The sequence below is a fragment of the Cucumis sativus genome, chromosome 5, assembly GCF_000004075.3.
Source record: "Cucumis sativus cultivar 9930 chromosome 5, Cucumber_9930_V3, whole genome shotgun sequence".
NCBI lineage: Eukaryota > Viridiplantae > Streptophyta > Magnoliopsida > Cucurbitales > Cucurbitaceae > Cucumis > Cucumis sativus.
In genome coordinates this window covers 259,789-511,273 of record NC_026659.2, presented here as the reverse complement: position 1 = coordinate 511,273, position 251,485 = coordinate 259,789, and the positions used below count along the sequence as shown (strand labels likewise).

Sequence of the window (251,485 nt, the reverse complement as noted above, 5' to 3'; positions counted from 1 at the left end):
TAATAGATGATGTCACCAACTTAATGGTTTAATTAGGGTTTAAATTATATCTTCAACTTAATTATTACTTAATTTTTTAATTAGGTTTATGAGTATATCTTCTTCCTAATAGACAGTCACATTAAAATTAAAGTCATTTATTTTTTAGGTTTATATTCATTTCATCTTAAATTTTAGAATTTCAATAATATGAAGAAAAAAAATCTAAAAGTTTTGGAAATTTTATTGGGAGAATGTTATCTTTTGAATATAATATGAGTTTTTTTTATAATATTATTTAATAAGATATGGTAGGAAGATAATTTTCTTTAATTAGCCTAAATTTAAGTTAGAAAATTAGAGATAATAAGGATTTATTATATGTATTATTAAAAAATACATTTTACTTTTCTCCAAAATCTAAATAACATATAAAACAAAAGATTAATAAAAAGGCTTTCAAATGAGTTTATATATATATATATATTAATACGTTTGAAATGAATTTTCCATTATTTAAAAACTCTAATTATTTAGCACTTTAACATTTCTCTCTTTAGCTCTTAAATTAGTCTACATATTACTTTTGGATTTAGTAGAAAGTGATGTTTGTATGTGCTATGTTCATCCATCTATATATATGTCATGTAATTTACAAATAACTTTCTTTAATTGGATTATTTTTTTATAATTTATTAAACATCTATCTATTTTAATGTACGTTACGTCACTATAAAATTATAAGATTCTCCGAATTTATGAAAGAATACACATGTTGAATATGACATGAGAAAGTGAATAGGACACTAAGTAGGGATGTTAATGTTACGTCACTATAAAATCGTATAGATGTACTCAACAAATTTGGATGTAAATTTCAGCTTCAATAAAGTAAAATCAATTCTCTTAAAAAGTAAACAGAGTATTTGATTACAGGTTTCTCTCAATTGAATGATAAAAAATGTATTATTTTAGTTTTGATGGTTATATATAGGTTTCAAAATGTTGTTTTTTTCCTTATAAATCATGAATTTAGTTTCTATTTGGTTATAGATTTCAAGATTTTACACATTTACTTTACAACAAATAATGTGATGAAACTTTTTTCTTTTTCCTCTTATAGAAACACTCAACAAATTTGGATGTATTCAACAGTAAGAAATTTCACTTTCAATAAAGTAAAATCAATTCTCTTAAAAGTAAACAGAGTGTTCTGAATTACAGGTTTCTCTAAATTGAATGATAAAAAATGTATTATTTTACTTAAGTTTCAAAATGTTGTTTTTTTTCTCCTATAAATGATGAATTTAGTTTCTATTTAGTTATAGATTTCAATATTTTACACATTTACTTTATAACACTTTAAATAGAATAATGTGGTGAAACTTTTTTCTTTTTACTCTTATATATAGAAACACTCAACAAATTTGGATTTATTTAACAATAAGAAATTTCACTTTCAATAAAGTAAAATCAATTCTGTTAAAAGTAAACAGAGTATTCTGAATTCAGATTTCTCTAGATTGAATGATAAAAATTGTATTATTTTAGTTTTCATTGTAATATTTAGATTTGAAAATGTTGTTTTGTTTTCTTTTTTTCCTATAAATGATGAATTTAGTTTCTATTTAGTTATAGATTTGAAGATTTTACACATTTACTTTATAACACTTTAAATAGAATAATGTGATTACACTTTTTTTTCTTTTTACTCTTATATATAGAAATACTCAACAAATTTGGATTTATTCAACGGCAAGAAATTTCACTTTCAATAAAGTAAAATCAATTCTGTTAAAAGTAGACAGAGTATTCTGAATTACAGGTTTCTCTTAATTAAATGATAAAAAAAAGTATTATTTTAGTTTTCAATGTAATATTTAGGTTTGAAAATGTTGTTTTTTCCCTACAAATCATGAATTTGGTTTCTCCATTAGTTATAGATTTCAAGATTATTTTATACATTTACTTTATAACACTTTAAATAGAATAATGTTACGAAACTTTTTTCTTTTTGTTTCTTTTTGCTCTTATAGTATACTCAACAAATTTGGATGTATTCAACATTAGGAAATTTCACTTTCAATAAACATCCATCAATTCTCATGAAAGTTAACAGAGTGTTCTGTCCAGTGAATGAGATGACTCATTTAATATTCATATTCACTTTAGCCAAATTATATAAAAAAAATATTATTTTAGTTTTGATTGTAATATTTTAGTTTGAAAATGTGATTGTTTTCCCTATCAATCATGAATTTAGTTTTTATTTGATCATAGATTTGAAGATTTTAGGCAAAGAATAAGAGGGTAGGAATTAACTTGAATAACAAGAATCCAAAAGAGACGTGAAATTATAGTAAAAAAATCAAGCTGGAAAAGAACTGATTGTAAGTGAGAGGACCAAAAGTTTTCTTTATTTTTCATTTATATGATCATCACACTCAAATACATATAGTTAAATCATAGGGTTATTAACCCATTAATGTAAAAATCACTAGAGAACTATAAGATTTATTTTGGTATCGGGAATGTGACTGTCGTCATTATCTTCGTAAAATTTCAAATTTTCGTTTATTGTAATTTTGTTTTGAATTCTAATTTTACCTCTAAAACCTTAATAAAAGCAACTCTTTAATATATCTTTGATTACATTTTATCTTAATTTAGTTAACAAAAAGATAATGAAATAATTAATCTACATACAAACAGAACTCTTCATTAATACACAACAAATCTAACTTAAGGTCAAACAACGACCACACAATGCTAACACATAAACGACCATTATCGAACCATAGAAAAAAAAAAAAATCAAATTCCAACCCTAACATTTCCTTGAAGAATCGCAAATAAAAAAATTTACAAACTATATTTTAAAAGTTTAGAGACTAATTAATTTGTAAAATAAGGATTAAGAGAAAGGAATGGGAGTTGGTGGGGTTATGGCAACTTTTCTTTTTGCTCTTATAGATGTACTCAACAAATTTGGATGTATTCAATAGTAAGAAATTTCACTTTTAATAAACATCCATCAATTCTCTTAAAATTAAGAGACTGTTCTGTTCAGTCACTGAGATGACTCATTTAATATTCATATATAATTTAACCAATTTAGTTTTGTTTGTAATCTTTAGATTTCAAAATATTGTTTTTTTTTCCTAAAAATCATGAATTTAGTTTCAATTTGGTTATAGGTTTTGAAGATTTTACACATTTACTATAACAATTAAAAGAGAATAAGAGTAATATGAATTAACTTGAATAAAAAGAATCCAAAAGAGATGTGAAATTATTAGTAAGAAAACGAGCTTGAAATGAGTAAAAACAACTCCTTAATCTCAAATTTCATTCCTCTCTAATACTCAATATTTACATTCTATCTTAACTTAGTTAACAAAAAAAGATAACGAAATAACAAAAACTAATTCAACGTCAATAACATAAACAACCATTATCATTTTTCCATATAGTTAACTTGAAAGTATAAAAAGAAATCAAATTCTAACCTTAACCTTTCTTCTTGGAAGATATGGCAAACAAAGCAATGGAGGAAGTAATTTTTGAAAGTACAGAGAGTATAATTGTAAAAGAAGAGATTAAGAAAAAAAGAGAAGAGAGTTGGTGGGTGAGAAATGAGTATAGGGTCGGGGAGCGCGTGGGGAAGAAGAAGAAATGATTTGGCAAACATGCAATAGAAAAGGGGACAGATGTGAGGGAAAAGTGAAGGTCACGAGAACAGAGAGCGGGTGAGAAGAGAAAAGGAAACGAAAGGGTTATTTTGATGGGTAATCCCTATAAACCTACGGACCAATGAAAACAAAGAGAATTGAGAATGCGTTTCAGAGTCAAAAGTATTACGTTCCTAACGCTCTCTCTCTCACAATATAAACAAACAAACACTCGTTTCCCTCTTCCCTTTGCCACCTCACCTCTTCCTCTCCCCCTCCCTTTGTCTCCATTTGACATTTTCCATAAGTCAAATTAAAAAAATAAAACTAATTTATATAATATACTACAAAAAAAATTTAGTAATTAGATATATCATACCCCTATCAAATCATAAAAAGAATTTGAAATGCCCCTTTTAAAGTATAGATACTAAATTTAAAAGTATCATTCCAAAAATAGCAAAAGTAACAAATTTAAAATTAAGTAACCTTATAATAGCCCTAATTTTGTCATATTCGTAATAGGCAAAAAGTGTTATGGAACGTCTTTTTCTAAATATTTTCATGTAATTTATCAAAATAAAATGGGTTAGTTTTCTATTTTTCAAATAAAAGTGGTTTGGTGTTGCTTTTTTTTTTGGTTTAATATTTATATATATATATATATATATATATATATATATATATATATATATATATATGTATATATGTATAGGGTGGAGCCAAGAAGAATGAAATATATTTGCATGAATTAGGGTTTATCTCTTAAGCACCATTAAAAATTTGACAATTATTTTATTTTCAAACTCAAAAAACTTAATTACTTCCCTTCTCTCTCTCTCTTTAAATATATATTCAGTGAGATTTTCTTTACATAAAATAATAAAGTTAAGAGGAAAAAGAAAAGGTTTAATTTGTCTCACTAATTATTAATTAAGTCATGTTCTATAAGAGCTTTGATTTGATTAGTACTTCATAATGGAGTGAGTGTGAGTCTAACTATATAATATTTGCATGTATTTATTTCTTTCTATTTAAATGTATTTATCGATAATAATTTATATGTTATTAAAACCATTTTTGTTTTAGATCATTTAAAAAAAAGAGTTTTACGACTTGTTGTCGTATATATTAAAAGTTTAGATAAGAATAATCCAAAAAATAACTTTCGAGAACGACAATTTGATTAATTAAAAAAAACAAGATATTCATTAAATAAGTTATTAATTTTCTATCATTAGTATAATATGGCACGTGACCGTAAGATCGATGATTTTTAACTTTTTGACAATTAAGTACCAACCTAGCTAAGAACATAAATAATACACAAACAAATTTCAACTCTAGAGTTAATTAATTATAAAAATTCAAAAGAATTAATTACCAAAACATTACTAAATATAAATGGAAACAAATTATAGAGGAAATAACACTAATTCACTTAATTTACTCTTTTCCAATTTGCTCAACAAACCCTAGAGGATAAAGCAAAATGTCAAGAGATATAATACCAAATGTCAAATTTTTTCAAAATTATAATTTTAATTTATATTAAGGTAATTTTTCTTTTTCTTTTTTCTTTTTGTCTTTTTTTAAAAAAATATAATTTGAAATTTATGTATTATTTTTTTAAAAAAAATTATGATTTTCTGTGTTTATAAATACATAATTAAGAATTAGTGAATTTCAAAAGTCAGTGCTCTTTCTCTTTCACTTCTTCTTCTCTCTTTCTATACATTCAAAAGTCAGCGCCGTCCTTTCTTTCTCCAATTCTTTCATCTTTTTTTACCAAATTCCTAAACAAATTTGTTTCGTTTTTTTACAAATTTTAATTTCATTTTTCTCTTTTGGATTTCTGTATAATTTTCATCCATGGCTGCCGGAAACGACGATTGGGATCTTTCCGCCGTCGTCCGGAGTTGCAATTCAGCTGGTTCCGCTACTGACCCAACATCCGCCGCGGCGGAAGAATCTGCGTTGTCTTGTCTAGCTTCTTTAACGTTCGACGACGATCCAAACGACGTCGCATTCTCCTTTTCCGATATCTTTCAACCAAAACAGCCAAACGGCTTCCATGAGTTACACCAAGCCTTCATCTCTTTTCTCCCTAACCCCTCCACCACCGCCACCACCGTCACAACCGTACCTGCTGCTGAGCCCGAAATCCCTTACTTAACAACCCCCCCGACGAATCGCCATTTCCGTCAGGTAATGAAACCCATTCGGCCAAACCCACACCCACATCCTGTGGCGCTGCACCACCACCACCGGCAACCGCCGTTTTCGCCGGACCTCCCTAATTCGCCAATGACGCATTCTCTCATACCTAAATCGAGAAAAAGGCAAGTGATTATTTGATTAATTAATTAAAATCTTCATTCTACCCACTTTTCTGTAATATAATAATAATAAAATTAAATGGTTAAATTTCGAAAATTTAAAGGGTATATAAACACATTGTTTTGAAAAATTAGAAGAGTAAATGAGTGATTTTAGATGGAATAAAGTATTGGAAATAAAAAATTGAAAGTTGCATTATATAATAAATGATAATAAAGTTAGGTTTAAATTACAGAAAGAACCAACAGAAGAGAAGGGTATGCCATGTTACTGCAGATAACCTCTCGACGGACATGTGGGCTTGGCGTAAATATGGGCAAAAGCCCATTAAAGGATCTCCGTATCCAAGGTATTCTTCTTTGTTTACTCTTCCTTTTCTTCGTTTTTAATACGAAATTTGGTTTCTTTATTTGTTAAAGTTTTTTCCTTTTGTTTCTGATTTCTGTTTGTTTCTCGGGAAAATTCCCAACTTACTCATCCCATCCATCATTTGAATTGATGTTACGATCACAGAAACTATTACCGTTGCAGCAGCTCAAAAGGGTGTGGAGCAAGAAAGCAAGTTGAACGCAGCAACGACGATCCCGAAACTTTCACCATCACATACACCGGCGATCACTCTCATCCCCGTCCAACTCACCGTAATTCCCTCGCCGGAAGTTCCCGCAACAGGTCCTCCTCCTCCTCCTCCTCCTCCCGACACCCCACCATGGGTGATTCCGATCCCCCGATGATGACCGCCTCCGTTCTCCTACCCTCCTCCTCTTCCCCTGCAGCTTCTCCCATCACACCGCTGAACGACTACGATTCCACCATCGGCGAGAAAGATGGAGAGATGTTTGAAGATATGCCGATTGATAGTGACGATGAAGACGATGATGACGATATTCTGATCCCGAACCTGACGGTGAGAGATGAAATCTATGTTGGGTTTGATGGGGTTGGGAGGGGACGGTCATCGTAACCCGACGGCGACCGCGACGAGTGGTGAATTGTAATAATACTTTTCTTCTTTTTTAGCATTTTAGTCATTGTAATTAGTTTTTAGTTTAGTGTTTTATAAATTTACAAGTGTTAATTAATTAGGCTTAGAGCTCTAATTTCAAAGTTAAATTTAAGTTAATCTCGTTTGAATAACTAAATCCAAGGAACCAAAGTATATACATACACATAATATAAATAGTTTTAGAATTTATTCCTCATTTAATTTAAGTTAATTAAAAGAAAAGCTAAATGTGGAATTTCTAAGCTAATTATATATACACAATAAATAAAGTTTTTGTATGAGAAGTGACAAAAGAATCTTCTCTTTTGGCAATTTAGTATGTTATTTGTAATTATAAATATTTACTTCTTTTTTTAAAAAAAAAAAAGAAAAACAAACTTTAAATTTTAAATATTATGAATTTGTGTCTCCAATTTTATCAACTTTTATTACATCCATATAATAATCTTACTTAAGTGAAAAGTTGTAATATTTATACCATTAATATTTGATTCATATGATGAGATTAAGTAAATAGCATTATCTTAACTAAACCAACCCATTAACTTTTACTTCATCCAAATTAAGTATACACATAGTTTATTCTTAATTTCTACTAAATTCCTTCGTTAACACCAACCTAGTAAATGAACGTTAATTCAACATGTTTATGGAATTGGTTGGTAGAAACATTACACACGTAGGTCATTTCGACTTTAATTTAAAATAGATTGAGTGAACTGTAATAACTCAATCAACATCTGAATTTGTGCGTTAAGAAAATTGTAGTGAAAGTTCATTTCAAAATCTATTTTCTTAACTACGATTTTGCACATTTCCACAAATTTCACACTTAAGAGATAATTGAAAGTGATTTGTGCAAAATAGAAAAGAACTAAAAGGGTTTTCTTTTGCAAATATGGAAAAATATTGAGTGTGTGTGTGTGAGAGAGAGAGGAGAGATGTCATTTAAAGAGAGGCTTAGAAACATAATCCGAAGATCCTCTTTTTATTGTTTGTTATAAAAAAAGTCTAAAAAGTTTTTTTATTTCTTCTTAATATTGTTATAATTTCATAGATATTAGAGTTGGTCAAATATATAATATTTCAACTTGTATTAAATTTAAACATTGTCAGATTCAAGTTGTCAACTTGTATAATATCCATTTATACATATATTAATTAGTGTTTAGTTGGGGAAAAATAATAATTGGGGAGTTCTATTTTAAGAGAAAAATAAATAAATTAAAGTAATTTAAAAATATATCATAATAAATATCATTTGGAGAAGGATGTAAGAGTGAATTTAATTAAAATACCCCAATAGAATTAAGATGACATTCAAATTTAGATTTCTCCTATGTTCTAAAAGTTTAGTCTTTCACAACTTTACTTTTTAATACAAGTTTGAAAATATGTTTTCCTCTTAGCTATCTTTTCTCGTTGTCATGAATTCATTTCGTCGAAGGAACATCTTGAAGACTTGCTACAGTTATGAGTACGTCTGAGTACGAAGACACTTGTTTCTCTGGATTTTCAAAGATTGCTTTGTTTTCTTTTCAAAATTAGGAATGTTTGAATGTTAGGAATGAGTTTTCATCAATTGTTTTTTATTTGATTGGAGGGATATTTCGTTTGGATGAAAGTAAGTATTGTCCAGTGTTAAGTTTAACTGTGTTAGTTTAAAGTTTTTTTATGTTTACTTAAAGAATGAAGGAAACTCGTTCGCTCATCCATTAATTGGAACTCATTAAGTACACGAGTATAGAACATATTTTGTTATGCTTTTTCTCTTGTTTTAACATAAGAATTTGGTTTGAAACAGTGAAATCATTTTGAGTTTCTATTTTGGTTAGTTCTGGTCTAATGTGTTCTGAAACATGCACCAAAAAAATTTAAGAAATTGAGAGACAGAAACAAGTCATAATAAGCTAAGTAATTGCAGATTTATCCAACAAATTCAGAACTTTTATTTTGGTAGAAAAACAAACAATAGTAAATTTGTTTTTCTATATATACGTTTTCATGATATAATATTCTTCAAGCTTATTTCTAGCTAAATAGAAGAAAAAATTATAATGAAGCTTCATTTCATCTCATGGAAAAGCATATGATATTCAAGCTCCTCGACATTTTTCTATTAGTTTAGTTTCGATTTTTGAGATAACGTACGTAAGAGAGCTAAGATTCCCTTTGAATTTGAAGTTGTTTAATGAGAATGTTTATAAACAATTTACGTAATTAGATTTTATGTGTCAAAGTTGTAGGAGGTAAGACTAAACACCGACTTTACTCTTTCAGAATGCACATACATTCTCTCAATACCAGATAGATATGAACCCACCTTAGCATTCACATCTCATCTTTGACAATCAAACAGGTATTAGTAGATCAACGAGGTCATCCTAACATTTGTTGACATGGTCTCGAGAGAAATGTCAATCCATCGACTCTTTAATTGTATCTAGGAAACTCTATCACTTGGAGCTTAAATGCTGAGCTTAAATGCTTACCTGTCTCCCTATCTCTTAACTAAGATGATCTTGACTCGCCTCTTCCATCAAGCACACTTGACAAACAATTGCCAAGTGAAGAAAATGGTACAAAATTACATATTGACAAACGTTTGTTGATTAATACAAAACTTTGTCAAGTGTTTATCACAAGCTTAGTTTCTAAAACCAATTAATAGAATGATTATGAATTATGAAACATGACATGGCCATCAAAATAACCTGGAAATTCAGATTTAAAATATTACTTTCACATCAATAGAAGTTGAAGTTAATGTTGGAGAAATAATTATGGCCCAAATGAACAATAACTGCGTCCAAAATCAGCAACTTCACTATAAATTGAAAGATGAACACAGCATTCTTAAATCTAAAGAGAGGAACAAAATTAGGTCTTCTGGAAATCCCACAACAAATCAAACAACGAAAACTGGCATTTACTCGATTGCCCATTACAATTGGTGTCCAACTAAATGCTTGCGAATTTGTCTACGATAAATTTTGTCCCTTCAAAAACCAGCTCTCATGATTTTGTCTACGAATTTGATATAAATATATAAAACGAAACTATCACCAAACGCCAATGCATGGTCGAACAAAACTACTCTTTCATCACTCTTCTTCAACGACGGTTCCCTTTTCGCTAACATAAATACCATCAAGAAACTTCCTGATATCTTTGTTCTTCACATGGCATTTCTGTCACCCAGAAAAGAAACAAAAAGTGAGTATTAAACCAACTATGCCCGTGCAGGCACAAACTTTGCAACAAAGAACCAATCAAAATGTAGCATGGGTGAAGAAAATACCTGGTTAATCAAGGCAGCAGATCGAGATACAAGTTCAATATCGTTACCATCCAAGACTAACTCATCCTTGACTTTCTCAGATCGAATAATAGATACTCCATCAAGCATATCTACTTTACGCACCTATTGCACAAAGAAAATGGAAACATTGAATCCACAAATCATACTAAATATAACAAAAACATATCAAACATGGGATTTATCATAAACATTAACTGGAATATATACCAGATATATTAAAACACTTGTTTTGAACATAAGGTACCTGAGCTATGGATAAAATAGTCAAATAACTGTATCCAAAGCAATCGGTTAATTCTGTCCTTCAAAAACACTCAAACTCGATGTCATGTCTCTAAAGATCCTCTCTTTCACATTCTCCTCAACCATCTGACCTTTTCCCCTCTAAATTGTTCTTAAAACTAGCTCCACGACCTAGTACCCCAAACAATGTTTGCAGTTGCTCATCATTTAGCATTATTCATGTAGTCGCAAGCAAGTTGTAGTAACTGATTTTATGGCGTGTAGCTTCCAATTTCGATTCCTCGTGGATGATTTTATATTTCAGTTATTTATATCCAGCAAATGGTTTGTGAATTCTCCTGGTATTTAGTAATTCGAGTTGTTGGCTTGCTGCAAACTACTTCGTAACTTTTCATTCCTATGAACAGAAAACCTTATATCGTTGCATTCGGAAAACATTTTTCAACAAAAATACGTCCCTACAATAAATTTACTGATGAATAATTCTGCATAATAGGTTTGTTAACTACCATTTTTTTAATTGATTCTCAGTAGCGAAGCTAAGCGACAATCCCCATAGAAAATCAGAGAATCAAGTAAAGAGAACCCAACAAAGAAACATTTTTCTCCTTTAAAAAAACATCTTGATTTTTATCTTAAATACTCAACAAATCATAAAGGCAGAAGAAGAGAAGACGAGACTTCATAATGCTAGGAGTGCTTAAGCAAACATGTTTAAAACAGCAAGCAAATCAAACATTCTTAACCCTTAACCGTTAAACATTCGGCATTCAATTAAGCTATGCAAAAGCAGCAGCAAACAAGAATCTAGTACCCAGAATCCAGAAAATGCAATTAATGATAAAAGGGCGAGAGAAAAAGAGTTATACCTTCTTCTCGCCAAGAAAGTTACGGATCTCGATGGATTTGTTGGTGTTGGTGATGCTAGCATTAATGGGAAAGTGAGCGTAAACAAATCGCATCTTGTACCTGTAGCCCTTGGTGACACCGGTGATGAGATTCTCAACATGGCTAAGAGCAGTGCGAATGGCAGCGGAAGTCTTCCTGGAGCCAAACCATGCATCAATCTTCAGCTTCTTCTTTCCGGTAGCCTCGTCAGTGATCAACTGGAAATCGAGATTCAGATGCTTAAAATTACGAACGAGTTTACCTCGAGGGCCTTCGACCTCAATGATTTTCGCGTTAACTTTGATTTTGACCCCGTCGGGGATATCCATAGTTTCAGATGAAAGGATCGTCTTCATCTTTTCTACTGAAACTTGCTCTCTCCCTTTCTCTGGAGTTGAACGATGAAGAGGTCGGCCGATAATAACAAAACCCTAATCCGAAAACGGTGAATTTATAGTCGAAATAGAGTAAACTAGGGTTTTGGAGGCCCATATTCATTGCCATTCATCTTGGGCCTCCAACAATAACAAAATGGGCCCAATATTTATAAATTTTAATGTATTGTGTTATTTTTTATATAACACAGATGAAATGTATTCAATGATATATATATATTGCATTTCCCGGTTTAATGCGGTTTTAGCTTCAATCCAAATCTATTTGTTGCTTGGCAAGTGCGATTGCGTGCTCGACATAACCACATTTTTATTTCCTTTCGAGCAAGTTCAGGGTCTTTATTATTTACAATTGGATTTATATTTCTACTAAAGTATTAATCGACATTTTCATAAATTTGAACCGATATTTTCACATTAGCGACATTTTGTTTTGTTATATTGTATTCGTTTTTCTATAATATAAAAGAAAATGTTGCCAATACTGAGATCATAGAGCTATAAATATCAGCTGTGAGCTCAAATATCAGCAAAAGTTTTACTGCTAATGTTAAGTCAAGGTCTTCCAAGTCACACTACACATATACCTTACAATAATAGGCATAAATATATATTTGCATATCTAAACTCATACATATTTAAACTTGTTTGTCTATTTGGATTTAAAATCAAATTATGAATAGTTATGTTAAGTAAACGAAGAGACAAGTCCATCAAAACCCACTTTGTATATATAGTGAAATTTTGAGAATGAAACATTGAGAGTTGGACAAGTAAACGCTATCAAGACTATGTTTTAGGGTATTAGGAAAGAAAAGAAGAGTGGAAATTAGAGTTTCGTTCGTTCTTTTGGAGGCCCATATTCATCACCCCCTATCTTGGGCCTCCAATAACAACAAAATGAGCCCAATTTGATTTTGGGAATTTTGTATATGTACCAAATGGTCCTTTCAACCATGTGAAACTACACATTTTTGTTAATATTCATCAATTTTAATTTTAATGTATTGTATCATTTTTGCAATAACAAAAATATGGATGTTGAAAAAAAATTGGTAACCCGACCAATTCATTAGAAAATCAGAGAATTGAAGAAAAAAATTAAATCGAGTTACTAGATCGATTGTGCAAGTAAAGGGTCAGGTTGATCCGATCGAACTCGATTAATGTCTAATAATATTAATAAATTTTTTGGTATTTTGTAATAGAGTAAATAGGGCCTAATTTTATGAACAATTTTGTTAGTGCAAATTCTCACAAATCAAATGTATTAATAAAATATCTAAAGTGCAGTTTGGAGTTAGGACTCCGAGAGACGCGACTATCGATTTGCTTAGGCCTTTCACAAACGACGTTGGTTCACTCTGTCCTGGTCGTAGGGGTCTCCGGTGCCTTAAGGCTCCGATCTGCTGACGTTGTTACCGGCAATCATTGCGTGACGAATCAAGAGCTTCGTCGTTGAATTGATCGCTTTCTTTACTTTGTAGTCTCTGCTCTCTGAGGTATCTTTCTAGTCTCCATTGTTTGATTTTGATGCTTCTTCTTGAATCTGTCACCGTCCAGCTCATTGCTGGTTATCTCTCCATTTCCCCCTGCTCACAGTCTCTTATACGATCCATAAGTAAAATCCATTTTCCTTGGGATTATGTATGAATAGGACTCCCAATTTTACACTAGATTTGTTTCTAACTATATTGAGTGGTTCTGTAGAGAGCCCAAAGGGAAATGCATCTGGGTACAGCTTCTTGCTTTAGTGAATCCTGATTTGGGTCGGGTTAGATTTTACCTGTTGACAATTCGCTATTTTATTTTTAACCTCAATGAATTATTAGGAATGATTGAATTATTAGTTGCTTTGCTAGGCAATTGATTGTAGAGTTGAGTGGAAATGTTGGGGTTTTGTTAGAATCTTAGATTTCTTAGATCATTTCATATGACAGTTGATTTGATTCAGTTTGGTTTATTCCAGAAATCATGCAGTTCTTTGGTGGGTCAGAAATTAGTCCTTCGCCTCCGGTACCAACAGCAACTGGAAACAATGTTCATATGATGTATATTTTCAATAGGAATGGAGTTTGCTTGTTCTATAGGGAGTGGAATCGGCCTCTCCGGACATTGAATCCCCAGCAAGACCACAAACTTATGTTTGGTTTGCTCTTCTCCCTTAAATCCTTTACTGCCAAGATGGACCCAACCAGGTTTATGTTTCTTCCTTCTTTGGGAAACTACTTTAGTTTATGGTGTGGCTAGTATATGTAGTGATCCAACCAGATAGGAGATTAATGCAAACCATAATCTTAATAACGTGACAAATGCATTGCCCTTTTATGGTTGGTGGCAATAACTAGTAAGATGTCTAATTTGATTGTAGATTTTGATTTTGATCTTTCAAAGTATTAACAACTTACTGGAAAATGATGAGCTGCTTTTGGGAGTTAGGTTTTGAAGCGATAACTTTTTTTACTTTCTTTGATACAGTGCTGACAAAGGAAATCTTGGCGTGCCTCAGTTACCTGGCCAAGGTTGTTCGTTTCACAGTTTTCGTACTAATACCTACAAGCTCAGTTTTACTGAAACTCCATCAGGGATAAAGGTTTCCTTAACCCTCCTTCTTCCGTTCTTGTTTATGTTTTCCATAGTAGCTTTATGCATGTCTACTTGAATTGTTAAAATACTGAACTTGATGTATGACTATGGCATAATCGAAGCGGACTACATATGAATTATTGAGATTTAATGAAACCAGTATTTATTTTATGTCATGGACTTGTTTATTTATTGTTATTGCCAAGGTATATGGGAGTTTTAAAGTATCCTTCTCTCTGAACTTGTTGTGTCACATGGATAATTTAAGTTTTTATTTGTAACCTCGCAAAAAATGATCTTGCTTTTCTTTCTTCTTCTTAGAAAATTCATTTTCCTTGGCGACGATTAGTAGTTTTAACCATATATATATATATATATATATATATATATATATATATATATATTTATTTGCTTCTTGTTTTACACTTGAAGAATTAAAGTTGATCTTTTGGGAGAAGCCATGTAAAGCCGCTATTTTAAAATTGTTTCTGTTTTGAAAAAGAATTAACCAAATGAGGAAAATTGGGATCACTGTGACTATGGGGTAAATTAATTTTAAGTTTGATGGATCATTTCTTTGTTTTCAGATTATTCTGGTTACCCATCCTAGAACCGGTGATCTGAGGGACCCGTTGAAGTACATCTACAACTTGTATGTTGAATATGTAGTGAAAAATCCAATCTACAGTCCAGGAACTCCAATCAGGTAAACTGTTAGCTTTGGTTGATGCATATGTTCTATATACCAAACGTAGTAATTTATCTCAAAGAAACTCCGTTTGAAATCTTGCTGAATCAAGTCAATATCTTTGATGAATTTGAATTTGTAATGCATGCATTCATTGGTTTCAATTTACAAAAGATTAAATGGCGTCTGGGGAAAGGGAACTTATTATTGGTTATTGACTTTAATCATAACTTATGTAAGTCTGTCCCAGAGGCCCTTTCTGGGATATTTTAGGCCTTACTAGATTCTCCCTTTAGACCACTTCAAATCCTGGGGTTGAGCTTGGTTTCAATATGATTTCTATGATCTCACGAACATCTATGTATGGTTACCACATGTTAGTAGTTTAGATGTACTGATATTGAATGGTAGCACATCGTCCTTCTTTTCTACTTCCAAAGAAAAAGAGTAAGAAAACTATCACCCCCTAAAGATGGTAAGATTTTTGGAGATTTAACTGAGCTATAGCCTATAGGGCTATAATGAAATTGAAAATTTTAAATCATATAAGCGTAGTTGAAACCAAAGTCAAACCATATGGACAATTCAATCCTTCTTTTATGTGGGAGAACTTTTGTTACATTCTCCTGTTTACTCTCTTTAACAAAAAATTTGAAATGTTTCAAAATCTTCTTTACAGACTTAACCCAACCTCAAACGATTCATGCTTTTGTTTGCTATGTTATCGTTCTTATGGTGAAAATAAAGTTAATGTATGTTTGTCCTCGCAACACAATATCAACTCTCCCTTGATTTTGCTTTCTGCAGGTGTGAGCTATTCAATACAAGTCTTGACCAATATGTAAGAACTATATTGTAGAAATCAGAGGTAGCGACTACTCTGCCGATTTAGTTTCATTCAATTTGTATGGTTTGTCTATCTTTTGTCTACGAATGAATGTGATTCACTGGATAATGGTGCAGTTGCAGGCTATTAAAATGCCTACATGGGAGTTTCTATTTGTTTTCTATTGGTTGGACTGTAGACAGTGCACCGGTATGAATTATTCTAGCTTATCTTTTACCTTTCCCCCTTTCGTCTCCCAGCATTCTATGGTAACTTCTCTGTGATAGTAGTGGTGGAAGAAAAATGAAAAAAAGAAGAAGAAAGAATTCTAGTACAACTGTTTGCTGCTCATGTATAATTTGTAGTAATGCAACTACAGTTCTTGTTTCATTTACAAACGTACCATTACATTAGTCGTCGTTTGTGTAAAAAAATGTGAAAGGTTTCAAATGTGACATATTCCCTGTTTGCTCAACACCTAGAATCCCACCCATCATAATATGGGAAGATTGTCCATCTTGAGGAATGGATCTTGGTGCTTTAAGGTTTGTAGGCCTCAACCAATGGAAGGATACATTTGTAGCTACGGCTAGCCCCCAATGGATTCCTGACGTCTAGCCCCCAATTTTTGACCCCTGCCTTGATTCCTGACGTCTGGCCAAATTAAAATTATTGTTGCCTGCCATGTGAGATTGTGTGCGATTGTGTGCTTGGCATTAGCTCATAGTACCATTGGCTTATATATTTCTACTAAAGTACTCATCGATATTTTCATAAATTTGAACCTTAATGTTTTCATTAGCATTTCATCATAAATGTTTTAGTATTAAACTTACATTTGCATCAGTGGTATATTGTTATTATATTTGTTATTCTTTACCGCTTCTCTATAATATAACAGAAATGTCGATTTGCTCCTTATGTTCGTACTGAGCTCATAGACAAAAACATCACCATATCAACAAAGGCAACCCCACGATGTAAGGTCAAACAAAATAAAATGTATTGTCGACGTCAAAAAGACTACAAGTCAAGCTCGTTTAAGTCATACTACACCTACTCCTATACCATACAATACATAAATATATATTTTTTCATATCTAAACTAGTTTGTTATTTGCAATGAATGTCTAGTTGGATCTCAAATCAAATCATGAATAGTTATGTTAAGTAAACGAAAGAGACAAGACCATACAAACACATAACACACATAGGGAAATTTTGAGAATGAATCGTTGAGAGTTGATAAGTAAACACTAAAGACGTAGACTAGACAATGACAATGAGTCAAATGGAAGGCATTATGAATGTTGGAATTGAAAGGAAAGACTAACGAAAAGTATGTATTTTGAAAGAAAAGAGTCCTGAATTTTTTATTACTTCTATTTTTTATGTGTTGATTTGCCAATTTTTTTGTGAGAAAAGATACTCAACAAGCACAGTTCAATAATAACTTCAGAGTATCATTACTTTATAGATGATAAATCATACTCATAGTGATAACTCGACTAACTAACAAATTGCTAGCATTTCCAACTTTTAATCCCATTTAAATTTGCATCAAACCTCTCTATAATCACTCATGGATCACCAATTTGAAACAAGAAAACACATGCCAACAATTACATTTTAATCCACTCAACTCATCACAACCTAAACTCTAATTTAACCCTTTTTATGTATTTGTTTATACTCTGCCTCACTACCATCTCAATTTAAACTAATGAAATGACTTTGCATCATTTTACCGATAACTATATCAATTTGAACTGATTAAGACATATACTATCGACCAATGAATCAATAAATCAAATGTTAAAACAAACAAACAAAGAATATCATAATTCAAACTTAAGCATTAGAGTTATACTAAGTGTTTGTCTTGTCAACTTGCCCACTTCGTCTTCTTGTTTTGATATATTGTTTCTTTGATAATAATATTAAGAAAAGAAAATGAAGTGTTAGTTTATACTCGATCGAGTAATTTTTATGTTGGGTGTTATCAAATCAACATCTCTAAGAAACATGTAGGTAAAGACAAAACATCTTAGATCAACACAAATCTTTATTCTTGGAAGCAATTTGAGACAAGTAGATAACACGACCAAATCTTGATCTAATTTGAGTCGTTAAGTCATGAACTTACCTAAATTCTGGGTTGGAGCGGACCGCTCGGATAACATGTATACATATAATAATAATAGAAAGGAAAAAGATAGTGTTTGGGAGGGGGTTGGGGGGTTTGGAAGAGACAAAATCCAACACAAAGGCAGATTTTCAGAATCAGATATCTTTTCAAATTCTTTGATAATAATTATGAGCCCTTTCCTCTTTACACATCCCATCCCCAAACTCACTCTCACCCTAAAACCCTAAAAACCCAATTTTTTTTTTCCACTTCTTCTTCTTCTTCATCATCATCATCATCATTTTTGTTCTTCCCTCCAAAAATTTCCATTCCCTTTACAAACAACAAAACAAATTTAACCCATTTCTTTAATTTCACTCTTTCTTCATCATCCTCTTCATTTCCCCTTCCTCTTTGCCTTCTTTGAAACTAAAATCTGCCAACATCATCATAATCACAACATTTCATTAATTCAATTAATTAAGTTTTATTTAATACTAATTAAACCAATGAAGAATAATAGTAAAAAGAAATAAAATTACCTTTGCAAGATAGACTTCTTGGCCTTTCTTGTGAAGCTGTTGTTGCTTCAGACCTTGATGACAAAAACAGAGGTTTCTCTGACCACCAAAATAAATCAAAAACATCAATGCCTTTCTTACAATTTAACCATTTTCTTTTACTCTTTTTGGTTCAATTACAACTTTCTCCCCCTAAATAACTTAAACTTTTCAAAGTTAATCAAACCCCACTTAACTACAAATGTCTAAGTATTTAACTTTATAGAACTTTTAATGTTATTTCGTGACATATAAATTTGAACTTTGTGACTTGGAAATCTCTTTTTGTAAAACAATTATTGATAATTTGGCCAATAATAAAACTAGATGATCAAATGTTGATTTAGAAGTAAGTAAATAAAACTGTGTGAAAGATTTGACAAAATTAGAAGCTCTAAGATCGAGCTTTGATTTTTCTTTTTACCTGAGGAGGCGTTGAAGGATCTTTTACAGTGTAAAATGGCGCTTTGAATCCCGTCGTGCTGTTGCAACAACGAATCATCCCTCCGGTTCGTCTGAGGAATCACCGCTGCTGCCAATCCTCCAGCCGCCGACGCTGATTTGCTCTTACCCAGATGTCTACACACCAAACGAATCCCCGCCGGAAGTCCATTCTCGTGCTTCTCCCTCACCGGCGAATCCACAGCCGCCGACGATAAGTCGCTGCCGCTGTCGGTGGGTTTTCTTAAAACCTTAGGCTTAATCAGTTTTAAATATTTCTGCACCACCTCCTTCGAGAACCGTCTCGTCGGAGCCGGAACCGGAGGTTCACATGGGTCCGGCGGAAAAATGCCTCCGAATCTTCTCGTGCTGTTGTCTCTAGTGAGCTTGGAGTTCAGAACTCTGCTTTCACCTCCTTCTTGTCCGGTAGGTGGTCTGTTTTTAGCCATTGATCTCTGTTTCTTGAAGATGAAAACAGGAAACTTAGGTGCCGATTTAAGTAGCTGAATCGGAGATTGCGGCTTCGAAGTGGGCTCGATTGGAAGAATCTTTCTTTTGGAAATGGAATCGGAACAGAGGTTTATATGGTCTCCTAATTTAGTCGGAATTTGAGGTCTCTGTTCCGGGCTTTGAATCTTTCCAGCTGAAACAGAGAAAAACTCAATATCAAAGAACGAATCTTCTCCTTCTTCTTCTTCCTCCTCCTCCTCCTCCTCCTGTTTCTGTAATTCGTCAGCGCCGGAATGTTTGAAGAACTTGAGAAAGGCGACGGAATCCATGGTGAAAAGAGAGAGGAGAGGAGAAAAAAAAAAGGTGGGGTTTTGTTGGGTTTTATAGAGAGAGAGAGAGATTAGTTTCTTTCAAATGGAACTGAAAATGGTGTTAGGGAAAGAAGAGAGAGAGAGAGAGAGATGATGTAAGGCTTTATTTGTTTGAAGTTTTGGGGTTTTTTCTATGTCATCTTTGAATATGGAGAATTGGAATTTGTTCTTTGTTGGATGTTGCCCTCATCAATCACTCTCATATTGACATAATTTCTAATGCTTTGTTATAACTTCTCAATTCCTCATCTTAATTAAATCCCATACATGTTTTAGTTAAAAGTTTGTAAACAAATAAACAATGTAAAATACATAAACACAAAAACTTGTTTTTCCCAATTAAATACTCACAATGAAAACCCACAAACATGAAAGTTTGAACAAAAAAAATTAAAATATTGTGAAAGCAATTATTTGGTTTAGGTATAGTTCCAATTCTATTATAATTTTATACAAAAATGCTAAAATAATAAGAATACCCAAATCAATAATAATAGTAATAATCAGTCCACAAGGACTTTACATTCAAATCAGTATGGCTAAAGTCAGTTGATATCCATTAAACCCTCTTTCATAACACATTTGATTTTTTTAAAAAACACATTTCTATACAAAAATATTCATTTAGAGAGAGAGAGTGTGAAAGGTGAGTCCACAAAGCAAAGGGTGGAAGAGGTCAGGATTAGGACTTCAGAAAACACACTGTTTCTCACCATAACATTTCAGACTTTTTTTCTCACGCGCTCCTTTTAATTCCCACGCGCCTCTTCTCATACTTTTCTTCATATTCAAATCTCTCTCTCTTTTCTTCTTTCTAATTTTGCTTAATTGTAAGCTTAATTCTCCACAATCTGACTATCAAAGTTCTTGTAATTTGAAATTTGTTTTCAAAGTTTATAAGAACTTAACCTCCAAAAAAACATTTATGGAAACTAATTGAGTTTGCACTTTTATCATACAACAAATAGTTTAGGCTATACAACTTACATATATTATTTTATAGGTTCGTGTATTTTTAATGAAATAATCATTTGTACAGATAACATAAAGTTTTTTCAACGTCAATTATATTTGATAAGAAGACATTTTCTCAAGTCCTAGCTCTTAATTATTTCCATCCAAGTTGCCATTTTTTAAAACCAATTTAGTTTCTATATGAATATATGTGTGGATACAGAATTAATAAGTTGAAGTTGTAGAATTTGGACTTGAATTGTTTAATATCATTGGTTGGATTAAAATATGGTTTGAATTTTTAGTATTATATTTAAAATAGATTCATAATGACATCTTTCTAACTTATATATGTTTCTTATATCAACGATGAACTAATTTTTCAGATAATTAATTTAACAACTCAATATAACCTACGGGACATAAATGCTCATATTAATGTGATTCTAAAGTTATATATTTTAATGAATTAGGGTTACCACTTGAGAGAATATTCTTTCAAGTTTCAACCCATCTATATATCGATGTATTCTTATTAATTGAAAAAACTTGGTCTTCATTTTTAATTGATTGGGAAAACTGCATGTATGCTTTAACTTAATAATCTGTCATATTGAGAGTAAACTACTCTTAAGAAATTGGATCAAATTTTATATCACCTTTACACTTTTTTTGTTGATAAAGAAAAAACTAACCAAGCTCAATTAAAAGTTGTAAATCAATTTCGAAGTCAAGAGATGTAATTATTCTCTACCCACGTATTTGTCTAAGACATTAAAAAAGAAACTTTAACAATAGAAAAAAAGGAAAAAAAATATAGATATAAAGGAGAGTAAAGAAAGTAATTTTGAGCTAAAGGGAAGCTTAAAAGAAGAGGGAATTAGGTTCCCTCTTTATAAATGAGAAAAAAGCACTTAAAACTAAAATTGAAAACAAAAAGTGTTTGGTAAGAAAAAAAGGGAGAAGTTTAGGAGAAGATGACAAGAAACTTCCAAAAAGAGGAGGAAAATGAGCAAAGCCAAAGAAAAAAGATTCAACATAATAGTGAAAAGTCATCCCACAAGCAACCCTCATTAAAAAAAACTTGAGTAATGATCCAAACTTTGGCTCCTCACATCCCTCAAACCCAAGTTTTAAACTATTGAATATCATTAGAGACTTATGAATATCAATAATACTTCCAACAAATCTTCTTACTGTTAGCAACATATCGTTTCTTTACCTCTACAGTTCTACTCATAAAGAACTTAACCGTGGAGAGAAGAAAAGAGGAAAACCAAGCAAGTAAGGGTGTAGGTAGGTTGTGTTGAAAGTTGCATGTAAAAATGTGCAAGTGAGAAAGAAATTTGGTTAAGCTTTGGTTGAAAAGAAAAGGGAAAAAAAAAGAAAAAAAAAAAAAGGAAAAACTGTAACTGTGCATGGGGTCAGAAAATTAGGGTTTTATATTTATAGAGAAAGTGATGCCATTGAGAGGTCACTGAGGAAAGTTAAGTTTTTTCTGAGGAAAACTCTCTTTGTTTCAATAACTTTTGACATATAAAAAAGACACTTCTCTCTCTCTCTCTCTCTCTCTCAGTACTCTCTCTTTGCTCTGCTTTTCTCTTTCTCTTTTTGATTTTTGGCAAAGGAAAAGCAAATAAAGAAATGGCAGGTGAGGATATATATATATATCTTACTCAATTTATTTTCTGAAGGATATTTATGAGGAAAACAATGGCCCTCCCTATAAAAAGCTTTGACCTTACTATCAACAAATGAGTATAGCTCCACTCACCCATTTTTTTCAAAACAAGAAAACAAATTAACCTCTTAATCTTCTCTATGTTTATCATTAATCTAACACCTTTTAAACCTTGAAGTTGATATTAACCTATGTGAGTATAACTTAACGATTAAGACAAAAAAAACCCTCCTTTTAAATTATAAATACAAAGTTTGAGTTCTATATTAATTCCTAATAATTTTCTATAATGGAAAGGTTTATATATGAGTTGAGAGAATTGCAGTTAACGTTCTTAAAAAGAGAAAGAAAAAGTTATCATTTAACATAAATATGAGATTAATTAAAAGATTTGATTACTTAACATAATCAAGCATGCTCCAATATATGTTATAAGACTTAATGAAGTGATTTTTTTAACATGCATGTCTTTGAAATTTCAGTCAGATTGCTCTTGATGGAGTTCTTAAATTTGCAAAATTGAATACAAAAATTCACTGGTTGATATGATATATAATGTTATTCAAAGCTTAAAAGAACGAAAAAAGTGCCCGATATTATCATCCATTCAATTTTTTCATAGGTTAGAGTTTGCATTATAACTAACGAGATCAACTTAGTTCAATTGACATTTAAGTGTTTTAGTAATTACAAGGTCTTGTGGTTTGAATTCTCCTCCTTTCAATTGTTGTACTTAGAAATTTTTTGAAGCCAAAGATCTTTTCGTAGCATCTTGGTCTGAAGCATGATGAAAGTATTATGTTAATCTAGCTAAGATATTTAGATTGACCAACCTAATCTTTCCTCACTCGTATATTAATTGAGAACATTTTTTCTTGCTTGATAACATTTTCAAATGATATATAGTGTACCAACTTATGCACACATATACGAAGAGAATAATGAATTTGAAGTTACTATAAATGTATCTATCTAATGGATGTATATATATTTGAGTACAAGCTATTGAATCCCTCCTAATTTTCTCTCCATTACATTATCAAATTAAACCAGTTTTGTTTACTAAAAAAAGAGAATAAAGAAAAGCCAATTTTGTCAATGAAAATGTAAATGTGCAATAAATTGCATTCACATAATTATTTTGAATTTTCTCTTCCCCTCGTATCATCAATCATATTTTCTCATAGTTGATGCCTTAACCACCATACAAGTTTGGTTGCCTTGTCTATTTTATGTTGACTCTCTCATCAAGTTAATTAGCTCCATTGGAAAATATTAGGGTTTTGACTTCAGAATAATATTGGAACACACACATATATATATGTGTATATATCAATGTCTACACACATTTTTCTTCATGATCAAAACCCTTTATTTTAAACAAACACATATATCTTAATAGACATTTCCATGTGCTATCATTAACACTTTGGTGGAAAAGAAAAGATAGGCTAATCTACTACATACCAAATTCGTAACTTTTTTCGTCGATAAAGACAAGTAGAAATGAGAGAATTTGACAATGAATCTAATTAAATATGAAGAGATTCCATTGAGTATCCATTTAATTAATGACAGACTTAATTAATTCAATTTTATCATTAGTATTCTAAAACCCTATTTTAATTAGTGTTGCCAAAGAAGACTTGAATATCAAGAGTTTCAATCTTTCTTTTCTTCCAAAGTGGGGTTGGCTGTTGTTAGCTAGGGGAATGAATGTCTCATTTTCCTTGCTCATTTGAAAATGTTTTCACAAATTGATAGGCTTTTTAACACCATTTTTATCATTTCTTGGAAGAAACCTTTTCGTTTGGTGGGGTTTCTATGTTTTTAAGTGATTAATTGTATGCTTAACATTAAGTGATTACTTTTAAAGTGCTTTTATATATACATATAAACATTACCTTGGAAATTAGGGCCCTTTAAATTCGCTTTTATGTATGAAACCTTATAGTCAAATTCCTTAATGATAAAAGTTCTTGTGTTTGCTAATACTTTTGCACTAAAGTTAAAAACCACACCTTACCCATCTTTATTATTTAGATTTTCTTCTTCTTATAACTTGCTATGATTGTTTATCACACATTAACATTTCTTTAATCAAATAAAAGCAAAAGATTATTGATGGGTTGAAGAAGTTTTGGATAAAATTTAAAAGCATGCTAAACTAATTGTCTCTTTTCAGGGATGTTTGTTTAATTTGGTGGGAATCTTAGGTGCCCATTAGATAAACTCAATTTTTTTTTTGTCTGGTTGATGGGAAATATATATGAGCAATTAAAGGAATTCCCCCCTTTCTTATCCTCCTTAATCCTAAAGTTTTCTGTGAACAATAAATATCACTTTTTAAGACAAGTTTTGTTGATTAAAAGTTAATTTTGTATCTAGAAGGGTATATCTCTATAGTAAATTGATATACATATATATATATATCTCTCGATTGCTCAATATTCTTAACTTACAATTCAAGAGAATCTCAAACTTTTCTTTGACTAAATATGAGATAGAAAAAAACTCAAGACTAAGATTCATTAATCATAATATGTTTATATGAAGAAAGGAAGGATATAGATTATGTGACAGAAAAATAACTCATAACTCATAACTCAAAAATAATCACAACACAACAAGATGCCTAAATCTTAATTTAAATGATTCAAACACACCACTCTATAAGAACTAATATTATTCATAAACAATTAATCAAAACAATTTCTTTAGCTCTTCATTAAAATTGACTAAATTGTTCATTTGTCGTTGACAAAATGCTTCACAAATTAAAGGCTCATGAGAGAATGGATGTCCCCATACACATCTAAAATTAAACTCAGCTTTTGACTTATATATATATATATATATATATATATAATTTCAAATTGGTTTGAATTTTGAAAATATTTTATGAAACTCGTGTGGAAGTAATGTTTTTTTAAGTTACTTGATTTTCAAAAACGTTTCTAAAATTAAGAAGTCGTTTTATGTATTTTAGTCCACTAGTTGAGTTTTATAGCAACTGTGTCCATTTTCTTTCTTAATTATGATTTTCTATATTTTTTTCAAAATTTCCAAAACCGAAAAAAAAAAATCAATACATATTTATAAACTTAATTTTAGAAAATTTAAATAAAAGAAATCAAAGCTAGATTCTTGCTTTCAAAATCCAAGTTTTGAAAAGTGAAAGAATGTTCTGGTTTTTAAATCTGCACTTGCTACCTATTTAAATGTTCATTCGTATAAAATAAAAGTCTTTTAAAGAAATGGTTAGAAAAACAAATACAATTTTAAAAAACTAAAAATAATTCGTATCTCTTAGTTCGTTATTTTAGAGGTAACATTTTGCTTTGCTCGAACCCCCTTTCCTTAGTAGAATTTTTGTGGGCTTGATTTGTTGTATACTCTCCAGTTCATTCGTTCTCAATGATATTGGTAAATATATTTACAATCTAAGCTGTTAACAAGATAGACGAGGCAACTTCTTTACAGTTGTTAAAATATTACTATCTCGTCAAAGACAAAAAGTTAAAAGATTCAAATCTGCACCTTTAGGATAGGATCAGTTCGCTCCACTGCTGCCTAAGTACTTTGGAAGAGCCCAAAACTCAGAAATCACATCTTCATCTGAATCAGTTTCACTATCTGAAGAATAAATCAATTCTGACGCTCCATTTAACACATATTCAACAACCTAAAAGAAGGAGACACATCATCGTCAGTTCGAAAGCAAAACCCAAAAATGTTTCAGTTTGTTTGATTACTTTATCATTTGATTGTTTCATTTATGGATTTTGGTCATCAGATGGTCCATTCTGTTGTCCAAAACACTCTTATTCATTCAAAAGTTGCAATATTAGCCTTTCAAAATCACCCTTTTTAGATTATGAACCAAAAAATAGGATTTGGAACAATATAACAATCCAAATTTCATTGTTGGTCACCTTCGTCACATCATTCCCATCCCAACCAAATTTCATATAAAATTCTTACGGGTAAAGATATCTATATCTAGTCAAGTGTCATTTTTGAAATGTTTATGAAACATCGTGGGTAATATTGAAACTTTTAAACAAATATGGTTTTTTCTTTATTTATAAAAAAGCAAAATTAAAGAACATTTTTTGACAACTTAACCAACACTGGTTTCAGCATCTAGTTTAAATTTTTCTTGAACTGATAGGCCAATTCAGAATCAGTTTTTAGACAATGAAATGACTCCAATCAATCTTACTTAAAACCCTATACATAAAAAAGCATTCTTGAAAAACTTAAAAAGCAGCTACAAAATCTTTATAGATACTTTCAAAAGAACATGGAAGTGTTTTTCCCCTCTAAAAGAATCAATAGCAAAAAAGCCAATACTACTACCATCAGCCTGAAAAGAAGTCAGTTTCATGAAAAGTGACCATTCAAATAAGCAAAAGCAATTTCAATTCAGTGTGCTGGAGAGAATAGAAAAACTACACTTGCCGTCAGAGAGAAAGATTCATGTAACCAGAATAAGAGAGTAGAGGAGCGAAAGCTGACCAAAAAGACCCTGAAAATGAACTTAGGAAAAAGGGATAGAAAAAAGTACCTGGTTGATTGACAGAGGCTTGATTTGTGTGTTTTTATTTCTACCATGATCATTCGGACATCTCAAGGTACTAAAGGAAACTATTGTGTCACAGTGTTTGCAGTATCCCCTTCCATATGTGTTTCTCCCCAAAGAATTACCTATCATTCCAAACACCATAGTACAAATAATTATTATCAAATCAAAACTATTGATTAAACTTTTTGTTTTATTAAGAATAAAAAAAGTAACAAACCACAGATAAGTAGAATAATACTGAAACTGAAAGATAAAAAGATAAAGGAATACAATAACTCCCACCAACTTTATTTGTAATCAACTGCTACTAACAAATTCATTGGCTATAGACTAATTTGCCTTTGATACCCTAAAAATATTTCTAACTACAAGCTACATGGACGATAGTATTTTTCTTAAATTTAAGTTGATCACTCAATGGCATATATATTATTGTTCAGAAATTAGAGACCGTGTCAATTCTCACCTACATATGCTTTCTTGAATTCCTCTTTCCAATCAACACGAGGTGTGCTACTGCTAGCAAAGCCATCCTCACTGTCTTTATCATTAATGGATTTACTATTGTCATCAGAACAAACAAAAAATGTTGTATACTGCAACTGCCACAGATATTCATCCTCTGCTGCTACATTCCACGACCTTCACATTGATTACATAACGACCATTATCTTAAAGGAAGCAATAGCGTTGGCAATGCTTGTGAACTTTGAGGGGCTAGTAAACTAAGTTGAATAGTTGAATAGGAGAATGGTTAAGGTAATAACAAACTTTGTTGATAGATGAGGAAATATCATGATAGATAATTACCGGCATACTAGCCCAGCTGAAACTAAAGATTGAACATCTATAAAGCGGAAGATGTGGAGAAGAACATCTTGAGGGAGTTGACAAGAACCTAAAGAATTTGTGAGTTAACAATCAGATTGAATTGCAAAACATGAAAAATATGTTCAATTTGATGTATAATAATAGCAAAGAAGCAAATAATTCACCTTTTTCTTCCTGATGTGCTTTAGTACGCCTCTTATGAACAACCATTGCTTTCTTAAATTCTACAATCACTGAATTTCTCTTTTGCTTAGGCAAAGCAGCTTCAACAGCCCGAGCAAGGAGACGTGCAGCAGAAGCAGCAGAGCTCGTCTGCATTCTTTTGTTAAATCAACCACACCTTAATCAGAAAATTTCATATTGGTTTTATATTAAACCTCCCATTTTCTAATAAGCGTTGAGAAAATGTAAACAAATAAGGGGGAGGAAAGAGGAAGAAATTCACAGAAAATACATATTAATATAGAAGTTATGCTCAAATTCAATGCTACAAGATAGAATCGACGGTGTACATAACTTCAAACGAAAAAAGTTGGCTACATCTGCATATTCATCTTTGCTCACCAACTATTCAATAGAACCCTCAAAAGGAAAGCTATTCCATAGATAACGGGACAGATGATCACTCTCCTCCACTAAAGAAACTAAAGACTATACAAGAAGTAGCTAATAAGACAAGCTCATGCCGAAGACAGCAAAATGACAGATGTGACAAATGAATAGTAATATACAAGAATCAACCAAGTACAAACAAAGAATTTAAAAACATTTTCCTAATCAATGAACTGAGCAGAACAATTCCCAAATGGCCAAAATCAAACATTCAAACAATTCACAACATTTCCTAATTAGATTCAAATACGGAAAATCGAAACTAAAAAACTACATGAGTACTCAGCACATAAATTCTAAATCACTGAATTTCTAACCATAACCAAAAGCAACCCAAATCTTCTCTAATCTTTTGATACCCAAAAAAACAAAAAATCAAACGAGTCTATAAAAATGAACAGAAAGAAAAGAAATGGAATGAAGGGAACAAACAGAAGACTTACTCTGGAAGGAGATGAAAGGCGGTGATAATATGTTCGTAAATGAGAGATTGGAGATTCTTGGGAAGTTTAATGAAAGCACCTCTGATTAAGAAGCTTAGCTCCTTACAAGCTAATGGGTAGCTGTAACTCTTCGCCAGAAAATCCATCAGGCAAAGTTTGTGGTATCTCTCTAATGGATTTGACATTCGGAAACGATATGAGCAGCTGAGCTGAAACAATGGAATTGGAAACGGAGAATTGAAGAAGATGAAGCGCAGAGCAGTGGACAGATCGAAGAAGAAGAAATATTGTTGGAAAATTCCAAAGAATTTTTCTCTTTAATCCCTCAAACTTTTATATTTTCGAAAAAAAACCCGGAAATCTAAAGGATTAAAATATTATTTATTGATGTTACCAAATTACTATTTTACCATAGCAGGTTGGCCAATACTCGTCGAAGATTTAGGACAAAATCGTAATTTGCAAAATAAAAATAGAAAATGAAATCACAATCAGAGTTTGCCCTAATTTATGACTTTGATTTCATTCTTCTCCTTCCTCTTCTCTTTGAGATTCAATCCTTCACTTCACCTTCTCGGCTCTGATTCATACTACCTCCACTGCTCCGCCAGCTACTCTCTGCGACTAAATTTTCCGTCCTCACTGAGCGGTGGCTCTCCCATTCAAGCTTTAGCCGATACCTTACTGTGACGCTCCCGTTCTTCTCTCAACTTCTCATCCGCCCTCGTCTCTCACCGTCGCAGGTTTCTACCTCTCGTATTCTTGGGGTTATATAATTTGTTTGGTTTTCGATTCATACTGGGGATTGTTGGTTTTGGGTTCATGATTTCTGCAAGTTTTCTTTTTCTGGGGTGCTATGTTTTTCATTTGATAATCGTTGATTGCTTGACTGGAGTATTGTTGTTATCGTCTGCATTCCAGTTTGATTTGGTATGAAGGCGAATTCATGCCTTATTGGCTGAAAAGTAACGCGGGTAGACTTTTGTTTTTCCTCTTAAATTTGATCCTTTTCAATTTTTTGCTGTACTCTGTTTCTGTGACTTTCTTCCTGTTGATTTGTGACGTGTAGTTTGTTTTTGCTGAATAATTTGTCTCGAATTTCTGCGCTTTTGAAAGGATTTCTGGTGGATTGGGTAATTAGAAGAGCTAGCTTTTGAAGGGTTCTTTTTTTTAAAGTCTTTTTTCAAATCGCAATTGAGTATTGTTTCTTGGGAGGAATACTATTCACCTCATCCTTTCTGCAAGTTGATGTTTTGGGGCGTTCCATTTTCATTTTACAATACATTTTGGTAGACTTCTATATTCTGAGGTTATACGTGTGTGTACTACCTTATTATGAGACCTTTAAAAGGTCAAGGTATAATCTTCTCACTGGGGATTTTATTATAATTTTACTTCGTTTGCTTTTTCCTTTTTTTTTTTTTTTTCTAGGAGGGTGGGGGTGGAGATTTATGCCTTCTATTGTGCTGCCTTTCGTGTTGATGGCTTTCTAATCCATCTAATCTTTCACTCGGATATTGCTCACATATTGTTGTCTAATGGGAGCTATTTGGTTGTTTGCAGGGTGGAACTCAGCAAAATTTCATAATGCAGTCTACTGAAGTTCCCGTTTCCATGGAAGTGGAAACAGTTTCAAGCAAAACAGTAACTGAAATTGGGACCTTGCCGCCAAAACCGCAGTTTGATCCTCTAAAGCCTCATGAGATGAACGATGGCCGAGTTCAGTTCCGAAAGGTATCTGTTCCTCCACATCGATATTCTCCTCTCAAGAAAGCATGGATGGAAATCTACACCCCAATATATGATCAGATGAAAATTGACATCCGTATGAACCTCAAGGCTCGTAAAGTTGAACTGAAAACAAGAGCAGACACACCCGACGTTAGTAACTTGCAAAAGTGTGCAGATTTTGTTCATGCTTTCATGCTTGGTTTTGATGTAATCGATGCCATTGCACTCTTACGAGTGGATGAGCTCTATGTAGAATCTTTTGAGATCAAAGATGTTAAGACGCTTCGAGGTGAGCACTTGTCCCGTGCCATTGGCAGATTGTCTGGTAAAGCTGGTAAAACAAAGTTTGCCATTGAAAACGCTACAAAGACAAGGATAGTTATTGCAGACACCAAGATTCACATATTAGGATCCTTTGCCAACATAAAAATTGCTAGAGATTCTCTTTGCAGCCTCATTTTAGGTTCTCCGGCTGGAAAAGTTTATTCAAAACTTAGAGCAGTTACAGCCAGATTGGCAGAAAGGTTTTGATCTTTTATGATTTTTGCATACCTAGTTATTTGAGGAATAGTGTAACTTTATTTAAATGCTTATGCATTAAAGTTTTGTCCTAGATACCAATTATTAATCAATACACATCGTCACTAAATGAGTATAAGGTGATTGGTATTTAGATTGGTGTGCTGATTGAAGTTACTTGATATCTGTTCTGTTTAAAGCCGGTTAAATAGTGTGTTTATCATTTTGCTTCAATTTATTAGCTTTGCTCAATATCAAGTAGGTTTCCATTTAGATTTTTCTTTAGGTGGGCTTTGTTGCTTGAAATTCAAAACTGCACATGCATGGGTAATACCTCGGCTTGAAGGCTTTTGTACTTGTATTGCGTTGTCTTTTCACTTCTTAATTGGAAAATCTCACATTTATGAAATATTTCTTCACTTGCACAAGTATGTGTGAGGAGGGGGTGTTTAATTTCTTAGAATGGTAGGATTCTTCCAAGCCAAACAAACTATTAATTGCTTTATATTGTTTCTTTACCATACTTGCATATCCTCTATTGGATGTCACTACACACTTTTGCAAGTTTGGATCTTTCAATAAAAACCCTTTGGATCAAACAATAATAACAATTGCAAGTTTTGACTGCTCCATATCATCGTCTCAATTTCTAGTTTTTTTTGTTATTAATGCGAGTGAATGGAGTATTAAGGTGCCAAGCTATGAAATATGAATCTAGGGCTTGACCACTGTTCTGCTTCAAGTTCAACAATATAAGATATCTGTCAAATAATGCATAAAGAATATCTCTAAGAGAAAGCTCAAGTAATTTATGATACAAACTCTACAACCTTTATAGTTTGAATGCATAAGAATTACAGATAAATGATGTACAAATCCTATGGTATGTTCCCCATGGTCCAAAATATATCAAACAAATCTGACTATCTGCTCCATATTTTCATAATACATCTCCCAGCGCCGTGTACTCGAAAACATCGTAATTGAAATCTTTCAATGATACGTGGCAAACGGTTTGAACACTAGCCTAAAGTTCATTCATTACCCTTTCCTTAACCATATGACTCGAAACAAATGACAGATACCACTGGAATGCTACGGCATAATAGGTGATGAACTTGTCCCACATAGGTTGACTCATTGCTAGAATAGATCTTTAATGCTAGAAGAGTTTCCCGAATCTCCTGATTTTGCACCTCATTTCATTTTTTCCAATGACGCTCACATCTGCTTGCTTTTACGTTTTCAAGATAAGATGCTTGGTTCTACTATAAGAAGTATGTAAGTTGTTGCTTTTTTCTTGAACCTCCCTCTCCATACAAATCATTCCATTGCTTCAACTCATTCATAACTGATCCCTCAGAAGCAAAACTTGCAGCAACCTACAATACATCACACATAAAGTTCAAAATTAGCAATTTTTTTTCTTTTGGTTTGGAAATTGATATTTACTCAAAGAAGACGAAGAGATTCCAGGGAAGCTCCCTAATAGAAATGGACTGCTCACATCTTCCCATCTAGATTGTTATTTATTTAACACATACTTCATTAAAAAATGACATTTTCAACATAGAAAGACATCCATGAAATATGGGTTAATCTTCGTGAACAATATATTACAAATAAACTACCTACATGACCCACAAAGAAGTGGGAGTAAATAAAGTCTACTTGCATCTCAATATTAAGGGAAACATAGATATTAACCTGATTTTTGGCCTGCCTCATATCATCCATATTTAGATGCCTCAGAATGATCGCTTGTTTATCTTGTTCTGTCTCTTTTGTACCTGTAACTTCTTCCGAATTATTTTCATTCTCCTTCTTCCCATTCTCGTTCCCGGTCTCATTCTTGGTTTCAGTCTCCTTCTCCTCCTTTTGCTTCTCCTTTTCCATCTCCTCCTCCTTCTCCTTCTCCTTCTCCTTCTCCTTCTGCTTCTCCTTCTCCTTCTGCTTCTCCTTCTCCTTTTTCTCTCTCTGCTTCTTTTCCTATAGCAGAGGAAGTTACAGAAATTTATTTGGAGAATTTTGATTACATAACATTTCATGTTATACAATTAATGATGAGACAGAGGAATAGCTTCAATGAAGTTACCAAATCTTTCAATCTCTCCTGTTGCAAGAGCTCCCGAACAGGCCGATAAGCTGCAGTCACACACAAGTTCTGTTGCCAGAGGTAAAGGTCATGAGCTGATCAATGGAACTAGGCGAATAATTCATGTGGTATCATAAGACATTAGAGGACACACCTTGAGATCACTTCCACTATATCCTTCTGTCATAGTTGCAAGCTCCTTGAAATCAAGATCTTCAGCCTTCTCCTTTGATAGAAGAGTTCTTAATATCAATTCCCTGCTCTCCACTGATGGAAGACCAACCATAATTCTGTTCAACAGAATATATTGAAGGATTAGGAAATGAGTTTCCCATGAAGTATTTGTCAATAATTAGTACTTCTCTAATTCCATTGTAGTGACGAGCTCACCAGATGTAGGCAAAGATAATGTGTTACATTAACCCATGTCCTCACCAAAATTATACAACTCATCAAGAGATCACTTGTGATTATGATTATAAGCAAAGTAGACCATCACTCTAAGATGAGTAATAACCGTTCTAGAACAGTTTTTGTTCTATAGGTTGTACAATAGTCTCCTTGAGTTCTAAGGAAGGGAAAGTGAAAATACTAAATGAGAATAAAACCAGGTTAAGGATAAATGTTGTATTCTTACCGACGTTCAAATCGCCGAATGATTGCTTCATCAAGGTCAAACGGCCTGTTGGTTGCAGCAAGAACTAGTATTCGCTCATCATTCCTAGTCAGGAGTCCATCCCAATGTGACATGAATTCATTTTTAATCTTTCGCATGGCCTCGTGCTCTCCCACTCTAGTCCTTTGGCCGAGCATGCTATCGACTTCGTCGACAAAAATAATTGTAGGTGAGACTTTTGCTGCAAGCGTAAACAATGCACGGACATTCTTCTCATCTTCTCCAAACCATTTAGAAGTAATTGTGGACATTGAAACATTGATGAAACTTGCTCCGGCTTCATTAGCAATGGCCTTTGCCAACATTGTTTTACCCGTTCCAGGAGGGCCGAAAAGCAGGATGCCCCTACAAGGTTTAAGAAGTCCGCCCTTAAAGAGGTCTGGTCGTCGAAGAGGAAGCATGACTAATTCCTGTAAGGACTCTTTGATTTCATCCATAGCACCAATGTCTGCAAATGTGACCCCAATTTCATTTGCAGGGATAACTTCAGGTCTTATACGCTTCTCAAATTCGTTGTCAGGAGGAATTTCCTGTCAAAGTAAAGGAAATATTAAAAGGATGAAAGAAGGAGATAGAACAGGGAAAGTCCCTGCCAACAGTGACCATGTAAACTGAGAATTAAGTGAAAGAATACCCAGGAGTAACAAAGTTGAAACCTCAGTTCCAAACACTAGAAACCAACAAGGACATTATGTTCATAAAATACACATGATTCTTAACCAATGTAATTCGAGTACCAAGAACTCGTAAAATTGGTTATCATTTTGAGGCACGGTCTAGGGACCTATGATTTACAAAAACTTTAGTTGTTGATAACAATAAAATAAAAATGCAATCCATTAGGTAAATAATGAACTTTGTTTAATCACCGATTGATTCATAAGCTTGAGCCGATGGACAAAGGTAAATTTATTATTATCTCAATCTTAACACTCCTCACTTGTGGACTTAGAATATGTAGAAAACTTAACAAGTAGAAATAATAACATTGCGGAGGTTTGACATGATACTTGGTAAATCTCGATTGACTCATTTAAGGTGTTCAAATGTCAGAAATCGAATCAAACATGTTCCAAGTTCCACCTTCACTAAAAACTCCAACTTACAGGTGCTTTTTGTGGAGGCACATTTTCAACATCTTTTTTCACTATGGGAACAGATTTCTCTGCCTCTGTAGCTGGATTTTCAGATTTAGATTCAGTCTTTGCCCCAACAGCTTCGTCCCTTTGGGCTTCCTGCAAAAGTTGCACTTTTCAGAATCACATTGATAAAGATTTACAATGACACGTGCTTTTTGAAGCAAATTTTCGAAAGATAAATCAAACCTTTGATGATTCTGCATTTGTCTCAAGCTTTAGAGTGTCTTTTCCTTCACTATTGCCTTCCTGGAATATACCCAATCCATGGGATAAACTGCTCCAAAACCAAAATTTTATTAGAATATGTTAATAGAGGTCCATTCATGGGGGCTCTATTATTTTCTCTCTTCTTGCTGAGGGGGAGATTGGTTGGGATAGCAATCCTAACTAGGAATTTTGTGCATACCTCTTGGAAGATATCAGAAGTTTTCCATTTCGGTATTCTGGATCCCGGTTGTTCATCAAATGATACGATATCGCCGACACGACAATTTCTTCAATATAATTACTTAGAACCATAGTGTCTGCATGGCAAATTGAACCAAGATCATCACATTCAAGATCATTTGCAGCAAGTACTTCAGCGATGTGATTTTTATTATCTTGGAACTGAATCATCTTCATATCCTCTTCCAATTGAGCTTTCCAGCTGACAAGATGGTTCTCATCTTCAGGGGGTCGAATTTCAACACTATACCGGAATAAATTGGTCAATCTGTCGTCAACATCCCCACAATCATTTTCAACATCAACCATTCGAGAACCAAGGACTAAAATTGATCCTGAGAGCTTGTTCAGAAATCTATGGAACAGATTGTATATCCTCTGTGACTTAAGAAGAAGTCTCTCAACATCTCTCAGATACAAAATTATGGAAGTAGTTTCTGATACCGACACCAGGACCTGTAAGATTCAGACAGTTAGACTAATTTTCAGACCGTTATAAGCTATACTAAAATAAGATTCGTATCAATATCAAACAAATTATAAGTGGATTACCTTATAAAGTGACTGAAGAAAAAGTTTCTCATCAAAGCACCAAGTATTTGTGCGCTTGGCGGAAGCTGAAAAAGAAAATCAGGAATTATGATTCAAGGCTTTTTTAGCTATTATTCCATGTTCTAGTTTTCATCAATACAACAAAATAAGACATAATTGGACTGAAACGAAAAAGAGCAAAATATGCAGTGGTGAAATGGAAATACTGATTTGGTTTGCCAACACTAAAGCAACAAAGTATTAATACATTAGCTTGAATATATGATTGAGCAACAAGGATTAGTTAAATAATTTCATTTCAAATTTATTTGGATTTTGGATTTAACCTGAGTTTGTTGAACCATAGTTTGATGAGATACTACTGATATCAGAAGCAGCAGAAGCATTTCTCCGAAGCTTTGGAAGATTAGATGAGCTATCCGAGCATCTGCAGATAAAAAAAATAAAATCTCAGTTAGAAATTAAAACATAGTGTGCAACTGATGCCTCCAATAAAATTACAGCGTTACTCAATCTCGCAACTAGATAAAGACAAACTACCTCGATTGAATGTCGGTGGTACTGCTTTGCCTTCTGAGATTTCCTGTAAGAGAAAATGGAATGAAAATATGAGGAAAAAAGAGATGATTAATAACTATGAATCTTTTTGTTGAACTTCGAAAGAACAACCATAAAGGGATATTCTGTTGTCCATCTTTATTGATATTACAAATCAATCAGAATAACCTTAAAAACAGCCATTAATTTCTTTTTGTTGATAAGAAATAAAAACACAGAACTCGTATATTTAGATAAGACAGAATAAACTTGTCAAGTGTAGGAGGAACATTTATCTTGGAGAAGGAAAACATATGTTTTTCTTACCCCTAGTATTTCCACTTGTAGGAAGAATTGAAAAGGAACCCCAAACGCTAGACATTCGCTCCAATGTCACCTCAGAGATCGATCTCCTGAATGACTGCAAAAGAAATCCAACATGTTAGGAATAACTGTTTTCCTAGGCCTCCTCAAGCAACATGTCCATGTTTAAGCACTCGCATCAGATTGTGGCTAAATACCTACTAACCTAGTTGAAGTTTTCAGAAATTGCATTCTAAAAACATGACACTTACCTATATTTTAGGAAAATAAAAACATTTTAATCCTCACTGATGGAAATTGGAACTTACAGAATCTTTCTTGGGACAACCGTATTTGCTCTGCATCTGTAGAAAATTTAACAGTGCTGATGTAAGTCACAAAATAAAACCAAAAAGATGAACTTAAATGTGTAGTTAAATTACCTTTAAAGAGAAGTCAGAGACGTCTAACAACAGCAACTTCGACTCAAAGTGATGCGCCAGTGCCTTGGCAAGCATCTGCTGGTAAAGTTCTTTATGAAAGAAAAAAATATACAACCAGATTCCATCATATGCTGTGCCCTGAAAAGTGTTGTTTGCGACAAGGTACTCGAGGTAGAAGCATCATAATTCATACCTGTTGGTCCTGAAAGCAAAATAGCCCGACTAGCTGGTGAAAGATTCCTGGTGTGCTTGGAGATGTCACAGTGCTTCAAATGAACATATGCAGCACTCATCAAAAGGACTCGAGTCCTTTCGCTGTGATTATTATCAAAGAAAGATTAGTTCAAAGAAGAACATGAAAATATGATCAGGTGTGTGAATTCAAGATATAAAACTATAGGTATGTGATGTTGGAAGTGTTGAGGATGAAGTAACCACAGAAAATTCTCACAAACTGGAATTTTCACAATGATGGCCTGATTAAGTTCTGAACAGTGGAAAAGAAAAAGAAAAAAAAACAAGGATTTTTAAATCCCTTGGCACAAAAGCACTTTAAGGTACAAAGATTCTCTTTTCATATTTGGTACAAGGACTTGGCTAAAAGACTGCAAAACCATGAGATTGTTGAAAAAATATGGATAAAAAGAAGGATGAAAGTACAAATAAATTGACAACACAAGTAGATTTTTTCTTGTACTTCTAATGAACTACTTCATTGTATTGATGTACTTCTGCGATTTTTCTTATTGATTACTAAGGATGCAACAAACAGAATACCAATTGTGGTTGACATATTAGTGTACACACATGAAGCATTAAAATTCAAAAGAGTTTCAACAACAGAAGCTCAACACAGACAAAAAGGAATGCTTCAAATTGAATCATGAAAACCCCTAATCAAAATGTTTTACAAATAGGCAAGGCATAGACATAATCTTCTCAAATCTCATCATCCCCTCCTCCATTCACCAAGTATACATGAATCCAATCCTCAGTAAACACCATCCAATAGCACGTTGCGTTTTACCACATAGAATCAAACGAAGTTTAACCATAACCTCCAATTTCTTGGAACCGGTAAGTAACAAAGATTCTATGCTTTGATGGATTATACAAACAGGGTGATATCAAGAAGGAGCCTCAAACAACAACTATCTCAAGGATCAACTGTATAATCAATCTGGCTTAAACCAAAATCAATAAGCAGGAGGAACTTTCCAGCCACCTTGCTGACTAACAAAAAAGGAAAAGATGTTTAAAAGATCAAAGAAGATAGAATCATATCATTACCTTAGATAATAAGGAAACTCAGCAAAAGTTACATTGCTGTTTTTGCCATCAAGCAGCTGCCTGATCAGCTCCTGTTCAATATTTTGGCCTGTAATTTCATCAGAAGAGCCATTTCCTCCAACCCACTTCCCAACAGCTTGTCCAGAGCTCAATCCAAGGCCAACCCCGACTCCAACACCAACACCCAAAGCAGATAGAAAAATGTGCTTCTGTTCCATAACCACCACCAAAAAAAAATACAACACACCCCCAAAACAAAATTTTCCTTTTTCTCCTTTACCCAAACAGATTGAGAAAAACAAAATCTCACGCACAAATCCGATCTTGAATCACCTTCAAACCCAACAACAAACCCACCATGTACTTGCTACCTGATGATGATCCATTGGAAGAAACAGCATAAGAAATTGGGCTGAATATCCCTGAGAAGAGGGAAGAATCGTGGGGATTCAGAAGTGTATTTGCAGCAATAGGGAAAAAGAGAGAGAGAATCAAGGGAATGTGTTGGTGGGATTTTTTTTATTTTTATTTTTATTTTTAAGTTTTGAGGGGAAAAACAGGAGAAAATATTGGATTGTGAATCCGGAGACGACGTTGGTCGGAGGGTGTTGACAGGTTATGAGTTAAGAGAACTATATATAGCATGGGCTGTCCTGCAATGGTGGACGTTAAAAATTTTCCCTTTCCCAATTTACAAAAACCAAAATAAGCAAAAAAGGCTTACTTTGCTAAGCTTCTTTTGACTTCCTTATTGCATTTCATTGCCTTTAATCCCATCCCCTTCACCATCAAAACCCAACCCTGCAACTTTTTCCCCTCCTTTTCCATTTTCCCATTTCCTCCGTTAAAATTTATTCATTTATATACATAAAAAACACTGTTGTTCTTGCTTCTTCTCTCTCTCATTGTGCCTTTTTTTTTCTGTGTCCATAATATATACACATATAATATTTGCCTAGCCTAGCCACCAAGTCTGTGGAAAAAGCAAAAATACAAAATCTATTGGGAACTATACATTGTCCAAAAGATTTACCTTTCTCCATTCATTTCCCCCTAAAAAGTTGAATCTTTTTTGAGCTGCACACACCACAAGTCTATTTTCTTCTTTTCACATTTGCTCATTTCTTTTAATCTTCATGGTTCAACTTATGTTATCATTGTCCTAAGAAAAAACTAATATATGCTAATTCTAAACCTTCTACTTCCAAAATTTCTTTTCCAATGCACAATTTTTACTTTTGCTTCCCGTTCTTCATTTGATTTTATATGGTCAAATTCAAGCATCTTTTAAGACATCATTTTCACTTTAAAAGTTGAGAGTTAGATCTCCCGATCATTTAATCATTGAACTCGAAAAGAAAAAAAAAATGAAATAGAAGATCACATACTGTATCTCTTACATTCTTGATTGTTAAGGTAAGTCATGATAAATTCAAATGTACCAATACAAAGGGATGTGTCATAATGATTAAGAATGGTTTTGAAGTCATATTTTTATATTTCAACTCTTTTTCAACATTTTTGGTATATATTGTGTATACGTTGCTTTTAGGACAAAAAATTCAAAGATTTTAATGAGATGATTTAAACATCACCCCAACTTTTAGTCTAATTTAATAACACAATTAAAATTCAAAATTAGAGTAATACTTTCTTAAAACACAAGAATAAATACATTTGATTTTAATATTATTTTCATCCATAAACTTTTAAATTAGTTATATTTTCTTTAGTACAGAATAATAAGAAGGTTATATATCCCATAGCATAGCATAGGACTACGTAAATTACTCTAAAATTAAAAAATACAATACTATAACATTAGAATTGAAAATAATAATAAATAAATAAATAAAATCATGGAAGTTTGTAAATTAGTCACGTGCCGATCTTAGGGTGGAACCTGCCGCATCTGATCTTTTATATTTCCCTTAAGAAAAATGTTTTCTTTTTGTCTTTTTTTTTTTTTTTATCTTTAAATATTTTACAAAATTTCATATAATTTCTAAGGTAAATTATTTGATTTATTAATAAAAATTAACAAATCTATATTGGTAATTTTTTCTTTGATTTCCATATAACATTTATCAAATAGACATTTGTAATTACATTCCTCTCAAAATATTTTTTTTCTTTAAAAAAAATGAAATGAAAAGATTTAAAATTATTTATACACATAATTTTTTGGTCTAAAGATTATGCCTATTTTTAGGTTATTTCAATTAGGGGTGTTCACGGTTCGGTTTCAAGCTATAACTGCATAATGCAAAAAAAAAATCTCATATGAAACTGAACATAATTGCATGTTTGTGTCAAAACAAATCACATATATAATTGGGTTTCGGTTCTCTTTAAATTCTAGAGATCAAACATCAAATTCGATAAAATTTATCTTTTTGTTTTAAATTTCGAACAATCTTGAGCCACTGAAACATTTGGCTCTATAAAATTTCTCTTAAGGTCAACATATTTAATTGAGTTTTAGAAATAGGAAGAAAAACCTTTAAGAAAATTTCTTTAAATTTTTTTAAATAAAGCTGTTTAGTTCAGTTTTAGAATTGATTTAAAACATTAAATCAAACCGAACCATGTATAAATGATTTTAGTTTAGTTTTAGTTTGATTTTCAAATATTTTATAAATCCACATAATTTGAATGATATGTTTTCACTAATTTTACATTATTATAATTTCAATGATGTTTAGTAATTTTTAATTAAAAATTTTTTGATTCCTTTTTATAGAATATTATTGGTTAATTTGAATGGTGGTGGTCAATATAATCTATCACCACAATGAATCTAAATTTGTGAATCCCAACTTACTATAAAATAGCAAAAATAACAAAAAAAGAAAAAATGATAATAGAAAATAGTAAATTTAAATAGTTTATATTTTTAATTATTTATCATATTTACGGTATGCAAAAAGAAATGTTATGGGCTATAAGTATGAATTATCTTCCGACGCAATTTTCTTAATTATAATAGATTAAAACAACAATTAGCAATCTAATTACATATGAAAATTTCCATTCAACTAACACATCTGTATATATATGTATCTGACATGTCATTCATTTACTAAAGGAGGAAAATGGAAGGATGGCACAAATATATATTGATGGGTAAATTATTGAGATGAATTATTAAAAATGTATTTAAATGAATGATTGAATGGTATTGAATAATGATTGAAGAAAAGATATGGAGCCAAATTTAATAATAATGGTTGAAAATGAAAATTGAACATAGAAATAAAATTTATTTGATTTAATATATTAGCCACTATATTAAATATAAATAACACTGACATTATATTATATACTTTCGGTGGCATGCTATAACACAGCACATGGCATTGCTCAAAAAGCTTTTGTCCCAATTTCTTCGTCTCTTCTTCTCATAATCTTTCTAAAACTATTTAATTCCCTTCTCTAATTTACACATTAAATAAGTCACCAATAAGGAGGCTAAAAATAGCTCAACCATCGTAAACTTTGTATTACGTCAACTTCGAAATCAACTTAATATAGTTTCAATTTATATATACTTCAATTTACTTAGATAATATAATAATATTTTGAACATGTTTATTAGGAATTTTCTAACTAAGACTTACCTATTAAAGATTAAATGAAAACCACAAGTAAAGTTGATGGTATAATGTGTTTATAGTTTAACCCAATGGTATGAATGAATGAAAGTGCTTTCTTACTTTTTTTCAAGAGATAATAAAATAAAATATCCTTAAGTTTAAAGGAGAATTATAGACATGTATATAAAAGGTTTAATGATGGATTATAATTAGTGGTGTTGTTAAATTGATTTATTTTGAACAAGAATGGTAAATGAGATGCAATCCAATTGTGTGTGTGTGTGTGTTTATATATATATTAGAAAAAAGTAATGACCCACATGACAACCAAATTGCTGAATTGGAATGCTTTAGCATAATTGTCTCATTATACTATTTTTGTAGTAAAATGTATATTTAAGTTTCATATTTAATAATAATGTTTTTGGTGTTCATGGGGCCTTTCAAAAAGGACAAAAACAACACCAAATTCTCCATGCCAATGGATCTTGGTGTTGGTATGTGTGTATGTTTATATATAATAACATAGAAAAGTAATAATAATACCAAAAGGCCACACCCTACATATAAATAATGATGTTTTTGTTTTGAGGTATGGAGCTTTTTGGGCATGATCTAAAATATATTTATGAGACTATATTATAGTGTTATCTTTTGAATCCAATTCATTCTTGAACTTGTGATTAAATTATAATCTTTTAGATAGTTGACATTTTCATCACAATTTAGGTCAAAGTTTTAGATTTACTAACAAGATTCGAACCAAGAGTTTCTATATATCTTGGAGAAATGGCAACTTGTGATTTAGCTACCACATGCATGAACTATAGTGTAATTAATGGGTCGAGCTTTAAGATTTGAAATTTGGATTATTTGACACTTTTCTACTTTGATTTTTTTCCTACTCATTTGATGTATGTTTTACAGTTACGTTGAGAATGAAGATATATGCATGTTTTCTTGAAATTTTCTTTTAAAACATTGGTCGATATATATATATATATATAGTAGTACATCAAATCAAACGTATGCTTAACCCTGAAGTTTCTAACGTACATGTGTGTGTATATATTTGTTGTGTTATGGCATTATTGTCAACTACTTGTACAATTTCAAAACACCATGTGACTTGTACAATTTTATATATTTGGAGGGTAACATAGGCTCTAGTCCGTAGGTTATTTATTTATTATTATGAATATCCAACTTCAAAGAAATTAGTATATATAGCAATTATTGTTGAGTAAGAGTACTCTAGTTGGAGAGTCTTTATTTTTACTATATGTAAGTATTCGAAGCAACGACACATGCATACTTCGACTATTTTAAATCTTTGAACGAAAAAGATAAAAGAAAATTTAACCTACAATGTCATTTTGTTGACACATGAACTCATTCTATTCATTCATTGGAGTGTATAATATAGAGTGGTTTATATGTTCAAAATCATTATAATTATATTGCCATGCATATATAAAATGACCATAATTATAATACTTAGAGACATAATTAAATAACAATGTTTTCTTCCTTTTATCGAATGATCCAATGAATATAGAATTAAACCCACATTTTTTATTTTATTTTGCTTTATTTTATGAAGCAAGTTGATGAAGGTAATGACAAATTAAATTCTGTGCACACATAGATTTGTAATGGACTACTACTACAAATTGACCTTTCATCTAACCAATTACACAAATAAACTATTCTTTGGCAAACCCTCATAATTGGTTACACACTTTCCCTTTTATAAATCCAATCTAAACCACTCAAATAAATTTGATAAATTTCAAATATAACATAATTGAATCAAATTATTAAAAAAGAAATCTCTATTCATAATAGATATTGTTTTTCGGTATCTATCATTCATAAATTATGAAGTTTTAATATATATATTATGTAAATCTAAACCCTTGTAAAAATTTTCAAGTAATTATATTATCTTTATCTTATTTTTTATATCCCTCTATAAACCCTACCTTTGATTTTTTAACCCAACATATAGGTAGTAGTGTCTCATACACGTTCAACCAACATTTTACTCATTCTCTTCGGGTTGATATTCAAATATATTCTACCTAAAGTTGGGATAAGTAAGAATAGAGATATTATAATAGGACTTTAAAATACAAAGGATCAAAAGGAGGACATTTTAAACTTAAAATCAACCAATGAAAACAACTTTAATTTCATTAAGCATTTAAGAAGCTATAAATATGTATGTCTACATGTGATTGAATGAAACCCTTACAAAGTGCAATAATAATGAATAGTTTTGTTTGGGAACATATAGTGAAGAGAGAATGGATTTTTTTTTTTTTCTTTTTCATTCTCTTTTCACAATCTCTTTTGGTGGGCAAAAGAATTCCATGTTGTTTTTTGCTTTTCTTTTCTCTCTACTCTCTCTCCTTTTTAGAAAAAGAATTCATATATTTCATTTTCAATGCTTAGCTTTTTTAGGGGTTTGTATGTGTGTGATGGGTTAGTGGGGATCTATGCATTGCATTCTTAATTGTAATGTGGGGACTTCTTTTTTGGTCTAATTTAAATGTGAGCCACAAAAGCTAGCCTAGCAACTTTTTGGACTTCTTTTGTTTAGTTTTTGGTGGAAAATCTATTGATACACCCCTTAGCAAACTCTATATTATTCAAGAAATTAAAAAAAAAAAAAAAAATTCTAAGACAACAATAATTATGTTCTAGAATTTAATGTCCCTTGTTCGATAATAAGTTATTTTATATTTCCAATAAAATTATAACCTTTTTTATAAGAAAATTGAATATATTATGGTGAAAAGTCTAAACCCTAACTTAAAACCCTAAAGAATATACAGATCTTGAATTTTTCTTCTAATACTTAAAAGTCTAAACCCTAAATTTTGATTCACTTCAAAACTCAATGTGCTATTGTATTAAGCAAAGTAAATTATGTAATATATTTTGTGCTTCCTCCATCATAACCTAATTAACTCTCTTATGTACAGAGGTCAAAGTTTAATGCATTAATGGTTCATAATAACTCCACATCACTTCACATCAAGACAATTAACTATACACAACATCTTTTCTCTATATCAATTATAATAAGTAACTACGGTTTAACTATTTCTCCAAAGAAATTTATGAGAATTTATCCGAACTTAAAGTATCATTTAGGAGGATAAATAAGATCATAAGAATCTAACAATTAGAAAATCGATTTTGTTTGAATTGACTTTGGTTAAAAAGTTAATTAAAACAAACATATAAGTTTGTGCAATATGTGTTTTTGTAATAATTTGGGTTGTATGTGTTAGGTTAAATCAAAGAAGGGATTTTTTATGTCAGGCTTTTGGTGACTCAGAGTACCCATCTTTTTTTGTCTTTCAAAACGAGATGTCTTTTTCCAACTCAGCCTCACATGCTTTGGTTCTTACTATCAAATATCTTTTTTTTCCCCTCCTTTTTTTCTTTCTTTTTTGTGGGTTACACGTAATGGCCACCTATACCTTTCAACTTATATTAATTAACTTATTTATTTTCAGTCATATCAATGTATAATATTTAATAAACTCTCCACAATAAAAGGCTGCCTTAAAAGGACTTTAAATAAATATATATATATATATATCTTTTACGGAAATTTTTCATTAAAAAATTGGCTAAAAGATCACTCTCAAATGGGTTTGTGTTAAAAAAAAGTCATAGTCACAAAATTGCCATTATCACTCCACTTTCATACTCCTATATGCCATAACTCAACTTTTATTTAAAAAAAAAACTTTTAATTAAGGTTGTACATTTTGACATTGATCAACTAAACTATAAACTAATTTCTTCTTTTAATTTTGCGTTTCACAAATCTCTATTTCTTTCAATTTTGTGTTTACTAAGCACAAAATTGAAAGTTCATGTTCATTATTTTGATTATAATTTTTAATGAAATTATCCAATTTCAATAATTACTTTTTCTCCCAAAGAAAACATTTAGAATATTTTAAAAGAACAAATACTTATACACAAAATAATTAATAATAATAATAATAATATAAGTCTAATCATTGTATTGAGAGACAGTGTGTCCTTATACATATATGGAGTAAAGTTGAGTTAAAATTGAGAAAATTCTCTCCAAGGCTTAAATGGAATTAAATGTGTAATATACATACATGTGTTTGTGTGTGTGTTGGGTTTTGAAGGGACTTCTGTACTTTGACATGTTAATTAAGATCATACCCTTTCTTTGAAGAGATCATACCCACTTTTATTAATATTGATTTGATCCCAACAAAATGGGACAGCATGAGCACACAAATCACTGTTTCTTCCAAAGTTTCTTAACCAATAATATTGCAAATATGTGCTTATATATGTCTTATTTGCACCCACTATGTTTATATGTTTGGGTGTTTCCTTCCTTCCTTCCTTCCTTTCTCTCTTTCTTTCTTTCCCACCTTTACTGATTTGCTAAGTAAACTGCTTTGTTAACCAACCAAAAAACACTCACAAAAAAGAACAATAATAATATATAACAGTACAAAATAAAGAAAGGGAAAAGATAATTATTTATTCATATAAACCCTATTTTCTTTTTCAACTTTGATGAGGGTTGAATAAAGAAACTCAAAAGACCTAATTTACCTTTATAGTTTAAGGACAAAGAAAGGTATCTTTGAAATGATTCAGACAAGTACCGAATATACTTCCACTAAGTTCCTACATATATTTAGGACCGTTGAATCTTCAAAATCACTTTATCATATAATTATATATATTACTCACTTTTAGTTAACTCATCATAAATAAATATTGGTTTTAGATATTAATATAACTTATAATTAAGTTTAGGATGCTTCTCCACTTCTTAATTGGAATAAGACTTATGTGTTATTGATGGATTATATGATGATTGTGTTGATTGAAAATTAAGCGAGAGATAAATTATTTTATAAATGAATGATTATTGATGAGAAAAAAAAGGATCAAAACAATGTTTTCACGTATTAATATTATAAAATTAGCATGATTATAATTCAAGTCCAAATCTCTACAATATGGCTGCTTCTCAACTAGGGAGATTGAATATATATTTTGTTAAGTAGTTTCATTTTTACTAACAAATTAAAGAAGCATATATTTAAAAAGGTTTGGTAGGGTTGAGTTTCAACTATACAGTAGATGTGACGACCTAAGTAACTTTTGCAGTGTCGGTTGGAAATTTGTTGCCCAAAAGGCAATGATTAAATACAAGAAGAGAGAAGTTGTTTCTTTGTATGTCTTTTTTTTCTTCATTCTATTTGCTTTTTCTTTTTGATCTTCTCTTTGGTGTGGTGTGAGTGGCTAGGAACATAACAATGGTGATCATCTACACCTTTTCTGCCAATTGGCCTTGACTAAATTAAGTTGCTTTCCTTCTACACGTAAAAGAGAGCTAGATTTGCAAATTAAAGTGTGGTCTATACCCCAATGTTTCTATGTCACATCCTTTTGTATTCACTGTTAATCATTCAACTAATTAACTACTTTACCTTCTTTGTAAGGCAATAGAAGAGTCACTATCCTATTCTTCGTGCTTTCCCCCAACCCTTCTTAACCAGATGAATAAGATATTGAATTGTATTTAGACACAGGTGATTCAAGTTCTTACCCAATGTTCTCTCCATGTTTCGATAGGTGAAGTTTGACAAAGACTTTACAATTTCTCTATAAACTCAATTATTAATTTGTATATTCAATAAATAGATTAAAACAATCTCTTGATTCTAGACAATATATATTAGTTATGTACTGAATTGTAAGGCTCTTTTTTTTTCATACTTTAGAGAAGGTAAAGAAAAGATTAGAGAGAACTATAAAAAAGAAAGTCTCGTAACTTTACACGTCAATCCACTGAAGGTAAACTAAGCAACTTGTGCACCAAAGAAAAATCAAACGTGAGAGCTAACCAAAACACACAAATGACCAACAAAACCAAGAATTCAACTTCATAAAGTTATATGAAAAGCAATTCTAATATAATTATGAAAAAGCAATTCTGATATAATAAAATATCTTTTTTCTATAAGAAAAAAGATAAATTATTATATTTTAATATATAAAAAAGTTGAGTAAAATAAATAAAATAAGAGAGTCACGTGTCCGTTTAATTCCTACGTGGATCCGCTTCATTGTTTATTTTAAAAAAAAGTTAACCATCTCTCTTATTATTATTATGAAAGAGAGAAATAGTCCAAGAAACTAGTTAGGCCACGGTGGATTTTATTTTATTTATTTTGGTTGAAAAAGGGTGAAATACAAACATTATAATAAAGCAACTTAATTAGGTCAAAAGATGATACACCAACTTGACAACAATTAATTCCACTAATTCAACACATAATCTTTTTTTTAATATGCATTAATCAATTAGAGAAATAATTAAAAGTGCTACAGTGTCGAGCTATTTTCGCTTTTTTTATAAAATTGGTCCACCTTGAAAATAGAACGAATCTCAAAACTAATTCTCAACTTCTCCAATGAAAAGCTTACCTCAATTGTACACATTCGAGGTACTACACGGGAAATATCACAGTACATGAACCTCTAACCTCTTGACTGAGTGGTATCAAAGTGAACATGTGGGCATATACATTATGTTCATGAAAAGGATGTGAATGAGAAGGTACACCTAAACAACACATGTTGTCTCGATTCAAAACAAGAGTGTTTGCTATTGAAAAACTCATCTATCGTCTTTGAATAATCTACCTGGTTATGTAATGACAATTAAAAGTATTAACCCTAATCATTATCTCACATTTGAATAAACTTTTTACTATTAAATTTAAACTCTTCTAAATTAATGATTGCACGCATGAGAGTGAACACAAATCTTTTTGCCTTTGTGTGTTCATCGCAATTATGGATTGATTAGACTTCACTTATAATTAAATTGTCACGATTAATTCCTCTTAATTAACCCACTTTTCACTCACTCTCTTTATCATAATAATTATGGCTCATTGATTTCTAAAAGTAAAATAGAAAAAAACTACTTTTTGCCAAGTTTGTTCATGGTTTTGATTTTCTTTAAGTAAATTAATTACAAGCACTAGTTAATGCAGTAAATTAGATTCAAAATTATACCTTGATTAACTGATTCACAAAATTTTAAAGAGCATTATAAAATAAAACTCATAGATTAATGAATAATGTTTGAAACTTTAGGGCCAAATAACATAAGCAAAGATAACTCAAAATTTTAAAATAATATTTTATAGAATAAAAAAGAAAAAAGAAAAAAGAAGCACTATGTTTATATACATACAATTAATTAACAATAATTAATAAACTTCATGACCAAGAAAAGTAGGGCATAAATATAAAATTAATTAAATGAATTAAATATGAATGAATTTAAACAACCTCATTTGGCATATTATACAAGTTAGTTACTTCCATTATTAGAAAAATGAAAAAGTGGGGGAGAAGAAATTGATACTTTAATTAATTAATTTGCATTAAACAAACCCATCATTACCTTAAACTTATATTCTTTCTTTCAATTCATTTATTTAATCCATCTTACTTCCTATTATTAAAATGCATTTCATAATTTTGTCCTTTTTCATCAAATATTAATTCATTTAATTCTCAGTCTCACCCAATTTTTCTTTCATAATTTGAGGTTTCCTTAATTTAACCTTAAACTTATTTTCAATATCAACAACACTAAATTAGTATTTACTTATTAGAAAAGTATTTTGCTTAATTACACCATCCTCAAAACTTACTAAAAAGTGATGAACACACACACACACACTATATATAAATTAATATATGATGGGTTTGAACAATAAAGAATAGAAAAATAAATTTGATTGGTTGGAATTGATTGTGGGTTAAAATTAAATCAGACTCCACTTTAAGGAAGATCTTGGAATCAATTTGGAGATTCATTCGTCCTTAAAAAATGTGTTTAATTCCAAAAAGTTTATTAATTAAGACTATATAATTGATTACAACTTTTGTGTATTGGAAAATGGTAAGTTTACAAGTTAGTCACATGACCCTTCTCTTATTATTTTTAATCTTCTGTGTTGTTTACATTATCTTTACTAAAGTATGTTTGATACATTTTTCTTTAAATATATATATATATATATATATGTATATATTAAAATTTTAAACTTTCACTTTCTGTCTCATAGGTCAACCATATTTTAAAAAATAAATGATTGTTAAATACATAATTAAATTATAGGTAAAATTAATGAAACCATAATTTTTAAAATTAATAATTCTATCTGTTGTTATATATGAAATTTTTTTGAGTTAATTGATGGTTTAAGGATTTTTTTTAATTTAAATTACGATGATAAAGATTTTATTTATTATTAGAAATACCATTTCCATTTTCTTGAATATTACCGTCACAAAAATAGACTATTTTAGCTAACCCGAACATATTCGAATAGACATAAAATTTGTATTATTTACCGTATAGGTTTAAAAAGAATGAGTGATATCTGGCTGGACAAAGGCTTGTTTGGGCCATGGGCTTCGTGGCCTGTATTGGGCCTTGTTTAAACTAATTAGAAATGTTTAAAATACTAAATTTTGAAAATTGCTCCTCATATATATAACACAAATAAATAGAATATATTAAATGCATTCGGTGGCACGTGTGGAGTGGAACTAAAGTTTTATATGGACTAGATAAGAAAATGAAAATTCTTTGATAGTACAAAATATTTGAGTGAAACAAACAAAAAAAAAAAAGAATCATAAAGGTTTAGACTAAAAAGTTAATTTTAACATATGGTTATGAAGATACGTAGAGAGTTATTCCTAATATATGGTCGTTCAAAAACTTGATCACTTTGATTTCATTGTCGACAACAACATAGGCATCAAGGTTTACATATTAAACTATCTCATTATTTTTTTTAAAAAAATTGAGAGTATGGTTTATGAAAAATAAATAAACAATTTAATAAAAACGGAATAAAATTATCATAACTCTAATAATTTAGGGTGGAAATTGAAGAAAAAGATAGACTTGAGAAAGAAAAAAAAAACTATTTATGTTATAGTCTATATCCTAATTTTTATATTATCACCTTCACTAAATATTTCTCAAATGACTTTTGTTTTATAATAATAAAGCCTCAATCATTGACCAACAGATGAAAAATGTCCCCATGCATCTTAAAATAAAATAAAATTTGGCTTTGTATAAAGAATGTAGTCAAATTTGTACTTTAGGAAAATATATATATGTGTATTTAATTAGTATATAATAAATAGAGCAATAAATTGAAAGAATTAACTTTAGGATGATTTTATGATCGAACAATTCTATTTGAAAAATTAAACGAGATGTTGTTTAAGGTGTTTAACATGCTTTTTCTAACATTCATTACATTGAATAATTAAACAAAAATTAGGTTGAAAATGAGGGAATATATTAATAACTTTTAAGTAGAAAATTTGAATAAAGGTTAAAAGAGAATCAACCAAATTAAAACTCTAATAATGTTAGGGAAAAAATCAAGAAAAATATAGAGATTAAAAAAAAAAAAACAAATAAAATGTATTTTCTAATCTATCATAATTTTGATAATCACTTCACTAATTATTTTATAATAAAACCTCCATCATTGAAGAAAAATATCTCCATATTTAAAAATATAAATGCATTTCAATTTTATTTAGGAAAAAAATACCCTTAGTATAAATAAATAGAACAAAATAAAAAAATTAGTACTAAACATTGATTTTATTCTTTATAAAGATTGTAATATTTATCTAATGATTCTTTATAAACTAAATTTAGATTGATTTAAAATTTAATTTTAGTACAAAATATTCTTGTTTATTCTTTCCACTTTTGTAGATTCTTTCTTTTCGTCTTAGATCTTTGATATTAACTTTGATTCTATCTTTAACAAAAACTATAATAAATTCTTTTCTAAACCGAACATATTTGATATATTCTAATTGTCACTAACTTTTAACACATCGATACATACGATAGTTGACAACAAAACAATTTTATAGAGATTTTTTTTTTAGGTTGAGATTTTAAAATATCGGCGAACATACCAACCAAAGCTCTTAAGAAATAAGGAATTGATAGCTAAAATAAAAATTGTACTTATAGAAGTGAATATGATATACCGAAAAATCAACTTGATTGTCGTTATCAGATGTTGTAAAAGGACGATAGAATTAATTTTTCAAAAAAATGGGAAAAAGGGATTAAAGGCTATGGTCCTTCCCACTTTCAACAACACTGATTGGTAATAAACAACTTTACACAAAGCCTAACCCATTTGAATTTGAATGGTGATGAAAATTCTTAGCAACTTGGGTGGCTCCATTACCCCTTTTGGCTATCAAACACAAATGAAGCTTCGCCTCATATTCATGAACCCACTTTTGAATTTTCCTTGCTTAATTCCTCAAACCCTTTTAACCTTTTTCTTGTTTTTTTATTTGAATGATCTAAAATATTGTGTTCAAATGAGATTCGATCGACTTTTTACGCACTTTTTCTAACCCTTTTCTACCATTACTAGACCTTTTTCTTGCTCCCTCTTTTATCCTCTTGCTCTAGTTCCATCTCTTCCTCTCTCGCTTTGATATTGTGTGCATTATGTCAATGATGGGTTAAGAGCTGCGTTTGTAGATCTTGTACCTTTCAAGACTTGCATACATGGATCGTTAAGGAAGATGTAAAGACGTGTATAGAAGAAGCGAGAGGGAGAAGAAGGAGGGGAACGGAAGAAGGCGAAAAATATTTAAATTTTCTCGAAAAGGGTTAGAAAAACTTATTTTGAAAAAGCAGGTCGAATTTCATTTGGGCTTAAAAATTTAGGTCAGTGCATCCAATTAACCTAACTTCTACCATTTTTTTTTAATGTAAAAATCCAACCTTTACCGAATTTTACATATATAAATATTGTACCTAATTTCTTAGCTGTATGTGTATGTGTGTCATTGTATGTGGGTCTCTTTCTTTTGTATATAATAAGCTGTATGTGGGTCTCTCAAGGATTAAAAAATAAGAACAATCACCGTCAAGGATTTATAAATGCTGGATCTGACTTATGATTATAGTTTTATCATAATTTTGTTTCCTAATGTATAATTGTCTTACATCTGGACCTTAATTGACGGCCCAGAATTGATTTTCCCATTTTATTACGATTTTGTTCTTCCGATTATCTAATCATTTGACTTCATTAGATGGTGACTTGTTCAGGGGTTTTCCCATTTTCTTACGCATTATTCTTTAATCTGTCTCTCTTTCATCCTATTTTTCAATTGGGTTTTTAGGAAACGTTTTGTTCTTCTAAATCCTTCTTCAAATAGCTGGCATCATTAAGATATATGTGTTATGATATTCAAATTGCTGAGCCTATGAAATCTGACCAAGTTTTGTCATTGTTTGGATTAGGACAAACTTTTTTTTATCTTCTCTTTTCTAAATTAAGTTAATGGCTATATTTTGACTTGGGTTTCTATTTTATTTCCAAAATTTGTCGTGTACTTTGTACCACAGCTTTAGAAGAAGACTAATTTCTAATAAACCCTTTAATCAATTTGATATTGGGTTAGTACTTTCTTCGATTACTGGGATTTCCATTTTGGACTTTTGTGGTAAGTTGTTAAACTACCATTATTTGATAACTGTTTGGTCATATTTAAGTTCTTTCTCATTTTGATTTGTGTTCTTTGGCAATTATATTGTACAACACATGGTTTGTTTAACTTTCTGTTAAGTCAAAGATTTCTATTGCTAGCAGCCAAATAGAAGAAAAAAGAAAAGATGTTCAATGAAGATGATGACAAAGTATTCAAGCTTGTGTTCACTTTAGACAAAAGACATTTATTCCCACTTTATAGCTGGAACAGTCTCATTTAAGTGTGTCTTGTCCTTTTCATTTTGTTTTCAGTAGTACAACAATTACACAGTAAAATCGAATCATTGACTTTTGAAATGATAATTGTTGTTTAGTGTATTGAACTATGTTCGAATTGAGAGGTGTCTTTGTCTTTTCTTTATAAGAATTAAGAACATTTAATAAGTAGCCGTAATTATCTTTATGAGTTCCATTTTGGGGTAGATTTTGCAAGTACACGGACTTTTCTTGTCTATAAATACGTGATGTTCCCTATTTTTGAAAGACGTGTCTTAGTTGTTTTTCATTTGTTTCGCTTGAGTTGTTCTTCATTCTTGTGGAATATATGCTTTTTTGTGTCTCCGAGTTCCCAGACGAGGCTCGCCATTTCTGGAGGGAAAGAGAATTCTGTTTCTTGAAGATTTTTTTTAAATTCAAAGTCTGAGATTTTTCTTCTGCTTGAAGAGATAGTGACAGAACTTGCTTGACTGGAGGTTCATCAGATTGGATACATACTTCTTAACATTCTTCTTCTCTATCTGTCCTGACATTTTCCTCTTAGAGCAGTCTGAGTTGTTTTGAAGGTATGTGTTCTTTTTTGTTTTTCCTTGAATGATTCTGTAAATATGTAGAGTAATTTTTTAAACAAATCTAACCTGGTTTTGTATATGCATTCTTGATCTTGATGCAAATAAAACACTGATCTAGATGAGATCGTGAATAAAATAGCAAACAAAGTCGTGTTGGATCTCAAAACATTCCATGACACAGTCCCTACACTCAAAACTATGATTTGAACTCTATGATCCAAGTGTTTATAAGTACGGTATCTTTTGTTGGTCTTTTTTGTTTAAAATTAGAGCTTTTTATTTCGCCATTGAGCAAAGAACATTTTTTAGGTAACCCTTTGTTGTCAATAATATTAGATTGGTACATGGCCAATTTGTGGGACATTGGAACCTGTGGTAGGAATTTAGTACTAAAGTATCTAAGTTGGATCTCATAAGAGACTTGTATTTATTGGTCCCATCTGATTTAATGATTTTAATCTTGCTAATTTTGAGAACTATACTTGTTTTAGATACTCACAGGATTCACCAATTCTTAGAAATAAAGACAGTTTTCAAACATACTCTTTATTGTTTTTTGAAATTGTGCAACTGTGATACAGTTTTGTTAGCAAGTACAAATTGTTTCATTCTGTTTAATTTGATAAAGAGTTTTTTGCTTGGAAGAATTAAATTTTCTGTTTAGTCTCCCTTTTCATTTTTAACAAAAAAAAAAAAAAAAAACAAATCAAACCATGGTTTATGGTCTTCAATCTTCATATTTTTTTACAAGTTTTAATTCCTGAAATCGTTGTGTCTATGCTTTCTAGGTGTTGGCACTTCATCATGGAAAATGGAAAATATCAAGAATATACACCCAAGGAGTTTGCTGAGGTTCCACCATTAATCAAGCACATATCATCATCACTTGATGTGCCTGGCTTTGACAGTATCGAAGAGAGTGACCTTCCACATAATCAGTTTCATTCAAGTTGTTCTCATTCCCCCTCTACTCTGCCTAATGTAAGTTCTTACGTAATTCATGTATATTTGACTGAAGGATGAATTGGTTGTGGAACAAATGATTTTTGAGATTGTATTTGTGTTCATCTTCTATGATTGACACAAGGGTGATGCTACTTCTGTTGATTATTAGATGACTTGAATTACTTAGAATGCTAAGAGAAAAGCTTGTAACACAGCGGTAAGGCTAACAGTGGACTTCTTTTTGCCATAAAAACAGGAAAATGTATCATCACCTGCCACGCAAAGTGATATCGAACTTCAGTTCGTTAACCATCAAAGAAAACATTCTGTTTCTATCAGCATGCCACCATCCCCTGTGGCAGTTCAGTTGACCCCCAAAAGAGTTATCTTCAGTGGTGAAACAGTTATAAACAACGGAACTGGTCCTCCTGCTGTGAAAAAACCAAAGAAAGATGCAATGTTTCACTCTCAGCCAATTCCGAGGGGCTCTACATATGAGGATGCGATGAGGAACATGAATGTGAATGCGAATGCGAATGCTGCACATCACCCTAGTAGAAGATTGAAGGACAAAAGATATGATTCTTTCAAAACATGGTCTGGAAAACTTGAAAGACAATTGACTCTACTTCGTGGAAAGTCGCCACGACAAACTAGTTCAGATGAAACTGAAGTTCATGGACCTGGAATTGAGAACAACATATCCGTTGATCGTTACTTTGCTGCATTGGAGGGTCCAGAGTTGGAAACACTTAGGGTATGTTACCTTCATCCTATTCTCAATGACATCTTAGATACTTCACTCATCTTATGCATTAGTCTGAACTTTATAATATTCCAATATCTTCATATCGGAACAACAGAAATTACTTGTAAATGTACGGTGCTCTTGCATCTACTAAAACCTTGAAATATTTTTCAAAATTCTTATTAAACCACCAATTCATCCAAAAGCTTAAGCTAATGGTTGAAGGCAAATTTAATTATATATCACCAACACTCCCCCTCACTTGTGGGCTTGAAATATCTGAAAGGCCCAACAAGTGGAATCAATTTTACCTCACTTTTGGGTTTGAAATATTTGAAAGGCCCAACAAGTGGAAATTGATTTTAATTGGGGGAGGAAACGACAATGCAGGGGCTTGAACACAGGACCTCCCTGGACCACCTGCTCTGATACCATATTAAACCACCAATTCATCCAAAAGCTTAAGCTAATGGTTGAAGGCAAATTTAATTATATATCACCAACAATTCTTATGGTATTTGGTTACGCAGTGAAGAAAATTAATTTTATATGCTTAAAGAAACCTTCACGTCTTCCAAAAGTACTTCACCCAAATCTTGATTATAAAAAATTATTCCGAACTCACTCTTAATTTATTTTGTATTTGGGAAAGAATTCCATGTTTTAGAGGATGCCTTGAACAAATTTGAAAAGTTATTCATCGAATCATGAACAATTGTTTCTTTGTTTTCCATTTCCATACAGGCTTCAGAGGAAATACTGCTCCCAGATGACAGGACATGGCCTTTTCTACTTCGATTTCCTATCTCATCGTTTGGTATCTGTCTTGGTGTTAGTAGCCAGGCAATCATGTGGAAAACACTGGCCACTTCAGTTTCTACAAAGTTCCTTCATTTGAGCCTGAAAATAAATCTTGCTTTATGGATCATTTCCATTGCTCTTATAGTCACTGTCGCTTCCACTTACCTTCTGAAACTTATTCTCTACTTTGAAGCCGTTCGCCGTGAGTACTACCATCCTATTCGTATCAACTTCTTCTTTGCACCCTGGATAGCCCTCTTGTTCTTAGCAATTGGTGTTCCTCCATCAGTTGCCACCAACCTGCCTCCGGTAATTTGGTATGTTCTCATGACTCCAGTTCTATGCCTTGAGCTTAAGATTTACGGGCAATGGATGTCAGGAGGCCAACGAAGGCTGTCGAAAGTGGCTAATCCTACAAATCATCTTTCCATTGTGGGAAACTTTGTGGGGGCTTTGTTGGGAGCTTCAATGGGATTAAAGGAAGGGCCCATATTCTTCTTCGCAATCGGAATAGCTCACTATTTAGTCCTTTTTGTAACTCTCTATCAGAGACTGCCAACCAATGAGACACTCCCAAAGGAGCTGCATCCGGTATTCTTTCTTTTCATAGCAGCACCAAGTGTTGCATCTATGGCATGGGGAAAAATTCAAGGCTCCTTTGACAATGCTTCACGAATGATGTACTTTATTGCTATGTTCCTCTATTTCTCACTGGTTAGTCTCTATGTAGCTCTCATCGCCTTGATTACTTTTGTTGTTGTCTTTATGAATCTGACAAAACTCGCAATTCTCTCTTCTGATTCTTCTTTGCAGGTTGTCAGAGTCAACTTTTTCCGGGGCTTCAAGTATGATACGGCACCTGTCTTTCTTGTTTTGAAACTTCTATCATTCTTTTCGAGTTAGTTATCTCACAATCATTTTGTTTCGAATTATTAGGTTCTCACTCGCGTGGTGGGCATATACTTTTCCAATGACTGGTGCTGCCATTGCAACTATAAGATACTCAACTGAAGTTACAAATACATTTACACAAGTTCTGTCTGTTCTACTCTCTGTCACTGCTATAATCATAGTAGCATCTCTCCTTGTAACGACTATCATCCACGCCTTCGTGCTTCGTGACCTCTTTCCTAATGACATTGCTATAGCCATTAGTGACAGGAAGCCGAAACCACATATGAACTGGTTTCAACAACTAAGAAATGGAAGTTCAGAATCCCAAGATATCGAAAACTTCTTGAAGTTTTCAAGCTCAGATAACAAGGATTTAGAAGCATCTGTTGGAACAAAAACCTCCGAAGGCGAAGACATGAACCTCCAACCGTCAAATGATCAACTCCACTGATCTCAGGCTCCCCCTCTGTATGAAAATCACAACTCAACATAGGAGGAACTTGATTTTGTAGTTTTAATGGTTCCAATGAACATGTTTGGAGTTGGATAGTTAAGTACAACCGAGAGATGTAAGAAATAGCCCTTTTTGTTAGAAATACCACGTTATGTATTAAGATTTGTGTATCAACATCTATAATCGACTTGATATATCTTGTTCATGTGTGATATTAATAAAGTAACTATGTTTAAGTATCCCAAGTCTCAAAGAGCTTTTTGCTAATTTTCAACTGTTTCTAACTTTCCAAGATATTATTTGTCTGTTTTTTTTAAAATAATGACTCAAGCAGAAAGAAACTTATTCAACACGATGCCCCAATTGCAGCTTATCTAATCAAACTGTGTGAGGATATTTTAGATCCAAATAATTCAAGACAACGCTAACTATTCTAGAAACTTCTAAACAAGGATCTATTCATACTTATAAATAAGAAGAGTGTCTTCACATGTACGAAAAGTACGAGAAACAAAGAAAGACAGAGTAAAAGTGTGTGGGTGAGCATTGAGGGGAGTGTAAAAACATTATCTCATAAGTGTCCATATTTATACTTCCTTAATAAAAGTTTCTTTCTTCTAAGTGAGCGTCTCTCTTTTCCTTTAGTTTGTTGCAACTTTTCTTAGACAAAAACATTTGAGGGTAATCCTATCACACTGAAACTGAGACCTCCAACTTGCATTTGGATGACAAAAGAATTGCAGCATCACTGATGTGCTTTGCTATGCATACAATGACGGGCAAAATGATGTTAAGCAATGGAAAGTTTGGTCCCCCACAGTAATGGAACACAATTTCTTGTGAAGCAGAAATTTTCAATGAAGAAGACAAAAAGGGAAAATGTAAAATAAAACACACACACACACATATATCTGTATTGATATCAAACTTTGTATCCTTCTCACCTCATCTATTAGGCAAAAGTAGTACAAAACGTTGACTTTTATTTATACCGCAAAAGTTCAATAAGGTTATGTTTGGTAACGATTTTTATAGTATGAGATTATCGTTGGTAGGTGTTAAAAGATTTTGTGTATACTCATTGTCTCAATGAATATATCATCATACATATTTATATGTATACGTATATTAACACAGAACTTTACAACTTCGTAACTAAACAATGTTTATGGTCTAGTTAGGGTAGGCATTAAATTAGAATAGGCATATGTATGTATGTATATATTCAAATATACAAATTTTATAACCAAACAGCGGGGATAGCTCAGTTGGGAGAGCGTCTTTAATGATTTAGTTTGATGGTATAAAGTTTTTTTTTAGATGTAAAAGTTTATAGTAAAATGAAGTGAGTGGAATAAAAATAAAGTGTCTAAGCTATGATATAATACATATGCTGCTGTCATTTTAGCATTAAATGATGAATAATACATTTTTCCTAGAGTGTGGTTTTTTTTTTTTAATGTCTTTTCATTCCCTTTCACTTTCTCAACAAAAGGGAGAAATAGAAATTATATTCCATATTTTGTGGATGGGATTTAAACTAGCTATTATTTAATACTTTTTCTAGAAAATTTGCAAAAAGAAGTCACCCATTCTAATTAATTCATACCATTGTTTTATCTACAATCATATCTTCTTCACCTTATTAATTATTAATTAACAATCATACTTTACTTAAATCAAAACTATTTAACTATATAGAATACCCCTCATATGCTCCAAATTATGAACTTGTTTTGATTTTTATTTTTCTTAAATGCGTTTGTTTAAATAAAATTGAAATTATGACATTACGGGTAGAAAGTGAATTGACAAGACAAACAAAGAAAAATGTCTAAACTTTTATATGTGTTATTACACGAGTTGTCATTTTCCACGTAGATCAATCCAATTAAGTATGAATTCTTTTTTCACTACGTTAACAAATTCTTACTCCAAAAATTTGTAAAATGATTAGGAAACATATATACACACATCCAACTAAAGTTCAATATATTATTATCATGTAATACATATTTTTACTACAAGTGGTTTGTTAACAAAGTAAAGCTCAATGATATAATTGATATGACTTTCTTAGATTTAGTAGGAGACATTTTGAAAAAGTTTTTATATATAGTTTATAAAAAATCTAATTTTCAGTCACTTTTATGAACTAACTATTGTTAATTGTGTTGTTAATTCAGATACTATATATATATATATGAATCAAAGTAAAACTTATAGAGATAGAGAGTTTCGTTGAAATATGTTGAAGTCGGAATCAGCATGAGACCATTGTTGTTTGATTGTGTATTTATGACAGAAAACTTTGAAATAGGAAAAAGTGTGGGAGAGAAATAAAGAAAGAAGAAGAAGAAAGTGAGAGATTTAGTACTGTCTTTAAATTTAGTGGTTTGAGTTTCACAAGAACGTAAAGACAAATAAAAATTTAATATGATATATATATATATATATATATATGCCTTTTTCACCTTTCCATCAAAGGCCACAATTTTTCCACTCTCATAATCCAAAACAGATTCTTTTCTTTACTCTCACAATGACAAAACACAAACAGTACTATTGCATTTTTTCCATATATATCCCCACAAACTTACACAAACAGAAATTAACAACAGACAAACAACAACTGTACTGTCCCTATGTTCATCATCATCATCATCATCATCCTTTTTTCCCTTCCCCAGGCCCCTTCCTTGCTCTCTTCTCCCTCTTCATTTTCCTGAACAAATATCAAACAATTTTCAAGCCATGCATGTGTGTGTTGATGTGAATATAATCCTTCCACCCTTATATATATATAAGAATCATATAAAAGGAATGTTGGCTTCTTAGGTTTTTAAACGATTTTCAAGGTTGATATGTTTTTGAATGGTTAAAAGTAAGTTTCAAGTGATGTTTAACAGGAAAGAAGCGTAGTGTACCAGCTTCAAATATCAATTAATTTGATTCACTAGAACTTTTGTCGTAGTACGTCTTAATTTAGATTTATATAACAGGCACCCACCATGTATATAAATTATGATGGAACTGCTACCACTTAATTAATTAGGAAAAAATTACATTAATTATTCTAACAAACATATCATCTCCTTATGACAATATTCAATGTTAATGATTATATTCTTCGTAGCACTCTGATTTTTGTTTCACCTAAAAGAGGCCTCATACGTACCAAGAAAATCATCTTCTATGTAACAATAAAGATTTTGACTTTGGTTTTACTCTCAACAATTTCATCCGACCCAACAGTAAGAAAGCCTAAGAATATATAGTACTTATGGTAATTAAGCAGATTAATCTCAACAAATTTTAATATATTTGGAGAAATGATGAGGAAAATGAAATTAAAATGAGAGAGAGAGAGAGAGACAGACAGACCTATGGAGTTTTTGCAGTGAAGAACTGCATCATAAATTGAGGTCTCAGAATCACAAGAAGATCTTCTCCATTCATCAATACACTGATGATGAGCTTCCCTTGTGGTAGTAGTAGTAGTATTAGTATATTTTCCACCATGGAACAACAATTTCTTCCCTCCTAATTTACCATTAGTATTATTCCCATAATTTCCCACCCTTTGAATCCTTCTACAAAGTGGCCTTAAAAAGTTCAAATATTTCTGGAAAATCTGCCTTGATAATCTCCTGCACGACTTCCTCAACGACTCTGCAGATTTTCCTGGTGGCTCCGCTACGAGCTTAACTGCATCAGGTGAACCGATCATGACACCCGATACGCCCTCGAACACTTGCAACTATAATTTAGAAGGAAAAGAAAAAAAGTTTACATTAATTAGAGAAAATGCAAAAAGGGGTTAAGAGTTTCGATACGAGAGAGAGTTATACGGGGACGAGGTAGCCGTTGGAGATGAGCTGGTCGGCGTGAACGAGAGGGAGAGAGGGAGACGGGGAGAGAGGAGCTGGGAACTTGAAGTCGTTAGAACGGCGAGAGGAATTAGTGAAGTAGAATCTCTTGGAAGGTGGCATTGTAGGATCCATTTCAATGAAGGAAGCTTCATCAAGAGAGGTTCTAAAGGAATTGGCACAACTAATTTCAAAGGATGATCTCATGTTCACTAACCAACTATATGAGAAGCTTTCTATGGATAGAGGTTGAGAAGAAGCTTCCATGGCTGACAGTGATGAGCTTAGTTTTGTGAAGTTATGATATTATAATTTGAAGGAAGATCTGGAAGAAGAAGAAGAAGAAGAAGAAGGAGGAGGAGGAGAAGGCTGTTGGCCATCTGCTATGAGCCTATGAGGGAAGGATATGATGTAATTGTGAAAGTTCATGTCTTCTGTGTATATATAAAAAATATTAATTTAATTAATAGGGTTTTTTTCTTTTTCTTTTTCTATCTTCTCTTTTTATTTTCTTCCCTTATGAATGATTTTTGGGGAAGAGAATGAATAGTAGAAAATTTGAACAATATAATGAAACTGAAGGGGATTGTTTGGATATTTTGATTTAGGCTAAATATATATTTTTAGTTCAAATTTCTATTGATTTTATAACATTTTCTTTAAAAATGTTTTATATGATAGTTTTTAAATTTGGTTTTGGTAGTGTGTTATACACAAGAAAAAAAATTTCATGCATGGTTGCGCTCTATTTGAGTTTGATAAGAGCAAACTCTCATAAGTGGTTGATCGGAAGTGGTGGTGGATGATGAGAGACTAGAAGCGTTGTATTTTGATTGAGAAGAGGATTGTTAATTAGATTAAACAAATTTATGTCTCACATAGGTTAGAGAAGAGAGATTTATAAGTATATAAACGAGGACGCGTCGTGAGTGATTATCATGTTTAAAATTAATATTATCATACAATTGTGTACGTATATGGTACAATTGTTCTCATTATAAACTCTAATAAATAGAGTTAAGTAACACCTGTATGTACCTGAAGACAATGAGTCCTTGGGTTCAAATTCTTAGTTATTACAATACCTTTACAAAAAAAACAATTATACCTTTTAAGTTTTTAATAAACAAACTATATAGGCAAATGCAAATAGATATACTTATATAATTATAAAATTTAGTATTCAAATTGCGGGGATAGCTCAGTTGGGAGAGCGTCAGACTGAAGATCTGAAGGTCACGTGTTCGATCCACGTTCACCGCATTCATATTTTGCTTTTTTTTATGTTTTTTTTTATGTTTAAGCTAATTTGATAACCACTTGTTTTTTTTTTTTTGGAAAAAATCTAGTTTTAAAAATCAAATTTATTACATAAGAAAAAATCGCCGTGCTCTATCTACCTTTTCTACGGACTTTGATAAGAGCAAGTTCTCGTAAGTGGACAAGAGTGGTGGGACAAATGAGGAAAGACTCAAGGTCCTAGTTGTATCATGAAGGACCCATGAAGAATTTCCGCTGAGGAGCCAACGACACAAAGGAGGACCATCAAACATCCACATTAGGCAAATAGTGATCTAAATTCTTAACCAGTAATTCATGAAGGGGTTGATTAGAGTAAGTCGCTAAAGCATCAATACTACATTGGGTAGTAAAGAGCCTAAGCATCCATTACATATGACTAATTCTCTAATAGCGATAGGATTCATTCGTCAAAGCTCTCTATAATATCACACATTTCAACCCTTTATTTACTTGAGTGCCGAAATATCGTTGGTCTAGCTAACACCACCATGATATTCAAATTTTTATCATTTTCTCTCAAAATCCTAAACTCACTAATTAGTCCATTTTTCGACATCAACGAGATCATCTATCAACCATGTCTATATGAGCTAGCTTTTTTAGGTTGAACACCAATGTAAGCTCTTGCCTTTTTTAGTTCAATATTTGTGGAGTAATACATCAAAATTTTGCTTTTTAGAACAATGAAATGGCACATCACATTCTTAGGTACTGTTTTATTTCATTGCTGTCATCTGTTATAAACTTGATTGAACTATACTAACTGACAAACTAAATTGGAACAGTCAATATAGTTTAGACATCAAATTATGTGTTTAGAGAAAAAGTGAATAATAATCCTTAGAACAGATTGAAGAACAGAAGTTTCCAAAAAAGAAACAATACTTTAAAGGTCCAAACATTGTTGTTTCTTAAAAGTAAAATAAAGGCCTAAATCATTTGTAGTGTTCAACAACAAACATTTTGTTCTCTTCATCTTTCAGCATATACTTTGCTTTATATATTCTAAACCCTTTTTTGTGCCCTTTTGTCCTTTTTCTGTTTTTCAAGACTCTCTCAGCTTTTTAGTGAAAAATAAAAAGTAATATTTGGAACATTGTTGTGCTTACTTTACAAGTGATTTCTTTTTAATAAAATCACCTTTTTACGGTTTGGATAGAAATAATTGTTAACATTTCTTTACTAAATGATTTCTAAACATATGTCAACCTTTTATTTTCCTTGATAAAAAAATTAAATCTCCAACATCTAGGATTGAATGCCATGTGTCAATACTACGGAACTAAAGGTTATTTAAAACATTATATCATTGACTAAAATTTAAAATTTCTCAACAAAAAAATATCCCAAGTTCAACTTCAAAACAATTCTTATACCGATTTAGTAAAGACTATAATAATTTGTTCTAACTTGATCGAGTACATGTCACATTATCCTTCACTTTCTAATGTTCAAATTTCTAAATGTTTGTTTAAGTATGGAACTATTTGGGGGTGAAAATACATCTCCAAGTTAACCCAACATTTTGTGTACTAACAATGTTGAATAAGATTGTAGTGAAACCAAATTTCACAATAACTCAAGGAAATGGAAAGCTTCAACTTACTCATGCTACAACAAAACACATAATATAACTTTTAATGAAATCAAAATTTACAGTCTTAAGGACCAACATTTATTTCATGAGATCTAAGAATACAAAGGCATTCCAAAGGCTATGCAACAACATTGATGGTAGAAGGTTCCTAGTTCTTGCATACACAGTACCCATCACCATCCCCAGCAGTATTAGAGGTAACATCCTCTGCATATTGAAATGTGCCAGAGCAAAGGCTATTGAACTCACCAAAATTGAGCACCATACTGGCATATATTTCGTCAATGACGGTAGGAGGAACCCTCGGAACACAATCTCCTCCCAAATGGGAGCGCAGACCGACACGACCACTGCATAGAGTGCCATTGCCACTGGGTCCCTAGCAACGATTGATTGTTCGACGCTTGAGACAGTAATTGGAGTTGAGGGAAGAACGGGCAACAAGTTTAGATTCACCTGTGAAAGACGGTTTACAAGTGGAAACATTAGGCAGCCTAAACCAACGTCGAATTGCCATTTCCCTTCAATGCTGAATTTAAACCAGCTAGATGGAAGGGGGTGGAATCTTGAGAGGCAGCGATGCAAAATTGCCATTCCGGTAAGCCCTTCGGCCACATCTGTGAGAAGGCTGTATAAGGCTTGCCCTCTGTGTGTCATGAATTCCTTTCTGTATCCGGCTGTATGTGCTATTATTGGAATTATCCATGACCCTATAACCCAAAATGAAGCAACCCACAGAAGCATAACCTACATCACCAAAAAACTTAACTTGTTAAATTCATTTCGTTCTTCTTAATTTCATAGGACTGAAAATGTATGAACACAATACCTAAAATGTATCATGATATAGAAAAAGAAAACAGCCACATCAACATATATTAATTTTTGAAAGTTTTCTTTTCGCTGCTCATTTAGATTATACAAGAGACACAAAAAGAATAAAAAATAAACATAGAAGAAAAATAGAAATCACCTGAACAATGGTTTTCGCTGTCCATGGAACCACCCATGGCTTTGTAACAAATATTGATTCAACGGCCTAAGATTGACCAAATAAAAGTAAACCAGGCAGTCAGCTTCTTGATCACAGGGTGGAAATTACTAAATTAAATAGATAAAAAAAAATTGTTGAACGAGGCACCACAAAGATTTAGTGCAGTATAAAGTGTAAATCCCAACGAGGACACCATGGATTTACAGTCAATCAGAAACTTCACTCTTAGTATTTAGGGAGGAGAAAAGCAGCAGACTTGGTCTTTCAAGTTTCACAACAACAATAACAACTAAGAAGAAATACCTCTCCAACCTCAGTTCCAACAGAGCAGCAGAGCAACAATTAGGAACATCTACTCTCTCGTGGCTCCTATGAAACAAAAAAGGAAGGGGCAGATAAAACAAATTTGGCTGTGGGTTTTCTTAGTTCAAGGCCTTCAGGTAACAAGAAGGGATCTCTTAAAAGTAGGAGAGGGAATCAGGCAACAAGAATCAAATAAAAGTTTTGATTCGTTGTTTGATGTCGCTCAAATGGAATAATCACAAGAAAAGTGACAAGCAAATTAGTTCGTACAAATCCCTTTTCTGAAGAAGAAAAATGGATTTCAAAGATAACTGACATAAACAATAGAGAAGGAGAAAATTCCCAAGCCAGCAAACAAAGGTGGAAGTATAAAGATGTTATTTCTTTATACTAGAGTAGTAAGGTTGTAATCATTAAAAAAATGCTGATATTTACACCAGTATAAAGAAGTAAAAAGAGCCAAGTCTAAAAAGTTCATTGTCCCCTGTTTTTCTGATGAGTGGTAGCAGCATATCAAAGATAGTTTGGAAAAATTGAACTTCTCAAAATCTAGGAAAATGAACAATAGTAACATATTAATCTAATATGTAATAGGTAGCTCGATATCATTTAACAGAATAAATGATAAGCGACATGTTATTTCTTTGGTAATTATAAATCTGATAGATTGTAAAATATTGATGATAGGCTTAGAAAATTGAAAGGTAAAAAAAAAAGGACAGAGGGCGTCTTGAAATAACGAGGTGATTGCTTTGTTGTTTAATGCTTACTCAAGGGTGAAAATTACAAGAAAAGTGTAAGGCAAATGAGGTTATGCAAATGACTTTGGCCATTACTATTCTGAAAGGTTGCAACAACACATATCAATGATAGTTGGTAATTTGAAAGGTGCAAAACAAAGTATAGAAAGGAAAAGAGAGTTTGTCCACATGAGCACTAATGTGAATCGCTATTTTCTTCACGAAGACAACAGTTGACTTTTGCTAGAGGCATTTACCATATTGGTTCGGACTTGGAAAGTAGAATACCACAACTTACGCATTTGCTATCACTTGGTGTTCACTTTATTAATTCTCCTTAGAGCTATAAATGCATTTGAAGGGACTGTTTTCCTCTACATTTTTACAATGATGTGATAAGAAATATTTTTTTGTTAACTTTAGGAAGTTATTTAAAGGAGGGGCTAGGTAAGATATTACATTTTTCTAACAAAAAAATGTCCCTATAATTAATCAATTTACGAGATGAAGAAGAGCTGGTAATCCTCCCATCAAGGGTAATTTATATAGGTAAAAATTCTGCAAAAATACTAGTCAAGTGGACTTGTCAAATGTATGAGACAATTGTTCAAGCAAACCTCCAACTCCAACACCAAGATAACCTTTTTTTAACACTAAACTATAGATAACAAAATAGACAAGTTGCTGTCTTTGAACATGATGCATAGTAAAATAGAATATCTCACCAAACAAACTAAAATGGAGAAGAGGAAAAAAACACTCAAAGGAGCTATATCCAAATTTCAACACACACATTAACCTGTTTCCTCAGACATGTTATTAAGTCAAATGTGCTATGATCGCGAGTTATTGTATGTTTGATCGATAGTAATTGATATACATGATTCGAAGTTCCCAAAGGAAATTAGGAAATAAAGCAGTTAAGTATGTATATTAGCAAACTTATATAGAACAAGCACACTTGATCCCTAGTTTAGTACTTTGGATGCCACGGTAGGCTTATTTACCTAGTCGGATTTTCTTTCATCAAATTTTACATTCTCTACAACCTACTTCATTCGTGCTTACATTAACACATATATTTCATTCAGGGATTTATATAAACAGTGTATGAGCATACAGAGTTATCGTTTAGGAACGTAGAAATAGCTTTCCTTTAAAATTGAAGAATATTAAGTCATTCAAATGATGCGAACATAAATTTACCTTGTATAAACTAGACACCCATTCTTTTCTCGGGTCACTCGGTTGATTGATTTCAGGGGTTGTCACCAGGTCTTCTGCCAATTTATCTTCCACAGATTTGGACTCAAAATTTTCCGGCGAGGTCTCTTCACGACGAAAGCAGAGAATCTCCCATTTCTTCAAGATAAAAAAAATTCAACAGAGAAGAAGGCATAAGCCTCCAGTGAGAATCCAATGAAAACAAATTTTAACTGAAGAAGTCCATGAACAGTTAGCAGTTCACTGGCAAAGAATCAGATTCGAACTCAATTTCCACCCGAATTCATAATACAGAGAGAAATTCAGAAAAAAAAAAAAAAACTTCAATATAAAGAAAATTTAAAAGACAGCTAATAATCATACATCATTTCTTATCCGAAGCAACAGATAACACAAACTTTACACTAAAGCCAGTGAAAAAAACGAAAACCCCCTTTCAGAATTAATCATATCTCAACATAACGGAAACAAACAATGCCCGTTTCTCTTGTGGGTGGATATATATAAATATATATAGAGAGAGAGGGATAGATAGAGAAAGAGCATACATTTCGGCGGCGGCGGGAGAGATTGGTGGCACAATGGATGCTTGAATTGAGAGGAAAACGAGGGAGGAGAGGCTTCAAATGAACCCTAATCGAGAAGCTAGAATTGGGAGGAGCAGGGCGGAAGGAAAGCGAGTGGCAACAAGGGTTTGTTGCAGTGGACATTGGGTAAGCGCCGGATCAATCAGAATCCGGAAATTGGAAGGCAATCGATTACGCATGGGATGGAAGAGAACAATTCGATTAAAAACAAAAACAAAACAAAACAAAAAAGAAACCCTAAGATTGTTCTACTAGCTGCCCTGCTCTTGCTCCTTCAGCTCCTTCAGCTCCTTCAGCTTCTTCAGCTCCTTCTTGTGTAGGAGAAAAGGTGATAAGAAGTTGAGTGAGCAAAGAAGCTTCATCAATGCAACGTGCTTGTACGTGGTTCGATTGAAATCTTCGTCGAATCGACGACAATAAAACTCAAGGCTTTGGCCTTAAAAGACAAATCCTCAATCCCTAATTCAACCTCCCCTCATTTCCTTCCTTCATTAATGTAATTTTAATCTCCACCCAACCTTTCCAAATATAACAATTAAATCTAGAATATTAAACCAACCAATACTTTAAAAATATTATATAAATTAGACTTACTTTATACTAATCAATATTTACTATCATTCATCATTTTAACCCATCTTATATATATTATATTATCCAAAAAGTTTCATACCAATATAGAGATAATTAATTATCTTTATGTATATACATCAATGATTACTTTCTTCTCCAACTAATGTGAGACTTTGGTTGCATTCCTATCAACTTGTACCATTTCTAGAATTCATATGCCTCCCAAAGTTATTCACTGACCGCATTACTAACCACATTTCTTCATACAAAGTCTTAGCTTTTCGAAAAATCCCTAGCACTAATTTAGACGGGAGTGAATTCAAAACCCTTCATACCAAAGATATCGATTTGTCTTTGGCCCTAGCCCTAGCCCATTTTTGGGTTGGTGGTCAGAGCCATGTAGCTTTCCCCTCTCCTTAATGAGTTTGTTCTTTTCAAATAGTTCAACCATTGGAATGATGTAGAGAGATAAACATTAATAGATAAAATACAAAGGAGGTTGATAACTCAATTCGACCATATACCACCTACATCTAGAGGGTAGTGTGCTTGAGAAAGATACTTTTATTAATATAAAGTCAACCAAATTACAATGGTTGTACTTATCTATAAATAAACTATAAATACAATGACACGTGGATAGCTCAACTATGTTAATTAGCTCCCTTAAATGTAAGAGTACTCCTCTACAAAAGACGTAAGCTCTCCCAAGGATGAGTATATTAGTAAGCAACTAGACTTCGTAAGCGTACCAGATTCCTTCTCAATAGTAATATTCTCATTTCCAATGGTAAGCATGAGACATATATATTCCACTTGATAATCATTGGAGAGAGGAAAACAACCTCAAATATGGTTTGAGTAATCAACTAAAAAGAGAAGCATACAAAGTCATCGATTACGCACTCAAAAAAAGAAAATATTTGGGTATTTTCTTCTTTGTTGTCGTTTTTCTCTCTTGTGGGTCCAAAATATTTATCTCGAAAGTCCTATAAATTCTTATTCCCTTCCATTGGACTATCACATTTCTTTTCTTTTTCTTTTGCTTGGTCGTCACTTCGTATTCTTCCTTAATGATCTCCTTCATTTATCGTTTATTTCTCGTTTGATATACTATCAATAATAGATTAAGATTTGCTATCATTTATATAGACTTCAATAGATTTTAATTACTATATTTTACATTTATATGTATAGTAACAATTTTTTTAAAATGTTGTTGGCACATTGTTATATTTGCAACTATTCGTCTATATATTTTAGATAATGTTTTCCATTAATTGTGTCTTAGAGCCTTAATTCTTAGCATTATCATTTTACCTTAATAACATAGGCTTTGAATATCACAAGTCAATGCCCCCATGTATAAACTTCCCAAGAGAATAAGATACCTCATAGAAGTTATATTCTCTCTTCCGCTCAACGAAAACGATATAAAATTTCGAAAACAAATCCATAACGGATTTAACAATAACCTATTTGTTTTTTAGATAAAGATTTTATTCTTTCTTTTTGATAGAAAGAGTGAAAACTTATGGACTTTGTTGATTTGAATTTGATTGTTTTATGGATTTAAGGTTTAACATATAATAATTTTTGGATTATAATAGTTTGGTTGGATTATAAATTATTTTAATTTTAATTTGCAAAGAAAGAAAGAAAAAAAAAAAGAATATGATCAATATAAAATAATCAAAATTATGCTTTCCACAAAGATAAAAGAATTTCATAAGAGATAAAAGAAAAGTAAAAGAGTTGGAGAGTTATACAAATAAATCCAATCCATTGAATATAATTAACTTTTCCTTTCAGTCATTTTCCTACGTCGGTTATCACCTCTCATTTTCATGTCTCTATAGCTATATAATGGTTGGAGATCTCCTCTCTTTCGTGGATGAATCAAAATTCTTCATTGTGTTACAATATTTTGGATATCTGTTCATATAGTTTAAGCCCATGTCCATGGACAATAACGGAGAGCTGATGAGAGCATTTAATGGGCTGAAACCCCATTGCTGAAAAAGCAAGAGTTAAGAGCTCAAAACGTTGCTATTGCTTGTCTTATATGGGACCGCTTCTTCATCGTTGGTTTGTATCAGTATCACACTTCCTCCCTCTCCTTCCTCAATTGCACTCATCATCGTCTGTGGATGGTTTTAGGTTTCAGCCTGGCCTCTATCTACTATACTCTCTACTTTTTGTCTTTCCTTCAGGCTGTTTTCATGTTGTGTCGAGCTCAAAATCAATTGCATATTATAATTTCCAAGAAACAGATTGATATTTCCCTTTCAGATTTTGAATACTCGAACTCCAAATGATGATGATGATGATGAGGCTGGAGATAATTCAATTTCAAGCGATAATTATAATAGGTGGAGGCTGGCGGAGCTGAGTTTGCAGGTAAAGTTACTTCAGTATCACCCATTTACGGTTGTCAAGAGGAAAGCCTTATACTGCTTCTACCATATCTACTATGCTTGCTGTTGCTGCTTTCCATTTCAACTACACACCTGTAAGACCATATTGTGTAATTCAAACTGAACATTTTCATCTGGTGTGTACGTCCAGAACTTATTACAATTTGTTTCAAGTTGTGTGTTGTGGTCATAAAATCTCCATATTAGAGATGATCCCCCCCATAGTGAGAATGTGTTATGTTCATGTTATTATTAATTAAGGGTTGTTGAGTAAAAGGAAGTGCTAAAATTATATTTCAGGTTTGAAGATCAACACTTACCAAAATCATAATTTTGATCTCATTTCTACTTTTCAAAATCAACTCTATTTAATTTTGTATTTCAGAAGCAGTGATCGGAGGTTTGGCCGACGACGATAATCGCTGAACACAGTGCTTATCGGAGGTTTCTGTAGGTTAAAAGTTGTATATTGTATCATTATTATTATTAGCATTCTTAAGGAGAATTGTCAAATATATATATATATATATATAAAGATATTTACAAAAAAAAAAAAATAACAAAATTTGAGATTTTCATATTAATAAATAATAGATTTAACCTAATTGATTATTTTAGTTAATTCTAATTATACGTTAAAAGTTGAAAATTTACGATTTTGTCGAGCGCCGAAGTCTGCAAAAGTCTTTTGGAGAAACATAAAAGAGTCAAAGAAAGTGGCGCTACTCCACGTGTTTCCGTATCTCTGATTTCATGTCTCTATATAATGCTTTCTCTTTTTTTTCTGCCATCTATGCCGTGGATCAATCAACATTCTTCATTACATCTGCACATCTTTTCATAGATATCAGTTTGTTAATTGGGTTCCATGGCCATGGAGTTTGGAGAGCTGAAGAGGAAATTTGATGGGCTGAAATTTCTTGCTGAAAAGCAAGAGCAGAGAGTTCGTTACTATGAGACTAGAGCCCAAAACTTAGCTATTGCTTCCCTTATATGGGACCGCCTGTTCTTCGTCGGTATGTATCACACTTCTTCCTCCCTCTCCCTCCTCAATTGCACTCATCATTTGTGGATGGTTTTTTCTTTTATCCTTTCCTCTACTTCTCTCTACTTTTTGTTTTTCCTTGAGGCTGTTTTCATGTTGTATCGGGCCCAAAATCAATTGGATATTATTTCCAAGAAGCAGATTGAAATCTCCCTACAGATTTTGAATACTGGAAGCCCAAATGATGATGAGGCTGGAGATTCAATTTCAAGTGATAATGGGTGGTTGGAGTTGAGTTTCCAGGTTCAGTTACTTCCGTACCATCCATTTACACTTGTCCAGAGAAAAGTTTATATTGCTTCCACTATATTTACTCTGCTTGCTGTTGCTGCTTTTGAACTATACACCTGTAAGCTCTTGTTGTGCAATTCAAACTGAACATTCATCTGACCAGACCTACTGCTAAATTTACAGTTTGTTTCAAGTTTTTTGTTGTGGGTATAAAATCTCCATATATAGATCAGATTGCTGTCGTTGAAATAAAAGAATTTGAGGTAATCAAGCAAGCCCCAATGTAAGGTCACTTTATGTTTTCATTAACACGGGTCTTGGAAAAGAATGAGGTAATCGATCCCCACAGGGAAATGTTATGTTTATTTTATGCGTTGTTGATGGAAATAATATATCTACACATATATCCACTGAGCTTTCCCTTTTCCTTCTCAACATCTGATATAGGAATAAATTCAATCCATATAATCATTGCTCTTTCAATGTTACTTGAAGTACACAGCAAAGCCAATTAAACAAATAAAATTGCACTTCTGTTAATATTTTCAGTAAGATCGAAAACAAGCTCAATAATTAGTCTTATTTGTGAATATCCTCTATAACTAACTAAGAGGTCATGGCTTCTATCTATGGTGGACGTTAGATTAGTCGATAGGCAGGTAAGTTTGACCGGAGAGTCACGGATATTAAAAAAAAAAATTGTAAATATCCTCAAGTAGCCAATCTTCTCCATTACTTGGACAATATCAAAATATTAAACAGTCGTCTATTGATTGGGTTGGATTTAACTTGACATTGTGATAATTGTTATGGGCAATCTAAGTAGGTTACTGAATATCTTACTGTTGTTGACAGAGTAGAAACCTAAGTAAAATTTTGTAATGTAGTTCTTTCACACAAATTATAGATATCATACAATACATCCCAGTAATCATAGAGACGAGTAAATTAACAGACAGAGAAACAATAATAGCACTCAAGAGTTGGTAACCCAATTTGGTGATTATAATACACTCAAGAGGGCAATGTGCATGGGAAAAATAATCCACTTATATAATCAAGTTAAGCGATTACAACGTTGTACTTATCTGTAGCTAATGAAGATTAATAATGACAACCTAGAGCTTAACTCATCTAAACATCTAGCCTCCTCCTGGATATGAGACTCCCTCGTGAACTTAAACTCCTCCTAAGTATGTGGATATTAGTTGTGTAGAATTTAGATTTCCCGAAGCGTATGAGACTCTCTATCACTTGAAGATACTTTACTTATTTTATAAGTGAACTCCTGAGTAAAACTCGACAATTTTCTTGGTTATTAGCATATTTCAGGATTTAGCTCCTATTTTCTCTACTGTATTGTTTCGTTGCCTTTGCTGCGACCTTTTGTTCTTTTTTGTTGTTCATTATCTTTTTCAGCTCAACTTGTCTGCTTTGCTGACTGATTTTCTTCATGTTTTTCCACGTTATCTTAGCTATGCTGTTTTGAGTACTACAGCTATTTGAAAATGAGGCTTGGTTTAATCTTCATTATTTGATTCAATGCACTCATTCCTGGTTTTTTATGCTATAGGAATGGATGCTACACTTGTTGGATTGGATGCTGGTAAATATGCTCAGATGAGTTAATCCATAGCCATACCGATTCCTGACCTCCAAGGTGGTAGTAAAGTTAAAGAGATGACATCAGAGGCCACAGCGTTTCTACTTTGGGATTGGTGAGGCTCTTTCACTTCGAAAAAATGTCAAATTATAGCAGTGTGATATAACATTGGTACAAAATTTAGTCTTAGATTCTATTTTCTTTTTTAGCCTTTATTCTTAAATGCATTTGATTAGTGGGTGCTGTTAGAGTGTTTTGGGGATCTCTTAAATCCTATGGTTCAATTTTTTCTTCCAAGAAGCCAGAAGCATGCCCTCTCGCATGTCAAACCTTGTTTCTTGCCATTTGAAGTAGGGTCATGATACTGAAAGGATACGAGGTAAAACAAAATTACTTAGAGCGTTAAAGTTCCTATATCCTTCTTTCAATTCAAGACTTCCCATGTAAACCAGTATGTTTGTGATGAATACGGTGGAGACCAATCTCTCTTGCCTATTCATATTCAGTTAGATGAACATTTTATCACGGAGTTTGTATTATCTTTGATTTCCTTGTATCATTTCTATAAATCACATGTGAGCTTTCAGTGTTCATTTGTCATAAATTTTTGCAAGGAAAATAAATAAGTTAACACAACATCCATTTGCTGGATTTCTTCTCCTTAAAAGGCAACGTAAGGTTAAGTCATATATATCCTGGTGGAAAATTTACTTTTATTTATTTTGCCAAAACACACAAAATGATTAACTAAGTATGATCAGTGCACAAAATAGACTGTTTTCCCTTTTTCTTTTGAAGTCAAAGATCCAAGCAGATCTTCATCTCCTGTGTTAGACATTCTTTCCTAATAGTACACCGTATGAGCCAATTTGATAATTTAATACCTTCAGTATCTTCAAAAGTTTAGCTTATGTAAATTTAAGAAGTTGATCGAGTTAAATGGTAAGTTTAGGGTTTATGGGTTCAAAAAGGACACAAATTGAGACGATTATTATTCTTATTATTATATATGATATATCCTTTTTACGATTTGTAACAAATTGAGAACATGTGGCCTTTGGAGTTTCTGGGTTCACATTAGGGGCATGATTTTGATTTAATGCACCTAATCCTTTGACATAGTTTGGTTCATAACCTTTTCTCTCTTCCTTTAGTTTAGGGTTATACTAATTTCATTGTAAATTTCGTTTCTGCTTTCCCTAATTCTTGAGTTAAAAGTAGTAAAGGGTGTATATTTTGAAAATTCAAAAATAGTTATGAGTTGTGATGTGGACATCATCGACATAGTTGTGATGAGAATATATTCTCATATCTCTTACTACACCTTTTCCTTCCAACCGTCACTTTGGCATTAACTTTCTATACATAAGTTTTAAATAGTTATGATATGGACATTTTAATTGATTGTGATATGAAAATTAGAGATAGTAATTTAATTAAAAAGTGAAGAGTAAAAAGGTAAATCTTGAAATTTAAAAGAACCAAAAAAGAGATAAAACACAAATTAAATTTTTTAACATTTTCAAATTTGTAGATGAAACAAAAACTCAGTGGAAGTAATATACTCAAACCTGTGAATGAAAAGGGTTTTTTCTTTTTTTCCTGTTCATTGCCAACCATTTTCTTTCTTAACCATTTGTTTTGTTGGAGTTGTGGACTATCAAAATGGCTATTGTTGTATTGTTATCTCTACACAATTTTACCTCCTCCGTCAAAGCTCAGAGTTGGCGTCATGCCTTTAGGAAGCTTCCTCCCTCCAATCTAAATTCCTTTTTCTGCCGCTATTTCATCTTTTTCAACCATTATCCTACGAGAGGACCCCACGTTTGCCACCATTTTCCTATCAAAATTTCACTATAAAGCTCATTTCTCGTATATTCATTTCCAAGTCATTCCTTTCAGAGATATACACAATCCAATCAATCCCCTTTCTTTTTCAATCCTTCTCCTAAATTCCAATCTGGTTCCATTGCCATGGCTCAACTTGGAGATTTGAGGAAGAATTTTGTGTTACTGAAACATATTAATGACAACCAAGAAACAAGCCTTCGTTACTGTGAAACCAAACTTCAAAACATTGTTCTTGGTTACCTTTCTTGGGGACGCCTCTTCTTCTTTGGCTTTTCTTTCTCCTTCAAGTGTAAGGATTGGTGGGTCGTTTTGTCTTTAACTCTGCTCTCTACCTTCCTCTACCTTTTGCTTTTCATGGATGCTGTCGTTATGTTATCTCGAACACACGATCAACTCGGCATAATTCGGAAGGAACTTACTGAAATTTGCCAACAAATTTTGGTAGCTCAAAACCAGGACACTGTGGATCTATCTATGGAGGGTGGAGAATGTTGTGATGGATTTGAATTGAGTTTCCACGAGAGGATGTTTATGCTCGATCAGTTTAGCGTTGTTGAGAATGGGAGGAAAGGGTATATTTATTTCATTGTCTGTGCCTTGCTTGTGATTACTGCTATTGAGTTATATGCTTGCAAGCGGTTATTGTGCAACTAAAATGGATATCGGTTGGGATAGAGTTTTTGTTTTCAAGTGTTGTTGGGTGTAAAATCTGTTTGCTAGAAATTAGTGTAGAAAGAAAGTAAAAGTATTATAGAGGGCGAATTGTGATGGAATTTTTTTGTTTAAATTATAGATTTTAATTTTTAACTATTATTTATATGTAAGAAAAAGTTAGAAAACCCTCTAACCTTCATGGAAACATTACTAGAATTTTTGTTTACCAATTCAATTAATGTGATGAATAATCTAAAATTTGATCATCCAAATATAAAAATCACATCATCACAAAAGTCAACAAAATTTAAATGATAGAGACAAAAGTAAGTTTTTTTTTCTTCAAAAGTTCAAATACCTTTAAAAATTTAGGAACCAAACTAGAACAAGATATAAAGTTTATGGATTAATAAAATAAAATGTATGCATTTAGAAGGCAGTCTAGAAATAATCTCAGGGTTGCTCCATAATTTAAACATATATAAATGAAATTATACACAAAAAAAGAAAAATACATTTATTTAAAAATATAGATTAAGAAAATGAAAAATTAGAAAAGAATATAAGGAAAGGATTTGACTTTTTTTGTTTTTTTCTTTTGCTTCATAGAGAATGAAATGTGAAGAAAAAATTGAAGATTTTGTATTGCTATCCTATCCGTTTCTAACTTACCTAATGATTTAAATCAATGAATTATAAACAAGGTATTAAAAATTAAATTACTAACATTAAAATGACATATAATGATATATAATGATGATGAAATGAAAGAAACCTTTGGACGTCGATGTCTCATTGCCGCCACTTGACTAGAGATATCCATGAAATTCGTTGGATAGTAACGGGATAGGAGCGCGAGGGGAATTCGTGGATAGGGGGCAGGGACGGAGAGTGTGGACATCTCAACACCAGACCCGAGAATTCAATTTGGATTGTACAACAATTTACTCCTTCTGCTAAGTTGAGATATGTCTTTGGCTACCTGGTGCTGCTAGTGGTGCCATATTTCAGCATATGATGGTGGGGTTCTTTCGCCATCAGGTGAGCGGACGTGTAAATGTGGAATTTTATAGGGTTGACAAATACGTTCAAGCATTCACCATGACATCACATTGGAGCAACTATTATTGGTCAACAGTTATTTCCATATTTCTCCTTGCAAACACAACTTCAAATGCCAAATTCGACATAAATTATATAATTGTTTTATGTGATATATCTTACACATGTTCCCTCCACATTTTCTTGGGTTGAAGCTACGAAAATTTGTTGGCTAATTTGAGTTAGTTTGCAAGCAGATTATGCTAGTTAATGACAGCATCCATGTGAAAGGCAAAAAGAAGAGAACAAGTAGAGAAGAGGAAGGTAAAGAAGAGATGAGTGTGGAAGGCAAAAGGACCCTCCAGTGGTCCTCAATCCTTCCAAGCTGGCCAGCCATGGCAATGCAAAACCAAATTGGGAAAACACTTATTATTGGTGATCTGTTTCAATAACAAGGAAATTTAAGAGCATGAAGGAGGATATATAATTGAGGGTTTGAAAGGTTTTTCAAAAAGGAAAATACCCTCCTAAAAATCACATGCATACGTCGGTTTGACCACGAGAAATAAATAATTATAATAACTGCATGGGGGCCGGGTGTAAGATATGTCAAATAAAGTCCATTGAAAAAGGGATTGAGACAGCTGAGGGTATATCACGTAAACACAGAATTGGAGAAAGAGAGAAAGAGAGAGAGAGAGAGTAACTCGTCGTGGTTTGATGGCCCATTTTCAAGAGACGTGTTTCTCCTAATTCTGTGTTGTCCATTTACTAATGTTTATGTGAGTGGCAGAAGTTGTTATATATTGGTTTCTGCCATATATATGGATTTGGAAAACAAATATAATTATTTTTACACATCTCCCATTGGGTATTTGGAAAACAATTTGTTTCTTATGAATGAAGGGAAGTTTGGTTTGGGAAAAAGGAAATAAAAGGGAAGTTTCCCAATCAGATGAAAGGCAAAATAATAGTAATATTCAAGTTGTTCTTTTAGGAAAAAAGAATATATTAGTCTTCCCCCCAATTATGACATAAATGAATAGAAAACAATTGGAGTAAGCAAAAAAAAAAAAAAAAAAAAAAGTTTCACAAAAGAACAAAATGAGGTAAAGAGAAATGGAACTTCATAGGTTTACAGACTAAAATATAATTTTAACCTAAAAAAAACTATGCATTTGAAAGGTAATATTTGGTTCGTAAAAAGTATAGAAAGTATGTTATTATTATATTTACTATTAGTCCATCAGGTTTGGAAATGGACACTTCAAATGCATTCTAAAAATAACCTCATGGGTGCACGACAATTTATACATGTATGAATGAAAAATTAGAAAAAGATTTGAAATGTGAATATGTGGAAAAGTAAAGGTTAAGAGAAATAGGAAAGTGAAGAAAAAAATTTAAGAAGAGAAAAATGAAATCTTTGTATTGCTATCCTAATAATTTAAGTAAATCAATGAATTAAACAACGTAAACAAGTGATTGTAATTTAATGTATATAATCCGCGGGGTAGGTCGGCAAGAAGCACTTTGTAACGTTGAAGTAGTTGAGATATGTCTTTCTGTATTGTGCGCTCAGTGCCGTATCAGCAAACAGATTGTGGAGTTTTATATGGATGTGGAGTTTTATATGTTTGACAAATTGGGGCACAATGCACCAATCTTCGCAGTCCACCTGTTCGTTCAGCTACGTTCAGACGTCTTCATGGCGTCACATTTGAGCGAAACTGGTAAGGAAAAAGAAAATCATGGGAAATTTCTCCCATTTAGTTTCCTTTGTTCTGTACTTTTGACTTGGAAGTGATGGGACACATTTCAAAAGCTATATAAAGCCTTTATTCTTTATGGGGAAAGATACAATTCCCCATAAATATTCATCTATTTGTGATGGAGTTTCGGGACTTGAGAAGCTTTCAGGAGCTGAAAGTTATTTACAAGGAGCAAGAAGAAAGGGTGTGTCACCATGATAGCAAAGTCCAGAATTTGGTTATTGGGTACCTCATTTTTGGACGATTGCTCATCTTTGGTATTGCTCAAACTTTCTTGCCCTTTAAGTGCAAGGATTGGTGGGTCATTTTGGCTTTAACTCTTTCCTGTACTCTTATCTACTTTTCGCTTTTACTGGATGCAGTCACCATGTTACGTCGAGCTCAATATCAACTAGATATAATCCGGGAGGAACTAATCGAAATTTGCCAACGGATTTTGGAAACTCAAAACCAAAAGGAACTCGTGGATCTAACTCAACTCACGATGGAGGCTGGAGAATCTAATGATGGATTTGATTATAACTTTGGTTTTCATAAGAAGATGCTCATGCTTGATCATTCTAGTATTGTCCGGAGGAAAGTTCATATGTACTTCACTGTTTCTGTTTTGCTTGTTGTTATTGTTATTGAGCTATATGTTTCTAAGTACTTGGTGTGCAACTGAAATGGATATCGTTTTGGCCCCTTGTTGGTGGAGTCGTAGGTAGAATTTTGCTTTCACAAGTGCTTTGAGAGGAAATGAGAGGAAATGAGAGGATTCGAGTTTAATGGGCCAAAAAATGAATTAAGTTTTCTCTATGTAATTAACAACAAAATGGCTTTTTTCGTATCTTTTTTTATCATAAATTTGTATGGTTCCCTTGATTGGTTCATCTTCTCCTTTTCTGTGGTGATTACTTGCTCTTAGATTAAGAATGTTCCCTTTTTCTCCTTACACTTTTTAAATCTTATCATTAGGTGTTGGTCAATAATAATAATAAAACAAACTATTTACCTCATAGAACAAAATCTGTTAGACTTATTTTTATAAATATATTTCTCAATTTTGCTATTTTTAACAATTTTCTGCTATGATTATATTAGTCTTTTTTTTAAGAGGTAGTCTGAAACTTTCTAAGAAAAAAATGCAAGGCATAAACTCACTAACTAATCATAATATTTACAATCTGTGGCATAAGCTTTAACCTAATGTTTCAAGTCTGACAAGTGAAGCAACAAAAAAGTTAACCTAAAGAATAACTTCACATTCTAATCTTTACCATCTCCAAGCACGCATGCTCTATACAAGAAGTATAACAATAATATACACAAACCAAGCTGTACAATACGATCTCCAACTATGGGGTTGTGCTCTAGTTACGTAAGATGCTTCAGAAGAGAACAGCTTGTAATTAGCAGCTTCCTCCACTCCAGCGTTTGGTCAACTACACTTTGCTAGATGGTTGTGGCAATGCAATGTTGATATCCTATCATGTCAAGCCATAATGAGTGAAGTCATCAACTTGTAATTTTGAATCCAACCAGACTTGAACAACAAGTGTTCAAAGTCAAAAAATTATCTTCTTCATGATATCTACATACAAGTCTTGTTTGTAATGAACTGTATGCAAAGTTGCTTAATTGAGAAGTTTTGAAATCCAAGGCTTTGTAGGCAAAAGAATTTATGACGGTAGAAATCGGCAGCTAATTAAAAATTCTCTCCATTTAAATGAAAAAGGTTTTGCAATTTATATTGATGTCTAAGGTCCAATTTTATGAAAGACGAATGGTCACGTTCAAGGTAAAATTAGATGTGTTTTTCCCTGAGATAGATAGCATATATGGAAGGATTAAAATGTAACTAAAAGAGGATGAGTATATGATATATAATTTCCCTTTGAAGAAACAAACCTGGCCATTCCCATCTCATTCTTCATCCTCAAGATCAACTATCCTAAACTTTCTTCCCGTTGTACGATACACACTGGGAGACACTTCATTGTCTGAATCTGCAAACTCATCTTCCATGGCCTTTTGCATCAAATCATCCATATTGACACGGCCAGCTTCAGCATCCTTCCCTTGATTTTCCGTAAAGTCATTCAAGTCAACATCATCTGAAGGCGGTCCACCAACCCCCATAGTTTCCAAGCTACTGGCTTGGTTTCTATCCTCCCTGAAAAGAGAACGTTTGTGTTAGCGATGTTCATATTAATTAATGGTATGAACGGAGTGAAAGAATTTACAAGGTCTTTTCCTCAGAGACCTATTAAAAAAGGAAGATGCACGAAAGCACCACAAGGATAAACAAAAAAGTACCAACTTAGCATGCTCGGACTCTTAGGATCTGGTAATAGTGAAAATGGTTATATGGTTGCTAGATATAGGAAAATACTGTTTTGTATAAGAAATCTTACAATTGCATGGACCTTCCATCAGCTACACCTTCAGATTCCTCATCAATTAATATGCTCTGTGTTGAGATGGAACTGGGCGTTTCAGTTGACTTTGGAAGATGCTTCCCTTTTTTTCTATACTCAAAATATGTAATGGATAAATTGAAAGTACACTGGAGAAGAGTCATGTGAGTTGATAATTTCAATTTTACAAGTATTATCATATATATGAGCTTCAAAAATGAGTAGACATCCTAAATAATGTTATGGCTAGGAAACCATAATAATGAAAACGAAAAGAGAGATTTTTTAAAAAAATGATGAGAGATGGTGATGGTGATGGTGATGTCACTATTGTGAAATAATGCCTAAATTTCTCTCTAACGTTCTATTAGAAGTTATTTAACTAGTAGAAACGTTTTGACTCCCGACTAAGGACATGTTACAACCTATATTGGATTATCATTCAAGATATGAGAACATCTGAAAAGTAGGTGGTCAAGTATGCGTGTATATTCACCTATTTATTAATGAGAGCAATGTTTCATCATCACTTTCAGATTCCTTATCAATAGCAGATTCATTACGATCCCCATCACTTGACTTTCTCTTACGAGAAATATACAAACCCAACTGCTTGAGTTTTCGGGAAATTTGGGCAGGAGTGAATTTGTTATCAGCATCCAGCGCATTTGCAATCATAGAACTACATCTCTTATGGTCTTTAAACCTGTTAGAACAAGCACATTAGTTAAGGATATATGAAAACTCAAAAACATTAGACTGAAATTGTAGCAACTTACTGCTCATATAAAGCTCTAATCTTCTCTTCGTGTTCTTTATCAAAAGCAAGAATTCTTTTTCTAGTGAGCCTGTGCCATGAAAAAATAATATTAAGGAAAACCGACCAGTGGTGCATATAAAACCTAAAGTTTAAAATTGTACAGAAAATCTTTTTCCGAAATGTCAAGAGGCAGAAATAAATTAGAGCACACAATGTTCTGATGAAATGGTATAAAAATTCTTGAGCACATGCAATTATGCTAGCAAAGGAAGGGAAGGTCAAATACGTACGAAGGTTGATTCAATGAACTTTTCCCGAAAACATTTGAGTTACGTAGTTCTTCCCCATTGCTTTCTCCTTCAAGGTTTTCAGAAATAGCAGAAAAGCCTTCATCAGCATACTGCCTCTTCTTTCTTTGTACAACTTTCAAACCCATCTGTCTAAGCTTATTGGAAACCTGGGCAGGCGAAACTTTGACATCATTATCAAGATTCTCCGCAATAAGTTTGCTACAGTTCCTGTCCTCCTTGAATCTGACACGTTTTTAAAAAATAATGTTTAAAGTAACAATTCACTTCCATGTGAAGCGATACGTAATTTTTGCAATGGGATAATCCAAAACAATTGTGCAATGTGCAAACAATACCAGGGTCACTGGTCAATAAATATCAAAGGGCGAAGGTATTAAATAACACTGCACAATAAGAAAACGAGTGAAATCAATGCTTACTTCTCATAAAGATCTTTAATTTCCGTCTCCAGTGCCGCATCAAGAACAAGTCTCTTTCTTTTAGGAAGCCTTTTGGGCTTATTGTCCATAGACAGCTCACTGCAATTAATCACCAGAAAATATGAGAGGCAAATAAAAAAAAATAGAAGAAGAAGAAGAACGTACTTTTCATTGTGTTCTTTTCTGTCCATCTCATCATCCAAGTTGGTAGACTCAAGGCCTTTCTTGACTTCGTCGGACTTTGCTTCACTGTCAAGTTTGAAAAAAGGTGATCTTTTCCATCACATAACATTTTTTAGTAAAGAAACAAGCATTCAATAAGACATTTATTATCATAGGATTCTTTTGCAGTATAACCATTCAATAAATTTTTTCCATAATTAATAACTTGTGAAAACTCTAGTAAACTGAAAATATCACAAATTTTCAATCTTTATACTGATGGTATCAATTCTACATTATTTCGCCTTGTCATCACTTTTATTCCAGAGAAAGATCGTTAGAAAGGAAGTAGATAAAATGTTTTCATTAAGATCCAAGTCTTACCTATGAAATCCAAACCCGTTATTGGTGAGCACAACATCAGCTTCATCTTCACCAAGTGCATCTGCTATGCTTCTGGGAGTCCAATGCTTGCCTGTCAACGAGCCATTTTCATCACCACCGGTAAAATTTTCCTCCCTACTTTCTTTCTTCCAGCAGCCAAGCTCATGCACTAAGTACTCAGCATCAATATAATGGCATTCTTTTCGGGTCTTCCAAAACAGGATTTCAACAAAAAGGAGTGGCTGATTCTTTATCTTTCGTAGCATCTTTCTCACCAGACTCGTCAGGAAATCAACTATAGTAGCATGCTCCTTGCATGGACTTGACTTCTGTTCAGATAGAATATCATAAAACGTGGGAAGGACGGATAACTGCAAAATAAAAATGAGATTATGTATGTATGCATAAAATCTTGTAAATAGTGGTTAGACAGAAGCAATAAATCAAATCTTAACCTGGTACAGCATTGGAGAAAGCTCTAATTCCTCAGTGATCTTCCGTAAAATACATATTATGTAATGGTTTGTACTAGTAGCATTGCTCTTGTAAAACTTAAGCAACCAGCATATCTTCTGAATAATGTTGTTATTGGCAAAAGTAGATACTAGACTTGACACTTTAAGATCAACCTCCACAATTCTATTTTTCTGTTCATCACTAGAAGAGTCGGCTGTGCTGTAACCATCATTCAAATTTTTGTTCTCTCTCTGTGGCATACTGCCTTCAAAACTTCCCGAGTTTAAGTCTAACAGTTCAGGTTCGTCAGCATTAGCAGTAACAGATATCTCTTCTTTACAATCAGGACTCGTTTTTAAGTTACTATTTTCACAAACATCAACATCTGTTGATTGCTCATTATGGGTTATGGCCGTCTTATTCTCAGCTCCCTGATCTTCTGACTGTTTATTGTCCCCATTATTTGCTGACTTTGCCTTTCTTCCCCTCCTTGATTTTTTGGAAACCTTAATACAAGAATTTCCTTTAGCAAGAGCACAAATGAATAAGTTTACATCTAGGAATTTGACTGAGTAGATACAAAGACAAAAACGCCAAGGAAGAGACCAATAAATTTTGTGAATCAAGCTTAGGCCGTCGAAGTTTTGGCAATTAATATTTAATAAAAAAAAAGAAAAAAGTGCCTATGCCATAACAATCATAGTATTTAACATTACAACATGACTGCCAAAAACACGAAGATGGTCTCACCAATACCACAGTAAAGTAAACTTTTTTTTTTACTATTAACCTACTTTATTGGCAACTTTGTATCACAAAAAGCTCATGAGTGAATACCAAACTCCGATGACTTATTGCTTGAATTGAAGAACGCTTACTCAATGGCATTATATAAATCATTGTTAAACAATAATTACCAGAAGTATGCATATGACCGATTACCCAAACATGTACATGCATTGGCAGTATGCCTTGAGAGAAAAGAGCAGGACATTTTTTCATTGAGATGAGGCTAATTTAAATAACAGGACATCAGAGAAGATTTGTCATTGCTGACACCAGGAGAGCCAAAATGATGAAAACGGATTTAAAAATACTGTAAAAGAAACCAAACCAAGTTCGAGGTTCTCCAACAATTTAAGAAACATAGAGTATTACCCGAAGTGTTCCACGTGCTTGGAGGTTCTCCATAAGCTGTACAACCTTGTAGACCATCTCAACTAAATCTGCAAGATCACTGACCGGGGAACTCCATTAGTCATAAATATGAATGGAAAGGTGATCAATAAATACTTACCGTAAATAAAAAATAGAAAACACGTCCAACTACTATCCAAAAAGATCACTGACCGGGGAACTCCCTACTTTAAATTAATTTCAAAGCATGTGTACTAACAAAAAGATGATAAGTGAATACCAAGAGACAATAAAATTTGGCTAAATCAAAACTTCTTCACAAAATCTGGCTTCTATCACGAATAATCTAAGATACTTTCCAAACATAAATTCTATATAATCTCTGTCATCCCATTTAGCCATAGAACCATATCGATTTTTCCAAGCTTATGTTCAGATCTTCTTTAGCAAAATCATTAAAAGCAAAGAACAGATCTTCGTCCAATATCCTTCCATGGAGACATTTTGTAGATAAAGTAAAGATAAAGCTCATTGCCATGTCTACAGTTGAGATCATACATTGGACTTCCCAGAGAAATATTTTGCATTTGCTATAAGCAAATTCCTTTCAACATGACTCAAAACTGAAAGAATGTAAGAATGCAATCGCACAAGCATAGAACTGAAAACAACATCTAGGACCCATGTCAAGGAAAATACCTTTTGGGTTGTTTGTGAGTGTTGAATGACTTGAGCAAATTTAAAAGGAATTGAGTCATCCCTTGATCTGTCTGATCGTAAAATAGTTTGTAAAGTAGAATACGAGCTGTTTGAGGTTCCTTTGAATCTTCTGGCAATAATTTTAGCACCAAATCTAGCATGCAAATCTGTACAAGGAGAAACACTTTATTATGCTCATGTGAAATGACATCCTGATTCCAAAATTTATGTTTGCTTCAATTGTTTTTATATCTGTGAGTGTTCAAATTAAGTGGACTTGTATAGTTGAAAAATTACATGTATCACTCTTTTTTTTCAGCATTTCTCGTTATGCTTACGCATTAGTAAGAAAATATTGGAAACAAAGATAGAATCACAAATAGATCAAACTGGCATTAACTTCTTAACTGTTCACGAATAGTGAAACAGAAAAATAAACTAATAGAATAGTGCCAGGAAGCAATCACCATATTTTTCATCAGAGAGCCAGCAGCAGACAGAAACTTAAAGTCATTAGTTTCCTTTAAGCCTTCAAATGCATAACGCCATTTGGAAACAACTAACTGAAACATTGCCTCGTTCATTGTTGCTGCTATTGGACCGCACATGTTACCTTGGAAAAATGTGGAATCAGCATGTTCTGTTTGAGCCTCATCAGTCTCAGCTTCAATTATCTGTACCCAAGAAAAACAAAAGGCATTGAGAAGCTCGTCCAAGACTAATTAAGTTGAAATGTAGTTATAAACACCAACCCCTAAGAAGAATAAATCAAGTAGGATTAGGAAGAAAGAATTACATAAAATTATTAAAAGCAGTGCAAGTGTTATTAAAAAGTGGAAATAGATAATAGTGCTAAGGCTGGGATACAGGTAAACCTTCACAAGTGACTTTTTCTGTATGAAGAACGGAAAATAAAAACAAAGTATAGTATATCTAGCTTTTATTCACCAATGAAAAAATTGTCGTAAATTAAAAATATAACACTGAGAATGTAAAACAGGTAAAAGAAAATTGATGAACTACAAAAATGAATATGAAATATATTGAACATAGACTATCCATAGGCATCCAAAACAATTAAATATGTGATTGCAAATATTTTAAATTTGATTCTCACCTTTGAAGTTGAAAACTTGTGATACTGAAAAGAAATAGCAAACTGTGCAACCTGAAAAAAAACCACCACATCGTTGTTCTGGATGGAATGATGTTCCTTTTCAATATCTTCATGCACCAACTGCATCAGCGCTGAAAACAATTGGAGTAATTAGGATTTTGCATCTTGGCGAAACGTATGTCAACAAGATAACTTAAAGAAGAAAGTAACAGAAATTCTTGAGACATACCATTGTAGCCGCCTGAAAGAAACTGATTAATAAAATCATGAAGTAACTGCAGAAGTTTGCTGTTTTTCGATGTTAATCGTCCAAGGTCCCATGCAATTTTTTTAATTGGACCTCGACAAACTTTAGGTGGCTTATGGCTGGTAGAAGAACTCAAAGATGGTTTTCCTTTGAGTACTAACTTTGAACCATCCTACCAGGAAAAAACTCCATAATTAGTCAGGACCTAAGATAAAAGTTTTGATAACCGAGCATTAGCAGAAAGAACGCTTTGTACCAAGGTTTGCCGAGTAAAAGTTCCACTAAACTGCGAATGTCGGTTCAAATTTTGTAATCTAGAAAACTTTCTTCTATCTTCCTCCATCATAGATTTCAGACTATTGACAGAAGATACCGTTTCTACATTTTCCTGAGATTTAACGAAAATTCTAGTTAGAACAACAGAGTACGGGAGTTAAACAACAGGGTGAAAGATGATGTATAAACCATAAATGTTAAAATGTCGGTTATTACCTATATTTCACTTTTTACATGGAAATCATAATAATTAGACTAATTTAACTTGATTGATCTATTAGCATACAGGTAAGAGGTAGCTTTATCTTACTGCAAAGTCTAGTTTTACTTTCTAGACTAGCTTGCTGCAATTTCTTCTCGCAGACATGATCTTTTTCTTTTTTTCTTTTCTTTTTGATTTTTGTTGTAATTGTTGTTGTTATCATTATTTTGGATAAGAAGAGATGAAGAGAAGTAAATTGACCTCACTGCTGTTTTGAGGCACTTTCGCGATTAACTCAGGCTCTTGGCCCATAAATATGTAGTAAAATATTTCCAAAAAGACTAATTTGTCTTGACGGAGATGGCTGCAAGACCCATCAATGTGCTGCGTCATCACCAATATTATGTCCATAACATTCTCCCGGAATAAAACTTCCAAAAATTTGTCTCTCAGCAATATTAACTGACAAGCTGATCCATCAGCCTTTTGCTGCAATGAGATTTCTTGAATAGCCAAAACATTTCGGAAGAGTGTTATAACCAACTGCAACAATTTCCAGTCATCTTCTGAGAATGTTCCGCTGTTTGTAGAAGACAATTCATAGCTCAATCAAAGGGATGCAATGGTCAAACAGAACAAAGTAAAGAAACAATAAAAGTTATGGTCAAAATTCGCCACGACTCTGATTAAAGGCATAATAACAAACAAGATGTAATCAAACACCGAGAATTTAAAGCCCCGCTCACCAATCCAGATTTTCCAGCGGACTCTCCAGAAGTGAAACAATTATGGCAACAACATTACTGCATGTGATTAAAGACTTCAATCCCCATAGATACTCGATCTGTTGTGCAATGTCACTTGACGTGGGTTCGATAGGCATTGTGAGGAACACCAAAATCTTCACTGAAGGATCAAACAAAAACAAAACAAAACAAAAAAAAAAATGAAACTTCTCCGCCAGATAATTGGCAAAATAATCACTTCAAAACAAAATCACTACCTGCATTTAAAACTGCATTACGATCATCTTGACAGTACTCAATGATGGGAATCAAATCTTTACCCACAATGTTCCATTTACAAACGTGCTTAAAAACATCGCGAGTCTGCGGGTCATCTCTCCTCAGGAACCTAAGCAAATCCTTCAAATTATCTGAATAACAATGACAATAACATTAAATCAACAACCAGCCGTGTAATTTTCCAATTTGGGGAAACTAAATCTTCATCCCCTCGTAATACCTTCAGAAACAGATGGAACAAATTAGATATGTGAATTGACATACCTAAACAGAACTCGTTTTTGGAGTAACCGATCCGATTGCCGTAGTCATCCTCCTCGACGATTCCAATGCCAGCGCAAATAACACATAGCCCATCTATCTCCATCTCTCAAGGAACAGTTCACTGAATAGGGATTTCAAGCATAAGAGCTTTGCAATGAATAAGGCAATTGGATCCAATGGAAATATCAGAGGTTCGAGCTTGATGGGGAAAGTGATAACGCCAAGTTTTAGGGTTTCTTTCGCGCCAAATCGACCTTGTGAATTTTCCCGCGCAATGAGATTGCCTTTGTTTAGGTGCACGAAATTATGCTGCACCCCACCCAGGTGGCATAACAGGATTGGTTAGACTTTCGACTAAGCCAAAATAAATTCTAAATAAAATAAATTTATAGATCTGTTCTAAAAACAATAGATTATTACATGCATTTTTTTCTTTTAAAATCTAAAAATTAAAAATTGATTGTAGTAAAAAATAAATAAAAATAGAATAATTGATAAGAAATTGAGGAAGGAAGAAGATGAAAAGGAAGGCAAAAATGTATATTCGTTATATTTATAAGAAATTAACCTATTACTTAATTATCTTTAAAAATTGTATTTTTAATTGAAAGGATATTACATTATTATTATTAGGTTATGATTTTGATTAATACAACTTTCAAATTATTTGAAGGGTATGATTGATATTTTGCCTTAAAATTATATTCAATAATCTACTTATTTATTTGTCAAATATATATATAATAATACAAATACAGTAAGGGTAATAAATAAGTTACATAGAGAAATAACTTAACTATACCATACCCATGCATCCTTTTTTCTTTCTAAAGGGGAATGTTCAAATTTCTCATCCTACACTTTGTTGGATTTGAAAAAGAATATCCTACCTATTATGCAAAACCCAAGGTAACAATTTCTTCAATATATATTTATGTTTATGTCCTAAAACCTTTCATTAATATGGGCTCTGAGAGGCTTCTTCATAACAATGGTAAATTCCATTTTCTCTGATAAATCAACCTCTTCTCCTTCCACAGCTTTCCACTCAAATCTCCAAACCAAATTTGCTACAAAATATTCCAAATGAAGAATTGCCAAAGAAGTCCCTGGACACATCCTCCTCCCTGCTCCAAATGGCATCATCTTAATCTCCTTGTTTCCTGTGATATCAAACGTCGTCGAGTACTCCGCCTTGCCGCCATCGTCACTCATGAACCGCTCCGGCTTAAACGCCATCGGATCTTCCCATACTTGTGGATCCAACCCCATTCCCACTGCAAAGAAACTCACGATGCCATTCTTTGGTATGAAATAATTCTCCAAAGTTGTATCTTCTTTCACTGCATGTGGTACCATGAAATGCCCTGGTGGATGCCTTCTCAATCCTTCTAGAATCACAGCTTTCAAATATGGAAGTTTCCCTAGATCCTCTTCCTTCACCTCCTCCTCCTCCCTATAATCAATCATACATAAATATATATAAAAGGATTAGAGATCAAATTAATTCACATTTGGAGAGATTATTCTTCTAATGATCAGTCGTAAATATTGATATTCGAAGATTAATAATAAATATACCGTAATCCATCTTTTTTGGTACTAGCAGACTCCTTTACTCCTTTGATCTCTTGGAATAGTTTTTCTTGAATTTTTGGGTACTTCACTAAGTTCGCCATGATCCATTGCAATGACGTGGCGGTAGTGTCCGTCCCAGCGTTGAGAAACTCCGAACATAAATTCACTATTTCTTCGTTGTTAAGCTTTCTTTTCTCGTCGATGAGTTGTAAATCGAGTAGCGTATCAACATACGATACAACAAATTCTTCATTTTCTTCCCCTTCCTTTTTTGCTCTTTCTTCTTTGATCTTCTCTCGTGCCTTGATAAATGGGACTAAAACCTGTTTAAGGCAAAAATGATCAATATCAATTTAAGTTCGTTTTTCGGTAATAGATAACATAAAAGTTCCATCTTGAATTGAAGTTAAAGGAGAGTTGACCTTTCGTTGTCTATTCTTGATTTGTAAATATTCCTTCCAGCGATTTCTAAGCAAAACCTTCATCAACTTAGGCCATAAATTAAGAAAAATAAATCGTTGAAGATTCACAAGAATATCACGCTGCACTTGTTGAATTTCCAAGATTTGTGTCTCATTCAACTTATCTCCAAAACACATCAAAACCAACAAACAAAACATAGAATACTGAAAATGCTCAACAACAACCGCGCCACCTTCGGATCCCGGTTGAGCTGAAAGGCGAGCGACAAGGATATCCAAAACCCACTTGCGAGCCCGAGAATAAGCCCTGACACGCGAAGGGTGGAACATCTCCATCGCGAGGTTGCGGCGGAGAAGGCGCCAAATGGGGCCGTAAGGAGCAGAAGTGATGTTATCAAATTTGGCAGAAGTAGTAATCCTGGTGATGGAGAGGGTCCGGGGGCGGTCGGCGAAAATGGCACCATTTTGAATGAGAGCCTTGTGGGCGATGGAGCGGTCGGAGATGATGATGGCAGGAGAAGGGCCGACGTGAACGGTGAGGATGGGGCCGTATTTATTGATGAATGTACGTAACATAGACTCAAGATCAAGAGGGGACTGGCGGAGCCATAGGAAGTTATAAGTGAGAATAGGGAGTGAGAAAGGGCCTGGTGGGAGCTTGTAAGGGCCATGTCTAGAAGGGAAAACAAATAGCTTCACAAGAAAGGAAATGAAGAGAGAAACAATTGTGAAAAGAATCCACTTCATTTTTCCTTTCTGTGTTAAAACTTGAAACCCAAAACATGCATATATATATATACACACAAAATATTATTGTGTATCATTTTCTCTTCCCCCATTTGTTGGATGCATGTAGCTATAAAGTACATTTTTTGAGATGATATGTTTCTTATTAATGTTGAATTGTTTATTATTCATCTTGAGATGTGAGTTTGTTTATTATATTTGTGTATCTTTTGTATTTTAGTTGGACAAACATGAGAAGATCCCAAAGATACATATTTCAAGTTTTAAAAAAAAATCTTTTTTCGAAATAGTTCTAAATGGTTTTTCATACTATTAGCATCAATTGATGATTCTTTTTCAATTATTGAGATTAACCCATAAATCCAAACTATCTATTTTTTTTTTTTTACTTGGAGTTGGTGTAGTCTTGACTACAAAGAAAATCAAGATAATTATTGTGTATATTAATTGGATTGTATTTCTCTATTTATCTACAAGCTTAAATTATTTAATTTATCTTATGTATAACTACAATTTTTTTAGAAATTGAAGATCTTTAGATAGAGGGTTTTTTTTTTTATAAAGTCGAGAAACTTAAGGTTTTGAAAATCTAGAGTCACGTAATATATGAATTTAGAATGTGTTGGTGAACTAAGATGAGTTTATGAATAGGAATTAAATTTGGAGAAGATTATAAAAAAGATTATATAAGATTCGACTAATCTTAAATATTTCATTTTTTTAATTATTCAAAATTTGAAGTTGATCTATGTCGAAAAGGATGTGAGATTAACTCTTATATATAGCGACTAAAACATACAAGTATCTAGAGACTATTTCTTCTTAGCTATTTTTGATTTTAGGAAGGTCATCTAGTGCAAAAGGAAAACTAAGGTGATCACGGTCAATTTGGTTGTTAAGTACACGATAGTTCAATTAGGTCAAAACAGTGACAAGTCAGTGATGATGGAAGATACAAAATTTTCATCTTTAAGATCGAAGATTATGTCAATTATTGTTGAGTTAAATTCACGTTGAAAATGAAAAAGGTAAAAGAGGTAATATATAATAGTTCAAAAAAAATATACTTAGGAAATAAAAGAAATATATATAAAAAGTCAAATATATAATGGAAGGTATATTCGGAACTTTAAAAATACATGAGGAATAATGAATTAAGTCTATAAATTATATCCTCAAAGATTTCTTCTTCTAATATAATGTGGATGACAGAGAAGTTTAAATCCAAGGAATAATATTTACACATTAAGTATCAAATATAATAAATGAAAATGTTTATGGCATGTTTATTTTTTAAAGATATTCAACCTTAATTATAACCATATATTATTTTGGTTTTCAATCATAAATTGGTTGTTGGTCATGCTTTAATTAATTAATCTTACTTTAGGATGTGTCCAAAATTAATCAAAAACAATTGTGTTGGGGTTAAAATTAGTGAGTGAATGTATTCTACTAGAAATACGAATGGACCAACAAAACTAAACTCGAATTCTCTTTTTACAATTACAAAACTAAAACGAACATTGTATTTTAAAATTTAAATAATTAAAATGAATACATTACAAGTATAGATATCAAAATAAAAAAATCAAAATAGGATTAAAATTGCTCAGCTTACATAAACTTATATTGTAGACTTTAGAGTTGAGGTTCGATATCTCACGTTACATGCTGTGGTGTATATATATATTTATGAAGCATATTTTGTCACTATTATAAGCTTTTTATTTTTGAGGCTAAATATTGCAAGTGGAGGAGGAAATTAGTTAAGCACATAACAAAATCGTAGTTGGCCATTACATGTTGCGAGAAATTCGATGTGAAGATCATTATTATATATTCAACTCTTCAAATTATTATAGATTCCTTGACTATTTCTCTTTCTATTTTATATTATTACATCAATCCCTCAACAAATAAATCATTCAACTATACAAATTTAATAATATGTGTATGGAAATGATCATCTCATCATAATTAAATTAAATTTAAAACTATGAACACCAACACCAATCAATAAACCGTACATAACTCAAACTATTATTATTAAATCACTTAATTTAGTCACAAACTAACGTTTATAGACATGGTTGGATTCACAAGGAATAACATTCTTCCTATTTTAAAAAAAAGTTAGTACTTATGTTTGCTTGTATACCAAACACGTGTATTAATTAATGTCAAATTACTTACATAACAGCTATAAATAATACTTACGATCGACTAATTAATAATTAAAAATAATATAATGGTATCTAGAAATAGATCGATTATAGATGTTATGTCTAGAGTTGGTCCTTATAGGTGATTGGGTGATCGAGGTATTCACACATTACACATAAGTAATGAGTGGACAAAAGTTGGTCCTTGAGGTGGTCGTCGATTGTTTAGAGTTGATTGGGCACAAAGGTTTCACCTAAAGTATGGGTTTACCAAAGATGTGACCTAAAACGATGGGTGTTGGTAGCCATCACTCAAACCATTTTAGTAAACTTAAATAATTATATAAATTAGGTTAACATCAAGCAATCAAAAATCGTGCTTTGTATTTTAAGTGAATTTCTTGAAATGATTATCTCTTATCAACGTATTTCATGACAAACTCATTTTTCTTATAAATTATTTCTCTATTAGTTACCTCACACTTTAACGTGTTTAAAATAATTTTTCTCACACAATTAAATACTTAAAATCCTAAGCTAAATACAATTAAATATAATCTTGCAATTTCAAAATAATTAAAATCACTCAAAAAAAAAAGGAGAAACTATTGATAGTCCACATTAATCATAAATTTAACTATATGAAATTGAAAAGTTATTATAAAATATCCTTCAAATTAACTCATGCATAGTAAATTTTTTTTATAATTTTCTTTCAGAAAGTTCGATCAAGTCATAAGATTATCTCTACAAAATAAGTATAAGTTAATGAGTAACCTAAAATGCAGATTTGTTGAAGAAAAAACAAAATTACTGTACTGTGTGTTTGTAAACTTTTCCACATATATATACAGCTATTTGTGACAATGATATAATGTGAACGTGTGGAATAATTTGTTTTTGATAGAAGTTGGAGTTTGAAATGTCTAACTTTTAACCAAACAAATTCCGTTAATTACGGTAACTTAGGACTCACCTTAACTATATAGTCAATAGGTATTTTCTTTTGTTCACACAACCTTTTTAATACACTCTTTTACGTAAGTAATGTAACATAAACTATCGCTGCAAAACAACAGGCTTTGCTCGCCTAAAAGCACGTCGGCATATTCATCTCTGTCAGTAGACAAAAATTCTGTCAGCAGAAACTCGTCGGGAGTTGATCTTCCAACAACAGGACGAGGTCGTCGGCTGTTAGAGAAAATGTTGATGGTTTAAATATATTGTCTGCAGTAGTGATAAGCAGACTAATTGTTATTAGAGGGTTATAGAGGTTGAAATTCTTACAAATTTTCTAATCGTCAAACTAATTGAGAGTTTAAAGAGTTTCTCATAATCTTCAAAGGATGGGTAGGAATTTTTTGAGTACCTAATAAGTTATAAGCAAAGATGGTTGATTGTGCTGGGATTAAATTACAAATTTAGTACAAAAATATTCATATTAAAGTATAGTTCATTTGGTTCTTTCACCTTTAGTTTTGTGTCATAATCTTCAAACTTTTAACAATCCAAGGCACTACTAAACAAAATTTAATCTGTTGAATAACAAAACTACAAATTTTTTAAAAAAATATCGGAGAATAAACTTATAACTATCACAAAACTCTCGTACTTAACACCACATAATCATAATCGTATTCTCCATGAAAATTTCAAATCAACCATTTTTTTCTCTCTTCAATTAGAATGATCGAACAAGCCAATTCATTACATAATTTGTAACATTTTTTTCCAAACCCAAATGACACTCTACAAATACTTTGATTTGATCAACAATAACCCTACGTGATTACCTTTTCCCTTCCCAATAAATTCACTTCATATTTTCCACTGTTTAAACACATAATCTCAAAGGAAAAAGCTCTTTAAGAAATGGCTGCCCACAAAATAATAACTACAACCCTCTCCATCTTCTTCCTCCTCTCCTCTATTTTCCGCTCTTCCAACGCGGCTGGAATCGCCATCTATTGGGGCCAAAACGGCAACGAAGGCTCTCTTGCATCCACCTGCGCCACTGGAAACTACGAGTTCGTCAACATAGCATTTCTCTCATCCTTCGGCAGCGGTCAAACTCCGGTCCTCAACCTTGCCGGTCACTGCAACCCTGACAACAACGGTTGCGCCTTTGTGAGCGACGAAATAAACTCTTGCCAAAGTCAAAATGTCAAGGTTCTCCTCTCTATTGGAGGCGGCGTAGGGAGATATTCACTCTCCTCCGCCAACAATGCGAAACAAGTCGCAGGCTTCCTCTGGAACAACTACCTCGGCGGGCAGTCGGATTCCAGGCCACTCGGCGATGCGGTTTTGGATGGCGTTGATTTTGTTATCGGGTTTGGCTCGGGCCAGTTCTGGGATGTACTAGCTCGGGAGCTAAAGAGTTTTGGACAAGTCATTTTATCTGCCGCGCCACAGTGTCCGTTCCCAGACGCTCAGCTAGACGCCGCGATCAGAACTGGACTGTTCGATTCCGTCTGGGTTCAATTCTACAACAACCCGCCATGCATGTATGCAGATAACGCGGACAACCTCCTGAGTTCATGGAATCAGTGGGCGGCGTATCCGATATCGAAGCTTTACATGGGATTGCCAGCGGCACCGGAGGCAGCGCCGAGCGGGGGATTTATTCCGGCGGATGTTCTTATTTCTCAAGTTCTTCCAACCATTAAAACTTCTTCCAACTATGGAGGAGTGATGTTATGGAGTAAGGCGTTTGACAATGGCTACAGCGATGCCATTAAAGGCAGGATCCTATTGAAAAAGAGTAGCTATTGTTATGGAGTAAGGCGTTTGACAATGGCTACACACCTGCCTCTCTCACTTGAAATAGAGCAGGTATTGGTTTGAAATCAATTATAACCAGAGCCCATCAGTATACTCCGTCCTAATTAATCTCAAGTTGTCAAAATTATTAGAAGCAAATTTCTAATCAAACAACAATATTACTCTATCCTTACACGGAAGAATGCTCAAGGAGTTTACCGGAACTATCTTTTACTCTGAAACCGTCTCCAAACCACTACTACATCAATAAAACCATCTCTAACTCTAGAAAACAAATAGAGACAAACAGAATTGCCCATTCAACTCTACAGTGAACGAATCCAAGACATAGTTTCCAAAAAGTTCAAGAGTTAATTAATTAAAGATTTGGTCAAGTCCAATCAAAATAGAGCTTGAATATATAAAAGAAAATAATCATACCCTTGATATTGTTGTATTCAAGAAGGGAAACGTAGACGGCCATATCAACCTTTGGGTACTTGGCAAAAGAAAAGAAAATATAGTAGACTAGATAATTGAATTTGTAGTTAGACTTGTAAAATAGTAAGGAGCAACTTTGTAGATATATCTTTACAAAGGTGTGGTAGAGGCAACAACCATTTCTTTATCTTCTTATAAATCAACTTGTGGATCGAAGTTTAATATCTTGAACCGTAATAAAATCATAAGTTTAACTATTTGAAGTCTTAAAAAACTTATTATAAAATATCCTTCAATTTATCTAATGCATAGTAGAAGTTATAAGATTCTCTCTAAAAATAAGTATATAAATTAATGAGTACCCTAAAATGCAGGTTTGTTGAAGAAAAAATAAAATTAGTACTGTTTGTAAACTTTTCCACATATATACGCAGCTACAATGTTAACGTGTGGAATAATTTGTTTTGGATAGAATTTGGAGTTTGAAATGTCTAACTATAATCAAACAAATTCCATTAATTATGATGACTTAGACTCACTTTAACTATATGTAGTCAATAGATATTTCTAGATTTCACGGCTAATTTAATTGAATTTTGGACTTTTTTAATGTACTCTTTTACATATGTACGTAATGCATAACTATTGCTACAAAAAATAGGTTTCTCTCGCTGCACAAAACAGTCGATAAATACCTAAAAGCAGTGGATAAAAACTTGTTGGGAGTTCAGTTGGAAGAAACTCGTCGGGACTTGATCTCCGGACAACAAAGCAAGGTCATCAGTTGTTAGAAAAATTGCAAATGGTGTAAATACGTTGTCGACGGTAGTGATATATCGTCCAACCCTTACATTACGTCGTTGGCGGTTGTACTATCTCCAGTGCACCCCTTGACCGGTTGACAATTATCCACAAAACACACCAATGTTATTCTAGCTAGTTAAATCTCCCAACATTACATAAAAAACAAAATGTGTTTGACACAAATGTGAAAATAAAGATTAATTGAACAGTACATATGATCTTAAATCAAATTCAAGAGACGATATGTATAGTCATATAAACTCTATACGTAACATAGCTATACACTTTTTCGGCTAACTTGAACTTAGTTAAACAAGTAAAATAAGTTGATCATGTACCATGCTTACTGTTTAGAAGGTCACAGAGGTTCAAATACTTGCAAAAAATTTTAACGTTGAACTTTTAAAATAAATAAATTTCATTGTTATACCTTAAACTAATTGGAGTTAAAGTGTGATCTCTAGGTTAAATTGCAATTTTAGTACAAAAAAAAAATTATATTCGAGTCCAGCCATCTAGTTCTTCCATTTTAGTTTTGTTTCATAATCCTAAACTTTCAATTTTATATTTAATAAATTATTGTATTAGACTTAACAAATCATAACTCAATTATTGTTTTATCAACTTCAAAATTAACGTTTGGTTTTCCTATCACACATTATCAAAAAGAGAAACGTTCACGTTCAACAACACAATTATAATAATAACATGCATCAATTATTAAAATTTCACAAACCCACAAAAGAAAAAACAACAACAACAAAATTGAAATTAAGTCCAGAGGTCCTTCCATATACCTAAACCTCAATTTTACTTATAAACATTAGTTAACATTTTAAATATGCTAATAATCCAACCATATGACATATTAGAGATTTATGGACTTATTAAGCACATGTTTAACAATAGTTCAAAGGCCGCCCTACTAATAACATATACAAATTTAATTTGTTGAACATAACTACAATTTTTTTAAAAAAAATATTAGAGAATAAACTTATAATTTAACAATATTTTAATCACATAGCTTATAATAAACTTAATTATAATCACAAAAGTCTAGTACTTATATATAATTTGTAGAGATATGTTTACTTTGACCTTGACTCCACGTAATCGTATTTCCATGGAAATTCAAATTAATCAACCACTTTTTTTCTCTCTTCAATTAGAACACGGCAATTGATTAAATAATTTGTAACATTTTTTCCAAATCCAAATGACACTTCCAAAATTATATTATATGATCTTATACTTTGATTTGATCAACAATAACCCTTCGTGATTGCCTTTTCCCTTCCCTATAAATTCACTTCACATTTTCCATTGTTTAGACACACAAACTCAAAGAAAGCTCTTTAAGCAATGGCTGCCCACAAAATAACTACAACCCTTTCCATCTTCTTCCTCCTTTCCTCTATTTTCCGCTCTTCCGACGCGGCTGGAATCGCCATCTATTGGGGTCAAAACGGCAACGAGGGCTCTCTTGCATCCACCTGCGCAACTGGAAACTACGAGTTCGTCAACATAGCATTTCTCTCATCCTTTGGCAGCGGTCAAGCTCCAGTTCTCAACCTTGCTGGTCACTGCAACCCTGACAACAACGGTTGCGCTTTTTTGAGCGACGAAATAAACTCTTGCAAAAGTCAAAATGTCAAGGTCCTCCTCTCTATCGGTGGTGGCGCGGGGAGTTATTCACTCTCCTCCGCCGACGATGCGAAACAAGTCGCAAACTTCATTTGGAACAGCTACCTTGGCGGGCAGTCGGATTCCAGGCCACTTGGCGCTGCGGTTTTGGATGGCGTTGATTTCGATATCGAGTCTGGCTCGGGCCAGTTCTGGGACGTACTAGCTCAGGAGCTAAAGAATTTTGGACAAGTCATTTTATCTGCCGCGCCGCAGTGTCCAATACCAGACGCTCAGCTAGACGCCGCGATCAAAACTGGACTGTTCGATTCCGTTTGGGTTCAATTCTACAACAACCCGCCATGCATGTTTGCAGATAACGCGGACAATCTCCTGAGTTCATGGAATCAGTGGACGGCGTTTCCGACATCGAAGCTTTACATGGGATTGCCAGCGGCACGGGAGGCAGCGCCGAGCGGGGGATTTATTCCGGCGGATGTGCTTATTTCTCAAGTTCTTCCAACCATTAAAGCTTCTTCCAACTATGGAGGAGTGATGTTATGGAGTAAGGCGTTTGACAATGGCTACAGCGATTCCATTAAAGGCAGCATCGGCTGAAGGAAGCTCCTAAGTTTAATTTTAATTAAAGCTATGAATAAACTCCAAAGTATTATAATAATTAAAAAGTGAGACTTCATCTTCTCCATTTAGTCTCATATTAAATTAGTGTGATGCAATAATTAATATCCTTTTTTTCATTACTATACTACCAATGTTTTAGAATTGAAAAGTTGATGTCAATAAAAACATTCCAAGTTTATTTAAATTTTGTGTAAACTGTTTGAAGTTTAAATACAATATAATCTCATTAACGTAAGAATTTGATATTTTAGCCAAATTTTTAAATCGATCCTCTGTCTTCTTTCTAGTTAATTATATATCAATTTTATTTCTTACTTGGGTGAAATTTTTTTCTAATTAAAAACAATAGTACATACAATAAGTTTGATATAATCACTAATTCAATCTTAAGCTTTAATAGATGAAGTTAAATTTGATATTAAATCTAACAATTTATGTTATCGGTTACTGTTGAAAGAGATGAAATTATCAAAATAAATGGAGTTGAAGATTAATTAATCAAATCATTGACGTAGACGTTACTGTGATTGTTTTAAGTTTACAAATATATTGACAGTCAACTATTTTCCTAATTCTAAGATAATCGAACTTGTTTAATTCCTAAAGAATCGAAAGAAAAGAAGTAATAAAAAAACTTGTTTAATTCAATCTTTAAATTGGTTTTATTTTCCAACTAGCTAAATTATTCATCTTATTATCATTTGTATTTGTAGTCATATTAATATTAACATGTGATTTTTTTTTTTAAAAAAAAATGTTTTGTTGTGTATTTATAGAAATTGATGCTTGAATCTTTATGATTTATACATATGTGGATAGATAGTTAAATTATTATCTATCAAAGTTAATATACAGAATATGAAAATATGAGATGTATTTATTTATTGTGCAAATGTAAAATCTCGTATTTAGTTTATTAATTTCTATATTTACTTTTTAGTTAAAGGGTGCAACGAAGGATGTTTTGAGATTTCTCGAATGGTTATCATATACTTAAACTCCATTTCCATGAACGTACAAAGTAAATTTGAGGTAGATTGTCACTATATTCATTATGGTTCTCAAGATAGCACATGCATTGTGCTACATGTCATGTTGTTTACTAAGGAGCAACTTTGTAGATGCAACAATCATATGATTTGTATATATTTCATATTTATTTATGTTCATATGTATTTTCCATGAAAAGTTGGAAGAACCTGAGACTTAAGCACGTTGGCCGGAGTAAAACCACCGCTCGGTGAAGCTGCAGATGCCGCCCGTCGCCCCATGTACAGCTTCTCAACCGGAAACCCCGTCCACCAAGTTCCAAGAATAATTCAGGAGATTGTTGACGTTTCCATTTGCATACATACATGGCGGATTGTTGTAGGATATTGAACCCAAACGAAATCAAACAAACCTGTTTTAATGGCAGAAAATAGATATGCTCTCTTCCTCACGAGGAATTTCATTCAATAACCTATCTGCCTCATCAAGGACCTGCTCGACATGCAAAACAGGGTAGCCAGTGTACAAGCTTATTGTCTCTCTATACCAAAAAAATTTAGCCACGGCAACATTCGATAAGGAGATAATGATAATGTATAGAAATTTAGATGATGTAATTAACAAAAGTACTTTAGGGAGAATCACATGATTGTAGAGGAATAAGGTGATGTGCTAAACATTATTGTATGTCATTTTCAGTACAACTTGGGATAATATATATTTTTTATCAATGTTGAATTGTTTATTATTGATCTTGAGATCCATTGACGATTTGTTATAATGTTTTTATTTGCTCTTTTTGAATTGAGATCGATTGACCCATAAACCCAAAGCATGGATAATTTTTTTTACGTAAAAAAGAAAATCAAGATAATTGTATAAACTAATATAAAAATATTTATCTTATAAATTAATTACTTCAAATTTGGGAGAAACTGAAGATTACATAGAGGATATTTTAATGTATGGATCTAGAATTGAAGATTACATAGAGGATTTTTTTAGTGTATGGATGTAAAATGTGTTGGTGTACTTAAGTTGAATTATGAATAGAAAATTTGGAGAAAGATTATAAAAGATTGCATAAGATCCATTTTCGGAAAAGAGATATTACTTAGCTTGCAATTTCAATCTTGCATTTTTTTTATTAATTTTTTATTTTTTGAGGTTGATATACATCGGAAATGATGTAATTAAGAGCTCTTTTCTTTCTATTATAATATAACAATAACGATGACAGACAATGTTAATTTAAATCCAAGGAATAATATTTACACAAATATCAAATACAATAATGAAAATATCTTTGGCATGCTTTTTTTTGTTTAAGATATTCAAATCTTAATTAATTATAATCATATTTATTTTAATTTGTTCTTAATCATAATTAAATTGGTTGTTGTCATATTGGCCGGATTAAAATAAGTTGGATTTGGCAAAAGAAAAAAAAAATTAGGTTACAAATTTTACAAAATATAATTAAATTTCATATTCTACAATATATATATATATACTTCTAAATAGACTATCATAAGTAGAATCAATTAACCTTTTTTTTTTTTTTCATTTAGAACATTACCATTCATTTAAATAATTTGTAACATTTTTTCCAAATCCAAATGACACTTACAAAATTATATTATATGATCTACTTTGATTTGATCAACAATAACCCTTCGTGATTCATTTCCCTTCCCTATAAATTCACTTCACATTTTCTATTGTTTAGATACACGAACTCAAAGAAAGCTCTTTAAGCAATGGCTGCCCACAAAATAACTACAACCCTTTCCATCTTCTTCCTCCTCTCCTCTATTTTCCACTCATCCGACGCGGCTGGAATCGCCATCTATTGGGGCCAAAACGGCAACGAAGGCTCTCTTGCATCCACCTGCGCTACTGGAAACTACGAGTTCGTCAACATAGCATTTCTCTCATCCTTCGGCGGCGGTCAAACTCCGGTCCTCAACCTTGCCGGTCACTGCAACCCTGACAACAACGGTTGCACCATCTTGAGCAACGAAATAAACTCTTGCCAAAGTCAAAATGTCAAAGTCCTCCTCTCTATTGGCGGTGGCACGGGGAGTTATTCACTCTACTCCGCCGACGATGCGAAAGAAGTCGCAAACTTCATTTGGAACAGCTACCTCGGCGGGCAGTCGGATTCCAGGCCACTGGGCGATGCGGTTTTGGATGGCGTTGATTTCGATATCGAGTTTGGCTTGGACCAGTTCTGGGACGTACTAGCTCAGGAGCTAAAGAGTTTTGGACAAGTCATTTTATCTGCCGCGCCGCAGTGTCCGATCCCAGACGCTCACCTAGACGCCGCGATCAGAACTGGACTGTTCGATTCCGTCTGGGTTCAATTCTACAACAACCCGTCATGCATGTATGCAGATAACACGGACGATCTCCTGAGTTCATGGAATCAGTGGGCGGCTTATCCGATATTGAAGCTTTACATGGGATTGCCAGCGGCACCGGAGGCAGCGCCGAGCGGGGGATTTATTCCGGTGGATGAGCTTATTTCTGAAGTTCTTCCAACCATTAAAGCTTATTCCAACTATGGAGGAGTGATGTTATGGAGTAAGGCGTTTGACAATGGCTACAGCGATGCCATTAAAGACAGCATATATCAGCTGAAGGGAAGCTCCTAAGTTTAGTTTTAATTAAAGCTATGAATAAACTCCAAAGTATTGTAATAATTAAAAAGTGAGACTTCATCTTCTCCATTTAGTCACATATTAAATTTATGTGATGCTACAATTAAAATCCTTTTTTTTTACTACAATACTATCAATGTTTTAGAATTAAAGTTGATATCAATAAAAATATTCCAAGTTTATTTCAATTGTGCAAAATGTTTGAAGTACTTTAAAAACAATATAATCTCATTAACGTGAGAATTTTATATTTTAGCCATTATGTAAGAATAATATTTCTTATTTGGAAGCAATTATGTGAGAATTTTACTTCTTATTTGGTTGGAATTTTTTCTAATAAAAATAATAGTATACAGGTAAGTTGATATAATCACCAATTCAATCCAAATTAAAGCTTAAGTTTAATAGATGAAGTTAAATTTGATATTAAATCTAACAATTCATGTTGAACTCATAAACATATGTGATTATACAGCAAAAAAAATTGCAAGGGTTGAGTACCATTGTCATAGATGTCAATATATATATATATATATATATATATATATATATATATATATATATATATATATATATTCCATCAATATAAAAAATTGAAAATCTTTAAAATAATATACAGAGATGTAATTAAACTAAATAGTAATTAGAAGTTTTAATTTTATCCTAATGTTCTAATTTTGATTATAAAAAAACAACCTTGTGACATAGCTCAATAGTAAATAAAACTGATCTCTCCATAATGTAATTAGTTGTGTTTTTAAGTCAAATAGTGATATTCACATAACACCAAAACACAAGAACTCATATTTTCTGATTTTTTTTTTCTTCTCATCAATGTTAATGTCTATTATTACTCTTTTTTTAAGTATAAAATGTCTATGTTTGATATGATATTCTTGACCCATTATACACCCATAAAAAAATATATTTTTTCTAACAACGGCAAAACTTGGAAGTATGGAGTTGAGGATTAAATTAAATTAGTGTTGATGTTGATGTTACTGTCACTATTTTAATTTTACAAATATTTGACTGACAACTACTTTCCTTCTAAGATAATAAACTTTTGTTTAATTGATCAATCTTCAAATTGGTTTTATTTAATTTCCAACTAGATTATTCATCCTATTCTTTGTATTTGTAGTCATATTACATATGATTTTTATAAAAGATATATTAGAGATATCAATAGACATTGTTGAACCTTTATGATTTATAGATATATATGGATAGATATTTCAAGAGTGCTCATCATATACTTAAGAATCCATTTTTTTTATGAACGTTCAAAGTATTGAGTAGAGATTGTCATTATATTCATTATTGTTCAAGATGGCACCATTGTGCTACATGTCATGTTTTTACTAAGGTTACGTTGCAGATATATCTTTACAAAGGTGTGTGTTAGGGCAACAACCATCTTTGTTATCTTCTTCACGAATTAATTGGGAGGGAGCTGGGTATTAAAAAATATGTTTTCATGTATGATTTGTATATATATTTCCAATTTATTATTTATGTTCATATATATGTATTTTCCATGAAAAGTTATACTCTAATAAAAAGTAATTTTATTGCATCAAAGTGATGATATATAGATATATAAGATGGGCCAACAAATCCCATTTTTGTTTCCATTTCTTATAGTTTACTTATTCATGGATTTATAATAACTAATTACTAAATAAGTTTATTGAAGAGAAGAAGCTCAAAGACTTCCTTTAATGGCGTTGCTGTACCCATTATCAAATGCCTTACTCCACAGCATAATTCCTCCATACTTGGAAGAACTTTTAATCCTTGGAAGAACCTTAGACTTAAGCACGTTGGCCGGAATAAAACCACCGCTGGGTGCAGCTGCAGATGCCGCCGGTAGCCCCATGTACAGCTTCCCAACTGGAAACCCCGTCCACCGGTTCCAAGAATTCAGGAGATTGTTGACGTTTCCATTTGCATACATACAAGACGGATTGTTGTAGAACTGAACCCAAACTAAATCAAACAAACCTGTCTTAATGGCAGAGTCTAAATGCGCGTCAGGGATCGGACACTGGGGTGCAGCAGAAAGAGTGACTCCGCCTTTGTTCTTCAGTTCTCGAGCCAATACGTCCCAAAACTTGCCAGAGCCAGATTCGATATCGAAGTCGACACCGTTCAAAACAGCGTTGCCGAACGGTCGTGAGTTCGACCGGCCACCGAGGTAGTTGTTCCAGATGAAATTAGCAACTTGTTTTGCATCATTGGCGGAGGAGAGTGAATAACTCCCTGCGCCTCCGCCAATGGAGAGGAGGACTTTGATGCCTCGACTTTGACAAGATTTTATTTGGCTACTCAAGAAGGCACAGCCATTATTGTTATTAGGGTTACAATGACCCGCAAGGTTGAGGACCGGAGTTCGGCCGCTACCGAAGGTGGAAAGAAATGCTATGTTGACGATCTTGTAGTTTCCTGTAGCGCAAGTGGAGGCAAGAGATCCCTCGTTGCCGTTTTGGCCCCAATAGATGGCGATACCACCGGCAGCGTCGGAAGATCGGAATATGGAGGCAAGGAGGAAGGAGATGATGGATAGGGTTGTGATGATTTTTTGGGTAGCCATTGTTTCTAGTGAGCTTTTTCTTTTGCTCCTTTGTGATATTGTTGTGTGTTTCAATGAAGAATATGATCTCAATTTATAGGGAAAGGAATGAGAAGGACATCACATGGATTGACCAAATCAATGGGAAGAAAATTAAAAATAGAGATAATACAATAATTTGGCCACTAGCATATTTAATAATTTACACAAAATTTTCAACTTAACAATTTTCATATGATATTGAGAATGTATTTGAAGTTGTGATGTTTGACTATGATGAAAAAGTGATTTTGGAAACATCTCTTCCCAAACCTACATGTCTAAAATTTATAGAATTAAATTAAAGCATGCATCATAGCTCCAAAACTTGACTAATTTAATTGTTAAAATATTTGATTAATACATGTGTAATCACTCCATTAATTCCAATTAGACTAAAGTTAATTTGATTTCTTGTCGTCTCATACTTTACTATTGGTTCATCTTTTCTCTTCAATTTCACTCTTATAATAATCATGTCGAAGTTGTCAATGTGGAAAAAAGGATGGAAATGTTGACAAAAATTTAATACGTATACTATGCTATGTTGTAATAGGAATTATTATGATTTGAAGTGGGGGTACCAAACAAGTGAAAAGTCATATAGTCAAATATGAAGACTTGAACGTGTAGTATATGTTGGAACTATGATTCATTATGTTACCAAACTAAAAATATTAAATAATGAGCATTGCGAGTTATTCACTCTTCTAAAATTTGGCTTCTATAGAAGATTGAGAGAGCAACTTGGAGATAATGTAAAAAATTAAAATCAAAGTGATTGAAATCAAACTTTGCTTCAATGAAATAGACTAAGACTTTGAAAAATAAATGCAGAGGAAGGAAGTCAAGTTGAAGAAGAAGATTTACATGTGAAGTTGTTTGTGGAAGAGAAAAAGGGAAATTGCCAAATTTTGCAACAAATGAATTGCAAACAAATGTCCAAATTATTCAAAAGAGTATTTCTTGAGTGTCCATATCAAATAAGGTTATGATATTTTATTTTAAAGGATAAAAATGCATTAAATATGGTCATATGCAAATTAAAATTGACTTGGAAAATTCTTTTGGTACAAATAGCTGTAGTATTTAAATTATCATTTAATAAAGAAGAGAGTATATTTTAATGAAGTCATTTGGTTTGAATTTTCTAAGAAGGGGGTTTAACTTCTTAAGATTGAATGGTTCAAAACTTAGAACACATTAATGTGTATAAATAAAAGAAACTTTTATAACTTTAAATAAAAACTTTAATTTTCACTTCTTTCAGATTTTCTTTTTCGGTTTCTCCCCCAACACAATTTGCCATAAATTTTTGGAAAAAAAAATTTAGAAAACAGAATCATCCATCCATGACTTTTGTATACCCATTCCACACAAATCATCTTGGTTAGTTTACTTTCAAGTCAATATATAAGTTCGTCCACCACCTAACATCATTTCAAGGAGTAGTGGATGATTATCATTTAGAGACTTGATGTTTCTAACAAGTAATGAACTTCTCATGGTGATCATGGAAGTGATTATCAAAGTTTAGCTATCGAGGGGTGGTTATTAAAGCATGTTGACGAGGTTGGACGCTGGAGCTGACTGCTCGAATTCAACTTAATTGTTAGATATTAAAATTTGAAACTATATTGTTCAAATTTTGAAAATACAGAACTCCAAATCTTATTACCCAAAAAGCAGAGGTGCGATCAAAGTTTTTCCAGCAGTGGACAAGTTCTAAAGATCCTACACGTTTTTTCTCTTTTTCTGCAAAGACAGATAGATGTTGACACATTCACACCACCACAAGTAACTTAAAATACATGGTCAAAATTGCACATTCATTAATGAATTGTATTCAAGTTAGAACATCCCCTGAAACTATATAAAAATTTGAAGCAAACAGAATCAAAACTCTGCCAATTTATAGATATAAATAATTTTGACTCATTTTCTTTTCATCTTCTTTTCATCTTCTTTGATGTTTTACCATTCTTGGACATTTTCCCACCCTTTCCAGTCTTGAGGCGCAGATACTTCTCAACATCATTATTCTCGTTGTCATCGTCGTCATCTCCACCTCGCCTCCTCTTTCTACCACCAGTTTCTTTAATTTTCTGCACATCAACCAAGTTGGGGAGAGATGAGAGGGGAAAAAAAGCAATGATGAAGAGAACTGTGTAATCCATATCCATCTAGCACATAGTTTGAAAATAATCTAGTTATGTTTGGGCACGACACTTTCCAATTCATTTCTAAAAAGCGTTCCTGTTTGATTGCAATTCTTTTAAGTTCTTCGATACAAAATTAACAAGTCAGAAACTTATTAGAAACAACTGCTAGGAAGTGTCAATTTGAAAGGAATAAAGTGTGGGGGCGCCTATGGGTTAGTGTTAGTTGTGTTGGGTTGTTTAGGGTGCTTACATTTGTACATTTCTATATTAGGAAGAATCAGAGAGTTCTCTTTTTTTTTCCTTTTGACAAAAGTCATTAGTGAGTTGCTGGGAACTTCCACTGATTATCAATAATAGGAAAAGAGAGGTTTCTATGAACACATTTTAACTTCAAGTACCTATCAGACACAATAGAGTTTAACCTAGAAGAAAATTGTAATCGTAATATAATACCATGAGAGATATTCTCTTTGCCTCTGCCACACGCTCTAACAGCATCAAAACTTCCTCTTCTTGGGCGGAAAACTGTGGCAGTTTTTTCCCTAACATATTAATAGAAGTCAGTTCTATAAAAACAAAAAACCATTTCTCATAAGTCATCTTCTGCAATAAATAAATAATAATCCATCCATTGGTTACCTATGAGCTTCTCTATTTGTATATACCACTCTAACTCATACTGATTAACCAACGAAATAGCAACCCCAGAACGACCTGCACGAGCAGTTCTTCCAACTCTATGTATGTAATCCTGCAAACAAACTCATATCATAAGAGATCGAGACCTAATCTTTTTAAGACCAGTACATGCTTAATATTTTCTTGTACCATAAGAGGATTGAAGTATTTTAAACTTTGATATAGAAAAAACAACTCATAAATAAGAAAATATCAAGCATGTAGACGTTGAATTGGAATACAAGGAAAAAAAGAAGATACACCAATGCATAAACTAACGCAAACAGCAGAAGGTAGAGAGGCCACGATGCATGTCAGATAAATAGAATTGCAGAAGGAGAACCTTGGAATTTGAAGGAATATCATAATTTATGACCATATCCACAGATGGAATATCAAGTCCTCTGCTAGCCACATCAGTGCAAATAAGAATATTGCACTCTCCAGCCTTGAACTTATTTAAGGCTCCCAGTCGCTTCGCCTATCAAAGACATGGACCATGCACAAAGTTTAATCGAATAACTCCACTAAATGATGAAGCTCTTAAACAGTGCTTAGAGTCGTTAATATGCAACTATGTTCACATTTTCCAACTTTATGTTTTTTCATTAGTTTGTTATTTTTATTCTTTTGCCTCTGCTTTTCAGTCATGAGACTATTGTACCATGGTGTCCATATATACAGCAGCACCTTTGCTCTGATTGACACAATAATAGAATTCTCACCAATTCCTTTTTATTCTGTCTCTTTTCTCGTAGGGTTTATACCCGTTTACCAAGAGGTTTCCCAACTTCCAATTTTTTTAAAACCCAATGAAGTTGATTAATGATAAATACAACCACACTTCCAATTGTAAATAGCTGAGTTATCTCACAACAATACCTGGGTCATCTGACCACTTATGGGTATGGCTCTCAATCCAAGATTTCGAAGAATCAATGACAGGAGGCGAGTGGCATCACAAGTGCGAGTGAAGACCATTGAGGTTGAACCAGACATCTCAGTCAAGATATAGACAAGATAACACTCCTGCACAAAATGACATGCAACGGAGTTAGTTCAACAGTAAAATAAATGTGTTTCTGTCCCCAAGTTGAAACGCCAATCCCTGCTACCTTCCCCAATCACTAAAAACGTTGCATATAACAACCCCAAGTGTTTGTAGAAGACTTTCATTGAAGAAAAATGAATGAATAGAAAAGCATACAAAAACCAACCCACAAAAAAACCCCACAACGGAAAGGGGTTCCAACTAGGAGTGTGTTTCTGATGGTAACTTAGTTTGTAGTGTGTATTACTTTGTTATTCTTTCATTTTTCATCTGTATCAATGAAAGTTTGGTTCTTTATTTATTAAAAAAAGCAACAAAAAAAAAAAAAAAAAAATCACGCTTGTGGGAATGCCTGAAGCCTCATTCTCACCCAATTATCTACGTTGCTTCAAACTAATCAAATGTTCACTCTAACCATCAGAGCATACAAGAAAAAAGATATCACAGGGAAAGGAGGAAAATCAGATGTAAACCAAGGAAAAAAAGTATGGAAACCTTATACTTCGCAGGGATAAAACAATATTGCTGCTTCAATGTGTCGACAGTGGAATATTTGGTGGCTGCCTCAATCTGAAAGAATTCAGAACAGAAAATTTAATATTTAAATATATACAGGAAATGAAAAAAAAATATCTTAGATAGTCACAATCATACCTTAACAGGGTTCCTTAAGCATGCTCTTTGAAGTTTCCGAACCTGTAGGATTATCTCAACTTGGTCAGCAATTTAAACCATTACAAAACCTCAAAAATATATCTACCAGCGTTCAGAAAATATTTATTCAGATAAGATAGAGACACCCCACGTCTATGGATCCAGAATAAACAATTTAATACTAATATTAGATATTTGTAAAGGATGTGAATTGAGAGAAGCACAAGAGAAAAATAAAGATTAAAATAGATATGTTCACATACCTTTTTGGTCATAGTAGCAGAAAATAGATATGTTCTCCTCTCACGAGGAATTTCATTCAAAATTTCATCTATTGACTTTTCGAAGTCTTCATTCAATAACCTATCTGCCTCATCAAGGACCTGCTCAACATGCAAAACAGGTTAATCAGTACAAGCTTATTGTTTCTCTATACCAGAAAAAAATACATAATTGTTTACAAAACTCACGAGATATTTCAATGTGCGCAGGGAAAACCCCTTTGTATTGGTTAGATGGTCCACAAGGCGTCCAGGTGTCCCAACCTAAAACAAAATAAATGAAATCTTAAATAAACAACTAGATAAATTATAGCCACGACAACATTCGATAAGGGGATAATGTATAGAAAGATGATGTAAACAAAAGTACTTTAGTGAGAATCACATGATGGTAGAGGGTTTATGATGAGTGGTAGTTTTATGTTCAACTACTCGCCACAGAAGTCACCAAATTCAAATAGCGGCTGAAATAACTTCATTTAATTTGGACATCTATTTTAATTAACAGTTTGCCTATTTGCTTGTAGATTTTTCATATAAATATTGATATAATGTTGCGTGAGGATTGGGGAGGCTAATATATATATTTTTTCTTTCGGGGTAAATCACTTTCTCATATATTCCACAAAAAACAAAAGGATAATTTCCATAAATTTTCACTCAGATCATTGCATTCAAGTTCAGAAAATATCAGAGACTTACAACAACATGTGGCCGTTTCGCCAGGTTAATGGCTTGCTGCACCATGTCTACCCCTCCGACGAGCTACAGAAGATTAAAATAAAGTACTCATCACCAAGAGGGCTCCATATTTGCTAATTATTGAAGCACAGAAAACGTAAGAGGGAAATAATAACAAAAAAAGAGAAAAATATGACACCTCAAAGCCATAAGATTGTTTTTTGAAATTTTTTTTTTTTTTTTTTGGGGGGGAGGGGGGCAAAGGAGAAAATACGATAGGAGCCACACTCCATCTTAGAGCTCAATCAGTTCATATAACCTGATCTCTATGACATCCAATCTCTCTTTCTGCCTTCTCCTCACAATTATAAGCCACAAATGCAACCTAGACACCTGGAATCAAGCGTCCTATAATAAATACACTCCCATACACTAATTCGTTCTTTAACAAACCACCTTCCCTTAGATAGCATAATAATTATCCCCAAGGGCTGAGGTTGTAAGCTATAGCTAAGTAGTTCTGATTCTTGCTCACGAACTGGATGATCATGTGCACACTTAATACATATATAACGTTTAAAACATTTAAGGCATGTGACTGCTTAAGACATGATACATATATAAGGCTTTTTTTGTTAACATATAATATAATAACATCATGATCTGTAACCGACTATGATTTTCAGAATACTTTGTTAGGTGAAAGCCTACCACTGCACACTTAATACCGATGCCAGACCCTAAAGCTTCAAACTGCTCAGCTATCTGAATTGCAAGCTCCCTGAAGAATATCAAAAGCAACAAGTTTATAAAATCTTTTAAAAACGTCAGCGATCTCCTTTTAAGGATAAAAAATGTCTGTGTACATAAAATCTACAACAATTCAGTATTCAACCTTGTGGGAGAGAGAACACAGGCAAAAAATGCTTGGGGAGCTTCCAATAGGGCTTGCAAAATGGGCAGAGCAAAAGCTCCAGTTTTCCCAGAACCAGTTTGTGCAAGTCCAATTAAATCCTTTCCTGCACAACGGTCATAAGGTTGAACACTATTGATACCACAAATATAAGTTGCAAAGAATGAGCAGTAAAAACAAATCATGAGAAAGGGGAAGAAGAACCACCACGGATAAAACTATGAGAACAACTTTCAAATTTAGCATACTAGCGCTTCATATTTAACCATTGATTTGATCAATTTACCTAGTTCGCAAGTAATGGTTAAAAAAGCCGTTGTTTCGACTGGAGAAATCCAAGAAGTTTAATATGCTACCTACTTAATTAACAAATGCAACTACAACAAAAATACTAGCCAATCCTTAAAAAGTGAGAACTGAGACACAACATTTAGATGATTGAATTGTCCCCTGATCTAAAAACCATAAAGTGGAGTGAGAATGGCAGCAGTTCGTCAAAATATTCTATCCTGCAAATATAACCAAAGCTATCCAACATAACCAACACTAATATTTATATTGAAAAAGGTGAAACTTTCATGCAACTCCAAGACTAAATGCAGTTCCAAAAAAATTTAACGATGGCATTGGTTGAATTATAAGAAGAATGAACTAAAGCAAATGCAAAAGATAAAGAAAGAACCTTCTAGGGCATGAGGAATAGCCTCCGCCTGAATCTTTGATGGATTTTTCCAGCCTAAACTGTCACATGCCTCAACCAATTGCTCACAGATTCCTAAGCTCTGAAACGTCTTCACCTCTTCGTTGTCTTGCTCCATTGCCACCGTTCAATCTGTAAAATAACACAAAACAAAAACTTGGCTCATAGACCTTGATTTGAGACCCGGAGTAACAGAAGTGAAGTTATAAACACAAGGTAAAGAATCAGTATTGTGAAACTCGGTACGGAAGAAAAAAAAAGCAAGTAATTTCAAGAATAAAGGCAATTTCCATTACAATAGAAGTGTACATTAATTAGACCATCACTATGCAATATCTTTTTCTGCTAAAGAATCAAAAGTAGCTGTCAAAAAACCCAACTCAAATATGCCCAATACAGAACACAATTTACAGCAACGATATATAGTGATTCAACAACAACAAAGGTACCTCAAAGCTTGAACAGTTCGAGCTTCAAACAAACACACCCCGTTAAATCACCTCACGAGCTAAACCACTTGTGATTAAACAAAAACCCACCGTAAAACACAGCTACAACCACCGTCTGATACTACCGAAAAAACCAAAACACACACACACACACGGCGTTTCCAGTCCTTGTACAGAGAAACAAACAACCCTGTCTTTCAGCCTTCTTCACCGAGACCTCCAAAAACAGTCACCGTCGGCAGCAAATTTCCCTCTCTATCGGTTCGCGGGCTTTATGAAAGAGGAGAGCCCTAAATCATGAAGGTGAATGCTTAAATTACAATTATACCCATTTATTCAAATTACTTTAATACCCTCACTTAAACCAATAACCTTTTTCTTCATTTTATTTTAACTATTTAATTTGAAAAAAAAATTACCATTAACTATGAATATTTTGTAGCGCGCCATAAGACAGGTCCAAAGGACTATCCATTAGGGCCACTACGCGGTGCAATAAGATAGGGATATTGCAGAGTTGTCTTTCTTCTTTCTCTTAGCATTCTTTGCCGTGTAGAAGGACGTAGGAGGTTTTTATGATTTAGAAGACTATTACAAACATTACTATCGTAGGAGCAAAGATAAGATCCAAGGCGAAGGACTCTTCAAGAAGATTTCTACATAGAATATCTTCTTATAAGTTTTGCGGGATCAGAGCGAGATTGTCTATAGAAAGAAGTACGATATAAGCGGCCCAGTCTCCCACTGAAAGACTATCAATATTTTAATTCATTTACATAAAAATATTCTTTATTTTAGTAATAAATTAATCGATACAAAAATATTGTATAATAATAAAATACTTGAATTTTTGTTATAACTTATAAATATTTTAATTTATTTCGTTATTTTTAAAAGTATTTATATATTAAACGTAATTGATAGGTTGATTATTCTCTTAATTAAGTTTAATTGTTACTGAGTTAATATTAATTTTGTTTTGTTTTTGTATATTTTGAAGTGGTTAATTTGGAAGTGTTTTTGTTTTTCCGTTTAAACCATAAAGGGTGTATTTTGTTGTCACATACCAAATTTGATGATTAATTTTTTGAATATATAATTTCAATCTGTTCATCTCCATCGCTGAAAATGGACTGAATTTTTTCTTCCACCAACCGCCAAATCCATCTTCTCGGATTTCTCATTCAGTCTCAGTCTCGTTCACTTCTCGGATTTCCGTTCCCAAATCCATTTGTTTCCAGTTTCTGCCGATCAATTTCAGCCCCGACTTGGATTTGGTGATCTACAAGATCTGTTAAATGCATCAGGTTTGATCGCTTGTTTTGGTTTTTTTTAAGGTTGAAGACGAAGAAGCCCATTAGTTGCTGAAAAGATGCGAAGTAAGGGATCGAATGCTCGCCTTTCGGGCATGCCTATTCGATCCCGAATTCCCACCCTTTTGCTCTCCATGTTCGCCACCTTCGCTTCAATTTACGTCGCTGGCCGGTTTGTTCTCTTTGATTCTCTCGTTTCCACTGTTTCTTCTTAACTGGGTGTTTGGTTCTGGGTCGTTTTTTGAATTCTGGATGAGTTGTAGGTTATGGCAGGATGCGGAGAACAGGGTTTACTTGATTAAGGAGCTGGATAGGCTAACTGGTCTGGTGGGTAATTCTGTTCGGCCATTAATGCTGCTTAATTATCTGTGGAATTTAGCGACTATTGAGCATCTGCATTTCTTATTGTACTTGTACTGAGCTTAAGCTGAACTTCAGCTACTACTTTCTGACCAGCGGTTCAAGTATTACATTGATTGAAAGTTCTTTTTTCTTTTTTAATAATAATAATTAATTGGTATAAATATCCTTAACGGCATCGTAGACTTTAATATGCGTAGGGAAGAAGCGGTGGTTGATTGTTCCATGGAGGTACTTGAAATATAATACATTACGTGTTTTTTTACTTCAAGGTTTTCCCTCTCTTGAAGGAACATTAAGGCATGGAGAAATTCAGTATGGGTTTGTTGATTATTATATTTTATATAACTGGCATCTTGTTACAGCTTTTTTGGTAATTGTTAAACAAGTACAGACTGCTGTTGTTTTTTTAAAATTCAAGGACAAGACAACCTATGGAATAGATATTGTTCAAGTAACTAAGTTCATAGAGGCTGTTCTTTTCTTTTTTTTTCCTATCTTTTGTTTGTTTTTTTCTTTAGAAAGGTATGAGTGGATACCTGGATCCTAATACTGAAGTATTTAAATCAACCAAAATTTGGTTATTTATATTTAATTATCACTGTGAGATGGGATAGGATGATTTAAATTGCATATATGCATGTTATTTGCAATTACCAAAGAGTTTATGGCTTAACCAAAAATTGGAGTTGTGGTTATCAGTTCTTGGCTTTGAATTTTTTATTTTTACACCCCATCTTTTAGCTGCAGGTACCGTTGCATTGCAATTTGTGTTGATTTCCGATCCACTTAATTACTTTGGTCCTCTCTGGATTATTTGAATTGATCCATTGTACCTGTGCAGGGACAATCTGCCATTTCAGTGGACGATACATTAAAAATCATAGCCTGCAGGTGTTAGTTACTTTTATTTGGTTGGATTGACAATATCTAATTTTTAGTTTACACCTCCAATCTCTTGTAATATCTTTACATCTTTATAGGGAACAACAGAAGAAGTTGTTGGCGCTTGAGATGGACTTGGCTGCTGCTAGGCAAGAAGGTTTCACGGTGAAGCATTCAAGAGAGACTAATGAAACAAAGGTCCCCTTGGTTGTAATTGGAGTCGTCACCAGATTTGGCCGCAAAAACAACAGGGATGCAATTCGTAAAGCATGGATGGGAACCGGTAATGCATTATTCTTCCCTGTGGTTAAAGTTCTCCTCATACCCAGTTTTAGGTTGAGGTTTTGTATGCCTCATCGTTGTACTTTCGCATGGTTGGAAACAAACGTCTTCCCTCCTTTATGATTGCTACATTTAGTGACATAGTTTGTGTTTCTGTATATTACGATCCTTTTTTAACGTTGTTTTTATTTAATGTTTAGACCGAAAACCTTTATTTGCAGGTGTTTCTTTGAGAAAAATGGAGAGCCAGAAGGGAATAATTGCTAGATTTGTCATTGGAAGAAGGTTTTGTTTATATTCATTTACCAACTTTAAGTTCAATATTCTGATTTTCGTTTAAACATCTTTCTTAACATCTAGCTTTATGTACTTTCTTGCAGTCCAAACCGTGGGGACAGTTTAGACAGGGCCATTGACGATGAAAATGGACAATATAATGATTTCATTATACATGTATGTTTTCTTGATTGTTATGGACGATTTGCTTCAGCACTGAAATCATTCATTTCTAGGGGTAGCAATTTTGGAGAATGATAGACCATCCTTGTTACTTAAGTAAAGTTTAGTTAATTGACTATAGCCTACATCTTTACAGAATGATCATGTGGAGGCACCTGAGGAGCTTTCAAAGAAGGCCAAGCTTTTTTTTGCTTATGCTATTGATAAATGGAATGCTGAATTTTATGCCAAAGTCAACGACGATGTTTACATAAATATTGGTTAGTACAACTAGTGACTGAATAGTTATCCCTCAACACATTTTGCTTTGCATGTAAAATTCCTCCGTGAGAAGGTAAGAAACAAATCGAATATGTCAATGAAACTTCATGCCTCATGCTAAAACGATCATTTTCTTGATATGCCAGTGCCATAAATGTCTCTTTGTATCTAAAGTGAGATAGTTAATGGAATTCAACTTTAGTTAAGACTGCTGCACCATAATGGACGGTGTTCTGCATCATCTGTTTGAATCAGGGAGGATTCTTGAGAAAACTTTCTTTTGCTTTTCTTTGGAACATTGGGTTAGAAATGAAAGATTGAAGTTTAGTCCCCATGTCCGTACCTTGTTTTGGGTCTTTGTAGGACTCTTCTAATTTTTCTTTTCTTAGGGTTCTTTCATTGGGGTTTGGCCTTTTTTCCTAGATAAATATTCCTTTGTGCTTTTTCTTGTGAAGCACGACTATGACTATACCTTCAACGTTATTTTTCACATTGAAGTGAAGCTATTTCTTAACTTCTTTCCGGTTTCTGCTACTGCTTATGGCACTTGTGAATGAAAAATTATACATTTGCTAATCATTTCTGTAAATTACTTTTGTTCTATACAGATGCCCTAGGGAGCACACTTGCTTCTTACTTGGACAAACCTCGTGTCTATGTTGGGTGCATGAAATCTGGTGAAGTATTCTCAGAACCGTGAGTATGGTGTATATCAGCACATACATTTAACATAAGTATTGGACATTTGACTATGAAATTAAATCTCTCATCGTCCTCCATTTGGACCTTTTCAGGAGCCATAAATGGTACGAACCAGATTGGTGGAAATTTGGTGATAAAAAAACGTGAGTTATATTGCATTTGTTTATGCCTTATTGCAAACAATAGTGTTACTAATTCATCCTGCTAATTTTTTTCCATCCCGCGACATGCTAAGACTGATTTGTTCTTCCACTTTTGCGATGGTCAAGATCTCATTCCACTCAATATTATCAAGTTTATCAATGTTTTAACCTTGTAATAAAAGTTACCATCTTTCGCATACACAAACAGATACTTCCGTCATGCTTCTGGCGAAATGTACGTCATATCTAAAGCCCTGGCCAAGTTTATTTCAATAAACAGGCAAGTATTTGTACTGGTCATCTATTGTCTTGTCTGCATTTTACATGGCTGAACATGAATGCTTACAATGAATTTATCATATCTGCAGATCTCTTCTCCGTTCTTACGCTCATGACGATGTCTCGACTGGTTCCTGGTTTATTGGGCTTGATGTCACATACATTGATGAGGGGAAGTTTTGCTGCTCTTCTTGGTCTGCAGGTTTGTCTTCCCGTTTCTAAATAGAACAGACTAGAATCAGAAGTCTCATACCCAAAATTTCAACTTTAACTAAAATATCAAGCTTGCAAGAGATTGAATCTTCTTTCGCCTTTTTTTAGGAGCCATTTGCGCTGGTGTCTGATTGGTTTGCTTGAAGATCCTTGATGGGAAAAGGGGAAATACCAGCTTGAAGAGAACACATAACTAATTTATATCTTTTTGGTGTCCTTGTGTGTGGCTAGACGGAAGGCAAGAAAGCTTGGCACTGCTTTTGGTTTCTTACGTGACGCTGAGTTCTGGAGAGACTGGCTTGAGGTTCAACAGTTTGTAAGATGTGCAACACAGAAAGATTAACAATTGAAGGGGAAACTTAACTTCATTCTTTGGACTTCACTTCATCTTACTGACGTTCTTATATGTGATTTTGTTGTTCATTTAGCTCCGGATGTATGTTAATTCTTTCAGGCGAGTTGGACCTTTGAGAAATGTAGATTTAAAGTCACAGTTTTATGAAGCACCTATTATCAAAGATTTCTTATAAAAAGAAACTCTCCCTACTTTTCTTCATTTGCTCTTGTTAACAAAGTATCAAAATTTTCAAAACATCATGGATCTTGAAGTTCTTAAAATTGAATCATGATGAAGTGAAGTCCAAAATTGAAGAGTAACTAGAAGTCGACATGATAATGAATAAATTTTTAGATTACTAAAGTCGTTTATTTGAATAATAACCAATTAGGTTTTTTAAAAATGTGTTTGTTTTCTTATGAAACCTTTGACCATGTTTTTAACCAAACACTTGAATATATTCAAATCAAGAGACTAGAGATTTTTATAGTTGAAATGTAAACATAATTCAAGAAGAGATTTGCATTTATTTTGGACATCAATCAAGTAGAAAACTATCTACAGTATTGACATATTTTGGACACCTCTAAGAAACCAATCACATCATAATTTTCATTCTCTTCATCCTCTTGAGGTTGGTAAGACAAGTCTTGGCTTCTTTGGATATGTAGATAACAATCAAATTCCTTTCTTTACTTGGACGGAAAATAGAAGACTAGCCACTTCTATTCTGTTCGAGACTTCGAGTTTGTTTCCTTCCAAGCTTATATTAAATTTTCTTGATTGCTCATCAACCAAGCCATCTAACAAACAAAAAGCATATATGTGTATATATATATATATATTCTCCTTTTGCTTATGTGCAATTCTTCTAAACTGAATTTATCGCCTATACCATGTTCGAAAGCTGCTTCAAAGATCTAGCAAAAGAAGGTGAGCTTAAGAAGTTGACTTTAAGTTCACTGCCAAAAAAAAAAAAAAATCCATACAGTCTACTACAAAGCTTGTAACTTGGTATACATCATTTGTGAGAGCGCCTCGATCAAAATATGATGCATAACATGGTTAGAAAAGTAAAGGTTATTAAGGTTATTAAGATCCCATTTGATAACAATTTGATTAATGGCTTTTGATTTGTGAAAATAAAGCTTATAAGCACTACTACTGAGTGAAAACAAGCACGATTTTCGAAAACTAAAAACAAAAAATCAAATAGTTATCAAGGAATTGAATTTGCAATCAACCCTACAGTTAATTCTGCAGCAGAATTCAATCCAAAGACATGAAAAATATAAGATGTAATCATCATCAGCTGTCATTAAGAGGATCTGCAAGTGTTGGCCAAACACCAATAGGTAAACGACTACAATACACAACAAATGCCTATGCCTATATTATTTATAACATTTACAATCCCAAGAGGCCTCTATATAGTCATATTACATATACAAAGATGTCATAGTTGAAGTACAACAGAACTCTTGACACAATCATTTTCATAATTTTCAATTAAGACGTACCACCAAGAAAATGAGCTACAGCCTTATCGGTGTCATTGTCATACATGAGTAATGCCTCAACCACCTTGATAGAAGAAAATCCCATTTCTCGTAGGAGTGTGTAGCCTTTTACAAATTCTTGAACCTACAAAGTTACTCAGAGACTGTCAGCAAAGCCAAACAAAAACACAAAAAATAAACATGAAGGACATCGTAGAATGAAGTGCTTCACAAGATGGAATTAGAGAGACTAAGACTGAAAGTTATTCGAACTCACTAAATAGGGCGTTTTGAACTTAATAACCAGATTAAGAAAGAAAGTAGACTTTAGAGAACAAAGCTACATTTTAACCTCTTTGAAGGTTAAGTAGAATTGAATCAAATAGCGTAAATGATAAGATAAATCAAAGAGCTGTGCATGGATCCTGCATCTTGCATTACAAGCAAGCAACTTAAATATATTTATAGTAGAGTGAGAAGTAGAGATAATCCAGCAAGTTGTTTACACACATTATCTAATATGTAATAAATCATATGAAGCACACATATTTTTGTTCTGGCCATTATAGCACGTGTCCTAAGGTGAAAGGGCATGATAACTCAACATCTCTAGATAATGATTATAGTCGTCCAGACCTTCCTACAACTTAACAGATATAATCCTGACTTTCCTCCGACTAATCACTGATAATACTTGATCTTCCTTCAACTTAGCATTGTTAATACCTTATACCACTAGGTGACAAGTGACAACAATCATGCACCACTGTGTCCACATTCCCAAAGGCACCCACTCTCTCTTTCAAGAGGACCACTTCACCATGTTGTATAAATGGGCTATATATACATGTCTCAATTATTCTCATGGGAATATTATCTAACTCTCTATACTTAGATGGCAATAAAACTCATAATAAGATATTAAATCCTAAGTAGGTGACCACTATGGTTAAATCCAACTCCTCCTTTAAGCACTTCACTGTTTACATTATTGCCTCTTATTGATCATTGGGTCAATCATGGAAGTTTATCAAGTATATATATCAAATGCCACAAATACTATACATTACAATGAGATCATATCCCATTTCCCTAGGGTGTCACTGCACCAATAATTCATAATTACCTTGGTTGGATTGTCTCCATAGTTAGCAACTGCAAATGAAACAGCTTCCCGATTCAAGCCAGATGCAACATACTTGCTCACAACTGGATCTCCAATTGAACCCTACAAGGAAACATGTGTTTACACATACAAATATAGATTGTGGAACATTGACTGTGAGACATACCATATAGTTCTATTTTGAAAAGTGAAAAAAGCGAAATCAAATATAATCAAGTAGTTTTTTTGTTTTTCAAGAGATAGTCAACACAAAATGAATGAATAAATAAATAACAAGAAACAAAGACCTTTAGTTTGCAGATCATAAACAATAAAATTTCTAATGCAATATAAATGTGATTAATGATGCCAACGATGAGGAAATAACCTACTACAGATTAAAAATTACAAATATGTTTACAGGGAGAATCTTTCATAGATATGTTTACAGGGAGAATCTTTCATAGATAAAGTCTTAGTTAAGAAGCTCGCTGATGAAGAAAAAAAGAGCATACGAATTAAAAAGAAAGAGTTACCATTGAAGATGTGGACTCCACTGGTTTAGGAGGAGGATGTTCCAACCCAAACCGATTCCAATTTGGAGCTTCTTTCTCTGCTTCAGCTAAAACCTTTTTCTCAAACTCAAAATCAAATTGGAAATTGCTCCGAGGAATATCTCCAACTTGTGGAGATAATTGAGGCTATAAGAAAACGTCAAGCCATTAAAACCCAAAACAACCATAGAACCAAACGGAAAGTCACCAATATCAAGATCCAATTCACATTCAAAACAGAATCCACAATCTAGAGCAACAAAATCAAAACGCACCGGAGGAGTAATTCGATATTCCGGTTTAATAGTAACCCTGATGCCCAATCCTGCTGTACAATAAAAAAAATTCCATCAATTTCATGGGAAAATCAAATGATCCAAGAAAACCCTAAAATCATTTCTGAAATTCACATAAACTACAAAACAAAGCGATTCGTCAAAACCCCATTATAAAATAAGATGGAAACCGATGAATTTACACGAAGAAGAAGGTGATGGGGATGGAGAAGAAGAATAATGATGGGATGAGAGACGGGCCACCGGAGGGGTTGATGAAGGAGCTTGTTGACCGATTCTGGGGTACATTGAATGTGAATACATGGGATGGGGAGAAGGAGATGGGGAAGAAGAAGCGGTTGAGGTGTACATCGGCTGATGAGAATCGTAGTGGCCGGAGTTGTTTCTGAAATCGTACGCCATTGGAGAACAGAGGAAAAGGCTCAAGGGAAAGACGGTGGACGATTGTCAAACCAAATATGTTTCAAACTTTAACGCAAAATATTAATCTAATCATTCCCATTTTATATTTTCAAATTTTGGATTTCATTTTCAACAAATTTCTCCAATTAAGATTTGTTTTTTGAAGATTGATTTTGGTTTATGTGATTTTTATTTTTATTACACTTTTTGTTTGTTTAGATTAGGACTCGTAATCAACTACTAAATCCAATTTCTAATCTCAAGATTATTTACAGTTTATCAATTTATATAGTTAATAGAATAAAATTTGTTAATATAAATTATAAATATTTTAATTTATTTTACTATTTTAAAAAAGTTCCCTAATTAAGACTTAGTCGCTGCAGTTTAGAAATTGTTTAACTATCTCAATCAAACAATATTTAGGTTTCATTAACAATAGCTATTCTTCTTGTTTGTTTATTTATTTTTGTAAACATTGTATCAATTCTCTACCTTTCTCTTGATTTATTTTGTCATTCAATTCTCAACTCATTAAAAATCCCAATGGTGAGGACTTAGGTTGCATTCAATTGAACTAGAAATTGAATAAACAAAGGCTTAACCTTGTGGCTTTGTTTCTATTTTATATACAGAAAGTAAGGAGCAAGTTCATGCTACAATACAACAAAAGGAAGAGAAAAAGAAATGAAGCCTCTAATCAGAGAATACATACAAGGCCTAAGAAGTGGAGAGGATTACAAACAAACAATTTGATGTTGCAAGTTAAGATGTTTCTCACAAATTAAATATGTGGTCATTTGCACCAAACATGGCAGCATTGAACTGTCTTGTATTCAAGTCGCTCCCATCCAAGGAAGAACCAAATCTGTCGAGCCACTGCGTCGGGCTTTGGTTTTCGCTCTCCTCTACCCACTCTGACGTCATGTCAATGTCGTCGAACTGGATAGGATCAGATTCCAGGGGTTTTGTTCTCATCTGTCTAGCCAACTTGAGATTGTAGTTTATGTAGACGAGGTCGTTCAATGTCTCCTTATCGATTTTATTACGCTTTTCAGAGTGAATTTGCTGAAACATGCTCCAATGCCGCTCGAAGGAGAAAGTACTGCAAACTTGACTGAGAATCCGTATTGCAACTCGTTGTAACACGGGTGCAGAGTCACCAAACTGTTCCCACCAAAGCCCTACATTACATCAAGTCCATGGTGATACTAGCAAATCAAACGAATGTTTAAAATTAATATGCTTAGTAAGGCATCATGGCTGTTAGTCCCACATAATATGACAAAGGATATTTGTTACCATATGTAGGGTAAACAATTCAAACCCCAATCTCTTGGTGAGAGCATATGTCTTAACTAGTTAGGCTATATTCAAGTTGGCCCTTACAAGTATAAGCATTAAAATTAATAATTAGCTAATCCACGCAACTAAAATTAGAATGTAGTATTTTTAAATTCGTCACAGCATCATTTTGTTTGGTCAGCCAAACATCAAATTATTTTCTTGACCATTTAAATTGTCGTAAACTTTAAGAGGTGTTTGGAATATTGTGTTGAGTTATAAAGTTTGTGTCTGGGGTGCAGCATTATAGGATGAAATTCCTAAATAAATTAGCAAAATAAAGAGGAAAAATGGAGTTTCTCGATAAATGTGCAAACTTATAAAGTTGTGGACCAAACATCTCTAAAATACTAAAATGTCAGGTTCCAAAGCCTCATTGTAAAAGTCCTAAAACCAAAAGTGTGACTTGCACTTGCCCCCAAAACAGTTAAAGTATACCTTCCTAATATAGAGCTGCCAAAATGACAAATCATTTGGTGTAAAAAAGCTACTATAAGAAGAAACTAAAGAAACCAATGCATTCGACAATTTATTGGCGACAGAGAAAAGAAAGAAACAGAACACGAGATAGAGCTCTATCTCACTAAATACACTTGTTAACTATATTCAGAACCAAGACAAATATAATGAAAACATGAATAGTTGTAGTAAAAAGTAAATCTAGTTTTCTCATTGGAGGTCTGGTCTTGAACTCTAGGTTCAAATCCTCCCACTCCAAGTTGTTGTACTAAAAAGAAAAAAAAAAGTCCAAGACTCGACAGTGCAGATTCTAGCACAATCTTTTGGTAGTTGCTAAATCAAGTCCGAAATGCCAAAGTTCACTGTTTCAATGAAATTGTGTACAGATATTTGTTTAAACGACAATGGAAAGAGAACTTACAAGGTGAAACTGTGTCTCTTGCTTCCATTGCTAAGCTGCATCCAAACATCCCATTCGCCTTTGTGAAAGTAAATATTTGATTGGTAATATCCCGTCTCATCTCTGGCAAGGGGAGTAATTTCTCCAAAACATTAAAGAAATCTTCTTTAATGGAAGTAAGGAACTTTATCTCTGGATTATACTGAATACTTGGGTTCAAAAATGCAGCTGCTGCATGAAGCGGGGAATGAAGTTGGTCTCGCCACTTCCTGTCAACAATATCAAGAAATGTCTTGCACTTGATCTCATCCATTATATAGTATGTTCTTATTGATTCTTTTGCTCTAGTCATTAACTCATATATACATCCCACAGCAGGTTTACCCCCACACACTTCTCTCAACACTCTCAGGAAAGGCTCTGATATTGCTACACATTCTTCTACTGCCCTCCAGAAATCATTATCTTCTATTATGGCAATACAAGAAATGCTCTGTGGTTTATTTGCGTAAGAATTTGTGGTGTAATCAGGGCTGTTGAACATATGCTTCAGTCTTGACCTTTGCTTCAGAATAGATTGCAAAGACAGGAAGCTTGATACAGGTTTCGATATCCCAGTCCGGATGAGTTCTTGACCACCAGTGAACCTTCGCATCAAGTCAAGCAGTGAGGAACTATTATATAAAAATTTTGATATAGTTTGTGCTTGCAGGATACATCTGTTTACCCAATCTACCTTTGAAAATTCCTCCAAAATTGAATTCAGACACTGCGAAGCACAGGGAGACACAAATATAGTTCCGTAGGTCTGAAGGATATGATTTGCAGTACCTGAATAATTCAAACTACTGTCCATGATTATCTGCACTACATTTTCATGGCCGAAATCCTGAATGACGGAATCAAATAAATCACCAAGGCACTTTGTGTTCTTGAAATATGTAGATGCATCGACGGATTTGTGAAAAAAGGTCCGGGATGGGGATGAAACCAAAAAGTTAATCAAAGCCCTTGATTTATTGTCAGTCCATGTGTCTACAATGATTGTGCAGCCAGTGGTAGTCCACTCTTTCTCAATATCCTTTGACTGAAGGCTCACTTCAGTTTTGATCCTCTCCAACCAAGTAGTCTTCAGAGTTTCAGCAGAAGGGCCTGTAAATCCAGGGCCACATTTCCCTATTGCGTCAATCATAAGCTGATAGGATGAAGATCTAGCTATACTAAAGTCTAGCTTATTCTCAAAAAAGAATAAAGCAATGCTTTTCTCAGCATTTTCATGATTGTGTAATGATGGAGGAGCCATGGGAGTAACGGTTGGAAAAACTTTGGCAACTGGTGATGGGGTTTCTATTGAAACAACAGATTTACACATTGATATTGATGGTACGCTTTCAACAGTTTTGACTTCAGCTAGCTTCTGCTTTTTCCCAGTAGATGCTTCCTTGATTTCCTCTCTAGTTGCTAGTATGGCTCTCACTCTATCAGAAACATCGTCCCTGACTTTACTACATGGATTTACACCTCTACTCGGTAGTCGAGATAAATGATGCTTCAATCTACTAATCCCACCATTCAAAACTCTAAGACAAAATTTGCACTTTACCTTGTTACCATCTAATTTCTCGGCATATTCCCAACAAATATCTTTCTCACGGACCACTGAAAAAAGTAAAAAAAATCAAGCAGCTAAATTGGCGAAATGAATGTATAAGAGTAAAGCGAAGAATCTAGTTTGGCAACAAACATTGCGTAACCAAAAAGTTTCAACTCACTCAGGATGTGTATGTGTTCTGATGTTCCGGTAAGTCAACCTACTGAGGATGAAACCAAAAGAACAGTAAGAAGAGGAGAGGCCAAGATGAGTTATTCACGATTAGTATTAGAAAATGGTCAACGATCAGACCAGAGAATAAGATTCAAGAAACAACAAGAGATATGATTAAAATGTAACAGTAAGATAGTCTCGTGAAAGCTCTTAAAAGAAGAAAGATGAATTAAACTACAACGAAAAAGAAGGGACAAGGAAGAAACGCATAACAAGAAAACAAGGACCTCAAATGTGGCAACATGTCTAATTGCTTTTGAATTTGAGAAATACAGAACATGCTTAATTTGAAAACCATATCCATCCATTGGTGAAATTTACAGATGATATTAGTAAAGCACTCCCTGCATTGGCTAACTGACTGATGTTAAAGATAAAATCATTTTCTCCCTCATTTTGATGGATTGAAACTCCTCGGGAAAAGGGATCTTCCAAAATGCCTCTCTCGGTCTCAGCAATGTTCAAAACTAACTTACGTGATACCATGAACTTAAAGCCACACCATTCGTCTTTGAGAAAGAAACATCAAAAAGCAAAATCAACTCCTCTGAAACTCTTAACAAGAGTGTCATATCAAATTCTCTTCGGCTCTGCAGAAGGCTTTTTTTCTTCAAAAAGACCCTCATTCTCTTCCTTTTAACATTTAAAATCACCCCATTTCCGTCCACCAATTTTCTCAGAAGCCAAACAAGGCCGAAACCCATTAACCTCCTCATAAGAAAAACAGAGACCATACACTACACTTGCAAACTCCCACCCAGAACAGCAAAATTTCCATCAAATTCAATTAACAAAAAAAAAAAAAAAACCCAATTCGAATCTTCCACCAACTCAAACAATCCCACAAGAAGCTAAGCGATTGTTTGTTTACTCAAGCAAACTTCCGTCCCTCGTTTCCCAGTGAACAAACAAGTGGTAGAACCAAATTCCCACAACCCCATTTGAAAAATCCCAACACCCGTTATCCTCATTTCTCTCTGGACAGGCAAAGAAGCAGCAAAATCGAACTGTAAAAGCCACCCGCAACCAACGAACTAAAAATAGAGCTTGTAAGAAAAAACGGGAAAGAGGGAATGAAAACGAAAGGAAAATTAACGAGAAATTTAAGGGTAACTTACAGAATAGATAGAGAGAGAGTGAGAGAGAGATTGGGTATTTGGGTGTTGTTGTTCTCGACGGAGAGATGAGCGGAGGGTTCGCAGTAGATGAAAGAAATGATCGATTTATCGCGAGATTTTGAGAGAGCTCGAAAGCTCTGTTCTTACTCTTAGGGTTCCATTTTTTTTTCTTTCCTTCAATCAAAATTTTATTTCTTTTTCTCGTTTTCAACTATTTTCACAATTTTCCCCTTTTTTTTTAATTTTCCTTACGATATATCGCGGGCCGTCCGATCCAAAACTGATTCCGACAAGTCGATGATAGGAGTCGATATGTCGATAATTAAAACGACGCCGCATTAGCCATATAAAATGGAAAGAGAAAAAATAAGAATCAGATATTGGAAGCCTTCTCTCTATCAGAGCCAGGTTTCGATCCTGGGACCTGTGGGTTATGGGCCCACCACGCTTCCGCTGCGCCACTCTGATTTGTTGAAACATATACGTATTTAGACTTTAATTACTATACTTTAGTTTGATAATTCTATTTTAATTTAGGGCCATTTTTCAAAATAGCAAAAAAAATTATTTTATCGAGTGAGAGAAAAAAATCACTAACTATAAAATGTTTATTATTGATAGAATCTCAAATTTTGTTATATAAAAAATCTAGAGAAATCGTGTAGAATGAAACATTTGAAAAAACATTTGCACTTTATCAAATAATAAAGTGTAATTAATTTTGTTTTTTTATATAGTTTTGGTATATAGAGTGTAAATAATTTGTCAACTTTTTATATTTCTTTTTTCAATTTCCTCCTTTTACCATACATATTGTTTTCTTACTGTTGCTTATTTTAGTTTCTTTCATTTTGTTGGCCACTATAGTTGACGAACTAAAATATTATATTTTTTTCAAATATAATAGAATATTTCAATTAATATATTAGCTCAAACAATTATTGACATAGAGTTTCATTAAAATTATTATTTTTTTAAACAAATGAGAATTGTAAGTTTATATTTTCGTTTGAAAAATCAACAAAATTTAACCGAAAAAGAACATTAAAATAAAAAAAAATAAAAGAGGATTAGAAAAAGGGATAAAAGATTTTTGGTGCATTGATAAATATGATAGACATATAGGAGTGGTTAATTGTTGACTTATTAATAGAAAAAATATGTTAAAAGCCAAAAGCCAATTATTAGTTTACCAAACAAACCAAACTTTTGTCCAATCATTTTGATTCCTATTTCTTTCAACAAATCTAAGCCTTTCAAAAAAAATTAGCACTTATGTCCACTCTTTTTTCCACATTTCAATCATGACTATTAACCTAAAGTATGGAGTAACTTATCAAAATATTTACCATATATTACTTAACTGTACCTACAAATCTTACGTTCTCAGGTATCATTCTAGTTGACAATGTATAACCTTGAATGCTCCTCAAATTTAATTAAACGATAAAAGAAAAAAAAGTATCTAATATTAAAAATAATATTTTATTCCATAAGAGACATAAAGTTATCTTTTAAATGATCAGATGCTTTGGATTCCAAATAGATAATAATTTATTTCCATTTACAAAAGCCTAATCTCAATTAAATATTACCAAATCTAAGAGATCATAATTTTGGGAGTGAGTTCTTGAGGGTTAAATTAAAAAGACTCACTTTGCTTTTTAAATAATAATAATTACCAAAAGTGCAATCTCCTTCTTTTTGTCAATATGTTTCCACAATGCCACAAAAAATGGGCCTCAAAGAAACAGCATCAGCCATCAATGGCGGCAATTCCACCATTAAAATAGTAATTGAAGAAACCCCATTCATATCACATGGACCCTCCTCCTGTTCCTCTGGCGTTTTTGACCATTTTCTGATGTGGGTTTTCTCTTTCTCCTTCCATTTTTTCCTTTTTTCTTCTTCTTCTCTGTATGTGATGTTAACTGCTCTCTATTCACTAGTAAACAAAAATCTTTTGCAGCTGAGTTTTCATTTTCCTTCCTCTTTTGTCAGTTTCATCAATCAATGCAATGCAATCGACTGGGAATGCAAAAAAAATTTCTTTGTTTCGAGTTGTGTTGATGGAGATTGTTATTTTTGGATCTTGAGAAAGCTTCTGGGAAGTTTGAAGTAAGAAGTAATTCTATAGCTAGGTTTCTTCTGTTCATATTGTTGCTTGTTTGACTACTGAGAAAATGAAGAATATAATCTTGATTTCAAGCCATTTAACTTTTGAAGTTGTTGTTCTTGTTTGGACTACAAAATGATATTGATTCACTTCAGTTTTCTTAATGCTCTGATTCATATGTGCATCTTGAGCATGCTTTGTTGAACTCTGGTCTATTGTTACTCCTTCTGTTTCAACTTCTTTTTCTTCTTTTTTCTGTTTCTAAACTTGTTTGGCCACTGACGAAATGGGAAGTAAAATTTCGACTGTCTCTTTTCTCACCATTTATTTGATTCATTTTTGCATCTTCAGCAAGTTTTGTTGAAGTTTGGGAGGATATTTGTGAGAAGTAAATCCTCTGCTACCCATTTGATTTCAGCTCCTTTTTTCTCACAGCTGTTTTTGAACCTGTTTGGCTACTGAGAAAAAGTAAAATCTAATTTGTAGTGATTTAGGCCAATTTGATCACCACTTAGTTTGTGAAAGTAAGACTATAAACACTAGTTCTACTTATTAGTTTCTCTTTTTTTTTGTTGTTGTCTACATTTTAAGAGTTTTCAAAAGATAAGCTTGGTTCTGAAAACTAAAAATGGTAGTTTTTTAGTTTTGAGAATCGTATTAAGAATTCAAATATTCACTCAAAAGAAAGATGTGAACTATGCTTAAAGTTGTGGAAAAAATAAAAAACCAAAAAGAGCTTAACATTTTTGGGAAACAAGTAGACTCGTAGCTAGAGTAATAAGTCCACAACTTTGCTATTTCAACTTGTTCTTTATTTTCCCTATCCTTTGCGTTTCTTTGTTCTGTTGTGTACTTTCTTAGTTGAACTTTTTTCGATAAATTGTTTCTATACAAAAGCGAAAAACATACAAAATAATTTATGGTGAAGCCAACATGAATTAGAAAAATGGAAACTTGAAATGAAATTGTCATTGAAGGAGACATTTTTTGTTCTTCTGAGTCTGACTGATTGAACCGATGATATGGGTTCACTTGGGTTTTATTTTGCTTTGAGTCTGTAGATTTAGATTACTATTTTTGCATCTTAAGCATGATTTTCTCAAGCCTGAAAGACTAGCAGTTAATACTAATAGTAAATTCGTTGCTAATCTTTCTTTTTTCTCTCCTCCCATCATTTCTGTACCTTTTGGCTATTGATATAATGGGAAGTAACCTCAATTCATTTCAGTATTATATGTCGCAAAGTATTGATTTTGATTCGTTCTCTTTAATTGCGGAAATCATGAAGATGCAACTAGCAATTGGTAGCAATTGAAGCAAAGAGAACTGTTAAATCATCCTCTTGGTGCTCACTCATTCTTGCTTAAAAAGCCTCGAGTCTTGGTTGAAAATGAGCTTCAAAAGGGATCTGGAGCTTGTCGTCTTCGTTTTCTGTGCAGTTTTCTGGTATGCAGCGACTTTTTCTCCGGTCATGTCAGAGCCGATCAAAGACAAGGAAGCTTTGCTTAATTTTATTAGTAAGATGGATCACTCACACGCGATCAATTGGAAAAAGAGCACTTCTTTGTGCAAAGAGTGGATTGGAGTTCAATGCAACAATGATGAATCTCAAGTTGTAGGTTTGCGATTGGCTGAAATTGGCTTACATGGTTCGATCCCAGTGAACACTCTTGGCCGACTATCGGGACTTGAAACTCTAAGCCTAGGATCAAACTACATATCAGGGTCTTTCCCTTCTGACTTCCAAGAACTGAGAAATCTCAACTCACTCTACTTGGAAAACAACGGGTTTTCTGGTCCATTGCCGTTGGATTTCTCAGTATGGAAGAATCTCAGCATCATTGATTTGTCCAACAATGCCTTCAATGGGAGCATCCCTCGCTCGATATCAAACATGACACATCTAACAACATTAAACCTCGCCAATAACTCACTCTCCGGTGAGATTCCAGACCTCCACCTACCTAGTTTGCAGGACTTGGATCTTTCGAACAACTTCCTCACAGGAAATGTCCCTCAGTCCCTTCAAAGATTTCCAAGTCGGGCATTCTCCGGTAACAACCTTGTCCCCAAGATTAAGAATGCTGTTCCTCCAATTCGTCCTGGACAGTCGCCCAATGCAAAGCCATCAAAGAAAGGTACAACAACAATTGGTGAAGCAGCAATTTTAGGCATTATAATTGGAGGTTCTGCAATGGGGTTAGTTATAGCAGTCACTTTGATGGTTATGTGCTGCTCAAACAGAAGAGTGAAAAACAATGCCTCATCAAAGCTGGACAAACAAGATTTGTTTGTAAAGAAAAAGGGATCTGAGACACAAAGCAACAGCCTCAAGTTTTTTCGGAGTCAGAGCCTTGAGTTTGACTTGGAGGACTTGTTGAGGGCGTCTTCTGAGGTGCTCGGGAAGGGGACGTCTGGGACGACGTATAAGGCAACATTAGAAGACGGAAATGCTGTGGCAGTGAAGAGGTTGAAGGAAGTGAGTGTTTCAAAGAAAGAATTTGAGCAGCAGATGGAAGTGGTAGGAAGCATTGAACATGAAAATGTGTGTGGTTTAAGGGCATATTACTATTCAAAGGATGAGAAACTCATGGTCTTCGACTTTTACCAACGTGGAAGTGTCTCCGCAATGTTGCATGGTATGTTCTTATCTCTCTCCTTTGAAGTTTTATCACTTCAAAATCTTGTTTTTGTTTGTAATATTTTACCAAGAATTCAACTTTTGTTACTTAAGAAAATGTAAATTATAACAAGAAATTGAGAAGAAAAAAACAAACTTTTAACTTCCATTAATGAAAAAATTTAGCTAGTTTTCAAATTCTGGCTTAAAGGTTAAAGAAACAAATCCAAATGATGAGTAAAACTAAAAATTCCATTGTTGAAGATGGAGGGTTGATTTGTGAAAATGGAATTTTGCAGTTGCAAGAGAGAAAGGGCAGTCTCCACTTGACTGGGAAACTCGACTCCGAATCGCCATTGGTGCCGCCAGAGGAATCGCTCGCATCCATTCACAAAACTGCGGCAAACTTCTTGTCCATGGAAACATCAAGGCATCAAACGTATTCCTTAACTCCCACGGCTACGGTTGCGTCACCGACGCCGGTGTCGCTGCTCTCATGAACCTCATGGCCCCACCAGCCACCAGATCAGCCGGATACCGTGCTCCCGAACTCAAGGACTCCCGCAAAGCATCTCAAGCCTCTGATACTTACAGCTTCGGCGTCGTGCTTCTCGAGCTCCTCACCGGAAAATTTCCACTGCATACAAAGGGAGGTAACGGTGGAGATCAGATAATCCACCTGGTGCGGTGGGTGAACGCGGTGGTCCGAGAGGAGTGGACGGCGGAGGTGTTCGACGTGGAGCTTTTGAGGTATCCGAACATAGAGGAGGAGATGTTAGAGACGTTGCAAATTGCGTTATCTTGTGTAGGAAGAGTTCCGGATGATCGGCCGGCAATGGCGGATGTTGCGGCTCGTTTGGAGGGAGTTCGCCGGGTGAGCGGCGTAGGAAGCTTACCACCGGTGCTGCCGCCGGCGTTGGAACGCGGAGCGGAGGAGTTGATCCAGATTCAAGTGAACGTTGGTGAGGGTGACGGTGGAGCTCCGTCGAGATCGAATTGAGGAATCCGATTTTGTCATTTGATTTGATTGGTTCCTTCGGGTTTTGGTTTTGTTCTTGCTTCATCTTTTTGTTTATAATAATAATAAAAAATTCAGTAGTACCTTTAATTCAAATTTTCACTATTAAAGATGGGATAAAATTTTGTTTTCATGTTATTTGAATTTTATCTTTTTTTCACTTGTTTGAATTAATGTTTAAAAAGCCTTTGAACTCTAAAGAGCATTTAATCGGATTTCTAAGAATGTTGAGAAGTTATTGAAGGTTCATTCATGCACAACAACATAAACATATAGGTTGTTCGTTCTAGACTTGGTTAGAACTCAATAAAAGCTTGGTAGAATTAAACAAGAATATAGCTAAAAGAAAGTCGATGCAAACGGATCATTCTAGACTTACCAAACCAACTCAAGAAAAAGGAAAAAATGCTTTGAGATTAAAGACAAGATGTGGAATCTATTCGTGTTTGAAAATCCATTACTGGTATTGTTATAGATATTGTAACACTTTGGAAAATTATGGGTTTGTAATTGTAATCTTTATTATTATCGATAACAATTTCAATAAATGTGATCCATTTATAATTCTAAATAAACATGATATGAACAATCCCTAATTATGTTTGCAATTTGAGACTCATAATTGATCAATGAATGAAATTTCATTATTGAATTGTGAATGTGGCCTTATTTCAATACAACGTTCAATCAATTTTCATAATGATTTCTGATTCATATACAGATTCAAACAGTTCAAGAATCTACAAATTCAGAATCCAAAGATCATGAGTCTAGTTTTGTACAATGAACAAATACAATAATCAATACTTAAGGACAACTACAAATATATTCTAAAACTTTGCATTTAGATATAGGGACACAACTTTTCAATTTGATCAGATGCAAATTGACCAAGCAGAATACTCACTAGCAAATCTTTAACTTCTAAAAGAAAAGAAATATCCGAACTGCTTCCATCAAAAACTGACCAATAAAACAATCATAATTCACTCCTGCTTCCTCAAAATTCTTGTTTTCACACCACCTGTATATTATGGAACAAAGCAAGAAACTTAAGAATCCGATTGAAAGAGAATGTTACATTCATACTCAAACGGAGATTATTCATACCTTCGACTTCCTCAAACTGAATTTCTTTTATCACTTCACCTCCGGCATTGTATGCAAACCTAAAGAAAGAGGTACCACAAGTTTAGAAAAGGCACAAATATCCCTCTGCCATAAAACAGCACATTATAACTCAACAAGAAGAAAGAAAAAGATTTGTGAATAAAGAACAATCATGGGTATCTAAACTGCTGACTCAATCAGTTCAGTGAATGATGAACTCTAGAACCAGAAATAGAGCTTTAAAACCAGAAATAGAGCTCTCCTTGTTAAAGATGAAATGAATAATTTTACGATTATGCGGAAAATTTTAACATTCTACAACCGATCTCATTCAGTCATTTTCATGCACCCTCTTTTCATCACCATCTGTTCAAAGCTCAAATGGTGATTCAGTTCAAAATGGGAGAGGGAGATAGAGAAGATAATGAGAATTACCTGTTGGAGAATACAACCTCAAGTTCATAATCAGATGAACTCTTAAAGGCTTCAACCAAAACTGTAACAATCTCCGTTTTCCGAGTACTTGCCATCAGTATATCATATTCGGTTGGAATCACAATTGTAAAGAAGTTATCACTTAGTTCGCTTAAACATATCTTATCTACAGCAGCCAGGGCAATCCTCCTTTTAAGGGTATCAGTTTCTGGGTCAATGATATAGATGGCGAACTCTGTTATTAAAAGAATCCGCCTTTTCATCTTCCCAGAAGCAGTGAACTTCAAGACTTTATCTGCAAAAAGCACACTCTGTTCACCTGCAGGGGTCATAAAGAACATAGTAGAACTTGGTTATGCACCAATGCGAAATGCCTGCTAGTCGGCCACAACACAAATCATGTTATTATCCAAGAATAAGGGCCATTGAAAGAAACGTTAAAGCTTGTTTGAGAACTATTTGGTTTTTAGTTTTCAAAAGTTAGTTCATAAACACCATTTCCATCTATGAGTTTATTTGTTTTGTTAAACTACTTTATAACATTGTTTTCAAAATCCATTCGAAGTTTTTAAAAGCTACAAAAAGTTAAATAAACATGATTTCCAAAAGCAGAAGAGAAAAAAACAAAATTGTAATCAAACGAACCCTTATTTGATCAAATATGGAGTTTGTATACAACAAAGTAAATCCAATCCAAGAAAAGCTCTCATATTTCACCCCACTAAACACACATCCAAAATACTTAAAAGCCAAAGCTTAAATGAATTCTATTTATTCTGAAATTAAAAAAGGAAACCATCCAATACAAAACAATACATTAATCTAAGGAACAAGGGAACGAAGAGTTATCATCCAATAAGAAAGTAATAGATTCGCAATTCTAGAAATGAAAAACTATTCATCAACATACAAACGAATTCACAAAGAATGTTGAATAAATTAGAATCAATCAACCATACTTCAAAAATGCCAGAAACGAAATAAACACGGAGGTCAATTACAAAAGCAAAAGAAATTCAACGCTGTCGGTACAAATCTAACCTTGTTTTTGCAGGATTTTCATCAAGTACTGATTGGAAGGCACATCGATGTAATCCCCCTTGTAATCACGATGAAGAGAGGCTTTTCGACGGACCTTGATGCCCATGAAGGGCTCTTGATCTTCAGTCACATTCCCATCGGAGGGTCGGAATTTCAATCCTCGCACATCGTCGTCAGGTCCGGCGACGACCGGTCGTTCCACAGCTCCGGAAGCCGGGGATCGGTCGTCAATAAGAACCCGCCTCCGGGATCTGGAGTCCATCGTTATCGTCGAAGATGGGACTAAGCGAGAAAGAAGGAGTCCCTCTCTCGAACCCCCCTCGACTTCTAAACGAGAAATTGCCTTCACTGCCCCTACGCTGAAATGAACCCATTTTTGTCAATATCAACATTTTTTTTTCTTCTTTTTGTGGTAAGAAAATATCCTAAACAATTTTTTTTAGCTTTAAAATAGTTTTTCTCACATTCATCTCATCCTTACTCTAACGTCGAGATTTAGATAACAAAATACTATATCATATATATTGATTATCTTTGACTTTTGACTTTCTCGATATAATTTTACTAAGAGTAAGATAAAATTCCACTAGTTTTTCTAAACATTAGTCATGTTCCTTCATCAATTTTCTTACTTAAATTTTTTTAAACTTTTAATTAAATTTACTAATTAGTTATGGACGAAGTTAGATTAAAATAATTGTAAAAAAATTAATTTGATTCGATTGGATGGTGGGGTAGGAGGGGATGGGTTATTGTTAGAAAATTAAGAAGAATGGAAGCATGAGTAATTTCTATTTTAGTGATTAAACTAAAATAAACAACACAACATAGGAAACGTAATGAAATTATTAAACTTCACTTTAAAAAGAAAAGAATCAAACTATAATATAATGGAATGGAATTATTAATTTTAAAAAAGAAAAAGGGGAGAAAATATCCGTGGAAAAAACGCTAAGGGAGGGCCCACAACAGTCGCTAGAATAAGAAACTGTACCAATCAGAAGCCGCGAGATTTCGGGGGTCCCACACTGAACGGTCTCCATAAATGCTTCCTTTTTTTCTTTTTTTCTTTTTCTTTGCTCTTCACCATTTCTACTTATTCTTTTTATTTCATATTTATAATCTTTCGCAATTCTTCCTTCTCTTCCCCTCACGAGCCCTCATTACTGTGAGGGATTTTCTTCAATCTTTGCTCATCAGGTAACTAATCTTCCTTCTTTCTCTCTCTTTTTCTTTTCATTTTCCTTCCATTGATCTCTTCTTCAGCTTCCTCTCTCATGGCGTCCAAGCGGATCTTGAAGGAACTCAAGGATCTGCAGAGGGATCCTCCTACGTCTTGCAGTGCTGGTATTTTCTTTCTCTTCTTTATCATCCTTGTTCTTTCCTGTCTCCTCTGCTGCTTCGGATCGGATGATCTTTTAGTTTTTATCTTCCTCAGAATATTTTGTTTGGTTTGTGTTGAAAATAATGTGCTCGCAATAATTGCACGATCGATTGAATTAGGATGCTCGTTGTTGTTTTTTTTTAAGGAGTTTTTCTTTGAGATATGGTTGAGATTTAATACTACTAATGGAAACTTATGAATTCTGTTCAAACATACACATTTTTCTTTGAAATTATAATTAATAGTTACATGAGCGTAGCTTCTAGGAAAGTCTTAACTGGAAATGTAATTTTGCTTCTGAAACGTCATAGTCTTTTCAGTGAATGTTCATGTGAGTTGGTGTTATTCTTCGCCCGTCCCGATTATTGTTGTGGTTCGTTTTGTCGGGGTGTATTATTTTTTTTTTCTTTTAAATTTTGTTTATATGGGTTAAATCTTTTCTGTTGGCGAAATGTGGACCGATGGGTAAAATCTTTCTTTGTTTTGGGAGAGGGGGAGTGAAGGTTGATAAAAGAGGAAAGTTTCTAATTCCTCCTCTAAATTTGGAAGGAGTATGTAGATATCATTAACCAATTTTGACATTCACTAATGGGAGAGTACAAATAAGGATTTTAAAACATAAGAGACTAAGTTGAAGCTTTTTAAATAATTGGGGCTAAATTGTGCCAACGTTCTAACATTATGAACTAAAACATATACTTACCATTTCAATTATATATTTTTCACGAATGTAAAAGTTTACAAAGATGTAACTTTTTTTTTACGGGAGTTGCTAGTTTTCCTTTCTTGATATGTTCTGCAATTGTCCCAGGTCCTGTAGCTGAAGACATGTTTCACTGGCAAGCAACCATAATGGGACCACCAGACAGTCCCTATGCTGGTGGTGTCTTCCTTGTCACCATTCACTTCCCTCCAGACTACCCATTTAAGCCTCCCAAGGTATTCAATTCTTCTGGCTACCCAATACTTCTGCTTTTGACCATCAATAGGATTCACGAATTTGTTTTGTTTTGTTTTTACCATTGGCCCTTTAGATTTTCCCATTTATGGCAAGCTCAGACCAGTACTTATCTTTTTATTTTACAAACTGTGGGGTGGGGGAACATTGCATGAAATACAAGCATTTTATCCGTTGAACTATACTCATTTTGGTATGAGTATCGATGCTTATCTCATAGACACTTCGACAAAAAATACGTATGAGCAACTAGTGTCTATAGATGAATAAATGTCAGGCCGTATACGTTTTTACATTCTGAAATCTGATTGGGGGACTTCAGGCAATGTTACTGAGATCTCCAGACATGGCCGATAATCTAAATTACGGAAAATAGCTCCTTCTCATTCTGAACGTTTTCAACACCCTCCTAGGTACTTCAGGTAACACAATGATTTAATCTTTCAACTCATTGAATTTATTGATTTTCAGGTAGCGTTCAGAACAAAGGTATTCCACCCAAATATAAACAGCAATGGAAGCATTTGCCTGGACATATTGAAAGAGCAATGGAGCCCTGCCCTAACCATTTCTAAGGTTTGGTTCCCTGGAATCATGAATTTCATTGAAGATCATAGTAAATTAGTATGTAACACATCTAACTCATTTCATGATAATATTGCCTTTGCATTCGCAATATTCATTTTTTCAGACTATATAACCCTATGGTCCAATCAATTTTTTTCACTAATTTACTACGAGTTTCCTTTACACCCAAATGTTGTAGAATCCGGGTTGTCGGGTGAGATTAGTCAAGGTATGCCTTGGTTTGGATACTCATAATTATAAAACAAAAAAAAAAAAAAAGTTAGGGTGATTATTTATTAACTTGAATCTCTTATGCTGAGTTGTATCATGGTCATTTAAATCAGATATGCAATCGTAGTTTACTTGAATCTCTTATGCTGAGTTGTATGTTATATGAAGAGTACACTATATTGTTTCATCTCAAGCATTTTCTTTTGATAAAGTTTTATATTTTCTCTATCTATCAATTGTTGCATCCACTGCCATTGGATTTCTCTCGAGCATGATGGAGATTCCTGTCTCAGATTCAGCCTAAATCTGATATAAATAGGCTTGTTGCATTGTTCTTAATTTTGATTGGTGAGCATTTGGCCTTGAGTTTCTATTGAACGGATAGATTATTCCTTTGTCAAGGTGTTGCTTTCAATCTGTTCTTTGTTAACGGATCCTAATCCTGACGATCCATTGGTGCCGGAGATTGCTCACATGTACAAGACAGACAGGAACAAGTATGAAACTACTGCTAGGAGCTGGACCCAGAAGTACGCCATGGGGTAATTAATGGTATCCAAAATCTTTAGCTTGTAAGTTGAGAGTCCTATTGTGATTTAAAATATATGTCTCTGGCAATTTGTATGCAATTTTAATTCTGTTTCAATCCCCCTCTGAAAAAGAAATGCGCCAAATAGAGTTGGTGCAACAATAGCTTTGTGAAAGAAGGTAAAAGCATGTTTTTCCCTTGTTTGTTCTCCATGGATAATGCGAGCTCTGTCTAGGGTTTTGTATGGAATGTAATCGTGCTGAATTCCTTGGACATCTCTCTTCGAGTTCTGCCGCAGCAGTGATGCATGATTGGCTGTATTTCCAAAATACGTTCTTGAAAATCTTTCAAGAGTTATGGAAATTGAAGGTAATTGGTAATTGGTGTGAATAAGATTTGATTATGGAGTTATTTGTTTTCTTTTCATTAAGGGAAGGGGTAGGCAGATTAGATTGAATAATGCATTTATTTTTCATGAGTTGGGCATTTAGATTTTCTTGTTTGGATTCTAACATCCTTTGATTGGTTTGGTGATGTGTTTTCTATTTTCTAACCTAAAGAAATTGCTTGATTTATTATTATCTTTTCACTACAAAAGTCTCAAAATGGTAATCTTCATTTCTATTAATTTTATCTTTTATTATTATGCATCTCAAGAATCAATTTATAAAACTATATACTTTTTAGTTTTTGCTTTTTGTTTACTAAAAGTAAGTAATTCAAAGTATATTTAAAAACAAAAGGAAAATGAAGTGAAAAATGTTGATAATATATTTATTTTTTCTAGAATGAACCATTTTATGGACTTTACCCTTTTTATATCATAATAGTATATGTAGAGTCTATTTATCTAAAAAATTATAATGTTTCTTTTCATTACATTTCTATGTTTAAAATTTTCAAATCCCAACAACAATTTTTGCAAATTTAAAAGCCTTATTGAAAAGAAACGAAATGCAATTGTAAACTCTCTTTAATTAAGAAGAAGAAGAAGAAAATTAAAAGCAACTGTTCAATGCGAACTCCAAGAATTGTTCATCAGAGTATTTAATGAGAATCACACTAATGGATAAATGGGAAATGTTATTCTTTTTGTTTCGATAAAAGCCAATATATTTATTTGCTCGACAAATTTCTTGAAGTTGTTATATTTTCTTTTTAACTTTTATTTAAACTATTTTCTAACAAATCTTAGAATTAATATATTTTGAAAAAATGTTCTTCTAGAAATACCTATCCACATTGATTTAGCAGTGAAGTGTATAAGTTGGAATCTTTCTTAAAAAATGAACCAAGAAAAAGAAAATAAAAGAAGATTGAGGGCAAAAGAGAAAGAGAAAGAGAAAAAGGAGCATAGAAAGTTGTGTAATCGTATAATCTCGGTAAAAGGAATAATGTATGTATTCATTATAAAATCCCTAAGGATGTACGGTCCTGTCTCTCTTCAATCCTTGCCTCCATTTTCTAGATTCTTCCTTTCTCATCCTTTTCCTTTCTTTTATTAAAATTTGATCATCAAACTTACCACGACCATCAAAATTCGATTTACTAACTCAATTTAGATAGTTGTGTTATGATTTCTACATCTATTCAAAGAAATTTATAAGAATATACACAACTATTATACGAGTTGTCTTTTTTTCTATATTTTCATTCTTACGTGGATCCACCACAAATTTAGTGCGATAAGGAGTCCTCAACTTTGTGCTTGTTGAATATGTGTAATTAAGATTTGAGAAAATTGTCTTTTTAGTTTTTAGATTTTAGTTAATATGTGCATTTGGTTATTAAATTTGTCTTTAGTTCTTCCATTTTTCAAAATAGGTATAAAAGTTCCTCAAAAATAACATTAAACTTTTACTTTAAATACTTTTATGATATTTTAAATTAGAAGGTATCTTCGGTGAATATCACATAGTTAATTTTAAAATCAAACATAAAATATTTTCAAACCTTATAAATCTACTTTTAAGACTAGACAACTTAAAAACTCGATGAACAAATGAATATATTATTTTGAAAGTTAAAAAGATTTATTTATTAAACTCAAATACCAAGATCGCATATTCACTCAAACTTGAGGATTAAAAATATAGTTTTCTCTTTAAATTCTTATTACAAACGTCACTTATGACTTATTTTTAATAGTTAGAAGAATTAATCGAGGCGATGGTGAATAATTAAAGTTGACAGAATATTTACGATTTTGATGACATATACATAGATTTATTTTGTATTATTCTTTAAAGAAATCATAATTTAAAACATTGGTTTAGATATAAAAATGAATATTTATTTTTTAGATTCTTGTTGATTTTTCTTTGTTTTTTAGAATGAAGATCCCCAATTTTGATGGAGGAATTGACAACACATTTCACATCCTATGATCATAGCACCTGTCTTCCCTCTTAATATCACCTTTCTTTTTTGCTCTACACGTTTTCTTCTCTTCTTAAATTATTCTTTAATCAAACTTTAACCCCATTCTTTTATACCGACACCTAATTTGTTTTTGTGGTGATATAATTAATATCACTACGTTTTATATATAACTTTATGTTTTGAAATATATTTGTTAAAATTACATTTTAGTATCATGATTTAATGCTTGTTGAATTTGAATAACTAGATGATTTAATTTCTTAAAGTTAATTATATTCCATGTTTGATTGAATGATATCGATATAATACAATATATAAATATTCTGTTTATAGAAAAAATCAACATAAAACAATAGTGATGGTCATTATACCATATCAAATGTTAGAGTTTTACTATGATGGTTTGAGATATGAAATAATTATGTATCACAAACTTATACTTTAAAATTTTTGAATAAAAGTTATCAAAATAGTATGTTTATAGACATGAAAGATTACACATTTATATACCATTCCTCGTTACAATCATAACTACAAACTTCCATCACTCTTAAATTGCAAAGAATTTTCCTTCCCCCTCATCACTTTGAATGAACAAAAACTCCATCCTTCAAAATCCAAGCTTTTCTTCTCTCTCACTCACTTTCCCTCTATATTGTAATCTTTTTATTTCAATGGCACAACTTTTTTCTTTCTATTCTCATTCGTTTCATTTCTTCTTCTTATCTTTTTAGCAACTTTTAATTTCATTTTCCCACTGTTTGTTCTCTCTCATTCTCTTTTTCTTCAGTCTGTTTCTCTCCCCACGATGCAGATTTAGATATTCCGCCGTTAAATCCTTATCCTTGACATTACCATGGAAGTTCCGACCATTCTTCGCCGGAAACCCATCTCGGAACCGCACGGCCGGAGCTCCACCGGTTCAAGAATTGTTCGGATTTCAATGGCTGACCCGGACGCTACGGACTCGTCCTCTAGTGACGAAGATACATTGAATTACACGAGCCGACGTGTGAAGCGTTATGAAATTGAGTTTTCCATTGGAATGGCGGGGGACGGCGACGGTTGTGGTGACCGGAAGTTGAAGAGGAAGAGGAAGAGGAAGGCGGTGGGTAATGTGAGTAAATTTCGTGGTGTTCGGCGGCGGCCGTGGGGGAAATGGGCGGCGGAGATACGTGACTCGGGCAGCCGTGTACGACTGTGGTTAGGGACTTACGACACGGCGGAGGAGGCTGCAATGGTGTACGACAGCGCCGCTTTGAAGCTACGAGGACCGGCGGCTCTGACCAACTTTCCCACTCATCCTCCACCGCCATCTACCGGCCAAGAGCCGTCGTCTCCGACGAACATTTCTTCTCCGACGTCGGTCCTTCACAGAACCCATTTCACCGAATGTTCGTCGTCTTACCGGGCCGTTATCGAGTCGCCAGTGGTGGATTATTGCCCCTTCTCAGACGACATATTCAAATCCATTCTTTTGGAATCCCCTCTTTTTCCAGAGTACCAATCAACTCTTATAACAGAAGCACCATGGATCGATGCGGGCGGCGGCGCTAGGTCCGGCGACTTGGTGGTGGCGGCGGCGGGGTCCGACGAACGAGTAGAAGATCATGATTGTTTTGAAGAAATTTTGATGGGGTCGGATCCTTTGGTGGTCCTATGAGGAATTTCGGTGAGTGACGCTTCAGAGTCATCGGAAAATGTGCCGCCGCCGACCTGCTTACTTTCTGGCAGACTTTTTTCCGGCCGCCCAGTGGAATCTATCTTTTTATAAAGAAGTTTCAATTTTTGATAATATCTATCTATATATATATATTATTTAGAATTTAAAAGAAAGGATGGAAAAGAACTCGATAGACCCTATTAATCTTCGAGATGGGTTTTAGTTTGATACGTTGAGCTATTTTCATTTAACTTTTAAATGTCGATTCTACTAGAGTGATATTTACATTCATGTATTTATGGTTATATTCATATTCACTGTAATAGTATAGAAAGTTCAATAGGAATGTACTAATGTGTATTCATGCATTACTTTTATAGTTAACTATATGTTGTTATTTGAACTTAACTTTCTTTACTCTAATCTATGTATTAATGCGTTACTTTTATAGTTAAACTATATGTGTTATTTGAACTTAACTTTTTTAACTTTCTTTAATCTAATCTATATTAGTAAGTAAGTAAAGTAACTATTTGTACCTTTTAAATGGTGGACAGTTTATATATATATATTATGTGATTTACAAAAATAACTTTTAGGTAAAGAAGTTAGGAAGAGAATTAGGTCATATAAGGATACCCCCACGAATGAGATGCAAAAAATTTCCATGGAACTAATATCATCTCAATGATCAAATACACACGGTCAATGACTGAAATTGGAGACTATACATAATTTTGAGTACATTTATCCCATAATTTTTATTCTTCATTTATCAGTGTATTATTGTTAATACAACATAGTGCATATAAATAAAAAAGGTGCTAATTATTTGTTTTTTTAATGCAAGTTGGAAGAAGATTGATTTTCTCCCCCTCTTTATTGCTTTACTCAATAACACTTTTGTGTATTGTTCTAAGCTTTTTTGGTCCCCCTTGTGTCATCTTATATGTTGTTCTTACATCTTTACACCTTCCACTGCCTTACTCTCACTCCTTTCCAATTTTGTTAAATGCTTTTTGGTATGTTCATTTGATGAAAACTTCTTTCCCAAAATCATCTATTATGTTTTATGCTATCAATTTCAAATATATTTCATACTAACATTTTCTTCCACTTTCATAACTCTTTTTCATCACGAATTCTACTTTAAAATACAAACTTTTCATTTTTTTAAAAAAAAAACTCTTCAAAAAATAAATCAAGTATATTAATTTTTAATCTGAATGGTAAATAATTTATTCTTTTATTAACGTTGAAAAAACTCCTTTTAACTTATGTGATGTACATCGCATTGTAGACTAAATTTTAATAAATGTATTTTTTTTAGCCAATAATGAAGAATGCTTTATTAGAAGAAAGTCACGTTGGTATTAGTAATACATCCATCCCTAAGTAAGTTAGGTTCAAAATGCACTTAGAAACCTCATTTACATTACACATTCTCACCTTCTTGGTTATTTTATCAGCAACCACATTAAAGTTCTTTACCAATTCTCTTATTTCTTCAATTCAACAATCATATTAATAGATTCTCTCATCTTAATTACGAAGCTAAAGCTAATCGATCGAGCTGCAGTTTGAAAGACAACCTCACTCGAATTTCTAACTATGAGACTCATTCCAATTTGTCATTCCTTTTAAGTTAACCTAAGAAGTCATGCCCGCGACAGACGTTGGCTGAAATTTAGGCGTAGGATGAGAGAAAGGTTCTGGAAAGCGTGAGGGGCGCGGGTGTGTTTTAGTTTTGACCACGCGAAATCTTTGAAGGCCATTGGCCTTCTTTCTTTCTTCCGTTTTTCCACCTCTCGTCTCCACACCTCTTTCCTCACAATTGCCCCCAAATGACACATTCACACTTTCTTTTTCTTTCTAACAAATCTATGAGTAAATAACACTCTCCCCATCCTTTTTAGAAAAAAATATATTTGAATTGAAAGATTGATATTTTAATTGTTGACTTATATTAAAAATTATTTTATATGGAAAAGAAAATTGTAGAGAAATATCATAAATTAAAAATAAAAAATAAAAATAAAAATGTATGTGGAATAGAAATTGCTATTGAAGTGGAACGTAGAATAATTAGGTATTTACTAAGAAATTAGGAGGTCACCATTAATGCGAAGGTAACAACAAAATGTGGCCCTAGCCGCACTCTCCTTCTTCTCGTCTCTTCTTCCGCTTTCTTCTGGTGAAGACACCCTTCATTTTTCGCGGTCTCCAAGCAATTTGGAGAACTAATTTCTTTTCATCTTTTCTTTCTTTCTCTCAATGTGTATTTCAACCCCCATTTCATCATTCATTTAATAACGCAATCAGGTTTTTGTCTCTTATGGCTGTTAGTAAGAATCTGTGATGTTTTTTATTTCTTTTATTTTTTTGATTTGATGAATGAGTGTTTGATTGTTGCAGAATGAACTCGTTGGGGGGGACGATGTTGAAATCGGCTTGTGGGAATGATTCTTGGATTGGTTCGGATGAGGAAGCTCGGAGGATTGAGAGAGTTGGACGTGATTCTTCGATGTTGGTTGTGGTGAGTGATGAGGTGCGGTTTTCTGCTTCTCAGTCTCAGCCTTCGAATGATACTGCTACTAATGAAAAATTGGGGCTTGGAGAACGTGCTTTCTCTGCTGCTGGTGCTGCTTTTCTTTCTGCTGTCATTGTGAATCCTCTTGATGTTGCAAAGGTAATGTTGAGTCTGTGTTCTTTTTGTTGTTTTGTGTGTTGGATACTTGAATTGTCTGGGAATAATTGGAAATATGTAGCGTGGGGTTCGATTGGATGGTTTGTTAAGTACCTTCGGGGACAAGTTATGGGTTTATAGGCCTTTGAATAGATGACCAGTGAAATATGGAAGATTATTTAAAAAATATTTTCTCCTTCCAAGTCTTGGAGATGATATGATAGTTGTTCACAACTTCTTAAGTTTTTCTTGATGTTTGAAACTGTGGAGAAATAAGGAAAGAAAAATTGTTAAATTTTATAATAATTTACAAATTTTGTCTTGGACTTCAAAAATTCTCAATTAAGTTACTCTTGATTTTGAATTTGATAATCTTTACTTAAATATTTGTACAAGTTGAAGTGCTCGTAAGTTGGTCAGGACACTCATGATACAATATAAAAGAATGGTGATAATGATATGTCGATTGGGTTAGCAAGTGATAGTTTAAAATGATGATATAACAATAGGGAATAGGTCACCTAGGTGAAGTAAGAGTGAGCAAGCCAAAAAAAATGGTTTCAAATGTACTGGGCATGGGCACGATCATATCTGGAATAATGCAGTATATCATCTGAACTTCACAGTGTATCATATTTGGCGTCCCCAGCATATTGTACAATCTAAACACTCTCTGCTTTTTGAATTATTAGACAAGGTTGCAAGCTCAAGCTGCAGGAGTTCCTTATTCACATCCACTTAGTGACTGGACCAGTCGCATGGCCTTTTTTGGACCAAACACGGTTGGTTCCATTACCTTTAAGTCTGACCGATTTTTATTCCTATCTTGGATGTAGCTCCTTTAGAATCTTATTGTGTTTCTGATTATTATTTTGTTTTTGGTGCATGATAAATGATGTGACAGTGTATTAGTATTTGATGCCTGACTATTACCTTAGTTTTGAGGACATTCATTCCCTTGCCACGATTTTTAGTTTTTTTATCGTTTAATGCGTATAAAATTTTTCATGGTATATCATATGTAGTTAACATGATGTTCTTGTTACATTTGTTTGGCTCTTTCTAGAATTTCTTAACTTCTCCTGCTAAGGTAGAATTTGAATTTTTTATCAAAGAAAAAAACGGTATATTTGGGTTTAATTGATTGCAAGAAGTTACTTGCTTCAAACAGTGATTGTGTTTATTCTTCTAGGCTAGGAACGAATATCTAACTTTATTTGTGTCAGAGATGATTGAGTTTCACTTCAAAAGCCATTCATTCTAAATCGCATCACAAAACCTACTTTCGAGGTTAATTTGGTAACTATGGATTGATTGAGAAGAAGTACTTTGTGTCCTGCCATTTTGCTGGCGTGCTTTCTCTAATGCCTTAATGGAGCTATTGCCTATTAGCATAAATATCAAATCTTAATCTTAATGTTTTGCTTCATTTTGAAATTTGGGTATTTTTATGCTTCTACTGTTTTTTTTTTTGGATTTATTTCTATCTTTGATCTTGAATTAATCTTTGATTTCTATCTTTGATCTTGAATTAATCTTTGATTTCTATATACTATGTCAGATGTTTGCAGATTTAAGGTGTTCTCCCTCGTGTGCCCGTGCGGGAGTTCATGGTACAGTAGCAATATGTCCTCCTGATTGTTTTCAGTACAAAGGGACGTTGGATGTCTTCTACAAAATCATTCGACAGGTTGGTCTGTTTTCTTTTGTTAATCTTGATCGATCAATACACTTGTGATTCATTTCTTTTTTTTCTCTTGATAATTACTTCAGCTTCAGGGACTGACTGATGTAACAAAATTGGCTTGTAAAATAGATATTCAGTATAAATTAGGATGTGAATTTCTAAAGTAGGTTATGAACTATGTATTATTTTAATGTTTGTTAATGAACTATGTATTTATTTTAATGTTTATTATACCCAATGAAACTCCCAGGAAGGATTTGCTAGGTTGTGGAGAGGCACAAATGCTGGGCTAGCTCTTGCTGTTCCCACGGTATGACTTCATATTAATCAAAGACCAACCTTCCCATTGTGTAAAAGTTTTTTTCGAATACTTGTATGATCATGATATTGTTATCCGAGGAATCATTAATGTGAAAAGAACAGGTGGGAATCTACTTACCTTGCTACGACATATTCCGTAACTGGTTAGAAGCGACCACTTCAAAGAATCTTCCTGGTGCTACTCCTTATGTTCCGTTGGTTGCTGGGGCTTTGGCACGTTCTTTGGCTTGTGCAACTTGTTATCCAATTGAGCTTGCTAGAACTCGCATGCAGGTAATGAGCACCTGGAAGCATAGCTTAAACATCTTTAGTATGTTGCTCGTCTTTTGGGCCGAAGAACTTTTTTCGTTTGCTTTTTATGTTTTTAAAAAATTAAGCTGGTTTACATTGTAAATTATTTTCCAAATCACAGTCAAATTTTTAGATCTTAAAATATTAATTTTCAAGAACTTGGTTCTTTTTCGCTAAAATTTCTCTTTTTTAAAGAAAAAAAGAAGGAAAAGACAAACAAAACAGTAATTGGATATTAAATATGCTTAATTTCTTCAGTTCTTTGTCGTTCCTATTCGAAAAGCCAGCTTAATTTCTTATAAACAATGAACCGCAATATTGTACCGGAAGTTAATTACAATTTTTTTTATTATGAACATAGACTGTATTTTGATTTTGGGCTCAATCTAAAATATGGAAACAAAAATCATTGGCATAGTGTCCTTCAACGATGCCCTTTTAGTTTTGTTATACATTGTTACAAAATATAAATTCAGCTATTAATACTTCAAGATGTTTGCATGTTTGTGTTGTTAGCTTTTGATTATAATTTTGTTTTATTTATTTGTGTCAGCATATTTTCTTCATTTTGTGTCTCACATGTTTATATTTATTTTGAGTACTGAGTTTCACACGGTTGATTAGTTATTAGTTGGAAGTTTCTTGCCTTGTGACATTCGTTAAATGAATGGTATGCTTCATTTGATTCTTTATAGGCCTTCAAGGAGATGCGAATTGGCAAGAAGCCGCCTGGAGTCTTGCAGACTTTACTAGGGGTTGTCTCCAATGTTAAGAGCACAACTAATGGTGAAATTTCCTGTAAGTTAATATGTAACAAGTACAAATTTCTTTTGTTATATGAATACACATGTTTCTTATTAAAAAAAACATGATTTACACTTGTTCAAATTAAGGTGTAATTTTTCTTACTTCGGTTAATGAATTTGTAGCAGCAAAAAGTTACCGTGCTCTATGGACTGGAATGGGGTCACAGCTTGCACGTGATGTTCCATTCTCTGCAATTTGCTGGTCAACTCTTGAACCGGTGAAAATTTAACTATCAAGCTATAATTAGGTTTTTTTATTCTGCAATCCACTGAACTTGATGTCTAAATGGGCTTTTTTCATCTTTGCAGGTCAGAAGGAAGCTACTTGGATTGGTAGGTGACAACGCCAATGCAGCCAGTGTGTTTGGGGCCAACTTTTCCGCTGGTTTTGTTGCTGGAAGTCTTGCTGCTGCCGCTACATGTCCCCTTGATGTTGCGAAAACCCGACGACAGATAGAGGTTTTTTCCTTTCTAAATATTTTTACTGTTGTCCTTTTCTTAGGGGTTAAGAACTTTCGGTATTGTGTAGAAAGTAAACATTCATTATCTGCTTGCTCACTTTCACAATTTTGAGTATAATAATTAGGTTTGTTGTCCACATTTGAAAATGTAACAGATCTATGTAAGGATTTTTACACGGGTTTTGACTATTTCTCCCCCATTTCCATCTGACCGATCTTTTCATTAATTTTTCTTTTTGCAACTTTCAGAAGGATCCGGTGAGAGCAATGACAATGACAACGAGACAGACACTAATGGAGGTTTGGAGGTATTTCACTACTTCGAACTATTAAATTGTAATAGGTTGTCGTAAAGATGCTTTTATTCTTAAATTAGTTTCATTAGGAAGACATGAAGCATGAAATTTTTGTAAGGGCTCCATTATTTCTTCTCTAATGAGCAATCACATCAATTTTGGTAATCAGGATATGATCTAAACCAGCTTTAGTTTTTAGTTTTAATTAATAAAGTCAATTAATTGGTTTGTTCTGTATTTGAGTAAAATTAAATTGAACTTTGAAACCAGGGATGGTGGGATGAAAGGACTATTTGCTGGAGTTGGACCTCGTGTTGGCCGTGCAGGCCCATCAGTTGGGATTGTGGTATCATTTTATGAAGTTGTGAAATATGTTCTTAATCGCCAGTATCCAACTTCAGCTTCATGACAGGGTAAGAGCAGCTTCTTACCCTCTTCTGGTGTAAGCTGTGCATAGGAGGAGCTCACTAACCAGAGTTTTTTTTGACCAACTGTGGATTCATAACCTGCGGACTAAATACATTGGGTACAGTCTCAGTTTTGTAGATTTTGTTTAGGTCAATAGGTGCAGGTAGCATAAATAATAGCATCCTCACCCTACAGAAAAAAAAAAAAAGAAAAAGACTAGAAGGGGTGAACAAATTTTTGGAGGCGTAAACTAATTTTGATTTGCTCAGATGGCTGAAAAGTTTTGTGACATTTTCATTTATTCCTATAAGTAATATTATTTTTGTCTCTCTCTCTCTTATCCCTTGTTTACCCTTCCAGTTGGGAAAATCTTCTTTTTCATCATTTTGGTCAATCTAATTCTTAACATCTTTATCCGTGTTTAAGATATCCCTAAATCGTAGTAAACTCTCTCTTCTATTGCCTTTACTCAACCAATTGTACCGAGATGTTCCGTAGATTCAAGTAAAAGATCCTCCGTGTGCTTAAGATATTCATAGGTCGAAGTAAATTTTTCCTTCTCATATCTTTTATTAAAACTTTTTATACACAGATATTCCATAGACTCAAATTAAATATATCCCTCTTACGTATTGTTTGAATAAAATATATTCAAATAAAATATATCCATTGATTCAAGTAAATTCTCCCCTCATGTCTTTATTAAAGTAGGGTTGTTTCAGAATTGGCATTTCGTTGCATTCCTTTTCTGTTTCTCGGGAAAGATATACTTTTATTGAGCTGAACTTTTGGGCGTGTCTGCTGTCAGCCATCTTTTGTGCATCTGAAAAGGCTAATGATTGGAGATTTTAATTGTTTGTGGTTTGAGATTAGAATTGAATAGCAACTCTGTACCTTAAAAAGGGAACTGGCTGACCAAATCATCAAACAATCTTCTTAATGCTAACTAAAATTAGGATATTTGGAATGAAGTGGATCTCATTCATTCCCCATGAATTCAACTGTTCATACAATTCTTTTAGAACAGTAGAATAGGAATTATTTTGTCTTGATCTTTTGGTAATCTTTATTGTATTTCTTCTTATCAATTTGTTTGAGAAATAGAACAGTCAACCTTGGATGTTATACTCGAACATGTTAAAATTACGGTCTTACACACACACACACACACACACACACAAAAGAACTGAATAGTCTTTGCTCTTTGCTTTAGTTTTTGATTTGGAATCATAAATTATACTGTGTTATTTGATTGATAAAAGATAGCTCTGTTCCATACCATGTGTTCTTAGAAAGGGTACTTGTAATACACTAAAGCTATTAGGGAGATTGTTATCTTCAGGGAGACCACAAACGATGAAGTAGAGAACCCATCAGAAGTCTTTGAGGACTTATTGACTGAACCCTCATTGCCTGTATCTCTCTGTCTCTCTCATCCTCTTCTTCTTTTTCCAAACCCTTCAAGGTGAGTCATTATCCAATACCTCTCTATTTCTTCTGGTTTTCGCCCCGGAATTCTGCCTGCTATGAGATCCCACCTGAAATGAAAGATCATTTTCTTGGAAACTCAGATGCTTGAGGTAATTGGAAAGGCAATAAAGGAGAGATAACAGAAACTGTCTTCATTATTGTTTAGATAAGTGGGAGAATTCTGTAAACCTGGGTTGTTTTGAACCCAACTTACCTATCTCCAATCAGCTTATGCATTCTATGGATAAGATCTTCCTCTTGTGCTGTCATAGTTATAAACTGCCACCTAGTGCTGCTGACTTCTGTTAGATAACAAGCCACAAATTCACAAAATGGAAGTAGGACTTAAAATATCATAAAAAAGTGAAAATCATGACGAAGAGACCAACACTAGGATGAGTAAGGTAGAAAATCGAGGTAATGAATTATGAAATAGACCTTCGGATTCTAGTGGAGAGATTTTGGCCGGTTTCTGGTGACGATGATTGTCCATGTTTCTTCAAAGATTAGAGGCAGCACAAAAACAAGAAGCTAAAGAACTGGGAATGAAAGAATTTTAGGAAAAACTGTGATAGACAGATTTGAAACATCCAGGGGCAAATTTAAGTTTATGTGCATGCCTGTAGTTTCTTCTTCCCACCAAACTTTAGGAAGTAAGTTTGTTGGTTGACTTGTTGGGTTGGTAGACTTGTAGTTGACAACTTACAGGGATAAAAGACAAGATTAAAATATTGAAATCTTTGAGAGAGAAAGAGAGAGAGAGGGAGAGAGAGAGAGAGAGAGAGCAGTTCTAGGGGAAGGTCATGTTAGTAGTTTCATTCCTTTAGGACTAAAAGAGATGTTATAAAAAACCAACTAGGATTTTGCCATAATCAAAAGGTGTGGATATAAGCTCAGCACCCACCAACTAAAAACAGATAAGCAGACAGATAAACATGGACAATAGTTTAATTCAGCTGCGAGAAGGCACCAACTAAACTTGAAATGGGTGCCTAAAACTCTTTGATATGTCACCTTCTTTCTCCACTCTGATTGTTTTAGGCAGTGCAGAGCCTTGTAATCTCACCCATAAATATTATATTCAACTGGTAGTTGGGAAACCTGGGGAAATGGTCTATTGCCTGTATTCAATTCAGCTAACCTTCTTCTCAACTGCACACACACACACACACACACACACATTCAGATATGACACATCTTATCCTGAACTTGTGCTCAGTATTCCAATTGCAACAGACCCCCCTCCCCAAGCAAGGACATGCAAATGAATACAAAATTATTTTGTCTGTTCAGAACTCCCCTTCTACTTCCCTTTCTTCACATGCTTCCTTAGATTTGTTCGCTCACAAAGAGAAAAGAGAGAGAGATAGGTCATAGGAAGGGGGCAATGATACAGTAAACTAGTTTCACCTCTAGAGAGAGAGAGAGAGAGAGTTAGGGTATTAGGGTATTAGGGTATTAGGGAGCTGAAGCATTGATTGACAGGAAACAGTGCCATCTTCAAGAAATCCAAGCAAAATGGAACATTACCATACAGTGGGAAGAAAAGGTGAAGAAGGCAGGAAGGCAGGCAGAATTATGTCAAAATCAATGGGAGGGTACCAACACAAGCTTCAAAACAAAAAGAAGACAAGTTTTGTAGGCCTTTTCACCACTTAAAACTTACTGATTTTCTCTCTCTAGTTGTCAGTTGCATACTATAGCCTCCTCAATTATTATTCATCCCCCATTCTAATTTTTATTACCACATATCATCTTCTTGATTAACTCTCCATTTCTTTTAAGTATTTGGTGGACTTTGATACATTCTTATCATTATGCAATTACTCCATTGGATATTGCTCAATTATTTCCTCCACTAATATTCAGGTCCAAAAATAATAAGCCTTTCAAAATGGACATGATACTAATCTTTTAATTGGAAAAAAAAAAAAAATCCTCTCAATTTCATTTACTAATCTACGTTATTTAATGCTCAACATGCCCACATTTTCATATAATCTAAATCCGTGTTTCTAAAACAACGAGTTAATTGTTTTTTTTTTCATGAACTATGAGAATATTTCTACATACTTTTTATATACTTTGACCAAGAAATCAAAGTTTGATTTCCCTCCTTGTTAAAGTTTAGAAAGAATGTTAATCTATTGCTTTGTTCCTGACTTGTAATCAATTTGTCAATCTATTGGATTAGGTTTGCTTCAAGATTTTTTTTTTTTTTTTTTTTTTAAAAGCTTCTTTTTCATTTGATTGTGAATGATTTTTTGGGTGGTTGTATCTAATGGTTTGATTATTTAAATATAACATCCATTGTCGATTAACAAAAACAATAAAAACAAAATTAACCTACTCGTCCCTTAGGAATCAATTTGACTATTAGAATATAGACAATGTCATTTGAATTGTATATATATATATATATATATATTTACACAAAAGTTTCATTAATGGAAAAAATAATCATCAGAGCATTAGAAACAGTTATTGGGCTCTGAAAGTTACAAGATAATACTGCTCTTGACTTGAGCAGTTGACCCTATATTACACATATAGTTTATGAGAATTCATGATCGTTTTAAATTCTCATTTCACATTGCTAATGATAGCAATACACATTGCTAATTTCAAATGAGTAATTCAATGATCATGAGTTGACAACTAATTAGGCAGTAGTAGACTTGAAGAGATCCCAATGGTGAGGGATCGATAATGTATATGAAGAGGCAACAATAAGCATCCACCCAACCATTTATGAGAGTTCGGGTCCCAAGTTTAAGGACTAGCAAAGTGAGTTCTTATAGTTTACTTCATGTTTTGGGTATGATCGGTTGCAATAACAACTATTATGATCTACAATTAATCATACTATTATTAGTTCGCATCTTTCTTTGATATCTTGTTTAGTATTTTCTTTTCAAATTAAAATAATATGCACCTCAAATACAAACTATTATAATTCAATCTAAAACAATTTAAACTCCAAACAAATAGAAATACTATAATAGTAGACTTTAATAACAAACAAAGTTTATTTATTTTCTTTTCACGACGTCTTTAAGATCATTTTTATTTATTTTTGAAAGAAAGTATTTGAATTCTTGGTTAAATTAAGAAAAAGAAAAAAGAACTACTAGTGATGACATTTGTTAAAAGTAGATAATGTAATCAAGAAATCGATAGATACAAATGATGTCTATGAAGTTAGGGACAACGTAATCGTGATTTCTAACTTTCTAGTTGAGATAGTGTAAGGTGAAGGTCAGATTAAAAATTGGAATTAGGTTAGGCATTGCCTTTAGAAAATTAACATTAATTATGAAACTTTTTATTAAAAAAAAAAAAAAAAAACGAACACTTTTCAACTAATTTAATTTGCAAACTCTTGATCAACTTTTAAAAATGGTTTCCTACAAATCAAGCATATATGCTAAAAACTTCTTTTAAAATCTCATTTTTATATTGTTCAATATGGGTATATTACTATTTAGATTATATTCTTTTTAAATTGTTAATTGAAACAACAATAAAGTTCGTTCTATAACATCTCTCACAAACGTCAATTATCAAGATAGGTCTATTAAGGGGCCTAATAGCATGTTTCCTTATACTTACTTGAATTTATTGGACACAAATATTGAAAACACGAAGATGCAAATATATGCTCCGATCGTGAAGTTCGGGGAAAATTGCTTAGAAGGCAAATGGGAATTGTGTAAGAAGATCAATTAGCAATTAGGATCGGATATTTTACCACGATTATTATGTAACTTTGGAAAGTTAAATTCTTTCATATAAAGGAAATTCGAATTGTGGAAGAAGAAGTAAATGCCACTAATGGATACAACAAGTTAGCAATTATTTTTTGGTGAAACACTTAGTTTTCTATAATTTTACAAAACAAATTGAGATTCATTGAGTTTAGAGAATCTAAAAGAATAGTACCACAATTAATTAGAGCTGAGTTACAATGCATTTTAAGAAATTGAGTTTCTTTTTTCTTTTGGGAAAATTTCAACTAATTATATAAGAAATTGGTTTGGTTTGGTTTCATTTTAATTAAATCAAATTACATTCCAAATTAATTGGGATATTGATTTTGAGGCATTTTTGGTGTTTCATACAATATTATTACATATTATTATTAGCATAGCAATTGGGAATTGGGAATTGGAATTCCATTCAACACATCATCTTCTCTTCTTTCAAAATCACAACAATAATATATATCTCAAAAGCGAGAATTAGATTTGGATTCCACACAACAAATTCTCCCCCCAATCACTTATTTCTCTAATCTTTCAATTATATAAATATTCACGTTCACGACTATTTAAATATATCGTCAAATCGAGCATAAACAAGTTTGGATATATAATATATACGCAATCCACCAACAAGCAAATAATTTGAATATAATCTTTCCAACTCCACGTGTTGTTAAACTCAAAAGAGAAGAGAAAAACTTTGATTCACTGTTGACGTTAGCGGACAACGTTAACATAACTCATATGATTAAACGAATTCATCTCAACTAAGAGAGATTGCAAATTTGATTATATATCTCACCCTCTTTAGATTAAGTTTCGATTAGTTTGCTCTAATTTTTTTTAAAAATTAACATTTACACTAAAAAAAAGTGAAATTATTACATCGTTACAAAATTCAATAATTCAGTTTTTTAAAAACAATAATTTGGTAAGCTCGAGTCTCCGTGACCAATTAATATATTATCATTTATCGGTACACTTATATCTCAACATCAACGCGAACATAGTGTAGACCATTGTGATGTGATAATCTCAATCGAGATACTTAAACCATTTGCAAATATACTATTCGTACAAATTCTTCCTTCTAATGGGGAATAATTCATTTATATATATATTAAATAAAACTCGTCGATTTGAACAATTACTTTTATACGTAATATCAATATATACACTTGAAAATGGGGGATAATACACCCTACGATCTTTCTTTTTTCTTTACATCCAAACCCTAAAAATTTACATGAAATTCCTCGTTAATTTGAAATCGTAAGTAAATGTTAACTTTAATTTTGGGTTTGTAGTTTTTACATTTAAATTATGATTAGTTAAAAAAATATTTTGATCAAATCAGTTAAGAAAAGTTTACTCGAATTTTGAAGAAATTAACTATACCACGAGGTTAATTATTCAGCTACTTTTTGTTTTATTATATTCTCATATTCATAACGATAGGACACTATATCTACGTGACAATGAAAAATCGCTCGTACTCACTTTTTAGGTAAAGAATCTATTTAATTTCTTATCAAAGATGTGAGACTATATTTGCATTATATGACATTTAGAATAACAGTAATAATGGAAGCATATAATTATACTAATTGGTTGTTTGCTCATCAAAATGTGAAGTCCTATGTTGATATCTCAATGCACTAATTATGAATAATTCTCTCTCAAAAGGCCAAGTGGTACCTCACAAAAAATAGTTATCTCATGAAGGAAAGGGAATGTTTTCTAGATATCATCATATGAAAAGGACTATATGTTATATATATATAATTAAAAAGCTATATTGAATGTGTTATTGTTCATTTATATCATTTTCCTCTCCCTGCATGAAATGATGTAATATTCTCCATCATATGAAATTCTTAAATCATTTATTAATATACCATTTCTCAGATCATTTAGATTACTTAATTCCTATGATTTTTAATAAATCTTAAAACATTTGTTCACTAAATTAAATTTCTGCAAAGTTTATATATATGCTAATACTTTTAAATTTGAAAATTAGAAAAAAAGAGAATAATTTAATATGAGAAACTAACAATATTTCCTCTATTTATATATATATATATATATATATAGAATATTCCAAAACTTTAATATAAGTATAGTGTTGGAAACATATAGTGGGATAAATTATATATATGCCACAACCAAGTGACATGTTCCACTATGGTTAAATTAAAAGAAATTAAACAAATCTAATGTATGATATTTAATATTATACAACTTAACAACATTTCTCATCCACATACATTAATTAAAGTTTGTAAAGTGTATTTATTTTTTTTTCTTTTTTAAATATATTATTCCATTAGATTTCTTTAATTCTCAAACTTACATTCTCTCTTTGTTAAAACTTTACTTCTTCAACTTTCTCCCCTATTTAAAGTCTCCATTGCAAAACAAGTTTTGTATTACAAAAGGGTTTGAATTTTGCAAGAAGTTGATCATTAGCTCTCTCTTTCTTTCTTTGTCTTGTTCAAAAAAGAATAAAAATACAAACAAAAAACTATGAGATCTCTCTATACCATTCGCATGGCTGTTGGAATCATTGGTATTTTTTTTTTTTTTTAATTTTCATGCTCGAATTATTAATATGAAGAGTTTTTTAAAAATGGGATTTATTTTTTGTTCCTATTTTGGGTGTTTTTCTATGCAGGAAATGGTGCTTCTTTGCTGCTTTATACTGTTCCCATGTAATACATTTTGCCAACTTTGTTTTTGTTCTTATTCATTCATTGTTTATATATCCATTCAAAGTTTTGAGGGTTGTTTTTAAATGGGTTTTGTCTGTAATTTGAAACATAAAAACTTTATATAAACTGTGTAAACTTTTCTTTTAGATTACTACTGTCTTTACTTTTACAAGTGATTTAATCACACCTTTGAATATGAAAATAAAAAGTTTTCAGAAACAAAATTGTGGGGTTTTTTTTCCTTTTTTGAAATAATTAATTTAGTTTATAATCATATGGCAGATTGACATTTTGGAGGGTTATAAAGAAGAAGAGCACAGAGGAGTTTTCATGTGTTCCATACATTGTTGCCCTAATGAATTGTCTTCTTTACACTTGGTATGGTTTACCAATTGTTAGCAAAGGATGGGAAAACTTCCCTGTTGTCACCATTAATGGCCTTGGCATCCTTCTTGAGTTATCCTTCATTTCCATCTACTTCTGCTTCGCTTCATCCCAAGCAAAGGTCAGTTAATTTTTACCCACACACACACTAATTACTCGGTTTCTATGACGACGATTCCTCCCGTTTGATATACAAATATTCCTTTTTAGTATTTTGCTGTTTTAAAAAGTATGATCAAGTTTGTTTCGTTTGTTCAAACTTCTTTACTCTTTTATATAATCTATGCATATATGATGAGCTATACACGTTTTAACGTCTATCTTAGTTCTTTATATATCATAGTAAATGTTTTTCATAACATGACGAGTTTATTGGTCAATCTATCAATACCAACTTTCTATACAGGATAAATATAGGGACTAAATTGAAAAAATATTTAAGTATTTTAATATACAAACATGTATATGTTTTTTTTAGAATTAGAACCTTACAACCTTTTAATTGGTTGTTAATTAATTAAACCCACTAATGAGAATAGGTCATTTTTCTACTAAGATTCTGTTTATGATATTAGCTTTTTAAAATGATCGGTTCTTTTTCACGTTCATATCATATCTTTGTCAAATCATTCAAAAGCTAATTTATGTTCTTTAGAGACCTAATTACTTGAATGGAATAATAAATATGTTAAATTACAAAAAAAGAACATATTTTTCTATGTAATTTTGAACTTTAGTAAATGTTTCAAAATTATATATTTGAAGTGTGAATCTTTGTAATTTTGAATAAAAATTGAGATAGGAAATGATATAGTAGCGGTTTAAGAAATTTTAGATCACTACATCATTTAATCTTAGATCATCGTCACACAATTTTAACAAATTCCTAAGAATTTCTATTTCGGTGATAGTTTTGAAACGTTTATAAAAGTTCAAGACAATATTACAACTTTTAAAAGAAAAAGATGGTTTTTTTAAAGTAAATTGATAAAGTTTAAGAGTATTTATTATAATTTAACATAGTCAACTCAAAAGTTTAAGTTTCTGAGGAATGATTTTGATAACTCAAAACTTCTGTGTGTGTGTATTGTTGTAGGGTAAAAATTATAATATAATGTGTATAGTTTTTATATAGTTAAAGAATTGAAACTGATGTATGTATAATAATGTTGTGCAGAAGAAGGTGGTTTTGAAAATGGTGGGAGTTGTTACTGTATTCTTGTGTGTGGGAATGATCTCTTCTTTTGTTTTAAAAACTCATCATCTTCGTAAGTTTTTCGTGGGATGCATTGGCCTTGTTGCTTCTATTGCTATGTATGCCTCTCCATTGGTAGCCATGGTAACCTCTCTCCTTCCTTGAATGGTTTTTGTTTGCTGATCATTGGAGATCATCGACTGATTTTCGACGCCCCCTTTTTGTATCTCATGCAGAAGCAAGTGATAAAGACAAAGAGTGTTGAGTTTATGCCATTTTATTTGTCGTTCTTTTCATTCTCCGCAAGTTCCTTATGGTTGGCTTATGGTCTTCTTAGCCATGATCTCTTCCTTGCGGTTTGTATTTACTCAGAATCTTCTTCCATAACTCTATAGTTTTTTAAATTTTGTTATTCATTCATTCTGTGTCAATATGTGAAAGTTTTGAATGGGTTTCTTTGCAGTCTCCAAATCTAGTGGGAAGCCCATTGGGATTGCTTCAACTTGTGTTGTATTGCATCTATAGGAACAAGGAACATGAACAAGGAGTTTTGAAGAAGGAAAAAGGAGGAGTTATTATGGAGATTCAACCAAATTGGGACTTGGAAAAGAATAATAATGAAAATCACATTCCACATCAAAATAACTCCAAGATTTAAATAGTTTTCTACCAAACAATTTAATCTCTCCGTAGAAACTCTACGTAAGTGCTTCCTCTATTAACCAAAAGTGCTTCAAATGGCCCTCTAAATGGAGAGCTACACGTTACGAGTTTAAATATTATTTACCTTTAGTGTAATATTGTGTACTATAATAAAAATGATGTTGCATCTTTGAATTGGCCAGCGTTCTCCAACTTAGCTAAAAACCTTACTTTTTATTCATTTGTCAGTCGATGTCACTTTTGAAATCAAACTAAAAATTGGCAATTGGAGATCGTCGGTTTTGAAAGATTTTGGATGCCAACCAACCAACCAAACTAGTTCTTGATTGATTTTGGCTGAAACCAACGAGCATTCTAGTAAACTACCAAAAGAACAAAGAAAATTGTAAAAGAGAAGAGAAACGAAGAATATACAAAAGATTAATGCCTGTGATATTGTATATAACCACACACAGAAGAAAAGATATGAGGAAGATAAAAAGAGAAATGTCAGACGAATTTAAAAAAAGAAAAGGAAAAAACCTTTTGAGTAAGACAAAGCATCAACATACAAAGAATCCCAAAGTAACTGCAAATGCCAACGTAAAATGCTTATGGAATGTTAGTTGAAAGACCAAGTCTTGGGCAACATCCAAAGATTGTATATACGTACACATACATACTACAAAAATACTTCCACTGATAGAATCCCAAAATTGGCTTAGCAAGATTATATGACAGTTTTATAGATTGACTGTGCTGGATCTCTAATTTCTTGAAGGAAAACAGTTTTTACATTCAAATAATAGACGAAAAACTGCAGCTTTTCTAAACACCATCGAGAATCAAATTGCAACTGTCGTTTCCATCATGGGAGCCTTCTTGCTAGGACCAGTGAATAAATAAGTGACGGCAAACATAGACCCATTGAACTGTGTTAGTTTTGAATTGATGGAGCACTCCAAAACGTGAGGTAACTTTTGGAGGTGAATGAACATGGGCGGTATGCTCACACACGAAGGAAAAAAAAAAATATAGAGAGAGACAGTCAAAGGGAGTATATTGAATTTGGAAAAAAAAACCTTTACACCGGATTTAGGAACACAGGTAAATTGAGCTATGGAGTTACATTTGCTAATAGATGCTCTAAAGTTGAATAAATTGCATTACAGTTAGGATGAGACCTGTCTCCTGCAGAGAAAACGCAAGTTTTATTATTTACATCGATCCAGCTACAACCACGAATCTTTTTCACTTTTAAGCTCATCAATTGCCTCCTCACATTGATCTTCTCTACCCACTTCCCTAATTTAGCATATATATTAGACAGAATAATATAAGCAGATATTGCTTTGGGGTCCAAACTAAGCACCTTCTTAGCCACACTCTCACCCAATTCCAAGTCCATCCAAAACCAACAAGCATTCAGCAGAGCTCCCCAAATAACTCTATCAGCTTCAATCGGCATGCATCTAATAAATGCTTCAGCTTCATACAGACGTCCCGAACGACCAAGAAGATCCACCACACACGCGTAGTGTTCTAGGGTTGGAATCACACCATAACATTTTTCCATTGAATGGAAAACTGTCATTCCTTCCTTTACCATACCCGCACAACTACATGCAGAAAGAATCCCCAAAAGAGTAGCTCCATTTGGCGGAACTTTGTGTTTTAACATCTCGTCAAAGACTGAGAATGCTTCAATCCCAAGTCCATGATGCACATATCCATTAATTAGAGCGGTAAAAGCTGCCACATTAGGGAAACAAACACTGGCAAACGAAGTTTGAGCATCATAGATGCTCCCACATTTTGCGTACATATCTATGAGAGATGTTCCAACATAAACATTCGAGTCAAAGGCTTCCCTGATTGCATGCACATGTAGTGCTTGACCCAATTGAATATATTCTAAGCATGTGCATGCTTGAAACAGAGCAGAGAATGTTGATCTAGAGCGTTCAACTGATGTTCTGCACATGGTTATATAGAGTTTCAACGCCCCTTCATGCTGATGATTTTGAATACAACCTGATATCATTGAGTTCCATGTCACAGGATCTCCTTCACTCTTCACTGACTCAAATAATTTGAAAGCTTTATCAATTTCACCATTCCTAGAATACACAGATATCATAGTGTTCAATGAACTGGTAGTTTTATGAGTCATTCTTTCAAATAATCTTTTTGATCCTTCAATTCTACCACTCGTTGCATACCCTTTAAGCATCAAATTATATGAAACCGGATTTTTTTCTCTTAACTTACAAAAAATTTCTTCAGCATCATTAATTCTTCCTGCAAATATTAACCCCTCTAGAAGAGAATTTGAAGCCTTTAGACACGGTCTTTCCATACTATCATAAACTGCCTTGGCATTGTCAATAGCTTCACACTGACAATAAAATAAAATCAGTGCACTACAAACAGAATGATCGAAGTGGAATCCGTATTTAGTCAAAATCCCATGAACAACCTTCCCCCAACTCAAATATCTCATTCTCCCACAAGCTCTTACAACAGAATCAAAAGTGAACTCATTAGGTTCAACCTCACCATTCATCCGCATGGAGCAGAATAATTCCAATCCCCTCTTACAGTTATGCTCACTTCTTGCATACGCTGATATCATAGTAGTCCATGCCACCACATCCCGAGTTGGAATTTTCATAAATAGATCTAAAGCATCATCCATTAAGTTACATTTCACATACCCTACAAGCAGCAAGTCCCATAATAAATCATTTTTATCATGCAGCTCATCAAAGACTTGCTTGGCTCCACTAATGTCATTGATATTTGCATAGAAATACACTAATGCACTTCCAACACGCTCAAATATCTGCAACCCAGATTTCAAAACCAAACAATGAAATTGTTTTCCCTCAGATGAACACCCTGAATGAGCACAAATACTCAACAAACTAGAAAATGTCGTCTCATTTAATTTTACATTGTTGCAATGCATCTCTGAAGCCAGATTGAGAGCTTCACTATACTTTCCAAATTTGGAGTATCCAGAAATCATGATATTCCATGAGACAACACTTCTTACTGGCATTTCATTGAACAGAGTTTGAGCAAGATCAAGATGACCATCTCTTACATGACGACTTATATAAATATTGGTAGAAATAATGTTGGAGTTTTCAGTGTGTAAACCTTCACATAGAGTCGAGAATAGTTCCAAGCAAGCTTTCCACCGATTGTGCTTCCATGTTCCCAAAGATGATGACGCCCTCAACATTTCAAAATGGGATTGAAAGAACACTTGTAATTAGAGATAAAGCAACCAATACTAAAGTAATCAAAACATGAAATTAATAGCCAGGGTCTCAATCTACAGGACTTCTAAGGCTTCTCCGTTATTGTTTCAGTTACAAGTGGATGATTGAGTGTTAATTACAAGAAAGCCGACCACTTCCACCCAGTCTGAACCCTCTGCTTCCCTATGTCAATGGCGGGCATGAAAACAAGAACTGGGGGTAGAAAAACTAAGTGGGTTTTGTAAATTTACAGAGTATAGATGAAAATGATGAAGAATAGATGTATACCTGAAAATCTTACTCATTTGTTGACACTCACAAAAGCTTCGGATAGATGAAACGGGCACTGATTTCGGATTTCGTGGGGGCGATTTAGCCGAGTAAAAGAAAAGTATGAATGGTGGTTAAGCCGACTTTGGCTACAATCAAATGTTTGATGTGTTTGTACTGCCATAGCACTGCAGACGAAGTAGGGAGGGTTTTTCTTGAGGTTTTAAGAAAATTTCTGGGCTTTCTTCCTTCCCACAATATATATGGGATTCCTTTCTATATTGATTTTTATACAAATAGGTAATAGCGATGGTGTATGCAATCGAAACAACCTATCCTTTTGATAATACAAACACCATGCCGAGTGCGAGTTTATTTTACCAATGGTTTTCTTCTAATTAATTATTCAGATTTTAGAAAAGAAAAAACTTCAAAACTAATGATAAGAGACAAAAAAAAATTGCATTAGATATCCAAATTGTTGATTCATAAATTCTTTTATTCTCGTTAAATTGTTCAATAATTTTGTTTTGAATTATTAACTTCTCGGAGATGGAAATGAAATGTATTGAAAATGGATGCATACTAATATGTCTCAAGTATTGTTGTTTGATATGTTCATGGAATAGGATGTACGAGGGAAAATCGAAAAGCGCTAAGAGACGAGCTTATGTCTTGTATAACTTAAAGAGAGAGTCTATAATAGATACGGTGTGAATTTATTGAATCTTGTAAAACTTATAAGAAGAGTCGAGTGATGTATATCTAGTATGAGAACCCATAAAGTGCTAGACTACTTAAAATAACAAAATATTTATGACTAAATTATAAAAAAAGTTATTAATAAACTTTGTATTTTGTGTAAAAAAAATAACTATCTCAAACCTACCCTTAAACTTAGGGGGAAAATGTTTCTATTGTTAAAAGTATAGTGAAGTTTGAAAGTTAAAAAAGTATCCATGACTAAAAAAAGTTGAAATTTGTAAACATTATAATAGTGTGACATCCACATTTACTATAAAGTCATATTTCAATATCCTTAATAAATATTGTATTATTGTTGACGTTAGGGAAAGAATGAAGAGGCGACGTGTCTCAACTTTGAAGGATTCTGTTTCTTTGAACACCTCCATGCATGCAGCCACGTAACGTAAGCGTAACACATCATCATCAACAATCCCTTTCTCTCTCCTACATCTCACATTCTCTCTCTGGAGTATACGCCCATATTCTCATTATTCACAAAAGCTGCAAGTGATTTTCCAATTTCCATTACCAAATCCAAAATCAAACCCAATCCCAGAATCAGATTTGCCATGGTCAAGCTAGTCTCCGCTAGAGATTTCAGGGTCTATGGCCCTCGTTCGGTTCGGAACCGGGCGGAGTACATCAATGCCGGCCTCTACTTGTTCGCCACTATCCTCCTTCTGGGTGGCTTTGTTGCTCAGCTTTCCCGAGAACCCAAATCTGGTTTGGCACTAATTCTTCTCGCCACTTCCCTATTTGCCATCGTTAATTTGCATGATCTCTTCGCCCATCTCGCCGGAATTGATTACCGGTTGCCACTGCTTGTTCAGTACGATGCCCAGCTTTTTTTTGTGGAATTTGCTGTTCCGTTTCTTCAGGCGATTGGGTCGCTGCTTTTGTCTTTCGCTGCACTGTTTCTTCTAATTCAGGTCCTTATTAATCGTTTGTTTGCTTTACTCTGCTTAATTTAGTTTTCTAGGTTAATGGTAATACTATTTTTGCTTTGGAATTTCTAACAAAATTGCACTTGTCGATCTTGATGAGAAATTGTTTTGAGGGGCTGGTCAATTGGTTTTATGAGATGTTCTGTGTGCTACCTAAGTTTAATTACTCTTGTTCTCCTCTGTTATTAGTCTTGGATTTTAGAATTAGTCAAAATCAGCAACCCTTTTAGAACCATCCACTTCTTTGGATAGTTTCAAGTTTGAGTCAATGATTTCAGTGCCGTTTTCCCTGCCATTGGTTGTGATAATTTTGGGCAATGAGTGACTGAGTGCGTTATGTAAGGCTTGGTGGCAACATTTCTGCTACTCATTTCTTCAATTTTTCTTTAAAGAAATAAAAGCAAAACTGTGTTTGGCAATTGTTTCTATTTCTTATTGAAATTTGAAAGAACAAAAAAGCAGAAGATGGATAATTTTATAGGGGAAAATATTGTGTAGTTTTTTCAGCAATAGTCTCCCAGTTTTCAAATATTCAATTATTAACAAAAGAACAAGATGCAGTCGTTTCAGCAATGTTTAATTGTTCGAAGAACAGTGTGTTGTTGTAAGTACTTGACAATGTTTTGGGTTCACCTGACTTCGTTACATGCTATCACTGGAGGCCCTCCTCACACCCGGGACACAGAAATAAAAAACCCCGTGTCAAAGATCAAAAGCCATGGCGAAATCTAGAAATGCCATCCTCGGTTTCAATGATTGCACATTGTAGGAAAACTGTTTGATCAACTTCGTTCCGTTCCTAATGTTAATCTTTTACAGTATTCATGTTTGTTGTGTTGTCCTCCTTTTGCACTTTACAAGAGCTGCCATTCAATTTGCTGCTGCAGGAAAAGAAGGGACATGATTATCACAAACTCGAAAAGCATGCTTCAAATATGCTTATTGCGGGTCCTGCCTTATGGATGCTTGGATCGATCCACAACTCATGCCAAATCTACGAAAGGGCTGATGCACATGTTCAAATCTTGCAACAGAGTGTCCATATTCCATTTTTAATAGGAAGCTTGCTGTTTTTTGTTGCAGCAGTTCTCAATAGCTACGAGCAAGTTGGGTTAGCCCATCATGGTCTCAAACTTCTGGTATGTGACATTGAATACATACATTTTACTGTCAGTAGCGAACAATTGATTCTGAATTGCCTTTAAAAAGCTTATTCAAAAAAGGAAAAAGTTGTCACAATGATTATGGTTCCACCCTCAAGAATAATAGAGTGTCAATGACGTGAGGTAAAGAAATCAAAATAGATTGGTGATTGTGAACTATAACCACGGTTCATATTGTTGTTTTGCTATGAATTCAAATTTTAAACATTTTGATGAATATTTTAGTTATAAGCAACAAACAAAAGTTTGATAATCGGTCTAACAAAATGGTTGCATAAATATTTGCTTCAAAAGGAATGGCATTTTACTGAAGTTTTACGTGTTGACGAGTGTGTGAATGCAGGGCAAAAACTGGATTTGGTTAGGTATCTTTGGGAGCTTATCGTTCTTGTTAGGCGGATTGGCAAACGTGCTTAAAGTGTTCAAGATGCAGCAGTTCGAGGGACTGCGACTTGAGAAGCTTCGAGGAGGGGCAAACGAGCGGCTTCTTGGAGAAAGAGAAGGCAGGATTCCTCTGATTCTAGAGGATCAGGGTAGGAGAAAACGACACTCAGATGAAGAAAGAGGAAGGGTCGAAGCCAGACCAACGCCTTATAAAGACGTACTCGTAGGCCAATCACCCTGAAGTTCTCTTTCCCTCTTCCACTTCCATTACTGACTCCTGCAACTGAACTTGATCAATCTCTGGAAAGTACCTTTTGTTACCGAATATTGTGTGCATTTGCATATAGAATTTATGTGATTATGATTATGATTGATGAGCAAGTTCGTAGAAGTAATAGAATATTGTTGATATATATTTGATATCTGATCTTGTTTGGTTGTTTCTGTTTGGACATTCAACTTATCTGTTGATAAACTGACTCTTGAAATAGTTTGGTGTATGTTCTCTTTTTCTTCTTCTCTCTTTCCTCCTTTAAGATGATGTTTTTTAATATTTCATTCTTTCTTTAATTTTGATTCTTCGTTATCTTTCAATGCTGATATTATATTATTATGCTGTTTTTTTAGAACACATTGATGACTTTGTTTTCCTCTTTTAATATCCATACTATTCTATTTTTAAATAGTTCTCTTCATTTATCCTTTGAATTATTAGATAAATTCCCTTTTGTATTAAGATTTTTCATTCATTAAATTTGAAAAATCTTTTGTTTTCCAACAATTATCTTTCTGAATCTATATACATATGTATGAGAATAGGTCTTGCTAAGAGCATCTTAGTATCAAGTATAGAGATAAGTAGTTTTAGTTTTCATGTCTGTTTAAGTTGTCCATTAAAATCTTTGTGTGTATTACAAATAATTAAGTATCTATTAACAACATTTTAAAGGATTGTAAATATAATAAAATTTGATCAATTATAAGAATTTATTACTGATAGATTATATAGATTATATTACAATATTACAAAATATTACAAATATTGGATAGACCGTAGGCTAATAGGAAAAACAAGATTAGTATTTAAATTTTAGTTGCAGTCCAATATAATTATTTATTATTACTATTTTTTTAAAAAAAGTTCAGTATAATTTGTAAAGAAAAATATTTTTGAAAATAATTTTAAAAAATAAAATTCTATTTATTATTACTATTTTTTTTAAAAAAAGTTCAATATAATTTGTAAAGAAATTTTTTTCTGAAAATAATTTAAAAAAGTAAAATTCCACCTCATCATATCCAAACGCGGTAGGACGATTTTACCCCTCATCGGTGGAAAGGCAAGAAGAAAATAATAACAATAATAATAAAAGAGAAAACATATATTTCAATCGTTTTAGATTATGCTTACGGAAAAGCCCATCGAAATCCTCTCCCCTTCCAGCTCTCCGTGAAACCCTAACTTCCATATCCTCACCAATTCCTTGCTTTCCCCAGGGTTTATATTTATTAATCTCAGGTATTTTACTTTGCAATTTCGATCTCCTTGTGCACCGCTACTTTTTGCCCCCATTTTTTAGGTATTTGGACCTCCGATTCCGTCTATTTCCCTCTGGATTTGCGTTTTGGGGTTTTCGATTTGCATGTCTGGTTCTTTACAGATTGTTTTGGGTTTCTTGTCTTCTTCTCGTTGCCGATTGTAATAAATTGTTTCTTGTGTGATTTTGCATCTAATAATTTTTTGTTGTAATTACGTGGACGATGAATAGCATTGCAATGTTGCGTGAATTGTTGGATTGGTTTCTATGATGGGTACTCGATAACGGGTTGTGATTTTTTCTAGTTATTTGTCCGTGTTGATCTTTATTGGTGATGTTGCTTTTATTCTTATGTTTGGCGGATTGGTTCGTGCTTTGAAATTGCATTTGATTGGACATGCGGTGATCGAATTCTTTGGTCCATTTGTTTCTGTTTTCAATTTTAAGTGCTTTCTCTGAGAGTTAGGGAGAAGAAAAAAAGTAGAAGAGGAAGAAGCAAGAGAAAGAGAGTGCAGATTTAATGAAATGCCAGAGAAAGAGAGTGCAGATTTAAGTCAAATGACTACCCATTACTAAATATGAAACCCCCTCTTCTTACTGCCTTATCTTTGCTTCTGTACGAAAATTTGCACCGTTGTTGTAGTGTAATGCACACCCTTTTGTTCTTGCATTGAACTTGCTATAATGGTTCAATTTTATGCCATGGGCTATGGCCGAAGGCAGTTATCTCAATAGTAAAAGAAACTTATTCATTAACAGTTGCGGTTGTATTTTATTCATCTCCAGATTCTTTTTTTGCATGAGAATTAACGACAGTGAAATATTGTTCATATCAATGTAGAATTAAGTATTTCATGGTACAATTGTCTATGTGATTGGGAATTATAAGTTCACGAGCGTGGAGTTCTGTGTTTAACTTTGTGCACTATGTTTGAAGTTTAAATTGTATTAAGGCTGCCCATGATTTTCCAGTGTTCTCCTGTAAGTTTGGCGAAATGGCATCAGTTTCTAGTCAGCCACAGTTCCGTTACACACAACCACCCTCAAAGGTTCTCCACTTAAGGAATTTACCTTGGGAATGTACTGAGGAGGAACTGATTGAACTGGGAAAGCCATTTGGAAAAGTCGTGAATACAAAATGTAATGTTGGAGCAAACAGAAATCAAGCTTTTATTGAGTTTGTAAGTGGATTATTTTTGCATCTATTGCTTTCCATCAACAATGTACCTCACAAGCTATTCATTATTGATAAATATTTGACCAAGTTTAATACTGCAGGCAGACATAAATCAAGCTATTGCAATGATATCATATTATGCATCTTCCTCTGAGCCTGCACAAGTTAGAGGAAAAACTGTCTATCTGCAGTATTCTAACCGGCAAGAAATTGTGAACAACAAAACAACAGCTGATGTTCCTGGAAATGTGCTTTTAGTAACAATTGAGGGCACTGATGCACGCCTTGTCAGCATTGATGTTTTGCACTTGGTAAGCAGATTGTAGTACATTCTTGTTGCAGTTAAAGGTGAACCTCTGTGGCACTGAGATTAAATTATGGTGATTAGGTTATAGTTTGTCATGTTTCAAAAGCTTTTGTTTGACGTGAATGTAAATGAATCAGCAGGCCCTTGTCAAGGCAATATCTTTGATGGCAGCTTAGTGCATCGGGAGAAAGTGCACATGTGTGTTTGTCTCCTTTCTCCTTTCCTTAACACTACCTCTCTCTTCCCTTCTCTTCTTCCTCAACTTCCTCCTACCTTTCACAGTTTAGGATATTATCATTTCTGCTCTCTTGTGCATCCTTCTCCCTATCATCTCTGCATGTTATGTCAGTGATACTGCTGTCTACATCCAGTCATTAGAATCAGAGAGTAGGAATTTTTTTATTCTAAATTTTTGGATTATCTGTTCACTATTTACGTATTCTGCCCTAAAGGACTAACATTTAAATAATTAGACAGAAGATTAATAAGATGATATTCCTTTTGGCTTAGCATCTGAATTTTTGGGGTGACTTTGCCTTCTCTTATTAACATTATAGGACAGAATGTTAAATTTGTAGGGGCATTCAACTAATATTTTTCATTTCGTTGATGAGTATTTAAGGATAGAGTATACTTATGGCTGGTTATTGATTTCAAACCAATAGCTGCTCTTTTTCAAGTGAGAGAGGCAGGTGTTACGGACTTGTTTTCAATTTTGTGTTTTCTGCTTTATCATATCCTCCCCCTTAGAGCTTGATCTTTGATTGCCATATGCCATGATGTGTTCTAATCTTCTGTTTTATCTGATGTCTAAGTCCTATGTTATTCTTGAAAAAAGTTTTCAAGCTAGTATCTTTGTTGTCTAATGTCCGTTGTATGTTGTCCTTTTATTCTTGTTCCTGGCAGTAGCATTGCTATCACAATAATTGAGTTCTATTGGCTTAATTTTTAGTTTTTTACAGTGGAGTTGCATTTAAATGTCCAATGTTAATTAGTTGTGGCTATCCATTTAGACATCCCACTTGGTCTATATTTGGATATTTAGGTAGATTCGTCTTGTTTATGGTTGTAAACAATTCACATGATAGTAGTCATTTGATAGGTGTCGGGTTGTACTGAATTTGTGATGAATGGTGTGATATCATTTTGTTTAATTTCAATCTGAAGGTTATTCAATAATATGCCAGGTTTTTTCTGCCTTTGGATTTGTGCATAAGATCACTACCTTTGAGAAAACAGCTGGATTTCAGGTCCGTGAATATCTAAAATGCTTGTAGTAATTGCACTATTATCACTTCTGAGCTTGGAGAAAATCTTATTCATATATTGATTTGGACATTTTAGGCGTTGGTGCAATTTTCGGATGCGGAGACTGCCTCATCTGCTAAGAATGCCTTGGATGGGAGAAGCATCCCTAGGTGACAATTGTATTGAATGTTACACATCGTTTTTTGCCCCTGTTTTATGGAGTATATAGCAGTAGAAGAGGTGCACATGCACGAGCTTGGTGTCTGTCTATGATTATTTTTGTTCTTAGTCGTCAATGCATTTTATTTGACAGTTTTTCATTCCATTGCTAGCAGTATTCAACCTTCCTTTAAAGAAAATGAAGTTTTAGATTCTTCTTTGTTGTTATTCTATCTTATGTATCAACAATTTTTTTTGTTTGCAGGTATTTACTTCCTGATCATGTTGGACCATGTTCCCTTAGAATTACTTACTCTGCCCATACTGATTTGACTGTGAAATTTCAGAGTCATCGAAGCAGGTCTTCCCAACCTTCTGCATCTATTCTTCTATGAATGTGTTTATTTCAACTTAGTGTAACATTTCACGATATCTCGGATAATTTCCCGTGTTACTCTCTTTCTGTTACTCGTCTGTTTTATCAGTATCTCTTTCTCTCTCTATATTCTGATAGTATGTTGATTCAGGGACTACACTAATCCTTATCTTCCTGTTGCTCCATCGGCCATAGATGGAAGTGGTCAGGTAAGGAATGCATTAGGTAGCATGTTGTTTAGTTGTGCCTATGAATTCTCCTTTCCATACATTTTACTCATCATGCTTCTAATGGTGTCAAATAAATAAAGAAAGATAAAGCTTTAAATGATGTACTTCTGACAAAAGTGCCAACTTAGCAGTACAAATCTTGGCATTTCCTCCTATCCCCTGGTTTCTTATGTTATTTTTCTAAATCCTTTTCATCCTTTGATTGAATTTGTCGTCAGTCATCTTTGCAGTTCACCGTGGGTTTGGATGGAAAGAAACTTGAACCAGAGAGTAATGTTCTTCTTGCCTCCATTGAGAATATGCAGTATGCAGTCACCTTGGAGGTTTTGCACATGGTATTGCATGACATGGCAATTTGTCTGTTGACTATTTGTTCATATCTTATAGTTCCTTGCAAACTATTTTTATTATGCTAACCAATTATTTCTTTGTCGGTAGGTTTTTTCTGCATTTGGACCTGTCCAGAAGATTGCCATGTTTGATAAGAATGGGGGAGTCCAGGCCTTGATTCAATATCCAGGTAGTTCACTTCAACTAAACTCGTCCTGACATCAATCTTACTTTTGGGTGTAAATGGTAGTATATTTTCTACCGGTTATAGCATGATAGAAACCACATTCTTTATGAGTTCAAAAAGGATTTCTTTAATTTCAAATCTGTGAACGAGTTAAATCATCCATAATATTTCAATAGAAATATGTAGCATAGGACTCATCATAAGTGATATTCCACTTGTGAGCAGATGTTCAGACTGCGGTAGTTGCCAAGGAAGCCCTCGAGGGACACTGTATTTATGACGGAGGGTTTTGCAAGCTTCACATCTCATATTCACGCCATACTGACTTGAGTATCAAGGTATGAAAAACTTCTCTTTTGGTGAGCTGTCCAAGAGCAATAAATGTCTCTTTACACAGGAGTTTTTACTTCAATGAAAGTATTACAGGACATGTACTACCGTAGCACTAACCACTAGACATTTTTCGGTTCTTGGTGGCCTCATCATCATCAACAAATATTTATTGGAATGAATATATTATTATAAAAACTATTCAAATTAAAACTCGGAAGTTTTTATTTCCAAATTAAGAACATGTTTTCGATGAACTTTTCTAGTGCTTTGACAAACAAGAAAGTTGTTTTTAAGCCCTTGAAAAGTTTTTGCTAGCCGACCCAAGTCATAAATCTTGTTATTACAAGTATCCATATTTTGTAAAACATATGGGAGATATCAAATAATCCTGAATATATTGGTTGGGCCTTCCGTTTTATTTCAACCCTTTGACTAGATAGAAGATGAATGATGCTAAATGTGTAGTTTGATGTGATTGTAGGTGAATAATGACCGAAGTCGAGACTATACAATTCCAAATAATCCTCCCATGGTGAATTCTCAACCGCCTGTTGTGGGGCAGGGGCCGGGGCAGGGGCAGGGGCAGCAACCACCACATCAAATGATGGGTCCTTCCACCCATCAATACAATGGAAACCAGTATGGTCCTTCCGGAGAGCAGCAGCCTGGGGTGCAGCCTCCACAATCTTCAGGTTGGGGATCGGGTGGTCCTGCTGCGACCTACTCCTCCATGCCTATGCACAATCCTGGTTACATGCCATCGGGGACAATGCCGCCACAGCATGGTATGATGCCAAGCCCCAGTGGCTTACACCAGACACCACCACCACCATATCGCCCCGATCACAGGCAATAGCACACATTGTCTTCTGTTTTATAGTTGAATGTCCATTCAAGAAAACCAACTAAGCTTTTTTAAAATACTAGAAATGCATTTTGGCAGAGGAAACAAATGTGCATTAAATTCGATGGTTACGCAAACTGTTCAGAACAAGTTAGGTCGGTTCGTTTCCCTTTTATTTTTAAGGGATGTGAATGAATTGTAAGATCCCGAGTGTGAAGAACCGAGCACCTTTCTTTGAAGCCAAGTGACATTAAACTCGGTTATTGATGATCACTGTTTTATAAACCTCCCTCTTCCTTTTGCCTATTCTTATCACTTCTTGAACTCAATCATCATTTATGCAATGTACTTATTTCAACTGTGGCTAAACTTAGTAGTTTAAGAGGACAAGCTGATGAAACATTGTATTGAGGACACTTTTATCTATATCTAAAAATGTGTTTTTTCTTTGTTATGTATTAACCCTATGAATCTCTTACAAAATTTCACTTCATATATCTACACCTTATCATTGCTTTCATTTGCTTAATTGATTTATTATATCCGAGCAAATCAAATCAAAATATGTGAGCGTCTAATTTGATTTTAACCCTAAGGGGCTGAATTAGATATTAATTATGATATAATAACAAGTTTTTTGGCTTAAGATTCAAAAGGAACTTGTCGTTTTGGTATATTTCCCATCTTTATCCTATTTAATTTCACAAGGGAAGGGATTGCTTATTCTTATTAACAAAGACCTAGAATCTGCCCAAATTTATTTTTATGAACTTCTTTTGGTTGTCCAAGAAAAAAATATTACTTCCTCCATGGACAAGAAACACCATAATGATAAAAAAACGAAAAAGAAGAAGGCAGTAAAAGAATTCCCTACAACGTGGATAAAGAATCACATTAATTTGAAACAAAGAATATTTTTTTTAAAAAAAATAAATGTTACTGTTGAAATAAAAATGCCTTAGTTTAACTTTATCACATCTAAGAAATGACTAATACCTTTGTTACATGGATATTTGAGCATTGAATTTATTTTTAAAATAAAGTTAACTGAACTATAAATTTTCCTTAAAAATATAAATTGACTAATAAAAAAAAAACCTTTCAACTTTTACCAAATAAACTTTAGTTTCATGCAAGTAAACATTAAATTATAATTGTCACCTCATGTTTGAAAAAAATGCTGAGCCTTTTTACTTTTTGTTAAGCTTTTTATTTAAAAGAAATTATTCTAAAACAATCCCTTTTTTAAGACCATTATCATTTCAAAGATGTATGTGTTAATGTGAAAAGAGATAAATTATGATATGATAACAAGTTTTATTTTATTTTTGTTATGTTTATAAATTTATAATTAGGTACATAGCAATAATTTTAAAAAATTGTAAATATATAAATTGTTTTCTACTCTATCTATTATTTGTTTATTACTATTTCGACTAAACTCTAACTTTCTGGAGATATTAGGGACAAAATTAGAACTTAACCAATTTTTTTTAAGGCTAGTTTTATGATTTAAAAATCTACCATTTAAATTTTCAATCGATTGCCAAACATATATTAAAAAACATAAAATACAACTATGCTTTTATTTAATCTCTTATTTTTAAATTATCTACCAAACAGATCATTAATCTTTTTACTTAATGGTAAAACTAAAAACGAAGGTACATCCAAATCAATTGTCTTTAATATGAAATTGACGAGCGGTCGAAGGTTTGTGTTTAACATATCTCAACAGTACATTAACTTTATCACTACAATGCTTATTAGCAAACACACATGGCTTAGTAGAATGCTTGTAGAATCCTATGTATAAAGATTTTACAAAAATGGCTTGTGTTCACAAGCCTAGCAAGTTTGATAGCTTACTCTACAAAAAGGAAACCTAGAAAGAGGGAAATTTAACTGTTTAATTAATCAATTCAACAAAGTTCAACTCGACATCTACCAAAGAATTGCGATCATAGTTTTAGCTCGTATAAAATAAAAGACACGAACTAAAACACATAAGATGATAAGTGATTTACACTAAAATCTTACAAAAAAAAAAAAAAGAGTATGATAAGTCAAACGTTATACACGGTTAAACACTGTTTAAAAAGTTGTATGAATCTAAAAACTAAATACTCTAAGTTTGTAGGAAGGATAGGAAAACCTAAATAGAAAGGTTTTAGAAGAGGAGAGAAGAAAGAAAGAAAGGAAGAGATAGTGATTATGGAAATGTTTATGAATTGTGATGAGAAGCCACAAAAGTTGATGACAAAGTCCGCGTAGAAAAGCCGGCGCCAAGCAGAGGTTTTTGCAAATCCAAATATTTGTTTGTTATTTGTAAGGATAAGGCTTTTCTCTCTTGGTGCTTCCTCGCCCTCTCCTTTTCCTCCTTTGCTATTTGTTTTTTCACTCTTTCTCTATTTCTCTTCTCAACTTCCCCTACCCATTTTGGATTTTGAGAGTTTCAACCGTAATGGTCAATCTTCAAGCTTCTTTGTTTTGTAATCCTTCATTTTCTTCTTTGCCGCCTCTGCTTTCTTCTTCATCTTCAACCAAAATCTTTCACTTTTCCTTTTCCCTTCCTTCTCGTTCCATTTCTTACAACCCCCTTTGGCCTTCTGGGTTTCGATTTAATCATTCTTCTAAATCTTCTATTCATTGTACATTGCACCCTGACTATGGGAATTTCAATCCGGAATCGATTTCTTCTCCCGGTGGCAACATGGGTTCTGGTCCACAGGATTTCAATCTTGGTGGGTTTGGCGATCAGGGTGCGGATTTTGATGGGAGTAGGGTGGAGGGTAGTGATAGTTCGGAGATATTGATGAACATTGAGGCTGGGGCTATGGCTACTGATGAAATTCCCGAGCCAGTTTTGGATACTCCTGGAAATGTGGAATTTGATAGTGGAATTCAGTCTGAGAAAGAGGGTAAGTGGAGAAAGTTGCCGTTTGTGGTATTTTTGATGGGATTCTGGGCAGCAACGAGAAGGAGATTTCAGAAGGTGATTGAAATTTTAATGGATTGGTATAGTTGGTGGCCCTTTTGGCGGCAGGAGAAGCGTTTGGAGCGTTTAACTGCGGAGGCTGATGCAAATCCGAAGGATGCGGCGAAGCAGAGTGCTTTGTTAGTCGAGTTGAATAAGCAGAGGTAAGTTCTGAAACCTTTTATTTTTCTTGATTGCAAACTGGTTCCTTTGTAGTACAAGACGATTTAGTGGAAATTGTTTTGAAGTTTGTATTTTGAACTGTTAAGAATCAAGATAACCGTGTAGTTTTCCTCTTGCTTCTACTTGAGCTGGTGAATAATTGATTGGTAATACAGGCTTTAATTGTTGCAATGGTCTCTTCAACTAGTGTTTGATTTGACGAATCATGTGGCCACCCACTTCGGATTAAAAATCATCTATGAATTTCTTTACCAGTCGAATGTAGTAGGATTTGAAGCTTGTCCTGTGATATAATTCAAAGATGTGCACAAGCTGGCCAGACACTCGCAAATTCTATTTTATAGCAAAACAGCGGTGCTTGATTCCACTTCATTAACTAGACAACATTTTTCAGTCTTGTCGAATGCTAGATCTGTGTAAAAGTTGTAGCTCTTGTCTAGTTCTTACTAACGGCCTAGTTCCGGAAGAAAGACTGTCATCTCAAAAGTTTTGGTTTTGTGAATGGTGATTTCATTTCAATGAAACTTTTTGGACCGTCTGTATAGTTTTGATTGTAGCAATGGCAATGGAGTTTTATCAATCTCTTTTAGTTCTGAATCACCCCCCTTTCCCCTTGCCATTTGCTGAGATTAAATAGCTAACTTGGAAAATGTCTTCTTCAAGTAGTGCTATCGTTTGTAATTATGACTCATTAACTAGACGATACCTACTGTTTCACATTCTCTGTAATGTGTCGATTTGTTTTCCAGTCCCGAGTCTGTCATTAGGCGTTTTGAGCAAAGGGATCATGCTGTAGACAGTAGAGGAGTAGTGGAGTATCTTCGAGCTCTTGTTGCCACCAATGCAATTGCTGAATATCTTCCAGATTCTGAAAGTGGAAAGCCATCAACTCTTCCTTCATTGGTACTTAAGTTTGATCAATCTATCTTCCTTGCACAAACAATCAAATTTGTATGAATACACTCGGACTAATTGCTGCTTGGTCTGTTCTTGATTTTTGTTAATAATTTTGATTATTTTCGTGGTTGTTCTAATTGCAAAACATGCACAGTTACAAGAGTTGAAGCAGCGTGCTTCAGGAAATGTGGATGAATCCTTTGTGAACCCTGGCATTTCTGAGAAACAGCCATTGCATGTAGTAATGGTAAGTATCTTATAATTTATCGTGATAAGGTGTTTCTTGGACTTCCCCACAACATTAATATTACTTTTGTTTCTTATGTGAATGGTTATTTCCCCCCCTAATTTTTAATTCACAAGGTGAATATCTTTTGAAGGTTGACCCTAAAGTACCCAACAAGTCTCGTTTCATGCAAGAACTTATCTCAACTATACTTTTCACTGTTGCTGTTGGATTAGTATGGTATTGGCCTTTACTTCATGATCTCTACCATTGTTCTCCCCTCTCCTCCTACAGAATGCTGTGTGGTTATGTGTTTTTTTTATTTTATTGTATTAAATGAGAGTCCTCTTGTAGGTTTATGGGTGCTACCGCACTTCAAAAATACATAGGGAGTTTGGGGGGCATAGGAACCTCAGGTGTTGGATCAAGTTCTTCGTATGCTCCAAAGGAGTTAAATAAAGAAGTTATGCCAGAAAAGGTAGATACGAAGTATTCCATGTGGATTCTTTGTGCCGATTGTATGTAGAATAAGTATCGTAGATGTGAAAAGCTAGGGGTTGTTTGGAATATGTTTCCAATATAGTTCTTTTCTTTTTAGGTTACAAATAATGTACAGATTTTTTTACCTCCTCCTCCTTCTTGTGTTTTAATAAATGATCCATTTTATCTAAAGAAATAATGTCGTTGTCATTATCATTGATTTTTCCTTCATCTGTAGAGGCGTCGGTAGAATAAGGTTATTACTACTCTCATTTTTATTATCTTGGAAAGAAATGTATGATCTATAGGAGTGAGTTAAGGCGAATTGTTATAGGAGAGAAACTATCTTTTCCATTCATAATTTTTCTTGTTTAGATGGTCAAAATTTTAATAAGCTCTTATTTCATGCCGGTAGTTAATAGAAATTTAGTTTCCTTTTGATTAAAAGCACGTGTTTCAAGATTTTCTGCTTCATGTACTCTTATGCATAACTTTTATTCTCACGTGTTTTGGTTCTTATTTTGTGGCAACTGTTACCCTGTAGAATGTCAAGACATTTAAGGATGTTAAAGGTTGTGATGATGCAAAACAAGAGCTGGAAGAGGTGGTGGAGTATTTGAAAAATCCTTCCAAGTTCACCCGGCTCGGAGGAAAGTTGCCAAAGGTTTGTCTTGTCACTTCTTGATTTTCATTCATAGTTGTCTGATTTCTGCTTACATTGTTGTCCCTTTTTCTTACCTGGAAGCTCTCTAGCAGGCTGCTTGTCTTGTCCCTTGCTTTGTAATTAGTTTATGTTGGTTAATCTCACTAGGACTTGGGTATAAGTAAGGTTTTTCTGACAACTTCATTTATTCCTGGGATTTATCGAAAAAGAATTGTAGGAACAAGTAACAAACCACATTCAACAAAATTAATTCTTAGTAATTTGGTAACATTATTGAAGCTTAATTTATGCTGATGGATGACCTGTTCGGCCTAATTATTGCTAAATTCAACAATTCTTAAAGAAACGGTAGAAATAGCTATATCAATGTTAAGCTCATCACAACCTTGTTTGTAGAAGTAATTATTAGTTATTGTTTAAGTAGTTCAAGTGATCATTTCACTTCTTTAGAAATTTATACTTAATTAGAATAAGTTGAAAAATGAGATAATTATAATTCTTCCTCTTTTTTTTATTAACGCCAATTGGGAGAATCTTTTGATCACCTTGTCATTTTTTGACTTTGCATCAGCCGTTTATATTTTATTTTTTGTTAATATATATATTTGTCCCTTGATAGAAAGTGGTTGGAAATGAGATAGATAAGTCGAAAGACCAAAATGGGAGGATGACAAACTAGTTAACTAAAAAGGGTCGTTGTAGAAGCTTCTCTAATTGAATTGAACTAACAAAAAGAGAAGGGAACATTAAATTCCCCCCCCCCCCCCCCCCCCCCCCAGCAAGAGAAACAAGGAGTACCATTTCTAAGGGACCAAGGAGTAAGGCATAAGGTTTTATGGCTATTTGGCTTTGAAGAGCTTTTGTAATTATTTTGTTTTGTAGGCTCTTTTTTTCTTTCTTGGAAAGATGAAACAAATTCATTGGTAAAAGAAATAAAGGAGTAAAACTTTTAACACCTTATTGGTGAAAGTCAATTACAAGAAAGTTGTCCAACTGGAAATGAAATATGATTCGCTATAAAGAGCAAAAGAGTGTTTATCTTTACACCACAAGAACGTAATGGAAAGAACTATATCCATAAAACAATCAAAAAAAGAGGAAGCATTTCTGAAATGTGACGATTTTGTTCACCCCAAAGATGCCAGAAAAATGCAAAGATAATAGCCAACCATAAAGTCTTCCTCAAACCCCAAAAGGGGTAGCCCACCAGCAAGCAGATCATAAATCTTTTGTTTTTGTAGGTACTATTATGCACAATTGGTTCCCTTTCCTTTTGAGAGCTTGTCTCTTTCTTCTTCTTCTTCTTCTTCTTCTTCTTCTTCTTTTGGTAAGCCCTTGTATTCATTCTTTCTTGATGAAAGCTGTTTCATAAAAAATAACAACAACAATATATTGTTGGAGGTAATCTCTCATCTTTTCATCCCTTCATTTTTTTTTGTTTCTTCTTTCTTCTTTCAACAATCTTCATTTATTCATTTTCATATGGTACTTGCCTAAAAGATTTATTTACAGGGAATTCTTTTAACAGGAGCCCCAGGAACTGGAAAAACTTTACTTGCTAAGGTAAAAACTTCACTCAGTTTCCCTATACGTTATGTTCTTTAATAATCTATGTTACGTTTTTTTTCATGGCTTTGTTGGCATTCATATTGTTGATCTTCTGGTGCACACTATGTTTATTACTGTGGCTGACAGCTGATTTGCCCCCATTAGAGCACAGTAGTCGTAGATGCACTTTAGAAGGTGTAGAAATGATGCTTATTCTTTTTGGTTGGAGAAAATATTTCTTGTTTGTAAACTTTGTACGCAGATGCAAAAGTATCCAACCACCTACCTGAATGCTCATTTCAAAACCCAAAAGTTAGATGATTCCTATAACATAAATTAAAAGTGAACTAACTGTATGATGCCAAGCGAAGATATTTGTTGTTATGATCTAACCTGGTTGTTTCCATCATAGAAGACAGATCAGTGAAGTAGAGGGTTTTTTTTAGGTATCAGCAAACACACCTGAACATCTTAACTAGGATGACACCCCCTTAGCGTTCTCATTATATCGATGAAACTGAAATAAAAGAAAATCCTTACTCTAGGCTCCTATTATGCAATACAGGGACAACATAAAAGCATTCTTACTTATACCTGATTCTAGGTTCTACGTGGAGTGTAGGTCTTAAGAATATGGCTGCAAATCAATTGATGTATGGATATTTACTTGCCATGTGTAGTTCCGAATACGAACCTACTGATATGTTTATATACTCGTTTCTATTTCTTTGGTAGTTTCATAATATCATAGTATCAAATTCTATCTCAGATTTTTTTGTGATAGACATGATTTACTTAATCGTTCAATTGGAAATGTCTAATTAGTTTTCTATGATGACTTGATGTAATTGTTGTCCTCCAGGCTATTGCTGGTGAAGCTGGAGTACCGTTTTTCTATAAAGCTGGATCTGAATTTGAAGAAATGTAAGCCTCCTTTTTGTGCATATTGGTGATCTTGGATTAGGATTATGTCCCTTTTCCCTCTCCAGAGATATGAATGTTATGTGAACGTTATCATGCAATTATAATCTACTTTAAGTAAATAAAGAAAACCAATGAGTATCGCCTTGTGTTGGACTTGGATATGATAATTCATCTCTATGAATGTCAATAGGATAGGAAAAGGATAATAATTATCTACCATATTTGCTTCAACATGCATATTGAAATTTGTATAAAGGGCTTTGGTATTGTTGTTGTTTCGTTTTTACGTCTTTGGTGTAGAGCGGGGACTACCAACTTTAGTATTTTGGGACTTTTCGAGTTTTTTTTTTTGAAAAAAAAAGATACGGAACTTTTCATCAAGGAATTGATAAAAAGATAGAATAGGTAGTGAAGACAAAAGGATAAAATAATGCTCTGAGATACAAAAGGATACTACAAAAACATAGCATAAACAACTAACACAAGGGACTGAAGACAAAAGGCGTAAGACTTGAGTAATAAAATAAAGCATACATAATGAGAACTTTAAAAACAAGAAACTTTCCAAAGTATTACTTCAACACTAGTAATGCTGACTCGCGTTGTGATTTTAATTGGCAGGTTTGTCGGTGTTGGTGCTCGGCGTGTAAGATCATTATTTCAAGCAGCCAAGAAAAAGGTTTGTTCAACCTTTAGTCTGCATTTTCATAACTTTAGTCGCTCAAGGGGGCATGAATTTTTTTTTGAAAATTAATAAATAAATAAATTACTGTATTAAAGTATTTATCTTGTCCCAATCTTTCACAGGCTCCTTGCATCATATTTATTGACGAAATAGATGCAGTTGGATCCACTAGAAAACAGTGGGAAGGCCACACAAAGAAAACGTTGCATCAACTGCTTGTTGAAATGGATGGCTTTGAGCAGAATGAGGTACATCACAATAATTGGTGTGCAAATGTGAGATTTCTTATCCATCGAGGGGTAGAATTTAATTTCACTTTTCTGCAGGGTATCATATTGATGGCTGCTACAAACTTGCCTGACATTCTTGATCCAGCTTTGACAAGGCCCGGTAGATTTGACAGGCATGTAAGTTCCTTAGAAGCTGTGTAAGTTTTTTTTCTTTTATTAGGACAGATGGAAAGGAAAGATGCAGTGTTAACTATATGTGGCCAACAAGAGTTTAGCTCAATTCACATCACTGTATGCCGTAGATGTTGAATCATCTTGTTCATCAATAGATGGATCTTAAACCAATATTTACATTTAATTCATTATAACTATTTTTTCTTTTGTTCTATGGTTACGGTCTCCTTGAGTACTTAAAAACTAACCAACATTCATTTGTAGATTGTTGTCCCAAATCCCGATGTTCGGGGTCGCCAAGAGATTCTAGAGCTCTACTTACAAGACAAACCATTGGATGATGATGTAGATGTTAAAGCAATCGCTCGAGGGACACCAGGATTTAATGGGGCAGGTAAGTTTTGGACTTAGATAGAGATATCTTAACCATCACTACTTAATCTTTATGATTTTAGATCTTTATCAACCAACACTTTGTTTTCTTGTCAGATCTTGCAAATTTGGTTAACATTGCAGCCATTAAAGCTGCTGTTGATGGTGCCGAGAAGTTAAACTCTTCGCAGTTGGAGTTCGCAAAAGATAGAATAGTTATGGGTACAGAGAGGAAAACGATGTTTTTATCAGAAGAGTCAAAGAAGGTGATAATTTATGAAGTTTTTTGTTATTAATGCTTTTAGCTATTTCGATTATTGTATGGATGCTTGCTGATCTCTCTCTCTCTCTCTCTCTCGCTCTTGCTCTTTGTAGCTCACTGCATATCACGAGAGTGGTCACGCAATTGTTGCATTTAACACCGAGGGTGCGCACCCGATTCACAAGGCAACGATCATGCCTCGAGGATCTGCTTTGGGAATGGTCACACAACTTCCTTCAAGCGACGAGACATCTATTAGCAAGAAGCAATTATTAGCACGACTCGACGTTTGTATGGGCGGAAGAGTTGCCGAGGAGATCATATTCGGGGAAGACCATATCACTACAGGAGCAAGTAGTGATCTCAACACAGCTACGGAGCTTGCCCAATATATGGTACTTCACTACATTAGATTGCCTTTTTAGTTATTTCATTTTCTGAACAAGCTTTCTCATTCTCAATGCTGTTTTTGAAGGTATCGAGTTGTGGTATGAGTGATGCAATTGGGCCAGTTCATATCAAAGAACGTCCGAGTTCGGAACTGCAGTCCCGTATTGATGCAGAAGTATGTTATATTGACACCTTCAGCCCTTCAAACGACCTGCCCTAGCTAATTTTTTCCGAACCTTACAAGTTTGTAATTTGTTATGCAGGTGGTTAAACTCCTAAGAGATGCATATAATCGCGTGAAAGCCCTCTTGAAAAAGGTTAGTTTTACATTTGATTTTGATTCCGGCTCCACTCTGTTTCCTGTTTCTAAGAAATCAAAACAAAATCAGAGTACAACGATCTCACATCATTCATTTCAAGTTCAACTCTAACGTTTGATGTTTTTATTTCAGCACGAGAAGGCATTACATGCACTGTCGAATGCTCTTTTAGAATATGAAACACTGAGTGCAGAAGAAATAAAGAGGATTCTACTTCCTTATAGAGAAGGACAGTTGCCAGACCAACAAGATGAAGTAGAACAACAAGGGGATCTTGTGTTGGCTTGAAGTTCTATGACACTCCATTGTCATCAATGTAAAGTACCTGAAAACAACCGTGAAAGGAAAAAAAGGTGATATTATTTCAAATTGATTCTGATACATAATGGTGGGTTATAGACAGTAAATGTAGGAACCTAGCATCTTCTTCAGGCAGATTGTGTATTATTATGCCACTTTCCACAAGTGGGGTGAATTTTGGAACACAACAATCAGTCCCTTTACACTATTTTTGTTTTTTCAGGAATTATTCATAATTGTGCCCTTGGAAGAACGCAATTGTAATATCTATGACACTTTTTATTTTCCCTCTTTTTGACAGTACATGTAATTTTTTTATGTTCAATGTTACTGTTAGTGTATAGAAAACTATTCTTAATATTGATAACTATCAAATCTCTAATTAAACAGTAGGTTTGCTATTGAAAAAACCTGAATGTAGATAGATGGATTATTAACACTGTTTAAATTTTAACTTATTGTCTCTCACTATTTGGGGAATTTCAAGCTGAGCTTCACTCATTATTTTCTAAGAGAAAAAACTGGCTCATCTCTTGAATCAGGAAGGAAAATGAAATGAATATTTAATCCGTGAGCTCATGCTTCCCTTCCCCTTGATGCTTCAGATATTCTATATCTCTCTTTTAGAGGGAGGAGAGGTAGGGATGAAATTATATGAACGGATGATGAATGAGACAAATTATCTGTTAAAAGTTCATTTATGTATGAATACTATGCTGGTTGATGGGGCTTCTTTCTCCGAACTCCATCAACTCTAGATCTTTTTGAGGGCCGTGGGACCTTAAGACAAGACGGAAGATCAAGCTATCTTGGCCCCTTGGCCCCTTGGCATATCATTAATGATCCCAACAGCAAGTAAATTATTGAACAGGTATTATTCTCATAAAAAAAATCTTCATATTCATGCGTGCTGTGCATCTGATGGTGACGATCTTAGATTCAACCTCTAGAATAACTGTTAAGGACAGTCACCTTAGAGAGAGAGAGAGAGAGAGAGGATACACTCACAGTTTGCAGGTATGCAGCTGAGCGTCAAAACATTTCCCTTCTCAGTTGTAATGTGAAAATGGGCTGCAGTGACAAAGTGATAGATTCAGCCCCCTAGAAACCTGACATCTGTTGTCATTGTGAAGGTAAAGGCTCCAGTGATGTCATAGAATACTTAGTGCTGCACCTGCATGAATAGGTTCAGGTGAACTGAATTTAGTTTGGTTAGAGAGATAGAGAGAGAGAGAGAGAGGTCATTTGATGATGCACCTTGGACCTACACAAGTATCTACTAAGACACGAACAGTCCAATCCATCAGCCTGATATCTTGCATGAATCGAGACCGCAGCACATTTGTCCATTCTCACCAGATAAATAATTCCATCTTAGTTTGCATAATTTCTAATTTATTTCCGTTAGCACTTCTAACAGTTAAAACCTCAGATATTATCATTGCCATCAACATTTATATGTATGCATGAGTTTCTGACACTGACGTTCACCTTAATCGAATATCAGTGTGTACAATACAACATAGAAATGCAACAAGCTGACATTATGAAGATAGCGACATTGGCAGATAAATGGGCAATAAGAAGAGACAGTAATGCATGTATGTCAGCTCAGATGGAGCTTTTTGATGTCAAACAATCAGATGAAGACGGCAGAGAAACCTCTAACACAACGCCACCAAGAAATAGCATTACATTTTACCCAAGTAATGATAGCATCTTATCAGACATTGAGTAACTGTAGTTTGTAAAAACTGAAACAGAGAGGACGCCAATATACAGAAACCATTCATTGTTATCACAGATATATACATCAATAAGCATACACCACCATGGACAAAACCCTGTAAATTAGATGAAGGAATTTGGACATCCCTCTCTCTGTCTCTCTCCCACTCTCTCTAAGTAACTAAATTCTTAAGAGTTTCTCAAATCTTACAAGACCTTTCTGCTTCCAGTTACTAGATATGACTTGCTGCACTTCAATAAAAAGGAAGACAATATCAACCGATTAAAGATGATGCTAATTTGTGTATAATATACCCTCCTGCCTGTCCATCTCCAAAGCCTCCAAAGATATGAGAGCCTTGGAGGCTTCATTCATGGCATGCCCTTGCATACATCACACATTACCAATCCCAATTTTTAGATCCTATCAAGGGGCTCAGTGCGATCTTGCACTGCAAGCCGCTCTGAAACATCAGCAAGTGACTTGAGATTGCATTTAATCAAGGCTTCCACAAAGTAGCAAGTCTCATCCTTCGTGTTTCCTTCAGGCACATCTACCACAAATGATTCAATTACCAAAGTTCCTGGTCGTCCATCAATGATTTCTGGATGCAGGGAGATGATTGAAGAGTAATTCTGAAAGAAATTTGCCGATAATTTAGATTTACTGCTGATTTAGACATTAAAAAATGGAGAGAGCGAAATGAAGCATCTAACTAGGTATCCCCAAACGAGAAAGTGAGAACCCTACATCTTTAATATCTATTACAGTCCCATTAAAATATTGTCGTAGAAACAAAACAGAATTTCCAGTTTAATTCATTATTCTCAAAGTTAGTGTCGTGATAATGTGTTGATTCATGTTAAATCCTTTAGTCAGACAGCAACGTGGATGATAAAAATTCAAGTCAACTTGAGTTGTTTATCTGTGGGCACAAAAGACTACCAAAAGCTCATATTGAAACAAAATCATAGCAAAAATTCCATAAAATGATCATAATCAGGAGTTTAAGTATTTTCAAACAGAAATGTTCTCCATGGCTCCTTTTCTTGAGCGAGTATGAGACTTTGGATCAATTTAGGTTTCAAACTTTCAAGGATGAATATCAGCATAAAAATCTCAGAAAATTATGAATTAATACAAAACGTTCTCATGCCTACTTTCTTTGAGAACGCACAGGACAATTATTTTCACCTTAGAAGGAAAAAAAATTGCATACGTTCAGCCAATATCAGGAAGGGCCATGAAGTTCTCAAACAAAATAGTACAGATAAAATACCCCGTACCTTTAGTCTATGATCTCCACCAACAATTCTCATGCTAAGGATGTGGTTATCATCATCAAGGAGTTCCAATCTCTCTGTACTCGTAGTGGCAGGAAGCCCTGATTTCACATCAACTTCTCTGAGAGTCCCGATTTCAAGGTTTCCCTTCAAAACACATCTGCTAACAAAAGGTTTGTATCTTTGTGGTTGATCAAACCTCCTTACCAGAGACCATACCTGGAGATGAAATATTCCAATTCAGTACAGAATGAAGGAAATAATTCAATAACCCAAATTATAACAATATACCACTATCCCCATAATTCTTATTACGAACTTGCACCTTTGTTGTTCGAATAGGATCAAAAGACCTTCTATAATAGTTCACTTTCCAAGATTGAATAACTCCAAAAACTTTCCATATGATCTCAGCCATAGAACAAATGAAAACATAAAGCAACCGCAGTTCACTAGTTCCTAGTGATGCAATGAATACACACTTTTTACTTGAAGTTGAGTAATACTATACCTTCCACTTTCTTTTGCAAAAACTACCTGCAGAAACCAAACTCCAAAATTCATGAAAAGAACCTCTTGTTAGCAGCTGACTCATTTAGAATTGCTATTATACTCTGCTTCCGAGTTCTCCAAATGCTGTTTCTTAAATCATCCCCAGAAGATAATGTCTCCTTTGCCCAAAAAAGGTAAGGAAGGAACCGTGTCGACAATTAAGTTATAATGCATGGACATTCAGATTCCCATATAAACACAAGAAGGATGTAAAAACCAACAGAAACAATTAAGCCAATAAAATAAAATATAAATTATCATGATACATACACAGCACCAACTGACGCCAAACCGATCGGTTAGATCCTCCAAATATGGAAATCTCTTAGACAATTAGTGTTGAGAAGTAAACCAAGATTTAAAAACGATAAATAACGCACAAAAAACCAAAAGAATTGAAGAAATGCATCTTTAGCAACAGAAATTTAAAATGAACAGAGATAGAGAGTGAAGAAGATTTACAAGAGGAACAGGAGCTTTAATGCGTTTAACTAGCCGAGAGGTGCACTGATTCTCAGCAGGCTCGTTCCTATGGTACCTCCTAATAAGCTCCCACTCCGCGTTACTCAATCCTCCTACATTCCCATTCCCATTCCCAGTGCTGTTTCCATTCATTTTCGCTTCTGATTCTCCTCCTCCACACAACAAGACCAAACCACTTTTCCTCCTTCCTCCCTCCTCGTTACTTAAACAAAACGAAACGAAACCGAAAAATTCAACTCTCTGACTCTCTCTGTATAACCAAAAAACAAAAAAAAAAAAAAAACTGAGGTCAAATCATCACATCAATCTACACAATCCAAGTCCTCGCTCAATCGCCGGCAACCGGAAGATCCAATCGCCGGCATAAAGACTCGATAAACACAAAATCTCCGTCAGAAACACAATCGAGATTTGGTTTTCACTCAAAAAACGGCCACCGGAGACTCACCACCATAATAGACGACCGATCAAACTTTGCCTCAAACCTTCTTCGTCTCTTCCTTCTTCGTCTCCTTCTCCTCCTCCTCTTTACCGCTTCATATAAAATTTCCCTCTTAATTAATTAATTAATTAAATTAACACTCCCTTTTTTCCCTATATTATTAACATTAATATATTAATAATCTCTTGTTAATGACACAACTAAATTCCCCATCTCCAAACTACCCCTACTTTTCTCCTCTAATTACGCCTTATACCCTTACCTTTTTATTACCGACTTTTCTCGTCGTTATCTTTAACCGTTGGGTAAAAATAGAAAGTTGAATTTTATTTTTTTAACTGAAAAAATAAATAAAAAATAATAAAAAATAAGAAAACAATTACGTTTTTCTTGTCGGCGGTTATTCGTCTTCCAAACCGTTGCTCAAACGTCGCCGTTTGCTACCGTTAACGGTAGTTGATATTTTTTGTTTGAGTTAGATATTTATGGCTCCCTTCTCATTAATAAATTAATAAACACTTTTATCCTTTTCTTAATAATTTTTTTTTTCTAATCTTTGTGAAATTGATTTGTTTGGTCAACTTTTGTCCCTTTGGGAATTTTAACATTTTTTTTTCTTTTATGAACCAAAATAATAAGTTTTCAAAGGCTAATGTTCTTATTCATAATTCATATATCTTAGTCAAGATTTTGAAATATATTTATTAGTTTTGGATTCTTTTAGTGTATATAATTATACACACAACAATTTATAGAGTTTTAATTTATTAATTGAGAATTTTTCAAATTAGAATATTTTACCAAATATTTACACTTTATATATCTTAGTCAAGCTTTGATACCAATTGAATGGATTAGAGCTTTGTGTCGATGATTTTACATAAAATGATTTATTTTGGAATTTAAAAATAACAATTATATTGATAAATACAGATAAAATTTCTATAGTGTAAAGGCTAAGTATACTTATAAAATTAAAAATAAAGATGCCTTGATGAAAACTTACGTCCGTTGTCAACTATGTATCTACTAAAACTTCAAATTGGATACTACCACTCGAAGACCTCTCTGTTCTCTGAGTTGAGATTGGTTTGTGGGAACTAATTAAAAGAGAATTTTACGTGAAGAATTTGAGAGGAAAAAAAAAAAAAACTCAGTACGCAAAAATCCTAGAACTTATATGTCAATTTGTTTTGCGGGACTGATAACTCCCTCTTCTTCAGGGTTTTTTTTGTATGGAGTGTAGATAGTTTGTCAATTTTTTTTTTTTTTTTTGAAAAAACTCCTTTTTAAATCATGGTCAACATTTTTAGGTAGAAAAAATAAATAGACTATTATTAATAAACTAGCTTTGCTTTAAGAAGAAACAAAAATAAAAAGAAAACTATTGTGATCATTTCGTTTTTAGTTTTTAAAATTTCTTACTTAAATGGTTGAGTCGAAGATATCATTGTATCAAACTATCAAAATGACAAGATACTAAAAGCTTTCAAATGGTTGCATTGAACAACATCGTGATGTTACTAATTATTTGTGCATGACTTGACTGACACTAATGTCGATATACGACTGATCAACTTGAAAATAATTCAACTAATTTGAAATATGTGGTTATGGATAAAAATAATGTCAAAATTTCAAATATCCTACTTGGAAAAAAAATGTAGACATGTGATGTTAGTCTTTATTCCAAATTTGACGAGTTGGTTGAATTATGAGCTTTTGGACACTTTAATTGATTTCCTTTAATAGCTAAAGTCACACTCACACATGGAAGGGGTTTTAAATTTCTTACCCAAATCGGGAAATGATTTGAAGTTTCATAGATATATAAAAGTTTAGGATCTCACTTTTGTATTAAGAGAAAAACGAGTGATCGTTCATTTAAGTCGTCGGTTAGTACAACGAATCAAATTTGATTAAGTCTAAATGAATTGATAGATCAACAATATTTTGATATTATTGTGGATTGAAAAATGTAAAGAAGATAGTCCAACAATTTCCAAAACCGAGATAGATCACACAATGGGTATTGCAAACATTGGCACATTAGAAGGAAAAATCGTACTCCTTAGTTAAGTTCTCAAAGGCTTGACCCATTACAATGAATAGTTGAACAACAAACTCTAACTTGAATGCGAAAAAAAAAGAAAAGCGAATGTTAAGTGATTCTGAACTGAACGGGAGAATCAACATAAAATGGGAACATAAGAAATAAGATCAAGAAGATAACAATGTTTCAAGAGTGAGTGTTAGCTTAAGTCAAGCCCAAATTGATACGTCAGTTTTGGGGAAGTTGATGTCGAAACTAATGTGCCATGTGCCACACATGCCTCGTGTGCAAGTATGATCCGATATTGTGTGGTGAGTAACCTCAAAGTCTTGGTTTAAAGTTGTTTCAATATCACAATCATTCCCTACTACATAAACTATTTAATTAGGTCAAGAATCTTATGAAAACCTGAGTGTAATCTACACAATTATTTTTATAAAATAAACATCTTTATCAACCTTTAATGTACACATTCGTCACGTGGATGCCAACACTTTAACCTTTTTCCTCTATATTCACTTCATATCCTATTAAAACCAATAACTTATATCTTTAAATCTTGATTTCTATTGCATTGATCACACATATAAGGAATAGAATTGGGACAACAAAAAAGAACTAGCCAATCAAAGACTTTGATTTAATATAACAATTTAGACTTTATATGTCAAGATATGATTTTTTAAAAATTTAATGACAATTAATTAAGTCTTTAGATTTTGTACTAAACAAAAAATTTATGGGTTCTAATATATAATAATAATAGTTTAGACCTTGTTACTTTAAAATTTGCAATAGTTTAGTTGGGTTGTGATACTATTACTATTAGATTTTAGTAAATTTCATACATACATTAATCCATTAGGCTTTTAAATATAAAATATTCCACTAATAAAACACACCATCAAATGTTTGAACTAGTCAACAATCTAGGCTTTTAAATATAAAACTAAGATCTATTGAATACTAATTTAAAAGTTTAAATACTTATTTGAAAACTTGGGGTACATGGAGAGATTCACCATACATATAAAATACTAAAATGTTCAATAACCCATAAAAAATATTCGAAATCTTTGGAATATAAGAACTACCTTTTATAATTATAATTTGTACGAATCTGTTCATCTAACTTTATCAAAGTCGAAGCAAAACGAGCATAATTCAACTGGCAACCACCACAAATTCATAATTCAAATCCTAAGGAAAAAAACTAAACTTACCACTTAACCAAATAAAAACTGATCCTTTGTTATTATCACATCCATCAGTACTCCATTTGCTAAATTACTCTAAACATTTAATTAACATTTCCCACTGTATATCAAACATATCAATGTCAATCTTTAATCATACCCATGGATATCCAAGTACATATATACATATATGTATTATATACACATTAACATCTACAAATTCCCACAAGCAAGATGCTCTTTCAAGCCTTGAAGTAGGTCCCAGCTTAGTAAGTGCAACTATCAATGAAAATGGAAGTTGCCAAAAATATGAAAGTGACTATGGATAAATGAATAATGAGAAATTCAAAGGCAAAAACTACTTTGGATGGTCATATGAAAGTTACTAAGAAATTGAAGAGTAATGGTTCCTCAGACAGAAAGTGAGACTGAATATATCCTCACTCTTCTTCTACAACCAAAAGCATCATTCTCCAGTTAAAGATGAAGAATTTTTCACTAATAAAAGAAACAAAAAGCCAAACCCTCTCATTATTGTACTTGAAATTCCTCATGTCAGACACCTGTCAATCTCTAATTTCCAGAAGGGATAGTGCAGCAACTCCCACTGTGACAAGTATAAAGAAAAGAAAAAAAAAAGTAATATGAAAAAGAAAAGAGAAGCATTATAATTATACACATGCAAGAATGCAAAAAACAATGATCTAAGTGCAATTTATTTAGAAACAACATTCCCAAAGATACAAGAGTAAATGATTTAGCTTTGTTCTTTTCTAATCAAATATTCAGAAAAGAAAAGAAAAAATCTCACAATATTAAACAGCTGATTTAAATGGTATTCGTGGAATTAAAATGGAGAAATAAAGCAACCTAAATGAATGATTGCATATTTGAAGCAATTATTTAGGAGAAAGAAAGAGCTCCCACAGCACCACCATGTATAACAAATGCATAAAGATCTAAACTGAATAACGTATTAAATTAATAGCACAGATGGAAACGAACCACTATTGAATAAAGCAAATAAAATGCTATTGACACAGTGGCCAATACATGGATATACAACCCAAAGAAAGAGTGCTGATTCGCTCAAAAGAAATCCATAACATTAGATTTAAATTTGCCATTTGTCTCTGCAATCTAATAGAAAATGTCGAGCAAAAAAAAATCTTCAATGCATCCTATGATTCTCAAGTCTCTACTTAATTGGACAATCACTAAAACGCACAAAGATTAAGTATCAATTCTCCAATTCGCGGCACCAATCAGTTATAAACTAGTGAGATCAGTACTAAATTTTATAGACTGCAAATCTTCATCCGTGAGATTATTGGTGTAAAGTGCCCAACAAAGACTAATTACGTGTCATAATTTGCAACAAAGAAGAAATTTTTTGGTATTTAACTAATATAAAGAAAAATAGGCAGTAAAGCACATGCAGTCACAGCCATTAAGATATTTTGCCATGGAGCCATTATGAAATTCCTCCACTGCTATTTGCTGAAGATAGTTTATTATAAAGGTTGGCTGTTGGCTAACCTTTACGATGTTCGCTCTTCCCCTCCGTACGTTCACCAAGAAGCCGTTTTAACTGATACATACCTGCAAAACTTAAACTTTCCAACAACGTCTGGATGTACACAGACTGGAAACATGTGTGTAAATTTGATGCATCACATGTATGAATGGTGTATATTCATGGTTGTATCATTGCACATAGTATGTGCAATGACGCATCAACAAATTTGCATATAAAATGACTTTTATGGGTATGTGCAATGAATCATTAAATATTGCCATATGACTGCTGATCTTTTCCCGTAGCAATACTAGTAGCTATGATCCTGAAGAGTTACAGTACATGTAGCTACGACAATATGAAAGTTTCTTGAACTTTTTTTTTTTGGTAACTTTACAATGTATCCAATACATACATATAATAGTTCCGAATCTACTTCTTGTTTGATGATTTTACTTGTACCTAATCACCTATTTTCTGGTACGTTCAAGCGAGGGGAAAGGAAATTAACCAACAAAGACTGAAATATACTGATGGAGCTCTCATTTTGCAGTTTGTCTAAAAGATACTTCAATAAGGAAGAGAGAAAAACATATTTTAAAGGATCCTTACAAGAGAAAGGAATATGAACCAAAAGTATAAACGTGAGCCTCAAATGAAGCATTTAAGAACTGGGTCTAGTCAATTAAGTGCTGAGAAGCCACATATGACAAGACCCTCAAAAATTTCAGGTAAGTAGAGAAAAGCTGGATCTCATTTTTGTCCCAAGTATGGCGGTCATCATCGATGAATTCCTCGATAAGACTAAAGAGATTCCACTGTCCCAAGTACAAAGCCACAAAACCAATAAACAATTGGAGCAACTATGGATCCAGTCCAAACAAAAGCAAGAAATTCTCTACAATTTTGGTCAGACAGAATTCAAAAAATGCACCTATTGTATACCTCGAGCAATCTCCCCATTTAGTTGATTCACTTTTGTTGGCATCATCTGCCATATCAGCTTCCTTAGCTACTCTGGAAGGCAACATCACCAGACATCATAGTTTGTTCATCTTCCTGGGTTATCTACCTTCCTAGCTTCCAAAGTGTCTTCCACCTCATTAACTACATTTTCCTCGTTAATACAAGATATTGCTTCTTCAGTTTTTACCCGAGTCTCCTTTGTCGTTGCCTGATTTGATTCTGCATCAATCTGGAGGAGCTCCAAAGGTGTTGCTGCTGGATCCAATTCTCGACAACCCTTTGGAGCATTTTGAGCTTCTTCTCCCGTAAGTAAGTAATTGGGGACCTGATGGGAGAAGCGAAACATCTCTTCTTTAGGGATCTTCCTCACTTCTTTTGGGTCCATGTGTGTACGGAACACTGTCCTGAAACCAATAACCTTAACAAGAGGAGCAACAGACACACCTTGTTCTTCATTAAAATCATCAAGCACTTCTACCATATCGTACTTGTGTACCATTTCTTCTGAAGTGTCTTTATTCCAATCTACAGACCAGTTTCTATAAAGAGCCCAAACTTCACCCTTCTGAGGAAATATCCGAATCACACCTCGTAAACCTTTTGCCCAGCATACCTTATGCGAGAAAGAGTTCAATGATCTTGTGACTTCATGCCTTCCAATTCTAAAATCCCCACAGGTTTTTGTGAACCCTGAACCTATCCAGTCCATCGGGCCAATCTCAGTGTTGCTTCTCGAATTGAGCCAACTGATACGCATTCTGAATGGTTTTCTGGAAATCACCTTGTGAATTCGAGCATAGAAACGAGGCATTCCATCATCATCATCATAACATGCCCAGACTTGATCATCCCCAAATGAACTTTCGGCTCGGTCCAAGTCAAAATTGTGAAAATCAGGATCTGGAACATTAATTGTGATAGGATCCTTCGCACTGCCTGTATTTTTACCAGCTAAAGAGTCTGACTCAGGCTTCCTCCCATGCCATCCTTTACCATTTGCAGAAGATTTACCATTGATTTTTATATCATGAGTTCCATCATTCAATACACTCTTTTGCTTCTTTGACTGTTTATTTAAAGTTGCCTTTTCAGCCATTGACCTCCATTCTTTAAGTTTCTTACGTATTTCAGCTCGAGCCTTGTCCATTAGCATGTTTCGAATTTCAAAGATTGACAACTCTCTCTGGCTATTGTTCCTGTTAAATGCACCATAAAAACTATGAAATTTTTGAGAATCAGAATAACTCTTCCTTGATTCAGGTAAACCATCACCAGCTGATCCGTCACCTCTGACAATTTGATTTGCCACGTGGACCCCAAAGTTGTTAATTCCATCAGTTCTTTTCTTCTTTGAAGAGGTCAAATGACTCCTCTCCACTTCAAGTGATGCCTGTGTTTCATCACGATCTCTCTTCACTTTCTCACTTGCTTGTTGAACAAAATTTGCAGCTTGTGCGGAAGCTGACGAAAAGTTGCTACCAGTACCAGTTGTCCTGGAAGAAGGACCCCAATGGAAGTTTGTATTATCAACTGAATTAACACCCACAGAATGCCCAGTATCAGGATTTTTAGCATTTCTTCCAGTACCATAGGTATTGCTACTGACAGGATGCTGTCTAGAATTTTGATGCTGCTGCTGCTGCTGAGAAGACCAACTAGGTGACTTGAATACATTTGGGGGTGGAGCCTTCTCTACAGCTAAAAAAGCTTCATGACAATTAGGACAAAGGAGAGTGTGATTTAGATAGACTCTAAGGTACTCATAATGTGTCTTGCATCGATTACAAAGAGTCCAAAAAGTCTCTGGTTTTCTAAGAGAAGGCTGAAATGGAGTAGTAGGTCCTACCTGGACCTTAGTTTGAACGTTCCTTGCATTTGGAGCAGCATTCTTAAAATTTTGAAAGCCATTTGCACTTGCCGGCGCTGAAGTACTATGAGAGTGAGTAGGAGTTTTCTGTCGACCTCCTTTCAGGTCCCTCTTCTGATTATAAGCCAATCGCTTTGCCTTATCAGATAACAAACTCCAGGCCTCTGAAACCAATTTAAATGCACCCTCCGCACCAAGTGACTTGTTTTTATCAGGATGAAGAACAAGAGCCAGCTTTCTATATTGTTTCCTAATAGTATCATCATCGGCCAAGTGGTTCACACCGAGTATCCCATACCAATCCGTCTCTCCATTTATCTTATTCTCTGCAGAGATATACACTTCGAGAGTCGTCATCATTTGAGAGAGACCATCAAGTCCAGGGTACAAATTTTGAGCCTTCAAAACAAACTTCTTTGCAGCAGAATAATTTCTCTCTGTAAATTTTCTCTCAGCAATTTCTTTTGCTCTGGCTGCCTCATCTTTGTTGCACTCCATAACTCCCTAAGAATTTGACTCTTAAGAACCACGCCTAACTAAAAAAACTTCAATTCAACCAATAATATCAGGTTCTACAGCTCAAGAAACGTTTGCTCTCGATAGGAAGTGGTGTATAAGTTAAGATACCTGATACAAAATCAAATTAAAAGTTATAAGTATACCTGCCTGCAAGAGTAAGCAGTACAATGGATCTTTTTTGGAAGGTTAGGTTGAGAAGAGGGAATTGCTAAAGAAACTTAGATAGATCAATTACAATTGTTCGCTAGTGTATATATCAACATTAATCGTGATTTTTTTTTTTTTTTTTTTTGATAAGAACAACTCTCTCAATGGAATAATACATGGACATACAAAAAGCCAAGTCCACAAAAAGGAGAAGTCCCTCTGCAAGAAAGGACTCAAGTATACAAAATCATGTTCATAGGATAACTACAAAAAAGTCTACAAAATCAAAGTCCAATGAAAAACATGAAGACAAACAAAAGACCATAAACCTCCACTCCCCTTTTCAACCCCCCTAAACCCCCTACCATTCCTCTAGTCCATAACACCCACAAATAGCACAGACACTAGCACACGAAAGAAAGCGGCTTTTCTCCCCAAACATTAATCATGATGCACGTACTGAATAAAAATACAACTTAGATGTCATGAAAATTCCAATTCATCTTTGTCTTCATCATTTAGTGACTTAATTTCTTTACTCCAGGCTACATTTAATAATAAAACCAACCAATCTAACTATTAAGGGATAGGGTACAGTGTTAGAGTTCTACAATAGAAGTTGTTCTAATTTAACTATTCGTGCATGCAAGCTTGCCTAGACACACATGAATATCAAATAATGATAATTATTATTATTATAACTATTTAAATTTTTTTAAAATCTTCTACTTTAAACCCCTTACCAACACTGACTATTTCTCCTCCAACAGTAAATTTCTCAATAAATGCAAATAAATCCTGATAATTGATTAGTAGTACAGTTTAGATCCTTAGGCACATCTACAATTTTTACTATATAATGTTACTTAAAATTTTAAAAGAAATGAAACTACATCCATGTATTCAACGAAGTCCAAAGGAGGTCGGTCCTGATTTTTCTCATAAGAAAAAAATTATAACCAATTAATTGTATAATTTTATAATTTATAAACACAGCTCTTTCCTTATTATCAACTAACTCTTGGCCCTTATAACCATGCTGCCTAAGAGTAGAAAGTAGAAACTAGATAGTAGAGCCTGAAAACAAATTGCAGCCAGAAATACACGCAATACTTCACCATCCCCCATCTTACTTTATGACAAAATCCTAATAAACAAGCCCAAACTGAGAAACAAGAAACTGATGCAACGTTTTCACCATCCTCCAAATCGGTGTCTCCCCCACCCAACTCAGCAAGAAATCCAACCACAAGACTCACATCTATAAGATGATCTGCATGAGCAACACCACCATCTAAATGGCTCCATCAAGATAAGTTTGCATTTTGAATCCTTCAATTCTTTATCATCGATTTCAAATCTTAATTTTTTTGTTTTTTAAGATCACATAACTAATAGTCTATAATATTTCCTTTGCAGTTTCACTACAAAATGACTGCTCGATTCCAAAAGTGCACACAACATATCCTCCATGAGTGTTGCAAAACCAAATAAAAAGATAATAGTGAACAACCAAGAGCCCAAGGCCATCTAACGCTCTAATTAAATTTCAACCAAAGTAGAAAATCAATGATTCCTACATGCCAATAATCAAATGCCAGTTTTGTCCACCTACCATCTAAAACCAGAACATAAATTAGTGTAAAACTAATTCTTGAACACAATTTAAGAGAATTCTTAAAAAACTCTTTTATTTCACTTAGAGCTAATGCCTCTTACAACATAGGACCTCAACCAGCCTTTGAGAGTTTTAAAAAGAATAGCTAAAAACAACTAAGTAATTAAAAAACTTAAAAAGTAACCTGCTGCAAAAACAGAGTTACTAAAAAACAGAGAAGTACAAATTATTACTACTTTGTTTAACATCTGAGAGAAAACTGAACTAAAAAAGAAATTTTTCAGCTTATTACGACAAAGAAGATTAGAAAATCTCAATAATATACTCGCATGATCTCCAAAGAAAATATTCTTACTACATCCACACACAATTCATTAGATTACCAAGTTCAAGGACTTATTTTTGTTGTGTTGCTGGTTTAATTGTAACTTGGATACCGTTTCTAATTTTCCCTTGTAATATTGTAATATAGTTATTAATTTTTAGTAGTTCTTTTAAAAACCACCATATTTCAAAGCACAGTCCGAAACTGTGACATTATTTAGCTCAAGTATGGCACTTGAGACCACCATTAGAGATCCTCAAGCTGTCGAATAATAAAAATCAGTGTTACTAAAATCATGTTATCAATATATTATCCAATTTATTTTCCTATTACACACAACAAATGGCCATAATATATTATTCAATTCACTTTGCTCAAATTTGGGGATGGGAATTTTGAATCTCCGATCTTGTGGGAAGAAAAAGATGCCTAACAGGTAAATTGTGCTCTTGTTGGTGAAAAAAGGGACAACAAATTAGGTCATTTATCATGCTCATTTTATCCTGAAGACAGACAATCCGCTCTTATTAACCTCCAGCTATTTCTTTGTAGAGCTAATAAATAGACTCTGCAGAATTTTTTTTTTATTAGTGTCCCTTTAGTCTGAAATGCTTGAATAGATTATTTTACGTAGTTTTAATAAGAAGATTTTTTCCGTCCACAGCTGAAAACTTAAATAAGCAAATGATTTGCAGGCAGAGTGTTAAAACCAAAGAATAGATCCATGGGATATGTGGTCAAAGCGGAACAAAGGGATCTTCAAAGACACTGTACAAACTGGGAAGAGACTTATAACTTGACCGAACTCATAGCTCATTTTTTCGTGCACAGCTGAAAACTTAAATGAGCAAACGATTTGCAGGCAGAGTGTTAAAACCAAAAACTAGATCCATAGGATATGTGGTCAAAGAGGAACGAGGGGATCTTCAAAGACACTGTAGAAACTAGGAAGAGATTTGAGGCAACCTATCCTCATACCTTCCATTTCAGGCAACCTATCCAAATCTTCTTTAAATCACACCTCCTTCTTAACAACAACAATTGCAGAAATTTTTTTTACAAGGTCTTGGGATGTTCGGAGCATTTCCTCTTATCTCACATATTCAATGTCTAAAATTTTAAATAAACTGCCTATTGCAATTCACAAACATGCAACCAAAATCAGAGTCCCAGCGCATGTGAATAAACGCATAAAATTATTCGTATGAGATGAACTTATTTTCCGGGTCCCCTTATTCTCAAACAACTTTAACGCTTGAACTCTTCAAACAAAAACCACCCATCGAGCCCATCACACATTACATCAATACTCATAAATGCTCAATTAACAATAGATTATACAAATTTAAACCCGCATTCACCTCAGAATTCCATCGAAAAACCAGACACAACATGATCACGATTCCGTACCGACAGCCACTATACAGTAAGCGACACTTTTTTAAAACAAAAAAACAAACAAACAAACAATCGGAACGAGAAGCAGCTAAGAACTGATCCAAGAACAAGGTTGGGGGGGATTAGGAAGTGGAGTTTAACGGTCAAATTAGAGTAAGAGCATTTGAATTGAAGCAAGCAATCCAGTAGTGAAAAATGAAACCCTAGAATAACAACCGAAAAAATTGAAGTAACAAGATTATACAGAAAACGAAGGTTCATTCAAATCTAGAAATTTGAAAATCGTAGAATGAAATATTACCTAATACGAAAAAGAAAATATAATAGAAGAGCTCCGAATTTGAAGTGATTTGAATCTGAGAAGACCATCACCATGTACAGTGACCCATTTGTCAAAACCCCCTGAGAGCTTGAGAGATTTTCCAAATGCCCCAAAGAAAAAAAGAAAAAAAAAAAAAAAAACTGAAATTTTGGGGGAGACAAAAAATTAGCAAGTATGGGTTTGGTTAATATTTAACCTCTCTCTCTCTCTCTCTCTTTTTTTTTTTTTAAGATTTAACCATGGTTCACTTTTTTTTATGGAAGAACAAAAAAAAAACCTTAACTAGAGTTAAATTTTAACTCTAGTATATGGTTTGTAATATGCTAAATAAGGTTAATCATTTATAATGTATTTTCTTCCATATAAAAGTGAGAGGAAGAAAAGGTAAAATAAGATTTAATTTATCAAATAAGAAAATTATTCTTTGTTTTTTTTATATATATTTAATAAGAGAATCATTTTTATATAATTATAATGCTAAATCCTATGTGTAATACTTGCTTTTGTTGTTTTTGCCTTTTCCTTTTTAACTTTTACTTTTACTTTTTAACTTTTGAGATTAAAACATGAATGTCATTATGTTGTTAACATGTGTGCATGTAAAAAGCATACATATACACTAGTTCAATCTAAAAGAGAAAACCCTACTTAGTTTCGTGTTTGAGGTAAAAAAATGAAGGTTTGGAATTTGGATTGTCTTATCCACTTTAGAAAGTAATTTTGGTGGTGAAAGTTTGTGTAAATGTGATATTGTTTCGAGATATGATCTGTATGACGTTACTTTTGGCGTGATGTATGACGTTACTTTTGGCTTACTATGTCGGTCTTTTTTGTAAAGTCAAAGTGGGACCTTACCGTACTTACTCAAATCTCTTAACTTGATATGTCAAACGGCTAACGAGAGGATTACGTCATTATCTCTTAACTCGAAATGTCAAACGGTTAACGAGAGAATTACGTCATTATCACTTAACTAGATTTGTCAAACGGCTAACGAGAGAATTACGTCATTATCACTTAACTAGATTTGTCAAACGGCTAACGAGAGAATTACGTCATTATCTCTTAACTAGATATGTCAAACGGCTAACAGGAGGATTACATCATTTTGTAACGTATGCAACCTTTTGTAACGTATGCAACCTTGGTGGGATAAATAGTTTATAGCACACAATAATTAAGAATGTGGAAATGGATTGTTAAGTATATATTTATTTGATTTTTCACTACATTTATGGCACACGTTTGGGTCATTAAGAAAAGTACATGTAACATTAGAATTCTACCACATTTAATGTTGAATTAGGAGAGCATTAAACGAAGCACATGATTGTTTGGTTGAAACCATTATAATATAATGCATACAAAATTCAAACCAAATATAGAAAGGTATAAGGAAGGGAAAAGAATAAGCATATACATCATACTTCATTATGACACAGAAACTTACCTATTCTCACTCAATTAAACAATAGAACTTCCAAACTATAGAATTACAGAAGATTCAAAGTCATTTATTCAGAAAGACAACTCAAACTATTTGTTTGATAACACTTTCAGATCTAGATTTCTATGTATAAAAATAATGAATAAATAAAGTATGTCAAACAGACTCTCTCATTGTATAAGGAGAATCTTTGCTTAGACAATTGCATTTAGTTTGGTAATGTATCTCATAAATATAAAAAGGAAAATTGGAAGTTGATGAGGATAAGTAATTGTTTATATGTTGTCAATGTTGCCTTGGAAGAAAGTAAGTTGGTTTTGCTTCCAAGCAGCTTCTTCCAACTGCACAAAATAAAATGTTGTCAACAGCCACATGAAAGTCAAAAGGACCAAAAAAAATCTCAACGGAAGAAAGCAACCTTCTGATTTTGCCTGCTTCAGCCTTGTCCTTTGGTTACTTCACAAAAAGAACTGCACCCAAATAGTACTTTATGTAATACAATGAGCTTTTGGCCAAAAAGAAAGAACCTTCTTACACATGCTTGTTTTCACATAGCTTTCCAAATATCAGACACAAAATCCACTTCCTTTGTTTTTCGTTATTTTTAATGTGACTAGAGTAGAGAGAAGATGATATCTTTGGGCACCACGTTCTCGCTCTGCTCCTCCATAGATATTGATATATGTTGTGCTAGACTGAACATACAAAAAGGAAAAATGCGTGGATGTTCGGATTTGAAATCCAAATTCGATACTTAGCCCTGATATTTTCATGCACCTATTATTTCCTAGCTAGGTCTCATTGTATTTGTCACGAACAAGTTTCAAGAATAAAGACTTGTAATACTTCCAATCTAGGATTAAAATCTGGATTTAAAATCCATATTCTAACTAGTTCAAGGGCATTATATATAGTACTAAAGAGGAACGAATTTCAAATCACATTCCAAATCTTGGATTTGGGCGTGTTGCATATGTCTTACACTTGGCTTACAGGTTAGAGATGCTGAGAATTGTGCAAAGTAATTGACAATTATCTAGTGTATATTTAGTTTGTGCATTTTGTGAAGTGTAAAAATTTGTGAATCAACCCGTTGATTATACAGCTCATAATATATGATAAATAAGCCCACATATGGTATGTAGGCTTGAACGCCTCCCTGTCAAATCCACCCTGTAACCGGAAAACCCTCTCTTAACGTCTATCTTACTAATTCAACATGCAGTCAAGAAATGTAAGTTACACGAGATCTCACGGCTATCAATCACACAGGCAGCTCAACATGCAGTCAAGAAACGTAAGTTACACGAGATCTCACGGCTATCAATCACACAGGCAGCTCAACATGCAGCATGCACCAAGTATTACAATGATCAATTTTTATACTACAACAAGCATGTTACCAATCCTACGTAATATACCGCTTACAGCCAATGAAGCCCATCGCAAAAAATAATCCAATACCACTCCTTTTTCTTCCTTTATGTAGCTGTTAGTCATAAAAGACAAAGTAGAAGAATCCAGATTGAGATAGATAAAAATCTAAGGCAAGTGACAGTAAGTGGAAGGCATGAGGTAATTGCAGTAGCTGAAGGCCCCTTTCTGTAGGTGTAGGGTAAAGGAAAGGAAGGTACTATAGGTGGAGCCAATTGAGATCCCCCCACTTTGAATTCTTGTGTAATCAACTTTCTTTTTGCCATATATTGATACTTCACATATCACCAAAGTACGCAGCTAAGCAAAGTTTTGAGGAATGGAGATGCATTGCCAACTGCAATGAGAAAGAGGTGAATAAGAACTGTATTTATTTATTTATTTTCTTTTTTTGGTTCCCTAAAACCAGGCCAAACAACTGTTAGTTCTCTTAGCATAGATGCATCAAGATGCCTCATCTGATATCCAATAAAATGAAAAAGATCCAAGAATAGAACTATAACCTCATATAGTAAAAAATAATACCGAATAATGCAAAGGGACGAAGAAAATCCTAAACAATTGTTCATTTCAGAATAAACACACAAGAAAACCAATGGTCTTGTTAATGGCACTAAATAACCATTCTCAATTTTTCTATAAAAACAGAATTTTCCTTTTCAAAATGGAGGAGCCAGTTCAATAAACGAAACTTCTAAAGTAATTTTGGGATGATTTATATAATCATAAAAGCCCAAAGAACCTTCATTTATTCTTAAAAGACGCCTTTCCAGTCCAAAGGGAATGAGCGGCTTATTTAAATCCAAACAACAGTTCATGTTCCCAATTGGCAGACAATATGAATTAAAATCAGGAAAAAAAAAAGATGTCAAAGTTAAATCAACAACAGAAATACTCATTGAAGAATATTGCCACGTACTATTTTGTCTAGTTGGGAAAAGAAAACTACAGCAAAAAGCAAGTAAAAGATGCTCCACTCCACTTTTCTAGTCACACCTTAACATTTTCCTGCAAGCTTCTATAATGGCCTGACATGGAGAACCTATGCCTTGATATGGAAGAAAACTTGTTCATAATCTGAATCCACATAGAAACAATTAACCCACATGAGCATATTGTCATCCTAATCACATCACAAGAAGACAGCCAAGGAATTCTCCAGCTGAATCAATAGAACCAGGCGACCAATCAAAGCTAAGATCGCCGAATTTCTTCTTCAAAATGCGTGAAATTAAAGTCGATTAACGGGATAGAAGAAAGCTCGCATACGTTTTTTTCACCCACCACAAGAACACTGAACCGAGTCCAATCAAATTCACCTTCTCGTCCATACAAAATCCAGAAACGGGTAAATGGAATGAAATTACGGAAGAAATGTCGAATATTTCCGATTGTGAGGGATTGAACAGAGAGAGAAAATACCTTGCCGCCGAAAAAGATCGAAGAAATTTACGCCGATTGGAGGGTGCTGCCTGTTCGTCCCATCAACGACGTTAGAGTATTGATTGGCCCTTACTTACTTCCACAGTGCCACTTTCCAAAAAAGTTGTTAATTGAACTATTTTTCTAAACAAAAAAAGGTTTAATCATACAAATTTATATTAATTATTTGAGAAACTCTATTTTAAAATCAAATATTAAATTAGTTTTGAAAAATTAGGAAAATCGTAAAAAATATAACATTTCACGAAATATTTACAACTCTAGCAAATTTTGTCTCTACATAATTATGTTCTATAAAGTGGAAACGGTTTATCGTTTTTTCTACTTTTGAACAAATCTTTTAAATTATTAAAAAAATATATTTGAGAGTGATTTAGTGCTTTAATTTGAGGCTTTGAGAGTAATATCACTTTTCATTTTTTTGTCAGATAGGGTTAGCTCTAAATCATCATAAATGTTTGAATAACACAATTCTCATAAAATTTTGAATATCAAAATATCGAAGTTGTGAGGAGTACGTGAATAGAGTAACTCTTTTAAAGATGTAAAGGAGCTCTGAAGATTCAAATAACACAACTCTTATAAAGATTTAATGATCGATAAACACGTTTAGAACTCTGAAGATTAAAGCTTCAAATGTCCTACGTAAAATAACTATATCATAGGTAGAGTTTGTAATAGTTTGTCAATTGATGTGTTAATTATAATTAGAGAGGTCGTGAGAGATAACATTTTTCTTCTCCTTCTTGATCATCGTCGACTAATACTAAATTTAATAGTTTATTCACACTTGAAGCCATTTGGAGTTGAAACAAGGAGAATCACTTAGATTGTGTAATTTTTTTCTTACTTGGAGTAGAAATGACATTTTGATTTAAAAGTAATCAAAGTAGCAAACCGTGTCCTTAATATATGAAATCAATAGCATGATTTTTTTTTTAAAAAAATGTAAAACTATGAATAATCGACACACCAATTTTTGTAGTCCACTAAAAGTGTCGATATAATAGTTATTTAGTGGAACACACAAAGAACAATTGATTTACTAGTAAGAATAATCTGTAATACAAATAGAGATGTCTTAGCGTCAGTGAGTTTAACACACTCCTCTAAACTATAAAGTCGTCAAATAAAAGATTAAAATTATTTCAACATATATAGCAGAACTAGGCGCCTTTATAGTTTTTAGTAGGGTAATGGTAATAGATGACTATTTTAAGAATAATAATTAAGAATATATCAACATTAATTTTTTTTTTGTAAATATAGCAAAACTATTGTTGATAGACTTATATCGATTATATACTCATATGGTCTATCAATAATAGACCAATATTTACAACATAGTCTAGTCTATCGTTGATAGAATTTGACAAATTTTGCTATATTTGCAAATTTTTTAAAACGTTGTTATATACATAATTATTTTGAATATAATTGCTAAATTTGCAACTATCAATTTTTAGTACTCCAACTACAGAAGTGAGAGTTCGAACGGTCAACTATTAGAGAGAGAAAAAAACTGTCTGTGCATACACATATACGTGTGTATACATATTCAATGATTAAAATGCATATGAATATGTCGATATATCAAAAAATTCAAAAGTTTGATATCGATTAGATATCCACGTGTGTGTATATATATATATATCTAACATCTTTTATAAAGACGACAAATATGATGTATTTAGTCTAATAATTATAGAGAGACACACGCAATGAAGAACTTATAAAAAGGTTTTGATATAAGGTGAGAAAGAAAGGCAAGAGGTGGCCTAGAAAATGGTCAGCCATGGCGTTAGGTAAAGTATAGGATAAATTATAACAATTCAACATATTATAATAAACACTTGTTGTGATTTTTCTTATTAAAAAAAATAACAAATTAACAAACACTTTATTGATGTATTCAAGAATATTATAAAAAAAAATTAACGAAGTTGAGAGAACATTCTTAATTAAGATTTAAGACAAAGACTTTTTACTTTGGGAGTTGCAAACGCTAAGGTTGGATTTATATAATTATTTTTGTTATGCCCTACTTCATTTCTTCTCTTTATTTATTCCTTTAGTACAATGGAGGTAAAAATGGGCAAAAACGAGCATCGATTTACACAAAGTAGATTATACAATGACTTCCTTCGCCTCACAATTATAAAACAAAAAGGTTATAAAAAAAAGTAGAGTGACTTAAAAGAGAACAGTGTATATTGAGATAAACTCACTTTTACACTTATAAAAAAAAATTTATTTATTGTCTGTTTTATTTTGTTTGACGTAAAATTCCAAAGAATGAGTGTTTGCATGAGATTTTTCGGAGAAAGTTGATTTGTGTAGTTGAACTTGTGTTGATGTTGTATTTTTGTTGATTTGATGTGATGTGGATCGAACTTTAAGATTTGATCATCTTATTCTCTTTCAGTTGAACGTGTATGCTTGATTTTAAGAAAGTGGAGCATTATTGAAGTTGCAATGGTCGACTTTAGGAGTTAGAATCTTATGGCTCTTTGAATAATTCTCTAGACTTTATAAAGTAAAAAAAATTTCTAATTCCACAAATGAAGATAATTCGTTGTCTAGTGGGCTTTACGGGTTTGAGTCTAGTTGGTCATTTTAGCTTTTGCCCTCAAGTAAGCTTATATTTTTCACTAAATTGAACTTTAACCCAAATAAATAATATTTAATTGAACCAAAATAATCAACTTGATCAAACGGTCATAATGAAAACATGTGGCATCATACCAATTTATGTATTCAATTTTCATTTGGAACACATGTCCATTTTTTAATTAGACTTAAATTCAATCATTTGTATTTTTCATCATAATTATTTTAGTAAATGACTTGTTAATTTGCGATTGAGCTCAAAATTTCTTGTTCAAGGAAGAGTTTAACTCAATTGTTATTCTCCTTTCATTGCTCGTTTGATACTTTTAAAGCTAAACAATTTGTTCCTGAAACGATTAACTCACGAACTTTTCAAACTCGACCTATTAATTTTAGATTTCATAAATGAAGTAAAATATGTATATTAAATTTATAGCGTGAATATAACTATAAGAGTGTGATAAAATTTAATTTGGAGAGTCAACATAATCACTTTGACTTTGGAAGAGTTGTGAAGTGAGAACCCATTGCTCACGGGTCCTTCAACTTTCCTTTATTTTCTACTTTTAACTACCAATCATCTTTTCACACGTGGTGCCCGTTTTCCACACATACTTTTCCCACATTAATATTATCTTTTCCATTTTTCCATTTAATTGGAACTTCAACCAATTGAATGTTAATAATAAATAAATATTCAATATTTCCAAATTTATTGAAACAACTTTCTTTTAAAAATTGAAGTCCAATCATGTAATTGAAATCTCATTTGGTCAACCGATTTTTTCTTAGGTATATTTTGATAATTTCTTTTTTCTATACAAAAAAAAAAAATCAATTTTAGTTTTGGGATTTTGGAAAACCATGTTTTTCTAATTCAACAAATAATATAGAAATTTAAATGTTAACTAATATATGTTTTTATGTCCATTAAACTAAGTGACAAAATATATTTAGTGCTTGCGTTCTTAATTATAGGATGAAAAATAATATATTGATGTTAAAAATGATTAAAGTTTAAAATAAAATCAACATGAATAAATGTATTTTCAAAATCTTCATTTGAGCATCTTTAATTTAAAAATGTTTTTATAGACAGTTCATTATTTTTTCTTTATTCTAATTTTGAGCTTTTTGTAATTACATATTCAATCTCAAAATTAAGGTGTAAATGTTAATTTTGATTGAATTATACTCATTTTAACTGTTTGCATGAAAATATTGTAGTTTTGGTAATAATAATAATAAGCGAACATAATAGTATGATGCTAATATCTTATTATGACATGTGTTCGTGAAATGAGAAATTTAATTAACTCGTTTCTCTTATTAAATTTGATATAGTTCTCGAGATTGAGATTATATTTTAAGATTATTAAAATTAGAAGATGAAATTTGTAATGTAACAATAAAAATGAATAAGAGAGAGCGTTTTGCTTGGATTTTGTAGGAAAATAGTTAAAGCAAAATATCGGTTTTTTCTTTTTCACTCTCTTTATCCATTTTTTGGGGGTCTTTGTCGTCGTTGCCGTCACTGTGTTGTTGGGCACCCAACTGCACCAATTTGGACTCTATCTCCGATTTCTCTCCCTATATGAGAAAATTAATTTAAATTAACCAAAAAAATAAACAAAAGGGACTTTATTTTTGGTTATTTTTTTGTGAATTATTTACAAATATGAACAGATATTGGAAAAAAACCAATATGAAGTCTCCAGGAAGTTTCGTAGTATAAAGTGGAAGAAGTCTCATTTCTCTTGCTGGATTCAATCAATTTCTCTCTGCCAATAACCTTTTTTTGTTTATTTGATTTAATACCCAATTATCAATCCACCCACTTTCTTCTTCTTCTTCTTCTTCTTCATCCCTCTTCTCAGTTCGGTATGTTTTCTTCTCCTTTTCCTTCAGTTACTTTTGATTTTACAGTTGTACTTTGTGGGTCTCCTCGCTTCGTTTTGGGTGTTTTGAGTTTTGGTTTTTGGGTTTTTCCTGCTTGGTTCTACTGTTTTTTTGTTTGGTATTTCAACTGGCTTGTTTGTTTCTCTCTGAATTATCTGTGAGAAATGAGAAGTGAAATTGGATGTTAAAGTTTCTTTGTTTTTCGATTGTATTTCTCCGTTTCAAGTTAGTTTTCATGGCTTTTATTTGCATATTTTGGACTGGTGGGGATACCCAGTTGAGAACCTTTGAAGGGGTGTTACAGGGATTTTGACATTTTGATGACTGAGTATCTTGTTTGAATTTTTGAAGACCCCACTTCATTGTTGATCGATTTATGGCCAATTAAGCGAATTATATTGTTGTCCTTTGGAATCCATGGTCAGCCATACCCTTTTTCTTTTATAACTTTAGAAAGGTTGTGTTGAATTTTACAAGACAGTGGACTCTCTTACTTGAAGTTCTCTATCTTTCCCTTTTTCAGGAGTTGCTTCAAGAAACTTGTGTCAACTTCAGAATTTGGACTGTATGACTTTGCAAAGTTGATTTTCCATCTGATATTGCATTTCAGATAATTATCATGACCTATCTCCAGGAGAAGATTGTGAGGTTAGTTTGATGAACTTTTTCCTAATGATCATTGCAATGATAGTGATCGAAATCGATTTATTGTAAATTACTGTATCTGTTGAATTTTTATTGTGTAGAAATGTCCTTTTGTGTCTTAAATGGATTCTCTATAGAATCATTGCAGTCAAAACTCAAATGTGATGATCATAAAATTTAAAGCATCGGCCTTTCTGCTCTACTATCATCTTTGATGCATTTTCTGTTGGTGAAATTAAATTGAGGGATAGGGTTATAAAACAATGGCTTCTGACAATACCCTTTTGAATTTGGTATCACTCGTTCATATCTATTCACAACTTTTATGCATTTTCTTCCAGGTTTCAGGACTGGAGTTCAGATAAAACTTCAAGGGGGTTATATTCTGCAGATAACACTTTAAATGCTGGAAAGATTGGGACAAGAACTGACTTAGTTTCAGAGAAGCCTCATAAAGAATTGGAAACTGGTTCTTACAGGATTAATAGAATTAAGAAATCCTTGAAGTCATCTTCTTTCAATAAATTTATGTCCAAAGGTTTTGGAACTGGTCAAAAGGTGCTTGACCCACAGGGACCCTTTCTCCAGAAGTGGAATAAGATATTTGTGTTGTCATGTGTGATTGCAGTCTCGTTGGATCCTTTGTTCTTTTATGTTCCTGTGATTGATGACGATAAGAAGTGTCTTGGGTTAGATAATAAGATGGAGATTACGGCTAGTGTGTTACGTTCATTCACCGACATATTCTATATATTACATATTGTTTTCCAATTTCGTACGGGATTTATTGCTCCTTCTTCTCGGGTGTTTGGAAGAGGTGTTCTAGTTGAAGATGCTTGGGAAATAGCAAAGAGATATCTTTCATCATACTTTTTGATTGACATTCTTGCAGTCCTCCCACTTCCACAAGTATGTCATACTTTCTCTCAAGGATCGTTAATTTGAGTGTTGTCACGAACATTGCCTTTTTTCCTTCTATTGTTGACCTTGAATCTTAGTGAGGTCCATAATACAAAGATACTCATTTGTGAGCTTAACTTGCTGCTTGAATATCGTTGCAACATTTGATTGTTTGTTATTGTAATTTTCTACTAATACTCTGATAAAAGCAAAAATGTAATTGAAAATCAGCTAAAGTATTTCTGTTTTTAAGATGGAAAATAACAATATCTCAAGCACCTCTAGGGGGCTGGAGTGTCCCACAAACTATTTTTGGAAACTACCTACCGAAACTCTCTGACTCCCTCTGCAACTTATTCCACATATAATTTATTTAAGTAACTTGTTTCTGGACCATTTGTTCTCCAATTGGATGTCTTATTGATTTTGCAAATCAACTTATGGAGCTTTGGCAGGTAGTGATTCTGATCATTATTCCAAACATGAAAGGCTCAAGGTCGTTGAATACCAAGGACTTGCTGAAATTTGTTGTTTTCTTCCAGTATGTGCCACGGTTTATTAGAATCTATCCATTATATAAAGAAGTTACAAGAACATCTGTACTCACTGAAACTGCATGGGCTGGAGCTGCATTTAATCTCTTTCTCTACATGTTGGCAAGTCATGTGAGTTCGGTTTGTGAACTTTTTGTTTATATATGCTGTAAAGTATATTTGCAGGAGAAATTTTTTTTCTGTATTTAATTTATTGATTTTGATTAATTATATATGGACTAGAAATTAGCATTTGTCTATATTGTGGGCAGATTGTAAATGATCATATTCCCCATATTTCTCCATTATTCTACAATGACCACCCTTTATTCTGGAAGAAGTAGGAAATATTTTGTGGTTGGTGCATTCTCTTTACATGAGCATTTAATATATCTCTGAGTTGAATGATGTAGTAGTTTAACTAACAAAATACACACACCCATGATATAGTTAATGCTGAGTTGTTTCTTCCTCCGTTTGACCTCTATATTTCCGAACCTTCAAAATCAAGCAAGAAATACATTTTTATAGATATCATGAATCAGAGAGGGTTTTTTTTTTCCCTTCTTTTTCTTTTTCTTTCTTTTGTGTGTGTGTGTCTTTGCCTTTGTTTTTTAGAATTCACAAATGTATGTCTATCAAGCTTTGCGAAAAGTCTGATTTGTCTCATTTTCTGGGCATCATCTTTGAAAAATAACTTTTGAAGTTTATGGTGCTTACATATGAAAATTATGCATGTAAGTCTGTCCACGTTTGACACTCTACAGGGTATATTGGTCACACAAGTTCCTACAGTAACCAAAGATGGGCACTATGAGATATTTTCTTATCTTGTTACTCCCAATTTCCTCTTATCTTTCTAATCTTTTGAAATCCTCACTTCGTTCAGAATCGGAAAAACTGATGTTATTTGTGTTATCAGGTCTTTGGAGCATTCTGGTACTTGTTTTCTATAGAACGAGAAACTACATGCTGGCAGAGGGCTTGTCATAAGACTGGCTGTGTTTCTAATTCACTATATTGTGATGCTGATGTCATTCAAAGAAACAACGCATTTTTAAATGTTTCATGCTCTCTAGTTGAAGACAATCCTCCTTTTGATTTTGGAATATTTCTTGATGCTCTTAAATCTGGTGTCGTGGGGTCGATGAATTTTCCACAGAAGTTCTTTTACTGTTTCTGGTGGGGTCTGAGAAATCTAAGGTACGTGCACTGCTTATATTAACTTTCTTTTAGCTAGAAAATTGTTGCATGTGTTGAAAATTTTAGTTGATATATGTATATGATCATGTGGTCAAATGCAAAAGGAAAAAGAAAATAGAGTAATAGAGAATTAAGAAGGGAACAATCCAAATTGTTTGCAACTTGATAATATTATCTATTGTTTAGATTTTTTGGTTGGCCAAATGTTATTCTCTTTGCTTCTCGGTTGGATGAAAGAATACATGTGATGTTGGAAATATTGTTACATGTGAATATTTTACGATTTTATAGATTCCAGAGATTGTTTGTGATGGATAGTGTAAGAAAATTTTGTGCCTTCTATATGAAAGATCATCTCTTTGTTCTTTAATTTGAGTTGCTAAATTTCTGTGAGATATGCTTGTACTAGTGGATAAAATTGAGAGGGGAGGACTAGGTGTAGCCAAAAGGATTATCCAGGAGCTTTCAGAAAACTCTCCAACTACTCATTATGAGAAAAGGGTAAACTAGAAAATTCCTTTTGTGAGAATACTAATCGTACACACCAAGTAAACTCAATCCTATGTTCTACTTTCTATTTCTTCTCTGAAAATGATTTCTACTTTCTACGTCTTCTATGAAGAACCTTACGTCTCGGAGAAACATTAGCTAAGTGGCAATGATTTATCCACATACATTTCTAGAACCTCGTACTCTCATTGAATGCATTTTTAATAAAAGTAAACCACTGTCTCCTTTGAGCAAGGACGTTGTTGGTGCATTTTGTTGTATACTGTACTGTTGGAATTCACCTGATTAGAAGCATATTTCGATTGACATCTATTACAAGATTTTTTTAAGTAGTTTTTAAATAACTGAAATTATATGTTTCTGTACTTGTTTTGATGCAGTTCCCTGGGTCAAAATCTCCAAACAAGCACATACGTGTGGGAAATTTGCTTTGCTGTTTTCATCTCCATTTCTGGCTTGGTTCTGTTTTCATTTCTTATCGGGAACATGCAGGTTTGAAGTTTTTTGTCCTTTGACATAGATGACCTCGTGGTTTTGCATTATCAAATATGAACTGAGTCTATGATGTTAGCTTTTGATTTTAGTAAGATTGGTAGCATGTATGTTCTGCTTTCATTCAAGTGTTCTTTCAAATTTCATTGCTTAAGCTGGCCTAGATACTCGGTAGCATTCTTCAAAGGCATTGCATACCTTTTCTGTGACTTCTATGTTGAACACTGTATAGCTTACTAAGAAAGCTATAATACTTCATATTCCTAATTTTTACCTGCTTGAAACAGACATATTTGCAATCCACCACTACAAGGTTGGAAGAAATGAGGGTTAGAAGGAGAGATGCAGAACAATGGATGTCCCACCGTTTGCTCCCTGAAAGTCTCCGAGAGCGAATCAGGAGGTATGAGCAATATAAGTGGCAGGAAACCAGAGGTGTTGATGAAGAGAATCTGGTTCGAAATCTTCCAAAAGATCTTAGAAGGGATATTAAACGCCATCTCTGCTTGTCTTTGCTAATGAGGGTGAGTAATCTCTCTTTTTTTCTATGTTTTTAGTCATTATCTGATGTACTAATTTTTAATAATGTAAGCTCATACTTGCATTTGAAAGTTCAAAAGTTTGTTTGAGGACATTTTTTCGTTATTGCTGTCATGTATCCTCCTTACCATTCTGAATTAATCTAAAATATTCTCAATGATCAATATATGGTGAAATATACCATAAGTAGATAATCTTGAAAGAGGCGTGATGATTATTTCTATTTTTCCCTTTCCTATGTTTCAGGTACCCATATTTGAAAAAATGGACGAACAATTGTTGGATGCGATGTGTGACCGTCTCAAGCCAGTACTATATACAGAGGAAAGCTACATTGTTAGGGAAGGAGATCCGGTAGACGAGATGATTTTCATTATGCGAGGCAAGTTATTGTCTGTAACTACGAATGGGGGTAGAACCGGTTTCTTTAATTCTGAACATCTTAAGGCGGGTGATTTCTGTGGTGAAGAGTTACTGACGTGGGCTCTGGATCCACACTCCTCATCTAACCTGCCAATTTCAACAAGAACTGTTCGAACACTTTCAGAAGTTGAAGCATTTGCTTTGAAGGCTGATGACTTGAAGTTTGTAGCCTCACAGTTCCGAAGACTTCACAGCAAGCAGCTGCGACACACTTTCAGGCTTTATTCGCAGCAATGGAGGACATGGGCAGCATGTTTTATACAGGCAGCATGGCGCCGATACCGCAGAAAGAAGCATGAACAGACTCTCTTGGAAGAAGAAAACAGGTTAAAAGATGCATTGGCCAAGACAGGTGGGAGTTCTCCTAGTTTAGGTGCCACCATCTATGCATCTAGATTTGCAGCTAACATCCTTAGAACGATTCGACGGACAAGCTCTCGGAAGGCCAGGATTCCAGAGAGAATACCACCATTGTTGCTTCAGAAACCAGCAGAACCAGATTTTACTTCTGAAGAGAATAGTTTATAGAGCAAAGGCATTCCTTGTATACAAAAAAAATGTATGTCTATTCTATGCATTGGTTCTTATTTCATAATATTGGAACGAGAGAATCTTACTCCCATGGTGTTTTGCATAAATGCCATTGTATCATTAGTAGCTTTGATTGATGGCAAAAGATTTCATCCAGAGGTCACTTAGGCAGGATCCAGGCAACGGTCATTGCCTAAACAATAAGTTTATCTGGATCACTGATGGATGCCTATTTGCTGATTTCGTGCCATTGAGTTCGTTATGCGTTCAAGATCAAGATTGTGAATATTTATAAGTGTAAAAGGGTCAATGTCTTGTAGGTCATTGTTATTAGTATGAAATATTTTTCCTTTAGAAGATCATTAGTAGGGTTTTGAGTTTCAGTTAGATTTTGGTCAATTGTTTGTCTTCACTTCACACTGTAAATGTCCTGCAACTTTTGTTATTGGTCTGCAGAAATTGTTTGACAATCAATTAGATTAATTTCAATCCTCCAAGAAGTTGAACATCTTGTAACTGAAGTTGTTACACCACCAGTTTCAAGGATTATGAACTTCTCTTGCCCAACTTTTTAGGGAGGAGGGGGTTAAAATAATTTTGTAGTTAATTGATAAGAAGCCACTTGATCTCAGACACAAAATGACTGCCCTTCTACTTTTTTTTTCTGAAAAATAATGTTGTGAGTAAATTATCCAAAACAAATAAGTTTTCAAACTTCCAATTCTTTGACTGATTTGATTAAGGGTGGAGGTTTAAATTTTGGTTGGAAAAAAAAAGTATAAGGAGTATAACAAAACTTCCTCTATTAACTTATAAGAAATAAATAATCACATCATACTAAAAATGTTTAAGGAATAAACTCAAAAAGGAAGGCTTTAGAAATAGAATTGATGTCAAACTTTTTTTACTTTTCAAGGGCAAAATATATACACTCTGTTTTTAGTATTACAATTAAACATTGAAGAGTTTAAATCTCTCTTTTAAAATGAAAGTTCATATCAATTACTAAGTTTATTTTGATAAATAAAGAAAAGGCATTCACTTGCACAGTTTACTTGTACATTCTTCTTTAGTTCACTTGGCAATGGATAAGCTGTCCACCAACCACCACCATCACAATTTAGAGTAACTTTGCAGCAAATAAACAAGGTATTTTCAAGTTCTTTCTCATCATAGTCTCAGAAAGTTGGGGATGAAAATTGATTAAATTAAACCGTTCAAGGCCAAGAACAATGTTTGACTCAAAATCTTGATTCAATAATCTATCCATGATATTGACCGTATTAACCATTAATCATTATCTTCAGCTTGTAATTTGTAGAAGTTCTCAAGTTCATCAGCCTCGCAAAATGAAAGCAGACGACATGCAGCACAATAATGCAAAGAATACAGACACAAATTCATGTTATAGCTTTGAATCTCAGCTGGAGAGTTCCACAACATCATCCACACACGGAAGAATGATAAGAACAAAGGCAGGGATTCTATTTAGAGAGGATTGCTTCAAATCAGTCATCTACATAAAGAAACTCAGCAATGGAATGACATCAAAGTTTCATCCTCACAGGAGATACAACTACTACCATGGTAAGTTATGAAAATGCCAGAAAAATAGAGCTTATGGCTTCCTCTACACTCCAAAATACCATAAATATTATCTGGATCCACTCCATCAAATCAGATCATCTTCCCTACCTGTGAAAACCAAACAGAAAAATGGCTTGGACCTGGGCGTTGCCTCATATGGGGGAATCAGTTTTGTGATGGGTTCGGAGAATCAACAAGTGCCTTCACCTCCTTCCTCAGAAATGATGGCAAGGCAAAAGCAGCCGAGTGCATCTGTCAAACAAAAAGTTCTTGTTATCCACAAACAAATTGGATTTGAAGGGATGTTGTCTGGTACTCATTTTCAGCAAGAGTTCATATTGGTTGAACTCGCATCTATTTCACTTTGGAAAAAAAAAAGAAAAAAACTTTTCCACCTAAAACATTGGCCTTGCCTCCTTTTTTTTCTTTGACGGGGTGAAAAACCACTTTTTTGGAATTTTTGTATACCCTTGTATTCTAAGCCTAGATGTGAATTTGATTTCTAGAGCTTGAATTTATCCACATGTTCTTATGCTACAAGTGACAGTATAAAGTAACTGATCTTTTTTAAAAAAAATAACGAAAAACATAAATGTACCTCTGAATTGTAGAACTTGAGATCTTTTTTATGCTTCACTGCACCTTCTAACTTCTCAATGGGATTAATAGGATTTTTAAAGTCAACAGGTGGCCCTTCGGTTGAGCATAGCAAAAAACCTATCACACCACTGAAGAAAACAAAATCCAAAGTTGAGAAAGAATAATAATTGTCTGAAAATGGAAAAATAAAATGAATCCTTTGAAGTCAGACATAAACTCTTAGCTTTCACGTACATCTCAACTTCACAAAGCAAAATAATTATAACCCATCAGGAAGATTATTCATGACTATTAAGAAGAAAAATGAAAAAGAAACCAAAAGAAAAGAAAGGCAGCTAGTTACTGACCTTGGATAAGTTGGAACACTCGCCCATGCATAATGAATGGATCCTTTGAAAACTTCACGGCATATAGAGATCATATCATCAATAAGATGTGTATGTAGCCACATACTTTCTGCCATGTTACAGAGGACACCACCAGGCTTCAATGCTTTTGCTAGCGTCTCAAAGAATGGCTTCTCAACTAGCTCCTGAGCAGGCCCTAAAATAGAAAGCAACTTTGTGATGGATGAATTGGCATTAAACAATAGCACATAGTTTATCTGAAGTTCTACAACTATTGTTTTAAGACCACTCCGTACTATATAATTTCTGCAGTTTGTCTAGTTTTCATATTAAATAATATACTGAAATGTCTTGTAATAAATGAGTTGTACAAATTTCATATCAAATGAAGTACAAACATACCAACAGGATCTGAGGAATCAACGATGATTGCATCATATTTCCCTCTTGGTGCACGCCGTAGAAATTCAACAGCTGCAAAAATCACAATTCTAAGAGATAAAAAAGGGCATATACCACACTGATTTTCAATATCAATCCAATTAATTGATATTGGAAAAATAGAAAAATAAATAAATAAAACAAAAGATAACAATATATTAAGATATACCATCACCAACGTGAAGGTGGACGCGGGGATCCTCGAATCCTATAGCTAAATCAGGAAAAAACTCCTTAGATACCTGTAGATGAATAAACCAGTGCAACAAGGTGGTTAACTTTTGAGAAAAAGTGCAGTAATTGTCACAAAAGCGATAGTTATATATCATACATCTATGACCATCTGATCTATCTCACATATGTCTATATGCTCTATAGAGTTGTGACGAGAGATTTCACTCAGAACTCCACCATCACCACCACCAACAACAAGAACCTGCAACATGTTCTCATTAGTTTATATTTCCCTTTAATTTCTATTCGACAAAAATGAATCGCTAAAGTAGAGTTATAACCCAATTAATCATTTATGTGCCAAAACTAGTACCAACTTTGTCCTTTTTCGTATTATATAGAAGATTGATTAGAAAATTTGTCAATGGGCAGAGTGATTTACTTATCAAATCAAAACTCTTGAAAACAAATAATCCATTCCATTGTTCCTCATACTTGTTGCATGAGAAAATGAAAGTACCACAACTATAAAGATAAAAGCATCATGGTTCGGTTATATTAAGTCACCGTTTTGGGAGATGGAATTGAACAGAGGGGCAGATGAGTAATCATCTCCTGGTAGGCACACTCATCTTTCTCAGTTAACTGGACAATACCATCTAGAACAAGCACTTTCCCATATGTAGTGGACTGTCAATAAAAAATCACGGCATTAGTTACCTCTACTGTATTCTTCCCCCCAAAGGAAGATAAGATAGGGGACAGTAAGCAAAATAAAATATACCTCAAAAACGACCACTTCTTGGAACTCTGACTTCCCTTTAAATAATATAGACTCTACTTGGAGGGAGTGTGCTTCTCCTGAAAAGGAACAGAAATAGAGGAGCCATAATTGAGGTAGGAATGCATAACTCATATTAACTGTCAAAATATTCAAGCAAGCATTAACATAACATATACCAACAATCCTATTTTGATTCCTGAACTTTCAAACTCATTTGGTTAAATTATCTTTGTTGCTATATATTCATTAATTATCTTATAGAAGCTGACTCATTTATAGCCTGAAACTTTGGCTTGCCATGTGCATGTTCGAACATTCTCACCAGCTACATCTTAGCTACATCTTATCATATACATGAAAAAGGGACATATGACACAGGTCTTTCCTCACACTTTTTTTTTTATGTAAAATCAACAATAATGACCAGAACGGTTTCCATGCAAAGATCATGGGCCAAAGTAGAACATATTTAAGAAGCCAAACAGAACAAGAATAATTTATATGTATGAACTATCATGAAGCAGCAAAAGTTTAGAACCCCTTCGGGAGAAGGGGAGAAATATCAATATTATATAGTTTTCCTCAAAACTCGAACATCACTACACTGACTACTCGTCATAATATTGCTAAAGAGAAAAATATATACGTATACCGTTGCAAGTTTGAGCACCTCAGAAAATATTTAATAACCTCCCCCCCACCCCCAAAAGAAAAGAGAAGTAGAGAAGGTTACCAGGCCACATCGGATTGTTGAAATAGACCCTTTTCTTTCCGTCATCTGAATTTGGGAGATATTGACACAAAAATAAGTCAATGAAGGATCTCGTTAGAGTATATGAACGACAAACCTAAAATTAAATTAAGCAAGAAACAAGGATAGATAATGACCATAAGCAAACTGAGGTTCTGAAAACCACCCAGAAACAACAGTGGAATGGCACTTGGCCTCAAGCTCAGGGACTGAAGCCCTAGCCTTTAAGCAACAAGAAGGAATCTCCTTCTTTGTAAGAATCCCATTACTCGCCCTCCCATCCATAGTCTTCTGGCATCCCAAACCTCTTCCTGCGTCGGCTTCCATAAATGATCCTTTTCTTATCGAGCTCCAGTCTCTAAAGATTCAAATTTATCCATGAGAAAGAAACCAGTAAGTTCAAGCAATCATCTTCATCACATAGTTAAAAGGTTTATGAAGCACTATATCAGAACAACCAAAATAAGAAGTTACAACAAAGTGAAAAAATCTTGAACAGAAGTAGTCCCAGAGCATGAGGAAATATACCAGCTGATAATAAACCAATACCAAAACGAAATCTAAAGTCTGGTTTAACATTTTATTTAAACCAACCTATTGCTTAAAAAGGAAACTTAGAAGAATCTTCTCTCAAAGGAAAACAATAACTTCCAGATCACAACATTGATTCGATTTTTTTTCCTTTGCCGAGAGACTGATTCGATTAAAATCCACCATATCAAAGAAATTTGATTCTAAATAAACCCTTCTTCCTTTTGATTTAACGTCAGAAATAACCACTAATTAGACCCAGAATATTAAGACACTGTAAGGAATATGACACCCTTCCCTCACCATTTAACGATGCATTGAGACCCAAAATTTGGAAAAAAAATTACATTTGATGTGATAAACAAATTTTCCGAAGCTTAAATAAAAACAGAACAATGTTAACCAAAAATCTCTTCAACAACATGGGTGAACGATTAAAAATGAAAATAAACTAAAAAAATATCGTAACTCCACGTTGGATGTGAATTTCTGTTGAAGCCCCGCAGGACTAAGTCCAGCTACTCGTAGACGAGAAGAACAAGAAGAAGTACCGTCATACAAGAATGAAAGGACAAGACGAGAGAATAATAATATAGTATACGAACAAACAAACGCAATAGCTGCGGCGAGAACCCAGATGGTGGAAAGAGGAGAAAATGCATATAAGCAACAAAAATCAAAGTAAAGTAAAAGCAAACATAGAGAAAGAGAGAAATGAAGGATTACAGAGCAAGAACAATCAAAGCAGAGCAGAAGATTACCAGGCGTTAATTAGTGAAAATGGGAACTTTTTCAAGTTCTGGGAAAGAGACGAACAAGCGGGAAAGAGAGGCAAAGAGAAGAATCTCGCAACACAAACACGATCAGTCACTTTCTTGGTCTCTCACTCTTCGTGGGTTTCTCTGGTTTTCTTGATTATTGTTGAAGCTTGAAAGTACGAGAGAAATGGGGATTTGAAGAATATATATATATAATATATATATATTAACATATACATATATATGTGAAGATTGAAGCATCGAATTGATAATCAGCAATTTCTTTATGATATTCCGCGCGATAAACGAGTTAGGAAATTGAATTTCATGGCCCCATCTCACCGTGATTCTCAACAAAACTTCCCCATTTTGACTGTTTCACGTCCCATAGTGAGCTCAACTTGGAGATTCAATTCAATGTCACCGCTAACTATGCTAGAAAAAAAAAAACACACAATCGGTGTTGGTGTTCGGTAATATGACGAAGTTATGATATATTACAATAAAATTTCATGTTTGTAGTAAGTATTTTTATATTCCATTTGTAATATAAAAGTTATTTAATTTTAACATTTTTTTATTGTATTTCAAGCGAGTGATTATTAGCATTTTTCAATACTCTTTGATTCTCATCAATCTTAATTACATTATAACTATTCAAATAACCTCGTAACGTAAGAAACCTTCGACGTAGGTATATGCGTGTATACTTATTTAATTTGATTCAACATAATTGAAATATTTAAGCTTTTGAACAATATTACTTGTCTCTTCCGTAGGTTGTATAGTTGTATCTTTAAATTCTAAGAAATATTACAAGTTTTTTTTCTTGATTTTTTTGGTTGCAATTTTAGGTTAATTTCATCAAAGAATGAGACCTCAATGTGCCAACTACCTATGTAAAAATACATTGGCTACTAGCTTCTATGCACATTCAGACGAAGAAAGTTTGAATTAATAACAAGTTTATGTTATCTTTAGATGTCGATGACCACAAACACACTATACTTGTTTATTCGATAATTCTAAACCCTTAGTCGACAAGCCATCTATACTTTTTTAACTATCCGTGAGAAGGATAGATCCTTACCATTGTTGATCTTTGACAAGAATTTTCTAGTAAGTATCAACCATTTGTTCATAATTTTTTTTTGTAAATTGTACATCAATGATCTTATACTAAATATAATTATCGGATGTATGCACGATGCACTTAAGTATTTTTCTTTTCATTTTGGTATAGTGTATATTAAGCTTACGATAATCACTATCACTCAAACATTAAACATCTCTTGATCACTCTGTGCTTAACTAACTTATGCTTAAACTAAAACTATGATTTAAATATAATTATTAAAATTATCAATTTAGCTAGGCTCCAGTTGCTTTCGAAAATAAATAGTTTAATCTTTCTCAATTACCTTTAATATTTTATTAAGTTAATGTTTTCCAACATAAATATATTTCTGAAGTGTATAGCATTATAATGGTGAGGTTTCAAAGAATATATTCCCCTCAACTTACAAAATCAATTGCCTTTTCCCCTAAAATGATAGTGGCTTGTTGTGTTGGTGTCTTTATCATTTAGTTTTTTTGTTCTTAATAAAAATTATTGTAAATGTCACAGTGACTTTTATAACAAGTTATTGTTTTTAGTATTTAACCAATGATTTGACTTTTTTTATACGAGAAATGAAATCACAGTGAAGAAAATGTGAGAAAAGATCATGTCTATAAAAAAAAAAAAGATAGTTTTCTTTTTTTAAAATGATACAAGAGGTGGTTCATGTCAGCATCTAGTTAGGAATTTTGATCTCGTGTTTAAGTAATGATGCTATTTGCCAAAGTGAATTCATCATCTCTCGAGGTTGGATCAAATCATACAGTAAAAGAAAAACAGAATAATATTTTAAAAATCAAAGATACATATTCTCTCTAAAGTAAATATTCTGATTTGCACTCCCACCCTATGGCTTGTGGAACCTTTAGCTACAAGGTAAGATAATTAACTTCATCACAAGTGAATTGCTAACTTGAGTTCGGATGAAATAGTTAAGACATATGACATCAAATAAAAGATTATAGCCTTGGGGTTAACCATAGTCGACTTTTAGTTTCGTTTGTGAATATATCAAAACATGTGCCTCATTAGACGTTATTTGTTAGAAGTGATCCGAGTGGCCTACTAAACACAACCACAAACTAAACATATGCTTTAAGGTGGAGAATGGGAGAATATGGAATCAGGAAAAGGTTTCCCCCTTCTTTCTTGGTGAGAAGATATGGAAAAGATTGTAACCATTCTTTTGGGGTAAAAAGGAAAATTCCATATAAAGGGTTGAAATAACCATCAATGGAGGATTCTAATCTCTGTTCTATTAGTCAAAAGGACATATGCCTTGGCATCAAAATAACATCATATATCAATAATTTTCAATCGTCCAACCATGTTAGAAGTTCAAACGCAATCCGACCATCGTACTTCTATCTTACTTTCAAGTTACAACTCCTCCTACCTCAAAACCAAGGAACCAACCAAGCAGACACTTCTCGTTCTTTAGAACTCAAGAACACAATTGTAATACCTATAGTCCTAGAGAACACAATTGTACAACCTATAGAACAAACACCGTTTAAGCAACGTCATAGACAATTCTCATTCAACAATGCATTTCCTAGCTATTTCTCAACCTGCTGCAATCCATTCTCAATTCATTAGCCATCAACTTATTAGGCAGTTCATTATGCTTACACTACCCATCTTATAAAAACCATCCTGCAACTCTCATTTTTTCATAGTACATATTCTTAAAATATGAGGAAAATTATGTGTTACATCATACCTCTGTTCATCAGCAAAATTCTCACTCCCCATTCAAATTGAACTTTAAACTTATAATAGTTTATGTTGGTAGATTCTTTGAGAGTGTGTGGCTAGGTTTGACGGTTCTTGTAGTTCAATAAGGCTGTTGATAATTTGTTGTTGGGTTCAATGCTCTTATAGTTGCCTGATGAATTGAGTGCTCTCTAAGCCAAATTTGAACACTTTCAAGACTTGTTTTCGATGTTTTATTTCACATACACACACACACATTTTATCATTTATTGATTTCGAGCAGGATCTGTGCTATCCAGTGGGTCTTTGAGGTGAGAGGAACAATAGAACCTTTAGAGGGTTGGAGACTCCCTATAATGTTTGAACCTTTAGAGGGTTGGAGCAAACTCCCTATAATGTTTGAACCTTTAGAGGGTTGGAGCAAACTCGATCCTTTGCTAGATTCCGTGCTTCCTAAGGGTTCGAGTAGGCCTTGTTTTAGTTAGGGCCTTTTTTGTAGGGTTGTATCTCTTTATATTCTCCCCAGCAAAAGCTTGGTAGATTAGTTAAAAAGAACACAATTTCCCTCAAGCTCAAATTTTAAAGTTGATTTGATAATAACAGTTGAAATAGATTCCAAAGATCATTGCTTCTATAACCTATATCAAAATATTTTATGTGGACAATTTGATAAGAAAAGTTCAAGCAGATTTGAACCATCCTAATAAACTAATCTCCTTCCTCTAATTTCTCGGAAATTTTGTTCAACAAGCTATACAAATTCAAAGTTCATACAGAACTTAATACATCCTGACTAAACAAAAGCGTAATGCAAAAAGATTACCAGAATCAAGTACTATTGAAACGATGAATAATATTATTCTAATTTCCCTTCGGTCTCAAAGAAACGCATACAGTTCTGGAAATGAATTTCCAGAAAAACGAAAACTCAGATTAAGGAAAACAAAGCTCACGAAATTGAGTTACAGAAATCATATCATCCTAAGATCTCGTTCACAATCTAACCTCGAAATGTCAAAAATCGGAGCACCGACCCTTTCGTTCCCAATCGCCGTAGCGGGTGGGCTCGGGGCCTTTTGGTCCACCGATCTCGCGAGTCATTTTTTCCGTATCAACTCCTTCATCTTGACCACCTCGGTCATCTCCAGCAGCCTCGTGTCGATTCGGCGAACTTCCTTTCCCGGCCTCTCGTTGTTCCTCGCTAGACACACCTTTCTCCAATCGAGAAGGCTGTTGATTGGACGAGGAGCTAACGAATCGGCTCAACGAGTTGAAAGTTAGGCGACTCACCGCCGGCAGGGCTGAGAGAGTCGGCGGTGACGAGAACAGGCGGCTGAGATTGCTCGACATACTTTGTTTACTCAATCGGATCCGCGAACTCCCGGCGGTTGGTAGGTGACGAAAATTGGTATTTATACTTCCTCAATACGACGTCGTTTGAGCAAACCACCCACCACGTGTCATTAATGTTATACCGCCCTTCTTAATTTTTCTTCATAGTAATTAGTACCCCTATTTATTTTATTTATTGCTTCTTACTAAGAAGTTTTTAATAATTTTATGTGAAATTAATGTAATTAAATTTAATATTTAATAAAATTATTTAAATAATTAATAAAGATAGTATCATAGTCTTACTCAGTCATTTTTTAAAATATTTTAAAATCAACCATAAAAAAATAGTAAATTTGATCCAATATCTACAACATATAACAAAGTTTTCAAATTTTATCAATAATATATTTTAATAGTCCCCAACATTATTCTATCAATGACATTAACTGATATCTTCTATCAGTGATATTAACTAATAATGATATAAATCAATTAATTTCATAGTATAACTTGTAAATATTTATAATTATTTTGATATTGTTAAAAGTGTTCCTACTTCTCTTCCAACAAAAAAAAATATATAAATATTTAATATTCTCAGAGATTGGAGGTTGAATCTCATCTTTCTCATCCACCAAAGAAAACTTTAGAATTCAACTATAAATAGACTAAATTAAAACAACACCATTTGGTGTTGAAGTTTTAGATCTTAATCTAATTAAGTATATTCAATATATTCAAATCTCAAGGTAAAAAATTTAAGAAGTAAAAAGGAAATGTTTTGGATCTAATAGAAAATAGACTAAAGTTTAAGGATAAAATTGTATTTTTGAAAAGAAAGAAACAGATAAGATGAGGGCTAGTTTTGAAATAAAGGCTAAATTTAGTGTATGTTGTCTGAAGAAAGTGGTTTAAAAGAACAAATAAATAAAAGTTTGAGGGTAATTTGTGTAATTTAGGCAAAAATAAACAGAAATGATTGGTGAAACCTGAGAGGCAGCATTGGAAATTTAGAAGGAAAAGTGAAATTGAAGAGAGTTGGAGGAAAGGGTAAAGCAGAGGAAGAAGAAGAAGAAGAAAATGGGAGTAGAAGGGCATGTTTTGAAGCGAATTCCACGCATTAAATTCCCTGATAGACACCCGAAATCATCCTCGTCTTCAGGTTCCTTTCTTTTTCATTTACTCATTACGTTTTTCCTTTTCTGGTTTTATCTGTTGCAATTTTTACTAACATGAATCTCGTGGATGTGATTTTGTTTTCTGTGGCATATAGATTGCTTCTTTGTTTGCTTGCCTGTTCACAATTTCGCTGAGTTTGGAAATTGAAGCTAATTTTTGTTTTCTTCCGGTCTGTTAGGTTGTGTAGAAATTAAAATTCAATTGGTTTTGAGCTGACTTAAATAGAAACTCTCCAGGTTACAACCTGGGTCATTTTTTGGGTTTCTGTGGAAGTGGAAGATTTATATACACACACACACACACATACATACATGTAGGATCTGTTTGGCTGTGTAATAAACATAAACTCATTGGGTATTTGGGTTAGAAACTGAGTCAATTGCTTTGTGAATTGAAGTTTTTTTTGTCTGGTTATTCGAGTGCAAGTAAACTGACTGATTTAGAACTGGGTCAATTGTTTGTTGTTGTTGTTGTAGAAGATGTTTTGTTACTTTGTTTGCATAGAATCTGAAACTCCATGGGTTAGAGAATGGGTGAATTTCCTTGTTGTTTTGGAAGATACTTTTATCTGTTTGTTGTCTAGAAGTAGAACAGAAATTCACTGCATTTAGAAACTGAGTAAATTGTGTTGTTTGGTGGTATTATACGGAAACAGAAACTCAATGGGTGTAGAAGCTGTTCCAGCTTTTTTGTTCTCGTGGAAGATTTTTCTTCTTTCTGTTATGTGGTACAGAGATACTAAGAAGCACGGATATTTTTGTTTGGAGTTTCAAATACTTCGATGCTCCTAGGCTTATTGGGGTTGTGTTTTATACTTTTTAGCACAATAAACCTGCGTCAAACACCAATGGTACAAAACTAATACGAGTCCAAAACTTATGAATCACATATCTAGCTCTTCCTAAACACAATAAACTGACATAGTATTTTAGGACAAAATTAATATATTCTGAGAACATAATGTATCAAACTCATTTTTTAAGCATGTGAATGGCATTGTACGGTTTCAGGGAGCTGAAGAGGAGGCTATATGAATTAGTTAGGGTTAGAGGCAAGTGCCCAACTAAGATTGGCTAAATGGAAACTGTGAAATAAATCTAAAAAAGGTCAATAGTGTTAAAGCAAAGAATTAGACACAGCACATATTTATATAAATATGTCTTACAACTATTGACTTCGAATCCATTCTAGTATAAGAATGATGTATATTTAAAAATTTATACTTTAATAAACATGTATTTGCCTTTTTCGTGTCCTAGATTTTTCTTAAAAGGATATGTCGTTTTGTTTGTGTCGTGTCTTATACTTTTTCCAATATGCATATCCATGTTTGTGCTTCTTATACAAAAGCTCAACTTGTTATAAAATTTAGGTGAGATTCAGTTTGCTTGAGGGAAGTAATTCTTTGTTTTTTAAGATATAAAAGCATCTGCCTTAGGTTACTCTGCAATTTTTCATCACCTAGCTGTGGAAAGGTTTGAAGTTAATTTGAATGTCTAAGGTACCGTTGGATAAGAACTTTGTAATTGAATACTGTTTTTGATAATGAGCTTGTTTTCTTATTTTTATTTTATTTTTTTACTATGGATTTCACCTTCCATACTGAAACAATCCAAACACTCAAAACTACCTTTTTTTTCTAGTTTTCAAAATTTGGTTTGGATTTTGAAAATATGGAGCAGATAACAACAATAGGTGAAAGTAATGTTTATGAGCTTAATTTTCAAAAAAACAAATGGTTATCAAATGGAGATACGTGAGTAAAATTCATGTGAATTTTCTGCTAAGACAATGTACTTCTCCCTATCTTTTCTCATCTAAATCTACATGGTTTCAATTTGGTTATCTGCCAAATGGTAAGATTCTTATTACGTCTTAAATTTTTTTCAGCCTTAATATCAACTGAACATTTTAAATTCTTATTAATAATACTCGGAACTGGTAAGGCTGTTTATCTGGCATTTGCTGTATTGAATTTTTTCCACTTGTGCTTGCATTTGAAGTAGTTTCAGTCAGATTAGCTTGCATTTAACTCCATTTATGATGTTTGCTCATCTAGATTCTTCAACTTGCTATCGTTTCCACAGATTTGAAACAAGATAATTCGTATTTTTTTTCAAATGCTTTCTCATTCTTTGCTAGTCTGATAAATCTTACAATTTCATCCTTTAGGTTCTGCTCTCCAGTCTCAGCACAACCCCGATAAGGACATTGGCTACTATGCACTTTCAGGTTCCAATGTGCCAGCACCACCCCAAAACATGGCTGTGGGGGGTAAAGCATCGCTCCTGCCAAAGCGTACACCTGTTTCGGACAGAGAGATAGAGGCTATACTGGTAAGCAAAACAGTATTTCTTTCCGGCTACAGTGTTAACAGTTACACATGGGTGTGAGGGGAGAGCAGAGAACATTTTGAAAAACAGTAGATATCATATAAATAAGTTTATAAAATTAAAATGAAATTTCTTTATCTTAATTCACTTTTAGGTATTCATTTTGCATTTTAAAGGTAAATAATAATAAAATAATACTTTTACTTTTTATTTTGAAAAACAAATGAAAACATAAACCTGATTCAAGAAACTTGGTTTTGTTGTTTCCAAAATTTCTACCCAACTTTGAAAACATTTCTGAAAAATGAGAAACAAGAAAAGAAAGAAAAACAGATACCAAATGCTTCTGTTTCTAAAAAATAGGAATCCAAAAAAAAAACTGATACAGTAATATGCTATTGAAAGGTCTGATTTAAGACTGATGTTTGTTCTGATAGGTTGATCATTGCTTCATGTCCATAAACATACACAAAGTATTTGTGCTTTTCAAACCCCATGATTTTTCTATTTTCTTTTGTTTTTGTAACAACGCAGTTGGGTGGATGCTTTTGATGTTTCCCATCCAATGTCATGGAAGGATAGCGTCGCAATTGTTCGGTGTCGGGTTCGTTATCCTTGTTAGCCAATAACACTGTTCTAAAACATTTGTTGCAAACTTCTGCATTCACCTGAAAAGATATCAGAATCATCTTGATTTCGAATCTCTTCTTGTATGATACTGTTAAACCCCTGCACTGGGTCGAAACCCAAGCAGAGAGGTCTTCTACTTTCTTTCTTGTCTCCTTTTCAGATTGTATCCATCAATGACTCCGTACATGGTATATGAAATGAAAAAAGAATGGTATGTTCTTAAGAACATATAAGAACTTGGCCATTGTGATTGTTTATATCGGGGGTGTTTCTTTTTCTTCCTTCCCTGAGGTCCTGACGAATTTCCTCGACAAAATTTTCTCTTGCCATTTCAAAATGAAAATTTTGTGGGAATTAAGAATATTCCGTAGTATTTGTCCATGCATTGTTGTTTGAGTTCCAATCTTGTGTTTCACGATAGAAAATAGCCAACAAGTAGGGTCCGTCGGATCAAAATCAATGGAAGTGATTCACTGGGTTTTGTGTGTCTTTTTACGAGTTAATGATTGATTTGCTCAAGAAAATCCAACTTTTTTATACAGGTATTTAAGTAGCTAAAGTACTTCTAAGATTTTATAATTACTTTTGAGGTTGTTGAAAATAAATGAGCATTTGTGGATTCATTTGTGAAAGAAATCAACTGATGATATTTGTTTGTGTGCCCAATTGGTGAATCTATTCTTGATGATTGAGAAAATCAACTGAGGCAACATATTTATTTCATGACAGTTCAAGTTTATTACAGAACCAAACTTGTCTTAGTTGTATGATGACATGAGAATCCAATCAAACCTCGCCGAATCTAGTGACACAAGTTAGTCCGGTTAAACTATACAAATTACTATTTGATATATGAGTTAATCCGATCAGATTATGTCATATATATTTAATGACATTCTTTGTACAATTAGACGGTATCCGGTGACAACGGATTTGAACTGATAATCAGATTGATCTAGTTTTATATAATCTCTCGTGAATAGAGAAGGTCACCCATGAAGGTTTATATAAAACTTCAAAAGATCAACAACTCTTTAAAGATCGATGGAGAAGTAAATCCTTGAAGGGAAAAGTGTACACTTTGAAGTAGTGAAGTTTTAAAATCGCAACAAAGTTGTCGAAAAACTACGATATCCAGTGTATTCTCAAAACTTACAGAATCCAGTAAAAGAAACCAAAATTGTAAACTATAGACTTTCCATATTGATTAAAGGGAAATGACATTAAATGAAATTGAAGATTGCAAAAGGAAAATAATAGTAAAAAATAAAAGAAATTGAACTTTTAGAGAAAAAATGATCCAAAAAACGAATTCTTTTAATACTTAGAAATCTATTTTTTTTTTGAAGATCTCAAACACTTGGAAATAACGGTTGAAACAAACGGTAATTACAAATCTTATAGTTTAGGTTTATAGCACTTAAATTTTTTTTTTTGAAAAAATATACATCTAGTTAAGATCACGTTGATTTGGTTAACCAATAATATCATTGAGTTTTACCTCTCAACAACTATATATATTAATATTGACATTTGATAGGGTATTCACGACGTAGTTATATATATTAATATTGACATTTGATAGGGTATTCACGACGTAGTTAGTTGTGTTTAATTATTTTTTATGAAGTTCATATTAAAAAGTTAGTATATATATATAAAAAAAAAGTTAAAAAAAATTTATTAATGTCTTTCCCTAATTGAATTTAGAATTACTCAACACAGTTCAACCTTATAATTTTAAACATTTCGAATTTAAATAGGATGAAATAATTTTAGTTATTTTTTATAGGTTATTTCAAATTTAGCTCTTAAAATATAAATCTAACAAATAGTCGGGTGTGTGCTTTTTTCTTCGCATGAGTTTTGGAGTCATTATTAGTAATACTAAAGACGAATATTTGATTTGATAGTAAAAGATTATAAAGTTGATTAGTACTATTCAGATGTCAACAGTAACACTCACATTCTTATTAATAAAATTATTATAAAAATAAAAAATATGAGTGAATTGGAATGCAAATAAAAGACGAGCATAAATATGAAAATTAATGAAATAGGATCTAAATTGCAAAAAGTAAAATCAATTAAATTAAAAAGCAATGTGGATGGACATATTTATAATTGAATTTATCCTAATTTGATTTGAAGAAAAATGAAAAATATTTGGAGAGAAGTGAGGTTATAAAATTAGTGAATGAATACTAATAATAATAATAATAATGGCGTGTAACGAGTTGCTTGGCTTAGTGTTGGCGAGGGGATTGAATTAGATGAGAGAAGAAAAAGAATCGACGGCTGAGAATCCATGAGATCAACGGTGGTTCGGTGACCGGCGATGGGTTTTTAACCGGCGAAGTGGGCAGTGGCAGCAGCGTAATTTCGTATCACGTGGACCAAATTATCCGCAAACCGCTAGTCCTCTCCGGGTCTCGTCTCTCTCTCTCTCTCTCGCTCTCTCTCTCTTTCTTTCTCTCGGACATAACCCCAAATCCAGACTCCTCAACTCCCAAGAAACCGTTTTCCTCTCTTCTCCGCCGCCGTCGCCCTATCTCCGGCCGGCGCATCTGCTTTCCGGCGATCTCTTTATCTCACTCGCTCTAGGGTTTTCTTTTTCCTTTTTTGCATTTCGTGTTTCGCGTGAGGCCGGTGCTATTTCAGTGTGAATCTCTGATTCTTCTGTTCTTTCCTTTGTGGGGGAATGACGTTGCTGTTAGGGTTTTGATTCTGCCCACTCGAGCTGTGGGATACTGCTGGAAGATTTGAAATTTAGGGTTCCTTTTTTTTTTTTCTTTCTTTCTTTTTATTTTTTAAATTTACTTAAGGGGTTTGTCTTGAAATTAGGGTTTTCAGTGTGATTCAGTATGCCGAGGGGTTCGAGGCACAAATCTACTAGACATGGGTTGAAGGATGCTAGGGAATCCTCGGACTCGGAGAATGATTCTACTGTAAGGGATCGGAAGGGCAAAGAGAGTGGGAGTAGGGTATTGAAGGACTCTGCTTCTAGTGAGAAGCGTAGATTTGATTCCAAGGACACGAAAGAGTTCTACGGTTCAGAGAATCTGGAGACGGAAGAGCATGGACATTCGAAGAGGCGTAAGGAGAGATATGATGAGGGAACGACTGATAGGTGGAATGGGGGAAGCGACGATGAGCTTGGTGTTCCTTCCAAAAAGTCAAAACCGTCAGTTGATTCAAAGAGCAAAAGAAGAGACGAAAGTGTGGGATTGCAGGGGGGTGGCGAAGAACTCAAGAAGAGTAGTGGGAAGGGTGAGGGAAGGCACCGTGAGTCAAGCCGAAAGGAGGGTAGGAATGGTGGAGGGGAAAGGGAAAGAGATAGAGATAGAGATAGGGATAGGGATAGGGATAGGGACAGAGATAGGGAGAGGGAAAGGGAGAGGGAGAGGGAAAGGGAAAGGGAAAGGGAGAGGGAGAGGGAACGGGAAAGAGAAAGAGAACGGGAGAGGGAGAAGGAGAAGGAGAAGGATAGGAAAGGTAGAGAAGGAAGAAGTGACAGAGGGATTGCAAGTGAGGAACTACGTGTTGAAAAGCAAGTGGAAAAGAACGCAGGTCAGGCATTGAGTTACAGTTAGTTTTATCATCACAGGGCAACTCGTGTATCCATTTCTCTGCATAACTTAAGAATATCGATACGCTTTATCTATTGAACGTGCTCTTTATCTTTACTGTTTAGTGTCCACATTTTCCTTAGACTTGTTTTAAGGTGTAATGGGTTGATTTTGTTGTGTTTTCTGTTTGGAGATCTGGTTACATCATTTACTTATATGTTGGACTCTATTTACTTGTATCTTTTGCTGTATTATAATCTTGTCATATATTATTCTCTTGAGCTTCATTTTATCAAATGACATGTCCACGCAAATGACGTAGGAAGTCCAGTGTGCTGGAAAACGCAATAATAACATAATTTGCCTCCCAAGAAGATCTTAGAGTATCATTGGACTTTATTCATGCTGAAAATGTAAACTTTTCAACTATCATTTCTGTCTTGATTGATTGTCCTTCTCTGCTTTTAGTTGCTCTTTGTGAAATGATGTGGTTTAACTGTAATTAATGAGGATACTGTTATTTATATTTATAGGCTTCCATATCTCAGGCTATAGGTGATCTTTTCTTTGTTTTTTTGGGGGTACTAAAGGATGTGGTGGTGGTTGACTTCCTTGGTTCTCTTCAGGATTGTCTTTACACACCACCGCTTAGATGGGTTTCGTAGTCATAATGTCAATATGATAATAATTTACATCTTTCTTCTTCATTCATGGGGATGGTTTCCTTGTTACACCATCTACTTCTCAAGACCTTTCTGAACCCAAAGAATGTGATCTTTCTGTCTCAGTATCATGAGGAAGCCAAGGTTTTAGGAGTGAGAAGTAGGTCAGCAAAACAATCTACCACTCACAATACAGGCACTTGATTAATGGGAGTTTGGATCTGTCTGTATTCACTCCTGTCCTCTACGTTGATTTTTCTGCCCCCTCCTTGCACAACTACTTTAAGACCAAAGATTTTCTGTTCATTCCTGCCCAAAAAAGGAGTTACTCTATCCCCCCTTTCACAAATCACTATTGACACTTTTCTTAATACTTCTGGCCCTAATCATGCAGTTGGCAGTGGATAGGATATATATCAAATTTTGACATACCTTATGAGTTATGCCAGTAAATGATTTACAGTGATTTTTTAGTTAATTTTAGTTCAGGATAGGATAAGTTTCTAGATTTTGTTCTATTTCTTCTTTCTCTCAATTTGCCAACTTATAGTACATTGTGATGTGTAATCGTTAAAATTCTATTTCTCATTTTAATTATATTTCCATTTTTGTTTTGTTTGTTTGTATGTTTGCTTTTCTTTTTTGGTATTTTGTTGAGGCTGTAGAAATTTTATTCTATTTGATCTATGGGTAGTATTGTCATTTTACAGATCTTAGTCTACGTTCATTAGATTTGAGCTGTATATATGCATGGTTTGCTAAATTGGTTAGTCTTAGGAATTAGATTATACTTGCTATCGGAGAAGCATTTTTTTGGTCTGTTTTCAACGTATTGTATTTTAATTTTGTGCAAAATTTGGATCTGAATCTTTGATTGAATTTTCTTTTGTAATTTGGTTTGCTTTCCATGTCATGATAACTAATTATTCTCCTCTTCCTCTCTCTCTCCCTCTCAGATGCCCATGCTCCATTTTGGTGAACAATTTTTCTTTATTGAGTTTAATGTTAGCCAGAGCTGATTGTGCACGTTGGTATCGTTTTCTTATAGTATAGATGGATGCAATTTGAAAATATTTCATTTGACTATTTTAGTATTTTGATATGTCGCCTTGTAGTATGGATAGTAACTCCATCTTATATTTAATTATTCTTTACAAAAATTAGTGGCAATATCACTCTTATAGGTCATGTTCTTGACATTTTGTAGAATGTATTACACTTTTTAATGTACTATTTTTTGTACTGGTTTATGCACTAAGGAAAAGATTAGGTATATATATGTACATATGTACATACATATTTATTTATATGTTTTTACCTATGATCTCATTATTAGATGAATTGTGATCCCATTGAACAAAATAGACGGTTTAAATTTTCCCTATTACCATTGTCTTGTTGACTGCGTATTAGTTTACAACCGGTTTTTTATCATTTGTCTGTTAGTTTGTGATATGTTGTACTTTGAATGCAGAGAATGTGTTGCATAGCCCTGGATTAGAGAATCACCTGGAGACGCGAGGTAGGAAAGGAGCTGGTTCTTTTGATGGAGATAAACATAAAGATGATGCAGGAGATGTTGAAAATAGACAGCTATCCTCAAAGAATGATACTGTGAAGGATGGAAGACGAAAGAGTGAGAAGTACAAGGATGAGAGAAATAGGGAGAAGTACCGGGAAGATGTTGACAGGGATGGAAAGGAAAGAGATGAGCAACTTGTTAAAGAACACATCAGCAGGTCAAATGACAGAGATTTGAGAGATGAGAAGGACGCAATGGATATGCATCATAAGAGAAACAAGCCTCAAGATAGTGATATTGATAGAGAGATAACCAAGGCCAAACGTGATGGTGATCTAGATGCTATGCGTGATCAAGATCATGATCGACATCATGGATACGAGCGTGATCATGATCAAGAGAGTAGGCGCAGACGCGATCGTGGTCGTGACCGTGACCGTGAACATGATCGGGATGGGAGGCGAAATCGTAGTCGAAGTCGTGCTCGTGACCGTTACTCCGATTATGAATGTGATCTTGACCGTGATGGATCACATCTTGAGGATCAATACACAAAATATGTTGATAGTAGGGGAAGGAAAAGGTCTCCAAATGATCACGATGACTCTGTTGATGCTAGATCTAAAAGTTTGAAGAACAGTCATCATGCAAATGATGAAAAGAAGTCTTTGAGCAATGATAAAGTGGACTCAGATGCCGAGAGAGGAATATCTCAATCACGGTCTCGTCATGGAGATGTTAATTTAAGCAGTCATAGACGGAAGAGTTCACCTAGTTCTCTGTCACGTGTTGGCACAGATGAATACAGGTTGCAGCTCTTTTTCTTTACTGTCGAAGTTGTGGTGTGTTTGAAGTCCTTGTTTCATAGAGAAATATTTTGGCAATGATGCTGTCTTTTTTAATTGGTTTGGGATGGCCGTTTTTCAAAATTTGAAGTTTATCTGCTCTGTTTTTTAGTTTCTATACTGCTATGTATTGCTTATCTCTATTGAATTGCATAAACAGGTTAAGCAACTATTTATTGGTAGCTCTAGTTTTATTGCTTTTAAAGTATAGTTGAGCACCTACATCTTTGGTTAAAATACCATTTTGCACCTACATATCGATAGCTCATCTTTCATGCTTTTAAAATATGGTTATGTACTCACATTTTTGTTTAAGGTTTTTGTTCTTGTTTGTTTACTTCTCATTCTATTTTTGTTCTTATTGTTAGTTCGGAGTTTAATTTGATTGAACTTGTCAAAATAATAATAGTTTTCATTCAGGAAAGGACACTGAATATGTTTTCAAATTTTATAGAAGGAAAGGCTTATAGAATCTTTGTCTGCGTGGGAATTCTATTATGATTATGTGGTGATTTTTTTCTTTAGGAAAAGAACGGAGAGCTTTAAGACATAAAATGCATGTCTATCACACAAACATTAAGACAAACTTCCGTTCTGTTTTTCCCCCCTTCCTATTTTGCCTTGTGAATGGCAATGGCATGATGGCATACTGGTTGCATTAGGGTACAGGCAATGGAGCCCCAGTGTCCATTCAATCCCACGGTCTTAATTCTTGTGTAGTGATTTTTTTTGCCTTCTATCTTTTTTGGAAGGATTTCTTCTTTGATAGGAAATGATGCAACGACGGAAGGTTTTTGTGATATTGGTTCTTATTATTCAACTCCTTAACTACGTTTTTTGTCAAGAGGGTTTGTTATATTCGATGGATTTAATTGGTTTGATACAAATGAACAATTACTTCATGTATTGCAAGAGCTATCAGAGCAATGGGATGCTCATTTATTAATCATCTTTTTCTATTCTAGGCATCAAGATCAGGAAGATTTGAGAGACCGATACCCGAAAAAGGAAGAAAGGTCCAAATCCATTTCTACTAGAGATAAAGGTATTCTTTCAGGAGTACAAGAAAAGGGTTCAAAGTACAGTTATTCAGAGAAACCCAGTGAAACAGAGGGTAGCAATGCTACTGAGCTGTTACGAGACAGGTCTTTAAATTCTAAGGTATCTATCAGCATTGAGCTTGTCAAAGTGATCTCTTTCAGTTATGACTTTGAACCTAACAGTTCTTATGTTTCGCAGAATGTTGACATTGAAGAAAGTGGACGAAGGCACAATACTTCTATTGATGCCAAAGACCTCTCTTCTAATAAGGATAGGCATAGCTGGGATATACAAGGGGAAAAGCCTCTGATGGACGATCCATCTCAGGCAGAGTCCTACTATAGCAGCAAAGGTAGTCAGAGCAATCCATCACCATTCCATTCACGCCCTGCTTTTAGGGGTGGAGTTGACATTCCTTTTGATGGTTCACTAGATGATGATGGCAGACTTAATTCTAATAGCCGTTTTCGAAGGGGTAATGATCCAAATTTGGGTAGAGTACATGGCAATTCTTGGAGAGGTGTTCCAAACTGGTCAGCACCACTACCAAATGGCTTTATCCCTTTTCAGCATGGACCTCCTCCTCATGGAAGTTTCCAATCAATTATGCCTCAGTTTCCAGCACCACCTTTGTTTGGTATCAGACCTCCACTTGAAATCAATCACTCTGGAATTCATTATCGGATGCCCGATGCTGAAAGATTTTCCAGTCACATGCATTCACTAGGGTGGCAGAATATGTTGGATGGTTCAAGCCCTTCTCACTTACATGGATGGGATGGAAATAACGGTATCTTTAGAGATGAATCTCACATTTATAATGGAGCCGAATGGGATGAAAACAGGCAGATGGTGAATGGTCGAGGATGGGAGTCTAAACCTGAAATGTGGAAGAGACAGAGTGGTTCCCTGAAAAGGGAATTACCTTCCCAATTCCAGAAGGATGAGCGTTCAGTGCACGATCTCGTTGACGATGTATCAAGTAGAGAGGCGTGTGATGAGAGCACCGATACTGTTTTGACAAAAACTGCTGAAATAAGGCCTAATATCCCTTCTGCAAAAGAAAGCCCCAACACTCCTGAACTCTTCTCTGAAACACCAGCTCCTCTTAGACAGTCAATGGATGATAATTCTAAACTTAGTTGTTCTTACCTTTCTAAGCTTAAGATTTCCACAGAACTTGCACATCCGGATCTGTACCACCAGTGTCTTAGATTAATGGATATTGAGCACTGCGCGACTGCAGATGAGGAAACTGCTGCTTACATAGTTCTTGAGGTAGACTTCTGGATTAAGTTTCATCTTACCACCTATGTCTGTTTATGCCTTTCACCTAATTATTTGAATTTAATTATTATTCATGTAATTATTTGAATTTAATTATTATTCATGATTGATCATCATCTTCTTTACAGGGTGGTATGAGAGCCGTGTCAATCTCATCAAGTAGTGCACATCAATCTCTTTTCCATCCAGACAAGAACTCGATTTTTCAGGTATAATAAGTGATTGCATTAGGTGTAGGAGATAGAAGTTGTCTGTCGTGTTTATTCATGTTAAGTTTAACATGTTTGATGGTCTTGGGACCTGGCAAGATGGCAAAATTTTGGAGTATCCATTTTCTCATGTATTTTTATATCAAAGCACTGTGAAACTGTCTTGTAATCTTGTTACTTAGGATGCGATTGGGGGAGGGAATGTGTTATGGGGGAAGAGGATTATGATAATTCTAGGATTATAATAATCCTAGTGTTTTGATAATATGTGTATGTGGGAAGAAATATGAATGGCAGTGTTATGGTAATGTGTTTGGGGGAAAGATTATTGTTGTAGTATTATGATAATATGCGTCTGGGGGAAGAGTTATAATTGTTGTGTTATTATAACATGTGTTTGGGGGAAGAGTTATGAGTGTAGTATTATGATAAGATGAAGTAGAAAAATTTGTAGGGTTATGAAAAGATGAAGTAGGGTAGTTTGTAGGGTTATTTAACCCTAATCCTCAAAAATGGAAACCCTTGGCCCAAACAAGGTTTGAGCCATAATACTTTTTCTAATCCCCCTAAATCCCCACCCCAAACACACCCTATAGTTTATAATATTTATTCATTGATGCCTTGGCAATTCCACAGTGGATTTCAATTCCTCTGTCTTTTCTGTCTTGACAAAATATGGGGGAAAACCTGTGACGTACTATGCTATATGCTATTTGAATGTTAGTAAAACTCAGTCTTTGTAGATTATTGGCGAGGAATGACGCTCAGAAGTTAATAGCTTGGTATAATTGTGGTGTTCATGTTTTGCAGCATGCAATGGACTTGTACAAAAAGCAGAGAATGGAAATGAAGGAGATGCAGGTTGTTTCTGAGGGAATCACATCCTCTGAGAGGAGGCTTGAAGAGAAGGAGATGGAAGTTGTTTGTGGGGAAATGGCTGCCTCCGAGACAAAACTTGAAGAGAAGACCTTCGATTTCAATAATGGAGAAGTTAAGGTGCCTGATTCAACTGTTGATGTGGAAATGGAACAGGCACCAATCAAAACCGCTGGTGTTGATGAGGAAGTTGAGACGACTGAAGCGTTGGGGAAATTGGAGGATATAGCTTCAACTGGCAGCCAGGAGGAGGTTAAGTGTCTTGAAAACCCAGAGGAGTCATTGCCGAATAGCAATTCAATCGAAGTGGATATGATCGATTCAGAACAGCTGGTGGTGAACCTAGAGGCTGAAAAGGATACCATTTTCATAGCGAAGGACAACACACCAGTGAATGACAGTGATAAATTCAATAACATTGACATTAAAGGGATTGCCAAGGGCAACGATTCTACTCGATGTGGAGTTGGCAATTCTTGTTTTGACAATGCAGTGAGTGGTCCTTTGTCATTTCCAGAGGAAATACCCGAGACTTGTGAGGGTTTAATGCCTGTGTCAATTGGGTCTGAATCTTTAATTTTGAGTCAGATACATCATTCTCCTGAAAGTACACATTGAAACAATTTTAATATCGCTGATTTTGTTATTTTCTTAGTTAAGTTATTGATTTTTCTATTCTTGTTGCTTCATCTTCCTGCAAGGAATAAAATTTCCTACTGTTCTGCACTTTGGTGCATCGTCTTGAGGTTTTTTCGTTTTTTGGTCAGTTTATAGTTTTTCGCATAATTTCCAAAATTGGAAACTTCTTTTCTTTTTTCTCATTTGGTGACTATAATTAATAATTCTCTTCAAGGAAGCTGTCCCTTTTCAGGAGCCAAGCAAATCTACAGAGTTGGGAAAACTTCGAGCTGAAATGAGGTAATATCTTAATTCAGTTTCATCATTTTGCTTTAAAAGTTCAATTAACAGGGGTTTTAAATTTTCATCAATTCCAACTTTTTTTTGTGCCTTATTCTATTGAAAACGTATAATCTTTGTTAAGAAGTGTTTTTGAATTACATTTCAATGATGGTTTTGTTCCCTCCAGAAACCTTTTCTTTTTTTAGTTTTGAAGACTACATTTTTTCTCCTCTAAAATACTTTTGACCTTTTAAAAAAAATGTCTATTTTGTCCAAAAATCTATCCCATAAATAAGAAGTTAGAATCTAATGGAGTGCTGGTTAGAAGATTTCTTAGCCAAGGAAATTTAGTCTTGTAATTTACGTTTAAAATTTTAGCTATTTTACTATCCTGTCATTATTATAGATGACATGGATATGATTGATTAAGATGAAAAATGCTAAAATAGTGTATTTTATAGAAAGAAAAAAGATTAGGAATAAAGTAGATATTTCCTTGGAACAATAAACTCAAAGAAAGTAGACATTTCTTTTTAAAGTTTGTTGATAACCTTTTTTTTTTATGTAAAATGTACGGTGGTGAAGCACATCAACAATTGCTTTCATATCTGCTAAAGAAGGTATGAAGAGAATGAAGATAGAAAGATAATGAATGAGATGATTTAGGTATAAAATGCTTGAGAATAAAGAGCACTCCTTTTACCTTTTTAAGTTCAAAAGGAAAGTATGGGTTTCTTAATTATTTCAAGCATTTCATATTTTGTAAACTTAATTTTTCCTCACTATAATTAATAATTAAGAACTCCATAAACAGTGTTTGGGTTCTTGATATATAACACATTAAGTTTAAGTTAGTTAATTTCCTTTTTGATTCGAAAATTGTGTGATGAAAAATGGAAAAATCAATCATATTTTCAAAGTCTTCCAATCATAAACTCCATCTTTATCTAATTCTAATAAGATAATTGAATTTTAGCTTTGAGCTTTTTCTTTCAAATTTAGTTGAGAGATCTTAAATTTTGCAATTCATGCTTTGAGCTGCATGTCCAAAACATTCAAGATTGGAGTGTTTCGTGGAGTTGGAAACTACGAAATTTTTGTTTTGCTCAAGGAGTTTGTGGATCTCGTGACGTGAGTTCAGATACATCTTAAACATTCACAATCACGTTTGGGTAAATTTTGACATAGTAGAACAAAGTCAAAAAACAATGTTTTATCTAAGATAAAACTAAATTTGATTTTAGCTTGTTAAATATTAAGAAATTCATATCCCACCAAGATTAAGATAAATTCTAGATCAATTTTTTTATAAATACAAATTTACCTAACTTCTCTCTTTTTATTATTCTCTTTCTTTGTTCTTCAGATTCTCTAAGTTACAAATTTACCGTTGAAGTAAACATGAGATACATTTTCCTTTCGTCAAAATTTGACATCTCAACCATCTTGACATGTTTTATTTTTCTTTTATTAAAAGTTAAGAACGAGCCGACAATATAAAATCATTATTATAATGAAAGTTAATACTATGACAATATAATAAATATTGTATGGTAGATGTAGATGGTTAATAACTAGAAACATGCATGTTTAACAAAATTCAAATATCCACCGTTGAAGAAGAAACATGAATAAACTAAAGGGATCTTAGTTTAAGAAATGTTGAGCGCAAAGGTATTGTTAATCGTTACAATGCTCATTTTTTCTAACACTTCAAAAACCTCTGGAATTGGACATACCTTTAAATTTGGTTTCTTAGACCAATTAATCCCTAACTCATTCTTGTCCCAAAAAGTGAACTATAATTCTCTTCTTCCATGTTTAGTATGAAGTTCATGAACTCCAACATAGTTTGTGTTCATATCATAACCTTGAAACAAAATGAACTAAAACATTGTTTGAAGACAAATGATTTTAGGAGCCATAATTAGAACTGTAATTGATACAGATCATAGAACTTGAATTAGAAAATAGAAAGTACAAACATCAATATTACAAAGCAGCACTACTATGAACAAACACTTCTGCTTCTTTTTGTTTTTGCTTTTGTTTTTATTAAGCAAACACTATTTACAATTCTATCTTCTACACCTTTCATTTCAGCCCTTCTAAACAAACTAATCGTAGATTCTTCTTCTAACCACATGATTTCCTCATGATATCATTGCCTGATCCTTATCTCAGATTCTTCAGTCTTGGCAAACCTTCCTCTGATTCTTGGTTGACTGTCAGCCAAAGCCTTTCTACAAGCATACTGCCAACCAAAAAACAGTCTCTTTTTAGCCTTCATCTTATGATCTCAAAGAAACATCCTTCAAATTTTTTAAAGCTTTTAACAATGTTATTAAATGAATAGATTGTTTTTTGGAAAAATGATGGCCAATTGGACGTTAACTCGTTCAATATGCTTACTGAACATTGTCTGCCATGTAAATTAATTACCTTGATCTTTCTGCCAAAGTTCCTTTTTGTTCTCTTGTTTCGGTATCTTGATAGCTTTTCTTTGCGTTCTTCGGCCGTGCAATTGCTGATTATCAGCGGCCGCTCGAGAGAAGAATGGAACTGGCTCCCAGAACCATTACTAAGAGTCTGCAGCAGATGTTTAGAAATTAGAATCAATCAGTGACAAAACCCCCATTAACTAGTGAAAATGATTGAAGACACCAAATAGATATTTCAACATAGCTTAGCTTAAACATTAGAGTTTTCTTCACTCCTCAGATAGCACCTATTTCTAGCTTTTATAAATTTGAGATTATTATTCACCCTTTCAACAGTGTATCTAAGATTCTGAATACTGGTAATCGTGAACATTATGTGATTCTTCTTCATGTAGGTTTTTGAATCGAATTTGTGAATGCTCCGGTTTGAAAACATCAAATAGCTTAACAACATATAAGAAACTTTTGACTATAAAGTTGGAAACGAAGTCTGACCTTGATATCGCCTTCGCTAAATGCCCGTCGCATCCCATACACCTCATTGATATCCATTCCACTAAAATCTAAAATACTGGATTTCATTGCGGGGCCTTGCATCCAGTCCATTGATCTTAAGCATCCTGAGCTAACACTCTTCTGAAGTGTTGCATCAGGAACTGGTTTGTTTTCTGGAATTTGGTGTTCGTCCGTATTTGAAGTCTGACTCTTAAGATCGAAAACTTCAGACAGCGGTGTATGTATTGCTGCTTTCTCTAAAAGATCCTTCTCACATTCATAGTAAACCTCACTCAAAAGCTGATCACTTTGCAGTGATTCAAAGTCTGAATCTTTAAGTCCCTCTAAGGAGATGTTGGGATTGCCAAAGGACATCATTGAAATTGCAGCCATCATAGGATCGAGACCTGAAAACGATTCCTCGATAATTGGCTCTGGAGCTTTGAATAAGTCGCCTTCACCCCCCATGTTGTATTCACATACAGTTGATGTCTGAACCATGTTGCTCTGCATTAGAAGAAAGAAGGTGAATGATGAAAATTAGAAAAACTAATATGTCAGTGATAAAGATACAAGAGGCGCTTTCCCAGCTGACTTTAATTCAATAAAAAATCAAACTAATGCCTAATGGTATCTAACAGATGCAAAATACAGTTGTTTTGTTTTAAACAAAAATTCATTGTTCCAAGGGAAAAAGAGCTGCTAATTTGAGGAGTAAACAGGTGAACATATTCTTTGATGAAAAGATAAGGAATAAAAGTTATTTGAATGAAAAGGGTGGATGTAAGTTGTAAGGATCCTGTAAAATTCAGCCAAGTTAACAGAAATCATTGGAGAAAAGTGAAGTAGTTCAAAGAATATTGCTACTAAGGCTAACTATTTATAGTGAAAAAAGTAGTGGAAAAGCTGTGATGAGAGCTTCCTTTTGGCATTACAAAACTGAGAATTTGCAGATATCTTAGGTTAAAACAGCTCACATAAGCAAACATTACCAAATACAACATGCAATCTTCCATGACTGAAATATCTTTAAGCAAAAGCAGCTGATGAGCACTATCGGCTTTTTCTGGCCATTTTCCTCTCTTTCTTCACAACATATGATTATAAAAGAAGAAACTGGTGAGAGAGAGAGCTTCCTTAAAAACACTTTTCCATGAAGGTTAAGGAAAAGAATAGTGGGAAATGAGTTGAACAAAAAAGATGAATTTTAAAAAAGGAAGAATGATTGAAGTAGGGAACTCAAAAGAAACTGTTCTCTCTTTCACTCTCCTTTTATTTGCCCTTTTTCACCCATCCTTTTCCAGATCCAACATGTAAAGCAGACCCAAACTATTTTCATATGCACTTTGAGGCAATTAAGACACACAATGGAAAGGAAACAGAGCTTAAAGTTTTTCTTTCCCATTTTCTCAGGAACCAAACAGTAGATATCATAATCAAGTTACAACAAACAACTACAAAACCACAGAGCTAAGTCCAAAAACTAAAGTTATAACAAGATTAAGCTGAAACCCAGTTCATAATCATCTAAAAAAATGCTCCTCAAAAGCAAGAAATGAGAAAAAAAAAAAAAAGGATTGAGTTGAGAGATGGAGAGTATACCAATGGAGAGTCAAGCTTGTGGGTTTTGCAGAAATCCTTTGCTAGTTGAAATTCATCACAGAAATTCTGGAAATAAGGAAGCAAATGCTCAGTTTCAGCATACATTTCCAAAGCTTTGGAGAGGAAAAGAAAGTCTTTAATGGTTGGTAGAGAAAAAACCCCTCCTCCAGAATCCCAGGAAAATAGGTCATAAACTGAGAGTACCCCTCAAAAATTATTTATGAGCTTTTTATTTAAGCTTTTGGATTTGGGAACTGAAAGAAAACAAAAAACAAAAAGCAAATTTATATACTTTGATACAATATTAAATAAAATTCATCAAAGATTAAGAAAAAAGAAGTGGAAAAATTGTCTTTTTAATGCTGATGCTGATGCAAAAACAATAAAACATATATGAAGACAAAGGAAAGAAAAGACCTTAATCATTATTTAATAAATTGAAAAAATGACTCTCAAGTTGATTTCTTTCAGTTTTATTGTAATTAATGTTTGTTTGGGTTTAGTTTATTTACTTAAATAATTGCAAATTGCAAAGGGATGATGGGTGATGAGTGATGAGCACCCAAAGCCAAAAAAATAATGGTAATAGGGAAAAGTTTGTGGAATGGTCACAGTGCAGCAAAAAACAACAGGCAGGTCCCATAACAACACACTCCATCCCACATGCCCATTGAAGCGCGTTCATTATACATTCCAACTTGCAAACTTTTGTTCTTCTCATCTTTACTTTACATTTACATTTACATTTGTTGTTTATTTGTTGTTTACATCTTGTTTGTTGTTTGTTGTTGTGTGTGATCACTGATCACTTCCTATCTCTCACCTCCCTTTCTTCCTTTCTTTCTTTCTTACTTCTTGTTTTCTTCTCATTTATCTGTACTAACTCAATTTTGTTGGTTAATCTATAATATAGGGAAATACTGTTAAGAAAGTCTTAAAGACTGTGACCATGATATCCTTAAACATGTTGAGATTGGATTTAGATTATTATTGATCAAAAGATGAAGTAGAGAATGGCCTTAGACTTATATGGGTCTAGGTTCATCTTCATGTTGGACCTACACTTACCTTACTCTTTCCCCATCCTCTGCTTATCTCAGTAACTGCAGTTCTATCCATTTCAAGAAACCCTTTTTTGTGTTCTTCATTTAAGTTTGAATTACAATCTTATCATTTGTTTTTTCCTTTTACTAGTAGCTATAAATGAAATATAATGTTATAAATAAGATTCAAATCTTTGTCAAATGATTTAGTGAGTATTTAAGATGTTATATAAATATATATATATTACAATTTCATGAAGAAAGCAGCGTTAATATATTGTTCCACATTTGATTAAATTTAATTTTAGATCTAAAGATTGACTTGAAATGATTGAAAGTTTTGAACTTTAGGCATAAGCTTTTGTTTCTTTACCATTTCTTTTTCACATTACAAACTCCTTTTTTTCTTTTTTAAAATATATTTTATATTGAGAGATTCCTCCTTATGGAAATTTATGAATTTCAACACTTTGAGAATATTAAAACAATATAATATATATAAAAGCAAGTAGATCAAATCAAATCAAAATGATGTATAAAATAAACATATAAAAACAGGAAAAGCTCTCAGGGTAGCAGAGCCTACTGCTTCCAAAAATGAAATAATTAATTCTTAGAGATATCTATATTTAATTAATTAGTGTATGACACCTCACTTCAAACTATACTTTTTATTGTTATTTTATTCATTTTAAAAATAATAATATTTATCTGTATCTCGAACAAAAACAAACTTATTCATATGCCAAACTAAATTCTTTTTATCATTTCTTTCACATAACGTTTAAAATGTGAGAGGGAATGCACAAAAATGAGTGCACCTCTTATGCTTTGAAACGCTCTTTTTTCTTCACTTAAAACTTTGAAATTCGTCCGAGTAAATACTTGTAATTGGTTTTTATAATTTGTCGAAAACACCTCTTATGTTAAAATAAAAGAATAATCTATGTGATAATCGAGTGTAAAAATAAGATGTTTGTGAAATTACTTGTAATTATTATAATTTGTTATGAGTGATTTTGAATCCAAGAGTATAATTATAAAATGTCAGATATATGGTATGCTTGACCCAAGAGATGATTTTAGGTGCATAGTGAGGCCTAAGAGAGATGCTCGATCTCAACATGCTCAATATGTTATCTTATTATCCCGAGGTGACTTTTGAAACTAATTGGAGAAAAATTAATCTAGGTCAACTTTTCTTTATAAGTATATTCTCGTAACTTCATACAAGATAACTAGACTTCTAATTAGTAACCTCTATGCCATTCTATTGTTCTCTATCTCTGACTTTGCCTTCACAACCGTACTTTTCTTTGTTTCATAAGTCTCTCTTTTTTAATTACAAATTTGTCGTTGTCGTCACATAAAAGTTAGACTTTCTTTATTTTGATCTTTTAGGTTCTCTTCTCTTAATTACAAATTTAGTGATAGATAAGAATGAAAATTTATAGAAACAAGCAGTGACATAAATGAAAATTTATTCCAAAGTTTGAATGATATTTTATATAAATTTGCCTTAAATTGCATGGTTGTGAAGTATATTCTAAAAGAATATTTATGATATAAAGAATATACTTTAGACCAAAATGTAAAAGAATATATTCATATAATTTATTTGTAAATTAGATATAGATTTTCAGTTGTCCATGTGAGACTTCACCTTCAACAAAACAAAAGCAAAAAGTCTCCAATTTATCCCAAATACTAAAATAGCCTAAAGGGAATAAACGAGATGAAGTCATCCTATCAACGTTTTAAAAAATATTTTTGAATGTATAATACGTCGAAGATTAATCGATAACTTTAATATTGATCTTTTATGAACATATAAAACATAACATATTGTTATTTATTAATCTCAGGATGAAAATGAAAATATGAATGCTCGTATAATTTAGTTGAAGAATATATGTTAATATATAATCATAGGTATAAATATTTTTATATACACATCAATATTCGTCTAATATGAATACTTTATAAAGATACCAATGTTCGAAAGAGAATAATAGAGAGAAAAAGAAGACTACTTTTAAGAGAAATTTGACTCTCTGCCCAAATATCAAAACACCCCTACCAAAACCAAAGAGTCCCTTTTCTTTTCTTTTTCTCTTTTTAAATAGTTTGTTTTCCGTCCAAAATGTCAAACGATCTAATTTCTTTTTAAAATTTGTCAAATTCTTTGATGATGTGATTATTGCGTTAAATTATAGCATTAACCTCCTTTATTGATTTAGAGTTTTTTCTTCTCCCTCCCCACATGCCTCTTATTCGACTTCTCCTCCAACACTGAGCGACACCAGCTCGTGAGATGGGTGTGAGCAACACCAATAGTAATGTGTGACTATCGACACCAACCGAAGAAGGACGAGAATTACACCAACTGTGACCAAAGCAAGAATGAACAAGAGCGACACTAACTTTACGAGTCTGTGAGAGATTGAACGAAACAACTTTTTTGCATGCGAGGAGAGTAATTAAATACACTCAAATTTAACGTCAGTAAAGAGTTATTCAACGTCTTTTTTCAAAAAAACTGATCCTTCTATATTTTTTTCTCTAGTTTTTAAATCATCCATCCACCTAACTCCATAAAAAGACATGGCTTATCTAACTAGACCTAACATGAAAAAAAGAAAGAAAGAAAAGAAAATAAAAGAATAGAGAAGATATTTTGGAAAAAAAGTTTAAAGAGAAATAGGGTTTTCATGTAGTTGTGTGTGATTTGAATGAGCCATTGATTCAAAGAACCTTTTCACTATACATATAAATGCAAAACCCACTTCACAACATTAAGAGATATA

The 251,485-nt window shown here is 33.4% G+C and overlaps 38 protein-coding genes, 1 long non-coding RNA gene and 2 other non-coding genes across 61 annotated transcripts; 20 read left to right on the top strand and 21 right to left on the bottom strand.

Annotated features, from left to right (window-relative positions):
• Positions 1-5,361: 5,361 nt before the first annotated feature.
• LOC101216181 (probable WRKY transcription factor 27) lies at positions 5,362-7,149 on the top strand. Its single transcript, XM_004145855.3, has 3 exons — positions 5,362-5,996; positions 6,230-6,339; positions 6,504-7,149. The coding sequence occupies exons 1-3, from the start codon at positions 5,523-5,525 to the stop codon at positions 6,952-6,954; spliced, it is 1,035 nt and encodes a 344-aa protein (XP_004145903.1). The 5' UTR covers positions 5,362-5,522; the 3' UTR covers positions 6,955-7,149.
• A 2,640-nt stretch (positions 7,150-9,789) lies between these two features.
• Positions 9,790-11,894, bottom strand: LOC101216899 (60S ribosomal protein L9). Its single transcript, XM_004145858.3, has 3 exons — positions 11,431-11,894; positions 10,298-10,420; positions 9,790-10,187 (listed from the first exon to the last, which is right to left on the bottom strand). Exons 1-3 carry the CDS (start codon positions 11,803-11,805, stop codon positions 10,101-10,103), a joined length of 585 nt encoding a protein of 194 aa, XP_004145906.1. The 5' UTR covers positions 11,806-11,894; the 3' UTR covers positions 9,790-10,100.
• A 1,172-nt stretch (positions 11,895-13,066) lies between these two features.
• LOC101217138 (trafficking protein particle complex subunit 1) lies at positions 13,067-16,419 on the top strand. 2 transcript variants are annotated; one of them, XM_031885795.1, is made up of 6 exons: positions 13,067-13,346; positions 13,814-14,042; positions 14,323-14,437; positions 15,018-15,136; positions 15,926-15,986; positions 16,082-16,419. In XM_031885795.1, the coding sequence occupies exons 2-5, from the start codon at positions 13,819-13,821 to the stop codon at positions 15,975-15,977; spliced, it is 510 nt and encodes a 169-aa protein (XP_031741655.1). In that variant the 5' UTR covers positions 13,067-13,346; positions 13,814-13,818; the 3' UTR covers positions 15,978-15,986; positions 16,082-16,419. The 2 variants fall into 2 exon arrangements, with proteins under 2 accessions (XP_031741655.1, XP_004145907.1); XM_004145859.3 differs by having other exon boundaries at positions 15,926-16,401.
• A 1,572-nt stretch (positions 16,420-17,991) lies between these two features.
• On the bottom strand, positions 17,992-20,069 carry LOC101216668 (probable membrane-associated kinase regulator 5). Its single transcript, XM_004145857.3, has 3 exons — positions 19,057-20,069; positions 18,615-18,692; positions 17,992-18,508 (listed from the first exon to the last, which is right to left on the bottom strand). The coding sequence occupies exons 1-3, from the start codon at positions 19,850-19,852 to the stop codon at positions 18,447-18,449; spliced, it is 936 nt and encodes a 311-aa protein (XP_004145905.2). The 5' UTR covers positions 19,853-20,069; the 3' UTR covers positions 17,992-18,446.
• Positions 20,070-25,869: 5,800 nt separating this feature from the next.
• Positions 25,870-29,331, bottom strand: LOC101214650 (F-box protein At5g52880). Of its 3 annotated transcripts, none has more exons than XR_004216446.1 (6): positions 29,004-29,331; positions 28,113-28,267; positions 27,928-28,015; positions 27,588-27,759; positions 27,100-27,239; positions 25,870-26,214 (listed from the first exon to the last, which is right to left on the bottom strand). XR_004216446.1 is itself a non-coding variant. In XM_031885051.1 (6 exons), the coding sequence occupies exons 1-6, from the start codon at positions 29,186-29,188 to the stop codon at positions 26,083-26,085; spliced, it is 876 nt and encodes a 291-aa protein (XP_031740911.1). In that variant the 5' UTR covers positions 29,189-29,323; the 3' UTR covers positions 25,870-26,082. The 3 variants fall into 3 exon arrangements, 2 of the variants coding, with proteins under 2 accessions (XP_031740911.1, XP_011654641.1); XM_031885051.1 differs by having other exon boundaries at positions 27,584-27,759; positions 29,004-29,323; XM_011656339.2 differs by having other exon boundaries at positions 27,584-27,759; positions 28,113-28,288; positions 29,004-29,140.
• A 168-nt stretch (positions 29,332-29,499) lies between these two features.
• Positions 29,500-31,487, top strand: LOC101217376 (RNA-binding protein pno1). Its single transcript, XM_004145860.3, has 2 exons — positions 29,500-29,746; positions 30,567-31,487. Exon 2 carries the CDS (start codon positions 30,591-30,593, stop codon positions 31,263-31,265), a length of 675 nt encoding a protein of 224 aa, XP_004145908.1. The 5' UTR covers positions 29,500-29,746; positions 30,567-30,590; the 3' UTR covers positions 31,266-31,487.
• Positions 31,488-31,996: 509 nt separating this feature from the next.
• Positions 31,997-39,565, bottom strand: LOC101216426 (peroxisomal biogenesis factor 6). The gene is made up of 16 exons (XM_004145856.3): positions 38,736-39,565; positions 37,639-37,760; positions 37,446-37,534; positions 37,332-37,367; positions 37,027-37,120; positions 36,703-36,745; positions 36,489-36,589; positions 36,163-36,227; positions 35,570-36,066; positions 35,350-35,437; positions 35,131-35,259; positions 33,986-34,554; positions 33,503-33,638; positions 33,349-33,417; positions 32,961-33,242; positions 31,997-32,635 (listed from the first exon to the last, which is right to left on the bottom strand). Exons 1-16 carry the CDS (start codon positions 38,951-38,953, stop codon positions 32,522-32,524), a joined length of 2,652 nt encoding a protein of 883 aa, XP_004145904.3. The 5' UTR covers positions 38,954-39,565; the 3' UTR covers positions 31,997-32,521.
• Positions 39,566-52,768: 13,203 nt separating this feature from the next.
• LOC101217604 (S-type anion channel SLAH2) lies at positions 52,769-58,875 on the top strand. Its single transcript, XM_011656337.2, has 7 exons — positions 52,769-53,177; positions 54,670-54,788; positions 55,583-55,775; positions 55,996-56,496; positions 57,232-58,002; positions 58,102-58,133; positions 58,225-58,875. Exons 3-7 carry the CDS (start codon positions 55,599-55,601, stop codon positions 58,631-58,633), a joined length of 1,890 nt encoding a protein of 629 aa, XP_011654639.1. The 5' UTR covers positions 52,769-53,177; positions 54,670-54,788; positions 55,583-55,598; the 3' UTR covers positions 58,634-58,875.
• Positions 58,876-61,050: 2,175 nt separating this feature from the next.
• On the bottom strand, positions 61,051-62,928 carry LOC105435428 (probable membrane-associated kinase regulator 6). Its single transcript, XM_011656336.2, has 3 exons — positions 62,488-62,928; positions 62,021-62,396; positions 61,051-61,361 (listed from the first exon to the last, which is right to left on the bottom strand). Exons 1-3 carry the CDS (start codon positions 62,770-62,772, stop codon positions 61,354-61,356), a joined length of 669 nt encoding a protein of 222 aa, XP_011654638.1. The 5' UTR covers positions 62,773-62,928; the 3' UTR covers positions 61,051-61,353.
• Positions 62,929-63,695: 767 nt separating this feature from the next.
• Positions 63,696-63,768, top strand: TRNAF-GAA. Its single transcript has one exon. It is a non-coding gene; the product is annotated as a tRNA-Phe (tRNA).
• A 1,606-nt stretch (positions 63,769-65,374) lies between these two features.
• LOC101217840 lies at positions 65,375-69,734 on the bottom strand. Its single transcript, XM_011656335.2, has 4 exons — positions 69,214-69,734; positions 68,648-68,803; positions 66,378-66,443; positions 65,375-66,151 (listed from the first exon to the last, which is right to left on the bottom strand). Exons 1-4 carry the CDS (start codon positions 69,373-69,375, stop codon positions 65,483-65,485), a joined length of 1,053 nt encoding a protein of 350 aa, XP_011654637.1. The 5' UTR covers positions 69,376-69,734; the 3' UTR covers positions 65,375-65,482.
• A 3,239-nt stretch (positions 69,735-72,973) lies between these two features.
• Positions 72,974-75,772, top strand: LOC105435427. The gene is made up of 2 exons (XM_011656334.2): positions 72,974-73,530; positions 75,092-75,772. The coding sequence occupies exons 1-2, from the start codon at positions 73,111-73,113 to the stop codon at positions 75,140-75,142; spliced, it is 471 nt and encodes a 156-aa protein (XP_011654636.1). The 5' UTR covers positions 72,974-73,110; the 3' UTR covers positions 75,143-75,772.
• Positions 75,773-80,207: 4,435 nt separating this feature from the next.
• Positions 80,208-81,311, top strand: LOC105435426. 2 transcript variants are annotated; one of them, XM_011656333.2, is made up of 2 exons: positions 80,208-80,400; positions 80,802-81,311. In XM_011656333.2, the coding sequence occupies exons 1-2, from the start codon at positions 80,283-80,285 to the stop codon at positions 81,101-81,103; spliced, it is 420 nt and encodes a 139-aa protein (XP_011654635.2). In that variant the 5' UTR covers positions 80,208-80,282; the 3' UTR covers positions 81,104-81,311. The 2 variants fall into 2 exon arrangements, with proteins under 2 accessions (XP_011654635.2, XP_011654634.1); XM_011656332.2 differs by lacking the exon at positions 80,208-80,400 and adding an exon at positions 80,410-80,696.
• Positions 81,312-81,549: 238 nt separating this feature from the next.
• On the bottom strand, positions 81,550-90,529 carry LOC101218315 (protein timeless homolog). Its single transcript, XM_011656331.2, has 20 exons — positions 90,298-90,529; positions 90,012-90,164; positions 89,755-89,914; positions 89,270-89,588; positions 88,787-88,918; positions 88,513-88,702; positions 88,284-88,414; positions 87,634-87,840; positions 87,167-87,333; positions 86,489-86,567; positions 85,330-85,836; positions 84,875-85,245; positions 84,494-84,577; positions 84,329-84,427; positions 83,889-84,131; positions 83,618-83,686; positions 83,335-83,544; positions 82,836-82,949; positions 82,330-82,594; positions 81,550-81,905 (listed from the first exon to the last, which is right to left on the bottom strand). The coding sequence occupies exons 1-19, from the start codon at positions 90,398-90,400 to the stop codon at positions 82,345-82,347; spliced, it is 3,588 nt and encodes a 1,195-aa protein (XP_011654633.1). The 5' UTR covers positions 90,401-90,529; the 3' UTR covers positions 81,550-81,905; positions 82,330-82,344.
• A 467-nt stretch (positions 90,530-90,996) lies between these two features.
• Positions 90,997-93,062, bottom strand: LOC101218555 (cytochrome P450 89A2). Its single transcript, XM_031886067.1, has 3 exons — positions 92,298-93,062; positions 91,879-92,198; positions 90,997-91,753 (listed from the first exon to the last, which is right to left on the bottom strand). Exons 1-3 carry the CDS (start codon positions 93,042-93,044, stop codon positions 91,243-91,245), a joined length of 1,578 nt encoding a protein of 525 aa, XP_031741927.1. The 5' UTR covers positions 93,045-93,062; the 3' UTR covers positions 90,997-91,242.
• A 3,968-nt stretch (positions 93,063-97,030) lies between these two features.
• On the top strand, positions 97,031-105,323 carry LOC101214892 (acidic endochitinase-like). 2 transcript variants are annotated; one of them, XM_004145930.3, is made up of 2 exons: positions 97,031-97,949; positions 105,098-105,323. In XM_004145930.3, the coding sequence occupies exons 1-2, from the start codon at positions 97,082-97,084 to the stop codon at positions 105,127-105,129; spliced, it is 900 nt and encodes a 299-aa protein (XP_004145978.3). In that variant the 5' UTR covers positions 97,031-97,081; the 3' UTR covers positions 105,130-105,323. The 2 variants fall into 2 exon arrangements, with proteins under 2 accessions (XP_004145978.3, XP_031740910.1); XM_031885050.1 differs by lacking the exon at positions 97,031-97,949 and having other exon boundaries at positions 104,174-105,323.
• Positions 100,580-101,546, top strand: LOC101214593 (acidic endochitinase). The gene has a single exon (NM_001308904.1). The coding sequence runs from the start codon at positions 100,580-100,582 to the stop codon at positions 101,456-101,458; it is 879 nt and encodes a 292-aa protein (NP_001295833.1). The 3' UTR covers positions 101,459-101,546.
• Positions 105,324-106,691: 1,368 nt separating the features above from the next.
• LOC101219497 (acidic endochitinase-like) lies at positions 106,692-107,786 on the bottom strand. The gene has a single exon (XM_004145868.3). The coding sequence runs from the start codon at positions 107,729-107,731 to the stop codon at positions 106,844-106,846; it is 888 nt and encodes a 295-aa protein (XP_004145916.1). The 5' UTR covers positions 107,732-107,786; the 3' UTR covers positions 106,692-106,843.
• A 1,737-nt stretch (positions 107,787-109,523) lies between these two features.
• On the bottom strand, positions 109,524-115,596 carry LOC101219259 (DEAD-box ATP-dependent RNA helicase 10). Its single transcript, XM_011656330.2, has 14 exons — positions 115,319-115,596; positions 114,852-115,001; positions 114,152-114,275; positions 113,968-114,037; positions 113,278-113,340; positions 112,765-112,839; positions 112,558-112,677; positions 112,295-112,336; positions 112,136-112,210; positions 111,472-111,618; positions 110,933-111,070; positions 110,551-110,662; positions 110,365-110,453; positions 109,524-109,854 (listed from the first exon to the last, which is right to left on the bottom strand). The coding sequence occupies exons 2-14, from the start codon at positions 114,985-114,987 to the stop codon at positions 109,696-109,698; spliced, it is 1,350 nt and encodes a 449-aa protein (XP_011654632.1). The 5' UTR covers positions 114,988-115,001; positions 115,319-115,596; the 3' UTR covers positions 109,524-109,695.
• A 794-nt stretch (positions 115,597-116,390) lies between these two features.
• On the top strand, positions 116,391-120,771 carry LOC101219017 (hydroxyproline O-galactosyltransferase HPGT1). Of its 3 annotated transcripts, none has more exons than XR_004217089.1 (12): positions 116,391-116,803; positions 116,895-116,958; positions 117,836-117,885; positions 117,975-118,159; positions 118,380-118,443; positions 118,539-118,611; positions 118,754-118,877; positions 119,487-119,555; positions 119,673-119,723; positions 119,932-120,003; positions 120,092-120,204; positions 120,324-120,771. XR_004217089.1 is itself a non-coding variant. In XM_004145866.3 (12 exons), exons 1-12 carry the CDS (start codon positions 116,691-116,693, stop codon positions 120,344-120,346), a joined length of 1,020 nt encoding a protein of 339 aa, XP_004145914.1. In that variant the 5' UTR covers positions 116,397-116,690; the 3' UTR covers positions 120,347-120,771. The 3 variants fall into 3 exon arrangements, 2 of the variants coding, with proteins under 2 accessions (XP_004145914.1, XP_031742308.1); XM_004145866.3 differs by having other exon boundaries at positions 116,397-116,803; positions 119,487-119,574; XM_031886448.1 differs by lacking the exons at positions 116,391-116,803; positions 116,895-116,958 and adding an exon at positions 116,965-117,222 and having other exon boundaries at positions 119,487-119,574.
• Positions 120,772-121,823: 1,052 nt separating this feature from the next.
• On the bottom strand, positions 121,824-124,501 carry LOC101219735. The gene is made up of 5 exons (XM_004145869.3): positions 124,189-124,501; positions 123,986-124,038; positions 123,693-123,857; positions 123,178-123,279; positions 121,824-122,196 (listed from the first exon to the last, which is right to left on the bottom strand). Exons 1-5 carry the CDS (start codon positions 124,406-124,408, stop codon positions 122,062-122,064), a joined length of 675 nt encoding a protein of 224 aa, XP_004145917.1. The 5' UTR covers positions 124,409-124,501; the 3' UTR covers positions 121,824-122,061.
• Positions 124,502-124,942: 441 nt separating this feature from the next.
• Positions 124,943-129,719, bottom strand: LOC101215128. Of its 5 annotated transcripts, XM_031885792.1 has the most exons (5): positions 129,555-129,719; positions 128,384-128,425; positions 128,215-128,270; positions 126,633-128,089; positions 124,943-125,592 (listed from the first exon to the last, which is right to left on the bottom strand). In XM_031885792.1, exons 3-5 carry the CDS (start codon positions 128,223-128,225, stop codon positions 125,186-125,188), a joined length of 1,875 nt encoding a protein of 624 aa, XP_031741652.1. In that variant the 5' UTR covers positions 128,226-128,270; positions 128,384-128,425; positions 129,555-129,719; the 3' UTR covers positions 124,943-125,185. The 5 variants fall into 5 exon arrangements, with proteins under 5 accessions (XP_031741652.1, XP_011654630.1, XP_004145979.2 ...); XM_011656328.2 differs by lacking the exon at positions 129,555-129,719 and having other exon boundaries at positions 128,384-129,548; XM_031885790.1 differs by having other exon boundaries at positions 125,186-125,592; positions 126,633-128,270.
• A 231-nt stretch (positions 129,720-129,950) lies between these two features.
• On the bottom strand, positions 129,951-130,022 carry TRNAM-CAU. The gene has a single exon. It is a non-coding gene; the product is annotated as a tRNA-Met (tRNA).
• A 1,231-nt stretch (positions 130,023-131,253) lies between these two features.
• LOC101219980 (probable inactive receptor kinase At4g23740) lies at positions 131,254-135,546 on the top strand. Of its 2 annotated transcripts, XM_004145870.3 has the most exons (4): positions 131,254-131,420; positions 131,556-131,672; positions 132,959-134,309; positions 134,590-135,546. In XM_004145870.3, the coding sequence occupies exons 3-4, from the start codon at positions 133,061-133,063 to the stop codon at positions 135,288-135,290; spliced, it is 1,950 nt and encodes a 649-aa protein (XP_004145918.2). In that variant the 5' UTR covers positions 131,254-131,420; positions 131,556-131,672; positions 132,959-133,060; the 3' UTR covers positions 135,291-135,546. The 2 variants fall into 2 exon arrangements, with proteins under 2 accessions (XP_004145918.2, XP_031741492.1); XM_031885632.1 differs by lacking the exon at positions 131,254-131,420 and having other exon boundaries at positions 131,446-131,672.
• Positions 135,547-135,930: 384 nt separating this feature from the next.
• Positions 135,931-138,278, bottom strand: LOC101220218 (myosin IB heavy chain). The gene is made up of 4 exons (XM_004145871.3): positions 137,895-138,278; positions 136,854-137,172; positions 136,419-136,477; positions 135,931-136,332 (listed from the first exon to the last, which is right to left on the bottom strand). Exons 1-4 carry the CDS (start codon positions 138,154-138,156, stop codon positions 136,295-136,297), a joined length of 678 nt encoding a protein of 225 aa, XP_004145919.1. The 5' UTR covers positions 138,157-138,278; the 3' UTR covers positions 135,931-136,294.
• Positions 138,279-138,946: 668 nt separating this feature from the next.
• LOC101220694 (ubiquitin-conjugating enzyme E2 10) lies at positions 138,947-141,974 on the top strand. Its single transcript, XM_004145873.3, has 5 exons — positions 138,947-139,094; positions 139,161-139,241; positions 140,090-140,217; positions 140,708-140,812; positions 141,437-141,974. Exons 2-5 carry the CDS (start codon positions 139,172-139,174, stop codon positions 141,578-141,580), a joined length of 447 nt encoding a protein of 148 aa, XP_004145921.1. The 5' UTR covers positions 138,947-139,094; positions 139,161-139,171; the 3' UTR covers positions 141,581-141,974.
• A 2,827-nt stretch (positions 141,975-144,801) lies between these two features.
• Positions 144,802-145,608, top strand: LOC101215374 (ethylene-responsive transcription factor CRF2). Its single transcript, XM_004145932.1, has one exon. It carries the CDS (start codon positions 144,802-144,804, stop codon positions 145,606-145,608), a length of 807 nt encoding a protein of 268 aa, XP_004145980.1.
• Positions 145,609-147,704: 2,096 nt separating this feature from the next.
• LOC101220455 (mitochondrial carrier protein MTM1) lies at positions 147,705-152,904 on the top strand. Of its 3 annotated transcripts, none has more exons than XM_004145872.3 (11): positions 147,705-147,930; positions 148,024-148,297; positions 148,987-149,076; positions 149,856-149,984; positions 150,232-150,291; positions 150,405-150,575; positions 151,289-151,391; positions 151,526-151,617; positions 151,709-151,858; positions 152,110-152,168; positions 152,427-152,904. In XM_004145872.3, the coding sequence occupies exons 2-11, from the start codon at positions 148,025-148,027 to the stop codon at positions 152,563-152,565; spliced, it is 1,266 nt and encodes a 421-aa protein (XP_004145920.1). In that variant the 5' UTR covers positions 147,705-147,930; position 148,024; the 3' UTR covers positions 152,566-152,904. The 3 variants fall into 3 exon arrangements, with proteins under 3 accessions (XP_004145920.1, XP_011654629.1, XP_031742153.1); XM_011656327.2 differs by having other exon boundaries at positions 151,523-151,617; XM_031886293.1 differs by having other exon boundaries at positions 147,781-147,802; positions 151,523-151,617.
• Positions 152,905-153,748: 844 nt separating this feature from the next.
• TRY (transcription factor TRY) lies at positions 153,749-155,042 on the bottom strand. Its single transcript, XM_031886294.1, has 3 exons — positions 154,473-155,042; positions 154,249-154,336; positions 153,749-154,102 (listed from the first exon to the last, which is right to left on the bottom strand). The coding sequence occupies exons 1-3, from the start codon at positions 154,525-154,527 to the stop codon at positions 153,997-153,999; spliced, it is 249 nt and encodes an 82-aa protein (XP_031742154.1). The 5' UTR covers positions 154,528-155,042; the 3' UTR covers positions 153,749-153,996.
• Positions 155,043-160,180: 5,138 nt separating this feature from the next.
• LOC101215611 (bidirectional sugar transporter SWEET3b) lies at positions 160,181-162,928 on the top strand. Its single transcript, XM_011656324.2, has 6 exons — positions 160,181-160,370; positions 160,476-160,512; positions 160,795-161,017; positions 162,074-162,235; positions 162,328-162,447; positions 162,555-162,928. The coding sequence occupies exons 1-6, from the start codon at positions 160,328-160,330 to the stop codon at positions 162,747-162,749; spliced, it is 780 nt and encodes a 259-aa protein (XP_011654626.1). The 5' UTR covers positions 160,181-160,327; the 3' UTR covers positions 162,750-162,928.
• Positions 162,929-163,468: 540 nt separating this feature from the next.
• Positions 163,469-166,611, bottom strand: LOC101215850 (pentatricopeptide repeat-containing protein At2g13600). 2 transcript variants are annotated; one of them, XM_031885215.1, is made up of 2 exons: positions 166,291-166,611; positions 163,469-166,185 (listed from the first exon to the last, which is right to left on the bottom strand). In XM_031885215.1, exon 2 carries the CDS (start codon positions 165,981-165,983, stop codon positions 163,851-163,853), a length of 2,133 nt encoding a protein of 710 aa, XP_031741075.1. In that variant the 5' UTR covers positions 165,984-166,185; positions 166,291-166,611; the 3' UTR covers positions 163,469-163,850. The 2 variants fall into 2 exon arrangements, with proteins under 2 accessions (XP_031741075.1, XP_004145982.2); XM_004145934.3 differs by having other exon boundaries at positions 163,469-165,975.
• An 854-nt stretch (positions 166,612-167,465) lies between these two features.
• Positions 167,466-176,693, top strand: LOC101216093 (polypyrimidine tract-binding protein homolog 2). The gene is made up of 14 exons (XM_031885365.1): positions 167,466-167,948; positions 168,851-169,102; positions 169,470-169,750; positions 170,851-171,029; positions 172,021-172,229; positions 172,327-172,536; positions 173,720-173,782; positions 173,877-173,950; positions 174,205-174,300; positions 174,467-174,524; positions 174,776-174,880; positions 174,984-175,065; positions 175,288-175,400; positions 175,877-176,693. The coding sequence occupies exons 1-14, from the start codon at positions 167,589-167,591 to the stop codon at positions 176,249-176,251; spliced, it is 2,457 nt and encodes an 818-aa protein (XP_031741225.1). The 5' UTR covers positions 167,466-167,588; the 3' UTR covers positions 176,252-176,693.
• Positions 176,694-178,429: 1,736 nt separating this feature from the next.
• LOC101221317 (ATP-dependent zinc metalloprotease FTSH 11, chloroplastic/mitochondrial) lies at positions 178,430-187,238 on the top strand. The gene is made up of 17 exons (XM_004145876.3): positions 178,430-179,380; positions 180,149-180,302; positions 180,451-180,543; positions 180,677-180,762; positions 180,877-181,000; positions 181,547-181,666; positions 183,179-183,229; positions 184,077-184,138; positions 184,760-184,817; positions 184,946-185,071; positions 185,150-185,230; positions 185,492-185,621; positions 185,717-185,865; positions 185,975-186,256; positions 186,337-186,426; positions 186,515-186,568; positions 186,704-187,238. Exons 1-17 carry the CDS (start codon positions 178,704-178,706, stop codon positions 186,857-186,859), a joined length of 2,493 nt encoding a protein of 830 aa, XP_004145924.1. The 5' UTR covers positions 178,430-178,703; the 3' UTR covers positions 186,860-187,238.
• A 1,296-nt stretch (positions 187,239-188,534) lies between these two features.
• PYL1 (abscisic acid receptor PYL8) lies at positions 188,535-191,529 on the bottom strand. Its single transcript, XM_011656321.2, has 4 exons — positions 191,367-191,529; positions 190,898-191,168; positions 189,887-190,102; positions 188,535-189,235 (listed from the first exon to the last, which is right to left on the bottom strand). The coding sequence occupies exons 2-4, from the start codon at positions 191,048-191,050 to the stop codon at positions 189,017-189,019; spliced, it is 588 nt and encodes a 195-aa protein (XP_011654623.1). The 5' UTR covers positions 191,051-191,168; positions 191,367-191,529; the 3' UTR covers positions 188,535-189,016.
• A 5,115-nt stretch (positions 191,530-196,644) lies between these two features.
• Positions 196,645-203,440, bottom strand: LOC101216332. The gene is made up of 2 exons (XM_004145936.3): positions 203,270-203,440; positions 196,645-199,588 (listed from the first exon to the last, which is right to left on the bottom strand). The coding sequence occupies exon 2, from the start codon at positions 199,457-199,459 to the stop codon at positions 197,180-197,182; it is 2,280 nt and encodes a 759-aa protein (XP_004145984.1). The 5' UTR covers positions 199,460-199,588; positions 203,270-203,440; the 3' UTR covers positions 196,645-197,179.
• A 1,285-nt stretch (positions 203,441-204,725) lies between these two features.
• LOC105435424 lies at positions 204,726-207,709 on the bottom strand. 4 transcript variants are annotated; one of them, XR_004216439.1, is made up of 3 exons: positions 207,168-207,705; positions 205,156-206,508; positions 204,726-205,078 (listed from the first exon to the last, which is right to left on the bottom strand). It is a non-coding gene; the product is annotated as an uncharacterized LOC105435424 (long non-coding RNA). The 4 variants fall into 4 exon arrangements; XR_004216441.1 differs by having other exon boundaries at positions 204,726-205,432; positions 206,159-206,508; positions 207,168-207,698; XR_004216440.1 differs by having other exon boundaries at positions 204,784-206,508; positions 207,091-207,709.
• A 4,074-nt stretch (positions 207,710-211,783) lies between these two features.
• LOC101221781 (cyclic nucleotide-gated ion channel 1) lies at positions 211,784-218,416 on the top strand. 2 transcript variants are annotated; one of them, XM_004145878.3, is made up of 8 exons: positions 211,784-212,105; positions 212,647-212,771; positions 213,110-213,677; positions 214,124-214,333; positions 215,124-215,404; positions 216,295-216,406; positions 216,694-216,930; positions 217,193-218,416. In XM_004145878.3, exons 2-8 carry the CDS (start codon positions 212,743-212,745, stop codon positions 217,895-217,897), a joined length of 2,142 nt encoding a protein of 713 aa, XP_004145926.1. In that variant the 5' UTR covers positions 211,784-212,105; positions 212,647-212,742; the 3' UTR covers positions 217,898-218,416. The 2 variants fall into 2 exon arrangements, with proteins under 2 accessions (XP_004145926.1, XP_011654622.1); XM_011656320.2 differs by lacking the exon at positions 211,784-212,105 and adding an exon at positions 212,138-212,543.
• Positions 218,417-219,278: 862 nt separating this feature from the next.
• On the bottom strand, positions 219,279-224,389 carry LOC101222254 (spermine synthase). The gene is made up of 11 exons (XM_004145880.3): positions 223,877-224,389; positions 222,722-222,942; positions 222,567-222,611; positions 221,834-221,910; positions 221,617-221,739; positions 221,207-221,311; positions 221,045-221,117; positions 220,837-220,908; positions 220,435-220,630; positions 220,086-220,215; positions 219,279-219,739 (listed from the first exon to the last, which is right to left on the bottom strand). The coding sequence occupies exons 2-11, from the start codon at positions 222,909-222,911 to the stop codon at positions 219,653-219,655; spliced, it is 1,098 nt and encodes a 365-aa protein (XP_004145928.1). The 5' UTR covers positions 222,912-222,942; positions 223,877-224,389; the 3' UTR covers positions 219,279-219,652.
• A 4,612-nt stretch (positions 224,390-229,001) lies between these two features.
• Positions 229,002-232,443, top strand: LOC101222729. The gene is made up of 3 exons (XM_004145882.2): positions 229,002-229,206; positions 231,396-231,559; positions 232,091-232,443. The coding sequence occupies exons 1-3, from the start codon at positions 229,125-229,127 to the stop codon at positions 232,106-232,108; spliced, it is 264 nt and encodes an 87-aa protein (XP_004145930.2). The 5' UTR covers positions 229,002-229,124; the 3' UTR covers positions 232,109-232,443.
• A 2,029-nt stretch (positions 232,444-234,472) lies between these two features.
• On the top strand, positions 234,473-242,923 carry LOC101216579 (uncharacterized protein DDB_G0283697). The gene is made up of 6 exons (XM_031885137.1): positions 234,473-235,756; positions 237,892-238,747; positions 239,750-239,945; positions 240,024-241,103; positions 241,241-241,321; positions 242,132-242,923. Exons 1-6 carry the CDS (start codon positions 235,051-235,053, stop codon positions 242,813-242,815), a joined length of 3,603 nt encoding a protein of 1,200 aa, XP_031740997.1. The 5' UTR covers positions 234,473-235,050; the 3' UTR covers positions 242,816-242,923.
• Positions 242,924-244,979: 2,056 nt separating this feature from the next.
• LOC101222491 (two-component response regulator-like APRR7) lies at positions 244,980-247,740 on the bottom strand. 2 transcript variants are annotated; one of them, XM_004145881.3, is made up of 4 exons: positions 247,636-247,740; positions 246,034-246,540; positions 245,540-245,686; positions 244,980-245,351 (listed from the first exon to the last, which is right to left on the bottom strand). In XM_004145881.3, exons 1-4 carry the CDS (start codon positions 247,738-247,740, stop codon positions 245,259-245,261), a joined length of 852 nt encoding a protein of 283 aa, XP_004145929.1. In that variant the 3' UTR covers positions 244,980-245,258. The 2 variants fall into 2 exon arrangements, with proteins under 2 accessions (XP_004145929.1, XP_011654621.1); XM_011656319.2 differs by lacking the exon at positions 247,636-247,740 and adding an exon at positions 247,026-247,182.
• Between the last annotated feature and the right edge of the window lie 3,745 nt (positions 247,741-251,485).

Bases quoted from the DNA above. Each gene is read 5' to 3' on its own strand.
- LOC101216181 (XM_004145855.3), top strand. From the start codon at position 5,523: ATGGCTGCCGGAAACGACGATTGGGATCTTTCCGCCGTCGTCCGGAGT. The intron at 5,997-6,229 runs GTGATTATTTGA...AATTACAGAAAG, and splicing joins CTAAATCGAGAAAAAGGCAA to AACCAACAGAAGAGAAGGGT. The intron at 6,340-6,503 runs GTATTCTTCTTT...TTACGATCACAG, and splicing joins AAAGGATCTCCGTATCCAAG to AAACTATTACCGTTGCAGCA.
- LOC101216899 (XM_004145858.3), bottom strand. From the start codon at position 11,805: ATGAAGACGATCCTTTCATCTGAAACTATGGATATCCCCGACGGGGTC. The intron at 10,421-11,430 runs GTATAACTCTTT...TTTGTGCAATAG, and splicing joins ACTTTCTTGGCGAGAAGAAG to GTGCGTAAAGTAGATATGCT. The intron at 10,188-10,297 runs GTATTTTCTTCA...TCTGGGTGACAG, and splicing joins CTGCTGCCTTGATTAACCAG to AAATGCCATGTGAAGAACAA.
- LOC101217138 (XM_031885795.1), top strand. From the start codon at position 13,819: ATGCAGTTCTTTGGTGGGTCAGAAATTAGTCCTTCGCCTCCGGTACCA. The intron at 14,438-15,017 runs GTTTCCTTAACC...CTTTGTTTTCAG, and splicing joins AAACTCCATCAGGGATAAAG to ATTATTCTGGTTACCCATCC. The intron at 15,137-15,925 runs GTAAACTGTTAG...TGCTTTCTGCAG, and splicing joins AGTCCAGGAACTCCAATCAG to GTGTGAGCTATTCAATACAA.
- LOC101216668 (XM_004145857.3), bottom strand. From the start codon at position 19,852: ATGGATTCCGTCGCCTTTCTCAAGTTCTTCAAACATTCCGGCGCTGAC. The intron at 18,693-19,056 runs GTAAAAAGAAAA...TTTGGTGGTCAG, and splicing joins ATCCTTCAACGCCTCCTCAG to AGAAACCTCTGTTTTTGTCA. The intron at 18,509-18,614 runs GTAATTTTATTT...TGATGTTGGCAG, and splicing joins AAGAAGTCTATCTTGCAAAG to ATTTTAGTTTCAAAGAAGGC.
- LOC101214650 (XM_031885051.1), bottom strand. From the start codon at position 29,188: ATGTCAAATCCATTAGAGAGATACCACAAACTTTGCCTGATGGATTTT. The intron at 28,268-29,003 runs GTAAGTCTTCTG...ATTTAACAAAAG, and splicing joins GCCTTTCATCTCCTTCCAGA to AATGCAGACGAGCTCTGCTG. The intron at 28,016-28,112 runs GTGAATTATTTG...CAAATTCTTTAG, and splicing joins AGCACATCAGGAAGAAAAAG to GTTCTTGTCAACTCCCTCAA.
- LOC101217376 (XM_004145860.3), top strand. From the start codon at position 30,591: ATGCAGTCTACTGAAGTTCCCGTTTCCATGGAAGTGGAAACAGTTTCA.
- LOC101216426 (XM_004145856.3), bottom strand. From the start codon at position 38,953: ATGGAACAGAAGCACATTTTTCTATCTGCTTTGGGTGTTGGTGTTGGA. The intron at 36,746-37,026 runs GTAAGAAAAACA...TTTCTCTTACAG, and splicing joins TACAAGTGGAAATACTAGGG to GAAATCTCAGAAGGCAAAGC. The intron at 33,639-33,985 runs GTAAGAATACAA...TCTGTTGAACAG, and splicing joins ATTCGGCGATTTGAACGTCG to AATTATGGTTGGTCTTCCAT.
- LOC101217604 (XM_011656337.2), top strand. From the start codon at position 55,599: ATGGAAAATGGAAAATATCAAGAATATACACCCAAGGAGTTTGCTGAG. The intron at 55,776-55,995 runs GTAAGTTCTTAC...CCATAAAAACAG, and splicing joins CCCCCTCTACTCTGCCTAAT to GAAAATGTATCATCACCTGC. The intron at 56,497-57,231 runs GTATGTTACCTT...ATTTCCATACAG, and splicing joins CAGAGTTGGAAACACTTAGG to GCTTCAGAGGAAATACTGCT.
- LOC105435428 (XM_011656336.2), bottom strand. From the start codon at position 62,772: ATGGAAGCTTCTTCTCAACCTCTATCCATAGAAAGCTTCTCATATAGT. The intron at 62,397-62,487 runs GTATAACTCTCT...TCTAAATTATAG, and splicing joins CCAACGGCTACCTCGTCCCC to TTGCAAGTGTTCGAGGGCGT.
- LOC101217840 (XM_011656335.2), bottom strand. From the start codon at position 69,375: ATGTCCACTGCAACAAACCCTTGTTGCCACTCGCTTTCCTTCCGCCCT. The intron at 68,804-69,213 runs GTATGCTCTTTC...TTTATCTTGAAG, and splicing joins TCTCCCGCCGCCGCCGAAAT to AAATGGGAGATTCTCTGCTT. The intron at 66,444-68,647 runs GTAAATTTATGT...GGTCAATCTTAG, and splicing joins GGGTGTCTAGTTTATACAAG to GCCGTTGAATCAATATTTGT.
- LOC105435427 (XM_011656334.2), top strand. From the start codon at position 73,111: ATGGCCATGGAGTTTGGAGAGCTGAAGAGGAAATTTGATGGGCTGAAA. The intron at 73,531-75,091 runs GTTCAGTTACTT...TTTATGCTATAG, and splicing joins GGTTGGAGTTGAGTTTCCAG to GAATGGATGCTACACTTGTT.
- LOC105435426 (XM_011656332.2), top strand. From the start codon at position 80,558: ATGGAGTTTCGGGACTTGAGAAGCTTTCAGGAGCTGAAAGTTATTTAC. The intron at 80,697-80,801 runs GTATTGCTCAAA...TACTGGATGCAG, and splicing joins TGGACGATTGCTCATCTTTG to TCACCATGTTACGTCGAGCT.
- LOC101218315 (XM_011656331.2), bottom strand. From the start codon at position 90,400: ATGGAGATAGATGGGCTATGTGTTATTTGCGCTGGCATTGGAATCGTC. The intron at 88,415-88,512 runs GTATGTCTCAAG...AATTGTTTTCAG, and splicing joins TCTTTCAGGCGGCTACAATG to CGCTGATGCAGTTGGTGCAT. The intron at 87,334-87,633 runs GTGATTGCTTCC...CTCCTTGTACAG, and splicing joins GCTCTCTGATGAAAAATATG to ATTTGCATGCTAGATTTGGT.
- LOC101218555 (XM_031886067.1), bottom strand. From the start codon at position 93,044: ATGAAGTGGATTCTTTTCACAATTGTTTCTCTCTTCATTTCCTTTCTT. The intron at 92,199-92,297 runs GTCAACTCTCCT...TGCCTTAAACAG, and splicing joins TCAAGAATAGACAACGAAAG to GTTTTAGTCCCATTTATCAA. The intron at 91,754-91,878 runs GTATATTTATTA...GATTGATTATAG, and splicing joins ACCAAAAAAGATGGATTACG to GGAGGAGGAGGAGGTGAAGG.
- LOC101214892 (XM_004145930.3), top strand. From the start codon at position 97,082: ATGGCTGCCCACAAAATAATAACTACAACCCTCTCCATCTTCTTCCTC. The intron at 97,950-105,097 runs GCAGGATCCTAT...ATGCCATTAAAG, and splicing joins CTACAGCGATGCCATTAAAG to ACAGCATATATCAGCTGAAG.
- LOC101214593 (NM_001308904.1), top strand. From the start codon at position 100,580: ATGGCTGCCCACAAAATAACTACAACCCTTTCCATCTTCTTCCTCCTT.
- LOC101219497 (XM_004145868.3), bottom strand. From the start codon at position 107,731: ATGGCTACCCAAAAAATCATCACAACCCTATCCATCATCTCCTTCCTC.
- LOC101219259 (XM_011656330.2), bottom strand. From the start codon at position 114,987: ATGGAGCAAGACAACGAAGAGGTGAAGACGTTTCAGAGCTTAGGAATC. The intron at 112,337-112,557 runs GTATGTGAACAT...ATAATCCTACAG, and splicing joins CTGCTACTATGACCAAAAAG to GTTCGGAAACTTCAAAGAGC. The intron at 110,454-110,550 runs GTAACCAATGGA...TTAATATGTTAG, and splicing joins ACAAATAGAGAAGCTCATAG to GGAAAAAACTGCCACAGTTT.
- LOC101219017 (XM_004145866.3), top strand. From the start codon at position 116,691: ATGCGAAGTAAGGGATCGAATGCTCGCCTTTCGGGCATGCCTATTCGA. The intron at 118,444-118,538 runs GTTTTGTTTATA...ACTTTCTTGCAG, and splicing joins AGATTTGTCATTGGAAGAAG to TCCAAACCGTGGGGACAGTT. The intron at 120,205-120,323 runs GTTTGTCTTCCC...GCCTTTTTTTAG, and splicing joins CTGCTCTTCTTGGTCTGCAG to GAGCCATTTGCGCTGGTGTC.
- LOC101219735 (XM_004145869.3), bottom strand. From the start codon at position 124,408: ATGGCGTACGATTTCAGAAACAACTCCGGCCACTACGATTCTCATCAG. The intron at 123,858-123,985 runs GTGCGTTTTGAT...GTTTTCTTATAG, and splicing joins AATATCGAATTACTCCTCCG to CCTCAATTATCTCCACAAGT. The intron at 123,280-123,692 runs GTAACTCTTTCT...GTTTCCTTGTAG, and splicing joins TGGAGTCCACATCTTCAATG to GGTTCAATTGGAGATCCAGT.
- LOC101215128 (XM_031885790.1), bottom strand. The intron at 125,593-126,632 runs GTAAGTTCTCTT...GATGTAATGTAG, and splicing joins AAGAGACACAGTTTCACCTT to GGCTTTGGTGGGAACAGTTT.
- LOC101219980 (XM_004145870.3), top strand. From the start codon at position 133,061: ATGAGCTTCAAAAGGGATCTGGAGCTTGTCGTCTTCGTTTTCTGTGCA. The intron at 134,310-134,589 runs GTATGTTCTTAT...GGAATTTTGCAG, and splicing joins TGTCTCCGCAATGTTGCATG to TTGCAAGAGAGAAAGGGCAG.
- LOC101220218 (XM_004145871.3), bottom strand. From the start codon at position 138,156: ATGGACTCCAGATCCCGGAGGCGGGTTCTTATTGACGACCGATCCCCG. The intron at 137,173-137,894 runs GTTAGATTTGTA...TGACCCCTGCAG, and splicing joins GAAAATCCTGCAAAAACAAG to GTGAACAGAGTGTGCTTTTT. The intron at 136,478-136,853 runs GTAATTCTCATT...CTCTTTCTTTAG, and splicing joins GAGGTTGTATTCTCCAACAG to GTTTGCATACAATGCCGGAG.
- LOC101220694 (XM_004145873.3), top strand. From the start codon at position 139,172: ATGGCGTCCAAGCGGATCTTGAAGGAACTCAAGGATCTGCAGAGGGAT. The intron at 139,242-140,089 runs GTATTTTCTTTC...CAATTGTCCCAG, and splicing joins TCCTACGTCTTGCAGTGCTG to GTCCTGTAGCTGAAGACATG. The intron at 140,813-141,436 runs GTTTGGTTCCCT...TCCTTTGTCAAG, and splicing joins CTGCCCTAACCATTTCTAAG to GTGTTGCTTTCAATCTGTTC.
- LOC101215374 (XM_004145932.1), top strand. From the start codon at position 144,802: ATGGAAGTTCCGACCATTCTTCGCCGGAAACCCATCTCGGAACCGCAC.
- LOC101220455 (XM_011656327.2), top strand. From the start codon at position 148,025: ATGAACTCGTTGGGGGGGACGATGTTGAAATCGGCTTGTGGGAATGAT. The intron at 148,298-148,986 runs GTAATGTTGAGT...TTGAATTATTAG, and splicing joins ATCCTCTTGATGTTGCAAAG to ACAAGGTTGCAAGCTCAAGC. The intron at 151,392-151,522 runs GTAAGTTAATAT...ATGAATTTGTAG, and splicing joins AACTAATGGTGAAATTTCCT to CAGCAAAAAGTTACCGTGCT.
- TRY (XM_031886294.1), bottom strand. From the start codon at position 154,527: ATGGACAATCATCGTCACCAGAAACCGGCCAAAATCTCTCCACTAGAA. The intron at 154,337-154,472 runs GTCTATTTCATA...GTTATCTAACAG, and splicing joins CTCTCCACTAGAATCCGAAG to AAGTCAGCAGCACTAGGTGG. The intron at 154,103-154,248 runs GTAAGTTGGGTT...CTTTCATTTCAG, and splicing joins CATAAGCTGATTGGAGATAG to GTGGGATCTCATAGCAGGCA.
- LOC101215611 (XM_011656324.2), top strand. From the start codon at position 160,328: ATGAGATCTCTCTATACCATTCGCATGGCTGTTGGAATCATTG. The intron at 160,371-160,475 runs GTATTTTTTTTT...TTTTCTATGCAG, and splicing joins CATGGCTGTTGGAATCATTG to GAAATGGTGCTTCTTTGCTG. The intron at 160,513-160,794 runs GTAATACATTTT...ATCATATGGCAG, and splicing joins CTGCTTTATACTGTTCCCAT to ATTGACATTTTGGAGGGTTA.
- LOC101216093 (XM_031885365.1), top strand. From the start codon at position 167,589: ATGGTCAAGCTAGTCTCCGCTAGAGATTTCAGGGTCTATGGCCCTCGT. The intron at 174,525-174,775 runs GTAAGGAATGCA...TCATCTTTGCAG, and splicing joins CCATAGATGGAAGTGGTCAG to TTCACCGTGGGTTTGGATGG. The intron at 175,066-175,287 runs GTAGTTCACTTC...ACTTGTGAGCAG, and splicing joins GGCCTTGATTCAATATCCAG to ATGTTCAGACTGCGGTAGTT.
- LOC101221317 (XM_004145876.3), top strand. From the start codon at position 178,704: ATGGTCAATCTTCAAGCTTCTTTGTTTTGTAATCCTTCATTTTCTTCT. The intron at 186,427-186,514 runs GTATGTTATATT...TTTGTTATGCAG, and splicing joins AGTCCCGTATTGATGCAGAA to GTGGTTAAACTCCTAAGAGA. The intron at 186,569-186,703 runs GTTAGTTTTACA...TTTTTATTTCAG, and splicing joins TGAAAGCCCTCTTGAAAAAG to CACGAGAAGGCATTACATGC.
- PYL1 (XM_011656321.2), bottom strand. From the start codon at position 191,050: ATGAATGGAAACAGCACTGGGAATGGGAATGGGAATGTAGGAGGATTG. The intron at 190,103-190,897 runs GTAAATCTTCTT...TTTCATCTCCAG, and splicing joins TTAAAGCTCCTGTTCCTCTT to GTATGGTCTCTGGTAAGGAG. The intron at 189,236-189,886 runs GTACGGGGTATT...AATTTCTTTCAG, and splicing joins GTGGAGATCATAGACTAAAG to AATTACTCTTCAATCATCTC.
- LOC101216332 (XM_004145936.3), bottom strand. From the start codon at position 199,459: ATGGAGTGCAACAAAGATGAGGCAGCCAGAGCAAAAGAAATTGCTGAG.
- LOC101221781 (XM_004145878.3), top strand. From the start codon at position 212,743: ATGACCTATCTCCAGGAGAAGATTGTGAG. The intron at 214,334-215,123 runs GTGAGTTCGGTT...TTGTGTTATCAG, and splicing joins TCTACATGTTGGCAAGTCAT to GTCTTTGGAGCATTCTGGTA. The intron at 216,931-217,192 runs GTGAGTAATCTC...CCTATGTTTCAG, and splicing joins GCTTGTCTTTGCTAATGAGG to GTACCCATATTTGAAAAAAT.
- LOC101222254 (XM_004145880.3), bottom strand. From the start codon at position 222,911: ATGGAAGCCGACGCAGGAAGAGGTTTGGGATGCCAGAAGACTATGGAT. The intron at 222,612-222,721 runs GTCATTATCTAT...TCCCAAATTCAG, and splicing joins AGAACCTCAGTTTGCTTATG to ATGACGGAAAGAAAAGGGTC. The intron at 221,118-221,206 runs GTATGATATATA...ATTCATCTACAG, and splicing joins TAGATCAGATGGTCATAGAT to GTATCTAAGGAGTTTTTTCC.
- LOC101222729 (XM_004145882.2), top strand. From the start codon at position 229,125: ATGGGAGTAGAAGGGCATGTTTTGAAGCGAATTCCACGCATTAAATTC. The intron at 229,207-231,395 runs GTTCCTTTCTTT...TTCATCCTTTAG, and splicing joins GAAATCATCCTCGTCTTCAG to GTTCTGCTCTCCAGTCTCAG.
- LOC101216579 (XM_031885137.1), top strand. From the start codon at position 235,051: ATGCCGAGGGGTTCGAGGCACAAATCTACTAGACATGGGTTGAAGGAT. The intron at 235,757-237,891 runs GTCAGGCATTGA...CTTTGAATGCAG, and splicing joins GCAAGTGGAAAAGAACGCAG to AGAATGTGTTGCATAGCCCT. The intron at 239,946-240,023 runs GTATCTATCAGC...TATGTTTCGCAG, and splicing joins ACAGGTCTTTAAATTCTAAG to AATGTTGACATTGAAGAAAG.
- LOC101222491 (XM_004145881.3), bottom strand. From the start codon at position 247,740: ATGTATGCTGAAACTGAGCATTTGCTTCCTTATTTCCAGAATTTCTGT. The intron at 245,687-246,033 runs GTCAGACTTCGT...CATCTGCTGCAG, and splicing joins TTAGCGAAGGCGATATCAAG to ACTCTTAGTAATGGTTCTGG. The intron at 245,352-245,539 runs GTAATTAATTTA...TTTGGTTGGCAG, and splicing joins ACTTTGGCAGAAAGATCAAG to TATGCTTGTAGAAAGGCTTT.